At 39.1% G+C, this 288,358-nt stretch overlaps 17 protein-coding genes across 25 annotated transcripts in view; 12 read left to right on the top strand and 5 right to left on the bottom strand.

The window, feature by feature from the left end:
• The window catches only part of clcn6 (Cl-/H+ antiporter 6), a 14,175-nt gene extending 1,056 nt beyond the window's left edge, over positions 1–13,119 (bottom strand). The window contains exons 1-22 of one of the 2 annotated variants that reach the window (XM_087781662.1): positions 12,828–13,119; positions 12,395–12,451; positions 12,259–12,324; positions 12,006–12,071; positions 11,865–11,931; positions 10,216–10,322; positions 10,023–10,149; positions 9,811–9,878; positions 8,882–8,940; positions 8,691–8,823; positions 8,218–8,331; positions 7,944–8,110; positions 7,515–7,626; positions 7,318–7,447; positions 7,100–7,253; positions 4,030–4,186; positions 3,865–3,971; positions 3,605–3,791; positions 3,358–3,518; positions 1,508–1,664; positions 1,326–1,433; positions 1,132–1,257 (exon numbers count right to left, since the gene is read on the bottom strand). In XM_087781662.1, the coding sequence (XP_087637788.1) occupies positions 1,132–1,257; positions 1,326–1,433; positions 1,508–1,664; positions 3,358–3,518; positions 3,605–3,791; positions 3,865–3,971; positions 4,030–4,186; positions 7,100–7,253; positions 7,318–7,447; positions 7,515–7,626; positions 7,944–8,110; positions 8,218–8,331; positions 8,691–8,823; positions 8,882–8,940; positions 9,811–9,878; positions 10,023–10,149; positions 10,216–10,322; positions 11,865–11,931; positions 12,006–12,071; positions 12,259–12,324; positions 12,395–12,451; positions 12,828–12,902 (2,505 nt within the window). In that variant the 5' untranslated portion in view covers positions 12,903–13,119. The remainder of the gene's footprint in view (positions 1–1,131; positions 1,258–1,325; positions 1,434–1,507; positions 1,665–3,357; positions 3,519–3,604; positions 3,792–3,864; positions 3,972–4,029; positions 4,187–7,099; positions 7,254–7,317; positions 7,448–7,514; positions 7,627–7,943; positions 8,111–8,217; positions 8,332–8,690; positions 8,824–8,881; positions 8,941–9,810; positions 9,879–10,022; positions 10,150–10,215; positions 10,323–11,864; positions 11,932–12,005; positions 12,072–12,258; positions 12,325–12,394; positions 12,452–12,827) is intronic. The other variant, XM_087781663.1, reaches the window with a different exon arrangement.
• Positions 13,120–13,525: 406 nt separating this feature from the next.
• Positions 13,526–20,065, top strand: mthfr (methylenetetrahydrofolate reductase (NAD(P)H)). Its single transcript, XM_087781988.1, has 12 exons — positions 13,526–13,630; positions 14,525–14,783; positions 14,849–15,087; positions 16,157–16,267; positions 16,336–16,529; positions 17,121–17,371; positions 17,480–17,614; positions 17,683–17,863; positions 18,848–19,030; positions 19,103–19,204; positions 19,265–19,384; positions 19,457–20,065. Exons 2-12 carry the CDS (start codon positions 14,536–14,538, stop codon positions 19,676–19,678), a joined length of 1,986 nt encoding a protein of 661 aa, XP_087638114.1. The 5' UTR covers positions 13,526–13,630; positions 14,525–14,535; the 3' UTR covers positions 19,679–20,065.
• Positions 20,066–20,414: 349 nt separating this feature from the next.
• On the bottom strand, positions 20,415–37,568 carry LOC148059138 (solute carrier family 2, facilitated glucose transporter member 1-like). Of its 2 annotated transcripts, none has more exons than XM_087782361.1 (10): positions 37,484–37,568; positions 28,972–29,064; positions 27,418–27,578; positions 27,111–27,351; positions 24,725–24,887; positions 23,719–23,906; positions 23,542–23,646; positions 22,038–22,139; positions 21,768–21,971; positions 20,415–21,700 (listed from the first exon to the last, which is right to left on the bottom strand). In XM_087782361.1, the coding sequence occupies exons 2-10, from the start codon at positions 29,044–29,046 to the stop codon at positions 21,494–21,496; spliced, it is 1,446 nt and encodes a 481-aa protein (XP_087638487.1). In that variant the 5' UTR covers positions 29,047–29,064; positions 37,484–37,568; the 3' UTR covers positions 20,415–21,493. The 2 variants fall into 2 exon arrangements, with proteins under 2 accessions (XP_087638487.1, XP_087638486.1); XM_087782360.1 differs by lacking the exon at positions 37,484–37,568 and adding an exon at positions 29,762–31,758.
• slc38a5b (solute carrier family 38 member 5b) lies at positions 32,233–43,893 on the top strand. The gene is made up of 16 exons (XM_087782364.1): positions 32,233–32,364; positions 36,120–36,199; positions 36,262–36,331; positions 36,393–36,508; positions 37,501–37,574; positions 38,288–38,380; positions 38,465–38,546; positions 38,922–39,004; positions 39,860–39,918; positions 40,344–40,460; positions 41,331–41,410; positions 41,482–41,582; positions 41,652–41,776; positions 41,857–42,001; positions 43,177–43,280; positions 43,360–43,893. Exons 2-16 carry the CDS (start codon positions 36,144–36,146, stop codon positions 43,462–43,464), a joined length of 1,410 nt encoding a protein of 469 aa, XP_087638490.1. The 5' UTR covers positions 32,233–32,364; positions 36,120–36,143; the 3' UTR covers positions 43,465–43,893.
• A 653-nt stretch (positions 43,894–44,546) lies between these two features.
• Positions 44,547–50,604, bottom strand: ccdc22 (CCC complex scaffolding subunit CCDC22). 2 transcript variants are annotated; one of them, XM_087782138.1, is made up of 16 exons: positions 50,275–50,604; positions 49,842–50,019; positions 49,536–49,668; positions 49,365–49,468; positions 48,873–48,957; positions 48,585–48,754; positions 48,287–48,487; positions 48,047–48,220; positions 47,124–47,243; positions 46,957–47,073; positions 46,790–46,891; positions 46,603–46,710; positions 46,015–46,110; positions 45,209–45,268; positions 45,059–45,133; positions 44,547–44,961 (listed from the first exon to the last, which is right to left on the bottom strand). In XM_087782138.1, exons 1-16 carry the CDS (start codon positions 50,322–50,324, stop codon positions 44,848–44,850), a joined length of 1,887 nt encoding a protein of 628 aa, XP_087638264.1. In that variant the 5' UTR covers positions 50,325–50,604; the 3' UTR covers positions 44,547–44,847. The 2 variants fall into 2 exon arrangements, with proteins under 2 accessions (XP_087638264.1, XP_087638263.1); XM_087782137.1 differs by having other exon boundaries at positions 48,047–48,487.
• A 2,557-nt stretch (positions 50,605–53,161) lies between these two features.
• tbc1d25 (TBC1 domain family, member 25) lies at positions 53,162–62,300 on the top strand. Its single transcript, XM_087781944.1, has 7 exons — positions 53,162–53,407; positions 55,083–55,192; positions 55,267–55,421; positions 56,248–56,372; positions 56,444–56,632; positions 57,393–57,668; positions 59,535–62,300. The coding sequence occupies exons 1-7, from the start codon at positions 53,363–53,365 to the stop codon at positions 61,080–61,082; spliced, it is 2,448 nt and encodes an 815-aa protein (XP_087638070.1). The 5' UTR covers positions 53,162–53,362; the 3' UTR covers positions 61,083–62,300.
• Positions 62,301–63,177: 877 nt separating this feature from the next.
• Positions 63,178–65,609, top strand: ndufb11 (NADH:ubiquinone oxidoreductase subunit B11). The gene is made up of 3 exons (XM_087781538.1): positions 63,178–63,397; positions 65,172–65,302; positions 65,410–65,609. The coding sequence occupies exons 1-3, from the start codon at positions 63,227–63,229 to the stop codon at positions 65,537–65,539; spliced, it is 432 nt and encodes a 143-aa protein (XP_087637664.1). The 5' UTR covers positions 63,178–63,226; the 3' UTR covers positions 65,540–65,609.
• Positions 65,610–66,384: 775 nt separating this feature from the next.
• Positions 66,385–79,660, top strand: rtel1 (regulator of telomere elongation helicase 1). The gene is made up of 33 exons (XM_087781090.1): positions 66,385–66,577; positions 66,905–67,103; positions 67,736–67,829; positions 68,120–68,201; positions 68,273–68,333; positions 68,414–68,489; positions 68,561–68,645; positions 69,329–69,394; positions 69,572–69,728; positions 70,056–70,094; positions 70,219–70,294; positions 70,735–70,832; positions 70,962–71,017; positions 71,093–71,164; positions 71,688–71,769; positions 71,854–71,986; positions 72,104–72,217; positions 73,104–73,144; positions 73,219–73,304; positions 73,369–73,446; positions 73,521–73,598; positions 73,727–73,876; positions 73,947–74,062; positions 74,837–74,960; positions 75,139–75,304; positions 75,383–75,540; positions 76,353–76,448; positions 76,525–76,735; positions 76,810–76,944; positions 77,986–78,111; positions 78,929–79,114; positions 79,177–79,287; positions 79,479–79,660. Exons 1-33 carry the CDS (start codon positions 66,476–66,478, stop codon positions 79,535–79,537), a joined length of 3,513 nt encoding a protein of 1,170 aa, XP_087637216.1. The 5' UTR covers positions 66,385–66,475; the 3' UTR covers positions 79,538–79,660.
• A 1,040-nt stretch (positions 79,661–80,700) lies between these two features.
• On the top strand, positions 80,701–85,945 carry icmt (isoprenylcysteine carboxyl methyltransferase). The gene is made up of 5 exons (XM_087782290.1): positions 80,701–80,925; positions 81,208–81,296; positions 82,593–82,762; positions 84,160–84,377; positions 84,458–85,945. Exons 1-5 carry the CDS (start codon positions 80,707–80,709, stop codon positions 84,635–84,637), a joined length of 876 nt encoding a protein of 291 aa, XP_087638416.1. The 5' UTR covers positions 80,701–80,706; the 3' UTR covers positions 84,638–85,945.
• A 9,948-nt stretch (positions 85,946–95,893) lies between these two features.
• LOC148059131 (troponin C, slow skeletal and cardiac muscles-like) lies at positions 95,894–100,127 on the top strand. Its single transcript, XM_087780960.1, has 6 exons — positions 95,894–96,027; positions 96,656–96,686; positions 99,402–99,548; positions 99,618–99,732; positions 99,799–99,935; positions 99,996–100,127. The coding sequence occupies exons 1-6, from the start codon at positions 96,004–96,006 to the stop codon at positions 100,025–100,027; spliced, it is 486 nt and encodes a 161-aa protein (XP_087637086.1). The 5' UTR covers positions 95,894–96,003; the 3' UTR covers positions 100,028–100,127.
• Positions 100,128–101,444: 1,317 nt separating this feature from the next.
• LOC148059130 (phospholipase A and acyltransferase 2-like) lies at positions 101,445–106,018 on the top strand. The gene is made up of 4 exons (XM_087781979.1): positions 101,445–101,548; positions 101,884–102,004; positions 103,529–103,827; positions 104,958–106,018. Exons 1-4 carry the CDS (start codon positions 101,531–101,533, stop codon positions 105,069–105,071), a joined length of 552 nt encoding a protein of 183 aa, XP_087638105.1. The 5' UTR covers positions 101,445–101,530; the 3' UTR covers positions 105,072–106,018.
• A 764-nt stretch (positions 106,019–106,782) lies between these two features.
• LOC148059129 (phospholipase A and acyltransferase 4-like) lies at positions 106,783–111,516 on the top strand. Its single transcript, XM_087781980.1, has 4 exons — positions 106,783–106,975; positions 108,915–109,035; positions 109,916–110,214; positions 111,318–111,516. The coding sequence occupies exons 1-4, from the start codon at positions 106,958–106,960 to the stop codon at positions 111,408–111,410; spliced, it is 531 nt and encodes a 176-aa protein (XP_087638106.1). The 5' UTR covers positions 106,783–106,957; the 3' UTR covers positions 111,411–111,516.
• A 364-nt stretch (positions 111,517–111,880) lies between these two features.
• Positions 111,881–118,688, top strand: dedd (death effector domain containing). 3 transcript variants are annotated; one of them, XM_087781918.1, is made up of 6 exons: positions 111,881–112,170; positions 113,375–113,417; positions 113,727–114,326; positions 115,618–115,722; positions 115,784–115,921; positions 116,836–118,688. In XM_087781918.1, the coding sequence occupies exons 3-6, from the start codon at positions 113,783–113,785 to the stop codon at positions 117,237–117,239; spliced, it is 1,191 nt and encodes a 396-aa protein (XP_087638044.1). In that variant the 5' UTR covers positions 111,881–112,170; positions 113,375–113,417; positions 113,727–113,782; the 3' UTR covers positions 117,240–118,688. The 3 variants fall into 3 exon arrangements, with proteins under 3 accessions (XP_087638044.1, XP_087638042.1, XP_087638043.1); XM_087781916.1 differs by lacking the exon at positions 113,375–113,417; XM_087781917.1 differs by lacking the exon at positions 113,375–113,417 and having other exon boundaries at positions 113,724–114,326.
• Positions 118,689–118,963: 275 nt separating this feature from the next.
• On the bottom strand, positions 118,964–126,747 carry LOC148059127 (voltage-gated potassium channel subunit beta-2-like). Its single transcript, XM_087781840.1, has 14 exons — positions 126,679–126,747; positions 124,570–124,910; positions 122,435–122,478; positions 122,307–122,344; positions 122,136–122,215; positions 121,275–121,319; positions 121,098–121,142; positions 120,140–120,270; positions 119,992–120,077; positions 119,812–119,932; positions 119,659–119,753; positions 119,478–119,598; positions 119,311–119,399; positions 118,964–119,234 (listed from the first exon to the last, which is right to left on the bottom strand). Exons 1-14 carry the CDS (start codon positions 126,727–126,729, stop codon positions 119,154–119,156), a joined length of 1,368 nt encoding a protein of 455 aa, XP_087637966.1. The 5' UTR covers positions 126,730–126,747; the 3' UTR covers positions 118,964–119,153.
• Positions 126,748–128,142: 1,395 nt separating this feature from the next.
• Positions 128,143–131,210, bottom strand: pex10 (peroxisomal biogenesis factor 10). The gene is made up of 6 exons (XM_087781842.1): positions 130,942–131,210; positions 130,537–130,617; positions 130,053–130,465; positions 129,817–129,989; positions 128,633–128,768; positions 128,143–128,425 (listed from the first exon to the last, which is right to left on the bottom strand). The coding sequence occupies exons 1-6, from the start codon at positions 131,051–131,053 to the stop codon at positions 128,357–128,359; spliced, it is 984 nt and encodes a 327-aa protein (XP_087637968.1). The 5' UTR covers positions 131,054–131,210; the 3' UTR covers positions 128,143–128,356.
• A 1,162-nt stretch (positions 131,211–132,372) lies between these two features.
• On the top strand, positions 132,373–275,457 carry plch2a (phospholipase C, eta 2a). 3 transcript variants are annotated; one of them, XM_087780686.1, is made up of 23 exons: positions 132,373–132,477; positions 144,792–145,088; positions 243,749–243,895; positions 247,177–247,420; positions 247,514–247,643; positions 252,248–252,418; positions 253,981–254,074; positions 254,150–254,353; positions 255,274–255,394; positions 257,694–257,865; positions 258,974–259,081; positions 260,785–260,940; positions 261,590–261,682; positions 261,755–261,855; positions 263,581–263,675; positions 263,763–263,945; positions 264,051–264,158; positions 264,802–264,926; positions 264,992–265,076; positions 265,308–265,454; positions 265,986–266,065; positions 269,300–270,500; positions 273,219–275,457. In XM_087780686.1, the coding sequence occupies exons 2-23, from the start codon at positions 144,935–144,937 to the stop codon at positions 274,718–274,720; spliced, it is 5,421 nt and encodes a 1,806-aa protein (XP_087636812.1). In that variant the 5' UTR covers positions 132,373–132,477; positions 144,792–144,934; the 3' UTR covers positions 274,721–275,457. The 3 variants fall into 3 exon arrangements, with proteins under 3 accessions (XP_087636812.1, XP_087636813.1, XP_087636814.1); XM_087780687.1 differs by lacking the exon at positions 132,373–132,477 and adding an exon at positions 143,609–143,670; XM_087780688.1 differs by lacking the exons at positions 132,373–132,477; positions 144,792–145,088 and adding an exon at positions 217,171–217,342.
• Positions 275,458–278,506: 3,049 nt separating this feature from the next.
• On the top strand, positions 278,507–284,720 carry LOC148059124 (putative glutamate receptor). Of its 2 annotated transcripts, none has more exons than XM_087782084.1 (10): positions 278,507–278,599; positions 278,676–278,734; positions 281,254–281,285; positions 281,978–282,160; positions 282,223–282,446; positions 283,248–283,345; positions 283,442–283,659; positions 283,734–283,953; positions 284,014–284,264; positions 284,326–284,720. In XM_087782084.1, the coding sequence occupies exons 1-10, from the start codon at positions 278,589–278,591 to the stop codon at positions 284,419–284,421; spliced, it is 1,392 nt and encodes a 463-aa protein (XP_087638210.1). In that variant the 5' UTR covers positions 278,507–278,588; the 3' UTR covers positions 284,422–284,720. The 2 variants fall into 2 exon arrangements, with proteins under 2 accessions (XP_087638210.1, XP_087638211.1); XM_087782085.1 differs by having other exon boundaries at positions 278,564–278,599; positions 278,679–278,734.
• Positions 284,721–288,358: the final 3,638 nt, after the last annotated feature.

Genomic DNA, 288,358 nt, shown 5'->3' with positions numbered 1-288,358 from the left:
AGTTGCAGAATTTACAGACCACATGACTCTTGACGAAGTCGTAACTACTTTGATTTGTTTTGAAACAAAATGATGTCCAAAAATCAGATTTAAAAGCTGTTGAGTCGACTGTATCCTCTCGTCCTCAGTCGCAGGATTTCATTGTTCCTTTAGCTGCGGAGGACGTAATAACTGCTGCCATCTAGCGACCGGAAGCTTAATGCAACACGAAATGAAACTAGAAAATGAACAAAAGCCTAGAATATTTTAATGTTAATGTTAATTAAAAAAATATATACATTATTCTCTTATTTAACATATTTAATTTAACACATGTTATGAACTCAAACCATAAACTAACTGGGTGTGTTGAAAAAAAAAAAGTATTTTAATTTTTGTCCAGCAAATCATTATATCTTTTTTACATTGCATTAAAAGCTGCTGGAGTCGACTGTATCCTCTCGTCCTCAGTCATTGCTGGAATCTCGCAGGATTTCATTGTTCCTTTAGCTGCAGAGTACATAATAACTGCTGCCATCTAGTGAGCGGAAGTTTAATGCAACGCAAAAATGAAAAAAACCTTGAATATTTGAATTTTAATGTTAATCAAACAAAATATATATTATTCTCTTATTTAACATTTTTAATTTAACACATGTTATGAACTCAAACCATAAACTAACTAAAATTCATTTTCATTTTGGCCTTGTAAATCATTCTATCTTATTTACATTTAACATTAAAACCGTTTTTCGGTCGCTATTAAACTTCTGGCCGCTAGATGGCAGCCTCCCTTCTGTCCTCCACAACTTAATGAGCTTTGAAATCTCCCGAGATGACTGAGGACGAGAGGATACAGTCGACTCCAGCAGCTTTTAATGCTGATGTTTGGACGTATTTTGGTTTCAAAACGAATTTAAAAACTGCTGAGTCGACTGTATCCTCTCATCCTCAGGAAAAGTTGAATTTGTTCTATTGACTAAATGTAATAAAAAATTGTATATTTACAAAATTGACTATTTTTTTAAATTTTTTACACATAGAGTTTTGTATTCCAAATCCAATAATAATAGAACTTTCAGCCAATCATGCGACACACAGACGATCATGTGACGAGCAAGCATCAAAGCATGGCGTCCGTCACTCTCTTACTTCTCCGACGGCGTTGACGACCGGCAAATGTCTGAGGCCCATCGTCCTGAAAAGGTTGTAGACCTGTGAGATGCGGGTGTTGGGGGACACGGTGTAGGGACAGGGGTTCATGTACGGGGTCACATCCTGGGGAAAAAAAACACCGTCAAGAGCTTCAGCGAACAGAGTTTTTTTTATTGGACGAAGGTACGAACCACGATCATGTGAGGGTTGAGCAGAGTCAGGTCCACGTCGTGGATGTCGGGGTACCGGGGGTAGTCCTCGGTCATCTCCGCGTAGGACAGCCGGGGCTGGGTGGAGCTCTGTCGGGGAGTGAAGAGGGTCAGAGAGAGATGGAGGGCGGCGGGTTTTTTTGGTTGCAGTTGAAGAGACTGACCGACTGGTTCTCGGTGTAGCAGACTCCTCGGATCAGCAGGTTGACCAGGGTGGAGCGCAGGATGAGGCCGTGGAAGGTCAGCGGCCGGAAACACTCCTCCATGGTCCACTCCTCGCTGGGAGACTGGTCCGGGTACAGGTTGGGATAGGGAGCGTGTCTGGAGAGATGAAGGGTTCCGTGAACACAACTTTGTTGGTTCGGCGTTTGTGTAAGTAAGTAAGTAAGTAATATATATTTATATAGCGCTTTTCGAGACCAGGTGTGTCGTTGTAAACTTCACTATTATAAATAAAAACGTATTGATAGCCAGAGGATCAAATACTATTCAATTATATTATGTTATTTGTTTAATTACTTTCTCTCGACCTATTCAAAGACATTTGTAATAGAAAAAAAAGAGGAATTTACTATTTTTCTACTCAAATCGAAAATAAATTTGAGAAACTTATCAATAAACATAATAAAAAACAGCTGCAAACATTTCCACGTTGATCTTTTTTTTTCTGATGACAAATTCAAAAAAATGTTTTATTTAAAGAAGAATAAAATGTATGTTGTATAAACTAAATTAGAGAAACGTTCTATAACACAAACAATGTATAAAATAATAAATAAAACATTTTAACATTAAATAATCTATATATCCTTTTATTTATCAAGAAACATTTATGTTAAAAAATATTAATTTATTTATCTGTTGACCTATACAAAAAATAAAATAAAATAGATTATTTTCAGCTCAACAAATAATAAAATCCATTTTAAATACTATGCAATTGAAACCTTTGGTTTGCGTGTTAGCAATCAACATAATCAAAAACATTTCTATGTTAAGTTATCTTTTATTAAGAAAATCTTCTGTTAAATAATATTTATTCTATTATTTTCTGTTGAAAATATTTGTAATAAAAAATACAATTTATCTGTTGAGGAAATAATAAAACTTGAAAACATGTAGTTAGCATGTTAGCAAACAACATACTCAAAAACATTTCCATGTTAATTTATCTTTTATTAAGAAAATCTTCTGTTAAATAATATTTATTCTATTATTTTCTGTTGAAAATATTTGTAATAAAAAAATACAATTTGTCGGTTTCAGGAAATAATAAAACTTGAAAACATGTGGTTAGCATGTTAGCAAACAACATACTCAAAAACAGCTGCAAACCATGTTAATTCATCTTAAATAAAGAAGCTTTTAATAATATTTATTTATTTATTTTCTATTCAAAAGTACCCGAATGAAATAAAATGTACTATTAATAAAATAAATTTGAGTATCCAAATGTGGTTAGCATGTTAGCGGTCAACAATATCGGAAATGGATGCAAACATTTCCACGTTAATGAATCTTTCATTAATAAAAACATTAAAAAAAAACGTTTATATTTAGTATTTTCTGTTAATGTTTTGAAATACATTTGACAAAATATATTATTTATAAAAAAATAATTTGAGAAACATTACATTGAAACGTGTGGTTAGCATGTAGCGATTAATCGACTAAATATTTCAATTGTAATTCATCTTAAATTTAATTAATTTAAATTTAATTAATAAAGAAACATTTATGTTGAATAATAGCAAATATTATTAAAATTAATTATAAATAAAATACATTTGAGAAACCGTATTCAATAGAAACGTGTGGTTAGCATGTTAGCTATAAATCAGCTAAACATTCCCATTGTAATTTTTTAATTAAATTAATTTAAATTAAATTAATTTTAAATTTAAATTAATTAAGAAAAATTCATGTTAAATAATAGTAAATATTATTAAAATTAAGTATAAATAAAATCCAATTGAGAAACCGTATTCAAAAGAAATGGTTAGCATGTTAGCACCTTCTCTCCAGCATCTGCTGCAGGAGGTCCTCGCCCTCCTCCGCCGCCTCGCCCGCCGCCACCTGCTCGTCGCAGACGTTCCTCAGCTCGCTGGACGGATACGACTTCATGGACTGACAGCGGCGCCGCTGCTCCGCCGCCCGCGACACCACGCTGGAGTTCTGTACCCCAAACGAAAGTTACCCTCAAATATTATAGTGGGAGGGGTTCTGCCGCCACCTGCTGGACACTTCAAGAATCAACCAACCTTAAAGTGGATGTTGTTGCTGACCAGGATGTTCCCCTTCATGAAGTCTCGCTCGTTGGGCCGGTTCTCGGTGACCACGGGGAAGGCGTGGTAGGCGGTGGTGCGCAGGATGCTGACCAGGGACTGGATGCGGGTGTGGGGGTACACGTAGGTCAGGTTCGGTTCGATGATGTCACTGGCTGTCAACCTAGAAAAAAAAAAACACAGGAAGTCGCTCAACATCCAGACCCCACATGGTAATAAACTAGCAGCATCCATACTTGTCCATCTCCTGCTCAGTCTCCCACTCCAGCAGGGGAACCCCTCGCAGGTCTATGTGGATGTCATAGAGGCCCTTGTTGAAGAGGTCTCCAGTCCACTTGGCCACCTGCAGGTCGAAAGGTGTCATGACTCGGGATAGAAACCTTCGTACGGGACTGGTTTACCATCAGCGTGATCATGATGGGGAGGCCGTACGTGATCTCATTGGTCGACTCGATGAGGATGACCGTCAGGCTGATGGTCATCCTGACCACGCCCCCCAGGAACGCGGCGGCGCCGATGAGGGCGAACGTGCCGGAGTAGATGTCCATCCCCAGCTGCCTGCACGACAGATCACAGGCGGGTGAGAGAGAGAAAAATCGGGCGACGGTTGAAAGACCCGTCGAAGTGATTAGAGACGATTACTCTCGGTCGAGAGACGCCGTGAGAGCTCGTTAGGAGAGTCGAGGGGAAGTGGATCTGGTCGAAGTTTATTGAACTGATTTAACCTCAGACTTTTGTTTGAACCAGGGGTCTCACATGTTCTCGGGGGCTTCCATCAAAATTGGATTTGATGAATATTTTGTACTATTTTGTTTTTGGTTAGTTCCCCCACTTTTTAACTGAACAATCAAAGCCATATAAACGATAACATTTGATCCGATGAAGACGTTTTTATTTGTTCAGGCTTTTTCTTGATTTTCTGGAACTACTGTTGTGTTATCAGTATTATCTTGATCTTTAAAGTATATACTTTATTGAATATTGTTTTGATTGTTTAAGCGCTTTGTGACCCTGGTCTGGAAAAGCGCTATATAAATACAAATTACTTACTTACTTACTTACCTTATTCCTAAAGTACAAAGATGGAGTCCCTTGCTTGCAAATATTACAGTATTATTTTACTATAAGTTTATTACTGCTGGTATTTTCATTAGTGCTTGTGTGGGAAAGGAATATGGGAAGTAATTATAACTTTCACCTTTTATGTTCCTCATACCGATACTTGTACTTTGAGTATTGTCTGATACCAGTGTCACAATATTAATGTTCTTGCACTACTGTGAAATAACACTGATTATTCTTTAATTAAAAGCAAAAAAAAGACTATAAAATGTTGGTTATGGTTAAAACCCTTTTTCAAAATAAAAATCAACTTTGTAATTCAGTTTATAATGAAAGCATAAAGAAAATAGTTAAATTGTAAAATGTGTGTACTCCTATGATCTGTGAAGACTTTCTGTGTAACAATATACTATAATAAATAAAGTGCAAAAAGTCTGCAGATGTCGAGCTCATTAAGTGAAAACAAAACTTCCTGAATTAAATAAAATGAACACCCGATCACAATATTGGATAAAAAATATAATAGAAAAGGAAAAGTAAATATAATTATAACTTATTTGAGTTTATGAAGATATAATAGCGAACTAACAGCTGAACAGAGAATTCAGTTCAGGACTCAGAGTGAGTGAAACTAAATTATTTGGCCGTCATAATATATACATATTTTTAATACATTTTTATATGGAGTTCAGTCCATGTATAGAATACCAACATTAACCCGGTCCTTGATGCAACAAAAGGTTGAGGATCTCAGTAAATGGCCCCTAGTTTAGATGAAAGAAATACTAAGATCTTCGGAAATACTAAGTATCACACGGACGATATATTATTAGTTTATCTTCCTTAAGATCCTGTTTGATGTTCAATTGTTAATTAAACTTTACTCAGCAGATTAAGAATATGGTAAAGAAGTAAAGAAGTAAAGAAGTAAAGAAGTAAAGAAGTAGTAAAGAATTAAAGAAGTAGTAAAGAAGTAAAAAGTAAAGAAGAAGTAAAGAAGTAAAGAAGTAGTAAAGAAGTAAAAAAGTAAAGAAGAAGTAAAGAAGTAAAGAAGTAGTAAAGAAGTAAAAAAGTAAAGAAGAAGTAAAAAAGAAGTAAAGAAGTAAAAAAGTAGAGAAGAAGTAAAGAAGTAAAGAAGTAGTAAAGAAGTAAAAAAGTAAAGAAGAAGTAAAAAAGAAGTAAAGAAGTAAAAAAGTAGAGAAGAAGTAAAGAAGTAAAGAAGTAAAGAAATAAAGAAGTAGTAAAGAAGTAAAGAAGTAAAGAAGAAGTGAAGAAGTAAAGAAGTAAAGAAGTAAAGAAGTAAAGAAATAAAAAAGTAAAGAAATAAAGAAGTAAAGAAGTAAAAAAGTAAAGAAGTCAAGAAATAAAGAAGTAAAGAAGTAAAGAAATAAAAAAGTAAAGAAATAAAGAAGTAAAGAAGAAGTAAAGAAATAAAGAAGTAAAGAAATAAAGAAGTAAAGAAGTAAAGAAGTAAAGAAGAAGTAAAGAAATAAAAGAGTAAAGAAATAAAATAGTACAGAAGTAAAGAAGTAAAGAAGTAAAGAAGTAAAGAAATAAAGAAGTAAAGAAGTAAAGAATAAAGAAGTAAAGAAGTAAAGAATTAAAGAAATAAAGAAGTAAAGAATTAAAGAATTAAAGAAATAAAGAAGTAAAGAAGTAAAGAAGTAAAGAAATAAAGAAGTAAAGAAGTAAAGAAATAAAGAAATAAAGAAGTAAAGAAATAAAGAAGTAAAGAAGTAAAGAAGTAAAGAAGAAGTGAAGAAGTAAAGAAGTAAAGAAATAAAAAAGTAAAGAAATAAAGAAGTAAAGAAGTAAAAAAGTAAAGAAGTCAAGAAATAAAGAAGTAAAGAAATAAAAAAGTAAAGAAATAAAGAAGTAAAGAAGAAGTAAAGAAATAAAGAAGTAAAGAAGTAAAGAAGTAAAGAAGTAAAGAAGAAGTAAAGAAGTAAAGAAATAAAAGAGTAAAGAAATAAAGAAGTACAGAAGTAAAGAAGTAAAGAAGTAAAGAAATAAAGAAGTAAAGAAGTAAAGAAATAAAGAAGTAAAGAAGTAAAGAATTAAAGAAATAAAGAAGTAAAGAAGTAAAGAAGTAAAGAATTAAAGAAATAAAGAAGTAAAGAAGTAAAGAAGTAAAGAAATAAAGAAGTAAAGAAGTAAAGAAATAAAGAAATAAAGAAGTAAAGAAATAAAGAAGTAAAGAAGTAAAGAAGTAAAGAAGTAAAGAAATAAAGAAGTAAAGAAATAAAGAAATAAAGAAGTAAAGAAGTAAAGAAATAAAGAAATAAAGAAGTAAAGAAATAAAGAAGTAAAGAAGTAAAGAAGTAAAGAAGTAAAGAAATAAAGAAATAAAGAAGTAAAGAAGTAAAGAAATAAAGAAGTAAAGAAGTAAAGAAGTGAATCAATAGTTACACGTTGAGCAGGTTCGCCACCAGGCGTCCAAAAGCTCCTCCACAGAGCAGACACGGCACGAACAGTCCACTGGGAACAGCCACGCCGTAGGTCCAGCAGGCCAGCAGGAAGTAGAGGAGGAAGAAGATGGCGAGGGTGGCGGGGCTGAAGGTACCTGCGGGTTTTAACGTTGAGGTTAATGGCGAACCTTGAGCGGAGACTTTAACGGTGCGTCTGACCTTCCTGGTGGAAGAGCTGGTGAATGGCCACCTCCTGAGGGTTGAAGAAGAGCGTGGCCATGTCGTTGTAGGTCTTGTTGCTGCAGAAGTACTGACGGACCGTGGCGTTCACCTCCTCGCTGTTCTGCAGCTGGAACACAACAAAACTTGAGAAGCTCCTCCAGACTTCCTCAGGAGTTTTGAGCGCTGGAACTCACCGTGGCGTTCTGGTGGTTCGGCGAGGACATGCTGCGACACTCGCCCAACAACATGGAGGCGGAGAATATCACCATCGTGGTCACCATGGAGACCAGAAGGCTCTCAAGGACCCTGGATGGAAAGATACTCAAATATAACTACAAAACATTATGACCAGGGTGTTTCAGGCGACAGTAGTTCTACCATAAGGTTTCGTAAAAGGAGGTACAGTTGTCCCTCATTTAACAGAAGATAAACTTCACCTTACTTATGGTGCTAAAAAAACAACAAACTCCCATGATGCTTTTCTACAAACTGCTATATTTAGCGATGGCGGATTGGTCGCTACAATACTGTATTTAAATTCAACGTCTATGTCGCCGTGTCAAAAGTGATCAACAGCTCTGATTGGATGGCTGGGCGGCAAAGCATTACGATCTGAACGTTACCTGAAGAACTTGGCTTTGGGATGGATGTGTCGGATGCGATACTTGGCGAGATGCTTGTTCATGCAGTTGAAGAGCGCCCCCAGCAGGCCGCCCACCACGCCCATGAGCACGAAGAAGGCCAGGTCCACCGCCGTCCACAGGTGGCAGTTCTTGTCGGCGTCTGCACACTTGACAGGTAGGAGATCCGTCCGTTTGATTAGAAGACGGCGATTCCATCACGGTTGCCGTAGCAACACTATTTAACCTACACACATCATTTGAGGCATCATCTCACCTTGAACTCCCCGAAGTTGAGCAGACCTGGCAGCTGGACTGATCCCCATTTGTTGAAGTTGATCCCGGAGCGGAAGAAGTTGAGGGTGAAGGTCGCCGACATGGAGCAGAAGAGCTGGAACACAAAAGTATGTGACCTCCAGATTCTTACGTTCATGAATATAATTTTTTTTCATTAAAAAAAATGGTGCAAATCACAGCTTTTAATGATTACATTTGAATAAACTTTGGATATTACACAGTGATTTTTGTGTTGCAATTGAACCTCCGGCTGCTAGATGGCAGCAGTCGTTACAACCTCTGCAGCTACAGGAACAAATAAATCTCGCGAGATCCCAGAGGATGACTGAGGACGAGAGGATACGCCACCCCTATTTGTGCGCTTGAGTTTGACTCAACTTGTGTTTCAGTAAGAGTCGCATCACGAAGACGTCTTGATATAATAATCCAAAAAGGCCTCGTCTGAACACTGACCACTTTCCAGGTGAGGGCCTGGTTCCAGAAGGAGGAGCCCTCCTCCAGGCTGAAGAGGGTCCCGCCGATGGGGGCCCCGAAGGCGGCGGCGACTCCGGCGGCGGCGCCCGCCGACACAAAGTCACGCTTGTCCCTTTAAGGGAGACAAAAGGTTAGCAAGCTAAGCTAAGACAACATTTAAATACACTTACCTGTCGCTGCGGAAATAAGGGAAGTCGAATTTGATCTTCTTAAAGGTGATGCTCTGGAACTAGAGAGGAGAAAGAGAATATTAATATATATAACGACTGCAAACAAGAACCAAAACTTTTTCCTTTCTGCCATATTTGATTAAAGTGAGTTTATCTTTATTAAGTTCAACACAAAGTTGAGATCTTTAACATTTAGTGTTTGTTATTAACCAGGAAGTGTTTGTCGTGTTTGTTTTTTTTGACTCATGAGATGCATAAAAAGCCAGTGTATGGAAGTTTATCAGTGACATCAGATTATTGATTTTTATTTTTTATTTAATCTTTTTGAAGCATCGACTTTAAAATGTTAAAAAATAAATCATGTCTTTATTTAAAGATTGAATTTGTTTTATTTTCCAATCATTTAATTAAGACATTCAAATATTTTAAAGGTGTATTTTTACACGTAATATTCTAATCCCAGTAATTACAAAATGCATTTACTAAATTCAATATATTTTTTAATTTGTAGACTTTTAAATTCAATATTTAAAAAAACTGTTTTACCAACATTTTATTATTTAAAATTCTAAAGAAAAATAAAATATATATATATTGAATTTGAAATATTTACTTTTGTATTATTGGTATTAAAATAGGAAACTATATATGTAAAGAAACAACACATTTTTAATTTAATTTTAAAGAAAAAAATATTTAACCTTCAAATGGATTAAATTATTGAATTAAATGATTAAAAAACAATATTATTGTTTATAAAAAAATCCTGAAAAGTAAAAATATATATTTCTTTTAATAAAAAAATCTGGTGTATTTTTCATTCTCTGGTTTAAAGCAAGGGCTGGTACTTTGTACACGCCTGATACATTCATTATTTAAGGGTGTGTCGTTTTTTAAGAGTCATTTAAATCTGTGGGGATGAAACGTACCTGAGGAAGTCCAGCTCCCATGATGGCTCCGCTGTGAATCATCGGACCTTCCTTCCCTACAAACAGACCTGGAGAAATGCACTTCAATCACACATTTATCCCAAGAATCCTCACCAGATGTTTTTCCAAACTTCTACTATCTTACTGTACATTTAAGACAAGTGTACGTGACTCGATCTGAATCGACGACATGACGAAGAGCGAGAATTTACCTCCAGCGACACTGAAAATCACTCCCAACGCTTTGCAGAGGAAGGTTTTCAGTCGCACGATTCCCGGCATCTTCACACCGTTTAAATAGCTCTTGATCTCGGGAATCCCGGAGCCGGCAGCGACCGGCTGAAGAAGAGCACACGGAAGGTAAAGATAGGAAACTGGGGGAAAACATGGTTGGACATTCCTGACCTCGATGAGGACGAGCACGCTGGCGATGAAGATGAAGGTCATGTTGAAGGCCAGCAGCTCCAGGAGAGAGAGAGGAAGACATCCTTTCTCACTGCAGCGTTCCACAGCTGGACACTCCAGGTAAGGTCAACACGGGTCAGATTTTCGGAACTCAAGCGGTAGAAGCAGGGATTCGAGAAAATCAACCGATATATCACAATACATCTATTTTTTTTTAACCTAATTTATGGCTATCATAGTTATTTAATGGTTAATATTTCCATACAGATTTTTGTTCTATTCACAATTAACATGGAAATATTTTCAGTGTTTGTTAATTTAAGTGTCGCAATTAAACTTCCCGCCACTAGATGGCAGCAGTCATTACGTCCTTCGCAGCTAAAGGGAACAATTAAACCCTGTGAGATCCCGGCAATGACTGAGGACTAGAGGATACAGCTTCTGAAGCATTAACGAGATAATGTTCAGTATAAGCCTGCACCATGTTTAGTAACCGATCAACGCACACAGCTGCAGCGGTTAATCTTAAGTTCAAAACTATTTACGATATTTATCTTTACTAAGCCGAGTGAGGTGAAGTCTGGTGAGGCCGGTGTTACAAAGACGTGTCGACAGATTACAAGAGCAGAGTCATTATTGGAAAAGGAATTTTGGCCTCATAGTCAGAGGTCATGTGTGATTAAAGGATTATGACTTAGAAAAGATTTGTGCAGAATTCCAGTGACCACAACTATCGACTTCAGATGAAATACACCTCATCAGCCGTTTGATGACTTTATTAAGTTCTTTATATTTATACACCTTTTATCTCACGCTTCGCCTAATATGACAACGTCTTACTTGCCATCAGGACTATTATAATTCAACTTTTTACATATTTTATCCATATTATAGCATTTTTAAATTATTTTAATTGTGATACCTTGTTTATTTTATTTCTTTTAATGTTAGCATATGATTTATTTCATTTGTAAAATGTTAAATTGTTTGTAAAAGCACTTTTTTCTGGACGTCTGGACTATGATCGCACCTGTTGGAACGATCTTCTCTCTCTTTACACTTGATGGATCTACTGACTCCTTTAAGAAACATCTTAAGACGTTTTTATTTGTTCAGGCTTTTCCTTGAATTTCTCGAACTCCTGTGTTGTTCTCAGTATTATCTTGATCTTTAAAGTATGTACTTTTTTGAGTATTGTTTTGATTGTTTAAGCGCTTCGTGACCCTGGTCTCGAAAAGCGCTATATAAATAAATATTACTTACTTACTTACTGTGATTAACAAATATTCTTCATCAACTTTACAGGAACATTGAACATGTACAAGACATTAATCACATTGACAGCGTTTTTTGTTCGCATGTTTTACAAGAATATAACCTCTAAATCTTAAAGTTTTGAGTTAATTGTTGCACAATTTCTGTGATATTGTCGCATCATCAGTATTTATTGTTTTAAAATTATCATAATGTATTTCACTGTGTTGTATCATTTCTGTTGGGGCTACAAGTATTATTATTTCAACGGTGCAGGTTAGAGATGAGACTTACTTCTCATGTGTTGATCATGAGGCGATACAAGAGGCCACTGTTGCATGCTTTAGTACATTGATCTGTAGACGTACATTTTTTGATCACGTAAAAAAGGATACAATCACCAACCACAGTGAACTTGAGATTGTTGAGGAGACGAACAAAGAAGTCCACAACGACACCGAGCTAAACAAAGAATCCAAGAGTCACATAGGCTGTGTTGGATCAGGCGGGGGGCACAGGCCAAAAAATCCACTTACCAAGCCGACAGAAGTTCCGATGGCAAACACCATCAGCCACCGTATTGCCTCATACTTTTTGGCTTTCTGTTCAGCAAAAGGAAAGTGTATTCAAGTCAACGAGAACAAAGATGATGACGTTATCGTTTTATAAGAAGGAAGTAAACCACGACAAACTTGTTCAACTCCATTTTTAAAAATCCGCAAGAAGCGAAAGCGAGTTGACTCTCTAATCTTTTCAATGTAACATCAGAGTTTATCAAAACGTTTTCACCTTGTTGTCCAGACCCTCCAGAACCTCCACGTAAGGCTCATTGACACAGCGATCATAGTCCAGGCTCTGTACACAGATGGTTCAGAAGGTCTTTTATTAGATCACATTCTTTATGTGCATGTAATAATCATGATACCTCATAGTCCTTCCGGGGTAAAATCTCTTCCTCGTCTCTTAGTTCCCCAAGAATTGTCTGGTAAAAATGATCAGAAGGGAAAAAGGTTACATTTGTAACTGTGGCTGCTTTATAATAATATTTAATTCTCGTTTTATTTTATGCTTATGTTCATCTTAATCACAATTTTCTGGAATACAAGTATTTTAAGAGGAAAACTTCAAGTATGTGGCTCAGTAAATGAATATGTTCGCAGTTGAACAATGAGAATAAGAATTGTTTGCATGATCTTTAGGTATGTTTGCTGATGCTGAGCTGGACTGACAAGAACCAGAGGGTGGAGCAGAAATGACAACACGCCACTAATAAGATAAACATTTGAAAAACTAAGCAAAAGACGCGTTAAGGGTTAAAAAATACAATTCTCTTGTTGGTTATAACAATTATTTCGTACCAGTTCTTCTGGTGTTCGCGCTTCTCCATCCCCGCAGCAACACTGACAACAGCTGCAGTTTCCAAAACACGCCATATTCCGTATTGTGACAAGAGCCCTTCGCGGACAATTGGGAAAAAATATATACTTCCAATTAAATATTTGTAAATGCGAACTAACCTGTCAAAAAACAAGCCAAGTGCACCCAAGTTACTCTACGTAAAGGTGTAATATTTGACAATAAAACATTTCGCATTTTTTCCCCTTCAATTTTTAAGTAATATAACAAGAAGTGATGCGCGTTACTGCTGGATTTAAACGCAACCCAACTTCCTGGTAGAGAGTCACGTGACTCGCAGGAGAATCTCGTTTCACAACGTCACGACTGCGCGTACATTTGCGCATAAGCGTCAAAAAGGGAATTATTATCAGATGTTATATTATCGTGTAATCTCAATGAATAATAATAATAATAGTAATAATAATACAGTTAGTGCTAATTCATAGCACACGGTAATGCAAATATTGAAAAACCAACATGTCATTTTATTATTATTAAAACGATAAGAGATTTAATTAAGTTAAATTTAAATATTAATTTAAAATAACGCTTATTTCCTGTGCAGCTTGTGAAAAGAAAAGTTAAATCAAGGTTGACCCACATCTTTCGTCAGCCTTTGTTGTGACTGTACACACACGTGACCGCGAGCGGTGGGCGGGGCTTGAGCTCCACGGCTGCGGCTCTCCTCACGCTGGATCTGGAGCCACAAGGACCCGCGGACTCAATTGAAAGCACCAGCGCGGAAACAGCTCCAGCTCGACAAGTACATTTATTTTTTTCTTCTATTTTTGTTTTTGTGACGATGTGCTCGCTATCTGCGCGTGAGTTAACTTTCTCAAGTAGTGGAGCAGAAATCCCTGCTCGTGTTGCTACTAAGCTAACAACACAAGAGAGGCTAGAACAACTACGTCATAATTAAATAAAGCATCTATTCATTTTTTATTTATTAAAAATTAATTTAAATTTTGTAACGGTTTTAAAAAAAGTTTTAACTGTAACAATATCGACTTGTGTTTTCTCAGAATAATAGTTGATGGTCTTGACCAGCTGCGTATTGAAGTAGCTCCACATGTCAATCAAACTAAAGTCCGTATAAATAGATCACTAGATTGTAGAATATTCTCTCCAATGGTTACTCCTGATGTCAACCTCGGTTAGTAGGTTTTCAACTCGTGTTCTCCTCGTTCAAAAATGTAAAGTTCATCGGCTAAAGGAAAGAAAAACCTGTGACATTAAGACGTTTGCATTTTGTGTCGCACAAAAATACGTATTTTTAAATCTTTTCCAACCATAGAAATGTCCTTCGTTTGGTATTATAAATTAATTAACTTTGCTTCATACAATTTCTATTTATTTAAATATTTTAAGCTTTGGAACGATCTTCCTCTGTGTTTAATGATCTACCGACTCCTTCAAGTAACATATTAAGACACTTTTATTTGTTCAGGCTTTTTCTTGATTTTCTGGAACTCCTGTGTTGTTCTCAGTGTTATCTTGATCTTTTAAGTATATATTTGATTGAGTATTGTTTTGATTGTTTAAGCGTTTTGTGACCCTGGTCTGGAAAAGCGCTCTACAAATATAAATGACTTACTTACAAATGGTGCAACACGGGTCTGACTCTCCACATGACACGGGTCTCTGCTCCCTTCATTAGAATTGGCCACCATGGTGAACCAGCTTCAACAAGTGGACGGAAACTGGCAGTCGACCAAGAACGACTCCAGCGGCGCCAGCAACAGCAGCGGCGAGAGTTCCAAGGAGAGCTCCCGCTGCTCCACGCCGGTGCTGGACTCCGATCGATCCGACAGGCTCAGCGAGAAGATGAGGAAGCGGATCGAGTCCAAAGACTTTTGGTTCTCGCTGGAGTTTTTCCCTCCTCGCACGGCCAGCGGAGCGGTGAACCTCATCTCCAGGTACGAGGTCATATAAATCGTACTTACCTGGTGCTGGAAGCTTCAAAAATGATCTCCTGGTTCAGGTTTGATCGAATGGGATCCGGGGGTCCACTGTTCATCGACGTGACCTGGCATCCGGCGGGAGACCCCGGCTCCGACAAGGAGACCTCCTCAATGATGATAGCTAGTACGGCGGTCAACTACTGTGGCCTGGAGAGCATCCTGCACTTGACCTGCTGCAACCAGTCCAAAGAGAAGATCACCGGGTATCTGGCGAAGGCAAAGCATCTGGGCCTGAAAAACATCATGGCTCTTAGAGGAGGTAGAAAAGTTGACATATTACACTCTCCGGAAAAAATATTTGGATTTTCATTCGGTTGTTGTATCATATCCGTATATACTCTAGTTATATTTTGCTAAATATAACTAGAATATAATAGTAACTTCTCTATTTTTGGGGTATTCCGTCAAAATGTTATTGACGGACTGACCTTCAGATCAAAACAAAAATCAATTGTATAGAGTTTGTTTCACTCGTTTTCACTAGTTTACAGGATTATTTTTTAAATAAAATGGACTTAAACCAGCGTCTTGACGTCTCTAGAGCCACAAAATAATTTAACTTTGGAGAAAGTACCGTCTTTTTGCCAAATTGAATCACATTTTGGAAAGTACATATTGTTTTTTCTTTCTTTGCTGGGGTTCAGGGCTTCACTGCTCTAAACTTCATCTTAACTTTTTCTGACTCAGGAAATTTGATTAAACATCAAGAAAATAAATTACTAAAGCTAATATACCTGGTCTTCAAAGGTAACTCTGAAACGTAGGTAATGTCTGAAATCCCTAAGGATTAAAAATAAATATAATTTATAAATTAATAAAATATGAAACCAAAACAAAACAATTGTGTGTCATTACAAACCGACCCATTCATTCTTATATAAGATTTAATTTCTGCTAAATCATTATAAAGCCCTTTAGAGACTTACACATTTTTTTTAATTTCAATTTACATTTGTTTAACTTAAGTAAGTATATTTTCTTATTAGTATTGTATTGTATGTATTATATTGCGAGAAATGTCATTTTGATAATCATATGTCAAATGTCTTAACGAAGCTGAAACTCAGACATTTTTGAAGATCAACACAAAAAATACATAGAAACTCATTTGAAAGTAAAGGAATCCCATGTGTGTGCATGTGACTAGTTTCTCTATTTTCAATGAACGTCAGTTTGGGTGGCGTGTGTGAATACCTTTGCAACAATGTGTATCCTTCTCACGCTCCTTCATCCACTTGATTGTTGCCAAAATATATTTGATAATCTCTTTCTTCCTCCAGTTAAAGGACAACACAATGAACGATTTTTGTCCTTATTTCTGTTGTCAGACCCGATTGGCGACGACTGGGAGGAGGAGGAAGGAGGCTTCAACTACGCGGTGGATCTCGTCAAACACATCCGCTCCGAGTTCGATCAGCACTTTGACATCTGTGTCGCCGGTAACGTCTTCAGCCTTTTACCTCTGATTCCACGGTTCTCGGTGAGTGACCCCTGAGCTTGTGAGCAGGTTACCCCACGGGTCACCCCGAGGCTCAGAGCTACGAGCAGGATCTGCAGCACCTGAAGGAGAAGGTGGACGCCGGAGCAGACTTTGTCATCACGCAGCTCTTCTTCAGGGCGGAGACGTTTCTCAAGTTTTTAGAAGACTGCAGGGCCATCGGGATCACGTGCCCCATCCTGCCGGGAGTGTTCCCCATCCAAGTAGGTCCGGGGTAGATGTTGGCAGTTAAATCTGCTAAGGGGCCAAATTATAAAAGGACTAGACAATTTAGAAAAAATGTTTAAAAATCTTTGTTGTAAGTAGTGATAACAACAACTATAATAAAAAGTTATTTTATTGTATATTGTGTCTGTATCTAAAGCTTTTTAAAAAAGATTCTGGTTAAAAAACTATGGACAAAACCTCTACAGTACAGTCCTTTACGTTTTATTTATTTTCACGACTATTTCGATTGTAGATTTTTACTGAAGGCATCGAAATGAATGGAAACATGTGGAATTATTCAACCAACAAATTGAAATAACTGAAAACATGTGTTTCTAGTTTAGTTTCTTCAAAGAAGCCACTTATTTTCTGCTTTGCAGACTTTAAGCTTTTTCTTGATGAATTCAGGAGGTTTTCATGTGAAATTTCACTTCAAAAAAGTGTAATTTATGTTACGTAAATAATCATAAGTAACTTGAGCGAGTGAGTCCAATCTTTTGGCCTGAACTCTCTTCTCTTCTGGTCAATGATCATTTACAAGACGCCATCATTTTCTGAATCCTTCCCGCCCCCTTCTTTCACGCCAGGGCTACCAGTCCCTTCGTCAGCTGGTGAAGCTTTCCAAACTGGAAGTGCCCGAAGAGATCATGCAGGTCATCGAGCCCATCAAAGACAACGACGCCGCCATCCGTAACTACGGCATCCATCAGGCGGTGGACATGTGTCGAGTGCTGCTGGACAGCGGGAAGGTCCCCGGGCTCCATTTCTACACACTGAACCGGGAGGTGGCCACCATGGAGGTCCTCCGTCAGCTGGGTCTGTGGATTGAAGATCCAAGGTCTGATTATTATGGTTTTCTTTCATCTCTGTGGATGTTTGTCGCATTTGTGCGCATCCTATTGGTTTCTCCTGATTTACGATCGGACATTTTTCTTTTTTTTTACAGGCGACCTCTCCCATGGGCTGTCAGTGCTAATCCCAAGCGCAAAGTTGAGGACGTACGGCCAATCTTCTGGGCGTCAAGACCCAAGAGCTACATCTACAGGACCCAAGAGTGGGACGAGTTCCCCAACGGCAGATGGTACCACTCGTAGACGGCTGTTAACCGAGTCAAAGTTGTAGAGTCTCAAAGATGTCGTCATCCATCAGGGGGAACTCGTCATCGCCGGCGTTTGGAGAGTTGAACGACTACTACCTTTTCTACCTGAAGAGTAAGTCGTCCAAGGACTCGCTGCTGGAGATGTGGGGTCAAGAGCTGCAGAACGAGAAGAGCGTCTTCGAGGTCTTCACCGGTTACATCACAGCAACACCTAATCGCACCGGACACAAGGTACAATTCTAACTGTCCACTGAGGGCGTGTATTGGCAAGAGTTGGACGATACGATATATATTGTGATACTGTAGTAACAAGTACATATGTGTAGTATTGTCCAGTACTTGACTCTGGTGTTGCAGTATTTACAGACCACATGACGAAGTCGTAACTGCTTTCATTTGTTTTCAAACCAAAATATGTCCAAACATCAGCTTTAAAAGCTGCTGGAGTCGCTGTATCCTCTCGTCCTCAGTCATCCCCATCAGGATTTTAGCTGTGGAGGACATAATGACTGTTTACATTTAGTGGCAGCCAGACGTTTAATTGTAACACACAAAAAAGCAGTAAATATTTGTATGTTCATTGTGAATTAAATAATTAATTATTCTGTGACAATTGTTTCCTCTTGACACGAGTTATGAACAATTAATTACATAAGTTACTGACATTAATGTTAAATTAATCTTTAACTCTTTTATATATATTTGCTTAAGGATCAAGTTGAGGCTGAGCAAAGACAAATGTTAGTTACACTTTTGAATTAAGAGATTAACCAGCACTTCCTCTCAATGTACTCATCGCTGCATTTGTGTGTCATTGAAAGATCGTTTGTCGACATTATCTTGTGCTTCAGAAGTTGTGTTTTAAAATCACACAAATCGTTCCGTAGTTTGAATCCTGCGTAACTCATGAGCAGGTGATCCGGTTCTGTGTTCGGGTGGTTCTTATGGGTGTGAGGATTTACAGACCACATGACTCTTGACGAGGTCAACTGAATCCTCTTGTACTCAGTCAGTGCTGGGATCTCGCTGTTTCATTGTTCCTTTAGCTATGGAGGACGTTATGCCATCTAGTGGCCGGAAGTTTAATTGCAACACATAAATTAAAACCGTTTCGATATTTAAGTGCATATTTTCTCACACCCCTAAAATCCACCTGTTCTGTCGAGTGTGTTTTGGAGGTCAAGGTTTACTCTGACCCCCCCCCCCCCTCCTCAGGTCATGTGTCTGCCCTGGAACGACGAGCCTCTGGCCCAGGAGACCAACCTGCTGAAGAACGAACTGGAGAAGGTGAACAGAAGAGGCGTCCTCACCATCAACTCGCAGCCCAACATCAACGGCAAACCCTCCGCGGACCCCATCTTCGGCTGGGGCCCCCCCGGAGGTTACGTCTTCCAGAAGGTCGGTCGGAACGAGGACGGCGAATCTCATCGGAATCGGTGCTTGACACTGCTCTCTCTCCTCCTCACGCAGTCCTACCTGGAGTTCTTCACCTCCAGCGAAAACGTGTCGGCTCTCCTCAAAGTGCTGAAGAAGTACGAGCCCAGAGTCAACTACCACATCGTGAACGTGCACGTGAGTGCGAGCGGATGGCGGTTGTGATTTCGTGCTACATTATAACACCTCGCTCAACAGGGCCGGAACCTCACCAACGCTCCGGAGATGCAGCCCAACGCCGTGACGTGGGGGATCTTTCCCGGACGAGAGATCGTTCAGCCCACGGTTGTGGACCCGGTCAGCTTCATGTTCTGGAAGGTGAGAGACTTTTGTGTCGGGTTTTAACAATGATCAGTAGGAAGGATTTATTCATGGATGGTTCTGCTCCAGGACGAGGCGTTCGCCCTGTGGATCGAGCAGTGGGCCAAACTCTACGAGGACGAGTCGCCGTCCAGGATGATCATCAAGTACATCCACGACAACTACTTCCTGGTCAACCTGGTGGACAACGACTTCCCTCTGGACAGCTGCCTGTGGCAGGTGCTGGACGACATGTTCGAGCTGCTGGACGCTCCCGCCGAGACGCTCTCTGACGGGAGCGTCTCCGAGTGAATCCGCACTCGACGCCGCAGCACGAGCTGCTCCTGACTCTAATCTTTTTAATCTCCAAACTTTTATTTAGAAGCTAAAACTTTACATTTTATTGATCACGGCGCGACATAGACGAGCTAAAGTAAGACGTTTACAGAGTGTTTTTTTTCTTTTATTATCAAAAAAAGGCGTAAAGATGTTACTGTAAGTTTAAAAAAATATATATTTGTCTTTAACTTTAACTAAATTCTGTCTTTAACATTAAGTTACATTAATGTCTACTTGTGTTTCTCCCCTGACTTCAGTTACAGTGTCTACTATTTATTGGCCTTTTGTTTGTTTATTAAATCTATTTTTAAGTAACAACATGGTTTGTTTTTTGCTACTTAAACCACATTAAATCCAAGTGTCGTCCCAGTCGTTCAGCTCATTGATTTGCTCGACCGAAGACGTTCTTGCAGCTTCCTTTAGGCTTTCAAAATAAAAAATACCTCAAATAAAAGCTGAACTTCAAAGCTCTCGATGCTGATGTTCCAACTAAGGATAGAAGTCGACTCTAGGAGAAAAAGCCAGAGTTGAGGACAGATTAGATTAAACATTAACTACAAAGAGGACGAGGTGACATAGATTTTACTCACAACCCTGGGTTATATTTTTGTTTTGTCATTAGAAAAATGAGCTTTACATTCACAGGACACGGATGATCCAAAAACAAACCATTTTTTAATTTATTTAAATTTGGTACAACAAAAAAACATTGAATTCTTCACTGATATTACAATAAAATAACAGTGAATCAAATTCACATTACAGTATTTCATACTGTCGACAGAAGACGTGATCAAATCAACAGTTTCATTGAATAAAGAGATTATAGATCCAACGTTATATGAACGACACAACATACGAAGTCCTTTTAAAAGATGAATAGAACATACCTTATCCTGACGTACACGGCTATTCATTGTCGACATCTAGTGGACAACGGAGTGTTACTGCAACTACTTATGACGAGAAAGAAGAAACAAACGGTTTCTGAACAAGATGCGAGATTATATTTGATGTGACCTCAGATGTGCAGAATAAGAAATATCCGTGTTGTGATTACAGCCTCAGCCATTTACATGCACCGCATTTCTTATGTAACATTTTTAAATACTGATCTAGGTTCTTCATTTTTGCACAATAGTGAACTATACACAGGAAACACTTACGTCGGGAATACATTAAACATTATATAGTATCCTTTGAGTTGAATGTAAAAACTATTACATTTCACAAAAAAAACACGTGGGAGAATCCCTGCCCTCTTCTGGCCAATGTAAGCATTTAAGCATTGGATTCTGTTTGAATATTTTAATTCAATAACTTGTAAAATGGAAGTTCGTTTTCTTTTTTTAAATAATTGCATTAAATCATTTTAAATGAATGTATTTTCTGTACACAGAGAGTTAGATATTTGAATTCCAATTTAATTCCATTGTCCCCCTAAATTTATTTTAATCATATCAATCTTTTAAATTCAATATAAAAATGTTGGTATAATAGTTCCACAGGAATACAACAAAATCACATAGTTCCCTTTAAGTTAAATGTAAAAAACCTTTTTATTTTAATCGAAGTGGGAGCATCACTGCCCTCTCCTGGTCAGAAATTGTAACTAAAAAAAGTAGATCTCTTTATTATTGGCCTCAGTTCAAACGCAGACTTACCAGGCTTTCAAATGTGGTGAATCTGAACAGTATTATTACCAAATGTTCAGAGATAAGAGCACCACAGAAACACGTGCGTCACAGCCACCACCAGATCCTAACCTGGATGACATGTTTGGGGGGTTCAGAGGTCGGGGTCGTCCCCTCGGAGCGTGTTGAACTCCTCGGGGGCCGAGTATTTGTCGCCACCGCTCGCCGCCGCCTGACGGAAGCCTTCGGCGATCTCGTCGAAGCTGCGTCCCTTCGTCTCCGGCACCTTGAAGTAGGTGAAGACGAAGAAGCCCAGCAGCAGCACGGTGAAGATGATGAAGACGTAAGGGCCGCACAGTTGCTGCAGGGAGACCACAGTTGAGTTGAAGGAATGAAATAGAAAAAAGTGTTGTTTTCTTTGGTCTCACCTCCACATACTGGAAACACATGGCCACCAGGAAGTTGGCGGACCAGTTGCAGAAGCCGGCGACAGCGATGGCGGCCGGTCTGGGCCCCTGGCTGAAGAGCTCGGCCACGATGAACCAGGGAATGGGTCCCGGGCCGATTTCGAAGAAGGCGACGAAGCTGAAGACGGCCACGATGCTGATGTAGGACATCCAGGCCAGCTGATCCTGAAGCATGATGGGATGGATTGAAGCGTGAACATCGATTCATGTGTCTTCATATACGTGACCGACCGTCAGAGCCATCGCGATGGTGAGGAAGACGGCCGACACCGCCATGCCCATGAGCCCGGTGAGGTGGAGGGGTCTCCTTCCTGTTCGCTCCACGATGAACAGCTGCACAGACGAGGGTCTTTGTCACGACACGACTTAGATCCATAAAGAGTGTGTTGTTGAACTTATAGGACTGTGAGAGTTACAGAGTTCTGTCTCCATTCAAACACCTTCTAATCCTCTACAGCAAAGACCTTAAAGTGGACAAAAATATTTATTCTTGCAGACCCACTTCAAATAGTAGTAAAACTCTGCTAGCTCTGTAGAAATACTAGGCAAGTTTCTGGGTATTACACCACAAAGCTTCTTAGTATAACTCCTCAAACTTTGCAGTATTACTCCTCATAGCTTTATAGGATTTCTCAGTGAAGCTTGATAGTATTTCTCCTCACAGCTTTATAGTATTACTCAGTGAAGCTTGATAGTATTTCTCCTCACAGCTTTATAGTATTACTCAGTGAAGCTTGATAGTATTTCTCCTCACAGCTTTATAGTATTACTCAGTGAAGCTTGATAGTATAACTCCTCACAGCTTTGCAATATTACTCCTCGCAGATTTATAGCACTACTCAGTGAAGCTTCATAGTATTACTCCTTGCAGCTTTTCAGTATTACTCAGCGAAATTCTGTAGTCTAACTCCTCAAATCTTTGTAGTATTACTCCCCGAAGCTTCATAGCATTACTCAGCAAAGCTACGCAGTATTACTCTTCAAAGCATTGTAGTATTATTCCTCATAGCTTTATAGTATTACTAAGTGAAGCTTTGTAGAATAACTCCTCAAAGCTTTATAGTATTTACTTAGTGAAGCATGGCAGTATTACTAAGTGAAGCTTTATAGTATTACTCCTCGAAGCTTTGTAGTATTACAAATTCAGCTTTTTAGTATTACTCCTCGAAGCTTTGTAGTATTACAAATTCATTTATAGTATTACTCTTCATAGTATTAGACTTTGCACCTTTATAGTATCACTTGGCAAAGCTTCGTAGTATAACTCCTCACAGCTTAATAGTATTACTCCTCAAACTCCCAAAGCTGTAGTATTACTCAGTGAGTCTTTGTAGTATTACTCTGCGAAGTTTTACGTCACATGCTATTTACTATGTAACCTTGCGTAGAAAAACTACAAAGACGCACTCTAAAACGTACTTACTTACTATATTTATTTTGTAATTAACAAACATTTTAAACCCAAATATATATAATTATATATATATATATATAAACTACTAAAACACTGGTGTATGAATGTATAATTGTTGAACTTTAAACAATCATTAATTGAAGCTTCTGATTGGTAGCTGTCAATAAAGTTTTATACGACCCAAACACACATGTCTAATTGGTCATCAGCAGCTCAACATCAATTTAGAAAAACAAGGTGAGAAGAAGAGAAAATTATGTTTTCTAAACCGTTATCATTTGTTATGTAAACGTTGACATTAATTCCCTGATCGTGACTCACGGACACGACGGTAAAAGCCACGTTGACGACTCCGGCCCCGATCGTTGCGTAGACCGGCTGAGCCACGCCCGCTCTCACGAAGATGCTGGTGGAGTAGTAGAAGACCTGAGGAGGAAAGGTTCACCGTTCTGAACGTCCGCTAAAAAACCCCGGAGGCCGAAAACTCGGGTGACTCACGGCGTTGATGCCAGACAGCTGCTGCGAGAGCTGCAGCATGATGGCGACGAAGATGGGCTGGCGGTAGACCGGCGAGCGGAACAGCTCCGGGATGGTGACTTTGGTTTCCCTCATCATCTGCTGACTCTCCTCCTTCATCTCCTGCATGTCCTCGCTCACCTCGTCGGAGCCGCGAAGCTTCACCAACACTGAGAGCAGAGAAATTAAATTTTTAACAAGAAGAACTTGAATCATTGGTAGATTTGATTCCTGAGCAGCGTAATGGCCTTGAATCAGTGTAGACCACTGGCTTTTGAAACCTGCTTTGAAGTCCAATGTATCCTCTCATCCCCAGTCACCACCAGGTTCTTGCTAAATTTTTCTTTAGGGAAGAAGGAATGAATGCTGCCATCCAGTGGCCAGAGGTATATTTGCAAATACAAAAAATTAATAAACACTGCAAATATTTGCGATAATTAAAAATTAAAAATACATTTATTTAAATTCATACATTTTATTGAAACTTAAATAAAAAAAGCTATAAAATATGATTTAAAATATAGATACAGTGTTATATTTACAGTATAATTGTTTTTTTTACACCCTTAGTGGCAAAATTCGAGTCACTATAAGAGTTTAAATAATTCGCTCAAACTCTTGATCATCTTAAAAAAGACTAAAATATATTATTATCACAAATCATGATTTAAGAGGCTGACATCCAGGAAGCAGTGGTTAAAAATATCAACTAATAAGCTTTAAAAAGTCAAAGAATGAAAGGAGCAGTGGATCCTTGTTTGTGCTTCAATCAGGGAAATTAAAAAATATATATATTTAGAATTAAACTGAGGGTTGCTAGATGTTTTCAAACCAATGCTGCACATTATGGGATGTCTTCGCTTCGGCGGAAAGACTTTCATCTACTGGTTAAAATAAACCCAGCGCTAACAAGAACACTCGAAGATGATTGACAGACGGGGTAAGCGTAAAGGAACACCAGTCAGTTGCTGCCGACAGTGGGTCTCACCGCCGTGTGCTTTGCTCTCCTCGTTGCAGTTGATGAGAAGGTAGCGAGGGCTCTCGGGGCAGAAGGGCAGCAGGACGCACTGCACCACCGCCGGCAGGAACGTGAGGCTCAGCAGCAGAGGCCACAGGGAGCTGTTCCCCATGATGGACTCCATCCCGAAGACCTGCGCGAGAGACACTTGAGAAACAGCGAAGCACCTTCTAGATGGAAGACGAACTCACCTACAGATCCTGCTCTTTGGAACACATGTGTCAAAAGTAGATTCATGTCGATAGTTTGACGTATAAAGATGTCAGTGTTTAAGATAAGATAAGAGTTTATCAATAATAGTAATATGGCTCTTCGTGTTGGCCCCTTGACTGCGTAAGGTTTGAGTCCCCTTGCATTAGAAAGTTGAGTTTCTAATCCATCCAATAACACAAGTTTGTGTTTGTGCTTGACTCGGACAATGGGTTTAATCCCATAATGAGCGCGCGGTTGTTGTAGCGGCTCCACTGGCGTAATCCAGTTATCAGATTAGGGGTTTTGTGGCGTGTAAACAGAGTCGGTGTGAGTGAATTCTCTCTCTATATATACACGTCGACAGCTGGTTTCCATGAAGATGTTGAGACTCGCCCAGTATCTGTGCTCCAAACAAAAAAGTCTCCGTGGATCAGTTACATTAAGAACCACATTAAAAAATTATGAAAAAATGAAATAAAAAACTAACGATAATATATATTAGTTAAGACAAAACAATAATTATCTATAATAAAAAAGAAAAAGTTATATACATGAACATCTCTCTGACTTGGTGCTTTGTTTACATCTTTTATTTGAAGTTTTTATACTATTTTGTTCATTTTTCCTGATAGAGATTTTCTTCCACAAATTCACACATTGATCTTCATGTGAATATTTTAGTTGCCAGATCTTCTCTCGCTCCTCGTTCACTTCCTTCTTCTTGGTTATGTAAGTTCCTGCCGAGCGCTGGTTTGATTCCCGCCGTGTCTCTGAGCTGATTACTACGGGAGTATATTTAGCCGGGCACGTCGTCGCTGGTTTGTCAGGATGTGCCGCTTCCTGTTGTTTGGCTTCTTTTTAAGTCTCCCTTCGGAACCGTCGCGGTCCATTTCGCTGAAGCGGGTCAAATTCTACACGATGTCTCCAGGAATATTATCAGAACTCATCTCATTGCTTTCATTGAATCCTGTTTCAACCAAACTATTTTGTTTTTTTCATTGCAAGTTCCAGATAATCTCCACGATATTTGACCTGCAGATTCTTTCCATGTGTTCCGCCAGTCGTTTGGCTCGACATTAAAATAGAAGAATGTTCATGTTCATGACATATGGCTGCAAACTTGACGGTTGTGATTGAGTTTGAAACACCTTTGCTAAAGAATAGCCTTTAAGATAACATTTTTAAAGACAAATATTCATCAGAATCCTCACATTTCCCCCCTTTTAATTCTTATTACAACGGATTTTGGGAAATTTTTAAATGTCTCACCACAACCAAATTTTTGTGACCAACATAAAATCTGAATTCATGTATCCACTTGAAAATAATGGTAATTATAAACTTCTGATTTACAATTTCTTTACATTTAAATAATATTCTTAATAGTAGTTTTGGAAAATATCGATATATCGCGATATATTTTTCACAAAACTGTATTGATATTCAACAGCAGTGTATCGATTTTTATTTTTTGCTTTGATTCACATTCAATATTTATCGTAGTTATTTTATGTTTTACAATTAAATTAAGTGTGTACAAAAAACAACAGTAATATAAATGGTTCTTTTAACTTTTACTTTTCATATTCATTAATTTGTTCATTTTTGTGTCACAATTCAACTTCGGGCCGCTAGATGGCAGCAGTCCTTGCGTCTTCCGCAGCTTAAGGAACAATGAAATCCAAGCATTGACTGAGGACGAGAGGATACAGTCGTCTCCAGCAGCATTTAAAGCTGATGTTTGGACATATTTTGGTTTGAAAATAAATGAAATCAGTTACGACTTCGTCAAAAGTCATGTGGTCTTTAAATACTGCAACACCAACAGTCAAGTACTCGACAATACTACACATATGTACTTCACCAGATTCTTGACATTCATTCTATTTGTAACAGATTCTAAAGAAATGTAGGAAAATATTTAGGTTACAACCATGAAGTATATAAAACAACTTTTAAAGAAGGAAATATGTGTTTCCGTCAAAATAGTTGTTAAAATATTAAAAGTGACACTAGAAAGAAACTTTCACTACATTGTATTAATGGTTCCTCATTTTTAATCAAGAATATAGTTATATAAATATATTTTATTTCCACTTTATTAAGTCAATCATTGTTAATTGTTAACCAGTGATTATTACGAACGAATGTGTCGAACTGGTACCTGAGCCAGCAGGATGCCGAGCACGACGCCCAGCTGGTGAAGGGTCCCGAGGGCCCCCCGCAGAGACGTGGGCGAGATCTCCTCCACGTACATGGGGACGAAGCCGGTGGACAGGCCGGAGTACAGGCCCACGATGAAGCGGCCGATGATCAGCATCTCCCAGGAGGCGGCCAGTTTGGAGAGGCCCATGAACAGAGCGGCGACGAAGGCCAGAACGTTGGCCCCCAGCATGGAGTTCTTCCTGAAGAAACCAACCACACGTCAGTTTCACAGCAGGGGGGCGCCGAGGGGTCGTCGTGGGCCTGACCTGCCGAAGCGATTGACGAAGACGCTGACGGAGAAGGAGCCGAACATGCCCCCCACGGAGAAGATGGCGACCGAAAGCGACCACAGAGCCGTGAGGGCGCTCGGGGAGATGGGCTCGGAGAACCTGTCGGTCCAGGTCTCATTGTAGAACTGCTCGATGATCTGGATCACCAAGACTCAAAGTCAGGGCGAGGACCGGGGGTGTCCGTTACGGATTCAACTCCTTGACCTTGGAGGCAACAACTGTACGACAATTGTCGACGTGAAAACGCCAAAGGTCACGTGATCTTGCGGCTCAGCGAGTCTAAGCTCCTTCTCTGTTTCTTGGACCTGCTTAAACCCCGAGGCTGCAGATGACCAGGATGTTGGCGCACACGATTAAAGTCTTAGATAAAGGGAGCAGCAGTCGGAGTCCAGTCGATTTTTGCCCGTGATCCGAATCACTGTTTGGATTTAAGAAGGTTTTAACGGATTATTCACTTGTGTGGCTTCTGACTGCTGCTGCTGCTCAAACACTAAGATACACGCTAACATTAACTTAACTTAACTTCCTCTTTACACAATAAGAGATTTCAAGTTTCAGCTTTTTTTGTATTCAACCAAAACCTTTCCTTATGCCACAATATTTACCGTAATCATCCCCCTTTTTTTCTAAATAACAAAAATTTGAAAAGTATTACCTAAAATATAATATACAGGAAGGCAAATATATTTATTTAAAGATGTTTAATAATAATGACTTTACAAAGAAAAGTAACTTGTTTAAAAAAACTGTAATAATTAAATTAATTATTTAGAGAGAAAAATATGTTAATTATTATCACAATATATTGACGTATAAATATAAAAATTATATACAAATATTATGCGTTAAAAGGAGTGATTTCTTAAAGTATAAATAACTGTTAATTAATTGACTCAAGAGTTGTAGATGTAATACTTAAAGAAATTCTTCCGATAAACAGATATCACTCATGTTATCTACAAACAAATGCATTTATTATTATTAAAATGAGTGAATTCTTATAGTATAGATAGAAAGAAAAGTCTTAAAAATTTAAGTATTTAGTGTAAAAAAAGGATTATTATGAAAAGATTACAGAGATGTCCAAACTTTAAATACTTATGTTAATCACTAAAATTATCATTTTAATTCTTATTGTAATCTTAGCTTTGATGCCTGTTTCTCTGGTTGTAAATCAACCAATATTTGCTTTGGAGAATATTGGTGAAGAATTCAGCAACAATTGCGGGTTTAGATCTAATCTCTGGTCGTTTTAATAATATGTGGAGAAGATAAAAGAGACGCAAAAGTGACAAGAAATCCGGAAAATATAGTATTTGCTTTGATTTGAAACGGTATCAAAGTCTCAGAAAACGTGAAAATATAACAGTTTTAAAGCTACTGCTAAACTGTTTTAATACAAATACACATAAGATGTTTCACTCGAATATTCCCTCATTTAAACGCCGTTAAATATAGATGTTGCCGCCTCATGAACACCATTCTGGTTACAATTGTTCTTCTGCTGGTACATCCCAGAGTTTTACTCACAGTCTGGGGGGCGTTGATGACCCCGGTGTTGTAGCCGAACTGCAGGGAGCCGATCACTGCCGTCCCCACGGCCATCAGCAGGTGAGGCGTCAGCTGAACACAAACATACATCAATAAATTGGCATTTTAACTATAATATATTTTTCATGTTCAAAGTCAGTGTAAATTAAGTGTGACTATTTAGAAAAAATGTTGGGACTCATCAGAGTCAACAAAATCTGAATCGCTTGAGGCTTATTAGAGCTTAAAATGGTGCTTTTATTTTGTGTTTATTTGATGAATTTGATGTATTTCTCACACTATATTATTCAATATATTTTTCTTTTCAATATGAGTAATTAACAACCAAGGTATGTAGTTTCAAAGAATGTATTTTCAACATAAATATATGATTTTACAGTATATTGTGCACCTTTATTCAGACGATGTTGGCATCGTTTTTTTAATGAGATAATAATGCACGATTAATTAATTAATATCAATAGTTTTTTAGTTTATTGAGAATCTGCCAAATAAATGTAATATTACACGATGATGAATACAATTATTGTTGAAAATAAAATGAACTAAATACATTGAATTGTCACAAAAATATGGTATTTATATAGTTAACAGGATTAAAAACGATTTATTGTATATGTTTTATTAACTAATAAAACTAGCTTAACATAGATATACCGTGGTGAACTCAAGGTTCAACCGTTCGTCTAAAAGAAAGACTTTTGTTAGAATGAAACTAACCGACGTCAGCACAAACCAACAGTTCTCACAACTCCTTCATCAGCGTTACCTTCCCGCTGCACTCCATGTCTGCCGTCTGGACCCCCGCTCTCTTGTGTCACGTTTTCAAGAAGAAAAGTCCCAATCCTTTGGTAATCCGGCCGGTCGATATAATCTACTCCTTCCCAAAACACATGGTTGTGTTGTGCGGTATCATGTAGTCGGAGACGAATGTAAACATGGATCCCTCGTCCATTCACCTGCGGCGTAAGCAGCTTAATGACATCACAGGTAAGTGGATCTGAAAGATCTCCTGAGCTCGGACGGACAATCGCGACTCTCTGTGGTGGAGAAGCTTCCACATGGAGAGTCTTAGAGGCCGAGCATCAACTCCTGACATGCACTGAATAAATGTGATTCACAAAACTACACAACATATTAAACTACTGAACAATAAAACAATATTTAGCTTCATCATTTACAATCAGCTGTTCTGTCAGGTCTTTCTTTTGGGGCTGAAATGTGTTTTTATTGTGTGTTTTTTACTTTTTTTTAATGTGTTTGTGTGTTTTCTGTGTGCGTTTGCAAGTGTGTGTGCGCTTCCAAAGTGTATGTTTATTTGTTTGTGTGCATTTATATGTGTGTTTGCCTGTGTATGTGTTTGTTTGTGCGCATGTTTACCTGTGTGTGTTATTGTTAGTTTGTGAGCATATGTGTGCCTAAGTTTGCCTGTTTGTGTTTTTGTTTCTGTGCATATATTTGCACGTTTTACAATCATGCATGTTTGTTTGTGTGAATATGTGTGTGTTTGTCGGCGTGTCAGTTTGTGTGCATATGTGTGCATGTTTTACAGTATGCGTATTTGTTTGTGTGGCCATGTGTGCGTCTTTACAAGTGTGTCTTATTGTTTGTGAGCCTATGTGTGCAAGTTTGCATGTGTGTTTGTTTCTTTGTGTGCATATGTGTGCACGTCTTCCTGTGTGTGTTGTTGTTTGTTTGTGAGCACTTTTCTGTGTGTGGATATGTGTGCAAGTTTGCCTGTTTGTGTTTTTGTTTCTGTGCATTTATGTGCACGTTTTATATCATGCGTGTTTGTTTGTGTTTGTTCCTTATTTGCCTGTTTGTGTGTTTGTGTGAATATGTGCGTGTACGCCTGGGTGTGTTCATATGTGTGCATCCTTTACATTATGCGTATTTTTTTGTGTGGGAGTTTTTGTGCTTGTTTGTTTTTGTGCGTGTTTGCTTGTGTGTTTCTTCATGTTCATATGAATGCATGTTTGCCTATGTGTGTTTGTTTGTGTGCGTGTATTTGCCTGTAAGCCTATGTTTGTTTGTGTGCTTATGTGTGCGTCTTTACCAGTGTGTCTTATTATTTGCTTGTGAGCATTTAGGTGCGAGTTTTCCTGTGTGTTTGGTTGTTTTGTGTGCATATGTTGTGCGTTTTACATGATCGTGTTTGTATGCGTTTATTCTTGCGGACCTATAAGAGTGTTTGACTTTGTGTGTTTGTTTTGTGTGTGAATTTGTGTGCCTGTTTGTGTGGGTCTGTGAGTGTGTGTAATTCTGAAATAAAAGTTTAATGTGTGTATAGCTAAAAAAGATTTGAGCTCCTAAAAATGAAACCAAAAAGTCAAAAGTTCCTTTTTAAAAGACTTCTGTGGCAAAACCAGTTTGTATTGTTCACTGGGAAAAAGGTGCGAGTTTGAATCCCTTTGTTGGAATCTATTTTTAATAAATGATCCGACTTTATTGGCAAAAAGTCAACTTTCCAAATAGACTCCCGAGATGGAAGACGTGTGCGAAGCCGCAACGCGACCGAGGAATCAACCCAACCCACCATTTTCACACCGGCTGGAGATAAAGGTCTCAAGACGGTTCCACTGCCTTCGTGTGGAGATGTTTTATGTAGCTTCACAAATTCCGCACCTAGTGTCCACCTCGGGATGTGGAGGCACATGCACAGACACACACACGGGGGCCCCCGGTGTCGAGTGTCTGGAGTTATGGTCGGACACAGATCCCTGCACATGCAGCTCCACCTCCAGGAACCAACAGAACCACATGTCAGCAGACACTGAGCTACCACTGAAATAGCCATGAGAAGTTGAACATCTGTTTTTGTGGAACTGGACTCGAGGGAGGGGGGGGGGGGCTCTAACACTTTAGGGGGATCTTTGGTTTACATATTTACCTTTCTTTATGGAAAGTTGCCACATTGATCGGGTGCACAGAAGTTTGCTCAACAGCACCGGGGGACTCTTACGCAACATAGTGCCGATCACCTTATATTTGGAGAGCAGGACAGGGAGGGGTTAAACCATGAGAACAAGGTTTGATTTGTGCGGGTGGGCACACGGACAGGACACGGAGACGCCGCACAGCCATCCATCACCGGACCTCTGGCCCAGAGACACTCGTTGTTTTTCTTTCCCCGATTTTTTTTTGATTCTGGGAAGGCGAGAAGGAGTGGATGTGACATCAGGAGAAACCTGAAACCAGCGTTTTCTAGCAAAGCGGTCCCTCCTCTCGGTCGCTCCCCGTCTCTGGCGAGAAGCACCCCCTGAACCCGGGTCCTCTTCTTCTTCTTCTTCTTCTTCGGAACCAGTGCGGCGACCCAGCCTGGCTCTCTCAACCCCTTGACCTTTCTGACCTTCCTGCTCTTGCCTTCTCTGGGTAAGTCTTCAGCTTCTCTGCAAAAAAGTTTCTGCAAAAAAAAAGAAGTCCTGCCACGTGGTTCTAGTCCGCGAGTACAGAATGTGACGATCAAGTGTGTGTGTGCATGTGTGTGTGTGTGTTGATTTTGACTTGTGAAGCAGATGCAAACAAAACATTTAATCTTTTAAATTTTTGAGAAGTTTCACTTAAAACTTAAATAAGTTTTTTACTAAAACTGTCTTAGCGACAGAAACTAATTCAGATTTATTACCAATGTTATAGTCAAATGTGACAAGAAGAAGTTTGTGTCAATCAAACACTCAACAGCTTGTAAACAACAGTGCGGGTCGGATTCTCGCACATAAACACAAACACGTTCAATTACAGCGCGTGTCAAAGGGGAACATATACAAGTTAACTACAGTAGACAGTGTAGTACACAGTTCTGCAGAGTTGTGTACATGTACCTCACCCTCCTTTGTTGTGATGACCACGACAAGTTTGTTTTCTTCTGCCACTGACTCAAAGATGTCAGTTTTTAATGCTATTTTGTTTTAAAACAATTACATTTCAACTGTACATTAGGTTAACAAATGTAATTTGAATTAAAATATAATTTTCTACATAGAATCCCATACAGAATAAACGCCTTGTATCAGTATAATATTATGATTAAATTAATTTAATTAAACGTGTTTATATAATGATTTTTATTACGCAACATAAGTGCTTTGTTTGTTTTAAAAATGTTGTTATAAAGTATAAACATAGATTTAGGAAATAGTGTCACTTTTACAATATAATACGTTCTTGTTTATTTTATTTTTTGTAATTTTGTTTGTTTGCTAACTTAAAATTGAATTTAAAGGATTACCTTAAAAAAGGAAATCCAGAATAAAAATATATATCCATTTACAATGTTTTACTATGATTAACTACATTCAAATTCACCACCAACAGGAGACGCAGCTAACTAGCTAACTAGCTAACTAGCTAACTAGCTAACAGCCAAAACACAACATTTTATTGCAGTTCCGGATGAAACTGCCATTCATCCATAAAAACAGACTAAATATGATGTAAACCTGAAAATAGTATTATATATATTATAATTTTGGAGACACATTCAACTACTTTTGTAATTATTTACTGAATAAATGCGATGCTGAGCCTGTTAGCATGAGCTAGCACGTTAGCAATTAGCAACATGAGTAGCTTTATTTGAATCTTTAACAAAGTTAATAAAGGATGCAGTTAATAGTCAAAACAACATATGGAACACATATTATTTCTTTCTACTGGTACAAACAAATTGATTATTTTAACTTTTAGAATTTATATATTATTATATATATAATAATAAAATATATACATTCATTTGCCATATTTACATAAAAATGAGCGCGACTATGAGGCACCTTCCAGTAAAGGTTATGTAATGACGGTTGACCTCAGACAAAGTAAACATAACAACGTCTTTTTTTTTATCATTTGTGAAAGAAATATTGACCATGACGTGGACCGGAGCTCTGTGTTCTCTGAGGGTCAACATCAGGTTCTCCGTGACCTCAGGAGCGACACGTGGAAAACACACGTTTGTTTTCGCCAAAAAAAATCGTTGGCATTTGTTTGCCAAACAGTGAAATTTAACGAAATGATTAATCATTCTGAAAATGAAGCGAGTCCAAAAAAAAAACCGCATTGACTGGACGGTAAAAACTGATTGTGTCACTGGATACTTCTTTACTACCTAAAAACCTACGACTCAAAGCCCCAAATACATATAAAAAACATGACCTCATAACTGCAAATGACTTAATACTAGTACGGACGTGTATTGCCAAGAATCATTGAATACGTATCAAGATACACAACAATACATTATGTTTTAAAACTGTCGTTACGACAATATATTTGTAGTATTGACCAAGTAATTGACTTTGGTGTAACTTTATAAGCTTTGAAGTTGACTGTATCCCCTCGTCCCCAGTAATCGCCGATTTCTCAAGGGATTTCAATGTTCCTTTAGCTGCAGAGGATATGGCTGCTGCCATCTAGTGGCAGGAAATTTAATTACAACACTAAAATGAATATTTGCATGTTAATTGTAAATTAAAAAAAAAAAAAACATTTTAAACCCACACTTTTGAAATATTAACCATAATAGAAAGATGATAAAAATTGTTGCTTTTTATTAAATATTGCTGTTCAGTATCATGAAAAAAAATTGCGATATTTACGTGTATCGATATTTCTCAAACTTCTGCTTCATACACAAGTATTAGATAGTAGTAGTAGATCAGAGGAATTCCCACACCTAACTGAGCATGATAACAAATAATTGAAAAGGTAAAGGTGAGTCAAGAACTCATCATTGAAGACCAGGACCAGAGAAGGATGGATGGGAGCCAGAACTACAGTATCTACCTCCTACTAGAGCCCCTTGAAGGGAGATACCATCAGACTGCTCCCAGTCTCTGGATGAATGTTTGTTTTGCAAGAACCATAGGAGTCTATTTGACATGCCCGGGGTGGGGGGACGGGGGTCCTGAGACCTTTAGTGGCGCGTGGGTGTGTGACATGTTCCTGCGCCGGGATACTATTTACCAACAGAGTCCACGTGAATATCGCTGGCCGGGTCCAGTCCTGTTTGAGCAGAGGGGATGAAGGGGGGGGGGGGGTTCAGTCTTATCGTCGTGAGGCCGTCAAGAGGCGACATCGTGACGACTGATGAACAAACTAAGGTTAAAAAACAGGGATAATTGTACATAAAAAAATCAGATAAATAGCAATATCTTCGGTCTGTGAGACTGTCGATTCCAACATTTCAACCCTAGATGTCATGATAACGTGAGCTGGCGTGTGTGTGTTGTGTGGGCGAGCGCTGCCAGGCCTGAAGACAAACAGAACGAGCGTCTGGGTTTTTGGACCGTGTACTTTGAAACTAAAAAAAAGGGTTTCACGTGACTGGAAACGTGCGACCGACTGAAACCTTCTCAGACCTGATCTGAGCGTGTGTTTGTCATGCGTGTAGATTTACACTCGCAGTCTGCGGCATGTGTGTCGAAAACCCGTGTGAGGTCCAGGCTCGGTTATAGTCGCTGTACAATTACAATTAAATTTGGATTTAATGGATGTAAAACGCAAGAAAAAATGTAAAAATCTGAGTCGTTCAACAATTTTTTAACTGGATCTTTCTACTATTATAACATATTGAGAACTGTAATATATAATATACATTAAAAAATATATATATTTTATCGTGCTACTGTTTATTGTTGTTGATATATTTATCATTATTTTATTTACTATTGTTTCTATTTTATTATATATATTTTTTAATCAATTATCATCATTATCTAGTATTATTTTATCATTATTTATATATTTATCTTATTATTATTTTACAAATATCTTATTCATTGTATTGTTAATATTTGAAATATGTGTATTTTATTTATTTTAAGTCAGTTTTTAAATTCATGTGTGTTTCGGTAGAAATTTAGACCCTGAATATCACAAAGAAATAATAAATCTTTTTAAAATTGTATGTAAAAGTGTCTGCATGAGGCCTTGGCTCTAGAGATGGTTTGAAGCAACAGCTGTCGTTTATTTCTCTTAATAAAAAGTTTTTTTTTTGGTGTAAAAGTATATATACATTATTTTATTTGAGTTATTAATGAACATTTGAATATGTGAGTTGCTCATTCTTAGAATGTGTCTCAACAATAGTTCATTAAATCATCATTAAAAATGATTTCATTCGTGGTCAGATTTCTTCTTCCTGCCGAGCTTCCATGGAACTCAACAAGATGTCCAACGGTCACCACTGCAGCTCCTCTGTGGAGGCGGGGTAGGTCTCAAAGACTCTTGTGTTCAAGCAGACTTTGAGGTAACGTTCTCGTGACGTTCCAGAGCGACACCCCTGGAGGAGAAGTTCCTTCCCCAGAAGAGCGACCAGTCCAAGACCCCTCAGTTCAACGACGTGAGTCTCACAAAACACATTTTTTCACTTTAAAAGCATTAAAGAACGAATCGTTTCTCAGTTCGAAGGTAAAACCTCCTTCGGGATGTCCGTCTTCAACCTGAGCAACGCCATCATGGGCAGCGGCATTCTGGGATTGTCCTACGCCATGTCGAACACGGGCATCGTGTTCTTCCTGTGAGTACCTGCGCCGGCCGGCGCCGTGACGATTCCACGAAGAGCAGCGGAAAGTTTACACAACGCGGTCACCAGGCGAGGGAACTTTGAGGCGGTCGGCCAGAAGCGGAACGTTAAAGTCCGACCGTCGAGGTTTCTACAAATAAACCGTGTTATTAAAGTCTTATCAAGACTCGTGGGGGGGAAGCTGGATGAACTCTGGGATGCCGAGGGTTGAACGGAGAGACGGGTAACCGGAGGTCAAACGGAGACTTTTATCTTTTCTTGATGGTAAACACGTGTTGCCACAAACTAAATCAACTCGTCTCATGACACAAACACGTCCATTGAATCACCGAGGCCAGAATAACACAAACTAAAAATGACTTCTTTAGAAAAGAAAAGTCAGGAATATCTGCTTCTCTACTTGTTAAAGATAGAAAAAAACAAATATTAGGCGCTTTTGAGAAGGTATTTGCTCTTCTATCCTCAATGGGAAATGTTTAAATAAGGAATTTATTATAGTTTAAATCCAAAATAACACACATTACAACTTTCATAGAGTGCCAACCTATTTGAAGAGATTTAAACACATATATTTTATGTAGAATAAGTATTAAATGTATACTCAAAACTAAATAAATGTTTAAGTTAAGATAGGTAAGATATCCAAACGCGGCGGTGAGGAAATACATGATGAAATCCCTCAAGATCTCGGCAATGACTGGGGGCGAGGGGATACAGTCAACTTCAGCGGCTTTTAAAGAAGTTAAGAAGATTTTAGTTACACAATAAAAAAAGGACTATTTACATTATCTTCAGACTTCCTGTTAGAGTTAGTTATACGTATTTTTTAGGAATAGATTGGTTGGTTTTCCTGGCACTTTGGCAACATGTTTGATTCAATTTGAGACCCCTGAGCTAAATTTTTACATGTTGATAATTCTTTTTGATAAATTATTCTTTAATTAAGATGGAAAAAAAAAGATTCCTTACCTTTTTTTTTCCTCCAGAGTCCTTCTGACCATCATCGCAGGTCTGTCGTGTTATTCCATCCACCTTCTGCTGCGCAGTGCAGGAGTCGTCGGTGAGTTTGATTCAATCCACTCCTTGGAACCGTCTTTTGTCTGAGAACACGAGGAAATCTTACGTCAAAACATGTTTTTTAAATAATATTTACATCTATTTTCTGTTGTTTTTAATAGGAGAAATAAAAGCAATACTTTGAAATAATAACAAAAGGAGATATTTGGACAAAATAATCTCATATATATTATTATTATTATATATTTAATATTAAATAGTACTGAACCATTAAATCATACAGTAATATGACATTTCTCTGAAGGAACTTTTACTTTGTTCAACATGTAATACATTTTTTTAACTGGATCCTTCTACTATTATAACATATTGAGAACTGTAATATATAATATACATTAAAACAATATATATATTTTATTGTACTACTGTTTATTGTTGTATTACTTTATTTACTATTGTGTTTATTTCTTTTTTTTTCAATTATCATCATTATATAGTATTATTTTATCATTGTTTATATATTTATCTAATTATTGTTTTGATAATTATCTTATTCATTGTATTGTTTATATTTTAACTATGTGTATTTTATCTATTTTTAATGTCAGTTTTTTAAATCCATGTGTGGTGTGGTAGAATTTTAGACCCTGAATATCAAGTAACTTCTACTTCCTAACTTCAAATTATTGAAAAAGGTTGTTTTAGTTCGACTTTATTTAAACAATAGATATAAATAAATATTGCTGCTCTTCTCAGGTATCCGAGCATATGAACAGCTGGGCATGAGAGCGTTTGGTCATCCAGGAAAGATCCTGGCAGCTGTGACCATCACTCTACACAACATTGGAGGTAAAATAAAAAATGTCATGTCAGTAAGTATGTAGTAGAAGTAATAAACTTTAAAAAATGACCTTTTATTTCCGACCTGTGCAGCCATGTCCAGCTACCTGTTCATCGTCAAATCAGAGTTACCTCTGGTCATTCAAGCCTTCCTGGGTCAAACCTCGTCCTCCGAGTAAGTACAGAATATAATTTAGACTTGTTGACTTCTTTAACAACGTCCTTACAATCCAACATTTTGTTGGTTGAGTGGAAAATAACCACCAAAAATAAAGGGGAGTTTAATCTACAGACGAAAAACTGACTGTTACATGTTAACTCATATTATTATATGGAAAAAATATAATTTGTTCTTTAAAACAAATCAAACTGGATAGAAATGTAATTTAAAGACACGCTTTAGCAAATGTATTTTTGATACAATTATTTACTTCATACAAGTGTTTTTTTTGTTTTTTTTCCTTATGTGGAAAAACTGTTATCTCCAGTTTTAAGCAAATATTAAGTGACGCTTATTGACTTTAAAACCTTGTGTTTGTGTTTAATCCAGTGAGTGGTTCATGAATGGAAACTACCTCATCATCATCGTCACCATTTGCATCATCCTCCCTCTGGCCATGATGAAACATCTCGGTACGTCACTCAACGTTAGCTGCTGAAAAAGAACCACAAAAAACGTCGTTATTTCATGTTTCACCTTTATTTTTTTTTAAACAAACTTAGCTAAAAGTAAAGTAAAGTAAAGCACATTCAATTAATTAAAAGATTTTAAGAGAAATACACGAAGAAAACGATAATATCACAAATATAAAACATGTAAATTGCTACTTAACTTTTCTGTTGGCGCTTCTTTGACTTATTCGCTGAATCACAGCGCCACCTGCTGTCGTGGACATGGAACTATCCTATAATGCCGGACCTAGTGCTGCGTTCATTTTAAATGGCGATTGCCAGAACGTTCCTAACCTACTGCCTTTTACACGGAATAACAATTTAAATCAGACGTAACTAATCATCTGTGAATTGATTTGTAAATTTAAACAATTTGACAAATAATTGGTATCAAAGTTTCCCGGTCAAAGTCGAGAAGAATTGCGGAATTCCGAGGAACATTCGAACGCATCCAAAGTCACGTGAGCAAATTATATAGCATTATTATTGTTATTATTATTATTATTATTGTATACAACATATTTAATATTTTTCAGAGCTTCAGTTCAAATGTTTCTACTACTTATAGAGTTTAAATTACGTTTTTTTGTTTTTTTTTTACAAATCAATTATAATTAGTCAATAACTACCGGCTTTAAAAAAAACATTGGTTAAAATAGGAATGACATTAGTTGTGGCTCAAAACTGCATGTTTTTAAATGTATCGTCATTAACATAATATGTACTTTATTAAACAGATCATTTATAGATATTAATTTGAATTTGATATTTGTAATTTATTATTTGTATTATATTTTATTCTCATTTGTGCTTTAGGATACCTCGGGTACACCAGTGGATTCTCCCTCACCTGCATGGTCTTCTTCCTGTCTGCGGTGAGTCAGCGGATATGCAAAAATATTTATATATTCATATATTTAATATTTATAAAAATATTTATAACAAATACTATTTATTTTCTGATTATTTATTTTTTTAATACCACTGTCAAGAGTTGATAAGCCATTTCGAGACTTAGGTTTGAAGTTATTCAAGGGTTTTTTTTTTTAATTAAAAGATGGAAGGATTTAAAATGATAACTTAATGTATGTCATAATTTTTTTAATTAGTGTATTTATTTCTTTGTTTTACTTAAAATACTTTTGACATGGATTTTCAAACCAAGTTTATTCTTCTTGGTGAGTCAAATGGAAACCTTTGTCCTATTTCATTTGGGACTTAGAGTCTCAAAACCTTTTTACACATAGATATATTTTTTCCTTCAAAATTTCAACTTAATTCTTTCTCTCTTCACCTCCAGGTCATCTACAAAAAGTTCAACATCCCGTGTCCACTGGAAGTCTTTTACAACTCCACTGTGAGCATACCAGTCTCAGAAGACTCGTGCACAGCCAAAATGTTCACCATCAACCATGAGGTAAAAAGCATGACTAACACTTGGTGGTCAAGATTGTTTTTTTTATTTTTAGGGGAAGCATTTGTGAAATGACTCTTAAATCAAAGCTTTTGATACAGTCTTTTTACTCTGCAGTGGTCAGTACCTGTCGATCAGGATTTTGGCAAAAAATGGAATTAATTGGACCAAATAACACAATTTTAGATTTTTATATGAGCTATTTTTGTACAAAAAAGGACAAATAAAATACCAAAACTTAATAAATATGAAGAAAAATCTCGGCAATGACTGGGGGCGAGGGGGATACAGTCAACTTCAGCAGCTTTTAAAGCAGATTTTAGATACACAATAAAAACAAAGACTATTTACATTATCTTCAGACTTCCTGTTAGAGTTAGTTATACGTATTATTTATGAATAGATTGGTTGGTTTTCCTGGAGGTTTGGCAAAATGTTTGATTGAGTTTGTGACCCCTGACCTAAAATTTTACATGATCCTAATTTTTTATGATAAATATTATTTTTTATATTGTCTTTTATTAAGTTGGAAAAAAACTCTGCAGTGGTCAGAACCTGTCGATCAGGATTTGGGAAAAAAAAATGAAATTTGCAATAAATTGGACCAAATAAATGTTATGATATTTATATGAGCTATTTTTGTACAAAAAAAGGAAAAATAAAACACCAAAACTTAATAAATATGAAGAAAAATAAAGAAGGTAAGATCTTGTATATTACGACATATATTCAAGAGGATCTGCAACCACTTTACATTGATATTAAATACATTTCCTGCCCCATCATATACATTCCAAAAACTTGCTTCTGGTGTCTCTACTTATCTTAGTTCTCAGTTTCCTTACATTGATCTTTTCCTTCTTCAATCTCCAGACAGCGTACACCATCCCCATCCTGGCCTTTGCCTTCGTGTGCCACCCTGAGGTGCTTCCTATCTACACTGAGCTCCGCAAGTAAGAACAACAACTCCTTCCTTTGAAGGTTTTCTCTCCGAAAAACTCACCGACTTGCGTCTTCTGACCAGTCCCACCAAGAGACGGATGCAGAACATTGGCAACGTTTCCATCCTGGGCATGTTCGTCATGTATTTCCTCACCGCCGTGTTTGGATATCTCACCTACTACGGTAACATTAAAAGTCTTTTTCTTTAAGCACATACATGTTTCGACTTTAATATTTCCTGTGCGTGTGCAGAGAACACCGAGGCAGAGCTTCTCCACACCTACAGTAAGGTGGACCCACTGGACATCCTGATCCTGTGTGTGCGTCTGGCTGTGCTGGTGGCCGTCACCCTGACCGTACCGGTCGTTCTGTTTCCTGTAGGTGTCGGTTAATATAAGATAAATGTGGTCTGAACATTCATATCGTTGAGATATTGGAGCCAATGGCTGTGCTTCAGATCCGCAGAGCTCTGCTGCAGCTTCTGTTCCCCGAGAGGCCGTTCCACTGGCTGCGTCACGTCGTCATCGCTGTGTGTCTCCTGTTCGTGGTCAACCTGCTGGTCATCCTCGTGCCCAACATCAGGGACATATTCGGCATCATCGGTAAGACAGAGAGTTTTCTTTGGTTATTATGAGGATGATGAGGATGATGAGGATGATGAGGATGAGGATGAGGATGAGGATGAGGATGAGGATGAGGATGAGGATGAGGATGAGGATGAGGATGATGAGGATGAAGAGGATGAGGATGAAGAGGATAATGATGTTGATGATGATGAGGATGAAGAGGATGAGGATGAGGATGAAGAGGAACAAGAGGATGAGGATGAGGATGATGATGATTATGATGATGATCAGGATGAGGATGAGGATCAAGGGGATGAAGAGGATGAAGAGGAGTAGAATGATGATGATGATGATGAAGAGGATGATGATGATGACGATGATGAAGAGGATGAAGAGGATGAAGAGGATGAAGAGGATGAGGAGTAGAATGATGATGATGATGATGATGATGATGATGATCAGGATGATGATCAGGATGAGGATGAGGATGAGGATCAAGAGGATGAAGAGGATCAAGAGGAGTAGAATGATGATGATGAAGAGGATGATGATGATGAAGAGGATGATGATGATGACGATGATGATGAAGAGGATGAAGATGATGAAGAGGATGAGGAGTAGAATGATGATGATGATGAAGAGGATGATGATGATGATGATGAAGAGGATGAAGAGGAAGAGGAGGATGAAGAGGATGAAGAGGAAGAGGAGGATGAAGAGGATGAAGAGGATGAGGAGGAGTAGAATGATGTTGATGAAGATGAGGATGTAAATATAATTTATTTAAAATATGAAGCAAACAAGAGACTAGTACAATGAAATGCACATATATAAATAAAATGAAATAAATATAATATATAATAATACATGTTAATTATTTGAAATATGAATCAAATAAGAGTGTGAGAAGTACAATACAGTGTACATGAAAATAAATACAAAATAAAAAAACATTTATATATATATATATATATATATATAAAGACTCTATAATAAGCGAAGAGTCGACCAAACATTTCTAGATGTGGATTTGATGTTTCCTGGAAGTTATTCAACGGGTTTTTAAGTAAGAACTGGAAGATTTTAAAACTATAACTAAACGTGATTTCAACCTGCGTGCAGAAGTCAATAAGTGTATGATATTATTTTTGTAATAAAGTGTATTTATATAAGACTTTTGACATTGATTTTCAAACTGCATTCACTCTCAGGGGCGACCACTGCTCCCAGTCTGATCTTCATCCTCCCGGGACTCTTCTACATCCGCATCATTCCCACCCAGGACGAGCCCATGAGATCCCGACCAAAGATCCAGGCAAGTTGTCTCTCCACCCGTGGGGTGAAAACCACGTGATGTTTGAGGTCTTAAGTCGAACCTACTGTGGCGTCTGCAGGCGGCCTGCTTCACCTCCATGGGCTTCATCTTCATGTCTATGAGTCTGACGTTCATCATCATGGACTGGACGAGCGGCGAGCAGCGCAGCCTCGGTGGACACTAACACTAACACCCCCCTGTCGTCGCCCCTTGGCAGCTGGAGCACCCCGGCAGCGACCCCCCCACCCCCCACCCCCTGGCAGGGGTTGGACATTGGACCACCGATGGACACTAATTTATAAATTTAAAAAAAGGACCCGGAGAGCCGATCACCGTGGACGACTCTCACCGTGTGGGGACCTTCAGCTCAACGACCAGGATACGCTCATCCTGCCCCCCCCGCCCCAACCATATGGGGGTCTCTCTTTTTTTAGAGCAAATACAAGTGTAATTCGGGAGGAAGTCGGAGGGAGAACTGGGGTCAGTGTTCCTGTTCTGGACGCAATCATCGAGGAGAAGTGAGGACGTGTTGTGACCGGTTGAAAATCGTCATGTGAATGGATGTCAATAAGAGTAATTTGTGGTAATTATTCATGAATACGTCTGGACAACACAGCTTTAATAAAAACACATGAAACATACAAGCGTCATTGTGAGTCTTTCTGAATGTATCTTATTGTGTTTTCTCGTCTATTGCAACGGTTTGTTTTCATGTCTTAACAAGAAGGATGTGTCTCGCCTGCAGTTGACACAAAACTCTGCAGCCAGAATTCTGAGCCGCTCTAGTAGAAGAACTCACATTTCCCCCGATCCTTAAAACTCTTCACTGGCTTCCATTTTCTTTCAGGATCGACTTTAAAATTCTGCTTCTTACTTTCAGATCTATTCATGGTCAGACCTTCCATCAGTAGATTCTGATCCATCCTTACACCCCAGCTCGGGCTCTGAGGTCTGTGGATCAGAATCTGCTGATGGTTCCTGAACATGCTTCCGGACCAGAGGAGATCTACTGACTCCTTTAAGAAACATCTCAAGACACTTTTATTCGTGCAGGCTTTTCCTTGACTTTCTGGAACTCCTGTGTTGTTCTCGGTGTTATTTTGACCTTTTAAGTATACATTTTATTGAGTTTTGTTTTGATTGTTTAAGCGCCTTGTGACCCTGGTCTGGAAAAGTGCTCTACAAATATCACTTACTTACTAAACGGTGAGTAAGGGGGGTGAAGAAGAGAGTGCAGGCAGGGTGGAGGGACGAAAAAAAAAAGTGTTCAGGTTGGTAAGGCATCTTTATTGAAGCGAGTACCTGCGTCACTCTCAGGCAACAGCATCAAACTACATTCCTCCCCGCGGTTCAAATAAAAGACAGAAAATACAGGAATGATACTTTTTAAACTCGTTTTTGTTTTGTTTTGTCGTCTGCGTTATTAAAATATCTGATTACGAACAGGAAGAGCATGTGTCACAGTATCTCTGTCAACCAGTCGTCCCACAAAAAGATTCTAGACCGTCACACGTCGGTGGATAAAAAAAAACCCATCTGTGGTCAAGTGTGTGTCGGATGAACTCCATCACCCGTCTCGGACTTTAGCAGCGAGGGAGGAGTTCTCTTGCCGGATGGCCTTGTAGTCCTCCAGGATCTTTTCGAGATTAGCCACCGTCTTGTTTCCCGTCTCCGTCTCGATCTGTAGACGCGCAGGAGAGAAGTAATTTTGAGTGATTTAGGACACGAGCTATTAATAAAGTTAAATCAAAGTGTTGATATTCAAAGAGTCCACAGACCTGCTCCTCCAGATCTCGGATCTCTCGGAGGATCGTTCCGGTGTCTTCGATGGTTTGGATCAACTGATTGCAGTTCTGAAAAAACACAGCGAAGTCGTTTCGTTATTAAATGCAGGATGTCGACGATTTCGGTGTTTTTTGAGCTCTCACCTCGTGCAGGGCGGCCAGGTACTTGTAAGATTTACGCACGGACTCGTCTTTCTTCGCATCCTGGAGGAAATAAAAAAAAACAAACATGTTGGTCCAATAAATAATGTTTATGTGAATTTAATTTATATTTATATGTAACAATTGTATTGATTTTTTAACAGAATGATGACAAAAGACATGAAAACAACAACAAAAATAGAAAGTAAAAGGAAATCAATGAGGTTTTTGTATAGTTTTTGTACATCGGAAATTCAGACTTAGTCAAGTTTTTAATTGACAAAAGGAAACTAATATTAATAATAATATAATATATATATAATTGTTTTAATTTAAATAATAAACAAAATAGAAAGATGATAGTATTACTGACAGAAAACCATTAAATCTAATATTATTAATAATAAAAAATAACCTGCAGATTTTGAGCATAAATGAACATACTTTAAATATTTCAGACAAATTACTCCATTTTATTAATTCAATTTTAATTTAAAATGACGTTTACTAATGAACATAAAGTCATTTTCCTATTTTACACTGGTTTATGAGTCTGTAAGAGAGATACTCGTAGGCTGCTCCTACTCCCAGCGTGGAAAACCAAAATCTACTTTTTAAATGCTTTTTATAACAAACTTAATTTTAAGTTGGTTTATTTTTAATTGCTGTATTCCTCAGTTTTGCACTTTATTATTAAATTAAATTGAAAATGCCAGCAAGGCGCATGAAAAGTAGTGAGTTCAAAATTGAATCAACTTTCAAAGAGGTCGAACACCGTCAGAGAAAATATAAACATCCGTCTGCTGCACCTTGAAGATGAGCTCATCGGTCACAGCGAAGGTTCGATCCAGTTTCCCAGTCAGACCGTTGATCTCCTTCTGCAGCTCCTTGGTGTCCGACAAAACCTGGAGGAAAAAAAAATTTGAAGCCAAAACATGTCAATATCCACGAGAACACAGACGGACCTTCTTGTAGCTTGTGAGTCTTGACGAGTCACTAATGTTACTTCAGAGAAAATACCATCTATTATCAAAACAAGACACCTTAAAGCAAGTAATAATCAATACAACAGAAACTATATAAATATTTCTTTCTTTATGTGCGGCCCAGTAACAAACGCCTCACGGATCGGTACCGGTTCCTGGACTGGGTTTTAGAGACAAATGCTCCAAATTACTTTGTATGTCCTCGATTCAAGTTTTAAATATCAATACTGTGAATATAAAGTAATTAAAATAAAGTCATAACTCATTTTTCAACAGTTATTTCAAGTCATCGACTTATAAAGTTAAGCAAATGACCTCCCAGTGCTACGATGTAGCTAATAATGCAACTCCTTATCATTATTATTTATATTAAATCAGCAATAAAACGTGTGGCAAATAAGAAGTAATGACCTTGATAATTTCCTCCTTCTGCTTCTTGATGTTGCTCACAATCTCCAGGATCCTCTCCGTGTACGCAGACCGGGCGGCGTCCTGAGGAAGACTCTCCAGCTCGGACACCTTCGTCAAAGAGAACATATCCGTCGATCAAACTGGCCCCGAAACGGTGGTCAATAGTTTGAGTGGGAAAAGTTGGTACCAGCTGTTTGTGCACTTCCTCTTTCTTCTTGGCCTCCTCCGTGGACACTCGGATCTTTTCGTGCATGGATTTGATCTCGGACAGTTTTCTAGAAGACGCCAGCTGCAGGACGACAGATCGGGGTTAATGACTTGATGAAGACGAGGGTCTTAAAAGCTTCCGCTTACATCCTGGTGGCTGCAGATCTGCTTGAGCCTGCGGTGCTCGTCGATGAGTGGAGCTCTGTGCTTCTCCCACTGAGCGGCCAGGTGGACCACCCGATCGCTGCTGGCCTCCACCACCGCCTGAGAGGAACATATTGAACCTCGGATCACACGAAGAGCTTCGGTCTTACCTGAAGCTTCGCTATGTTGTCATCCGCGCCTGGGAGAAGGTCGATGGTTTTCTTCTTCACCTGGACCTTCTCTTCCTGATTGTTATTCGTCAGCTCGGTCTGTGACAACTCATCCAACACCTGCGAGCAAACAAAGCCACACATCAGGGTCCGAAAAATACATCATATTTATCGGGTCTATGACCAACATTAGCATGGAAAAATAAAATCAATGCTCACAACATATCGCAAGATTTTTTTTTTTTAATATTCAACAGTATCAATATTCAACAGCATTATATAGATTAAAAAAAAAGTTTTTCACTCATCAAATCATATTTTTATGTGATTTATATTTCAATAAATCATGTACAAATGAATGTTTTCATTTACAAAAAAAAAAGTTTGTGTGTTTCAATTAAACTTCTGTCCCAGTTAAAGGAACAATAAATTCCTGCGAGATCCCGGCGATGACTGAGGACGAGAGGATACAGTGGACTCAAGCAGCTTTTAAAGCTGATGTTTGGACAAATTTTGGTTTTAAAAAACAAATGAAAGCAGTTACGACTTTGTCAAGAGTCATGTGTAAATTCTGCAACACCAGAGTCAAGTACTCGACAATACTACACATGTATCCTTGTTACTACAGTTTACGTATCTTTATCCTTGTCATATGTATCGTATCATCAGATTTTTGCCAACACACAGCACTAAGTGTGAAGCATCATTGTGGTTACTTATAACATCCTTACAAACTGTAGGAACTAACTTTTGTCTACATTACATTTGGTTTTTAAAGCTTTAACAAGCCACTTAAAATGACTTAGCAGGCCAGTTTTGGACCCCAAGCCTTGGGTTTGACACAGGGTAACGAGAATTATAGCAAACAACTCATACTTCAGCACTAACAGCAACACACAAAGAGAGTGTCTGGTGTGTGTGACCTGTGAATGAGTGACGTTCATGTGCTTCATATCTGCAGTCAGCTGATCCAAGTCAGTGCAGAGCTTCTGGAACTGCTGCTGCAGAAGCGACAGCTCCTCCTGCTGGCGGAGCTGGATATCCGTCTCCGACTGGCGTCCGGTGGGGATCAGGGGGGCCGCCGCCGCCGCCGGCTCCTGCGGAACACAAGCGATAAGCAAGAGAGACCACGGAGCTGCACACGATGGCGTGTCTGAGTCAACCTGGGCGAAGGTGAACTTCTGCGTGTGGGTGAAGTGGGAGCCTTTGGCCAGGATGTGATCGGAGCTCGTGAAGGTCTGCAGGAGCTCGTTGAGGTCGGTGTTGGAGCGAAGCCCGCCAGAGGAACCGTCCGATGAAGCTGCTGAACGCAACTGTTCCTGGATGCGTTTGCGCAGTCGAGCCCGCTTCCTGGCCCTGTAGTCCTGTTAACACATGGTTACACACAGATGTTAAACTATTGATTTGGCTGACAAAGAGTAGGAAATACTAAACAAAAAATGTAATTGTATTGACCCCTACCTGCGGGGTGAGTCGAGAGAGAAGCCCCTGAGTGTTCCACTCGTTGTCCCACTCGTGGGCGGCACTCAGCTCGGCCGTGTGCACCTCCAGGAGGGAAGCCGCCGTAGTGCGAGGATGGGAGGACTGATCCGTCACAGGGGGGAGGACGTTCCGCTGGTAGTCGATTTGCTCTGAGCAAACACACATTTAAAGGGTTTAAACTTGAGTTTAAGAAAACAACCTGTTCAACAAACTTGTCAAACAGTTGAAATTTATGTAGATTCATTCTCATCAAGTTGAAATATGTACCTTTCGACACTCTCTTCCCAGGATCTATGTTGCAGTGAGGTAAACTGAGCGGCTCGGTGTGGAAGCTGCTCACGGCGCCAAAAACCTGTTGGTAGATTTATTATTAATCTGAGTCAGTGATCAATGATTTATCCAATAATGAGTGGATGACGGTTCAATTATTAACTGAACAATGAATAATGTCCAACATCTTAACCCAACCAAACACCATTTTCATTCACAGATAATACAGTATGTAATTTATTAATTATTGATAGTTCCAATTCGATTTTTGACCTCATCGGGGCCACATAAATAGAGTCAAAGGGCCACCAGGGGCACTAGGGTCGCCTCAGGTCAGCTGTAACACCTAAATATTCTCATTCTTACACAAACCAGTTTCCTTAAGTGATACTAAAGACAGCAGGGTTTCTAAATAAATATCAACTAATATTATTTCTATAAAAAATATATGTTTTAATGGCTTTTATGAAAAGAGTTTGATTTGTTTACATTTGTTCCAGCAAGCAAGGGCAGTCTGCAGTTCGGAGGCAGCCAGGGGACAGTCAGCTGGGACTTGATAGCCGCCGCTATTGATCGCTGAAGAACAGATTTACCTACAAAAATAAGACTTTTAAGCATTTACAGCGAAGAAAAGATTTTGCCGTGATAGGATTTACGTACCGGTGGGCTGGTCGGAGTCTTCGGCACTTTCTCTTGGCAGCTTCTCCACCAGGAACATGAGGAGGGAGCGGATCTCTGGTTCGTTGCTGTACAGGAACGTCTGATAGCCGATCTCACCCCGATAACCGACGTCCTGGACGACGACGTAGAAGAAGAACGCTCGGTTGTGTGACCCAAATTCTCAGACAATGACTCAGACATGTTTGCTGTCAGAAAAGTGGCTCGGAATTCTCTACATTTTTTCCACAATCTGGGAATTTTAAGGACGATCTTGTTGATCGTTTGAAGGACGATGACGGTGGTTACCTGACAGGCCTGCGCCAGGCTCATGCCCACCCGGAAGCGGGCGGACATGCCGGGCGGCAGAAGCGTCGGCAGAGCGCCGCCCAGCCCGGGGTCGATCACTCGGACGCATCGGACCACCGCCTCCACGATCAACTCGCTGGTGAACTCTTTGACGCTGGAGACATCGTCGCTGACGTCCCTGTAGGAGAACAGACACAGGAACATAGCTGTCAATGCACATATTACACTCTTGAACATCTTTTTTAAACATGTCTATGTGAGTTAAAAACTGAATAAATGGCAGGAATGATGAAGAAAAAGATCACATTGGAAGTGGGCGGTGGGACTAATAGTCAGGTCATGTGACAGACCAGCTAGCATCTATGCTACAGTATAAGATTCTTCAAGTGTCCCAGGAAGGAAAAAGACAAACAAATCAGGAAAAAATACTTACGTTCCGACCTGTCTGAGGGCGTGAATTAAGATTTTGTCAACTTCTTCCATTGCTGGAGTTGTTTAAATCGTCTATTATACTCGAGGAATAAAGTGTAGAAGAAGAGTCCGAGCCAGGGCTGAAGAACCAGCTTCCATCTTCTGTCAGCCTGGAGCCTTCAGAGACGCTGCTGCTCCTCGCTGCTCCTGACGAGACGCACTTTGTTTCCACTGCGGCGAGAGAAATGTCCGTTTATTCGCCTCACGGAGAAACATACGCGGTTTATTGACGACCACGGGAAGAAGTAAGACAACTGGCAGACTTGTTCAGTGCAAAAATGAAGTAATGAGGAAAAAGCACCTGCGCAAGGGATTGTGGTTAATGTAGTCATTGGATGGTTTTTATATTAGCCATAACTCGCTAAATAAAACTACAACTCCCACAATTCCACGTAGAAGGCTATCCCATGACCGGAAATAGATCGACAGGGCTTCTCAGGACCAACAAGTACAGTCAGAAAATCTTGACATAATTTGTCTAACTTTTATTTTAGTAATATAGTTTCATCTATAAGTTTGTTTTTTTCCTTATTAAGATACTATTTTTATTCTGGGAATTTTGGTTTATTGCGATTTTATTTTTGATTTATTTTACTATTTTAGGGTAAACAGGTTTTTTTGGAGGGTTCTTTTGCGTTTATGACAGTTTAAAAAATAAATAAGATTACTAAAAATAAGCGACGTATTAATAGGTGGGAATTTACAAATTAAAAATTAAATTAATTAAATTAAATTGGAATTAAATAACTTTACTTGAACAATATTAATTAACGGGTAGAATTCAGATTTCTTGGATTAAATGCTGTTTAGTTTGTTTCGTATTGTTATTCGATGTTTTTGTTTAGTTATTTAAAAGCACTCTAAAGAGAGAAAAAGTAGAAAAAACTTCCTTATTTTTATATTAATAAATATTAAAATAAAATGACGTTATTTCCTTATTATGCATTACATAAGATAAACATATCACACACGATTTATAGTGTATATGTAAAACTAAATATAGAAAATATTTATTTTAATGAAAAAAAAATGCTCACGAGTGACATACGTCATTGTGGTTAATGTAGTCATTGAATCGTTTTTATAATAGCCATAACTCGCTAAATAAAACTACAACTCCCACAATTCCCCATAGAAGGATATCCCATGACCGGAAATAGATCGACAGGGCTTCTCAGGACCAACAAGTACAGTCAGAAAATCTTGACATAATTTATCTAACTTTTATTTAAGTAATATAGTTTCATCTATAAGTTTGTTTTTTTCCTTATTAAGATACTATTTTTATTCTGGGAATTTTGGTTTATTGCGATTTTATTTTTGATTTATTTTACTATTTTAGGGTACACAGGTTTTTTTGGAGGGTTCTTTTGCGTTTATGACAGTTTAAAAAATAAAAATAGTTATATAAAAATAAAATACCACAGTCGCTCTGTACTCTTAAACTTGAATTTTAATTTTCCTTTCTTCTTCCAAATCATCTTTGACATTTCAATTATACTATGTCAGTACAATAAGATATTAGGTTTGTGTGATTGCCTTTAAAAGAAAGAGTGGTAATGACAGTATAAAATTAATTATATAAAAATAAAATAAATAAGATTACTAAAAATAAGCGACGTATTAATAGGTGGGAATTTACAAATTAAAAATTAAATTAATGAAATTAAATTGGAATTAAATAACTTTACTTGAACAATATTAATTAACGGGTAGAATTCAGATTTCTTGGATTAAATGCTGTTTAGTTTGTTTCGTATTGTTATTCGATGTTTTTGTTTAGTTATTTAAAAGCACTCTAAAGAGAGAAAAAGTAGAAAAAACTTCCTTATTTTTATATTAATAAATATTAAAATAAAATGACGTTATTTCCTTATTATGCATTACATAAGATAAACATATCACACAAGATTTATAGTGTATATGTAAAACTAAATATAGAAAATATTTATTTTAATGAAAAAAAAATGCTCACGAGTGACATACGTCATTGTGGTTAATGTAGTCATTGAATCGTTTTTATAATAGCCATAACTCGCTAAATAAAACTACAACTCCCACAATTCCCCATAGAAGGATATCCCATGAGTTTGTTTTTTTTCCTTAATAAGATACTATTTTTATTCTGGGAATTTTGGTTCATTGCGATTTTATTATTTTATTTATTGTACTATTTTAGGGTTATAATAATACTTATAACGAATTATATTGATTATCAATATCACAACACAGGTTTTTTTTGATTTCTTTTTGCGTTTATGACAGTTTAAAAAATAAAAATAATTATATAAAAATAAAATACCACAGTCGCTCTCTACTCTATAAACTTAAACTCGATTTAAAATTGATTGTTCTTCTTCTAAATCATCTGACATTTCAATTATATTATATCAGTAAAATAAGATATTAGGTTTGTGTGATTTCCTTTAAAAGAAAGAGTGGCGATAAAATAGTATAAAACAGTATACAATTAATTAAAATGTATTATTAAAAATAAGTGACATATTATAAGGTGGGCATTTACAATCAAACATTAAATGTAATTAAATAACTTTTACTTGAACAATATTAATGATCGGGTAGAATTGAGTTATTGGACTACTACATTTCTTGAATTTAATGCTGTTTAGTTTGTTTCGTATTGTTATTCCATGTTTTTGTTTAGTTATTTAAAAGCACTCTAAAGAGAGAAATAGTAGAAACAACTCCTTCCTTATTATTAAATTAATTACTAACAAAAAAAAGTCCTTATTATGCATTACATAAACATATCACACAAGATTTATAGTGTATATGTAAAACTAAATATAGAAAATATTTCTTTGAATGAAAAAAAAAATGCTCACGAGTGTTATACGTCACGCCGAGTAGTACACGTGTCAAACCGGTGGAGGGCGCTGTTTCATAGGCGAGCCTGCCGGAGCGTCCACGCAGAAGAAGAGGACGAGCAAACACCGGAGCAACTGGCCTGATGTTGTTCGGATAATGTCGCCGATCGCCATGTCCCTGTAGAACCAACATCCTCGGCGGGTTGAGACGGAGCGTCGACGATGGCCGGGGAGGAGGAGCGAGCGGTGGTCCGAGTCAAAGTGAAGGTAAAAGTCATGTTTTTTCGATGATAAACAGCTGCTGCTCGTCTGTCTGTGTTTTGCTAGCTGTGGTTAAATGTCGAGCAAACAGTCGTGACAGACTTTTAAAACCGCCTCTGGCGTCTGTTCTGATCCATGGCTGCTGCTGTGTGTCGTTGTTGTTGTTGTTGTTGTTGTTCCACCGACGACTATTGTCCACGGAAACACCTTCATCAGCATCAACTTCACATGACGTCTGCCCGGTGACGTCATCACCGCTTCCCTCGATCCCCGCGACAAACATGTCACAACACGAGCATTTAATTTAATTTAGAATCTTTTGTTCCTTTGATTGTCAGGTTGTTTGACAATGTTGTCAATCTTTTGATCATCTTTTTTCAACATCAAACACAGAAGAAACTACTACATCTGTCTTCATGTTTGTTCCATATGGAGCTGTGTCAACACAGACTCCTGCAGAGCTGCTCGAAATAGATCCTTCATCTCGTGTAGACCATAATAAGGAGAGGACACAGAGTAGGATGGATTGTTTTCACGCTCCTAACTTCTTTATTATGGCGTTTGGAACATAGAAGCTTTTTTTTTTTACAGATGGTAGGAAGGTTTGCACTTTGACAGAATAAATTGAATTATTCTGTAAAACTGGTTCTTGAAAATGCATTAAAAAGATCAGATGAAAATTGTTTCACCTTTTTTATTTTTATTTGTGCAGACTTTTCTTGAACTCCTGTGTTGTTCTCAGTGTTATCTTGATCTTTTAAGTATATCTTTTTATTGAGTATTGTTTTTAATTGTCTAAGCGCTTTGTGACCCTGGTCTGGAAAAGCGCTCTATAAATATAAATTACTTACTTACTTACTTTGACATAATGCATTTCCATGTCTTTGTACCGTATTTTTCCGCACTAAAAGGCGCACTTTAAAGCCTTTAGTTTTCTCAAAAAACGACAGTGTGCCTTATAATCCGTTGCGCCTTATAGTGCGGAGAATACGGTAAATATAAAAAGAAATATTTTTAAAATCCCACTTGCAATTCTGTGTCTTTATACACACATTCAGCAGTATTTGAATTTGTACTCTAAATTGTTTCTTCTGACTGAAAGTTTTATTTCTTTAGAAAAAAGATTTATGATTTATAAAAGCAAGCAAGAATAAAATCTAAATTCAATTTTTGCTTGTTTTGGTTACTAAAAAAACACTCTTAAGTGAAATTGCTTAAACCTAAAATATCACGTGGCTTGCATAATATGAAAGAACTGTTTTGGATGAAAATGGTTTCATAAAATGACTCAAAACAGATCATTTTACCCTTCTTTTTTTAAATATATGGGTCAATATGACCCGGTGGCCCAAAAACAAACGTGTTTCTGTGTTTCCTCTGGGTCAAGATGAACGACTTCCCTGGCTTCCATAAATACACATGCAGTGGTGGAGGTTGTTCACCTTCGCCCAGAAGCCACATACGTATTCAGGCCTTCGGGTCAACTTGACCCAGAGATAAAAACATGATTAGGCATCAAGCTTAAGTTCAAAGAGTCTGTGTGTGCATCACCGTGTTCGCGCCTCCACTGAGGTAACAAGCGCTGCAGCGAAGGCAACATCCTGCAGGAGCTAAACGTGTCTCCTTCAAGCCAGCTCTGCAAAGAGGAACTGGATATTGATCGTGACGTAATGTTTTGCAGAAATGCGATGGGCAGCTTCCTGTGGAGTTTCGCTCCTTCGCTGTGGATCCTCAGATTACTTCCCTGGAGGTCCTCCAACACATCCTCATCCGAGCGTTCGACTTGAATGGGTGAGAGCGACTCCTGCAGAAACCTGAGTTTACCTGGTGTCAACAATGTCTTATTTGTTCTGGTCTGCCTCCAGGAAGAGGAACTTTGGGATCAGTTACCTGTCGCGGGATCGAACCGGTGCTGAAATGTATCTGTCTCTGTTGTCGGACTGGGACTTGGACGCCGCCTTCGTCAGTGCTGCCAAACCTTATCTCCAGCTGAAGATGGACCTCAAACCTTCGGAGGACAGTAAGAACACCATTGACTTCTAATGCCGAGGGACAGAACATGTAACCAGGACAAGCTAAAGTATACACATGATTTATGTTTAGTTTATTCAATATTTAAATCATAAAAGTTTTGACGTTTGAGGAAAAACCAAAGTTGAAATAAGTACAAAGTACTCATAGACAAAAATATGAAGTAAAAATCGTTTTTAAGAATAAGAAGGCAGTTTTAAAACAACAAAACAAAACAACACAAACAATATTTCTTTCTGCTGCATCAAAACATGCACACATTGTAAAAGTTTTTCATCAGAATATTGAATAGTTTAATTAACTTTATCTCTTTTATTGAAACGTTGTTTTATTTTTAAGGCTGAACAATTTAATTCGTAATAACTTTAATTAAAGAGTTAATTTTTAATTGAATACATGAATTCAATGATTTGTATGCTGATAATTAAAAATAAAATTGCATTCAAATATTCAAATACTTTTTCTAATTCTATTTCTCTACCTAGTTTGATATTCTAATTCCAATAATAATAATAAAACAAATCTATATTTAATATTATTTATTTTGAATCCTTTTAAATGTATTATGAAAAGATGCTATAATTGTTTCAACACTTTCATATCGAATTTACAAGAAGAATAAATAATATTGAATTAATATTTATTGGCATTAAAATACCAAAATCTTTTGTTTAAAAAAAAAACAAAAAAAAACTTGACTTTTTTTTAACCACATAATTTTTTTAAGAATTTCAACATTCTAATTGTTAAATTCTACATTTAAATTCTCTGATGCCACTGATGTGATTCAATATAGAAACGTATGTGACTTGCAGGTCCAGTCATGGAGGAGTGGGACATCATCAGCCCCAAAGACGTGATCGGTTCCGAACAGCTGGCTGAGAGAACCAAGAATCTGGCGTCTGCGGCTCTTCCCTTCACCCAGTCCTTACTCACACAGGTCCAGCCTCTCCAGCAGCCTCTCCGGGTCCTCCAGCAGCTCCGCTCACGTCTGTTCTCAACTGTCTCCAGGTGGGTCGGACGTTGTCTCGCGTCCAGCAGGCCTTCAGCTGGTCGTACGGCGAGGAGATCAAACCTTTCAAACCCCCTCTCAGCGACGCCGAGTTCCATAGTTACCTCAATGGACAGGGCCAGTTGACCCGACCGGAGGACCTGCGACTGCGCATCTATCACGGTGGCGTGGAGCCATCGCTACGCAAGGTACTCTTCGAGAAAGATACCATCTGGTAGTTTAAGAAAATACAGATAAGCTTAAATATTTTAATATTATTTTCATGATACATTATTGATATTCAACCGCACTGTATCATTTAAAAAATATATATATATTTTGTTTAATATCTGCTGGAGTCTGCTGTATCCTCTCATCCTCAGTCATCCTTGGGCGTTTTATTGCTGCTTTAGCTGTGGAGGACGTACTTACTGCTGCCCTCTAGTGGCCATTAAATTAGTTGCAACACAAAAATGAACAAACACTGCATATTTAATTTGTAAATTATTATTTTTTTCATTTTATACACTCTTTATTGAAATATAAACTACAAAAGAACTATGATTAATACATTTTCAAAGTAATTTTTTGGAAGAAAAAAACAGTAAGTAAGTAATTTTTGTTTGTATAGCGCTTTTCTAGACCAGGGTCACAAAGCGCTTAAACAATCAAAACAATATTCAATAAAGTATATACTTTAAAGGTCAAGATAAAACTGATAACACAACAGGAGTTCAAGAAAATCAAGGAAAAGCCTGAACAAATAAAAACGTCTTAAGATGTTTAAGTAATGTGAAGGAAAATATCCTGATATATATCAGTATGTTACCTTTTTCCTCTCACTCGCAAATACTCCAAATATATTGTCCCTTAAGTTTTGCAATACATTGTATCGTTGCCCCTGTGTCGTGATGTCAGTCAATAAACAGCCATATTTCCATCACTTTTCCCACCCTGGACACCCCTCAGGTGGTGTGGAGGTACCTGCTCAACGTCTACCCAGATGGACTCAGCGGGCAGGAGAGGATGGACTACATGAAGAGGAAGACGAGGGAGTACGACCACCTGAAGGGCGAGTGGACGGCGCGGGTGAGCAGGGAGGAGCTGGAGTTCATCCGCGGCAACGTCCTCAAGGACGTCCTGAGGACGGACCGCGCTCACCCGTACTACGCAGGATCGGAAGACAGTCCACACCTGACGGCCCTCACGGACCTGCTCACCACCTTCGCCATCACACATCCTCAGGTGCGACCACTTGTCCAGAGTCTCACGACTTATGACCCAGTTCACGAGGAACTTAGTTACAGTTGCTAGTGACTAGGTACTAGGGAAAGTAGCTTTTTTTTGATGAAGAAGAAAGGAAAATATATGGTTGGATGTTGTGAGCAGAAAAATCAGTAATACTACAGAGCAACGTAGAGAAATACTACAGAGCCTCGCAAAGAAATGCTACGGAGCCTTGCGGAGTAATACTACGAAGCTTAGTTGCGTAATACTACCAAGCCCGAGGAGTAATGCTAAGGAGCCTCGCGGAGTAATACTACGGCTCCTCGCGGAGTAATGCAAAGAAATCTCGCGGAGTAATACTACAGAGCCTCGCAAAGAAATGCTACGGAGCTCCGTGTGTAATACTATGATGCCTCGCTGAGTAATACTAGGGAGCATCGCGGAGTAATGCTACGGAGCCTCGCAGAGTAATACTACGAAGCCTAGTGGCGTAATACTACTGAGCCCGAGGAGTAATACTTAGGAGCCTCGCGGAGTAATACTATGACTCCTCGCGGAGTAATGCAAAGAAATCTCGTGGAGTAATACTACAGAGCCTCGCGGAGTAATACTACAAAGCCTCGCAAAGAAATGCTACGGAGCTCCGTGTGTAATACTACGATGCCTCGCTGAGTAATACTAGGGAGCATCGCGGAGTAATGCTACGGAGCCTCGCAGAATAATACTACGAAGCCTAGTGGCGTAATACTACTGAGCCCGAGGAGTAATACTTAGGAGCCTCGCGGAGTAATACTACGGCTCCTCGCGCAGTAATGCAAAGAAATCTCGTGGAGTAATACTACGGAGCCTCGCGGAGTAATACTACAGAGCCTCGCAAAGAAATGCTACGGAGCTCCGTGTGTAATACTACGATGCCTCGCTGAGTAATACTAGGGAGCATCGCGGAGTAATGCTACGGAGCCTTGCAGAGTAATACTAAGAAGCCTAGTGCCGTAATACTACTGAGCCCGAGGAGTAATACTTAGGAGCCTCGCGGAGTAATACTACGGCTCCTCGCGGAGTAATGCAAAGAAATCTCGTGGAGTAATACTACGGAGCCTCGCGGAGTAATACTACGGCTCCTCGCGGAGTAATGCAAAGAAATCTCGTGGAGTAATACTACAGAGCCTCGCAAAGAAATGCTACGGAGCCTTGCAGAGTAATACTAAGAAGCCTAGTGCCGTAATACTACTGAGCCCGAGGAGTAATACTTAGGAGCCTCGCGGAGTAATACTACGGCTCCTCGCGGAGTAATGCAAAGAAATCTCGTGGAGTAATACTACAGAGCCTCGCGGAGTAATACTACAGAGCCTCGCAAAGAAATGCTACGGAGCCTTGCAGAGTAATACTAAGAAGCCTAGTGGCGTAATACTACTGAGCCCGAGGAGTAATATTACGTATCCTCGCGGAGTAATGCAAAGAAATCTCGTTGAGTAATACTACGGAGCCTCGCGGAGTAATACAAAGGAATCTCGTGGAGTATTACTATAAGGAGCCTCGGAAAGTAATACTAAGGAATCTCGGGGAGTACTTCTACGGAGCCTCGCAGAGTAATACTAAGGAATCTCGCGGAGTAATAGTACAGATCCTCGTGGTGTAATACTATGGAGGCTTTAAAGTTTACCAACATTTTGACAGATTTTTGAGTTTCTAGATCAGTTTAAACCAGCTTTAAATAATAAGGCTTATAAGGCGCACTGTCAATTTTTGAAAAAGGATTTAAAGTGTTCCTTGTAGTCCGAGAAGTACGGTAATGAAGTTATGTGAATTATCAGTTATGTTTGAACACGCCTCGGCTACACGTGTAGCTTTTCCTCGACTCTGATCCTCATGCTGTGTTTCCAGATCTCCTACTGTCAAGGCATGAGCGACATCGCCTCCCCCATCCTCGCCGTCATGGACAACGAAGCGCACGCCTTCATCTGCTTCTGCGGCATCATGAAGCGCCTGGAGGGCAACTTCCGCCCCGACGGGCAGCTCATGTCCGTCAAGTTCCAGCACCTGAAGCTGCTCCTGCAGTACTCGGACGCCGAGTTCTACGCCTACCTGGTCTCGCGGGGCGCCGACGACCTCTTCTTCTGCTACCGCTGGCTGCTGCTGGAGCTCAAGCGGGAGTTCGCCTTCGACGACGCCCTGAGGATGCTGGAGGTGACCTGGAGCTCGCTGCCCCCCGACCCCCCCGAGACGGAGGTGGAGCTCTCGGGCCCCTCGCTGGAGGAGGCGCCGCCGCCGCCGCCGCCGCCGGACGTGGACGCCCGAGCCTGTCCGAGCCACGACCAGAAGGAGAAGCAGCGCAGGCGACACATGCTCCGGCCGTCGAGGGAGGAGCACGACTTCAACCAAAACGGCGTCGCCATGGAAACGGAGGGCGGGGAAAAGCCGGGCGACTTTTCTCAACCGGCGAAAGCGCCGCCTCCCAAGAGGAAGACTAGCTTCGGAGAGTTCAAGTACTACACCGCCCGCAACAGCGACGGCTTCGACATGGAGGAGGCGGAGCCGGCGGGAGGGGGGCGGAGCCTCAGATCTTTGCAGGGGCGACAGCTCACGGTGGACAGCGAGGACGACCCCGGCGAGAGGGCGCCGCTGATCAAGGACTCGCCGGCGACCCCGCGCCCGTTTCCGACCGGGCTCCCCATCTGGAAGGGCGGCGCCTCCATCTCGCCGACGTCTTCCCCCGACTCTCCCCCCGACTCTCCCCCCGACTCTCCCCCCTCGGGTCACGAAAGCGGGGCCTTATCGAGAAAACTCCCGAAAATGATGTCGTCCTCCGCCCAAGTGCTCAACGGCATCGCCTCGCCGGCGACCGCGAAGCCCGCCGCCGCCGCCGCCGCCACGTCCCCCTGCCACACCCAGAGTCGATCCCTCCTCTCCTCCCCCATCCTGTCCTTCGGGCGGGGCTCCTCCCTGAGGTCCTCCAGCGGCCTCTCGTCGCCCAAGTCTCCCGCCAACACGCCCGGGTCCGCCGGCCTCAAGCCGTGCTCGCTCCCGCCGCCGCAGGAGTTCGGGAAGGGCAACCCCTTCATGCTGTTCCTGTGCCTGTCCATCCTGCTGGAGCACCGGGACCACATCATCAAGAACAGCCTGGACTACAACGAGCTGGCCATGCATTTCGACCGCCTGGTCCGGCGCCACAACCTGAGCCGGATCCTGCAGCGGGCCAAGGCCCTGTTCGCGGACTACCTGCAGAGCGAGGTGTGGGACTCGGAGGAGGGCGACGAGGTCAGCTCGGACTCCCCCGTGTCCACCTCCGCCGTCCCTCGGTCGCCGCCGTCCAACGTCTCCCCGCGACCCATCTACAGCCCCCTGGCGTCCCCCCAGTCGTCGCCCAACTCCACCTACAACCTCACCACCACCATCCCGTCCCCCACAGCCTCCGTCTCGCCCACTTCCTGATCCCCAAAAACTCCTGAGATTTTTTTCCGGAAGGCCTCGTATACTCAAATGTTACTCCTCGTCGAAATGCTTGAAGACATTTACTCACCATTTATGACTGTTTTTCTGTACTTGAAGAACGACCCGGCGAGCATGTGGGGGAACTCTCGGCCCGCCGGCGCTTCACCCCTTAAATGATTGTACTTACCGCACACTTTTGCTCGGCAGTTTCGAGAACCGCCTGCTGCTCACGAGAAGAACATCAGTTGTCGGGGGTGTCGCTGGTTAACATGTCGTAACTTGGTGAACAAATTGTCAAACACACAAAAAAACCCTTGAATGAACTCACCAGCATTTAACGTTTGTAGACCAAAACTAAGAAAGACAGAAATGTTTTCTAGAAGTTATTTACAGATTATTGGACTTCAGAGTATAAAGCATTCGAGGTCGTGTTTAATGTTGGAAAAAGGGAATTCGTGTTTAATTAGCTTGTGCTTTTCATGATACCAGAGGTGGAAAGTACTAACATTTTTTACTCAAGTAAAAATACTTTGATGAAACTTTACTTAAAGAAAAGTAATTTCGAGGCTAAAAACTATTTCAATTTAAAACGTTTTTTCTACTCGGTAATGGATGTATTTTTAAATACAATACTTCGAAACATAATTGGGTAAAAGTACTTCATTACAGATACTTTAGTGAATGTAATTAGTTACTTTCCACCTCTGCCAGTTACATTTCTTTTCATTAACCGGACGCTCAAGGTGAAGTTCATACACTAGTAATAAGTAACTAGTAATGATCCGCTGCAGGATCCAAAATGAAGACGTGTGCGATGGAAGCTAATGTTTTGTTGCTGCTACTTTCATTTACCATCTCTGGTCACGGCATCAACCAGAGGTTTCGACCCAAACCAGTGACCTTACTTTGATTTTTCTTTTTTTTTCTTTTTTTTAAAACCATGTAAAAGCCTGGAGGTGACGCGGTGAGGCTGCTGTAAGTACCTGAAACCTCGCACACACACAAAAAAAACACGCATGTGCTGTACATGAGCCAAAAATATCAAGGTGTCTTTTTTTTTTTTTTCTCCCATGTGACCATGAGCTTTTTCTGTTTTGCTGTTTTGCACCCAGTGACACAAACTTTCTACAGGTTTCATGTCGCTCAAGTGGCCTATCGCTTCTGTGAACTTATTTTAATCAAGTCCTCGACTCGTTGATTAAAGAGGAGGAAGTTTGTTCAACCAGTGTGTCGGATCTGTTGGACTTTGATCATCCAAACCTTTAAGAGTGTTGTTCGGAAATAGACGAATCATAGAGTACATGGAATTATCAGTTCATATATTAATTTAAAAATGTATATGTATTGGTTAATACCACTATTAACAGCATTCACATGTATTATAAAGATAATTGAGATAGAAACCCTTAATCAAAGCAAATATGAATGAACACAGTATAGGTAACAAAGGGGAAAATGTATATCAGTGACATCAGAATATTGAGAGTTTATTTGTTTGATTTAATAATTTAATTCAATAATTTCTAGATTTAAAGTTTGAATTTTAGTTTTGTTTTAATCATTCAATTTAAAAAAAAACTGAACATTTCCTAAATTATTGAATCTCATTTAACACTTGGATGTAAAACGTAAAAATGTTTCCGCCATTATAACGTCATCTTTATATTGAATTCTATAGACTTTGAATGAACAAAGATTGTTCTATTTTTTTTTCCTGAATGTTAAAAAATAAAGTTAAACCTTTATATACAGAATATAAATGATAAATTATTTAAAAATAAATCAACCCTTTAAAAAAAAACCAAATTGAATAGAATTATTTAAATAATTAAATGCATGTTTTCAAAATAAATAAACAGCAAAAAACATTTAAATAAAAAAAGCAACATTAACGTTTTGTCTTTTTCACCTTTTGAATATTCTGATGAAAGTGTTATATTTAAAAAGGAAATTCAAATGATTTTTTTCGTATAAATATATATAATAAATAGTAGTGAATCTAATCTAATCTAAAAACTAAAGTGCAATATCAGCTACCGTCAAAAGGGGGCGATGTGTTGATATACACTTCCGGATATGACGACGTAGTGTCGGCTCTTGTGCTTCCGGTACCGGGGCAGAGCTATCGCAGCCAAACAAGAAAGATGTTGCCGCGACTTTCTCGTCTCGGGCCCGCTATACCCCGCTTGCTGTGCAATGCTCCGGCCCGGTTCGTCTCACAGTCCAAACCCACGGGCAGCACCAGCGCCATTTCACCCGAGATCCACGCGAGACATGCGCCTCACGGACCCAGTGAGGTCAGCCCGTTCGTCAAGGTGAGAGGCTCGGACGATATTGTTGTGCGAATAAATGACTTTGTTATTTGCTGTAAATATTATTTCTGGATTTTATTTGTTACTAAATACTTATTGAATAAGTTTTGGACCATTATTTTATTATACTTTTATTTTTTTTAATGTTTTTAAATCGCACATTTTTGTTGGTGGACTTTCTATGAGGATAAATACTATCAATAATGTCAAAAGTCTTCCAACAAATAGTATATAGTAAGTAAGTAATATAAATAAGTACGATAATACAATAGAGTCACATATCACAAGAACACACACTGGTGATACCAAAAAGTCACACATCACACACACACACACTGATGATACAATAGACTCACACATCACAACAACACACTCTGATGATACAATAGAGTCACACATCACTAGAACACACACTGGTGATACCAAAAAGTCACACATCACACACACACACTGATGATACAATAGACTCACACATCACAACAACACACTCTGATGATACAATAGAGTCACACATCACAACAACACACTCACACACTGATGATACAATAGAGTCACACATCACAACAACACACTCACGCACTGATGATACAATAGATTCACACATCACAACAACACACTCACACACCGATGATACAATAGATTCACACATCACACACACACACTGATGATACAATAGACTCACACATCACAACAACACACTCTGATGATACAATAGAGTCACACATCACAACAACACACTCACACACTGATGATACAATAGAGTCACACATCACAACAACACACTCACGCACTGATGATACAATAGATTCACACATCACAACAACACACTCACACACCGATGATACAATAGATTCACACATCACAACAACACACACTGATGATACAATAGTCACACATCACAACAACACACTCACACACTGCTGATACAATAGATTCACACATCACAACAACACACTCACACACCGATGATACAATAGATTCACACATCACAACAACACACACTGATGATACAATAGACTCACACATCACAACAACACACACTGATGATACAATATAATCACACATCACAACAACACACTCACACACTGATGATACAATATATTCACACATCACAACAACACACTGATGATACAATAGAGTCACACATCACAACAACACAAACACACACTGATGATACAATAGAGTCACACATTACAACAACACACACACACTGATGATACAATAGAGTCACACATCACAACAACACACACTGATGATACAACAGAGTCACACATCACAACAACACACACTGATGATACAATAGAGTCACACAACACAACAACACAAACACACACTGATGATACAATAGAGTCACACATCACAACAACACACACTGATGATAAAAAAAGTCGCACATCACACACTATTGATACAATAGAGTCACACAACACAAACACACACTGATGATACAATAGAGTCAGAGATGGACGTTTTTATTCGTTCAGGCTTTTCCTTCAGTGTTATCTTGCCCTTTAAAGTATATACTTTATTGAATATTGTTTTGATTGTTTAAGCGCTTTGTGACCCTGGTCGGAAAAGTGCTATACAAATATAAATTACTTACTTACAATATTGAATAAGTTTCTACATCATAAAAACAGTCCAGCTTTTCCTCAGTATAGTTCAGTGGACGCTTCATAGATCACTGCACCACAACCTCTTGTTAGTCTTTTACATTTCTTATTTTTTAAATAAATAAAAAAAACAATATCTTCCCTTCCTCCGCTCATCCCTGCAGAATCCCGACTACCATGGCTTCTCCGACGATCCCACGGTGGACGAGTGGAACATGCGATTGGCGTTCTTCTTCGGCATCTCGCTGACGCTCGTCGTCGGAGGAACCTTCATCGCTTACCTCCCGGACCACAAGTAGGTTCTTCTTCATGTGCAACTTTTAAATCTGTCGGTAGAACATTTTCAGCTCGATGGTACATGTATATATATGTATATATAAACATATTTTGTTTGTGTTCCAGAATGAAAGGCTGGTCCAGGAGGGAGGCGGAGCGTGTGATCGTGCAGAGAGAGCGTGACGGTCTCCCCCTCATCAGTGCGGACTATCATGACCCCAGTACCATCATCCTTCCTTCAGTTCAAGAAGATTAGATGGAACACTGACTGTAAATGAAAGATATTGTTTCGCCCCCTCATAGAATAAATATTGTACTTGTACAAATGTTTTGTGGGTTTTTTTTTTCTCTGTTCGTGGTCGTCGAGCTGTCGACGTTCCTGACGCAACAAGCCATTTAGGAAAAAAACAGAAATGTTCTCATGCTGTTCTTGGAGACAAAGAGATGTTCAATTTAAAATAAATAAAGTGTAATGATAACAAAATGGGAGTTGAGTTTCTATTTTAACTATATTTAGGATTAGAACTATTTCTTTTTTACAACTTATCGTGTCGGAGAAAAAGCAAACAATTATGTTAAAAGTTAAAGGTTTAAATCATACCTTTTTATTTAATAAATACTTTTATTTTCGATATTAAGCAATTGAAAACATAACTAAAAATAATACAGAGAGTAATAATAAAATACTATAAGATGCATGAGCATAAAACAATACCATGAGCTGAGACTATAAAATTGTAGATCAAAAACAGAGAAAGTACTATCAATTTATACTCAAGTAAAAATACTCTGAATAAACTTTACTCAAAGAAACGTAATTTCTAGGCTAAAAATATACATTTAATAACGATCAGCTGTGTGTTAGGATAAAGGCCGACGACTAATATTGTGTTTTAAGATTAGTTCAATATATTTAATGTAAATACGAATAAAAAAAATAATGATTCGACAATAAAAACTATAAAACATTGATTTTCAATAACTTTTAATGTGACAAAAAGTTTCCTCTCTAAACTCTCCTGCAACACAGCGACGTCACTTCCGCTGCGCATGCCCAGAGTGTATCAGGAAGTCCCTGCAGGCGCCAACTTCAGTCTAGTTATGAATCGTTTGTTATGGTTTTTAACAGAAGCGGCGGATTCGTTATAACTTTTTTAACTTTTTTTTAATAATATTTACGAGTGTCGACAAAATGCCTTCACTGTCTATAAGAGGTGTAAACGTGAATTTCCCCTTCACCCCCTATGACTGCCAAACTGACTACATGAACAAAGTGCTAGAATGTTTGCAGAAGGTAAGTGTGGGAATTAAATCACGTTTAAATAAAGGTAATGCGTTTATTACGTTGATATATAATCTTATTTAAACCTTTAATTGTCTTCAGATTAATATGTTATGACTTGATACTTTAAATACAATTTAAATTAAGATTTACTTAGTATATAAGGTTGTTTTTTTATTTTATTTAGAAAACTAGCTACTGCATTTCTCCCCCCAACCTTTAAAAAATGTGAATTAAGAATACATTTAACAGTTATTGTTGCTCAATTTTCCACTCAATTTATACATGTGTTGTACAGGAATACAACCTTGAACTTAACCGAAACTATTGTCGTTCCAGAAAGTAAATGGAGTCTTGGAGAGTCCCACAGGAACTGGTAAAACTCTGTGTCTGCTGTGTGCTTGCCTGGCCTGGAGAGAACATTTCAAGGACACAATTTCGGCTCGCAAGATATGTGAAAAGCTCGGAGGAGAGGAGATGTTCCCCGACACACCGCTGTCATCCTGGGGAACTGCTGCTACAGACGGAGACACGCCTGGTAAATCAGAGTTGGATAAACATACGAACACTGTTGATGTAGTTGCTGTGAAAGATGTGTCAAAAGCTCTTCTTTTATCACGAAATGAATGCAATCTTAATAACAATCAAACCTTTTTTCAAATTATGTATATCCAAAATATATCCAAGCAATATTTCGTCATTATTGCTTTGACTAGAACTATTTACTTATTGATTGATATTTCTTTATTCTACTCAAAATTTGGGGGATATTACTAGATACACATAGTAGGAGATACAGTAGACATATTAAAACTATAATGAGTAAAAATATGTTTGGAAAACAATAAAATAATAATGATAATAATACATAAAATGAAAAATATTAGTGTTTAAATAATAAATAAAACCTGTACAAATAATGTTAAATACATCAACAACAATAAACATGTATAACAAGACAATTACTACTAGTATTGTATTATTTTTAATGAACTACAGAATTACAGAAAAGAGGAAAAAATATCTAGCTATAAATATTGTCTAATTCCTTAAAGACCTGACATTATGCAGAAAAGAGAAATGGTACCTCTCCTTACAGTGCGGGTGTAAAACACAATTATTTAATTGATTCAGATTTTAAGATTCATCTCTGCTCTTGTGTTCTTCCAGCTTACTACACCGATGTTCCCAAGATCATCTATGCGTCGAGGACTCACTCGCAGCTCGCCCAGGTTGTAGGCGAGTTGAAGAATACCTCATACAGGTAACTCACATTCCCTTGATACCAGTTTATGAGATTGAAAAAAATATTTATTGTTGCATTTCATGTGGATTAACATCTAGAAGACCCAGACTTAATAAGTGTGTTTCTGAAACTCATTGAAGTTGTTTTGAATAATTGGATATTGAAAGCAAAAGATCAAAAAAATAAAAAGTTTCATGCAACGATATATGTTTCTAAACCCTGTGTGTGACAGAAATATCGATGACGGCGAAGATAAATTGTCGCTGTCAGAGGTTGAATCATTGATGGTTGTGTGTTCTGCACCTCAGACCAAAGGTCTGCGTGTTGGGCTCCAGAGAGCAGCTGTGCATCAATCCAGAAGTGATGCGGCAAGAAAGCAATCACGTCAAGGTGAGGGATCCTGACCTTGGACGTGATGAGCTTTAGTCTTCTGCGCGTGACTTAAAACAAGCTTCCTGCAGGTCCACATGTGCAGGTCCAAAGTCTCCACCAGGTCTTGCCATTTCTATAACAACGTCGAAGGTACCACAACATTTAAATAAATGTGAGACGTCGATGCATGTTAACTGTCGTGTTTGTGAACTTGAGCTTCTGGTCCGCAGAGAAATGTACAGACAAGAACGTAGTGGATTCTATTTTGGACGTCGAGGATTTGGTGAAATATGGCAACAAACAGAAGTGAGATCAGTGCAGGGATTGACATTCATCCATCAGTCTTTCACTAATATTCTCCTTTTTTCCCCGGTCAGGGTTTGCCCGTATTATCTCTCCCGTTCTTTAAAGCAACAGGCAGATGTGATCTTCATGCCGTATAACTACCTGCTGGACCCGAAGGTAAACTATTCAGTGCCTTTAAATGATCCCGGTGAGAGGTTTTAAATGAGTTAGTGACGTGTTAATGTGTTACTTTAATAAAAGTAAATGGATGCGGAATCTTTTTCCTCAATTTTAATTAGGGGTGTGAATAAAAACATGATTTATCTATTTATTTACCATAGTTAATAGATTTTAAACTGCACTACATCAATTTATTTATTTAGTTTTCAAATTATATATACGTTTTTTTTTATCATAGATCTATTTTGTTTTATTTTTTAAGTGACTAAAATAATTTGATAGGTTATCTTTTTTTTCTTCTCGATTTTTAGAATTAACAAGCAAATATTCACAGTTTTTACTTTATTTTTGAGTTGACATGACTGAGGACAAGAGGATACAGTCGTTTGCTGATTTTCTGACCTATTTTGGCCTATTAGTCTCCCTAAAATCGTTCTGAAAATTATGCAAGAGTATCGAAATGCATGTCTTATTGAGTTGTATCGCGAACCAAGTATATGGAATCGTATCGTATGATTGGTGAATCGTTAAAGCCCAAGTTTTAACATTTTAAAAATGGTTTTAATGTCGCTAAAACACGGTTTAAAAATGAGCTTTGAACCAAAGATAGTGAGGACAACTCTGCATCAGATAGTAACGCAACTGTACTAGTGTCATTTGTTCTTTTGTTCTCTCCTCAGAGTCGCAAGGCGCACAACATAGAGCTGAAGGGAGCTGTGATCATCTTTGACGAAGCTCATAATGTGGTACGTTGTGTGTTGGTTGAAGTTTTGCTTTTGAAGAAATTGTAAAAAGCGACTAAATGTTCCCTGTAAACTCATGAGATGATGTGGAACTGTCATTAAAAATAGGTTGTTAATCAGAATGTTTGTCAATCAATGTCAATGTTTGTTCACATTGTTGATTTCTGTCGGTGTGAGCAGGAAAAGACGTGCGAGGAGTCGACATCTTTTGACCTGAGTCCGTACGACCTGGCCTCGGCCATCAGTGCGGTGGACAGAATGCTATCGGAGCAGGCTAGAGAAGTCAGCGCTGGGGAACCGTTCTCATCAGACTTCAATGTTGACTCTCTCAACTCCGGTTAGTGGCTTCTAAGAGGATTAAAACTTAGGAAACAGATTTTACTTTATAAAAGTGAAGTATTTTTTCTTCTATAAATACAAAAATGTGAATTACTGTCCTCCATTATCATTCTATCCCCCATCAAATCAAATTGGACTAAATTATGAATTGTTTGAGGGGAAAACAAAGCTTTTGATTCTCTATAGAGTATTTAAATCTCTGTACAATATGATTTAAAGAAGGAATCGTTTGTTGTATGAATTCACTGAAATGAACATGATTTATTTGATACTTTCTGTTGCACCCATTTCTGCTATAATTTTACTTTAATGTGTTTTATTCCAGCTTCAAAAGTGGACATCACCACAGTTGCTAAAATCAAACGTAGGTACAAGTAATGATGAATGTAAAATGTTCTAAAGATTCTGGTTTTAAACTAAATCTCTTTCTTCTTTATGTATTTTTTCATTTTTATTTGATTCTTTTCATATTGTGATTTCCCTTCCAGAGATTTTACTGGATTTAGAAGCTGCTATCGATTCATTTGATGTCCCGAATGAAAAAGGCATGACAAGACCTGGGATGTAAGTACAGAAATGTTGACGATTGACCCATCATTAAAACACACGCTCTTGGTTACAGGATTTAAAGAAATGTTTTTTTATTTAATTTGAAATTAACCTGTAATAAACCAACGGATATTTCATTATAAATTGTCCATTTTTAAAATTGCAGACAAATCAAAAGGCTTCTTTTGTTTCATCGTATGACAATATTATTAATTTCTTTACTTTTTATTTTAATTTTTTACAATTAAGTTTTAACTTATACTGTGAACATAGTTATTGGGTGACTTCCTTTTAAACCAAAATATTAATTGCAGTCTTGATTATTATTTCAATTATTTATTTTCTTAACAGCTTGTCAATGTTGGCTCCTTCTTGGATGGATTGAATTCTCACTAAGAACAGAAGCGCTAGAAAATGATTTGTATTTTTATATGATGATGTTATTTTCACTCTAGTTTCATCTACGAGTTGTTGGCCAGAGCTCACCTGACATACGACACCAAGACGGCCGTGTATGAAGCTCTGGAACAGATTACTGGACATTTAACTGGACGTAAGTTTTCATCTTATTGCTCTCATCTATTAACCGTATTATTGTTTTTTCTTGATCCAATGAATTTTTACTGCAAGACAAAAAAATAGTCTGAGAAACTGTTTTTAACTCGAATTTCTCTTTTACTAGAACCGGGAGTTTTCCTTAACACGTCCGGACTACAGAAACTTTCTGACATCATTCAGGTACTGAAATTGATTGATCTCTCAATGTTTCAACAAACCTGTGTTTGAGTGATTTTTATGAAACTCGTCTTTTAGGTTGTGTTTTGTGGCGAACCAGTCGAGAGTGACAGGCAGCGGCAGATGACAACAAACACTACACATTTCAAAGTAGGATTTTCTTTTACGTTTTCTAACCTGTGTGTATTGGTCAGATTATCTACCTTAATCCAAGATTACTATTTTAAAATCTTTGCACTACTTTAAGTTTTTCACTTTAAAATAAGTAAGTAAGTAAGTAAGTAATATTTATTTATATAGCGCTTTTCAAGACCAGGGTCACAAAGCGCTTAGACAATCAAAACAATACTCAAAAAAGTACATACTTTAAAGATCAAGATAAAATGATAAAATAACCGTTAACGAAGAATTTAAAAAATGTATAATGTGGTTTAAAAACTCTATAGTGACATATAACGGCAAACATAGATTATTAATTCAAACAATTATCTTTTTTTTATGTTTATTATAAATATTTTCACTCCTGGACTTTTATTTTCAGTTTTTTTAAATGAAAATGAATGCTGACAGAGCAGCCTAGTAGTCTCTCCATATCTAATTTATTGTCAATAAATAGTTAAATGATAACTGTGTCACATGTTCATGAACAAGGTTAACAGTGATTATCTTGCAGGTCCACATCCACAAAGACAACAGTCATCAAAAGAAGAAAAACAATGACGTCTGGGCGTCGTCTGCGCCAAATAAAAAACAAGGTAAAACCTCTAGTTTGTCCTGAAAGATGTCTTTTATTTTGAAATGTGAGATTTAAGCTTGGATTCATTTTCGATTCCTCTAAGGAAACATCCTGAGCTACTGGTGCTTCTCCCCTGGCTACAGCATGCAGGAGCTGGTCAATCAGGAGGTCCGCAGCATCATCCTCACCAGTGGCACCTTGTCACCTTTGACCTCCTTCACCGCCGAAATGAGGATGTAAGTGTTGATCAATCAACATAAGGACAACAGAACATGCACATTTCTTGTTATTGTTATTGCAGATTGAGTATCTAGGGTTCATTTAACGATGAATAAGAACTGTGGATGTTTCAGAAAGTTCGATGTGTCTCTGGAGAACGGCCATGTGATCGAGAGAGACCAGATTTTCGTCCGTGTGATTGATCAAGGACCAGACGGGGTGATGTTGAGTTCTGCCTTCGACAGAAGGTCAGGATTTTTTTTCCTCCTCATTTACTCGCTCAAGACCACAAGTCCGGATAATGAAATGTATACATGTGTGAAATTCAATTAAAATGTAAATGTTAATTGAGTTTTGCTGTTGATAAACATGCAGTCCTGGTGAAAACACCTTAGAGGAGGTAATTACACAGTGGGGGATTTTAAATGTATATTATTAACATTGTTAGTTATAATCATATTACAGTCATTTTAATAAAAAATGGAAAATGCATGTCCAGACAGACATTTAGAAAAGACCTTGAATATTTTCAATGGAAAGACCCGTCAACCGCTCATCATCTTGCAGGCGAGCTTGACCTTTTGACTTTCAACTGGTGCCTCACTCAAATCTTAATACGTTAAATTCAGGACGTCATATGAATATACCGTTCTCTTTTGATGGAAATCTAAGAACAAGTGTCTCAAATACACTGTAAGACGTTGATGAATGATGTAATAGACCTTAAGACTAGATTGAAAACTATGCAAACATTTGACTTTCTTATAATAAAAGTAAATGGTGTGAGAACATTTCTACATTATTTCATGTGGCTTTTTGATTTGAAGTAGATTAATGTTCGTGTTGATATGTTGACAGTGTTTAATATATGATTAGTAGAAGAGATTATGAAATACAACAATTATACAGAGACAATAAGGGTAAAACTGTTGATGTGAGGAAGGAATTTGTTGGGATAGTTTGTTGAATAAGGACATACACAGATGATTTAAGTCTTCCAGAAAATACAATATCAGAATCAGACTTCCCTTTTAATATAAATTTAGTTCTAAACTTTGACCTCGACTGCTAAAATATTTTGTCTCCTCCTTGCGTGACTGTGTTTGACGAGCATTTAAAAAATCTTTATCACAGATTCGTTCCTGAAAACATGGCTTCGCTGGGGAACACAGTCGGTAAGATTCAGGAGTTCATGAAGCGACAAGAGTAATTTATTTTAATGAAAACATTTGTGCATCAACTTGTCCAGCCAACCTGAGCCGAGTGGTCCCTCATGGCATGCTCGTCTTCTTCCCCTCTTTCCCTTTGATGGATAAAACTCTGGAGTTCTGGAGGGTGAGAAACTTCAAAGAAGTTGCTTCTAAAAAAACAAGTGTAAACGTCGACGTGTCTTCACCAGACCAACGGACAAGCAAGTCGCATTGAGAGCGTGAAGCCCATCTACGTGGAGCCCAAAGGAAAGGGCACCTTCAATGAGGTAACCTTGTGTTGCTCACCTCAGGGAGAAGGATTCGCTGAATGTTGTATTTAATAGTTCTGGTCCGTTGCCAGGTGATGGACGGGTACTACAGCAAAGTCGATGATGCGTCGTCTAAAGGAGCGACTTTCACAGCTGTGTGTCGAGGAAAGGTGAGGTTTGTCGTTAGATTTAAGTCTCTCTGTCCATCAATAAATCCATGTCAAATAAACTTGAAAAGCTGCAGAAGAGATGTGTAGGTAAATACGTCGACGCCGTTTCTAATCTCTTACCGTGTCAGGCCAGCGAAGGTCTGGATTTTGCCGACACGTACGGTCGAGGCGTCATCATCACCGGCCTCCCCTTCCCCCCGAGGATGGACCCCCGGGTTCTCCTGAAGATGCAGTTTTTGGACGAGATGAACCGGAACAACCGAGCGACTGGTCTAAAGGTGAGTTCTTCTTCTTCTTCTCTTGCACCTTCCGACCCGTTTCCTGCAGCGCCTGATCGTCTCTGTCCAGTTCCTGTCGGGCCAGGAGTGGTACCGGGAGCAGGCCTTCAGGGCCGTCAATCAAGCCATCGGTCGAGTCATCAGACACAAGGACGACTTCGGAGCCATCTTCCTGTGCGATCAGAGGTCCGTTCTTGTTATTCCGACCCCTCAGTGAATCCTTTAACCTCTTCTGTATATAAGAAGGTTCAGAGCAGACTGTACTTTCTGAGGAGGCTTCGATCATTTAACATCTGCAAGAAGCTCCTCTGCATGTTCTACCAGTCTGTGGTGGCCAGTGTTCTATGCTGTGGTGTGTTGGGGTGGAAATGTGTCCAAGAGGAGTGTCAACAGGTTGGACAGGTTGATCAGAAAGGCTGGTTCTGTGGTTGGAATGAAGCTGGACTCACTGGTGACAGTTGCTGAGAGGAGATCATTGAACAAACTACTGTCCATCATGGATGATGACATCATCCTCTGAACACTGTCATCAGTGAGCAGAGAAGCAGAATGAGTGCACGAATGCTCCTACCCAGGTGCAACACTAATAGACTCAGGGACTCATTCATCCCTCAGGCTATTAAATTGTACAATTCTGAGTTCGGGGGCAGGAGTGCAGTGAGAGTATCTGGATGTTCTGTTCTATGTTAGTCTTTGTATCCTTTGTCTTTGTTGTTTTTCTTTCCTTGATCTATGTTCTTTGTCTTTAGACTTGGATTGTGTCATCTTGTTCTTCCTCTTTATGTTCTTCTTCTTATTTTATTTTTTATGTATTATTTTTTTATGAAAAATTGCTGGCTATTGGTAAAAAACAATTTCCCAAAGGAGACCTCCTGAGGGAACAATAAAGTTTTACCTTACCTTACCTTACCTTCTCAAAGTCGCCTCAGATGTGACTTGACGACACGTGACTCTCTGCAGGTTTAAAGGCGCTAACGCTCGCGCTCAGCTTCCATCCTGGGTCCGGCCGTGTGTGCGTCACGGCGACAGCTTCGGCAACGTCGTGCGCGACGTTTCCCAGTTCTTCCGGGTCGCCCAGAAACTGGTAGGATGCTCTTTATTTTATCCCATGAGTCGCACACATTGAAGCGGATAAAGCATCAAAATATAGATACTTTTTAAAGCAGTTATGCATAGTTTAAATCTGAATTCTTGAGTTCTGCATAAATGTAGGTAAAGGGTCAAACTTTCCTCTCCAGTTTTGTTTGTGCTTGATCCTCCAGCGACCCGTGAAAGAGAGCAAAAAAACAGCGAAGGCTTGCGAGCCCGTCTTCCAGGCGGACGCTCAGACCTCCAGCTCCGGTTCCTGCTCGGCCTCGTCCAGCCATGTGGCCCAGAAGGCCAAGGTGCTGGACTCGCACATGCCCAGTCTGAAGAGGAAGAGACTGAGTGAGCGCCGTTGACAAATGCAGGAGTTCAGAGATTGAAAAATGTTTTGATTTTTTTTTCTCGTGATCAATCGCACAGACGACCACTCCGGCGGCAGCGCCATGGCCAGGATTTGCATCGAGTATGAAACCGAGGCCCGGGAGAGTCACAGGAAACCGGTCAGCCTGCTGGACGCCCTTGAGCAAGGCGAGCATCACAGGGACGAGGGAGAGACGGATTCTTTTGGAGTGGAAAAGGTAGCTTTCTTACCGACATTGTGAATCTTAAACTTACTCCTACTTTATTATATTAAAGATTTATATTCATATTTATCATCGAATCACTTTCGTATTCGTACAAAGAACGAGGCTTAATCCATAATAGTGACCTTTCAGTAAAACATTCAAGGCGCTATATAAATAGAGATTATTATTATTATTATTATTATTATTATATACAATTTAAAAATATTCAACTCAAAGCAAAATGGAGAAAACAAACTGGTAAAAGCTCAACAAATTCAATAGGAATTAATTTAAAGAAACTTGAGGGAAAAAGTGACGAAAAAAAGGTTCTATTTTTGATTTAAATGTGATTTATACAAAAAAAATAAGTATGTTGAGCTCTACGACCACCATGTGACCTTTGATCCATCCCCTAGCTTCTCTCGTCAAATGTTTAAACTACAATTCATTCCTCAAAATGAGCAAAAGTTCTAGTTCTACTTCACAAATAAATCTTATTTACTTACTCGCATCTAATTCCCCGAAGGAGATCTCATGGGGATTAATAAAATCTATCTATTCTATTCTACTTTATTGTTTATGACAAAATATTCTTGTTTGGTCAAGGCCAGTTAATGCTTCTTTATCTTAACACTGCTCTGAAATGCATGTTATGTTCCAATTACTCATTAATTAAGCTTCTATACTATACTTACATATACTTATAAATACTTTGATTCAAAACAGAGTGAAAGTATTTCCTTTCCCTCATTCTCTCTCTGTAGCTGCTCACTCAATTTAAACTTTGTTGTTAAAAACTTGTTTGTTTTTTGTCCTCATTCCAGGCCAGACGTCTGTCGACTTTATCGCTTCAGTGCGACAAACGTATGGACGACGAGCTCCGCGGCGGGAAACGTAAAATCAAAGTGGTCCAGGATCAGGTGTGGATCTCAGTCCGACCGGTGTCGTCTCACTGTGACAAGTGACGAGGGAGAGTAACTGTGGAACCTTGTCCAGAACACCAAGAAGCTGAAGGACATCATCGCCAAAGGGAAGGTTGTTACTGTGAAGAACCTGCTGACGGAGATGAAGAAGTCCTTGAGCCAGGTGACTTACAAGGAGGTGGTGGAGGCTCTGCAGCTCTACAAGGACAAGGACGACCTGGACGAGCTGCTGCTGAAGACGGCCGTGCTGGCCGAGGACCCCAACAATCACGGCATGCTGCGAGGTGATCGTCGCCCCCCTCGACCTCACCTCTTAAATCTCGTGTGTGTGTGAACGTACTTCATCCCTGAACCTCAGGTATCTACCAGTTCGTGCGTCCGCATCACAAGAAGCAGTTTGACGAGAAGTGTCTGGCGCTGACCGGTGTCGGGTGTGGCTTCAAACCGGAGCACTCGCTGAGCAAGGAGGAGAAGAAAGCTCTGATGGCCACTGGTGCGTGTCAAGCCCAGAATATCTTTCAGCTTCATTTTAAGTTTAAAACACTTTTATTTTCTATCGTCGAATATCAAACGAGAACGTCTGTTCCTTCAGGAATATTTCCCGACAATTTTATTGTATTTTTTCCAAAGTTTCTATTCGCATCTTCGCTGAGAAACACATTTTTATTTTTATTTTTACTGGAATTTACAAATATAACAAGAGAAAAAAGGTAGTTAAAAAAAACCTGTCCAACCATACATCCCTATGCATAAGCACAAGAACAAAACTCATCAAATTATATACGTTTTAAATAATAATGATAATACTGAGTTCATTAAATTTGCATGAAAAAATAAGAAAGATGAAGTAAAAATGTATTTTAATGATAAAAAAGAACAATAAGTCAATCTTACTAAAAGCTTAGTATTAATGGATGGGTAGACGTCATAAAGGCGCCGACGAGGATGGCTGCCTCTCCAGTAGCTCCGCAGCAATTTCTATCATTTTCTGTTTTTATTAATTTTTTTTACTATCATTTTTCTTCTTATTTTATTTTTATTTATTATTTTGTATTGTTTATGGAAAATTGCTGGCTGTCGGAAAAAACAATTTCCCGAAGGAGACCTCCTGAGGGATCAATAAAGTTTTACCTTACCTTACCTTACCTTATTAATTTTCAGGAAATTAACTATTAAGTCTTGTTCACAGTTTCCTAAAAACAAAACGAGAACAAAGTGCAAACAAAAGAACTAAGTGCAAGTATAAAGAACATAGAACAAAAGTAAATAACTTAAAAGAAAAAGGATATAAAGGAAAAGGGATATAAACAAAGATAATATGATATAAACAGGGAGTCAACCGTCCAAACATCAAAATCTTAACACACCATAAAAACCTGCGTGATGAGAATATGATTTGCTGACGCTTCACATTTGAATTCTTCCATTATTTAAGGTTCTTCAAGACATTCACATAACTTCACTGGAGGATGTAATAAAACTAAATGATACAAACTTGTTTCTCATCCGCTCACTGTTCTTGTGTCGCCGACAGCCACCGAGGGAGCGGTCAGTGCCGGGAGCTGCGGTGTCTTGTCCACGGGTCAGCAGCTCAGCACGCAGCAGCTCAATCACGGAGGTCAACACCTCAGCAGTGACGCCTCAACACGAGCGACCGCAGGTGACCTTCTTCTTCTCTTTCGCCTTCGCATGGATTTGTTTCTTTATTATCCCATAAAAGAAAAAGTGGTTTTCAATAGAAATATAGTTGCAGTTTCCGAACAAATTATCTTAAATAAATAAATGTGTGTATATATATATATATATATATATATATATATATTTTTTTTTCTTAATCTTTCAATACCAGAAAAATGTCAATCAAATAAATTATTTTCAATCAAAAAAGAACATTTTCATTTTAAAAACGGGTTGTTTTGGATGTAAAAAAAATTAATTGTTTATTTTTTTTTAAAATAAAGTTAAATAAAAAAAACATTTTCAATGAGCAAAAGTTGCTTGAATCTTAATAAACTTCTAACTTTTAAAAAAGTTGCTACAATTAAAAATACTATTAATATATTTTCAAGCAAAATTAATTGTTCAAGCACTTTAACTATACCTTTTATTCTGATAGAAGTTCAATCTTTTTTGTGTTTTAGCCAAATTATCGATCATAATTTCTTGCAAAATTATATATTTTCAATCAAAAAAAGTTGTTTTAATTAAAAAATCTTGCGTTACGGGTAAAACATTTTTTTATAAATTATTCAGTCCCGAAAAGTTGCAGCATATTTTTTATTCAAGTGAAAAAAAAGTTTTCTATCGACATTTTTTCTTATTGAAGCAACTTTTTAAATGTAATAACAAACAAATCTATACATCAATAGCTTTTGAATCCGTACTGTTTCTAATGAGATAAATGAGGAGGTTCTGCTATCATCTCCTCCATCTTGTCAGCTTTTACTGTTTCGTTTGACTTAAACCTCCTTTGGCAGATTCCAGTAAGAAAAACGAACCCGCAGTGTTCCTGGCCGACGTGAAAAAATCTCTGTCGCAAGAAAAATCCGCACAACTCTTCAACGCCATCAGCGACTACAAGAAGTCCGACGACTACGAGACGCTGGTGTCCATCGTGGTGAGCCTGTTGACGGAGAGGAACGAGAACTTCGATCTTCTGCGCAGTAAGTCCTGCTTCGAGTCTGTTCTCGGGCGTCACGTGCTTCACCTTCTGAGATCTCCGCAGGAATCCTCGTGTTCGTCCGACCTCATCATAAACAGCAGTTCAAGGAGATGTTGAAAGGTTTGATGGGAGACTCGGCTGATCTTACTGGTGCAGAAGATCAGACTCAAGAAGGTGGAAAATCCATCTTTAATCCCATTTTTATCACCCTATTATCGTTTTTTTGCTTTCTTTCTCATTACCTTGATGATCACGACTTGTAAATTCTGTATTTGCATGAATTTATTCCGATTTTTCTTGCTTTTTTTTAAAGCTTATTGCTCTGTGTTGCTCTTTAACAACATGTCCATCTGTTCTCTCTGCAGCTCCAGCAAAGACACAGAGAAAACTCACCAGTTTTTTCGCTGCTTCTCAAAAACCATAGAAGAAGAAGGAGAGAGAGTTCCTCCGCCGGCGCCGTCACAACCGTCAGCTGGATCTGAGCGGACCGAGATCATGATGTAGGTTTTTAATTTTATCGTTGTAAAGAATGAAATAAATTACCTCAAATAAAACTTTGATTTAAAGGAATGATGTGAATTATATTTTGACCAGTTTAATATCCAAAGTAGTAAGAAAGACTGTTCTTAACAGTTTAGCTACTTCCTGTTTGAGTTAAGATTATATTAAAGTTAAAATATAGCAAAAATGTTTTTTTAAAGGTGGTGGACGATTACATTTTCTCAGGGGCCACAATTTATACAGTGACTGTTGCCATCGAGCAAAAATAAAGGGTAGAAAAGCTGGGAAAATGTAAAAGAAAACTTAAAATCTTAAGTTACAAAAACAAGTTTAATAAAATCGAACTTAATCGTCTTAAATTATTTTATAGAACCTTAATTAATGTAAAAGCATTTTTGTGAATATTTATTTTAAATTCACTTTAATATTAAATAAATACTCAAAAGTGGAGACAAAGGCAACAGAAATCCTTTAGTTTAGAGTTAAACTAGTAATGAATAATAAACTTAAATAAAAACAAAATTGTTTGTTTTGTTTTGTTTGTTTGGTGATGTTTTTCTTTGACCTCATGAGGGCCACAAGGTTAAAGAGCCGCTCGTGGCCCCTGGACTACACTTTAACTATGTCCAGTCTGTGGAAAATCATAATAATTAAATAGTCATTAAAGAATAACAGGAAAAAATGTTATATGAACAGATACAATTAATAAAAATAATTTATATCACTCAAGGACTATAATTAAAAAAAAATTAGTACAAAAACAAACCAGAAAAACTCCATTTCACGAGAGACAAGATTTTATTTTAGATTATTTTATTTAAAGTCGCTTTATATGTCAAGAAATAACTGTATACGTTTTTTATTGGACTAAAAAAAACGAATAAAATAAAACACTTTTGTTTATTTTATTATATTTAATTTCTGAATTAATATTAATATCACAAATCACCCATTGAAATATAAAATAAATATCGATCTATATAAAAAATACCGAACCTTTTAATCCACACCTGCGCTCTCGCGCCTGACACGTGACTTGTCGGCTCCCCATGCGGAAGTCTCGCGAGACTTCCCCGCACCCGTACTTCCATCATGGCAGGCAGCAAGTTGGTGCTGGAGGGAAGAGTCAGTGTCCAGAGCTTTCTTCTGGGACTCAGCGTCCTCTTCATCCCCTTGATACGCACTTGCTTCGGACACGTCGACTGGGTCTTCGATTATCTGACGGAAACCCCGGGAAAGATCGTCATTTGTCTGCATATCGCGGTGACAAACGGCCTGTTATTGCTGATCTACAGAGGACCGGTTTACAAGGTAGGACTGACGACACCTGCTTTATTTTATTTATTAATAACATGTACACGTGTTTGTGATGTGACACGTCTTCTACGTTAGCGTCAGATTAAAAAACTAAAAACAAGTTTCTCCTCCATTTATCTGTTAATGTAGCGCTGCTAGCTAGCCGGAGCTAACAGGAAGTTAATCTGATTATCAGTAACAGGATTACAGGGAAGATGCTGTCGTGACACTGGTGGGATTGACAGCTCACTTTCTCACTGGACTCACGTGTAGCTTTGTTTTTTTTCTACTCTCCAGGTGGCAGTGAGAGCCTGTTTCCTGGGAGTCACCTTTGGCTGTGGTTTGATCATCAGCTGCTCTGACACCACATGGACGCACTTTGGCTGGTGAGTATCTTCCTCCTTTTTTATGACTTTTTATTCCTCATTTAACGTCGAATTTACAGACCACATGACTCTTGACGAAGTCGTAACTGCTTTCATTTGTTTTCAAACCAAAATATGTCCAAACATCAGCTTTAACATCATCTACTGGAGTCACTGTATCCTCTCGTCCTCAGTCATCATGGGCAACTCTGAGGGTTTTTTATTGTTCCTTCAGCTGCCGAGGACTGCTGCCATCTAGTGGCCCAACGCCTAATTGCAACACAAAAAGGAACAAATGCTTTGAATATTTCAATTGTAAATATAAAAACTTAATTTTTATGAATTTGCATCGGCAAGAATTAGAAGATAAAATTCATATCATGATACAGGAGCAACGATATGACATATTGTGATACTGTAGTAACGAGAAGTACTAAGTATTGTCGAGTACTTGACTCTGGTGTTGTAGTATTTACAGACCACATGACTCTTGACGAAGTTGTAACTGCTTTCATTTGTTTTCAAACCAAAATATGTCCAAACATCAGCTCTAAAAGCTGCTAGAGTCGACTGTATCCTCTCGTCCTCAGTCATCGTGGGGAACTCTAAGGTTTTTTTTTTATTGTTCCTTTAGCTGCGAAGGATGTAATGACTGCTGCCATCTTGTGGCCCAATGCTTAATTGCAACACAAAAATGAAAAAAATTGCTTTGAATATTTCAATTGTAAATATAAAAACTGAATTTTTACAAGTGTGTATCGGCAAGAATCGGAATATAATATCTGTTTCACGATACAGGGATACAACGATATGACATATTGTGATACTGTAGTAACAAGAATATACTTGTAGTATTGTCGAGTACTTGACTCTGGTGTTGTAGAATTTACAGACCACATGACTCTTGACGAAGTCGTAACTGCTTTCATTTGTTTTGAAACCAAAATATGTCCAAACATCAGCTTTCAAAAGCTGCTGGAGTCACTGTATCCTCTCATCCTCAGTCGTCGTGTGATCTCGCTGGATTTCCTTCTTCCTGTAGCTGCGGAGGACAATATGACTGCTGCCATCTAGTGGCCACTAGTATAATTGCAACACAAAGATGAACAAATGAAATACAATGGTGTCTCGATATGTTTGACAACGAAGTGTTTTGTTGCTGCAGAGCTGAAGCAGTGACTCCAGCAGCTTTTAAATATACCAAAGACAATTTGAATCAAAATAAGAGAAAAAGTAGAAGTAAAAGTACTTCCCCCTTTCTTTTTTTTTTTACTTCTCTTTCTCTCTAACTTCCAACTATTTATTGTTCCCTCGCAGGTACATGTGCTCGCTGTCCTTCTTCCACTACTCGGAGTACCTGGTGACCGCCATCATTAACCCCCGCAGCCTGTCGCTGGACTCCTTCCTGCTCAACCACAGTCTGGAGTACACGCTCGCCGCCATCTCCTCCTGGCTGGAGTTCACCGTGGAGAAGCTCACGGTTCCAGGTGAAGGACAAACACGAGATGCATCTAAAAGTATTTCCCCTGTTACGAATGACGTACGTCGTCAAGAAATCATTGAATTCCCATGATGCCTTTCTACACACCGCTGTTTCTAGTGACAACATATTGGTCGCTACTGTATTTTAATTCTACCTCTATACTGCAATCTTAAAAGTGAACTAAACTATACTTTTTTTTCTAAATTTTCCTAATTAAATTTCAATTTGTTTTTTTTAATATATCTGTGAAATAACTTTTACATAATTTCTTTTGGCTAAAAATGTTTCTTTAATTTCCAAACAATTTTTATAGAATTTTTCTTAGTTCACTTTCTTACTTTTTTGCTTTTATTTATAGTCGTAACTGCTTTAATTTGTTTTCAATCCAAAATATGTCCAAACATCAGCTTTAACATCATCTGCTGGAGTCGACTGTATCCACTCGTCCTCAGTTATCGTGGGGAACTCTGAGGTTTTTTTTATTGTTCCTTTAGCTGCCGAGGATGTAATGACTGCTGCCATCTAGTGGCCCAACGCCTAATTGCAACACAAAAATGAACAAATGCTTTGAATATTTTAATTGTAAATATGAAAACTGAATTTTTATGAGTGTGTATTGGCGAGAATCTGAAGATAATTTTCGTATCACGATACAGGGATACAACGATATGACATATTGTGATACTGTAGTAACAATGATATATTTGTAGTATTGTCCAGTACTTGACTCTGGTGTTGTAGTATTTACAGACCACATGACTCTTGACGAAGTCGTAACTGCTTTCATTTGTTTTCAAACCAAAATATGTCCAAACATCAGCTCTAAAAGTTGCTAGAGTCGACCGTATCCTCTCGTCCTCAGTCGTCGTGTGATCTCGCTGGATTTCCTTATTCCTTTAGCTGCGGAGGACATTATGACTGCTGCCATCTAGTGGCCCAACGCCTAATTGCAACACAAAAAGGAACAAATGTAAAAACTTAATTTTTATGAGTTTGTATCGGCAAGAATCGGAAGATAAAATTCATATCACGATACACCGGCAACGATATGCCATATTGTGATACTGTAGTAACGAGAAGTACTAAGTATTGTCGAGTACTTGACACTGATGTTGCAGTATTTACAGACCACATGACTCTTGACGAAGTCGTAACTGTTTTCATTTGTTTTAAACCAAAATATGTCCAAACATAAGCTCTAAAAGTTGCTAGAGTCGACCGTATCCTCTCGTCCTCAGTGGTCGTGTGATCCTGCTGGATTTCCTTCTTCCTCTAGCTGCGGAGGACATTATGACTGCTGCCATCTAGTGGCCACTAGTACAATTGCAACACAAAGATGAACAAATGAAACCCAATGGTGTGTCTCTATATGTTTGACAACGAAGTGTTTTGTGGCTGCAGAGCTGAAGCAGCTGAGCTGGCTCAGCCTGGTGGGTCTGTTCATGGTGATGTGCGGCGAGGGTCTGCGCAAGTCGGCCATGTTGACGGCCGGCTCCAACTTCAACCACATCGTCCAGAACGAGAAGGCCCACACCCACGTGCTGGTCACCGACGGCGTCTACGCCTTCTTCCGGCACCCGTCCTACGTGGGCTGGTTCTACTGGAGCATAGGAACACAGGTGGGACCCCTCAGGGTGGGAGGTGTTGGACTGGTTCTGGTTTTGCTCAACCCTCTTGTCTCTCTCGGCCCCCCCCGCAGGTGCTGCTGTGCAACCCTCTGTGCATCCTGGCCTACACGATAGCCAGCTGGAGGTTCTTCCGCGAGCGCATCGAGGAGGAGGAGCTCTCGCTCATCCACTTCTTCGCCGAGGACTACGTGGCGTACAAGAAGAGGGTTCCCACCGGACTCCCTTTCATCTCAGGGATCCGGGTCAACTGAGACCCGAGGACGCTCTTTTGACTCGTAGCACACTTGCCCGGCGGCAGCGACCCGCCCGGTGCGGCTGGGACCGCCAACTGGGTCGGACTTTTTCTACCAACCTCAGCTCTCTAGTAGCACTAGTTGGGTCTCTTGCTAGTCCCTCCAGTTCAGATCGACATGTCCTCGCGCAACGGGGGAGGATTTTTCTAGAACTTTCCGACTCTATCAGAACCGTGCACGAGTCAGCAGAGGTGCGACCTTCTGGGATCTACAACACAAAACACTTTTTCGCTCGTTCACTTCAGAAGGAATCGGTAAAAACGACAATCGTTCGTGATTTAAAACTGCATTTTTCTCTACTGAGCCGTCATATATAGCGCCTGTTGCTCAGCCGTGTGTCGTTCCCTTTCGTTTTAGGAACAAATATGTGCAACTACATTTGAGAATTAGTGGATTATTTAAAGTATTTAGCGACAATTTACCATAACAAAAGGATATTAATGAGTAAATAACAATAAAATTCAAAATAAATAAATGGTAATAACAAGATAAGTACCGTTACAGTCACACTTTAGATCAGGGAACTTGTTGTTGTGTAACTGAGTTTGTGTTATTACACCGTCATTAACACTCAAAACAGCAGCTATTACCTAAAATAGACACTTTGATTTTCAGATTACCAATTTAAAAGAAAAATGTGTGTTTTATGTATGTGTGTGTGTGTGTTTAGAAAGTGGATAAAGGGCATTAAAAAAAAAAAGGATTTTGAGGAAAAATAGTGACTAAATATTTATTTAAATTGTAAAAAACACTTTCTGATAATTCAGATTTTTCACAAGTATAGTCAGAAAGTAGGTCACACGTTGAAGTTTTGGGGTTCAGAATCGATCACGGCTGCTTCCTCGATCGTTCTCGTCACTCGCTCCCGACACGAACCAAAGCTGATTTCACACGGATTTTCTAAAGGCAAGAGAAACGACACGCATGTGTGTGTGTGTGTGTGTGTGTGTGTGTGTGTGTGTGTTTTTGGCCACTTTTTCTAAAGAAATGTGTGCGCTTGCTTTGTTATTTATTGTCGTGTGCGATCGACTCGACCCGCGTCGTCTTCAGGGTACGTTTCGATCGAGTCTTTTCGGTGTTCCACCTTCACACGGTTCTGTTCTAGAGGTCACGACGTGTGAGAGCAGCCAGCAGGTCTTACATGTAGCAGTAGATGCACTTCTGGTTCTTGCTGCCTTGAGACTCCAGCTTTAAAAAGTTGTCGTACAAACTGGGATAATAATAATAAAAAAAAGAAGCAGTTTTGAAATGAAAACTAGTGTTTGATTCATTGTTTATTTCATCCTTGAGTGGAATAGTTTTGTCCACTGGCGCCCCCTCCTGGAAGATTGTTTATTATTTGTACTCGATTAATTTTAAACTGAAATAATTTCTACATTGAAAATGATTAAAATGGCAAAAATAACAGCACTTAACCCTTGTGCTATCACAGGGTCAAGATGACCCAGAGTCCCAAAAACAAATGTGTTTGTAGTGAAATTTGTATTTTGTATAAATTGAAAGCTCTTTTGTCCTCGTTTAAATACAATGCTGACCTTGAATGGAAATAATCTACAAAACTGTGAAACATACGCATTAACAAACTCGGAAAGACATCTACAAACTGAAACCCCTTTACAAACTCAGAAATACATTCACAAACTTGTATACACATTTACAAACTTCCAAACGCATTCACAAACTCTGAAATGCATTTACAAACTTTGAAACGCATTTACAAACTGAAAAGCTTTTACAAACTTTGAAACGCATTTACAAACTCTGAAAAGCATTTACAAACTGAAACGTATTTACAAACTTTGAAACGCATTTACAAATTCTGAAACACGTGTACAAACTTTGAAACCCATTTACGAAGTATAAAAACACATCTAAAACTCTGAAAACACATTTACAAACTTTCAAACGTATTCACAAACTCTGAAAAGCATTTACAAACTGAAACGTATTTACAAACTTTGAAACACATTTACAAACTTTGAAACGCATTTACAAACTCAGAAATACATTCACAAACTTGTTTACACATTTACAAACTTTCAAACGCATTCACAAACTTTGAAACGCATTTACAAAGTGAAAAGCTTTTACAAACTTTGAAACGCATTTACAGACTTTGAAACGCATTTACAAACTTTGAAACGCATTTACAAAGTGAAAAGCTTTTACAAACTTTGAAACGCATTTACAGACTTTGAAACGCATTTACAAACTGAAACGTATTTACAAACTTTGAAACGTATTCACAAACTTTGAAACGCATTTACAAATTCTGAAACACGTGTACAAACTTTGAAACCCATTTACAAAGTATAAAAACGCATCTAAAACTCTGAAAACACATTTACAAACTGAAACACATCTAAAAACTTTCAAATGCATTTACAAACTGGAAAGCTTTTACAAACTTTGAAATGCATTTACAAACTGAAATGTATTTACAAACTTTGAAACGCATTTACAAAATCTGAAACACGTGTACAAACTCTGAAAACACATTTACAAACTCTGAAAACATATCTGCAAACTCTGAAAACGTTTCTAGAAACTGTGAAAACACTTTTAAAAACTCTGTTATCTCAGGGTCAAGATGACCCGGAGGCCCGAAAAACAAACGTGTACCCCTTGTGTTATCATTTGACCCAAAGACAACACAAGGGATACCACAAACCACATTGGTTTTCAGGCCTCTAGGTCACCTTGACCCCTGAGATAACGCAAGTGTTTACATTTTTTTAAATTGGAACTCAAAGTCTGATGTTGATGCTGTAAAAACACTGTGAGAAATTCATATACGACGGCTTTACTTCCTGATGGGAAAACTATTATTACGTCCTCGCTTCTAACAGCTCTGTGCTTCAAAAATATTTCTTTTTTTTCTCTCACTTGTACAAGTAAAACATGCGACTCTAAACCAATTCTGATTTCTATTCTTTAAGTAAAAACACTTCTATATCCGGCCTGTAAATACAGATGATGACGATCAGAAAATATACTTTAATAGATGAAATATCCAGGAGAATGTTATGTTTTCATGCCTTCGACTGAACGTCGTCGACCCTACGGTGTCTCTCCCTGTGACCCGCCTCCGGACCTCTCAGGTGACACGAGTCGCTGGTGTCACAGACCTTCAGTGTTCCCACAGCACACCTGCTCATGGAGGACCCCAGCAGCTCAGGTAGGTTCCCTCCATCCTTCCCTCCTTTCCTCACCTTCTTCCTCAAGTATTCTCACGTTAACAAGTATATTTCTCATCACATTCTCCGGTGATTCTCTCTCGCTCTTCCTCGTTTGATGCAACTTGTTTTCATCCCTAAAACAAAATCGCTCTCTTTTCTCTTCCTTCGTCAGGAATTTGTGTTCGGAGAATTTTGCGGTGAATCTGTGTCGGTCATTGTGGATTCCTTCACTTTTCTGCTGCCGCTCCACAAACGTCATTAATAATACAAGTCGGCTTCCTCTGTTGCACTCGACTGGATCTCTGTCGTCTCTGATTTCAATCGCTCTGGTCTCTGCACTTCTGCAAATGTATGGAAAACTAGCTCTTGTAGATGCGTTTCTGTTGTACTATATTATCTTTGCAGGTGTAATAACTCCAGGTGATGAGATCAGGAAATGTAGTTTCTCAAGGTTTATCCCTTAAATAAATCCAGTAGGTTGATTATCAGTTACTTTTAGAATCTCATCGACAAAGAATTCATTATTTTCCTCCTTGTTTACGTTTAACAAATTGTAAATGTATCTGATAGTTGTTGGCATCTGTTGATTGACATGATATCAATATGCATTGTGGGTAATCTTAACAATTCTTTTTGTATAAATGTAAAGCTCTTGGGTCTCGTTGGAACTAATTTACAAAACTCTGAAACACATTTACAAACTCTGAAAAGCATTTAAAAACTTTAAAACGCATTTACAAACTCTGAAACACATTCACAAACTCTGAAAAGCATTTACAAACTTTAAAACACATTTACAAACTCTGAAACACATTTACAAACTCTGAAACACATTCACAAACTTTGAAACACCTTTACAAACTCTGAAACACATTCACAAACTATGAAACACATTTACAAATTTCGAAACACCTTTACAAACTCTGAAATGCATTCACAAACTCTGAAACACATTTACAAACTTTGAAACACCTTTACAAACTCTGAAATGCATTTACAAAATCTGAAACGCATTTACAAACTTTGAAACACATTCACAAACTCTGAAATGCATTTACAAACTCTGAAACGCATTTACAAACTTTGAAACACATTCACAAACTCTGAAACACATTTACAAACTCTGAAACGCATTTACAAACTTTGAAACACATTCACAAACTCTGAAACACATTTACAAACTCTGAAACGCATTTACAAACTCTGAAACACATTCACAAACTCTGAAACACATTTACAAACTCTGAAACACATTTACAAACTCTGAAACGCATTTACAAACTCTGAAACACATTTACAAACTCTGAAACACCTTTACAAACTCTGAAACACCTTTACAAACTCTGAAGCGCAATTACAAACTCTGAAACGCATTTACAAACTCTGAAACGCATTTACAAACTCTGAAACGCATTTACAAACTCTGAAACGCATTTACAAACTCTGAAACGCATTTACAAACTCTGAAACACATTTACAAACTCTGAAAAACCTTTACAAACTCTGAAACACCTTTACAAACTCTGAAGCGGAATTACAAACTCTGAAATGCATTTACAAACTCTGAAACACATTTACAAACTCTGAAACGCATTTACAAACTTTGAAACACATTCACAAACTCTGAAATGCATTTACAAACTCTGAAACGCATTTACAAACTCTGAAACACATTTACAAACTCTGAAACACCTTTACAAACTCTGAAACACCTTTACAAACTCTGAAGCGCAATTACAAACTCTGAAACGCATTTACAAACTCTGAAACGCATTTACAAACTCTGAAACGCATTTACAAACTCTGAAACACCTTTACAAACTCTGAAACACCTTTACAAAATCTGAAACGCATTTACAAACTTTGAAACACATTCACAAACTCTGAAATGCATTTACAAACTCTGAAACGCATTTACAAACTCTGAAACACATTTACAAACTCTGAAACACCTTTACAAGCTTTGAAACACATTTAAAAGCTTTGAAACGCATTTACAAACTGTGAAAAGCATTTGCAAGCTTTGAAACACATTTATAAGCTTTGAAACGCATTTACAAGCTTTGAAATAAGTTGACAAACTCTGAAACACATTTACAAGCTTTGAAACGCATTTACAAGCTTTGAAACGCATTTACAAGCTTTAAAATAAATTGACAAAATCTAAAACACATTTACAAACTTTACAGTTGAACTTACAGAACCCATATTTAAAAAACAAATAACAAAAACAATAAAAATAATAATAAAAATAGTGATAAAAACAACATAACTAATAACGTTAACATAATATTAAATAAAAGAAAACAATAATAAATAAAAAGGAATAAAAATAATAATGTATATGTTCATATATATGTATGTTTAAAAATAATTAAAGTAACTTGTCTTCACAGCAGACTTCCACACACAGAGATGTCGTCCAGAGGTCGGGTGAAGAGCAGCACCGTCACTCATCAGAGAGGTGATTATTTTACAAGAAAATAAATCTTCCTAAAGTCGCTGTCGCCACGGTAACCAGGACCTCCTGTTGACCTGTTTACTTGACCCTTCCATGCATGAAATATAACCTACTTTAAAAAAAAAGAAGTTAAATATGACTTTATAGACATGAAAAACGACAAACTTCTCGTTAATTTGATCTTTTTTGTCAAATAAATTTTGCTAAGCAAGATAAAATGTTAGAAATATTAAATCCTTAAAGGAATTCAAATTTCAAAAATATAATAGATAATAAATTAACCTCTTTTTAAATGCATGCAAATACATTTTTTTAATCTATATTCAGTAAAATACCTACTATTATTATTTTCCATATCAAGGATTCTTCTTATTCATATTCTGGCCCCTGGTTAAGACTTTAATCTTGTACTTGGCTTCAAATCAAACCTAAAATAATGTGTTTTCTGTGGTTTTAAATCAGATAATGGTGTGAACGCGGATCAGCTGACGACTCCCAAGACGTCCAGGACTCACAACGAGCTTCACAAAGAGCTTCTGTTGGCGCACAAGAGGTAAGTATCTCACGAGCGTCTGCGGCTCCTGTGCGTCCGTTGAATTGGACACTGATCTGCTCGTGGTTCCAGTCCAAGCTCTCGCATGAAAGTGAACTTGTTGGAGGTTTTCTTTGTTCCTCTCAGATCTTTGTTCTCCAGTGAAGCTGCAGGTTTCTAATCTTCTCCACTCAAAGCAGGCGCCATTAAGAAAACATGAGGCTCTTTCAGTCTCACCTGCAATCAAACACCGGCCCCGCGGGGCCACCGGGGGCCTGAACCGGTGGAAGACGACACCGCGAAGCAGGAGAGCAGGTCCTTTGAGCGGCTCGTCCTGGAAAACAAGATTATTCTGGAGCTTCTGACCAAGATTATGCTGGTGGAGAAGAGGATGCAGCAGCATCTGGTGGCCATGTGGAGCGTCTGGCACATTTACGGAGCTCATTTACAAATCTCTGAAACACATTTACAAAATGTTGGAACAAATTAAAAGATGTTAAAACAAATGTACTAAATTGTAAAAGACAATTTCAACATTGTTGAACTAATTTACAAAATCGTGAAAGAATAAAAAAAAATGCTTCAACACATTTACAAATGCTGAAACACATTTACAAAATCGTGAAAGAATAAAAAAAAATTCTTCAACACTTTCACGAACGCTGAAAGACATTTAAAAAATGTTGGAACAAATTAAAAGATGTTAAAACAAATGTACTAAATTGTAAAAGGCAATTTCAACATTGTTGAACTAATTTACAAAATCGTGAAAGAATAAAAAAAAATTCTTCAACACATTTGCAAATGCTGAAACACATTTACAAAATCGTGAAAGAATAAAAAAAAATTCTTCAACACTTTCACGAACGCTGAAAGACATTTAAAAAATGTTGGAACAAATTAAAAGATGCTTAAACAAATTTACTAAATTGCAAAAGACAATTTTAACATTGTTGAACTCATTTACAAAATTGTGACAGAATTTAAAATAATTCTTCAACACATTTACAAATGCTTCGACACTTTCACAAACGCTGAAAGACATTTACAAAGTCGTGAAAGAATAAAAAAAATGCTTTAACACATTTACAAATGCTTCGACACTTTCACAAACGCTGAAAGACATTTACAAAATCGTGAAAGAATTTAAAAAAAAATGCTTCAAAATATTTACAAATGCTTCAACACTTTCACAAATGCTGAAACACATTTACAAAGTTGTGAAAGAATTTTAAAAAATGCTTCAATACTTTCACAAACGCTGAAACACATTTACAAAATCGTGAAAGAATAAAAAGAAAAATGCTTCAACATATTTAAAAATGCTTCAACACTTTCACAAATGCTGAAACACATTTACAAAGTTGTGAAAGAATAAAAAAAATGGTTTAACATATTTACAAATGCTTCTACACTTTCACAAACGCTGAAACACATTTACAAAATCGTGTAAAGAATTAAAAAAAAAATTCAACACTAACAAATGCTTCAACACTTTCACAAATGCTGAAAGACATTTACAAAATCGTGAAAGAATTCAAAAAATGCTTCAATATGTTTACAAATGCTTCAACACTTTGGCAAACGCTGAAAGACATTTACAAAATCGTGAAAGAATTAAAAAAATGCTTCAATATATTTACAAATGCTTCAACACTTTGGCAAACGCTGAAATACATTTGCAAAATCATGAAGGATTTTTTTTTAAATGCTTCAACACATTTACAAATGCTTCAACACTTTGGCAAACGCTGAAACACATTTGCAAAATCGTGGAAACCATTTTTAAAAAGGCTTCAACACATTTACAAAATCATGAAATAAACTTCCAACATCGTGATACACATTTTATAGAATCCTGAAACAAATTTACAAAATCATGACAAAACCTGAGGACTAAAAAACTACAAAAACTTTCAAAATGTTCAAAATTGTCAAACGTGTTTGCAAAATCATGAAACAAATGTTCAAAATTAAAAATGTTACCAGATCTTGGAAAAAGTTTAAAAGAAATTAAACAAATTAAGAATTTCTGAAACACATTTGCAAAACTGTGTAATAAATGTACACATTATATTTAAAAAAAATGTATTAAACCATTAAACAAAATTGTCAAACTCATTTAGAAAATAACTTAAGGAAATTGTTAAAACAAATATACTAAATAATGATGCAAATTTCCTAAATCTTGAAAATCTTGAAAAGAAACTAATTTACAAACCGGTGAAACAAATCTACAAAGTCTTTGTTTCAGAGTTTGTAAATCTGCTTCAAGAGTTTTGCACCTCTCAGCCACTCTAGGCATCCAACCTTTTTTCCGCTAAAATCTCCATTTTATTTCCTTTTAATTTTAATTTATTAATATAATACTGACACTTTATTGAATATTGTTTTGATTGTTTAAGCGCTTTGTGACCCTGGTCTGGAAAAGCGCTATACAAATAAAAATTACTTACTTACTTACTCCTATTGTTTTAAAACACTCACTTCAAATAATTTAGTTTTTATAAATTAACTACGACTTGTTACATATTTACTTTTATAATGCTTTTTACTTTAAAAAACGATTTGAATAATTATACCAAATTTTCCTTAATTGCATGTTTTGCTGCTCAACCATCTGTTGTTTTCGATCTTTCTTTCACGCACCACAACAAGAAAATCTACTCAAATATATATTTATTTGTTTTAGTTCTTCAGCGTCGGCGTGTCTAACATGAGCTCCGTCTCTCTCTCCACTATGGGCTCAGAGGTCTGGCGCTGAGCAGCCGGACAGAACTTCAGCAGGTGCTGGAGCGGAGGAGGCGGGTCCAGAGCGTCCGGGAGGAAGAGGGGGAGACCCGGACGCCCCTGGAGGACGAGCTGCTCCGACGGCAGCAGAAACTGATGGAGGTGACTCCACGAAAAATCCAGGCCTTGATGACGATGAAATGGTGTTTTTTTTGGTTGAAACGCTTTCTCTCCAGGAGGAGAAGCAGGAAGAAGAGAAGGTCCAGGAGGAGGTCCACCTGATGGAGTTCGTGAGAGTGCGTCAGAACCTGAGGAAGATCCACACGGTGATGCAGAGCAGGGCGGCCAACGGCCCCCCGAGTGCCGACTGACCGATGGAAGATCTCACTTCCCTGTAGAGTTTGAACTCTCGAAGCGATCACATGTTTACGGGACGTCCGGGTCCAGGACCGAACATTTGTACTCATTCACAATTCGGACCTTCTTGAACCTCTGGTCACGACCAAAGTCCTGGAGAGGCGCGACGACCTTCTGCACGACTCGGACTTCCACTTGTGGTGTTTTATGCTGTGTCGCTCCATTAAACAGAAAACGACAAAAGGGTTTGAAAAAGTACGACATCCCTTCCCAGCATCACTTCCCAGCATCACTTAGCGCCGTTGACAAGTCACTCCCGGAGCGCTAAGCCACAGTTTGTCGTTCCACGTCGGACGTTAGATTAACTAAATGGTCAGCGTTCGTCCGCCGAGGCCTCCCGTTCAAATCTCGGGTTTGACCTTTGACCCCCGGCGGCTTTACTCTCCAGCTGCTGGGGAATTAACAGGTGCTACCGAGGAGCCCCGCCTCCCCCCCCCCTCTCCCTACCGAGGGGCTATTCCTGGTCAAGGACGGACGACGATCGAGGATAAAACCCGAATATGACGGATATCGTGGAGCGCCAGGGACTGGAAAAAAAACCCCGATCCATTTGAGTCGCGTCAGAGTGTTTAAAATAATGTTGCTATTATTATTAATAGAAATGATGTTGTTGTTTCGAAGGCTGTTGTTGTCCAGTGAAGTTGATACCCTGGAAAGTATTCTGTGATCCCGGTAGTTGGCAGGAGGTTCTCGCAGGAAAAATGGTTTCCCAGCCTGGAGTTCAAAGTCCTCAGCTGTTCTAGGGGTCGTTCAAAATCATCCAAGAGAAGCCATTTGTACGACCTTTGCTTTATTTACGAGACACGTGACCTAAATTAACAAATATATTGACATTTTCCCCTTTACATAAAATGATTTTTCGTGTATGATCCTATTAAATGTAAATGTCAAAACATTTGCTTTTTTTCCGCTCATAAAAAATATACATTTGATTCAGGTAATAATATATTTAATAATAGACGTTTTTTTGCATATACCTGCATCATTGTGGTTCAGAAAAACGTTAATATTATTGTAATACATTAATCAAAAGTACTGTAATAACACTAGAATGTTTTTGAATTGTGGATACATTATGAAAAACTTGAATAAATCAAATATAATTTACAAAAAAAGTGACTAGTACATTAAAGTTGACATATAAAAATAAATAAAATGAGAGTAATTTGAAATCTGGAAACAATGTTTTACGTGTTAAAAAATATTAACAGGTTTATATATAAAGTCTTTAAATAAAATTAACCTGAAATTAACTAATACATTTATTTAGATTAAATTATTTATTTATTTTTCCATTCGTCTACGACACATTTTGAGCCGCAAGACTAGTTGTATTTTGAAGGGGGAAAATGATCGCTAACAGCAATGCTAATTCTTAGCATTAGCTAGCGTAGCATCTACTAGCTGGCGGCTACTTAGCTTCACGTGACTAATATAAATGGTTTTATCCTCGTCAAGAACCAACAAAAATAAAGCTTATCAGTTCATCACTTATAAGATGATTATAAAAAATATTAAATATGAAAAACAAAATCCAGAAAAAATGATTAGCATCATGCTAAGTGTTAGCCTGAAAAGGTATAAATAAATAAATGGGTATTTAGATAAAACTGAAAACTCTTCATGCTGAATTTTTTTTACTTTTCTTTGTCATTTATTGAATAAAAAGAGAGTTAACGAATAATTAAACTGTAAAATTGTGTTTATCGTCTTCATATTTTATATCTTAGACAAAGCATGACCTTTAACATTAACGCCGGTGTCTCTCTGGCGAGCGGGATCATCATTAGAAGCCCCTCGAGGTCATTTCTATATATGTCTGTATCTGAGGTGAGTCTATTGTCGGGAGAGGCTTCTCTTGTTTGCTTTTTATAGCCGTCTCTCCCTCCCTATGTGGACATTGTGGGCTGGTTTTCTCTGCCCGCCTGGCATCTCTAAAGGCTGAGGCCGCGATCGCTGCCAGTCTTGGTCAGTTTGCTGGTCCGACGGGAGCGCGAGCGCAGCCATGGATGACGTTTATAAAGCGGCGGTGAGTAAGAAACACCTGCACCTGCCGTGATGCACGTGTGACATCATCAGGACGAGACTTTAAAAAAAACAAAAAAACTAGTTAATTGAGACACATTTTCGAAGAGAAATCTGTCTTTAATGTTGTTTTATTTTAGCCGGTGGAGTTATTTTGACCTGGTTAACTTAATTATTCATTATTTAACGTTTATTTACTAGCTTTGTGTGTAAATATATTCATTTAACTGAATTATTTTGCATTTATCTGCAGTTTCTATAATGTCCAGTGAGTCTCAGAACATGCTTGTAATGTTAAATCTGAAAATATCAGTGTGTGTGTGAGTGTGTGTGCGTGTGTGTGTTAGTGTGTGTGTTCGTACACAGTGACCGTCTGACAATAGAACACGGCCGGACAGACAGGAGACAGCTGAGAGCTCTTACAAATGTATCGACTCCCCTCCCCTCGTCACTCCATAAGCCCCTCACAACAATCAGTTCAGTCACACACACACACACACACACACACACACACTGGACCAGAATAGTAAGTGAGGAAAGCGGCTCTGCTTTAAGGTCACGCTTCACGTCATGTTCATGCTTGTGATGAAGATGAAGTCACCAGGCCTGATCCGTGGTTCTTCTCTCACCAGGTGGAGAACCTGACGGAGGAGCAGAAAAATGGTGAGAAAACACACAACAAACACGACAACACACCAGATCTCCACATCGAATGACGTTGAAATCACCAGAGAGACCAAAGGGCAGCATCTGAGAAGTTCTCAAAACAACTCACTAAGCCTTCAAGTCACGTCTCCGCACCAATAACTTGACTTCTCCAGATGGTTTCATGACATCTGCACCGTCTTTATGGTGCTCATGATGTCTCAACCCTTCTTCACGCACAAGCTCCTTCGCCCAGAATATTTTTCAACAAGTTCTACTTTATTACAGCTATCGAAATTATGAATGACCCTTATTACACCTTTAATTTATGATATTACACCTTTATTATCTGTTATTAAACCACTATTTTATGATATTACACCTTTATTATCTGTTATTAAACCACTATTTTATGATATTACACCTTTATTATCTGTTATTACACCACTATTTTATGATATTACACCTTTAATAGCTGTTATTACACCACTATTTTATGATATTACACCTTTATTATCTGTTATTAAACCACTATTTTATGATATTACACCTTTAATAGCTGTTATTACACCACTATTTTATGATATTACACCTTTATTATCTGTTATTAAACCACTATTTTATGATATTACACCTTTATTATCTGTTATTAAACCACTATTTTATGATATTACACCTTTAATAGCTGTTATTACACCACTATTTATGATATTACACCTTTATTATCTGTTATTACACCACTAATATCTCTTATTACACCTCTAATTTATGATATTTAACCTTTAATATCTCTTATTACACCTCTAATTTACGATATTGCACCTTTAACATATGTTATTACACCTCTTATATATCTTATTTCACATCTAATATCACATATTACACCTTATTTACGACATTACACCTTTAATATCTGTTATTACACCTCTAATATCACATATTACACCTAATTAATGATATTACACCTCTAATATCTGTTAGTACACTGCTAATATCTATTTTTACACCTCTAATATCTCTTATTACACCACTAATATCTATTTTTACACCTGTAATATCTATTTTTACACCTCTAATATCTCTTATTACACCACTAATATCTATTTTTACACCTCTAATATCTCTTATCACACCTCTAATTTGAGATATTACACCTTTGAGTTCCCGTATTACACCTCCAATATCTGTTATTACACCTCTAATATCTGTTATTACACCTCTAATATTGCATATTACACCTCTAATATCACATATAACACCTCTAATATTGCATATTACACCTCTAATAGCAAATATTACACCTTTAATTTATGATATTACACCTCTGAGTTCCCAAATAACATCTCCTATTACACCTCTGATTTTTACTCCTCTTTTACATCTTATTTCACCTCTAATATATCTTATTATATTTATAACACCTTGATCTCAATAAGATGACATCCCTATGAGCCGAATATTCTCTTTTCCTTGGAGACGAGCATCAGCTCTACTGCGAGTGTAAACAACAAGTTCCTGCTCATCACTAAAGACTTGTGAGGATAAACTCCCTCCTCGTGTCCATATCTTAGTAAGAAGAACCGAGCGCTCGTGCTGTAAAAGAAAATATTTACCACTTACAAGTCTGACCTTCAGCAGAGCCAGAAAATGAAAATTCCCATTTAAGTATTTCTGGCGTCTCCCCGGCGGGTCAACAGTTTGTCACTCTGCGGGTGTTGGAACCAGAGCAGCGACGCACCTGTCGAGTCGGTGCGGCCGGACGGCATGTCCCGAGATCTGGTCCCAGACCTGCCAGAGTCACGGACGAGCGACGAGCCAGAGATGCTGAGGAAGGCTTTAGGAATAACTGAAGTGAACTGGCATCGACAGAAAAGTCATTATCTTTTGTTGTTAATTAAAGTTATTCTTTACAATATAATCACACATGACAGCGAATAATACAATACCTGACATGAAAATGCAATTAAAAATATATATATATTTAAAAAATCATTATACATGGATCAATACGCAGTAGAAATACATATAAATGCATCAAAAATACACTTTAAATAATTTATTTAGTTGCAAATTGATGATTTATAGTTGTTATTTTAATTATCCCAATTTAATAAAAACAATAAATATGATTTAGGAGGTAGATGTGTTTATTTATGATATAATCAATAAAGAGTTTCTTCTAATAAAAAAAAAGGAAATCCGATCTAAAAAAACCCCCAAAATACTTGAACAAAAAACTAAATGTCTTTTTTTTTTACTTCAATAAAAATGTATTCTTATTAATTGAAGCAACTATTTGCTGATTTAATTCTTTTTTTTTTATTAAAGATTATCTTTTTAATCAAAAACATTTTCTGATTTAATCTTGTTTGTTGAGAAAATTCCATTTCAATTGAATCACAGTTTCAGAAAATAATAATAATAATAATAATATTAATTATAATAATTATAATAATAATAAGAGAACAGTAATAAGTAATAAGTAATAATTAATTAAGTAATAAGTGTCATAATAGAATAAATAGAAACAAATGTTATTTGAAAAATACAAACAAATTAAACCTTTTAATTTGGTGAATACAAAACTGAAACCGAAATTAAAATGTTAATTATTAACACATTATTATCTCAACAATAACACAACCATGTCCACAGGAGGCGCCAGTGAGTCACAGATGAAGATTGACAGCCGATGATCAGTTACTTAACAGAATGAATGTTCTTCTCCCTCAGAGTTCAAGGCCGCCTTCGACGTCTTCATCCAGGACGCGGAGGACGGCTGCATCAGCACCAAAGAGCTGGGGAAGGTGATGAGGATGTTGGGTCAGAACCCGACGCCCGAGGAGCTGCAGGAGATGATCGACGAGGTGGATGAAGACGGTGAGCTTCTGCCGGACCTTCTCTCCGTGATCCGGTGTTGATGTGTGACGCACACGCGTGTGTTGCTAGGCAGCGGCACGGTGGACTTCGACGAGTTCCTGGTGATGATGGTCCGCTGCATGAAGGAGGAGAGCAAAGGGAAGCCAGAGGAGGAGCTGGCAGAACTCTTCAGGATGTTTGACAAGTAAGGGTTCTTTTGGTTTCCTCTCCTCGCTCTGGCTTCTAAAGGTCCGGTCGGTTCCGTGTGCAGGAACGGGGACGGATACATCGACCTGGACGAGCTGAAGGCCATGCTGGAGTCCACCGGCGAGTCCATCACCGAGGACGACATCGAGGAGCTGATGAAGGACGGAGACAAGAACAACGACGGCAGGATCGACTATGACGGTAAAAGACCAGCTCGTCAGGAAAAAAGAAGGGATTTTCACCCCAAACTGTCTTTTCCAGAGTTCCTGGAGTTCATGAAAGGTGTCGAGTAGAAGGAGAACTGACGACCCCTGACCCCTCGACTGATGACTTGTGAATAAAAGTGCACAATAAAGACTATTTTCAATACGAGCGCCTCTCGATCGCAGACGATACACGTCTTCATGTGGAACTGTCAATCATCTGCAGTCAATCATTTGGTTTTTTGAGAAAATACATGTTTTTTTAAATGAATGCTTGGAAAAAGAAGAAAAATATCCAATCCAAAAAGTATTATACAATTTTTTTTGGAAAACAATATATAGCCTTGAAAAAAATATTTTAATGTATATGATAAGAGAGCAAATAAAAAATATAAGAGGTATTTTGAGAAACAAAAGAGGGCAACGGATGAAATTAAGGAAATGTGACGAAAGTGTTCAATATTAGAGAATAAAAGATTTGTAGCCAATTTAAAAAAATGTAAAAGTTATTTGAGGGACATTAAATATAAATGAAAAGGAAAAAAAAGAAAGACATTTAACTAAGAAAAATTCTATACATTTTGTGGGGAAATTAAATAATGAAACATTTTAGCAAAAAAAAAAATATTGTAAAAGGTATTTCACAGATATAAATATAAAAAACAAATATAAAAAAGGAAGGAATGTAATTAGGAAAATGCAATCAAAAATTGTTTGGAATTTCGAGCAAATAAAAATAAGGGAAATATATTTTGAGGGACATTAAATAATCTAAAAATGTAAGAAAATGTAAGAAAATGTAAGAAAATGTAAGAAAATGTAAGAAAATGTAAGAAAATGTAAGAAAATGTAAGAAAATGTAAGAAAAAATGTCCATAATCAGAGAATGAAACATTTCTAGAAACTAAAGAAAATGTAAAAAGTATGATGAGGGACTTTGAATAATTAGAAAATGGCAAAAAGGTAACAAATTCAGTTCAGAAAATGTCAGAGAAAATATTAAAAAATCCGAAAAATTCAACTTTTCGTAAGAGGTATTTTGAAAGACATTAAATAATAACAAAAACAAAAAGCGACAAATTAACTTGAGAAAATTTGAGAAAAATGTCCGTAATCAGACAATGAAACACTAATAGCAAATAAAAAAACATTTAAAGATGTAAAAGGTATTTTGAGCGACATTGAATCATCTCCAATGGTGAAAAAACAACAAATACAATTCAGGAAATGTCAGAAAAAATGTCAAAAACCAGAAAATGAAAAATGTCTACATGTTCAGGTTCTCGTGCCTCAGGCCATAACATGTCCAGCAATATTTCCACGAGATTTTCAACGTTTTTATTTAAAAGCAAATTCCATCTATATGTGAAAAACAAATCAGATCAATCAGCCCTTGAACTACTTTTAATAGTTTTCAAATCTGGATTCTCAATCCTTCAGAATTCTTAAAACCGTAATCACTTTGAAAAAACAGTCCAAACCAGATTTCTCCAAAACACGCCCACTATCGACAATCGTCCTCACAACATCTCACGTCACACACACTCACACACACACACACACACACACACAACAAACTCAGCAGGAGCCACCATGAATTACCAGGAGCAGGTAACAACATTTTCCTCGTCTTATTTATTCCAAAACGTTTGAATCTCGTTTTTAAAAGTTGATCTGCCTTTGTTTTCATGTTATAATAATCTTTTTAAACGATGATTCAAACTCTTGATCTCAAACTCCTCTCGTGTTGCACTTCCACTCAACAGCGAAACCTTTATTCTTTAAACACTTTTAAAAAAGTTGAAAAAAAGAGCAAGAAAATCGAGTTTTCTCTTCACTTTTGCGGCGTCGTTTTCGGGGCCAGTAATGCGGCTAAACCTGCTCCGGGCTCTGCAGGGCGGGTCGGCTCCCGCCGGCAGCTTCTCACGCTGTTTGGTGTTTTCCAGCTCGAGGAGATCACGGCGGAGGGTAAATACGGGGACCTGGTGGAGTTCTCCTACCCCATTGGCTACTCTCACTGGGGGGTGTATGTGGGCGAGGGAGAGGTCGTCCACTTTGCGATCGCGGGTGAGTCTCACTTATATTATTGTTTATTATTAAATCTCTGGTAAGAACGTGTCAGTCGTCATGTGACTCGTTTGTAAGACCGAGTCTTCAGGTTCTTAAAGAGACTTGATGATGAAGCAGGTCTGGCGTCAGATGTGACTCGAAGACCAGATCATCCCGAGGCAGGTCCACACTTGTAACTGTTGTCAGGACTTAATCTGGACCGGGGTTCACCTGGTTTTCCTGCTGCTCCTTTTCTCTTTCTGCCATTTTTTAACCCCCTCAGGGTCAAGGTGACCCGAAGGGCCCCGGAAACAAATGTGTTTGTGGTATCCCTTGTGTCGTGTCCTCCACATCTGCAAATGTATTTAGGGAAGCCAGAGAGTGGCCCTAGGGTCATATTGACCCTGAGATAATACTAAGGTTAAACTGCTATTTACCGTAACAGACAAGATTTATACTTTTATCCCAATTTTTTACTTGATATGAAATGAACAGAACTTAGATTTAAATCTTTAAAATATACAAAGATTAAATGTTACGCCATGATAAGTGTCACCTAAGATTGAGCTAAGCTAGCAAGCATAGCACTTTGAGTACAACAGAAAAAACAACAACAAGTTAATCATTTTTTGTTTATTTGATCTGTTTGTTCTTTTAGCATATACATGATATTGTTTTGAATTTTAAAATGTGTTGCTCGCATCACTTTGAGGAGCACCTAACCCACCTTTAATGGTCCCTATCCAAGCACCAGTTAAGACAGAATTAAAGAATTACAGAATACGCATGAAATAAAATGAGATGAATTTAAGTAAGTAAGTAAGTAAGTTATTTGTATTTATATAGCGCTTTTCCAGACACAAAGCGCTTAAACAATCAAAACAATATACAATAAAGTATATAATTTAAAGATCAAGATAAAACTGAGAACACAACAGGAGTTCCAGAAAATCAAGGAAAAGCCTGAACAAATAAAAATGTCTTAAGATGTTTCTTAAAGGAGTCAGTAGATCATCAAACACAGAGATTGTTCCAAAGCTTAGGAGCAACAGTCTGGAAGGATTTCTCTCCTCTGGTCCTGAACCATGTTCAGGAACCATCAGTAGATTCTGATCCAAAGACCTCAGAGCCCGAGCTGGGGTATAAGGCTGGATCAGATCAGGGTCCAGGCGAGAAGACACAAACGCATGGATTATAAGATCCAGATCGTTTAGAGATTTTCTGAGTGGGAAACAGTTTTTGGTCAGTTTTCTGCAGTGTGGCACAAGACACATGTCTTTATCAAATACAACACCCAGGTCTCTCAGGCTCAGTTTGACAGACTGACCTAAGTCACCCAAGTACTGACTCAACCCTGGAACCTTATCATCAGCAGCAATAACCAGAGTTTCAGTTTTGTCCACATTTAGCTACAAATAAGAAAAAACACAATACATGGCATATACAGGAATAATAAATAAAGATAAAATACAACTTGTATTAGAATAATCCTGCTTGAGACTTTGGCTCCTGCAAAGGTTTGAGTTGTGCTCCTGTTTTCAGACGAGGGTCAGCTGATGTCCAACGTCCGTAACACCCTGCAGCGCATCTTCCCCGTGTGTGGAGACCTCCTTCTCGGGGAGACCAAGATCTGCAGGGTTCCCCTCGCCGAGGTCAACGTGCCCAACGGCGCCCACGCCCTGATCAGCAACAACCGGCACGCCTTCAAGGCCACGCCGGAGGAGGAGATGAGGGAGCGCTGCGACGCCCTGGTGGACGAGACGCTGCGTTACAACCTCCTCTTACTCAACTGCGAGCACTTTGCCACGTTCGTGCGCTACGGTAAAGCCGTGTGCAACCAGGTATGAACCCACAGAGTTCAACTCTTGCGCTTTACTGGTCTTTAAGAACGACTTTAAGGTTTTATTTTAAAAAAAAATTGACCTCCCAATTATGGCACTCCTGGTACGCCATACATGACATATTTGTGAATCGACAGAAATAGTCAACGTTTTTTAATATACAAATTTAGATTTAAAATTTGTCACTTATATTTTGGTCCTTTACAAATAAATGTGTATTCATAAATATATGTTTTCTTCACCTAAAAACAAAACAAAAAAATGTTTAACTGAAGAATTCGACATCCATGGCTATGGAGTACCAGGAGTGCCATAATTAGGTAATAATAAAGTTTGGAAATAGCGACATCCAGTGGAAAAGACGGTCATTTATATTGCTATTGTGAAATAAATACATGCTTAAATGTATGTATTATTAACGAAATACGTGTTTTCTTTATTTCAAAATAGCAAATAACCTAAAACACGTTTACTAGATGGTCTATTTGTTCATTTTATTTTACCTCAAAGCGTTTTCCATCATACAATATACAACATTGTCAAATGTTTCTTCTTTAAAGTATATACTTTATCAAATATTGTTTTGATCGTTTAAGCGCTTAGTGACCCTGGTCTGGAAAAGTGCTATACAAATAAAAATTACTTACTTACTTACTTACTTTGTATTAGCTCGTTGATGCTGATGACAACACTGCCATCTAGTGGCTGTGACTGTGAACCTGTGTAGGCTATTTGTGGATCTGAGTGGCATCATTTGTGGATTTCACAACAAGAATATCTTAATATGAGATGTAAGCGTTGAAAGTTTTTTAATTTCTGATCCACAAATACCAATAGAATGTTCAGGATTTAAAATGAGTTTTGTTTTTTATTAAAAAAGGGGGAAATTATTGATTTTTTAAGACCAAAATAGAAGTTAGAAATATAAAAATATTACTTATTTGTGGACCCAACAATTGAATATTTATAGATCATCCTCAGTGCATTTCCAAATATTTACGAGACAAATACAAGCCCATATTTATGAAGTATATCTATTGAACTAAATGAAAATATTGACCAATACAAAATGATCTTTGTGTATATTTACATCCTTTCTAAGTCATTAACGACAATCTTTCTTTCAAAAGCTTCCTGGGAAATCCAAGAATGACGAGTGCGAGCCGGCGACCAAAGCATTCCAGGGTATTGTCGACGGCAAAAAAACCCCAGAAGAAGATCGCGGGGTTACATGGTTCAACTGAAAGAGAGTTTAGTTTTTTGTCAACAAAAACAAAGACGTTTTTTGAAGCAACTAGAGTCTTTAGGCAAAATCTTTTTTATTAATGATCAAATTCAATTTTCAAAAAAGCAAATAAAAAACGACAAATAAAATTGAGAAAATGTGGGAAAAGAATTTTCATAATCAGACAATAGGAAGTTAAAAAAACATAAAAAAAATGTACATTTTGATGGACATTAAATCAGTAATTATTGGAAGTATGTCAACACAAAGATTTACAGACACAATAATATTCATTTGGACACTAAAATATATGTTATTTGAAGTTGTGTGTGGAGTATTATTGTAACTCTCCACTTACCAGTGATTAAGTTTGTTTATATGTTTTGTTTATACATTTGTTTTCTACTATAAAGGAGGTAAACACACTCATCTGTCACTCAACTGAATATGTGTGGAGGACAGAAAAAGGAGAAGAATGTTGTCCAAAGTTAGGTTAGATTAGGTAGAACTTTATTGATTAAATAGTTGTTTTTGTTCAAGTGTGTGTGAACCAGGTAAGATCCAGTCTTGATCCTCTACTGTGTTTGAAGTATGACGCACCTGAAAATTGTCGCGCCGGTAAAGAAGATTAGTGACTTTATAAACAAACATATTTTGAATTAGGACTGAACATTTTTTCTTCCCCTGATTCAAATCCATATCACGACTTAATACAAGGTCATTTTTTTTAAAAGCAGCAGTATATACATTGACATTTACAAGAGAGAAGGGCAGGAGATAAATGGAGAGCCACGTGTTTAAATAGTTAGTTGGTAAGTCATTTATTATGAATTAGATTTCTGCATTCTAATGTGTGTAACATTTGTTTATATATTTTCCATTCAGTTCAAAAGTTAAACAAACATTGATTTAATTTTCCAATTCAATTCTTTGTATCAATGGTCAACAGGTGAAAGTTGTTTTGTAATTTTTGTATCTTGCTTAATACTATTAAAACAATTGTTCTCTGGTAACAAATATTTATCATTAAACATGTGTGTTCATGTATGATCCATGGCACTCGTCATGATGGACAAATATGATGGAAGAACATTATATTAGTGTCAGTACAGAACACGAGGTTGGAAATCAACGATGCATTTGCGCATGTGAGTCGCATTTAACAACACAACTTTATTTATATACAACCATAGCTTCTCTCAATAATAATTAACCCCCCAAAAATGTGTGTCCTTTACTTTTGTCAGGTGTACTTTAGACTCATAATCAAATGAGTTTATGGTTTTATGGTGGTTTAGAACAGTCAATGGTCCAAATGAAGTTGGGAGGTAAAATATATAACAGCTTAACCCTTCCTTTTATTTCACTCCAGATGTTCCTTGTTGACAGATGTTTTAAACTAGCGATCATGAATTAATTCTGGATAAAATCTTGATCAAAAAATACAACTTTCACTGTGAGATTATTTGTAGTAAATCATTGAGTGTGATCTTCAACCAGAATAGTTACCGTGTGTGTGATTCTATAACATGTTCTTAATATGAAGGTATTTTGTTGAAGGTTAAACCAGGAATTAGTTATTAATATTCTTAACACTTCCATATACACATGTAAACACACATACATCCAAAAATGTCAGAAATCAGAAAAATGAAACATTTCTAGCAATTAAAAAAGTGTCAAAGGTATTTTGAGGGACATTAAATAATCACAAAAAGAAAGAAACAACAGATACAATTCAGAAAATGTCAAGTTTTAAACAGTAATAACTTTAAAAAAAAGTCCAAACCAAATTTCTCCAAAACACACCCATTATCGACAGTCGTCCTCACATCATCTCACGTCACACACTCACACACACACACTCACTCACACACACACAAAACTAGTTCAGCAGGAGCCACCATGAGTTATCAGGAGCAGGTAACAACATTTTCCTTGTGTTGTTTATTTCAAAACGAAACTTTTTAAGCTTGTTTTTTAAAAGTTAATCTGCCTTTGTTTTTATGTTAAAATAATCTTTTTAAATCGTAAACGATGATTCAAACTCTTGATCTCAAACTCTTCTCGTATTGCACTGCCATTCAACAGCGAAACCGTCCTGTGTTGTTATCAGTATTATCTTGATCTTTAAAGTATGTACTTTTTTGAGTAGTGTTTTGATTGTTTAAGCGCTTTGTGACCCTGGTCTGGACAAGCGCTATATAAATACAAATTACTTGCTTACTTACTTACATTATTCAAATGGAATCTGTTCTTATTCTTGGAGACTTTAATCTTCACATCTTGTTCTGCTAAAGAACCTTTAACTTTAACTGAAGCCTTTAATTTTGAGCAACATGTTTCTGAACCCACTCATCAAAAAGGCCACACTTTAGACTTACTTTTTACTCTTGGCCTGAACATTTCTAATATATCTGTACATGATGTCCATCTGAGTGATCATTCTCTTGTCTTGTTTAACCTGGACTTCATCCCTGAACCTAAGCCCTTAAAGGTTAGGTCTCAGAGGCTCTTAGCTGATACTGCAGACAGTTTGATTCACTGTTTCACTACTCATTGTGTTGAAATACATGTCATAATGTCAATAATCTCAGAAAAAAGGGTGCCCTTGGACAAATGAAGATCTCCTGAGTCTGAAGAGACTTTGTTGAAAGACTGAGCGTCTCTGGAAGTCCATTTAACTTGAGGTGCACAGACTTCACCTCAGGAATATGATGTGTTCTTACAATGAGATGGTGGAAACTACCAGATCTGATTAAATCAGGTACTGGTAATGCAAAATAGAAAAACCCCAGTGTTGTTTGACAAGATTAATTCTCTCGTGTTTCCTGCTCCTCAAATCACGCCTGTCTTCAGTGAAGCTGACAGCGATGCATTGTTGAGATTTTTCAATGACAAAATTAAATTGAACAAAAAGAAAATCTCTCCCTCTTTGTGTGGAACCCCTGCTGTCACTGAGCCTCTCTCCTCCTCTTGGTCCTCCTTCACTGCTGTATCTCTGGGTGATATTTCAGCACTAGTGAACAAGATGAAACCCTCCAATGCATTTACCAATGCATTTAAACATGCCATTGTGGAGCCTTTGCTCAAAAAGCCAGGTTTAGACCCAACTGACCTCAGCAATTTCAGGCCTATTTCTAAGCTCCCTTCCCGTCCAAGATTTTGAAGAAGGTGGTGTCTGAGCAGCTATCGTTGTTCCTAGATAAGAGCCACATGCATGAGGGTTCAGTCTGGCTTCCGTAAACATCGCTCTACGGAGACAGCCTTACTGAAAGTGTCCAGTCACATTATGATGTCGGCTGATCCAGGTAAATACACTGTTCTGGTTCTCTTGGATTTGTCCTCAGCCTTCGATACAGTGGATCACCAGATCCTGCTGAGAAGACTGAGGATGAAGTGGGACTGTCTGGGTCTGTGTTACAGTGGTTCTCATCTTACCTTTCTGGGCGCAGTTTCAGTGTATCTGCCAATCAAATGAGGCCTGAATCAGTGGATCTGTTGTGTGGAGTCCCTCAAGGTTCTGTTTTTGGTCCTTTATTGTTTTTGCTGTACTTTATTCCTCAGGGTAAAATCATTCAGAGATTTCCTGATGTTTCTTACCACATGTTTGCTGATGACATAAAGCTCCACTGCTCTTTTGATCCAACTGAGCCCCGGAGGCTGAACAGCTTAGTCAGCTCACACTCGGCAAAGTCTCTTCAGACTCAGGAGATCTTCATATATGATTTGTCATTTTTCCAAGGGTACCCACCGTTTTTGGAGTCATTACGGGGCCAGTAAAGCAGCTAAACCTGCTCCGGGCTCTGCAGGGCGGGTCGACTCCCACCAGGAGATTCTCACACTGTTTGATGTTTTCCAGCTCAAAGAGATCACGGCGGAGGGTAAATACGGGGACCTGGTGGAGTTCTCCTACCTCATTGGTTACTCTCACTGGGGGGTGTATGTGGGCGAGGGAGAGGTTGTTCACTTTGCGCTCCCAGGTGAGTCTCACTAATATTTTAATATCTATTGACTCCGGTAAGAACATGTCAGTCGTCATCGGACTATAAGACCGAGTCAAGTTTAGCATGAGGTTCTTGACACTTGTAACTGTTGTCACGACTTAATCTGGACCGTAGTTCACCTGGTTTTCCTGCTGCTCCTTTTCTTTTTCTGTCATTTTTGACCCATTTGTCTCCATTTTTTTAACCCTCTCTGGGTCAATGTGACCTGAAGGCCCGCAAACAAATGTGTTTGTGGTATCCCTTGTGTTGTCTCTGGGTCAAAATAAACAACCTCTACCACTGCATATGTATTCATGGAAGCCAGGGAGGGGCCTTCGGGTCACATTGACCCTGAGATAACACAAGGGTTAAACTGCTGTTTACCGTAACAGACAAGATTTATACTTGTATCCCAACACTGGGAATTCTAAGTTTGTTATTTTAACAGAATTTAGATTTTAATCTTTAAAATATACAAAGATGAAACGTTACAGGGTGATTACCTAAGATATAGCTAAGCTAGCAAGCATAGCAATTGCTTTCACTTTGAGTACAACAGAAAAAAAACAACATATTAATCATTTTAAGGTTCTTTATCTGTTATACAGAGATTTTTTTTCAGCATATACATGATATTGTTTTAAATATAAAATGTGTTGCTCACATAATTTTGAGGAGCACCTAACCCACCTTTAATGGTCCCTATCCAAGCACCAGTTAAAACAGAATTACAGAATACAAAAGAGATGCATACACAGGCATACACAGGAATAATTAATAAAGATAAAATAAAAATACAACTTGTATTCAAATAATCTTGCTTGAGACTTTGGCTCCTGCAAAGGTTTGAGTTGTGAACTGTCTGTCTTGTTTTCAGACGAGGATCAGAGGATGTTCAACGTCCGTAACACCCTGCAGCGCGTCTTCCCCTTTTGTGGAGACCTCCTTCTCAAGGACACCAAGATCCGCCGGGTTTCCCTCTTTGAGATGAACGTGCCCAAGGGCGCCCAGGCCCGGATCAGCAACTACCGGCACAAGTTCAAGGCCACGCCGGAGGAGGAGATGAGGGAGCGCTGCGCCGCCCTGGTGGACGAGACGCTGCGTTACAACCTCCTCTTACTCAACTGCGAGCACTTTGCCACGTTCGTGCGCTACGGTGAAGCCGTGTGCAACCAGGTATGAACCGAGTCCTACTCGTTCTTTACTGGTCTTTAAGAACGACTTTAAGGTTTTATTTTGACTTTTTTACCTCCCAATTATGGCACTCCTGATACGCCATACATGACATATTTGTGAATCGACAAGAAATAGTCAACGTTTTTTAATATACAAATGTAGATTTAAAATTTGTCACTTATATTTTGGTCCTTTACAAATAAATGTGTATTCATAAATATATGTTTTCTTCACCTAAAAACAAAACAAAAAAATGTTTAACTGAAGAATTCGACATCCATGCCTATGGAGTACCAGGAGTGCCATAATTAGGTAATAATAAAGTTTGGAAATAGCGACATCCAGTGGAAAAGACGGTCCTTTATATTGCTATTGTGAAATAAATACATGCATAAATGTGTGTATTATTAACGAAATACGTGTTTTCTTTATTTCAAAATAGCAAATTACCTAAAACACGTTTACCAAATGGTCTATTTGTTCATTTTATTTTACCTCATAGTGTTTTCCATCATACAATATACAACATTGTCAAATGTTTCTTCTTTAAAGTATATACTTTATCGAATATTGTTTTGATTGTTTAAGCGCTTAGTGACCCTGGTCTGGAAAAGCGCTATACAAATAAAAATTACTTACTTACTTACTTACTTTGTATTAGCTCGTTGATGCTGATGACAACACTGCCATCTAGTGGCTGTGACTGTGAACCTGTGTAGGCTATTTTTGGATCTGAGTGGCATTATTTGTGAATTTCACAACAAGAATATCTCAATATGAGATGTAAGCGTTGAATGTTTTTAATGGCTGATCCACAAATACCAATAGAATGTTCAGGATTTAAAATGTATTTTTGTTTTTTTCAAAAGGGGAAATTATATATTTACAAATACACATTTATTTTTTAAGACCAAAATAGAAGTTACAAATATTACATTTACATTTTTGGACCCAACAATTGAATATTTATAGATCATCCTCGGTACATTTACACATATTTACGAGACAAATACAAGCCCATATTTATGAAGTATATCTATTTAACTAAATAAAATTGTTGAACAATAGAAAATAATCTTTTATGACAATCTTTCTTTCAACAGATTCCTGGGATGACCATGAATAAAGAGTGCAAGCCAGCGACCAAAACATTCCAGGATATTGTGGACAGAAAAAGAAAACCCAGAAGAAGTTGACATTTATCGTCCTAAAAGAAAGTTTAGTTTTTTGTCAACAAAAACAAGGACGTTTTTTGAAGCAACGAGAGTCTTTTGGAAAAACAAATAAAATGTTCTTATCAGATGCCATGCTGCTTATTTTCTTTTCTTCAAACCATGATAATAAAATCCTGTATGTAAAAGTGAAGAAAACCTTCTTTAAAAGCTCATTGAAATAGTTTCTTCATCACATTGTAATGGTTTTTGTAAAAGATGGAAATAAATATCGAAAGTACATGAAAATTAAAGTGAATAAATTGTCTGTAATTTATTATGACCCTGGTCTAGAAAGGCGCTATATAAATATACATTATTATTATTATTATTATTATTATATTAACTTCGTAAGACGATTTGTTCAGTGCGTGTGTACATTATCCAGGAGATGGCAGTATGTCACCCAAATTTAGCAGTAGAAGAAGAAGCGGCGGCGACCCGGAAGTGAACTCCCTCTCAACCGGAAGGTCTTTCATTTTAGCTGAAGAATAAGAAATGTCTTGCTAAAATCCCCCACCGCTCTCCACTGGCGACCGGGGACATAACACGTCTTCTTTTTCTACTCGGACCGCCCTCGGCGTGAAGACGGAGACTGGAAACGGAAAAAATCGCCTGGTCATCGCGTGGAGGAGGAAAACAACACACCGGAAGCGCAGGGGGCTAGAGACGCTGGAAGCTAACCCAGCGTTAGCTAACAACTTCAACTGTGTCACACTCGCCCGCAGCTTATAAAATACCACAGGTAACGAGGGGTTTCCCGAATGCGGCAGGAATAACTTTTAGTCAAGAATATAACCATGAGAATGGTACGTTTGACTCGCGTTTTTATGGGATGCTCGCGTTGCGAAATGTGGTCATAACAAGGCACAGCTGCCAAACACAAACACGGTACGCTCGCAACTTTCCTCTCATCCCAGTATCTTGTAGCCCAAACATTAGACCAGTATCTTTATTTATACATCACGTTCTGCTTCTTGGGAGTTCATCGGCTAATCGGTTATTTGTTTTACAGTCTGTACCAAGTGCGTGGACACGTTATGATTCACAGTTAAACGTTATTTAACCAGGTGCACTAACCAGTTTGTATTTCTTTTAGATCTTCTTAATGGATAAAGGAATTGAGAAATCTGTCAAATCTTTGGCTGTATTTATCCGTTTTTATTATTTTTAAATCATGGTACAAATCTGATGCTAGCACTGGTGAAGGCCAATGCTAGGACCAAATGTTAAGTCATATTGAAGATGTGCGAGGATGTTGGACAGTAATGCAACCGTATTCTGAATCCCCAAAGAGAGGATACACGATGATTTGACAAGGAGCTGTTGCTAAATTTTTAATTGGTTTTGGGGTCTTGTCTGTGTTTTTAAAACTCTTCTAACTCGGTTAAATGCATATTCTGAAGACACTAAAGGCCTCTTGTAGAAAGGGTTGTGATTATAAGAAACATCATAATGTGTCTAAAGCATTTCAAAAAATCAGCCAAAAGATATACAGTATCTCCTCAACAACGTTGTTGTCTTTAATAGTTATATATAAATATTCTGATTATTTAACAGAATATAATGTATTATCTCTCTTCTACTTTGACACTTCCTAAAAATACTGAGGTACTACATTCTTCTCAACTCTCTGGTGTCAATTATGTTAAAATATAAATAACATCTGATCAAAAAGAAAAAACAAGATCTAGCCTATGTTTCTACATCAAGTGAGCCCATTGTAAGTTGGTAAGTAATTTAGATTTTCAGTGCGCTTTCCTCGACCAGGGTCACAAAGCGCTTAAACAATAAAAAAAACAACTCCATAAAATATATGCTAAAAGGTCAAGACAACACCGAGACAAGCACAGGAGTCTCATAAAATCAAGGTAAAGCCTGCACGAATAAAAGTGTCTTAAGCTGTTCCTTAAAGGAGTCAGTATTCAAAATATTGTCTCTTATTTAAGGCTGTTGGAAAAATATAAACAAAGCCTAAAAAGAAAAAGGGAGGTACGTATTGTTTAATGTTAATTGTCTTTTTGTACAAGCTGTTCTGTGCTTTAAAGTAAAAAAAAAACCTTAGGTGCATGTGCTATAAAAATATTTTTTTGGATGCATAATGTGGTACAAAAAACAGTTTATTTGTACTTTCTCACTTTTCACCTCTGGTTTTGACATCACAATTAATCACAAAAGTGTATTTTCTTTCTTTTACGCTATTTTCTTTTGCTGATTTTCCTTTTTTAAATCTAAGGGATCTTCAATCTTAATCATGTCTTTGATCAAAACATTTGGCTAAAGCAGTTTCTCCCTCAGCAGAAGACATCAGCGGGAGCCTGTGGGATTTGAGTATCTTCCTACCACTGGGTTGTGAGATGACCTCTCAGCAGCCTCAGCTCCCTAACGCTGTAATTCCACCCCAGCTCGGCCAAAACTTGTCTGCGAACCAGCCCCACATCCAGGCCGGACTCCCTGACTCTAATGCGAGTGGTGCAGCCACCGGCTCTTTAGACAATAGACTGGGGAGTGGCAGGCCGGGATGCTCTAGTACTGTGGCATCCAGAGTCGAGGTGGTCAGCAGAACCATGTCCTGTCCAAACTCCAAAAGAGAGAGGGACTTTGAGCCCTGGCCAGAGGACGCAGTGGACTCCTCCCACGGCCTGTACTCCCTCCACCGCATGTTTGACATCGTCGGGGCTCAACTGACGCACCGGGATGTTCGCGTTCTGTCCTTCCTGTTCGTGGATGTGATCGACGAGTACGAGCGAGGCGCCATTCGCAGCGGAAGGGATTTCTTGCTGGCACTCGAGCGCCAGGGTCGGTGCGACGAGACCAACTTTCGACACGTGCTGCAGCTTTTGAGAATCATCACCCGCCACGACCTGCTGCCTTACGTCACCTTCAGGAAACGACAAGCCGGTGAGTGCAGTCAGCTGATGTATAAAGAGATGAAACGCGAGTTAACCGTAGCTCCTCGCAGCCACAATAAACTGAGTTGAAGACTGGGTCGCAGGCTGGGGCGGCTTTCAGCTGTTTTTAGAGAATGTCGTATTTTGTATTTGAATGTTTTTGGGATGTTTTTTGTGTAGTTTTACTGTGATTTTCTGGGGCATTTGTATGTGTTGTTTTATTTGAGAGATTCAATTCAATTTTATTTAATCGCTTATCATAACAAAGTTATCTCAAGACACTTTACAGTTGAAGTAAGACTATAGTTGATTAAGGAAAAACAGATCCCAGCAATTCAACAAAGAGCAATAAGCTAAACACTGTGCAGTGAGCTATGGCGAGGAAAAACATACTTTTAGAAGGCAGAAACCTCGGGCGGGACCTGACTCATTGTTGACGGCCTCCTGCTTCATCTTAACTATTTTATTAAATGTATATAAACATTATACAAATTTAAGAGATGATTTAAATTTCTTTACCATTTGACCATCCTAACAAAAGTGGAGTTCCTTGCTCGTTGTTCTTGTTCTTGTTTTTATTTTATTTATTTTTTATAAAAAATTGCTGTATTTGCTGTGGTTAATTGGGGGAAAAAAACAATGACCTCCTGAGGGATCAATAAAGTTCTACCTAATAAGTTGAGGGCTTTAGTGCATCATATCATGGGCTGCAACGTTGAGACCCGTGCTGTCCATCGTATAAGTATTCATATAATTACTAATTTGTCTGTTAAATACAGTTTTTATCTTACAATCATTACAGTTTTTCACCAAATTAATTGAAATTAAAAATTATTATTTTTTAATTCTGAACAACACCGTAATTGTCCTGCACATTTGCCTTTTAATGCAAGTCAAAACGCTTGACCCTCCGAAAAAGAATGTTTAATTCACGGTGGAATCAACTACATTTAGAGAAGAAAATATAGTTGAACGACTGTTGTTCTTAGACTCGAGTACCTCTGATTTAAAAGCAAGACGTAAGTGCAACTTGGAACTTTAACACTGTATATAAGTTTATTATCAGCTAATTGCATTCTCTAATAAACAAAACTTCCAGGTGATTTTTGTTCTGAGTCAAAGGTAATGTAAAACCCTTAATAACCATCTGATGCCACAAATCGTCCCTGCTGTGAAGGAATTCTAACTTGAAGGAACGGAAGGCATTACATTGATATTTAAAAAAAAAAGATGATGCACTGTTATTGTTTTTTCTGCACAAGGTTTACACCACAGATTCACAGAGCTTTGTGTGTCTTCAGTGTGCCCCGACCCTGTGGACAAGTACCTGGAGGAGACGTCGGTGCGCTACATTTCCCCCAGAGGAGAGTCCCAGAGCAGAGACCCTGCGCCCCATAGACGTACGAGTAAGTTTACACGCATGTCATTAAAGCCGAGGCTGCGGTCCGAACACTTGTCACCCTGCAGGTCCACAGTCGGTCATCTGCTGCTCCCCGGCAGGACACCACGTCGGCCCGTCCAGAACGAAACCCACAACCCACGCATCCAACCGCAGGCGCAAGAGAAGTCACTCCTCGGCCGACTGCAGAGAGAAACAGACATGCGGTAACAAGAAAAACGATACTGAATCCATTCATCAAACTTGTGAGCCGATTGTTATGGTGTATTGTCAAGGATATGACAATATATTGTGATACTGTAGTAACAAGGATATATGTGTAGTATTGTCCAGTACTTGACTCTGGTGTTGTAGGTCTCGCCTGCAGTTGATTCAGAACTCTGCAGCGAGAATTCTGACCCGCTCAAGTAGAAGAACTCACATTTCCCCCGATCCTTAGAACTCTTCACTGGCTTCCAGTTTCTTTCAGGATCAACTTTAAAATTCTGGTTCTTACTTTCAGATCTATTCATGGTCAGGCTCCTCCTTACATCACTGATCTGATCCAGCCTTACACCCCAGCTCGGGCTCTGAGGTCTGTGGATCAGAATCTACTTATGGTTCCTCGCACACGGCTCAGGACCAGAGGAGAGAAATCTTTTCAGGCTGTTGCTCCTAAGCTTTGGAACGATCTTCTCTCTCTTTGCGCTTGATGATCTACTGACTCCTTTAAGAAACACCTTAAGACGTTTCTATTTGTTCAGGCTTTTCCTTGATTTTCTGGAACTCCTGTGTTGTTCTCAGTATTATCTTGACCTTTAAAGTATATACTTTTTTGAGTACTGTTTTGATTGTTTAAGCGCTTTGTGACCCTGGTCTGGAAAAGCGCTATACAAATAAATATTACTTACTTACTTACTTAGTATTTACAGACCACATGACTCTTGATGAAGTCGTAACTGCTTTCATTTGTTTTGAAACCAAAATATGTCCTAAAAGCTGCCGGATTCAACTGTATCCTCTCGTCCTCAGTCTTCACCAAGATTTTGCAGGATATTTAGCAGGTTCAGTGTATGATAAGGAACCCGATAAGGAGCATTGATAGTGGCAGAAACGTCTTCACTGACTCTCTCGTCTGCAGATATTCGTCTCCGGGTGCGCGCCGAGTACTGCCAGCACGAGTCGGCGCTTCAAGGCAACGTCTTCTCCAACAAGCAGGAGGCGGTGGAGCGACAGTTCGAGCGCTTCAACCAGGCCAACACCATCCTGAAGTCGCGGGACCTGGGCTCCATCATCTGCGACATCAAATTCTCCGAGCTCACCTACCTGGACGCTTTCTGGCGGGACTACATCAACGGCTCGCTGCTGGAGGCCCTCAAGGGGGTCTTCATCACAGATTCTCTAAAGCAGGCGGTGGGCCACGAGGCCATCAAGCTCCTGGTCAACGTAGACGAGGAGGACTATCAGGCGGGGCGACGCAGGCTGCTCCGCAACCTGGTGAACAGCGGAGGAACGTCGGGGAGCAGCAAAGACTGCGTATCTTAAACACGCCGGGAGGAGAAGGAGGAGGAGGTGCCTGAAAACAAAACTCTCGTCTCTCTCTCTCTCTCTCGCGAACACCTTCAGGAGTGCGGCCCGGAGGACACCGGGTGGCGACGTGGAGCGTAGCATGCCGAGAGACTGGAACCCGCAGCGCTCGGCAGGTCGTCTCTTTTACCTACGGAGCCGATGGGGTTTCTGTGAGGACGACCGAGTTTGAAGAGGCCAGAGAATGTTACGAGTCACAGTGACGTCGATATGATTTGTCGCACCTTTATAAACGAACCCCTTCCACTCGGTTTTTTGCTCTCATGATTTGGAAGTTTTTCCCCCCCAAGTTGTCAAACACGAACATTGGATAACCAGCTTAAAAACCATCACTATTATTTAGAGCACGTTTTTCACCGACGAGTCGAGAGAAAAGTGTCGAACAAGTGCTTCTGCTGCTGCTGCTGCTGCTGCTGGGACCAAAAACAAAAAAAAGAGGTTGTAAAAAAAAAAAAAGATGGTCGACCTCCGTCGTGTGTCTTCAAATCAAATCGTCAGTGAATATTCTGTGGCCTCTTTAAAGGGAACTGGCTGGATCACGTGTGCAGGCTGCCGGGTCTGTGTCCACAGAACATGCTGGTTCAACAAATATAATCTGGAGGATTCAACAACAACAAAAAATAAAAGTAAATTCGTCCTCCACAGTCTCAGTGTTATGATGCGTTCTGTGGACACAGGTGACGTCTACCTGGACTCACTGATTTAGGAGTCAATTTGTTTGCATTGTTGCGATATTAAATGTGAATCAAGGCTGGAGGGGTAGGGGGGGGGGGAAATGAAAGGTCTTCTCTTGTCGTTATCGTCCAGCAGGGGTCGGTGTTGCGCCGATTCCCACTCAACTCGTGAGCAGGTCTCACCTTCATCTGAAGGTTTTTCATGAAGAATCAAGTATTTGTCTCGATATTGCAACAATTCAAACGACTCGTCGTTCAACCCAAATGCAAAATAGTGCCCAAGTTTTAAAACTTTCTGGACCTCTAACTGTCGTCTGATGTGTGGCTGGTGTTCAGGATGTTTTTCTTTCTTTTTTTTTTTAAAAACGCCAGTTTATGTGCTGACTAGTTTCTCCCAGTGGGAGATGAACATAACCGTTTGACTGCTTCGTCGTTTTTTTTTGTTTCGTTTCGGGTACCGATGGTTTCATCCAACGAGCAAATGTGTATGTCCTAGAGAGCAGGCGTTAGTAGACTCACGTTGTTTTAATCCTTTTTATTACTGGATGTCTCACTGTTTTATCCACCATTAGGAGCCGTTGTTTGCGCAGGAAGTGTGACTGCCCCCCCCCCCCCCGCCCTCGCCCCCCCCAACACACACACCACCCTTCACATGTGTTCACTCATTTATTATGGATAGTGATGTCTTACTTTGGCTTTTATTTGAAATGACTGTAATAAATAATATACCTGACGAGTCGAAGTGTCGGGAGGCGTGATTCAAGGACACCACTCAAGGTTTACGCTCTTTTATTATTCTAGAAAAGTAGACAAAAACATCGACGTCACTTTAAAAAAAAACAACTACTCGAGAGACTTAACACGGATATGTGTTGTTTTGGTCGAAACATTTAGAGTCAAATGTGGTTCAAGCAATTCAGGTAGAAAATTAGTTTGATTATGAAACATTCCTGTGTTCAGTTTAAGTAATGGATAGTTTAAGTCTTATTTAAGTGCCTTTGTGCAAACGATAGTGGCTCTAGTGTGGAAATAAATGGGAAAACGTACAAAAATGATTGACGTATCGGAACTGTGGCACTTGATCGACTCCATAACTTTCCGCTGGTTGCTGAGCTAGTGGGTTCATTTAAAACACAACGACGTCAGGCATATTTGCTGAGGGCAGTGACAAAAGGGGTCAAAGGTCAGTCGGAGGCCATCAGGTCCTCTTCGTCATCGGTTTGTGTCCCATGATGGCGTCCATGTCGGAGACGATGGCGGAAGTTAATTTTGGAAGAATCTGTGCAGATAAAAGAAAGGATGAGGAGGATTTTAAAACGACTTGACCTGGATCTCCTGAGTCTTCAGCTCCAGACCTGAACAGCTCGGATGTTCTCCTTCAGCTGCTCCAACCTGGAGGCTCCGAGCAGGACCGAGCTGACGCCCTCGTTCCTCAGACACCAGCCTGTGGGATCGTGGATGAAGAATTAAAAAAAATAAAAGCAACTTCAGAGAAGTGAGGATTGGGGTCACATGTTCTCACCCACTGCCAGTTGTGGGAGAGTGCAGCCCAGTCGGTCAGCGACGGCCTGCAGCTCTTTGAGCTTCACCTGCTGCCGGTGACCCTCCTCGCTCATGATCTGCTCCTTCAGCCACTCGTAACCCTGCAAGACCACACCCCAACAATCAGAGTGAAGAAGTTAAGACCGATATCTTCTCGTTACCTTCAAAGACGCCCGTGAGTTCGGCGGGACGCTGCTCTCGTACTTCCCTGAGATGATGCCACAGGCCAGAGGAGACCAGGTCATGGCTCCAACACCTTCAAACACACATGATATGGATCCAAGGTCTACGTTAGAGGAGATAAAAATCGCTACCGATCTTGTGGTAGAGCTCGGGGAGCTGAACTTCGACCTTCTCCCTCTGGAACATGTGGTACTCGGCCTGCTCGCAGATGGGCGGGATCTGGTTGAACTGTCGTGCGACAGAATACGCCTCCTGGCGCCGAAACAAAACGATTCAGGTGAGAAATAAAAGGTCATCACGTGTCGTCTCACCATGATCTCCATGGAGCTCCAGCGAGACGTCCCCCAGTACATGGCCATCCCCTGGTTGATCACGTGAGTCATCGCCCGGACCGTCTCTAGGGGAAGAGACGGGAGTCAAAGAAGAAGCGACATTGGTATGAAGAGAAGGTTCCTCAACCTTCTATGGGAGTGTTCGGATCCGGACGATTGGCGAAAACCACGTCCACGTAGTCGAGCTGCAGCCTCTCCAGGGAAGCACTCAGACCTTCGACGATGTGTTTCCTCGACAGGCCTCGCTCCATCTCCGCCCTGTGGAAGCACCATTACGTTCCTGCTCCGTTAAATGACAATTAAAATGTAAAATGTGAAATTAAATCCCTAATTATAAACAAATAAAACCATTAAAGAAGATGGGAAAACTCATGAAGTAACAACATAGAAAAAACAGCCCCAAGGTGATTAAAAAATATTTAAAATATTTTAATATAAATTATAAAAATAATAGCTATTAACAAATGACGAAGAAGGTTTTGTCCATTTTCATTCACTTTAGTTTAGGAGACAAAATAAACTAACAGAAATGCAGTTTTTTATTTGGAAATTAACAAATAATGAATATTAAAGTAAAAAAAAAGTTAGTTAGCTTTAACAAAAGAGGGCCACATGTGGCCCCTAGACTTTGCTAAGAATACAAATGAAATAAACCCACTTTCTTTTGCCAAAAATATAATATTATATTTTAAGATTCACGTAAGATTCGTTTTTGTTTACAAGTTGTCACAATGTTTTTCACAGTATATACCTGGAAAAAAATGTATTCTAAATGCAATCTATTTATTTAACCCTATATTATCGCACAACATCGATTTTAACAAGATAATTTGATAGCTTTTTAAGCATTTGGAATATTATTGTTAGCATTGCGATCAACTTAACTTCAAAAAATAAATAAAGATATTAATCTTGTGTCATAATCATCTCTAAAATAATCAATATTGAATTATTTAATATTTGTTTCTGTTCTTAGAAACTGCTGAAGTGGAATACAGCCACCGTGATATATTAAAAAGAGGTTTATTATTTTAATAAAACCTTAATATATGTTTAGAATAAGAAGTAAAAATAAATGTACTTACTTTCCGCCCCAGAAGATTTTGGTGGTGATGACTAAACTGGAGCGTCTGAGGCACATAAGTCATATTTCAACCATATCAATCTCTTTAATATTTATTATTGATGTATTTATTCCAATGAGGATTTATTTTACTACTTATTTTACTTATTTTTCTGCCACAAATAGAACTAATTGTTACCTCCATCCTTTCTTCTTGATGATCCTTCCCAACACAACTTCTGCCCTAAAATAAAGAAAATAAAAAGTTGTTCATCGTCAACGACTCAGACATGCCTTTAAATACATTAACATTCAATAATAATAAAACTTATTTTTAAAGTGTGAAACAACCACAACATTAACGTTATAAATAAATTATTAAAACACAAAAATGGAATGGGATTTGCTCTTTAAACATAAATTATCAGGAATTCAATTGAAATCACGATGATTTTATAAAATTGATTCAATTTATCGAATGTTTAAAAAGTCTCGTTAACTACATTTACTTCGAGTGCGCATGCGCGGATCACCTGTCGCGACGAACGCTAGTCGCACGAAATACTTTCGTCTTATTTCTCCAAAAACGACTCTTTCCAGGTGAGATATAAACAATACAAACATTCCCGAACTCTTTGTGAGTTGTTGAAATTAAACAACAGAGTTTTAAATCTCATTTTTAAATAGTTTTAAAAGGGTTTTATATAGTTTTTGATAAAATGGCATATTTTTTCCTTGAGGATTCGCTCCGTGACACACGTTGTGTATCTTTTATTCTTTTTACACTTAATATATATTCATATTTTGGATGAGTTAATTTAGGTTTTAATGGCTTTTTAAGAGTTTAAATAGGTTGTTTTATTTTCTATTTGTATATAGTAAATACTTTCTCCCTGTAAATTCCAGTTTAAAAACAAATTGTTCAGTTTTTTATTTTTATTCATTTTATTTTTATTCATTAAAATCCTACAGACAGTCCTGCTGTGAGACGCACCGGCAAAGTCAGCAGAAACAGATCCCGGACGACCCTTCAGGTGATTCTGAGGTAAAAGATACTTACATTCCAGCACTGTATACCTCGGCCGTGTCGAACAGGTTGATTCCACTGTCGTAGGCGAGCGTCATCAGCTGCTCCGCCACCTTCACCCACGTTTGAAGAGCAATATGAAGGATTTAAACAGGTTTTTGATAAAATGTTGCTTCTTTTTTATAGACGGAGGATCTATCATACCTCGTCTGTTATCTGACCTCCGAATGTGACCCATGTTCCTGTGCAGATCACAACAAAAATCAATATAACAAGAGAAATGGCTGCTTCGCTGAAGGTTTCACATATTATTGTGGAACTTTGAGACTCACCTAAACCAAGACAGGAAACTCTCAGACCGGATTTCCCCAGATTTCTGTAAAAATAAAACTTTATTTTCAACCAAATAATTAACAACAACAAAATTCAATCTAGAACACGTATATGATTAAATGAAAAGCAAATATCAAAATGAATTAAATCAATATGTAGGGTGCAAAATTCACGAGTAGGGGCTTTATCAAATATCGATACACTTAAACATTACAATTTTATTTTCATGTGATACTATTTCGATATTCAACAGCACTTTTTCAATTTTTATTTTGAATGATTTTTAAGCTTTCAAGTCATTCTTTTTGATCATAGTTTCTTCATTTTTCTGTTGCTAAATTAAACTCAAGCCGCTATATAGTTATTACGTTCTCTGAACAATAAATTCCTGCGAGATCCCGGCTGAGGACGAGAGGATACAGTCGACTCCAGCAGATTTTAAAGCTGATGTTTGGACATATTCTGGTTTCAAAACGAATGAAAGCAGTTACGACTTCGTCAAGAGTCATGTGGTCTGTAAATACTACAACAACAGAGTCAAGTACTCGACAATACTACACATATATACTTGTACGTACTGTATCTAAATATATCGTAACGTTGCCCCTGTGTCAGGAATTTCTTTTTGTTACAATTAAACCTCCGGCCGCTAGATGGCAGCATTCATTACATCCTCCACAGCTAGGATCCCAGTGATGACTGAGGATGAGAGGATACAGTGACTCCAGCAGCTTTTAAAGCTGATGTTTGGACATATTTTGGTTTCAAAACGAATGATAGTAGTTACGACTTCGTCAAGAGTCATGTGGTCTGTAAATACTGCAACACCAGAGTCAAGTACTCGACAATACTACACATATATACTTGTACGTACTGTATCTAAATATATCGTAACGTTGCCCCTGTGTCAGGAATTTCTTTTTGTTACAATTAAACCTCTGGCCGCTAGATGGCAGCAGTGATTACATCCTCCGCAGCTAAGATCCCAGTGATGACTGAGGATGAGAGGATACAGTCGACTCCAGCAGCTTTTAAAGCTGATGTTTGGACATATTCTGGTTTCAAAACGAATGAAAGCAGTTACGACTTCGTCAAGAGTCATGTGGTCTGTAAATACTACAACAACAGAGTCAAGTACTCGACAATACTACACATATATACTTGTATGTACTGTATCTAAATATATCGTAACGTTGCCCCTGTGTCAGGAATTTCTTTTTGTTACAATTAAACCTCCGGCCCCTAGATGGCAGCAGTCATTACATCCTCCACAGCTAGGATCCCAGTGATTACTCAGGATGAGAGGAAACAGTGACTCCAGCAGCTTTTAAAGCTGATGTTTGGACATATTTTGGTTTGAAAACAAATGAAAGCAGTTACGACTTTGTCAAGAGTCATGTGGTCTGTAAATACTGCAACACCAGAGTCAAGTACTCGACAATACTACACATATATACTTGTATGTACTGTATCTAAATATATCGTAATGTTGCCTCTGTGTCAGGAATTTCTTTTTGTTACAATTAAACCTCCGGCCGCTAGATGGCAGCAGTGATTACATCCTCCGCAGCTAAGATCCCAGTGATGACTGAGGATGAGAGGATACAGTCGACTCCAGCAGATTTTAAAGCTGATGTTTGGACATATTCTGGTTTCAAAACGAATGATAGCAGTTACGACTTCATCAAGAGTCATGTGGTCTGTAAATACTGCAACACCAGAGTCAAGTACTCGACAATACTACACATATATACTTGTACGTACTGTATCTAAATATATCGTAACGTTGCCCCTGTGTCAGGAATTTCTTTTTGTTACAATTAAACCTCCGGCCGCTAGATGGCAGCATTTATTACATCCTCCACAGCTAGGATCCCAGTGATGACTGAGGATGAGAGGATACAGTGACTCCAGCAGCTTTTAAAGCTGATGTTTGGACATATTTTGGTTTGAAAACAAATGAAAGCAGTTACGACTTCGTCAAGAGTCATGTGGTCTGTAAATTCTGCAACACTAGAGTCAAGTACTCGACAATACTACACATATATGTACTTGTTTTTAAAGTATCGCAATATATATGGTATTGTTGCCCCTGTGGGCATAAGCGCCTAAAGGTCAATTAAAGTGTCTCCACCTGTAAATCATTCCTGTGGAATACGAGACGGTGTCCCTCAGCGAGACGTGGTTCATCTTCAGGAAGTCCTCCAGGTTCTTGTGCTGAGCCGCCGCCCGGACCTCCCTGAGCCTCTGGAGCTCGGCGAGCTGGCTGCAGCGCTGCTGCCGCTCCTCCTGCTCCTGGGCCTGCTCCGAGAAGAAGTTGCTGAGGCCGCTGCGCATGCTCTCGCTCACCGAGGACAGCGACAGGGTCTTCCCTCCGGACCCCCCGCTCCCACTGCTCACGCTGCCGCTGCGACATACGGCGCCGCCGTCTCGACCCCCCGGCGGAACCGTGCCACTGGTGCCGGGCTTTGGCATCTGGAAGAGACGTGAACTCAGATTCTCTTGACCCCGGTTAGCTGAGGGATGTGGACCGACGGCTGCATTAATATTAGAACACAAGCATATTAATAGACAAACAGAACGATGTCAGCTCCAGACTTTCTCGTGGAGACTGTGGATGAGACATCTGAGGAACCTGCTCACAGTTCATGCTGCTACACTTTGTATATTTTGAAGATTTTAATCATCATTTTGAACATTTTCAGCAGGTTATTCAGTATTTACATCTTATTTAATATGTATAGAGGTGTGTATTGGTAAGAATCTAGTGATACAATATATTTTGATACTGTAGTTACAAGTATATATGTGTAGTATTGTCGAGTACTTGACTCTGGTGTTGCAGTATTTACAGACCACATGACTCTTGTAACTGCTTTCATTTGTTTTGAAACCAAAATATGTCCAAACATCAGCTTTAAAAGCTGCTGGAGTCACTGTATCCTCTCGTCCTCAGTCATAGCCGGGATCTCGCAGGAAGTTATTGTTCAGAGAATAAATATGCAGGTCAGAAGTTTAATTTTGGAACAGAAAAATGAAGTTAGTTTTCAAACCAAAATATGTCAAAAGCTTTAAAAGCTGCTGGAGTTGACTGTATCCTCTCGTCCTCAGTCATAGCCGGGATCTCGCAGGAAGTTATTGTTCAGAGAATAAATATGCAGGTCAGAAGTTTAATTTTGGAACAGAAGAATGAAGTTGGTTTTCAAACCAAAATATGTCAAAAGCTTTAAAATCTGCTGGAGTCGACTGTATCCTCTCGTCCTCAGTCATAGCCGGGATCTCGCAGGAATTTGTTGTTCAGAGAATAAATATGCAGGTCACAAGTTTAATTTTGGAACAGAAAAATGAAGTTGGTTTTCAAACCAAAATATGTCAAAAGCTTTAAAAGCTGCTGGAGTCGACTGTATCCTCTCGTCCTCAGTCATAACCGGGATCTCGCAGGAAGTTATTGTTCAGAGAATAAATATGCTGGTCAGAAGTTTAATTTTGGAACAGAAAAATGAAGTTGGTTTTCAAACCAAAAATATGTCAAAAGCTTTAAAATCTGCTGGAGTCGACTGTATCCTCTCGTCCTCAGACGTTGCCTGGATTTTGCTTGATATTGATGATTTCAATGATATTCAATGTTCGGAGGATGTAATGACTGCTGCCATCTTGTGGTCTGAAGTTTAATTGCAACACAAAAATGAACAAACGCTGTAAATATTTGCATGATATTGTAAATGAAACAATCTATTTATTTTATTTAAAAACAAAGCATAAAAGATAAAACCTGATCTTTTTTCGCGATATATCGTTAGATCACTAGACATAAATATGATTGTCCTAATAACTTTCAAGACGATTCCAAGAAATATGATTAATTTTTGGAATTTGTCTTCATTTTATATGAATTTCGAGTGTTATTTTGAGTTTCCATTTACGATTTGTTGCATTTGTGGACGTTAAAATAGTCCATTTACAAATTTAACGTTTTAGAAAACATCAGGGTGACCCCTGAGCATCTTCACACCTTCAAACCGGACCTTCCTAAAAACACTGTCTGTCGATCTCTGCTTCATAGAATGATCGTCTTGAAAAAACTAAACGTTGCTCCAGTTCTGTCCTGATGGTTGAATCTCCATTCAATAATTGAGGACCTTCCTTCTTCCACCTCAACACCAGCAGGCCCACGAAGACACGTCAGAAACGATCATTATAAAAATATCCTCCAGCAAAAACAAAAAAAACGGCTGCTACTCACGCGAGTGGTGGGGGTTCGTCCGATGTAGGGGTTCTGCACCACGCTGCTCATGAAGGCTGCTGATGGAGGGACACCTAGAGTGGTCTTTAAACACAGACCTGCTCAGATCAAGTGCCTCAGGATGGATCCAAAATGTTGCTTAATATGGTTCCTCGTCCCTCCTCCTCGGTCACACGGCGCACACGGAGTCCTATCAGCGGCCATGTGTGCGCTGCAGTCTGCAGAGGCCTCAAAAAGTAAATTATTCATCCCGGAACTAAGACTGGCATCGGCACTAAAAGCCTGCAAATGCCCAGAACAGCTGCACGCTTGCTAAGAGCCTGTCTGCTGTCGTGTTCCGAAAATGATGTTTGCCTTTTTTCCCGGTGGTTCTTAGTGGTACCACGAGTGCTGGTGTGTAGTTTGTACATTTGGACAACGACGCAACCGAGTTCTGAGGACCTTGACATCCTGGAGTATCCTTCACTTTCGTCTACTTTTTGTTGTATAATCATTTTTATTTATTCTATTTGGACTGTTTTTTAAAGTATTCCACATTATTATCTTAGATTTCATTGAACTTTTATACCAAAACTTAACCAGTGGGAGCAGAAATCGTTCCTTTTGCGATCAAGTAACACTACATCACTGATCTGATCCAGACTTACACCCCAGCTCGGGCTCTGAGGTCTGTGGATCATAATCTACTGATGGTTCCTGAACACGGTTCAGGACCAGAAGAGAGAAATCCTTCCAGACTGTTGCTCCTAAGCTTTGGAACGATCTCTGTGTTTGATGATCTACTGACTCCTTCAAGAAACATCTTAAGACGTTTTTATTTGTTCAGGCTTTTCCTTGATTTTCTGGAACTCCTGTGTTGTTCTCAGTATTATCTTGATCTTTAAAGTATATACTTTATTGAATATTGTTTTGATTGTTAAAGCGCTTAGTGACCCTGGTCTGGAAAAGCGCTAAACAAATAAAAATTACTTACTTACTTACTAGATTCATCTTAACTGTACCGTAATGCAATGAAAAGGAATTTCCTTAAAACCAAAAATATAATCGGATAAAGCAAAAGGGTTGTATAACTAAATACAATTTAGACTTTTCTTAATTTCTTCACTAATATAGTGGATCTCTCTTGCTAATATTTCAACAATTCAGCTGTTTTTTCTACTCACAGACTTATCAGTAAGAAGAAAAAACTGAAATTGACCCGACTTTATCTTAAATTGTAAATAAATGATACATGCTGTATCTGGCAACTGCGCAAAGGAGAATCGATGACACATATGTGTTGTTCTCAGTATTATCTTGATCTTTAAAGTATATACTTTTTTGAGTATTGTTTTGATTGTTAAAGCGCTTTGTGACCCTGGTCTGGAAAAGCGATATATGAATAAATATTACTTACTTACTTACATACTTTTTTAACACAAGGGGGAGCCAAAAACCAACCTTTTCAAATATACATATTGCTGCTTTCATTTTTCACACCAATTTATTGAAAGTCATACAAAAACAAGTTCTTATACCATAATTTAATACATCATATTATTGCATTTTACAATTAAACAATCACACCCAGAAACCCATAATTATTCTACCGTTACTTGGACTGATACAATCCCAATTAAGAAGTATAAAAATATTCTCCACCGAGCTGAGCAGCCGGTGTGTATCAGAGCAGGAGTGATCATCTGTAGTTCCTCAGGTAGACCAGGCGGTGAGGCTGGAACTTCTCCCGACACAGAGGACACTCGGCCTGAAACAAAAACACAAAGAATGTTATAAGGAAATTGTATTACGTGTTAGTTGCACGTATACATTTTCATATCAACCATTAAATGTATATATTTTTAAATAAGTTTGCTTATTAAATTAAGATTAAATATGTGTCATATTTCTGTAATAGTGTATTTTTTAAAGTAACTTTTGTGTAATAAGTTGGATTTTGAAGCACTCCGCGTACCTTGGTGTTGCACCACTCGGTGATGCACTCCCAGCAGAAGAGGTGACCGCAGGGAGTGACCGTGGAGTGTCGTCGCTCCTCCAGACACAGGATGCATTGAGCGGCTCTGGCCTTAGAGCTGTGAGAGTCTTGTTCGCTGAGAGGAAGATTTGAAACAGATATTAGAACATTAGTCATTATTCAGGTCACAAGTTAGTAAGGGTGTGTTTTAGCTAAGTATTTGTCAACATCGGGGCATTGATACGATATATTGTGATACTGTAGTAACAAGGATATATGTGTAGTATTGTCCAGTACTTGACTCTGGTGATGTGATACTGTAGTAACAAGGATATATGTGTAGTATTTACAGACCACATGACTCTTGACGAAGTCGTAACTGCTTTCATTTGTTTTCAAACCAAAATATGTCCAAACATTAGCTTTAAAAGCGCTAAAAGAGTCGACTATATCCTCTCGTCCTCAGCCATTGATGGGATTTGTCGTGTACTAACAATTATGTTACAGATTTATAAGAAAATCCTATTACATGTTAGTTACACATATACATTTTTGTACCATAATTATTATTAAAGCTTTTATATTAAATTAATATGTAATATGTCTACATTGTATGTAAGTTGTATAGTAACTTATAACAATAGTTATACTGTATTGTTTAGTTCATAATTCTGTGATGTCACCAAAAATGCTTTAAGTTAACTTTTTGTTTTGGATGTCTTTTGTATAACATTGCAACGAAAACGGTATATTTGAAACCATATAATAAAATGTCCAAACATCAGATTTAAAAGCTGATGTAGTCTACTGTATCCTCTCATCCTGAGTCATCGGCGGGATTTAATTGCAGAGGATGTTGGGCTGCCACCTAGCGGCCTGATGTTTAATTGCAACACAAAAGTGAACAAACGCTGTAAATTGTTGCATGTTATTTGTAAATAAAAAATCTATTATTTAATTATATTCACACTTTATTGAAATAAAACATTAAATCTTTTCGTGCACCAATACAAGCTAGTGACCCTTCATTCCAATGTTTGGGGCTGGAATACCTCTGCCAAGGATCTAACTAATGATTTTTTGGAAATCAGTAAAGAAACGACTCAGAAGTGTTTGATCCTGTTGGACCGTGTTCATTTGTCAAATATTTATCATTTCAGGGCTGATTTATCAAGAAGACACACCTGCCCGTGAGGTTCCTGTACAGCTTCCACTCCCGTCTGGCTCGCTGCTTCTGTCGGAAGTTGTTGAGCTGCAGGAACAACGTCAAGACGAGCTGGACGAGCGAGACCAGACCCAGGATCCTGTAGCTGCTCCTGACGTTCCCGTCGTCTTCGCTCGCAGGCATGACGCGCACCTGCACCCCGTGAAACATATTGATTAAGTGACACCATCTTGAAATACATGGACGAGTCCTCACGTAGTTGATCCCGGACGCCCGCTTGGACACGTGATAGAAGGAGCCGCTGAGGTAGAACAAAGCCACGTGCAGTCGGTGGAGAAGCGTCAGACCTTGCTGCAGAGCGAACACCACCGGGAGAGAAGCCTTCTTCTGCCGCTCCGACAAACACCCCACGACCTTCTGCGCGCATCGCCGCAGCAACGAGCCCAACGTCCACGACCCGGACGCAGCCCGCCTCCGTCTGACGCCGCCGCAGCGCTCCTGTCCTCCCTCCAGCTCGTTCTCCAGGCAGACCAGGACCTTGTCCACCAGGTACGGCAGGAAGGTGTTGCAGAAGATGAGCAGGCCTCGCCGGGACCACGACGGGAGGCGCCGCTTACTCCCGTCCACTTGGATGATGTTGACGTATTCCTCGCCCAGGGTTTGGTAACCTGGAAGCTCCACGGACGACGCGTCAGAACGGATGATCGGGAACACACACGGCGAGGTTTCGTCGTCTCACCTGAGAACGTCGTCAGTACGAAGTACGACAGATCCGACAAGAGCTCGATCTCCTTCCTCCAGTCCAGCCATCGTTTGGATCCTGCAAATACACTCGATTATTTACAACTAAGTAGATCAAATTAAATGCGTTTTACTTGTTTAAATGGATATATTCTGAAATACTCTTGCTGTTGGTCGCCATATCATGAGCTCTTAATTAATATTTTTATTTAAAAGCATTAAAACACTTTAATATCGTTTCAAATAACCACAATTATATGTATTTCCCCCTGTTTTTCAATTTCAATAACAATGACTACAATTAAGTAGTTTTTCTAAAGGTGAACATATGGAAGATTAGAGATGGGGAAAAAAATGCGACGCTAATATTGTAAATTAATAAATAAAAACATTACTTTCTCACCTGCAACCGTTTGAAAGGCTTCATTCGCGTTGTTCCTGAGAAAGTTCTGGTAATAATCGTCTTTCTGACTGGACCGGATCAGCTGGGACTGGTTCGCAGGCGTGAGGGGCATCAGAAAGCCGAGCCACCTGAAGCTAATCCGAAGCTAATGCTAATATTATATATATAAAATATATAGAAGATAAATAAGGATATTTATCTTCTTAAAAAAATGATATTGATAATAGTCATGAAGATAAATTGACGTCCAAAAGTTTCCCCGAGCTGAATCAGGAAATACAGCGGAAGTGGATAAAGGTAAACAAACGGAAAAGGAAGTGATGTAAATACGACAGTGACACCTGCTGGTCGTTGATAGTGTTACCAGCCACGTTTAAATAAAACTCTTAATTTAAATGAAAATGAAAACAAGTAATAACGTTAATAATTAAACACAGATTCCATCACAATTTTTTTCTGTATTTTTTTGTTTATTAATTCTTTGTCACTTGTCGCAGGTTCTAGATTTTTTTTTTCTTTGCCATTTATGCAACATTAGCTTTTAAAAGACAGGATTTGAGCGCGGTTTATTTATTTATAATATAAAAATACTTCAACATTTTAAAGTAGATTCTCTTTCAGATCGTTATCTGGTTTAGTGTTGTTATTTCTTTAGGGATGTAAAGAATTTAGATTCTAATCTTCAAAAATACCTGAAGAAACAAAGTTTTACTCGACTTTACTTTCCTTTAAAAAACACATTTTTGTAGTATCCTGAAAATTCAAGTGTTTGTGGGTGTAGTGTTACACTGCAGGACGATCATTAATAATGATTATTTCATTAAAAAAAAAAAGAAAAATACGGTATCAATGGTATAATTTGACTAATTTTGCTAGAAAATAAAGATTTTTTAACGAATTTATTAAGTAAATATTTTGTGTTTAATGCTATAATTCTTCAGGTTACTGTTTTTAACCTTTTCAAGTGTATTTTCACTTTTTTCAAGAGCTCATAATAAGGGACTGGACACAGAGGGTGACAAATATTTAACAGTTTTCACATTTTTGTGACAATGACACGATCAATTATGCAGAAATCTTTACACACATTTTTGTTTGTGGTTGAAATTGTAGTTTTCATCTCAGCCGAACAAGTCATAAAGTTTTATTAACATCGCCTGAATGATTACTAAGCGGTTTTGTATTAATAGTTTTTGTCAGAAATGTAAACGGATTCGACTGAAGGTGTCTCTTCATCGTCTCCAGGTGATTCATGTGTTCATTCACAGACGAGGAAAGTGGTTGAACCAGTTTCTTTGTCTCCCTCGTTCTGCTCCCACAGCCCGCCAGGTGTACTGTAACCGCGGCGGAGACCATCCCATTATGACCCCGTGTCTGGTGCTGGGATCAGCCTTTCGCTCCGGAACCAGGAAGTTGAACTTTGTCCGGGGGTGGGAGAGGAGGAGCTGCTACCTGTGTCTCCCGGAGTCATGCGGGGGAAACACCTCACCTCAAGTGGACTAAACCTCTCAGGAGGGTCTTCAGGAATCTGAGCAGGTAAGAGAAAGTAGTTGTTCGTGCTCCGCTGCTCCACCTGAGGCCGGGTGTTCCTGCAATTATGGTCGAGCGGTTTGCAGGCAGAGACTCATAAAGAAAGGCTTGAATGCAGCAGGTTAGAGCTCAGCAAGGCTGTTTTTCAGCTTCACTTTTACAGTCTTTTGGTCGATATCAGACGGAGCAGAGCAGGTCAGAAGATGAGACGACCTTCAGTGAGATCATATCTCCAGCTCAACCTTCATTTAAAGATACTTTATCATTTATTTATTCTCCAAAAGAAGAACGCTCGAGTAAAATAAAGCAAGTTACTTTAGCAACTCTTTGTTCCTATTCTGGCAGTTTGATCAGCAGATTTAGCTCATCAAGACTTTTTCAAAACACGAGGCAGGAAGAAGGACGGAGTGATGATGTCATTCATCTGTGTTGCTAAGCAAAGAAGCTTAGCTCCCTTCTTTATGAGCGTCGCAAAGTTTCAACACCTGATGTTTTGCCGAAGAGCATTTGAAGGTGACTGAACTAAAGCGATCTCTGAGCTCAGAGCTGGAGCTCAACATCTTTTTTTTTTCTTTGATTCATCACCGTCTGTGGTCCAAAGTCAGACAATGTCGTATCACTCGTCAAGAACTTGAGCCGTCTGGACGGAAAAACATAAATCTGAGGCTTTAAAGTGACTCGACAGTTCATTTTAAAAGGATTAAAATTCAGAGGTTGACGCTTGAATGAAGAGATAAATCCTCGTTGCAGCTTCGTTTAAACCACAACTAACTAACTTGTCGACTAAAGAACCCTTGATCTCGTTCTCGTGCATCTAAGCTGCAGTCAAGAAGTGGACATTTGCTTATATATATATATATATATAAGTACACCATTTTGGGAAAATATATACATTATATTTTGGGTTTCAAATCACATTTTATTCTTCTTCACCATTGTTTTATGGTCATTATTTCAATAAAGTGTTAAAATAAAATAACATTTACTGACATTTTTTAACCATACAGTATTGATATTTAACCAATTCTTTTTTGTCCTTTAATTCATTTCACATTTCTTTAATTATACTTATTTTATGGTTTTCAGTTCAATAAGGTCTGAAAATAGTTTAATTTTAAAATTTACCGTTAACATAAAAATATTCATGCAGTTTGTTTATTTTTGTGTTGCAATTAAATTTCTTGCCGCTAGATGGCAGCGGTTTTTACATCCTACACAAGTAAAGGAACAATAAAATCCTACAAGATCCTGGCGATGACTGAGGACGAGAGGATACAGTCGACTCCAGCCGCTTTTAAAGCTGATGTTTGAACATATTTTGGTTTCAAAACAAATGAAAGCAGTTACGACTTTGTCAAGAGTCATGTGGTCTGTAAATACTACAACACCAGAGTCAAGTACTCAACAATACTACACATATATTCTTGTTACTACAGTATCACTATATATCGTATTATTGTTCCGTTATCGTATCCCAGATAGATACTCATGAGTCAAAACATGTCAGAGAGCATTCCAACCAAATATATGAAATAAATGAAACCTTGAAAGAATATAATTTTTATATTATATTTTCAGAAAAATATAACGTTGCACAGAAAATTAATAAAACAAAAACTCAATGGGTCACTAGAAAAAAACGTAACTTTCATGAAGAGCTACTCTGGAAAAATATACTTTCTCCGATTGAATGTAAAACACAAAAGAAAACTTTGGACTTTAGTTGTAAAACTGGCACACACACTATTGTTAAACTGTCCCTGTGTTACTTGATAGTTGCTCTCATTTGGAATGTCCTCGAGCCCGAGGACAGAGAAGGGAAACGACAACAAAAGACAAACGTGAAGAAAAGTATTATATTAGCTCAACAATGACATCTGCAGCGTTTTTCATGCCAGATTGAACTTGACCACAAGTCAAGATGTGAGTCAGAGAGATATGAGCAGGAACGTTGGCATCTCTGACGACAGCTTCTGTTTGGAGTCCTGAGTGCGAACAGGAAGTGAGCTCGATCTTAATGATCATAAAAGTCTGGATTAAAGTTAATCTCGTTCAAAACTGGGCTCGATTTGTCAATCCGAACATCATTAAATCCTCTGTGAGAACATGATGAATCAGCGTATCTGTATTTGGAACTTCCCGACGACATCATGTCCAACAATCAGCAGTTTTTCTTTTTGTCAAGACTCTGTTCTTTGGCACTCGTCTCCCTGCCACTGTTGCCATAGCAACTGCTCAGACTGTTTTGGCGAAAAGTTGATGCACTTTGATTGGGTGCTTCAGATTTGCCCCGACGACAACAGGGGCTCGAAGGTGGAACTGGATCGGCTGCTCGACACGTGTGACAAAGGAGCTGAAACTTCAGATGAGTAACCGTAGCTCAGGTTAATGTGTGAAGACTTTTATTTCGTAATGTCAGGCTCTGAGGCGTAATAATGGTGCTTGAGTTTAAACAAGTGCCCAAGACGTGTAATGTGATCACATCGTGGAGGTGCTGCTTAAAGACTTGACAAGCAGGACGGGACATTTGATCACTTGGACTTGAAACTTAAAGACTTGGATGAGAAACTTCAAGACTTGGATGTGAGAATTAAAGACTAGGACGTAAAAGATAAAAATATAAATTAATATAAATAACTTACTAACTTACTTGTACGAGAAACTTGAAGACATGGATGTGAAATTAAAGACTTGGATGTGAAACTTGAACACTTGGACGTGAAACTTTAAACACTTGGACGTGAAACTTGAAGACTTGGACGTGAAACTTTAAACACTTGGACGTGAAACTTGAAGACTTGGACGTGAAACTTGAACACTTGGAAGTGAAACTCGAAGACTTTGACAAGAAACTTTAAGACTTGGACATGATACTTAATCACTTGGACGTGAAACTTGAAGACTTGGACATAAAACTTGAACACTTGAACAAGAAACTTGATCACTTGAACAAGAAACTTGAACACTTGGACATAAAACTTGAACACTTGAACAAGAAACTTGAACACTTGGACATAAAACTTGAACACTTGGACATAAAACTTGAACACTTGAACAAGAAACTTGATCACTTGAACAAGAAACTTGAACACTTGGACATAAAACTTGAACACTTGAACAAGAAACTTGAACACTTGGACATAAAACTTGAACACTTGGACATAAAACTTGATCACTTGGACATAAAACTTGAACACTTAGATATAAAACTTGAACACTTGGACATAAAACTTGATCACTTGGACATAAAACTTGAACACTTGGACATAAAACTTGATCACTTGAACAAGAAACTTGAACACTTGGACATAAAACTTGAACACTTGAACAAGAAACTTGAACACTTGGACATAAAACTTGAACACTTGGACATAAAACTTGATCACTTGGACATAAAACTTGAACACTTAGATATAAAACTTGAACACTTGGACATAAAACTTGATCACTTGGACATAAAACTTGAACACTTGGACATAAAACTTGATCACTTGAACAAGAAACTTGAACACTTGGACATAAAACTTGAACACTTGAACAAGAAACTTGAACACTTGGACATAAAACTTGAACACTTGGACATAAAACTTGATCACTTGGACATAAAACTTGAACACTTAGATATAAAACTTGAACACTTGGACATAAAACTTGATCACTTGGACATAAAACTTGAACACTTAGATATAAAACTTGAACACTTGGACGTGAAACTTGAACACTTGGACTTGAAACTTGAACACTTGGACGTGAAACTTGAACACTTGGACTTGAAACTTGAACACTTGGACTTGAAACTTTAAACACTTGGACGTGAAACCTGAAGACTTGGACGTGAAACTTGAACACTTGGACTTGAAACTTTAAACACTTGGACGTGAAACCTGAAGACTTGGACGTGAAACTTTAAACACTTGGACGTGAAACTTGAACACTTGGACGTGAAACTTGAAGACTTGGACGTGAAACTTGAACACTTGGACGTGAAACTTTAAACACTTGGACGTGAAACTTGAAGACTTGGACGTGAAACTTCAACACTTGGACGTGAAACGTGAACACTTGGACATAAAACTTGAACACTTGGACATAAAACTTGATCACTTGGACATAAAACTTGAACACTTAGATATAAAACTTGAACACTTGGACATAAAACTTGATCACTTGGACATAAAACTTGAACACTTAGATATAAAACTTGAACACTTGGACGTGAAACTTGAACACTTGGACTTGAAACTTGAACACTTGGACGTGAAACTTGAACACTTGGACTTGAAACTTGAACACTTGGACTTGAAACTTTAAACACTTGGACGTGAAACCTGAAGACTTGGACGTGAAACTTGAACACTTGGACTTGAAACTTTAAACACTTGGACGTGAAACCTGAAGACTTGGACGTGAAACTTTAAACACTTGGACGTGAAACTTGAACACTTGGACGTGAAACTTGAAGACTTGGACGTGAAACTTGAACACTTGGACGTGAAACTTTAAACACTTGGACGTGAAACTTGAAGACTTGGACGTGAAACTTCAACACTTGGACGTGAAACGTGAACACTTGGACGTGAAACTTTAAACACTTGGACGTGAAACTTTAAACACTTGGACGTGAAACGTGAACACTTGGACGTGAAACTTGAACACTTGGACGTGAAACTTGAACACTTGGACGTGAAACGTGAACACTTGGACGTGAAACTTTAAACACTTGGACGTGAAACTTTAAACACTTGGACGTGAAACGTGAACACTTGGACGTGAAACTTTAAACACTTGGACGTGAAACTTTAAACACTTGGACGTGAAACGTGAACACTTGGACATGAAACTTTAAACACTTGGACGTAAAACTTGAAGACTTGGACGTGAAACGTGAACAGTTGGACGTGAAACCTGAAGACTTGGACGTGAAACTTGAACACTTGGACTTGAAACTTGAACACTTGGACGTGAAACTTGAACACTTGGACGTGAAACTTGAACACTTGGACGTGAAACTTGAACACTTGGACGTGAAACTTGAACACTTGGACGTGAAACTTGAACACTTGGACGTGAAACTTGAACACTTGGACGTGAAACTTGAACACTTGGACGTAAAACTTGAACACTTGGACGTAAAACTTGAACACTTGGACGTGAAACTTGAACACTTGGACGTAAAACTTGAACACTTGGACGTAAAACTTGAACACTTGGACGTGAAACTTCAACACTTGGACGTGAAACTTGAACACTTGGACGTGAAACTTGAACACTTGGACGTAAAACTTGAACACTTGGACGTGAAACTTCAACTCTTGGACGTGAAACTTCAACACTTGGACTTGAAACATGAACACTTGGACGTGAAACTTGAACACTTGGACGTGAAACTTGAACACTTGGACGTGAAACTTGAACACTTGGACGTGAAACTTGAACACTTGGACTTGAAACTTGAACACTTGGACGTGAAACTCGAAGACTTTGACAAGAAACTTTAAGACTTGGACATGATACTTGGACACTTGGACATAAAACTTGGACACTTGAACAAGAAACTTGAACACTTCGACATAAAACTTGAACACTTGGACATAAAACTTGATCACTTGGACATACAACTTGATCACTTGGACATAAAACTTGAACACTTGGACATAAAACTTGAACACTTGGACATAAAACTTGAACACTTAGGATATAAAACTTGAACACTTAGATATAAAACTTGAACACTTAGATATAAAACTTGAAGACTTTGACAAGAAACCTGAACACCTGGACAAGAAACTTGAACACTTGGACATGAAACTTGAACACTTAGACAATAATCTTTATCACTTGGACAAGAAACTTGATCACTTGGACATAAAACCTGAAGACTTGGACATACAACTTGAACGCTTGGACGTGAAACTTCAAGACTTGGACGTGAAACTTCAACACTTGGACATAAAACTTGAAGACTTTGACAAGAAACTTGAACACTTTGACATTAAACTTGAAGAATTGGACGTGAAACTTGAACACTTGGACGTGAAACTTGAAGACTTGGACGTGAAACTTGAAGACTTGGATGTGAAACTTGAAGACTTGGACAAGAAACTTCAACACTTGGACGTGAAACTTCAACACTTGGACGTGAAACTTGAAGACTAGGACGTGAAACTTCAACACTTGGACGTAAAACTTGAAGACTTGGACATGAAACTTGAGACATGAATGTAACATGAACATTAAGGGATTTAGCATGAAAAAGAAGGTGAATCATGAACATGTTGGGCTGAAACTTGAACACATGTGTTTTGAGTCATTGAATGCATCACACGACATGTTACTCGAACACTTCCGTCATTATCCTTCTAGAATCATCTAGTATGTTATAAACCTGAACAAATCACTGAAGTAATCGCTCTGTTCAAGCTCTCAAGAGAGAAAACGAACATTTTCATAATGGTTAATGAAAAACCCTGTAGGAGTTGTTGTGAACTGGCGTCAACACAATGCACCGTGTGTGTCTCCGTCAGCCCCTCAGGTGTGTTTCTCTTGGTTGTCATCCCGATCCTCAGAAGCAGAAGTGAAGCTCTTGCTCACCTTGACGTTCACATGGGAGTGGTGGAGGACAGGCAGGTCGTGACAGCAACTGTGTTTTCAATAAAGATTCTCGCTGTAGAATAAAAGGCGTGAAGGGACACTGAGGTGAGACAGGTTGTTGTCCTACACGATCTGTCCTAGATTGTAAGCGTGACACCGGAGAAACCACTCGGTAGTCCGAGCGAGTGCCGTCTGAGCTGCAGTGAAACAACTGGAAATGAGGGTAATGAACCCCTGTAAAATACTTTTATGGCTTCGACAGCGACGTCTGCTCGTGAAAAGATGACATTTATGTACGAGTGCAGGTGTCGCCGCAGTCGGACGAGTCGATACAAAATGCTGCGGCAGGTAAGACGAGCGTTCAATGGCCTCCATTGTCTGGTCTTTACCTGTAGTGCTTGTGACAGGAAGAGTCATTGTGTCGCTTCACCTGCGACCGCCTGTGCGTATCATGTGACCTCTGACACGGTTACTGTATATGCAGAGACTTTTATGGAAGCGCAGTAAACAAGTAGTAAACAAGGATATATGTGTAGTATTTTCGAGTATTTGACTCTGGTGTTGTAGTATTTACAGACCACATGACTCTTGACGAAGTCGTAACTGTTTTCATTTGTTTTTAAACCTAAATATGTCCAAACGTCCGCTTTTAAAACTTTCTGGAGTCACTGTATCCTCTCGTCCTCAGTCGTAGCCGGGACTCTAGCTGCGGGGAACATAATGACTGCTGCCATCTAGTGGCCAGAAGTTTACTTGCTACTAACAATGAAGAAACGCTGTCAATAGTTAATTGTATTTAAAAAAAAATTGAATTATTTTATTTTCAACACACTTTATTAAATTGTAAACCACAAAATAACTGATTATAAAAAATTAAAAGCCTGCCTAAAAAAATCGATACACAGCTATCGAATAACGATACAGTATCGTCAAAGAAAATATTGCGATAACTAGACCTTAACACCACCACAGCTTTATCCTCACTAACAAGATGTGACTATTCCATATATCAACTTAAATTGAGTCGGTCCACAGGGGGCGCTACTGTAGCCCATGTCTCGGGCGGTGGCGTCAGGACTGCAGACTTTCTTACTCCCTGTCATCAAGTGTCTAGTACGTTATTCATCGCCTGATGTCTCCGCTCGTCTTACATGTTTTGACACTTGTAACAGCGAAGCTTCTACTGACGCCTCGTCCTTTTGTTCCGCTGGATAATTTACGACCTTTTTTTTTTTTTCACTTCCTGGCGGCGCCTTCGCTCCGTCTCTGTCGGCGTGTCGGAGGCAGGACGGGCGTGTGGCCGTGCTCGGTCTTGTCTCGGGCGGGTGTGTTGACCAGCAATTAAAACATTAGTGTGCGACTTTTTTTGAGACTCAACATCATGTAAAAATGTCAAATAAAATGTTTTAAAAAGAATCTCAGCCAAAAAATACGAGGAGCCCATGTCACATGACTTAAAACCACGACAAAAAATCAACTTAATTCAACAATAGTGTTGGGTTTAGATCAAAAAACGGTTTCCTCGACCAGGAAATACAACGTCAGACAAAATAAACCTCCTTGGCAGAGGTAATTATTAAAGGAAAAATAGTATATTTAAACCAGAAAACGACATAAAGGAAAGATTATCACGTGTTTATAATCATTCCATTTGCGTAGACAGTCAACAGTCGCTCTTTCATCTACTGATGCCTCTCTCTCTCTCTCTCTCTCGCTCTCTCTCTCTCACACAAAAAACCTCCTTGGCAGAGGTAATTATTAAAGGAAAAATAGTATATTTAAACCAGAAAACGACATAAAGGAAAGATTATCACGTGTTTATAATCATTCCATTTGCGTTGACTCTCTCTCTCTCTCTCTCTCTCTCACAAAAAACCTCCTTGGCAGAGGTAACTATTAAAGGAAAAATAGTATATTTAAACCAGAAAACGACATAAAGGAAAGATTATCACGTTTTTATAATCATTCCATTTGCGTTGACTCTCTCGCTCTCTCTCTCTCTCTCTCTCTCTCCAAAATCAGGTTTCAGCCTCAGTGCTTTTCTCGTTTTCCTCTTATGACTCAGTAACCGAAGCTCTGAGCGAGAGTTCAGGTTCCCTTGTGTTCAATTCTATCTCGTAATTGTGATGAAGTGTAACTGGGTTTGTCGTGAAATGGCTCAGAAAACATTGCATCATCATTTTTTGTTTCTGGTTAGTCATGCTACACTTGTTTTTGCCGTTTGTGGCCTGTGTTTACATCTTGTGAGCATGTGTCTGGTCTCTCTTGGTTAGTCTGGCCTGTAACAAGAACCAGTTTTTAATCATTTAAGTGCTTCTACTTCCGCTGTTAATTGTTTTATCGATCTGATCATATGCTATGAGTTTTTAAAGACGTGTGAAATGAGCCGTTTGGCAGTTAAATGCACTTTTTCCTGTGATTTTCTCGTTGTTACTTGACTTTGACTTTACAGGTTGGCCAGTAAAATGTCCTCAGGGGCCGCATTATGAACCGTGACTTAAGTGAGGGTCTGTCAAGCAAAAAAAAAAGGATTAACAAAATCATATATTATATATATTATATATTGTTCTTTAATTCAATTAACAATATATATTATAACTTACAGTTTTATAATTTTGAACATAGAACTACCAAAACGTGTAGATATATATTAAATCACTTTATTTTTTTTACATTAAACTTTAACTTTATACGTGCCTGTGACTTTATATAATTGCGTTAAAAGTTTTTTGACTTATAACTTCACTTTAAACTAGTGATATGTGATGAAGCTTCATGAAGCAGTGTCATTATTTTCAGAGTCCACTAGATGGCGCCCTCTACACTACTTTCCTTTGTTTTGAACAACTGCTTAATGAAACATCATTTTTTTAACTGATGGCGCCATCTACTGACCTCTAAACAACATGACACTGTTTCATGAAGCTTCATCAACGCATCACTAATTTAATTATTATATTATTTATTTTTCAATACATGACTTGATCAAAAAACAAAACATAAATCAATCAATAAAACAAGTTAATTCGCTTTATTTTCAAGAAACATTCGATCAAGCTTTTGTCATTTATAAATGCCAAGAAAAGGTCAATCCTTCCGCGCTTCTCTCCTTTTCTTCCCTCGCTTCCTCAGCCCAGGCTTTCAGACGTGGACACGCTTGTGCGATTGTGTAACGCGGTCGTGTCGGGACAAGTCAAAGGTGATTGTCTCGCTTCTTTAAAAAAAAAAAAAAACCCAGAGAGTTCACGTGAGTCACTTTCTTGAACCAGTCACCGCTCCTCAACCGATGACCTCAATCCTCCCGACTTCTTACCGTCATCATCTCCTCCGAGTTTACTCTTTTACGCCGACGAGATTTCGGTTGCGAAACATATTCAACGTCGTTTGTTTGGCGGCGACGGCGTCTTTCCTCTGCCAGGAGAGAAATGTCTGCACACTTTCTTTGAAGCGGTTCCAGTGGATTCAGTCCTGATGAGCAGCAGCACCGCCATGATGAGCTTTTCTTCTTTTGTTTTTACGCTCCTTTCCACGTACCCGTGATCAATATGATCAATAGAAGACCGCGTTGCCATGACGACAGGCATACCCCGAGAAATTGATGTTGCCGAGAGATAATATAACACAACTGACAATTTAATGGTGCGTCGTATGGATCATAAAATGAGCTGATGGGTCTTTAAATAGAAAAGTGCAGAGTGGAACTGGGAAAGATTTACTTTTAAATATATATATTTTTAGACGTGGATTAGATAGTCATATATACGTCGCAAAATTTTATTTATTTTTCAATTATTTTAAAAGAGGAAAAGACAAACAAGAAGCATCTCAAATATCTTCAAATATTAATTAAATAAATAAGTATATATTCTTTGTTATTGCAAGTTAATAATAAAAAAGAACAACAATAATTGAAAAAATAAAACTGTTGTGTTATTGTTTTAAATGTTTTCTTTTATAAAGGGGTTTATCGAATATTAATCATTTTATTTTACACTAAAAGTTTAAGTTTTCTCTGTTTTCCTCCCGCGATCAGTTGTGAAACATCAAAACAAATCATGTCCTACATAAACCCACAAGTCCCATAATGAACTGCAACAGTTAAAGCTGTAAAAAGAGCCAAAGGTGTGATCAAGTGAGTATTTACTGATCACAAAGAATCAAATGCGGGTGAAAATATTTTGATCGTCGCTCTTGTGACACTTTTTTTTTTTTAACCCCGGAGAGAAAATCATGAATCATCTCAGACGCAACACTTCCGACATCACGTCCTCACCGCCTCACATTCCAGCGGTGTGAACACACACACACACACACACACACACACACACACACACACACACACACACACACACACACACACACACACACACACACACACACACACACACACACACACACACACACTCGCAGACGCACAACATGCTCAGACACGCGTGTATCTCAGCGAGGATCAGGCAGCTCCCAACATGCCCCCCCAGGCCGGCCCACCATGTCTAAACCACTGGACTCAGCCTCAGAGCCCACACACTCACTCTGGACTCTGAGGTGCAAATGTGGATTTAAAAGTGGATTCGTCCTCCTTTTCTGTTCAGTTGAGGCGACAGTCAGGTAGGAACATCTGAAGCTCAGGTTCCTAGAATTAAACTCCCACATCTGGAGAGAAGATCTTTAGACCACCAGCATCTCTTTGTTTCCCTTCAGTGTTTGTTCAAAAACGAGCTTTCTAGATTGACTTATTTTTGACCCATTTCTCGAGCCTGCAGCGCCGTTTTTTATTCTATTTTGTGTTTCACTGATCAATTATTCACACAGAAAGTAGAGGCGCCGCATGCACTTCCTCTTATGACCACAGCGTGGCAGCACCTCTTAAACCACGCCTGTGGTTGGCCACGCGCTCCTACTAGTTTAGTTTGTCTTTCAGAAAACAAACGTTTTTTAAAAAATATATATTTTTAATCCGAATTTTATTACTGACCAGATTATGATCAATTTAATACTAATAAACTTAAAACGTAAATTCTTCTTCACCTGTTGCAGAATCACGATTATTTGAAACATTTATTTACAACAACTTTAAACTGACAAAAAAACAATGAAAATGTAATATATTAACGGTTTAAAGGTAGTGATTTTGTAGCCAATAATTACAAGATGATAATAAATATAAAAACACAAGATTTCTTGTAATTATTCTATTGAATGTTTATTTAAAGTTTCGAATTATAGCAGAGTTGTCTGAAGACACTTTATTAATAATAATAATAATAACAATAATATCTTTTATTTATATGTGCTTTTCAAGACATTCAAGGTCATGGTATAAATACATAAAATAAAGCAAAAACACATTTAAACTTATACAAAAAAACACATTTAAAAAGATAAAGACTTTTTTTTTAAACTATACAAGACAGTTTTTCAGAAACAAATTTGATTTAATATTTAAAAGCAATATTTCTAATAAAATGGCCACAATTTCCCCCCAAATTATTCTTAAAGAAATGTTTATTGGCGTTCATGGGGCTCTATAAGAGGAATTAATTTACTACAAAAAATAAGCTGTTTTTTATGTTGTTCATCTCACGTTTATTATCGTGGGACGCCTTACTATCACTAAAAAAAATCACTATATCATCCGCAAACATCATTGACCCTTAACAAAACAAGTTAAGGACCGACAAAGATTCCCTTGAATATTGACTTTCTTCTTCTCTGTCTCCCTGCTGCAGGTCACTGGACCTGGTTCTGGAGTGATGGGGCTGCTCCTGCACACATAGTCCATGGATCTATTCGACTAAACTCTTCGCTCACGAATCAACTTTTCACTCGGAGTCGAAAAAACACCCGAAACTTTATCCGCCGCCGAGTCGACATGGAGTCCGTTGCCGCCAGGATGGCGATGGTGACCGACTCCCCCAACTTGTCTCTGCGCTCCAGGACCACCGTGACCACGGACGGAGAATCCTACCTGAGCACGGCGAGTCTTCCCTGCAGCCACTTCCTGTCCGCCAACGTCATCAACGTCGGTGAGTGCTTTCGAACTTCCTGCCGTACGGTGTTTGACGGACGGCGTCTGGATGTCGACGATGAATGACTCGGGATTTATCTGACGTTCTTCCGAAACGTGGCATTTACTGTGAATGTCATGTGATCGAGGCCCGGACTCGCTCGTCGTTGAGATGGTATCGTGTTTTGTTTTGCACAAAAGAACCAAAAATGCACATTTAAGACCCACAATTATCTTAAAATACTAGAAATTCAAGTGACAAATGTTATGATTTGGTACTATCTTAGTAGAAATCAATTAGTAAAGAGAATATTAAAAATGGTTAGTTATGTCTACCATAGTTTATTTATGTACTTATAAGTAGAATTGAAGGAAAACTTGTTGATTCTTATTCACACTCCATACCAGTAGGTGGCGGTACTGCACTTTTACGGTATTCGCCAACTGCCATAAAACGACAAAAATATGAGTTCCAGATATGATATATTTTTTAATATGTACCTTCGCATTTATGGTAATGTCACTTCAATTTAATTTAATTGTTTAATTCACATTATTTTAATTATTTTATTATGTAACGTCACCACAAAAAATCCTGTTTTTGATTCTGTTTCTAATCAATTTGCCAATACTTTTTTCAAATATCAAAACAATGAAAAGTAGTATTTCAAAAAAAGATAATTGTATTTAAAAAACATCAACGAGACAAGAACTCGGATATATACCACAGCATAATATTCTTATTTTGTATTATTTACAAGTTTTGTTTTGCAAAACAATCGCAACATTTCACCTTAAAACGTTTCATAATTTTTATAATGTGTTTTGTATTTTAACAGACGTTCTGTCAGTATTATTTTGGAGGTAAATCGTGGGTTTAAAGACACGCCTGAGGGGCTTTTGCGAGGTGAGGTTCTGGAGTGTTTTCCCTTTATGTGGGTGTTTTTCCAAACATTAAATAAAGATTTCATTAGGGGAACGTCGAGCTGAAAATTCAGATCCTGTATTTAATCCAATAGTTTCCGTCTGTTGAACCATCGCAGGTCAAATCGTTCTGTCAATAACTGCTCAGCGACCGTCGCGTCGTTTCTCGCCTTCAGTTCCATTAACTTTAACGGTTATTGACGGCAAAGATGAAACTCCAGTGAAGCGTTTAACCGAACAACACACTGCGACACATGCTTCATTTGTGATGACACCACTATCTGTCTGGAGTTTATATGTTCTCCCCGTGTTGCGTGGGTTTACTCCGGACACTCCGGTTTCCTCCCACAGTCCAAAAACATACAGAGGTTAATTGAGAACTCTTGGAAATGATCCATAGGTATGAGTGTGTGTGTGAAGGGTTGTCTGTCTTTGAGTGCCCTGCGACAGACTGGCGTCCTGTCCAGGGTGTCCCCTGCCTCCTGCCCTATGATACTGGGATAGACTCCAGTCACTCCGCGACCCCTGTAAGGAATAAAGCGGTTGAAAATGAATGAACGAATGAACGACTATGATGCTGATAATGGGGGCGGAGCTTAGTCGAGTATGGCTTCGTTTAACAATCAGTGGCTGTATTTCTCTTTAAATCAAAAACACAAATTAAAACCTGATAAAGTCATGTTTTCCCCCAGAAAAATCCTTGTTTAAATATCGATATAATCTTAATTTTACTATTATTACTATGATGACCCTGCAAGAATAATTCTACTGAAGTTTAATCATTATTTAACATAATGTCACCATTAATTAATGTTACACTTATACAACACAATAGTGGCTTTAATATTATCATTTAAATAAATATTTAATATATGTTTGTTCAATTTAATATTAATTTAATTTACATTTTGCGATCATTCTGTACTCGGATGGTGACGAAAATGTTTTTAAAATGTCTTTTTCAGAACAGAAAAAGTTTGTTTTTACTCAACAAGTAGTTTTTTTTGTATACAGTTGTTTTTTAATCCTTTTTTTTCAATTGTACAAACTCAGAAGTCAATTAACACGTTTTGCTGATGTGTTGCTTCACTCATCAGCTACAAAGAAACACAATTAACATTCATTTTTCTAGAGTTACCATCAAGTAACTGCTGCTGCTTCACACAAAATGTTTTTACAATTTTACAAACTGTCAGCAAACAGCAAATCCTAAAAAAATATATAATAATATTAAGAGTTAAACTTGTTTTGAATAATCATATACAATTGTTAAGTAAACTTTAATGACTCTTAGCATCCATTTTTGGAACATTGAATACAACCACCATATAATATCAACTTCCTTGTAGACCTAAACATTAAGATAAAATAAAGACAAAATCAATGCAAACATTTAAATGAAATATTCATGTTTATTAAACTGTTGAATTATAAAAAGGAAAACCTTAAATCCCATTAAAACCTTGACTTACTCATTTAAAAATGCATTATTTAGTTTTTAGTTGTTTTATTTTACAATTAATTCATATTATTTACAATTGTTTTTATTACTATTTCTTTTCCAAAGCTGAAAAAATAACTGAAAAGTCTGTCATATTCTCGGCTGCACCGGTGAACAGGCTCTTTGTTGTTGATAACTTGAGGAGATGCTGTCAGGTCTGCGGAGCGAAGCGTCTCCCAGGATTCTAGATCCGACACTTCCTGGACCATCATCCCTGCAGCTCTTACCTGCTCTTACATCCGTGATGAAGCTCAATCCTGCTCCAGAGGCCTCTTTAAAAAACGCTTTTCTTAAATCCTCTCCCCGGAGGCGTGAGTTCGCACAACAGGAAGTGTGAAGACTCGCCGCTGACCCACTTCCTGTGAGGAGGTGCCGGGTCAGACCCGCTGGACACACAGGACTGTGTGAGGTTGCTGGTGATTCACAACCTCTTTGCTCTTTTTCTTCTTTTTTTTTGAGTGTAATCTGCTAAGAAGAGGCGACACACGGACAACAGAAAAAAAAAAACTGCATCCTGGCCAAAAGTATAATCGTGTTAAACGACACAGTAAAAGGATGTTGGGAGCGTCAGTGATACAAGCTGAGGACAAGAGGATACAAGCTGTCCATGAGTTTAACGTTTGGAGATGTGAGCAGAAAGTAAAGCTTCTCCTTAGGAGTCGTGTTTTATCACCGACGCAAATCCAGACGAATCGACAGCTGCCTTTTCTCAGCATCCCATGATGCACCGAGGATCACGATACTTTATATCGTGATACTATAGTAACAAGTATATATATGTGTAGTATTGTTGAGTACTTGACTCTGGTGTTGCAGTATTTACAGACCACATGACTCTTGACGAAGTCGTAACTGCTTTCATTTGTTTTCAAACCAAAATATGTCCAAACATCAGCTTTAAAAAGCTGCTGGAGTCGACTGTATCCTCTCGTCCTCAGTTATCACTTGGATCTTAGCTGCGGAAGATGTAATGACTGCTGCAATCTAGTGGCCGGAGGTTGAATTGTAACAAAAATAAATGCATGATACAGAGACAACGGTACAATATATAGTGATACTTTAGTAAAAGGATATATTTGTAGTATTGTTGAGTACTTGACTCTGGTGTTGTAGAATCTACAGACCACATGACTCTTGACAAAGTCGTAACTGCTTTCATTTGTTTTCAAACCAAAATATGTCCAAAAATCAGCTTTAAAAGCCGCTGGAGTCGACTGTATCCTCTCATCCTCAGTTATCACTTGGATCTTAGCTGCGGAAGATGTAATGACTGCTGCCATCTAGTGGCCGGAGGTTGAATTGTAACAAAAATAAATTCATGATACAGAGACAACGGTAAAATATATAGTGATACTGTAGTAACAAGGATATATTTGTAGTATTGTCGAGTACTTGACTCTGGTGTTGCAGTATTTACAGATCACATGACTCTTGACGAAGTCGTAACTGCTTTCATTTGTTTTCAAACCAAAATATGTCCAAACATCAGCTTTAAAAGCCGCTGGAGTCGACTGTATCCTCTCATCCTCAGTTATCACTTGGATCTTAGCTGCGGATGATGTAATGACTGCTGCAATCTAGTGGCCGGAGGTTGAATTTTAACAAAAATAAATTCATGATACAGAGACAACGGTACAGTATATAGTGATACTGTAGTAACAAGAATATATGTGTAGTATTGTCGAGTACTTGACTCTGGTGTTGCAGTATTCACAGACCACATGACTGTTGACGAAGTCGTAACTGCTTTCATTTGTTTTCAAACCAAAATATGTCCAAACTGGACTGGCGTCGACTGCATCCTCTCGTCCTCAGTCATCGCAGGGATCTCGCAATATTTTATTGTTCGTTTAGCTGCGGAGGAAGTAATGATGGCAGTTTAATGGCAACACAAAAATGAACAAATGCTTTGCACTTTTGCATGTAAATTGTAAATAAAAACTATACATTTATTATTTTATACACACTTTATTGAAATATGATCCAAAAAAAAAGACTCATGGTAAAAGTAAAATGTGATCAAACAGTCACTTCTGTTCTCCGGAGAAGTTGAAGCGAACAAATATTGATTCACATTTCATGACCCAACGATCTCGAACAGCTTTAAATAATTGGATGTTTCTGTTTGTTCTTTCTTTTCCAATATACTGTATATTTCAGAGGTGAATACAATATCAGATTTATTTTGTCTTAGAACATGATTTATTAATTTGAATTGTGATGTGAATTAATCATATTTATTCGTCTATATATTTTTACACGTCCCTTTTCTTTACATTTTTAATGTGATTTTAATTCACAAATGTAGCCGAATTTCTGGAAATTTGTGTATGTGTGTATATATATATATATATATATATATATATATATATAGTAAATCATTTCAATTGTTATAAAAAAATTGAAATTTTCATGGGTGTCTTTTGCCCCCTTACAGTTGACAAATGGAAATGAAAACTATGGAATTCTCATATATATATCCATATGTATGTATGTATGAATATATGTATGTATGTGTATATGTATGTGTGTATGAATATATGTATGTATGTGTATATGTATGTGTGTATATGTATGTATGCATGTATATATATATGTACTGTATGTATATATGTATGTATATGTATGTATATAGGTATGTATGTATGTATATTGATAGGTATGCATGTATGTATCTATGTATGTATGTATATATATCTATATGTATGTATATATATCTATATGTATGTATGTATATATATATGTACTGTATGTATATATGTATGTATATGTATGTATATAGGTATGTATGTATGTATATTGATAGGTATGCATGTATGTATCTATGTATGTATGTATATATATATCTATATGTATGTATATATATCTATATGTATGTATTTACGTATCTTATGTATGGATGGATGGATGGATGTACTGTACGTACCGTATATGTATATATGTATATATACATACAGGCAATACTTATCGGACTTAAGACAAACGCGTGGTTCCGTTTTTTTTTTTTTACACATCCATGAACAAAGAAAATACTTACATTTGTAACTTGCCGCTTTCCTGGTTCTCTCCGCTCGTCAAAGTCGATTACAACCCTGCCATCTGGTGGCTGTTATATGAATCGCAAGTCTCAGCAGATTTTGGACTACGATTGTCTCAGAATCAACCGGACTTGTAAGTTGCTGATCCACGTGTAAATGTAATTTCTTTAAAATTGGGCACAATTGAATGTTCATGGGGGGGGTTTCTGTCCCCTATGTTCCCCCTTTTCTTTGACCTGTCAGAGTTGCCCCCCCAACACAACCTTCTCAAACAGTCAGTGATCTACACACGAATCTTCAAGCCATTTTATCTGGCTTGTCGTCTGCAAGAAATTCCGATTTTTCAGGCTATTTCAGTTTCTAAAGCGGTGTGTGTTGTTGTCTCTAGTTTGTTAATTATCTGGACGTCCTCGGTCTTCCGACACAAACGAAGTCGTCGCAAAGTCAAGCGACGGCTTCGCCTTCCTCCTAATAACGGAACGAGCGGATAGATAAGTGATCGGAATCTGGGTCACCGCTGTTTGTTTGATGATCATCTCCCTCTCGCTCACGTGTTCACGAGCGAGTGTGTCGTCCCGGCGAGCTGGTGTTCGTGGAGGACGCTTCACGAGTCGATGGTCCACGGTGTCACGGACACGAGTGTGAATCGTTGTAATGTTGTTTGTGCGGAGAGAGACCACTTCCCATCGCCGGGGCGGCCCCGGAGGACGACCCTCCTCGCATCCCTCCTCATTACCCACGATACCCCAGTAATTAGCCGTGATCACACCTAGTCACACACACACACACACACACACACACACACACACACACACACACACACACACACACACACACAAGTTCATGAATTATGAAGACCGTGGTAATGGCTGCTGTGCATTGAAACTATACGAGCCCGGACTGACGGATAATGAAGACCGGATCATGAATTAATAAAGAGTGCGTCGTCCACGGATCTAACCTCTCCTTGTGCGGTGTTTTGTGCCTGATGTGGGCACGAGTCGTCGTCGAATCAGAGATTAAAGTCCAAAGACGTCCACGAACCGGGTCAACGTCTTCATAGGGGGCTGATCTTTCGCACAAGTTAGCGGTTAGTTTTCAACCGTAAACGGCCAGTTTCACATATAGTTCAACCGAAATCTCCCGTTTTCTACTCACCCTTGTGTCGAATAAGGTTTTGATTATTCCTTTTTTTGGAGTTTTAGGTAAAAATGTATGTCCATGCTAACGTAGCCGCCGGCGCTAACTTGTTTCCGTCCCGAAAAGACACTTTAAAAACCTCCAAATACCTCCTTATTGCTCGTCTGTAACGTCTTGTACGTTAATGTTTGTGTCAGATTTCATCGTCATCTCAGGATCAGAAAACTTTTTTTCAATGTTGTCAATATTGTAAAATATTCTGCTATGAATCAAGAGCAGTTAACGGTGTTTTTTAGTCGAGATTTTTTGCCTGTGAGGCTCCGAAGAAACCTGTCGCACGAAGATAAACTGAGAGAGTGTGACGTTCACAAACACAAAAACACACTATGTTCAGTTTACGTTCGACCCAGAAGTCCTCTTGACGTTGGATTTCTTTCAATTTAGGTGCTGGTTTTTGAATAAATGGATAAGTTCTTCTTTCCCAATTCTTGGATAAGTCAATGACCTTTGAATGTCAGGGATTCTGGGACATTTAACACTCATTTAAAGTTTATTTTGGTGTCCAAACAATAAGGATCTGTCTCGCCTGAAGTTAATGCAAAACTGTGCAGCGAGAATTCTTAGCCGCTCTAGTAGGAGAACTCACATTTTCCCTGCCAGTCTCTTAAGCATCTTAAGACCTTTTCATTTGTGCTTTGTCTTAACTTTCATAGAGATGTTGTGTTTGTCTTTATTTTATCTTGGCCTTTTAAAGTATATATTTTAACTGTATATTGTTTTTGATTGTTCAAGCGCTTTGTGACCCTGGTCTGACAAAGTTCGTTTATAAATAACAATAACTTACTTACAAACAATGTCATTTTTTTTACATTTAAATAATACAACGGGCTGAAATCTTCAAGGTCACGGTACAAATATATATATATTTTTTACCAAACTGTTCCTATTAACATCAGTTCGACTTTAATTTTGAGAGATGTTGATTTTTGGCCTTTTCTTTTACAAGTTTTCAAGGTAAAAATAGGTTGTTTTATACCTTTTCTCTGAGTCTTCAAAAAAATAAATTTTACATATTTGTGCAACAATTACTTGCGTTCAAACGGTGCGTCGGATATCAAACTTTAGTTTTCCGACATTATTTCCCGTTTTCAGAGACGTTGATTTTTAGCCTTTTTATTTAACAAGTTTTCGTGGTAAAAAATTGGTCGATTTATACTTTTTTTTTTAGTCTTCAAAAAACTAGATCTTATCATTTGGGCATTTTTTGCATTCACACGGTCCGTCGCATATCAAACTTTAGTTTTCCGACATTATTTCCGTTGATTTTTGGCCTTTTTTTTTTACACGTTTTCGTGGTAAAAATTGGTCGATTTCTAAAATTTTTTGGAGACTTAAAAAAAAACAACATTTTACACATTTTCCCTTTTTCAGAGACGTTGATTTTACACATTTGGGCAACAATTATTTGTGTTCAGTCATTGAGTAAATCTTGCTCCACTATATCGCACGAACACGAACATATGTACGAATCACTTAAAAAGTCTTGTGGGTCCTTGTTTATCCCCCGAGTCTTGAATGAAGCTCAAGGAAGTCACAAAGTTCTCGATCCACCTCTTCTTCTCTGGGGCCCGAGTGAAGCCACTCAAGCATGGAGGAGATAAAAACTCTACTCTACTCTAGAAAGGACAAAGTTTGCCCGGAGCTGGAAACGAAACCTGCATCTTGTCCTGCGGTTCATTATCCTCTTCCCTTGATGGACTCGTCCTCCTCCCTCAAGACTTATTTACTCCTCCTTCCCTTCTTCTCTTGGAACTACTTTTTCAAAATCCCGTCTTCTCGCGGTTTACTTCTCAAATATGTTGTGTCTTGTAATTGGTTCCGCTCGAGGAGCCCGGACGGCTCGTGAAGCTCCGGCCGAGTAATCTCCTCTCTTACCCGTGAGAAGATCCAACATATGTTGCTCACGTCCTTTCGTTTAGCCTCGACGCCAGGAGAGCGAGCGGCAGGAACAGGGTCAGACATGAAATATGGACGAGGAAAATAGAAAATAAGCAACTTAGAGGGAGAGAGAGAGAGACTAGTGTGAGGTGCAGAGAGAGAGAGAGAGAGAGAGAGAGAGAGAGAGAGAGAGAGAGACTAGTATGAGGTGCAGAGAGAGAGAGAGAGAGACTAGTATGAGGTGCAGAGAGAGAGAGAGAGAGACTAGTATGAGGTGCAGAGAGAGAGAGAGAGAGACTAGTATGAGGTGCAGAGAGAGAGAGAGAGAGACTAGTATGAGGTGCAGAGCTCCAGGGGACGAGCAGCATCAGTAACTGGAGCAGAGAGAGAAAGACTCGTCCTCGGCTGCACCGTCACATTTAAGGAGCAGTTACTGGAGGAGAACATCAGGAGTGGCAGCATCAGTGCATCAACACACTGCAGTGATCATCGTCTTCCTCTTCATCATCGTCTTCATCTTCATCATAATCTTCATCATCATTGTCTTCATCATCATCGTCTTCATCTTCATCGTCTTCCTCATCGTCTTCATCTTCATCATCATCTTCATCATCATTGTCTTCATCTTCATCGTCTTCATCATCTTCTTCATCATCTTCATCATCATCTTCATCTTCATCTTCATCATCATCATCTTCACCTTCATCATCATCATCTTCATCTTCATCTTCATCATCTTCATCTTCATCATCATCCTCATCATTATCTTCATCTTCATCTTCAGCTTCATCATCATCTTCATCATCATTGTCTTCATCTTCATTGTCTTCATCATCATCTTCATCATCATCATCTTCATCGTCATCATCATCGTCTACATCATCATCTTCATCATCATCTTCATTTTCATCTTCATCATCATCATCTTCACCTTCATCATCATCTTCATCTTCATCTTCATCATCCTCATCTTCATCGTCATCTTCATCATCCTCATCATTATCTTCATCTTCATCGTCATCTTCATCTTCATCTTCATCATCATCTTCATCCTTATCCTCATCTTTATCATGATCATGATCGTCATCATCGTCGTCCTCCTCATCTTCATCATGATCCTCATCCTCTTCATCCTCGTCATCTTCATCATCATCTTCATCCTCCTCATCCTTGTTATCATCATCTTCATCATCATTCTCATCCTCATCCTCATCTTTATCATGATCATCATCGTCATCGTCATCATCATCCTCCTCATCATCTTCATCATCGTCATCGTCATCGTCATCCTCCTCCTCCTCCTCCTCCTCCTCATCTTCATCATGATCATCATCCTCTTCATCTTCATCATGATCCTCATCCTCATCCTCATCTTCATCATCATCATTGTCTTGTCACACACAGCTGCTGTCATCGTGAGCAGCTTATTAGTCTCCCTCTCCTGATGAGATAAGCTCAAAAGATTATGACATGTATACAAATTAAAAAAAAAAAAGTCAATCGATCAGGTCTTCACTGATGCTCTAATTCAAGAGTGGAAATGAAAGGAGATAAAGTTTTCAAACGTCTCTGGTGAAGATGCTCCTCAAAAGTGACTCAAAACACCAAAAGAACGCGAGTCAGTTTTTCTCCGAGCGAGTGGATCTTAACCAGGGAGGCTCAGCCTCCACGTGGACGTCCACTCAGATACACACCTGCTCCTCCAGATAAGCCTCGGCTCTTTGTGCCCAGAGTCCCCTGAGCTCACAACGCCGGGCCCTTATCTGCGGCGGCTCATCAGCAAACCAGTGTCAGGCTTTGTTAGCGTCAGTGTTTCCCAGATAACCCGGGACAGAGGAGAAGCTGTGGAGAGTCTGTGTTTTCATCAGGGCTTCAAGTCAAGACCTGGGCGTGAGTGACGTCCATGTTGGGAATACGATCCTGGAAAATCTTCTTGAAGTCGCTCAAGGTAGTCCGGCCGAATATGAGCGAGAGCCAAAGAAACAGACGGACGTGTTGATGAATAGAAATTATGAATCATGAATTTCATGATGAGCCTGGAGTCACACCTGGAAGCTCCTGCTGACTGAAGCTCAAAATTAGTTTTTTCCACCCCGAGCCCCAGAATCAATAAGCCTTGAGTTCCATTCTCTCGGTGGAAGAGCTCGACGTCTTCTGGCTCATGACCCGCTGAACTACAGCGCGGCTCATTTGGAGGAGGCTTTAGAGGAAATACTCTCAGAGTGTTTACCCAAACATCCGTGTCATTTTGGGTTTTTCTTCGTTAAATATGACGCAAAAAATATTCAGTTGGACTGAGGATCAGGCGACGCTGCAACCCTTGCTAGACAGAAAAACACATTACAAGTTATTGATGAGGTTTTTAGGGTCATTCCTACAAAACAGAGTTTAATGTGATTCTACATGTTAATCTACTCTTTTTAGTCATTTTCGTGGACAATTACTGAATATCCCGTAATCAACATTGAATTAGCAACAAGTAAGAGTTTTGTCTTGACCTGAATACTACATGATTTTTATCAAATATAATATTTGTCCTGGAGATTTACATGCAGCTCTGAAACTTTGGTAGTATTTCAGGGCCTTCAGAATATTGAATGGTTGAATTTAACATTATATTGTAAAGTTGAATTTATTGGTTTTGTCTGGTGGCTCTCTTAGACCTGCATCCACAAATAAAATCACAGGGTGGGATCAGATCGGACCCCGGGTCATGTGGTCTAACGTAAGCGTGTCTCTATTTAAAAAGAAAATCCTTATTTACGATAAAGAATGAAAACATCGCATCATTTTTAAACTGGTGGCGCCACCTGCTGCCCTCTAAATAACATGACACTGTTTCATGAAGCATCAGTACTGGCATTTAAAATGTAGCCATTAGCCATGGTGTTGCAACTCTTGTCTGTGCACTAGTAAGTATCGATTAAATACATTTTCTTTACAGATTGAATACTGAAATAATTCAAAGCTACGTTGGTTAGCATCCGGAGCTAAACAGGATCGAGCCGTTTGGAACATTAGGAACGAGTTAATAAACTGTTTATCTTTGACTAAGATAAACAACAAATCTTTCCGATCCATCCTCAGTTCCACAGCTGGCTGGACGCTTGTTCTTCTCCTTCTTTTTCTTCTTCTTCTTCTTTGCCACATTAAGCCAGAACTCATGCGTTCACGTCCCCGGCATCGACGCCAGCAGGGGTTGAGTTCTCTTCACTCGGCGAAGCTCTGGAGAGGAAACGGATCATTTGTCGTCCGACATTCATTAACAACCTCCGCCTTCTGCGGCTCCTTCTGCAGCCTTGACCACGTCTTCCTCCGAAAATACCTAATACGGACCAACGAGTAAAGTTTAACTTTATTAATTGATTTGTTCTTATAGTAAGTAAGTAAGTAAGTCATTTTTATTTGTATAGCGCTTTTCCAGACCAGGGTCACAAAGCGCTTAAACAATCAAAACAATATTAAAAGTATATACTCTAAAGATCAAGATAAAACTGATAACACAACAGGAGTTCCAGAAAATCAAGGAAAAGCCTGAACAAATATAAACGTCTTAAGGTGTTTCTTAAAGGAGTCAGTAGATCATCAAGCGCAAAGAGAGGAAGATCGTTCCAAAGCTTAGGAGCAACAGCCTGAAAAGATTTCTCTCCTCTGGTCCTGAACCGTGTTCAGGAACCATCAGTAGATTCTGATCCACAGACCTCAGAGCCCGAGCTGGGGTGTAAGGCTGGATCAGATCAGTGATGTGAGGAGGAGCCTGACACATTATAGATTGTCTCCTTTAGTTTTTCCCACAAAATGCTTTTCTCATACATTTAATTTGCTCTTTTTTTGTTACTTTTCCAGCTTATTTAATGATTTATATTCTCTATTATTTTAAGTAAAAGTTTGGAGTAAAACTCCTCGGGAATAATGGTCGCCGCGACGTTTGTTAATAGATGTTGCTGCTGAGTTTGAGCCGGAGCACGTTTGCCAAACACACACTTAAAAATATTCATATTCGCAGTCGACTGCGGGGCAGAATCGTTCCGAGGCGAGGTCTGCCCGCGAGCCAAATCTCGGTTTCGAGCCAAAAAACCCAGGGTGTGAATCCTGCCTCCGCGGCGTGAGGCCGTCAAAACCCGAGTCAAAGGATTTGTTTGGGGTACGTCTCTCATCCTCGCACAAAACGACACAAAAAAGGGGGGGGAGTCGTGTCAGGATTAGATGCCGTCTGGATGGTGCGTCTCCCTTCAGGTGTGTTTGCAGGTGTCGTCTGCTCCGCCGGGACGCCGCGCTCGCAGCAAAACACTTTAATTGATGCGCCTGGGCTTGTGTTCAGGTGCGCGGCGGGCGCTCCATGGAAACACATGCTTGTGTCTCAGGTTGTCACCGGCAGCGTGAATAAATGTCATATGTAGCAAACATAACATGTGTTTTAAAGCTTCCAAATTAATGTTTTTTGTAGTTTTAAAACCAACAAAAATCAAGTTTTTCCACAATCTTCTAAAATGTATATTAAAAAACAAGCCCAGATTTATTGCTACTGTACATTACAACTTATCTCGCACCTTAATAGATAGTTACTGATGTCTCTATATGATACATATCACGATACAGGGTTGACGATACCATATGTAGTGATACTGTAGTAACAAGTATATATGTGTAGTATTGTCCAGGACTTGACTCTGGTGTTGCAGTATTTACAGACCACATGACTCTTGACGAAGTTGTAACTGCTTTCATTTGTTTAAAAAAACAACAACAAATATGTCCAAAAATCAGCTTTAAAAGCTGCTGGAGTCCAGTGTATCCTCTCATCCCCAGTCATAGCTGAGATGTTACTTTGGCTGTGGAGGACGTAATGACTGCTGCCATCTAGCAGCCAAAAGCTTTATTGCAACACAAATTAACTAACACTGTGAATATTTCAATGTCAATTTTTTTTAAAGTAAAAATAAAACAATAATAATAATATTTTACCCATGCATTTTTAAGCATAAACCATAAAAGAACTATGGTCAAAAATAATATATGATTTATTAGCCAATATAAAATACTATACAAATATATACAGTGTTTGTAGTATTGTCGAGTACTTGACTCTGGTTTGTAGTATTTACAGACCACATGACTCTTGACAAAGTTGTAACTGCTTTCATTTGTTTAAAAAAAACAACAAATATGTCCAAAAATCAGCTTTAAAAGCTGCTGGAGTCCAGTGTATCCTCTCATCCCCAGTCATAGCTGAGATGTTACTTTGGCTGTGGAGGACGTAATGACTGCTGCCATCTAGCAGCCAAAAGCTTTATTGCAACACAAATTAACTAACACTGTGAATATTTCAATGTCAATTTTTTTAAAGTAAAAATAAAACAATAATAATGATATTTTACCCATGCATTTTTAAGCATAAACCCTAAAAGAACTATGGTCAAAAATAATATATGATTTATTAGCCAATAATAAAATACTATACAAATATATACAGTATTTGTAGTATTGTCGAGTACTTGACTCTGGTGTTGCAGTATTTACAGACCACATGACTCTTGACAAAGTTGTAACTGCTTTCATTTGTTTAACAATACTATTTGTTTAAAAATCAGCTTTAAAAGCTGCTGGAGTCCACTGTATCCTCTCATCCCCAGTCATAGCTGAGATGTTTCTTTGGCTGTGGAGGACGTAATGACTGCTGCCATCTAGCAGGCAAAAGCTTTATTGCAACACAAATTAACTAACACTGTGAATATTTCAATGTCAATTTTTTTTAAAGTAAAAATAAAACAATAATAATGATATTTTACCCATGCATTTTTAGGCATAAACCATAAAAGAACTATGGTCAAAAATAAAATATGATTTATAAGCCAATAATAAAATACAATACAAGTATATACAGTATTTGTAGTATTGTCGAGTACTTGACTCTGGTGTTGCAGTATTTACAGACCACATGACTCTTCACAAAGTCGTAACTGATTTCATTTGTTTTCAAACCAAAATATGTCCAAACATCAGCTTTACAAGCTGCTGGAGTCGACTGTATCCTCTCGTCCTCAGTCATCGCGTCTTTGTGTCTGTCATTTAATTTAACATAGTGTTTATAATGGTCTCCACCAGAAGCTCTTCACAAATTTCCATTCCACTGTATCTTCTCGTGCTCAGTCATTGTAGGGATCTCGCAAGATTTTATTGTTCGTTTAGCTGCGGAGGATGTAATGACCGAAGTTTAATTGCAACACTAAAATGAACAAACGCTGTTCACGTTTGCATGTAAATTGTAAAAAAAACTATACATTTATTATTTTCTTCACACTTTATTGAAATATGAATCAAAAAGGATTCATGCTAAAAGTAAAATGTGATTTAGCTGCTGGAGTTGACTGTATCCTCTCGTCCTCAGTCATCCCCGGGATTTCATTATTGCTTTAGCTGCGGAGGACTTTAAGACTGCAACACAAAAATGAACGAAAGCAGTGAATATTTTCATCTTAATTGTAACTAAAACATTGAATTATTTAATTTTATACACACAATACAAACCATCAAAGAACTATGATACAAATGAAATATGATTAGAAAGCAAAGGAATAAACAAATACCGTGCTGTTAAATGTTGATTCAGTAGCGTTAAAAAAAAACATCGGTGTATTGATATTTTGCTTAGTCTCTATTTAAATTCAGATAAATATGCAATTTTAATGCAACACAAGCCAATAATATATTGTCATTTTTAAAAGATTGTGTTGCCTCAAAACAGCTGAAAAGGGTATTAAACAAAGGTTAAAAAAGGTTGTTATGTCATCTTGATTTAACAAGGTTTTGTCATTTACTTTTTCGGCTTCTTTAAAACAAACTATACTATCAATAAATAATAAAGTTTTTTCTTCACTCAAGGATGAGTTTCTACCAAACGAACAGCACTCGTAGCCTCGAGGATACAGATTTAAGATCCTTGCTAAAAGGTCTCTTTTCCTTGATAGTCTCACAGCTGATGTACGTTTGTAGCACCGAGCCCTTCGCCTAAGGGTCCGCACGTATCACAGGGATTCAACCCGACAACCTCCTGTTACACGGCAGGCCGAGAGCCGACTGCGTTTGGACAGCACCCGTCCTTCCGTCCGGGAACGTTAACTTATCAAAAGGGTGGAGTAGATTCCCGGAGAAATCATCAGCTGATAAGATCAGCCTCGGCGATCGGATCCACGCTCTGAGATCTGCCCGAGAGTGAATTAGTGTTGGAAATGGAGAGCCGGAGCCGAGATAAGACGAATGTGAACACTGATCAGTCGGACTCCACGGGCTTCACCTCGCTCATCCCGAGACGCCGCGCTCTTGTCTGCGGTCCGAACGACGAGAGGCTCCGAGTGCAGAATCTTTTTTTAGCCCAAACTGCTCTCGCGGATTAGTTTCACCGTCAGATCCTCCGAGCCAGCGAGTCTCCTCCAGCCACCTGAACATCCTCGATCCGTGTCGGAAGAATCGGGTTAGGGCGGCTCAGAGGGGCAGTGAGGAGGATCTAGAAAGCATAGCTCGGGCCTCCTTTGATCTCGTTGAACGTTATATTCGTGAGTAAAAGTAGTGAAAATGTTGTACAATAAAGGGAGTTGCCGAGGGCAGAAGAGGGTCTTTGAAATGGGGTGCCCATCTTTTGTGGAGCCCCAAGAAAGTTAAGAAAAAGTCTGCAGAAATAAAAATGTCTTAAGATGTTTCTTGAAGGAGTCAGTAGATCATCAAACACAGATGTTTCTTGAAGGAGTCAGTAGATCATCAAACACAGATGTTTCTTGAAGGAGTCAGTAGATCATCAAACACAGATGTTTCTGGAAGGAGTCAGTAGATCATCAAACACAGATGTTTCTTGAAGGAGTCAGTAGATCATCAAACACAGATGTTTCTTGAAGGAGTCAGTAGATCATCAAACACAGATGTTTCTGGAAGGAGTCAGTAGATCATCAAACACAGATGTTTCTTGAAGGAGTCAGTAGATCATCAAACACAGATGTTTCTTGAAGGAGTCAGTAGATCATCAAACACAGATGTTTCTTGAAGGAGTCAGTAGATCATCAAACACAGATGTTTCTTGAAGGAGTCAGTAGATCATCAAACACAGATGTGTCTTGAAGGAGTCAGTAGATCATCAAACACAGATGTTTCTTGAAGGAGTCAGTAGATCATCAAACACAGATGTTTCTTGAAGGAGTCAGTAGATCATCAAACACAGATGTTTCTTGAAGGAGTCAGTAGATCATCAAACACAGATGTTTCTGGAAGGAGTCAGTAGATCATCAAACACAGATGTTTCTTGAAGGAGTCAGTAGATCATCAAACACAGATGTTTCTTGAAGGAGTCACTAGATCATCAAACACAGATGTTTCTGGAAGGAGTCAGTAGATCATCAAACACAGATGTTTCTTGAAGGAGTCAGTAGATCATCAAACACAGATGTTTCTTGAAGGAGTCAGTAGATCATCAAACACAGATGTTTCTGGAAGGAGTCAGTAGATCATCAAACACAGATGTTTCTGGAAGGAGTCAGTAGATCATCAAACACAGATGTTTCTTGAAGGAGTCAGTAGATCATCAAACACAGATGTTTCTTGAAGGAGTCAGTAGATCATCAAACACAGATGTTTCTTGAAGGAGTCAGTAGATCATCAAACACAGAGATGGTTCCAAAGCTTTAGGAGCAACAGTCTGGAAGGATTTCTCTCCTCTGGTCCTGAACCGTGTTCAGGAACCATCAGTAGATTCTGATCCACAGACCTCAGAGCCCGAGCTGGGGTGTAAGGCTGGATCAGATCAGTGATGTAAGGAGGAGCCTGACCATGAATAGATCTGGAAGTAAGAACCAGAATTTTTTTAATTGATCCTGAAAGAAACTGGAAGCCAGTGAAGAGTTTTAAGGATCGGAGAAATGTGAGTTCTTCTACTAGAGCGGCTCAGAATTCTCGCTGCAGAGTTTTGAGTCAACTGCAGGCGAGACACATCCTTCTTGTTTAGGTTTGTTTGGTGTTGCCAATATTCAAGATAAACCACAGAGACTATTAGCGTCAACAATAAGAAATTCCCGAAAAACAGTAAAACGGTCGTTTATGGCGTCAAATTTATAGATTAAGCTTCGAAAAAAGGAATCAAAAACATGGGAATCAGGGTCGTACTTCCTGTTGAAGACAGTTTGGTGAAGATTAAATGGTGAGTTTGAGTTTGAACTTATGGCCTCATGGATTCATTAATGGTCCGATGCAAGATTTCAACCTTGTTTGAAGGATTTTTCTCCACTAATAAAACCCCCTGCAAATGGGAATACTGCCAATGCATGTAACCGACCATGTTTATTGGATTGAAAAATGCCGAAAAATAAAACAGGAAACTCAAGTCGTGGTTGAATGCAAAGTGTGTAAGATTTTTAAATCAGTTTTGTCATTTAAAATCAACTCTTTTTGGGAAGTTTTTAGGTCAATAACAAGACAATAAAAACCGTCAGCAAACATTGAGATATTTGCAGTTCAATCTTTAATTGAAGATGAATCATTTCGTTCTGGGGATTATTGTAAGTAAGTAAGTAAGTAATATTTATTTATACAGCGCTTTTCGAGACCAGGGTCACAAAGCGCTTATACAATCAAAACAATACTCAAAAAAGTACATTGTACTTGGTTCTATCCAAAGACCCTAAAAAGATTAAAAAATGATCTTTCATGACCTTGTTTCTGAGTTAAAATCAAACTAATTATTCATCTTACGCTTTTTTATTCTATGTTCAAATTCTCTAAAAGTCTTGTCAAGTGGCACAATCTGGTCTGTGGCCTCGCATCCCTGCGCACCACTAAGTATCATGGCGGATCCTCTCGCTCAGCAAACCTCACTTCGCATCATCATCTCCCGCTTCTCACTCCAGAAATCACGACGCGCCCGCGGTCAGTTCACAGGATCGCTGCGGTTGCTTCGGCTTCAAACTCTACCTCTGAGAAAGAAAGGACTCCCTGAAGACCCAAGTGTTTACTCAACTTACAGGCCTGTTGAAATATTGATGGTGGTTTCAGTTGATCTCTGTTCTAGCAAATCCTCCCCCCCGCCCCCCCACACACACACTCTTTCTTTCTTCTTCACCTGGTCATTGAATCATGCTGTTCCAAAGCTTACATCAGCAAATAGTAACCACCTATTGAGGTCGCTGCCAAAAGAAAAAGGCCCTCCAGTTATGACCTGGTCACCATGGCGACGGCAACAAGGCTCACCGCTGTTGACCAGAGATCTCCATCCCAATCGCTAAGAGTGCCGTTTGAAAATGATCTGTTTTGACTGAGCGTGTCGATGATGTCGGAGACGTTGAAAAACTTGCTTTGAAATAACCTTTTATTTTAATTCATAGTTATTTTATGGTTTATATTTCAATAGTGTGTGTAGAAAAGACAATAATTCGACGTTTTATTTGACAATTAACACTCAAAATATTCACTGGGTTTATTCACTTGTGTGGTGCAATTAAACCCCAGGCCACTTGTTGAACACTATATCGTTGTTCCTACAGTATCACAAGATATCGCAATATATTGTATCATCACTGTATTGTGATACATATCGCCAGATTCTCACCAATACACAACCCTAGTATGTGGATATTCTGCATCACTTCATATACCTCATTCCCAAATTTTTCTTTCTCATCTAATTCACATCTCACCGGTGGGGCGTAGCCACTAATAACATTTAACGTCCCACCTTCAATTTTAAGCTTCAGACTCATCAGTGTATCTGACACTCATTTCACTTCCAGGACATTCCTAACATTATTTACATCTACATAGTATTTTTAGTACGTTAGTGTGTCTCAATTCTTAGTATGCGAAATTTAGTGCGCCATGCATACTAAATTGGCATACTAACACGCCCACAAAACTAGCATGGTTCGATGGACACTAACCATACTAAACAGCCGCCATTTTAGTGACGTTTTAAACGGAAGTTACGTCATATATAAATGCATATATATGCATATACTTAAATGTGTATTTTCCGCAGCAGTAGAAGGATAAACACGTCTTCGCTGCTGATACCAGCTTAAATATCTCGCGATTATTTAGATTCTCATATTTTTTCTTTATTTCTTTTTCCAAAGTTGCAATACGTGCTGCCAGCAGGTGTCGGCGATAGCGTTCAAACAGCTGCTTGAAACATCGTTAAATAGAAGTAGAAGAAGAAGCTGTCATGTGATTTCCGGTTAGTGTGTAGCAGCAGAGTTTGATTTGAGACATACTCTCTGCGGAGAATTTGCGTACTAGTTAGTATGCATACTAAACTGATGCATACTAACTTCTAGCATACTAAGATTAGTATGCGATTTGAGACACAGCACTGGACTGGTAAAGGGTCCGATACCAAACAAAATGGACGTGCAACAAGCGAAAACCACAACTTTACTTGAGTAGTTTTCAAATGTACCGCAGCTGGGTAACGGTCCCTGAAGCTCGATATAGGGCTTTGCAGAAAGAAAGAAAAAGGCATTCTATTTATTTCATATTGATTATTTCTGTCTGAAGGTTGCTTTATAAAAAAAGGATGTTCTCCCACCTAACATAAGTCTTTAGACGTTTGTTTCAGTCAAGTTCACTAAAGAAATAAGGCCCCAAACTAGCAAAAAATACAAAACAGGACCCTTGAAACTCCTGTTGTGTTATCAGTTTTATCTTGATCTTTAAAGTATATACTACTATATTGAATATTGTTTTGATTGTTTAAGCGCTTTGTGACCCTGGTCTGGAAAAGCGCTATATAAATAAAAATTACTTACTTACTTACTTACTTTATTATACAGAAACCAAAAATCAACTTTTTTCAAGGTAATGGTTATATGTGTTTTTAACTCACATTTCTCCGATCCTTAAAACTCTTCACTGGTTTCCAGTTTCTTTCAGGATCAACTTTAAAATTCTAGTTCTTACTTTCAGATCTATTCATGGTCAGGCTCCTCCTTACATCACTGATCTGATCCAGACTTACACCCCAGCTCGGGCTCTGAGGTCTGTGGATCAGAATCTACTTATGGTTCCTCGCACACGGTTCAGGACCAGAGGAGAGAAATCCTTCCAGGCTGTTGCTCCTAAGCTTTGGAACGATCTTCTTCTCTCTTTGCGCTTAATTGATCTACTGACTCCTTTAAGAAACATCTTAAGACGTTTCTATTTGTTCAGGCTTTTCCTTGAATTTCTCGAACTCCTGTGTTGTTCTCAGTATTATCTTGATCTTTAAAGTATGTACTTTTTTGAGTATTGTTTTGATTGTTTAAGCGCTTTGTGACCCTGGTCTGTAAAAGCGCTATATAAATAAATATTACTTACTTACTTACTTATTGTGAAAGCGATGTCGACATTACATTTCTCGATGGTGCAAAGAAGGTTGGGGACGGGGGTCCACGTTAGTTTTCGTCTACTCCATTTCAATCTCGATAAAACGGTTAGAATTATACTTAAATGAACCATCTTTCACCTCAAAACAAATGTATCCAAAATGAATTTATAAGAGCGATGCCATAGGTCGATCATCATCAGTCCATATCTAATGCCGTTCATTCCAAAAAAGTGGAATCGAGCTCAAGTGGAACGTTCCTTGAGGCGTTCGATACATTATTTCGCTTGTATCAATTATTAACTGTGTGAAATAGGTTTTATTTTAAGAAAAAAAAGAGATTTTTTCTCACACGTAACTTTAGCTTTTTACCCTCAAGACATCAACGTTGTTCCATCTCAAATACACAAGGTATCTCAGGTAAAAAGTGGAAGATTTGCAGCATCGCCATCGACTTTACATTAAAAAAAACAACACATATGTATTCATTTTTAATTCATAATCTGGACAGAAATGATCAATGAATCGCGAGCGTATCCCTACGATGTCGACATCCATGGATGGAGATCAGGGCCAGATATCGGGGTAAAGTCGTCGCTACTTGATACGATGTTGAAAAAAAACGCGATGTTTTAATTAGATTCAAATCCCGATCACTAGCACGAACTTGTGCTCGTTTCCGACGGAGTCGGCGGACTTTTGCTCGCACGGCTGGTCGTGATCATGGCAACCGACGCTCGGATGCGAGCGTAAGGTGAAGGTAAAGGAGGAAGAGGAATGAGAGAAAGGGCAGGAAAACAAACGAGGTTAAAGCATCACAGCAGAGAGAGAGAGAGAGAGAGAGAGATAGCAGAGAAGAGGGGGAGGTGGAGTGATGGTGTGGTGGGGGGGGGAGTAAAAAGAGAGAGAAGTCGTCCTAGCTCTGCATCTCTGTGGCGTCAGTTGCTCAGGCGGCTCGGTGGAAACAGCATGGAGCGGCAGCCGGAGAGATTCAGTACGTACACTTTTTACTCTTCTTCCCTCCGGGGCTCGCTGGTCTTCTTTTGGTGAACTTGTTGTCGTTTTCTTTTTCTCGAAAAGATTGTGATTTTTCCCGTTAATTGAGTTGAAGAAAAAGTGAAAACCTCTGGATCTCGTTTGAGATTTTTTTTTTTGAATGGATTGTGAGAGATTGAAGTTGCATAATTCCTGCAGAAAGCCTTCGTGTTTATGACGAACCTGTTGCATCCATCGCCTCCTTGACAACACTTTTCTCACTTTCTTTTTTTTTTCTTTTCACCTTCCTCTTCATCAGCACAGGTGAGCTGGGAGTTCAGCCTCAGCTATTATATTTTTTAAATGTCATTATTTTTCTTTAAAGATGCTGCTTTATTTCATCAGGAGTGGCAGGTTCATCCCTGATTAGAAAAAAAAAAGATCTAATTATAAAGAATTCCATCAATAAAATATCGGCTTAATCTCCAGAGGCGTGTCCTGCTGTGATGTGTGCGCTTTAGAAATACACACAGTCCGTTTGATCTGCCACTTTTGACACATCACTACATCACTTCCATTCTGCACATGCTGCAGATAAATCGGGAAATAATGTACACTGTCAGTCTGTGCAGGAGGGAAATGAAAATGTTGCTTTATGATACATGTTTTTTTAGATTTGATTTCTATGAATGAAATGTCGCTTTCGGTGTTAGTCGTGAGCAGGTGTTGAATATTAACAGTGCAATGAAAATACATTTGGTTCATTTTCAAAGATTAATTACATAATTTTTCAGTTTTTTAAGCAACACTTTCAATTTTTAACATAAAAAACTGCAAAAATGAGCTCATTTCCAACTTCACAACATAAGAACTGTAGAAGAATGTGATTTACCAAAATAAATTGGAACTATTTTGTATAAAGAAAAGTTTATTTGCGTTCAAAAATGAGTATTTATTGTATGGTGACACAATGACAAGATCAGACTTTTTTGCTGAAGGATCTGATTGAAGTTTTAAAGCTATATATGACGACTTAAGGTCATGTGCAGCCTCTGAAATTATATTCTGGATCTTTGTGTCAATGATAGATGTTTAAGAACATTATATCAAATGTTATCATTAGTATATTTTTGATTACATACTAAAGATGGAACAAATAAAAAAGAAATACCACAAAAAAAGTTAAAAATGCTCACGAAAATTACTCAAAAATCAACATTACAACAAAATATCAATTTAAAACGTGCAAAAAAATAGATAAAGGGTTTAAGACAAAATGCAAAAATGAGGATTGAAAGGCTTTGAGATCAGGGACAGAAGTTAAAAAAATAATTATATCTCCCAGCTAAGCTGAGCGACGCTCTCAAGTTGTCAAGGCCTCTCGGAGAGTTTTCTCAAAGTAGGCTCGCGGTTGCTTCACTGTGTCCTTCAGCGCCATCTTTTATTTCTCTCCTGTCAGTGGAATCTTTGCTCGTGCTCAGTTTCATCACTGGCTCGGCTCACCTTGAGCCGGGCAACAGCAAAAAAAAAAAAAAAGGAGACAAATATTCCTCCCTCAATAAACTAGTCTCTCCATTTTGGTCCATCGGATGTGGAGTCTTTATATAGATGCTTGTGAATGGACATCCCTTCGGTTGTGTCGAACCCCTAACGTGTCTTTTATTCTTGGAAATAAGAAACTTAAGGGATTAAAAGTCAAGGATGTGAGTCACAGAAGGGAAAAAGTTGGCTCTTTGTAAATATCTCATGAAGACAATTCATCCAGTCTTTTATTTCCTTGTGGATTCTGACACATAAACCATCACTTTTGACAAGTATTGGGGGGAAAAAATGGTCTTTGCCAATGTTTCACTCAGTCTTTTGTCAAATCAAATCCATGCCATGGCCTCTATTTCTGAGAAAATACAAGTTATTTTTAGGAAACGTCAAGTTATTTTTGTTCTTCTTGTTTCTTCTTCTATATTGACACAAATCACAAGATAACATCGACATAAAATAGAGATAATGTATATATCTTCTCATAAAGTACCTTTTATTTATGATTTTTTATGCAATTTAATTAGCATTTCATCCTCTAACTGCATGAATAAATATAAATATATATAATACTTATTTGGGTGCGACAGAAACGCTCCCAAATCAGCTGTGATGTGATTCCCACCTCCCGGCTATGACTAGCGAGGCGTTAGGAAAGCCACCATAACTCTAAAACACAAGCTGCCTTCCTTCCTCCCTTGAGCTCATCGCTATCAGAGATATTTCAAATGCTTAAAAATGTTTAATTATATGTCTAAAATCAATGTAGCTACGAGTATTGGATACAAAAAAGAAACCACATGGCTGCTCCTGATCTGATGTCTTTGTGATTTTCCCAGCATAAAGAGAGTTTAATGATGGGATTTTAAACCTGTGGATGTTTGGCATGAATCACGAGGCGTTCAAGGAGCTGTGACTTTTATCGAATCACGTTATCGTAATCACCGCGGTGGTTTCACTCGATGGGACTTTGATGGCACGTTTGGATCTGGAGGTCTGAGAGGCGAGGGACTATATATTTCTTCCATTAGAATATGATATAGCTGCAGATGAGGCGCCGGCAGCAGCAGCTGGACTGATAAAGGTTAGCCGAGATTAGTTTGGAGAGATTGAATGAAGGGGGGAAAGCGATTGCAATAATGGACAGATGGAATGTTCCGAGAGAAGAATGCGCTGATGGAAGGGAGGGGGGGGTAATTAGATGCAAATACATGGGGAGGAAGTCAATTCAATCCGAGCGAAGACGATCTTCTGTCAGACGAGCGATCAAATGATGTGTCATTTATTTTCAAACTCTAACTTTATCTGGCATTCGGGGGAAAGCCACACCATCCCTGAACCCTGGCGTTCCGGGGTCCTCGGTGGTCTCGGCGCGAACAGTAGGAGAGTAATGAAGCATGCAGGGAGCAGATGAGAAGCGGAAGGAAGCCTAAACACTAACACCGCTCCAGAGAAGTCTCAATATTTTTCAGCACATTTATCCGCGAAGCCGCGCTCATTGATTCCTTCTCTGAGATGCGCCGATTCGGGGGGGGGGGGGGCGCGAACCCACCAGGGGACGCGAAGGATACACTGATTCTACTTTCATAAGCCATCCCTCTTATTTAGGATTCATAGCTTTGATGGAGGAGCGCTGGTCTCCGAGATAACTCTGGTTTCTTTTCACCGTGAGTGATGTGACGGTCTCTATGGATACTACGATATCAACCATCGGATTACACTTCAGATCAAGTGGGTTTTTAAAGTTAAGCTAATCCAGGTCCATCATTCTTTGGGGGGGGGGGGGGGGGTTTGTTGGATTGTAAAAGGTTGCGAATAGATTTTTATCAAATCCAGTTTCATCTGGGTCTAGGAAGGTGTTGAAGGATTGGTCGTTGAATTGCATGGACTCTCAAGTCTGCTGATCTTTTCGGAACTAACAAAAAATACTAGAAATTTCCCCCCCAAAATCTTGAGACTCACTATACTAGGACTCTGGACCAGGATAGGTATGCTTTGTACCATAATTTCACTTAAACGGGACATAAACGGTAGTGACTCCAGATTTCTGTGCCTTGATTTGTTTCACACAGCGTTCAACATTAAAAAATACAGTCAGTAACTGTGGTTATTATAGAAACACATTGAAATTATTCTTTTGATTTATGATTGTTTTTTCAACATGTGTACTTAATGTCTTAATATATGTTTGTATGTGGTAAGAATAAACACATATCTTATTCAATCAGCCTTTCAAAAGTATTGGTTTGGCCCCAATACCGGATTAAAACCCATAAAATACTGATCCCTACTCCAGACCTGGACTCTTGACACGAGTCCAATGCCTTTTTTTTTTACCACAGTCTCAGTTATTTATGAGTCAAAAAGAAACTTTTCAAATGGTCCAAATGACATTCAGGATTCTAATATGCTGGTCCGAGAAGATCCACGCTGAATAAATTGGACGGGAGTCGTATCATCTTTAATTGAGTTTTCTTTAATGAAGTTCTCTTTTGACTCGCTCGCTCATCCAAAATGAGAAAAAAGAAAGAAATAATTAGGTTTCTTCTTATTTGAGTTATTTTTTACAAAGCATTCTCTGTTTTTTTTTTATTATCTGATGACATTTAATAGCCTCTCTGTTCCATTTGTGCCTTATGTGGCCCCCAAAAAGGTACTTTAAATTGGACTTTGTGAGGCACTTTTCATGGGTCTTAACCTTTTTGGTGATGGACGATCAATTTCTTCATGAATCCAGTGCCACGGAGAAAATGACCTTCTCTATGAGAATGAACTGAGACGCCACACATTGATCTTCAGCCGCGTCCTACAAATCAACACCCCGAAGCTGAACATCAAGGATCTACGCTCGGGCCATGAATCTGGCTTTAACGGGATTCCGCTGACATAAAGTGAAGAAGCCGACGCACTTTATCAGACTCCGGTGTCACCGAGAGCTGTTGAAGTGGAACCGGTCTCTCTTTTGAGCATGCAGAACAAACTCCATGAGTAACAACCTGCTTCGTTCTCGGATCAAGTTGATGTTTTTCCAGTCATTTTTTTAAACGAAGATGTGTTCAGGTGCTGTCAGTAGAGGCCGCGAGGATATTCATCTGAGCCGGCGGAGGCTTGTCTGGGATTTTCCCCCCAAGGATGAGATTGTAAAAGATTGGATGGTCAGGATGTGATCTTCGGAGAAGACTCGGTGAAGTTAGAGGCGGATTTCTGTGGCGAAATTTCAGACTTTTTCCTGGCATGTAAATAAGGATGAACTTTGAACCGACGTTATCACACAATCTGCACATGATTTACGAAAAGATCCATTTGAATTATCACCCGGAGATCTGAGTCATGAAGCTGTCAAGTCGTCAATTAGTGGCGGGTTCAGAGATAAAGTAGATGTTATTGGGTTTGCAACAGAGTGAGGTCCTCTGAGGCTCGGAGACAAGGGATGTCATGAGCTATGTTGGGTAGATTGGTCCGCTCAGGTGAGACCACTATGACCCTCTAGATGCCTCAGTCTTTGGTCTCTCAACTGAAAAATCCAAGAAGATCTTGGATCTCAAGTTTCACATGTATGAATGTTTTTTGGGGGGATTTTTAGGAATTTATTTGACATTATCGAAGATATCCATATTGTGAGACTATGTTAGGGGTCTCAAACTAAATCCCAAAAGGGACCAAAATCTGGTACTGTTTTGGTGACCTAATTTTCTATAAACCAAACTTACCTTTTACAGAATTTAATTCCACTAAAATTCCCTTTTTTTATACCTCAGTTTTACTGTTATTGAAAGTCTATTTACAATTATACTTTATCAGTCTCAACATCAACATGAACATTTTTTCGAAAAGAACTGCTTGGTTTTAGTTGGGAAGGTTTACTCAGATAAGCTGTTAGAGATAAAAACAAAAAAACACCTGTGTAACTTTATTTAAGACCAGCTGAAATTTATTCCTGACTATGTTTCTCCGGTTGTGAACATTTTTCTTGTTTCTCATATAATAAATAACTTAAGATAGAGTATAAAGATGCGACAGAAACAGTTCTTGCTTCAGAGTGAAATCAGACTTATCTATGAGAATCTATTAATCTCTCCTTGTACAAGTACAATTGAAAATGACTTTAAACCAAATCTAGTTTCCTATCCTTACAGATTATAAAACAACCATCTGGCAGGCCATATATAATGACTTGGAGGGCCAGATTTGGCCCCCGAGCCATGTGGACTACATTATCAGTAGATATTATAATTCATTTTGAATTCTTCCATTTTTACACATACTGTTCCACTTATTTTGAAGGACAAGAAAATTGTTTTAAAGCAAAAAAACAGGGATGAATAACAAGAAAGCATTAATAAATGATTAACTAAATATGGCACCAGGGCTACACTTGGTTGTCGACATTTGAAAGAGAATGGAGTCACAATCTTAACTTGCTATGGTGACAGGAACAGATCCGTAAATGACTTGTTTGGAAACGAGAATATGGATCTTTCTTTCGTCATCTGCTTTATTTAAGAACTCCCGGTGGAGAACAAACCTCGTTGCGATTCCCGAAATAAAGGATCTTTAATAATCATCCTGGTTTATTCCTCTGCTTGTTTTTGTGCCGCAGCTTAATAAACAAGAAAATGAATAAAAAGTGGAGAGACGAGGGATCGTGAGGAACAATATATCTGTTAACGTGCTTCGTCATCGTTATGTAGAATCTTTATGCAGGGATTCTCATCATGGAGTGTATATGTATGTTGTATAATGTTTTATATCGACCTTGAATTCTTTAAAAAACTGTTTTTAAATAGTTGGATTTAAACGTTGAAACTCTAAGAAAAATGATGTTTCAATTTTTAATGTAGTCATTTGTTTAATTTATGTTTAAAATGTATATGTGGCTTAAAATCTGTCAGGATAGGAAACTAGACTTGGTTTAAAGTCCTAACAATTTTACTTGTACAAGGAGAGATTAATACAGAACCTTCTCATAGATGGTCTTTAGCCTGCATATGTTTCTATCTTCTTTTCCAACATTTTCAAATGACATTTTTAGTTTGATTCCATCTCTTTCTTCTTTCATTTTTCCTTTTTTTCCATTTCCAATTTAAGATGGCACTTTCCTGGGCCCGTTGAACTTTATGTCCTAGATATAGAGTCACACATAACTTTCTAGAGTAGAGTAGATTTACATATAAATAAACATAAATAAAAAACTACTGTATATATACTATATATAATATATATATATACAGGTGTGTATATATATATATATATATAATTACATATATATATATACAGGTGTATATATATATATATATATATATATTAATATACAAATAAGAAAAGTTTAACAAATCAAATACATATTACAATTCCTTAAAAATATGGAAAAAAAATTAAACAATTCAAAAATAATAAATTATAATTTAAAAAAATGTACTTACTGTTTCAAGAATAACAAGAAATATATTGATTAAAAAAAAAACAGAAGTAAATAAGTGAAATCTGGTAATTCATAACCTAATGATAGACTTTGCAGTGTGTCCAAGCTACTTAGGGTGAGAGACAGGGGACAGTCAGGACAGATTATAGTTAATCACTGCGCATATTGAGTCACATGTTGGATTAACATCTACTTATTGGACTAAGAATCATGTGCACAAGTTATTTTCCCGACTCCACAGCCGAGATAAAACCTTGACTTCCTCTTCCATCACCCAGTCTCTACGTTAGTGTGTGTGTGTGTGTGTGTGTGTGTGTGTGTGTGTGTGTGTGTGTGTGTGCATGTGTGTGTGTGTGTCCTCACCCGGCAGGACCCGGCCCACTCCTGCGTTCTGGTGTGCGAACGAGGAAGACGTCTCGCCGCCGCCGCCACGCCTCTCCGTCGTACTCATGTGTTGCCTGGCAACCGACTCTCAACTCTGCCGTGTCATCATCTCTCCAACTATTGTGTCCTGGTTGTTGCTTCGTGGGTCGTTGACATGTGACATGACTTGTGTTTACTCGCATCCCGCTGTGACCCGTCGTTCTGCGGTTTCATCGGCGGGGTTTTGTGATCGCGCCCGAGCGGGGGGTCCAATTAAAAGTGCGTCATTAGACCCCATTATACATCCTTGCATGGCTCCTGATAACCTCCGAGGGGAAAGGTTTCGAATGCAAAAATGAGTGAAAAAAGTAGTGAAAAACTGAGCTGATGCTTCACATCGTGAAGATATTTTTCACAAACATGAGGAGGAACAAAGTCGGCTGGATGTGAATGGAAGGATTTCTGGTCTGCATCTCCAGGCTCGGTATAATGAGCCCAGCAAACACTCTTGTTTGTGCTGCAGTGCAGCAACATGTGAATGTGGTAACATGTGCCGCAACAACACCGTCTGACCGACGCTTGTTGCTGAACAAACGCACAGGGATTTATTTTGCACTGTAGAAATACTTTACAGTTTTATTCAAATGGTGTTTGAGCTGCTATTCAAGCCGCTATGACAGACAACGCCTTGTGTTAAGGTCGTGAAGTTTGGTTGAAAATAAGAATTGTCAAGGTCTGACGTTGGAAAAGTGTAGTTTTCACCTTATTTTCGGTAAAAAAAACGTCTTATTTGACCTAATGATGAGCTATAGTCACATGACACCTCCAGGAAATGTTATTTTTAAACATATTAAGATAGAAAAGTTACCTTAATTACTTATTTATAGTTTAAAAAAATGTTTCCAAATAAAACAAGAAACATGTCTTCATACATGAAACTGAAACAATATGTTTTTCTCGCCCTATTGTCAGATTTTAGTTTAATGTTTACAAACAAACCATGTCTGATTTATGATATAATTATAAATGTTTCTGTATTTATCAGCTGAATCTGACTTACTTTTTTGTTTGACTTGAAACAAGAAAATAATACTCACAGTGTCGTCATGAGTTTATTCCATGCACTCCTGTTTCCTCCCCAAAACCTACACAGACTCATTCAACACTATGACACTAAAAGTGCATTTTTGATATTGATCAACGTTACAATTTACTGTTTTGATTCTTTAAAGTACATTTCCAGGGAAAACGGAAATCACTCAGTCCCTTATTTGCCAGGAAACTAATGCCGCATTTTGTGTTACAAACCTTTGTTTTTTGGAGAACAAAAATAGAAACTGAGATGCAACTTTACGTGTGGGCTAGTATTTTTTTTAAGTTCCAACAAGCACTTGCATTCATAAGCGCCCCCATCTTTCCAAAGTAGTTTGAATACTTTGAAACATTACAGTAATAGTTCACCCAAAATTCTTATTTCACTCATTTTCTACTCGTCCTCAAGTCGACTAAAGGTTGGGATTATTTTCAGAGTAATCTGTTCCTTTTTACAGTTATAGACAAAAATGTTTGTTCATTTTAATGTAGCGACTAATACTCAATTGTCTTCATCTTCGTCCAAAAAGACAATTAAAAACATCCAAATACCTCCATACTGCTCGTCTGTAACGTCCCTCTTGTATTGAAGCCTTGAAATTCGATTTTTTTCTGAAATATATGAAATAACTTCACATTTTAGTCTAGTTTTTAGCTGAAGCGCCCAGTCCCTCAAGTCAAGTTACAAGTGTTTCCTCATTCAAACACATTGCAAGTGTTAGCGAACAAGATTTGCGCTAATGGCCTCAGATCTTCTCCTGAAAACTATCTTAAAATATAGAATTATGTCTATATTGTCGAGGCTTCAATACAAGATGGACGCTACAGACGAGCAGTACGGAGGTATTTGGATGTTTTAAAGTGTTTTGGACAAAGATGAAGACGAAGCTCCAGTCGCTACATTAAAATGAACACTTTTGTCTATAACTCTAAAAAAAAAAAACAGATTACTCTGAAAATACCCTTAGTCGACATGAGGGCGAGTAGAAAATGAGTGAAATTTAAGAAAACTACCTGTTAAAAACGTGTTTTCTGATTAGCTTTGTTAAAATGAATACGTTGTATAACATTGTTTTTGGATCATTCATATAGATTTAGCACAAAATGTGTGATTTAATCTAACGTTTCCACTGGAAGATTCTGGACTGGACTCAAAAAGACACCAGTTCCTGGAAGGAAATAAGCTCCACACAAACATGGCGATAACTCCAGACAGAAGAGACAGTGTGGAGTAAATTTACCTTCTGTATCGTACGATTGTACCAGCCTGAGCAGCACCGAACTGTCGTCGGGATGAGCTCATTACCCGTCTGTCGGGGAGCGAGCGAAAGGGTTAAGACGATTACCGCTGCAGTAAAATAAGGGTGAGCACTTTTGCTTCCACCTGCTGAGCGTCACTCAGATAGGACACAGTCGGAGAAGGTCTCTATCTCCGAGCAGCTCCTGCGAGGGGTTGATGAATAAAGAGGGCGGAGGATGGAAGACGCGGGAGACTTCCTCTAAAGTCGGGGTGATTTGACTGTGGCGCCGCTGACGGGGCGACAAAAAACCCCCTGACAGGTATCGCTGCTGCTCCCGAGATAGTCGTTTGTTCGTCTTCTCAACAAATTCATAGCGTGCGAATAATTCCCGACACTATTGTGCCAGATGGTGATGGATGACAAACAAAAAGGCCCGCCTCGTGGGAGGGCGCGCCTCTGAAACGGGAGGCCGGTTTGAGGCGGTCTCCGAGTATATTCGGGGGGTTTGAGTCGCACCGGAATCTCGGGCTTCGCCGCTGCCTTTCAGAAGTTCTCCGGCGGAAAGTTTCTCAAACACAAACGAGGCTCGTTTTCATTCTCTCTCTCTGAAGTGGAAACGTTGCCAAGCTTTATCACCTGCAGGAGCTCGGAGTCCTCAGCTGAACAGCTGGAACCTTTCCATCTGTAGATTAAATAGATGTCGGGCTGAAGTATTCGGTGGAAAAAACCCCCAACAATGTGGATTATGTTCACCATTTTTTATATTTATCTTCATATTTAACATTTATTCATAACCTGTGTACCATTAAACTTAAACTAAATTTTAATGTATATATTAGTGCAATATTTCCTGTGAACAGCGACATTCAATGTACGATTTAATACAATATATTGTCTTTAGGGTTAGGTGTATATAACAAAAAATACTCCCTTACTCTTAACGCTTATAGGCTAATTATCTTTGTCTAATTCAAAAGCAGGGTTTAAACCAAACCAGAGAAATGTAGCTTGAATATTAAGAAAGTTAAAGCCATTTAAGAGTTGCAAGTCCTCCAACATTTATCTGCCTGGAAGGATTTCTCTCCTGTGGTCCAGAACCGTGATCAGGAACCATCAGCAGATTCTGGTCCAAAGACCTCAGAGCCCGAGCTGGGGTGTAAGTCTGGATCAGATCACTGATGGAAGGTCTGACCATGAATAGATCTGAAAGTAAGAACCAGAATTTTAAAGTTGATCCTGAAAGAAACTGGCAGCCAGTGAAGAGTTTTAAGGATCGGGGGAAATGTAAGTTCTTCTACTAGAGCGTCAGAATTCTCACTGCAGAGTTTTGTATGATCGATCCGAAGAAAAATGACCCTTTTAAGTCCATGCGAGAATGTTAAAGGAAAAGAAAATTACTAAAAACTAAATGACGTAGCTTTTGAATTAAAAAAAATTAATTTGATAAGTAATGTATGTTGTACAAATTACACCTGGTTCTTCATCTCGTACTGTATATTTGATATTTTGTAAACAGAGTTCACTAAAATGCAATTTCTATAGGATAAGTATTTCTGATTTTCTCATTCCGATTCATAGACGAACAATTAAGTACGATTTCAACCAAAAAGTTACCCAAGGTAAAGATCCGATATTTTTCATTTCTCTCTCTGAGAGGTTGAGTTTGGCCGAGCTCTTCTGTCAGCGCTCGGGCATCAGTTAGTGAACAATGTCTTCTAATAAGCTTGCTTTAAAGAAAAGCCGGTTATATTCCTATGCCGCCTTAATTGGCTGCTTGTGACGTGTGACCCGCCGCGTGTGCAATGATCCAAACATGGTAACAACTGACGAGTCGGAGACTGTGGTGGGCCCGGTCCAGATGTGGCGGCGAAGGCTTAATTGACAGGGCGGTGGTTTCTAACACTGAGCTCCACCGAGCGTTTGAGAAGATCCCAGATGACTGTAGTCGAGGAGCTGCTGTTCCCCAGGTGCCTGGACTTAATTGGCGTCTGAGCGGAATCTTACCGATCTGCGATGAAGTGACTGAGCATGAGAGGACCGGGACGTGATGTCATCATTTGACGAACACGTTTTGTTACCGCAGTCGCATGGAATTGGATTTATTTTTGCATTTATAAGTTTATTTGTGATTGATAGTTTTTAACAGAGCTGTTAAAACGGAAATACGTACATTTAAAGGTAAATATAAAGGCTCTTCCATTGCGTCGTTGCCACATACAGCATGTGCATCTGTTCACAAACGACTAAGGGAGTATATAGATAAGAATCTGGTGATACAATACATATCACGATAAAGGGGCATATATATAGTTATACTGTAGTAACAAGGATATATTTGTAGTATTGTCCAGTACTTGACTCTGGTGTTGCAGTATTTACAGACCACATGACTCTTGACAAAGTCGTAACTGGTTTCATTTGTTTTCAAACCAAAATATGTCCAAACATCAGCTTTAAAAGCTGCTGGAGTCGACTGTATCCTCTCGTCCTCAGTCATCGCATTTCATTGTTCCTTTAGATGTGGAGGACGTATGACTGCTGCCATCTAGCAGCCAAAAGCTTTATTGCAACATAAATTAACTAACACAGTGAATATTTCCATGTAAATTTGAAGTAAAAATATAACAATAATAATAATATTTTACTCTTGCTTTTTTAAACATAAACCATAAAAGAACTATGGTCAAAAATAAAACATGATTTATAAGCCAATAATAAAATACTATATGAACCTGGTGCCATACAGGGGTAAAAATATGATATATTATCATACTGGAAGTATACAAGTATATACAGTATTTGTAGTATTGTCGAGTACTTGACTCTGGTGTTGTAGTATTTACAGACCACATGACTCTTGACGAAGTCGTAACTGATTTCATTTGTTTTCAAACCAAAATATGTCCAAACATCAGCTTTAAAAACATGCTGAAGTCGACTGTATCCTCTCATCCCCAGTCTTAGCTGGGATGTTCCTTTGGCTGTGGAGGATGGAACGTAATTTTGAAGTAAAAATAAAACAATAAGAATATTTTACCCATGGATTTTTAAGCATAAACCGTAAAAGAACTATGGTCAAAAATAAAACATGATTTATAAGCCGATAATAAAATACTATATGAAACTGGTGCCATACAGGGGTAAAAATATGATATATTATCATACTGGAAGTATACAGGTATATACAGTATTTGTAGTATTGTCGAATACTTTTCTCTGGTGTTGCAGAATTTACACATGACTTGACGAAGTCGTAACGGATTTCATTTGTTTTCAAACCAAAATATGTCCAAACATCAGCTTTAAAAACATGCTGAAGTCGACTGTATCCTCTCGTCCTCAGTCATCACCAGGATCTCTTGGGATTTCATTGTTACTTAATCGACAGAGGGGGCGTAATAACTGCTGCCTCCAACACAAAAAATGACCAAACGCAGTGAATATATGTGTGTAAATTAAAAATGAAAACAACTTTACTGCGTATAAAATATGATTCGAAATTGTAAAAAAGTTTGAACTGCAGTGAATAATCCAGTCGGCTTCGAGGTCGACCTTCTCGTCTGCGGCTCCGGAATTGACTCGTTATATAATGGAGAGGAGCTTCGGTCACATGATCCTAACGTGTTAACAGTCGGAGGTGTCGAGCGATAACTGTGAAACACTGTTTCTGTCGTGGCACTGACAGAAATATGAGGCCAGCGCGAGAGTGCAGGGACGTGGTTTCGCACTCGCGGGGAACATCGGCGGCGTCACCGGATCATCTGACACACAGTAAGTAAGTAAGTAAGTAATATTTATTTATATAGCGCTTTTCGAGACCAGGGTCACAAAGCGCTTTAACAATCAAAACAATACTCAAAACAGTACATACTTCAAAGATCAAGACAACACCGAGAACAACACAGGAGTTCGAGAAATTCAAGGAAAAGCCTGAACAAATAGAAACGTCTTAAGATGTTTCTTAAAGGAGTCAGTAGATCCATCAAGCGCAAAGAGAGAGAAGATTGTTCCAAAGCTTAGGAGCAACAGCCTGAAAAGATTTCTCTCCTCTGGTCCTGAACCGTGTGCGTGGAACCATAAGTAGATTCTGATCCACAGACCTCAGAGCCCGAGCTGGGGTGTAAGGCTGGATCAGATCAGTGATGTAAGGAGGAGCCTGACCATGAATAGATCTGAAAGTAAGAACCAGAATTTTAAAGTTGATCCTGAAAGAAACTGGAAGCCAGTGAAGAGTTTTAAGGATCGGAGAAATGTGAGTTCTCCTACTAGAGCGGGTCAGAGTTCTGAATCAACTGCAGACGAGACAGCTCCTTCTTGTTAAGACATGAAAACAAACTGTTACAATAGTCCAGATGAGAAGAAACAGTGAAGCGGCTCTTCAGGCAGGACCTCAAGGACCACCAGATACTCGTCAGTTTCATCGTCCATCGTCTTCTCGAACCAGGTGTTACATTTCCAGTAGTGGCGGCTTTCGGATGAATTAGCCGCTGACACACTCCTTTGTTTGCCTGAACGGATTAGAAGAGTTAAGTAAATGAATCCTGGGATCAGTGTTCCCGACTGTAATGACACTTTTTTTTTCAGACAGTAATTACGATTAGCGCCGCATCGATCCGCGGGCCGACGGAGCGCCAGACGGTTCCTTTTTTATTTTTAAGGTCGAACCGGAATAGGAAGGACAGACAGGTGTTGTCGTCGCTCGGTGGGTCGCCATGGCAACGCTATACGCGGTGGTGATGGTGACATCATCTAGATATCACTTAAATGTTATTTTTGAACACATTAGAAAAGTTATTTAATTGTCTCTCTTTGCCGTCTCCGTCCTTCACTTCCTTGTTGTCCTAAATAATGTCCTTTACTAGGGGGCCACGTTTTTATCGCTCTATCTCGCTTCATTTTTCTTATCCCTTCATCTTTCGCCGTCCCTTCTTTTGTGTCTCTCGTCTTGAAACGTCTTTAGACATATTTATTCTCTTTTTCATCCTGGTGGATTCAAAACCATCATCATGAGATGGTCACTTTAAAACTATTAAGAACCACATAAAAAAGTGAAATATATATTTATTTTTTTACCAGAAATTAAAGTGGGAACATTTCCCTTTGACGTCGTACCAAAGGAGGCGAAGAGGAGAGTGCAGCCAGGGTGACGGCGACTCTCAGGGTTGAGGTTTTTCTTAAGAAGAGTCGCAGCTTAATTGATTTTATAGGACAGTAGTGAGTTGTCACGGGTTGATGAGGCATCATGAAACAGCTTTGAAGACACTGTATCATGATACAGTGCATTATTTTGAAAGGCCACTAGATGGCAGTTTAGAAAATGATGACAGGTTTCATTGAACTAGTAGATTCAAAGATTTAAATCTGAGACTACCAACGAGTGGCTATTCAGAATGAAGACACTGTATCATGATACAGTGCATTATTCTGAAACGCCACTAGATGGCAGTCTAAGTTTGAAAATGATTCCAAGTTTCATTGAAATAGTGGATTCAAAGATTCTAAATCCGAGACTGCCAACTAGTGGACATTCAGAATGAAGACACTGTATCATGATACAGTACATTATTTTGAAAGGCCACTAGATGGCAGTTTAGAAAATGATGACAGGTTTCATTGAACTAGTAGATTCAAAGATTTAAATCTGAGACAACCAACGAGTGGCTATTCAGAATGAAGACACTGTATCATGATACAGTGCATTATTCTGAAACGCCACTAGATGGCAGTCTTTGTTTGAAAATGATTCCAGGTTTCATTGAAATAGTGGATTCAAAGATTTAAATCTGAGACTACCAACGAGTGGCTATTCAGAATGAAGACACTGTATCATGATACAGTGCATTATTCTGAAAAGCCACTAGATGGCAGTCTAAGTTTGAAAATGATTCCCGGTTTCATTGAAATAGTGGATTCAAATATTCTAAATCCGAGACTGCCAACTAGTGGACATTCAGAATGAAGACACTGTATCATGATACAGTACATTATTTTGAAAGGCCACTAGATGGCAGTCTAGTTTTGAAAATGATTCCAGGTTTTATTACTGAATTACTAGATCAGAGCCAACACATATAAATCCGGGAGTAGAGTGCCACCTAGTGGACATTCAAAATGAAGACACTGTACCATGAGACAGTGATTTTAAGTGAACTTTTAGATATTTGAATACGTTTTAAAAATACTGCAACAACAATTTTCATCCTAACAATATCAACCCTCAGTTTAAGATGGATGTATAGACGGATGGATGGATGGATGGATGGATGGATGGATGGATGGATGGATGGATGGATGGATAGATGGACAAATAATAGTTTAAAGTTCAGTGAATATCTCAGTTTAATATCAGTTTTAGGAAACAATCTAGTCTCAAAGTAATCCTCAGAGAAGTAAAAAGTACTGCAAACTCCAGGCATGAGGATCAGGAAGGTCGGCGGTTTTCGCAACTCTCGGTTGTTGATGTGTTGTTTTCTTTTTTGTGCGTTTTTTTTTTTTTTTTTTGCAGTGTCCCTCCGGCTGTAAGTATCTGTGCGCCGGAGCCTGATGCTGCCGGCCAGAATCACCATGGAGACAGCCCGGGTCAGCTGACCCAGATCGACACTTGAGGCAGATTCCATTATAGAGTCCGACCTCAACTGTGAACGAAAGCGAAAAGAAAGATTTTGGAGGTTTTTTTTCGGTGATGAAAGAAACACCGATTGACTTTGAGTCTTCAAAAGACTAATCAAAAATCATGAATGACGAACGCATTCTTGAGACAGTAGTAGCGCCATCTGTTGAAATGACAACAAATTAAGAAATCCAACGACTACTAAGTAGATAGAGGCGAAGATTTAAAGTTGATTTAAGTGTCTCTTAAACTTAACTCAACTTAAACTCTCTTTTCATTGAAATATTTACATAGGAAACGGCTTAAGCCCCAGCCACTTAAAAAACATTTCTGGAGATACAATCTTGTTTACCATGACCACGCCCACTCTGCTGTGATTGGTCAAGCATCAAGGTTTGTCACCACACATCATCAATCCTGGAAGTCTCCACGTCCAGGGGACTCGTTTTATAAATAATGAAGAAGGGAGTTATTTGCTGCTGCAGGACGATCGAAGTCCATTATGACGTCCTAATGGACTCAGCTCTCGTAACCTCTCGTTCGCCCAGATTTCAGACGGGGGAGAACTTTGAACTTGAAATATTGAAAACTTGAAAACTTGAAATATTCATTCATTCATTCATTTATTGTCTACCGCTTTATCCCAGGGTCTCGGGAAGACTGGAGCCTATCCCAGTATCATAGGGCGAGAGGCAGGGGACACCCTGGACAGGACGCCAGTCGTGGCAGGGCACACAAAAAGACAGACAACCACACACGTCTCATACCTACAGAAAATTTCCCAAACTGCTCAATCATTAGAAAATGTGCTTAAGCCCCGCCCACTGCTTAAGCCCCACCCACTGAAACAGTTTCAAACTGGAGATGAAATCTTGATTGGCATAGCCACGCCCACTCTGCTGTGATTGGTCAAAATGAATCACCGTGCGTCATAAATCAAGGATATCTTAACCTCCAAGGGATCTGTTGTATAAACAAAGCGGGGCGTGATTACAGCTGGCTGGAGGAGGAGTGAAGCCATTATTAGGTCATAATGGACTCCGCTCTCGTAACCTCTCGTTCGCCCAGATTTCAGACGGGGGAGAACTTTATAAAGTAATAACTTTAAAACATGGACATGATGAGGGACTTACTGCATCTTGGAGAGGAAAACTTCAACATCTGAAATTAAATTATACATACATTAATCTGTAAAGTTGAAAATGTAAACCGAAAATTAAATAAAACTAGAGCAAGAGAGTCTCTTGTGTCACGAGATGGAATCAGTTTAAAAAGCAGGACAATTTTCGTAACTCACTTTATGCTAAAATTGGCATCCCAGAATTGAACAAAAATCCACTTCTCATTGTTCAATGAAAATAAATGACAGGCTGTGTGGAACTTTGGGCTCCTCGTCTGATCCGGTTTACAACCCCCGGTTACAAGAATCCTCCAAATATACAATTCCCTCCTTTGTAGGATCAGAGCGTCTCTTCGCCTCCTGCTGGATGAGGCTCCGGGAATCAGCAGGCAGTCGTTGTATTTCACCTCCATTATTCTCCGGTGTGTTGCAGGATTACAATATTCAAACTCACCGTGAGTCTCCAGAAGGAGATGTTGTTGCTGTTAATGCTGCTCTCGTGGACCTTGAGCGTCTTCTGCGGAGCCACTCTGTGATTTATGTGTTTATGCATAATCTAACTGGATGCAACATAATTAGTCCCTTTGAAAGAGAAAAAGCAAACATTCATTCCTCAAACCAACGGAGGATAGGTTTTTCATTGCGTTTCCGTTGCGTCAGGGCGTGAGGAACGCCATCCTCGGCTGCTACGAATCATCTTCGCGTTGCCATCTCTGGAGATGGAGCCGAGAGGAACGCCGTCGCCACTTTGTTAATCCTTCAGTTTAACGGTGGATTTCATAAGCAACAGTTGGGTCATTCCATGAAACGAGCAGGATATATCTTTAATAAATCATCTGGGATGAGTCCAATATCTCAGGCTTTAGATCACATCAATGTTACCCTTTTCATTGTGACGCAGGTGTCATTGATAATTCATTCATCTATTAAGATAGTAGCACAAGGATATATGTGTAGTATTGTCCAGTACTTGACTCTGGTGTTGTAGTATTTACAGACCACATGACTCTTGACGAAGTCGTAACTGCTTTGATTTGTTTTGAAACGAAAATATGTCCAAACATCAGCTTTAAAAATTGCTTGAGTATCCTCTCATCCTCAGTCATCGACGGGATTTCGCAGGATCTCATTGTTCCTTTAGCTTCCGGAAGTTCAATTGCGCACGAGACAAAAACAAACGCTGTGAATATTTGTATGTTAATGTATTGAAAAAAACACTGATTTATATTATTTAAAAAACACAATTGAATGTTAAACCATTAAAGAAATACGGTTAACAATACAATATGATTTGAAGCCAAAAACTTGTGGGATTTCATTGTTACTTTAGCGGCGGAGGACGTAATAACTGCTGCCACCTAGCGGCTGGAGGTTGAGTTGCAACACAAAAATGATCAAACGCAATTAATATTTGCATGTTAATTAAAATTGACTGAAAATTGATTTAAAAAAAAAAATGCCATTGAATATCGATGCAGTATCATGGAAAACAATATCATCCTATATATCGGCGTATCAATATTAACGCTTCTTTAAAGCATACATTTTCCTTTTGTAAAAAATGGCTTCAAATTGAGCGGATTATTAGTTTGTTATTTCACCTGTAATTTATAGAATTTAGATTCAAAATTATTTTCTTTTTAATTGTATTTTGATTGTGGAAATTATACAATGTGTGAAGCTAGCATTTGCAGCATCCACCCAATGGATCTACTTTTGCTAATTGTACTCAAATTGTGCTACTTTTATTTTATTTTTCATGCGTTACTGTCGATGTTGACATCGTTCAGGTGAAGCACGTCTGGTTAATGTAAGATGAATCTACTTTTTTAGTCAATAAAATCTTCCGGCCACTAGGTGGTAGCATCGCTAACGTGCTCCCTTGTTATTGAACAATGAAATCCTGCGATGACTGAGCACAAGAGGATACAGTGACTCCAGCAGCTTTTAAAGCTGATGTTTGGACATATTTCGGTTTGAAATTAAATGAAAGCAGTTACGACTTTGTCAAGAGTCATGTTGTCTGTAAATACTACAACACCAGAGTCAAGTACTCGACAATACTACAACAGTATCGCAATATATCAAGATATTTGGTTTGCTGTCGATGTTGACAGGATCGTTCGGCTCAAGCACGTCTGGTTAATTAACGAGATAAATCAACGTTTTCAGTCGATAAAATCGCTTTGAACTCGACTTAACAACCGCGACACCTACAACAAACAATCACAAACCCGACGTTTATACGCCAATTTTCTTCAACACTCGACTTGTAATCAGGAGTCGCGGCCGTTGTGCGTCGATGCAATCAGAACTAAACGCTAGTGTCAATAAAGACGTGAACGTATTAGCAAAGCTGACAGGAATAAAGTGATGAAATGAGCCGATGACATGAGGAATAAATCAGGGGGAGAAAGTGAAGTTGCATGTTGATGTTTCGCAGGTAAACAAAGTCCGTATGTGATTTGAAAGCGTCCGTGTGGCAGCTGCATCCTCAACACATTTGTCTGTTTACTGGCGGATCCTAGTCTCTGGAGAGGAAAAACGAGCGCCGTCTGTCCACATTGTGTGTTCGCTCCCTCACGTGGATAATTTGGTTTTCCCTGGCTTGCGACCGGTCACTCTGTGTTTGGACGGCGGGCGAGATAAAGACGGGTGACGCGTCCTTCTGTAAAGAAGCCGCCGCAGACTTGTTGATCTGCACGTCAAAGTCGTCGAGAGGATGAGTCTGTTCGCGACCCGACAACACAAACAAACAGAGAAATCACCAAAAGTTAATGTCTTGAAGACAAACAGCAGTGAAAAGTGTGTTTGCGAAGCGTCCTCCGGGGGTGGAACGTTTTTTGTTAGTGGCGCCAGAAGTAATTTAAAGTCAGGACTCGCTAATTCTTAAGGAAGGGAAGAAACTTTTTTTTTTATGGCTTCAAAAGTGCTTGTGTGGCTTTCAAAGAACTTGAAATAATGACCCATGAAATAATGGGTCGAGGGTAAGAGATGTAGTCAGAGATAGAGGTGTTGGAAAATATCGATATCGCGACATTCTGATACTGTATCGATAATCAACGATATAGTGTCTTTTCTTTTTCATTTTTGGCTTTGAACCATATTTTATGTCTTAGCATATTTATGTTTTATAGTTCGATAATCTGTTTATGAAATCCAAATTCTGTAAAAAACAGGTGAAATAACAAACTAATAATAAGCAATATAAGGTAAAGTAAGGTAAAACTTTATTGATCCCTCAGGAGGTCAGGAGGAAATTGTTTTTTTTTTACCAATAGCACAATATCACAATATATATCAATTTAAAGCAAGGGAAAATGGAAGTTTTAAATGTATGTATGTAGTGATGTTCGAATATATTGATACGCCGATATATATCACGATACTGTACCGATATTTGAAAGCAAGTGTATATTTTTGTTGTTGATTGAATTCTCTTTTGTTTCATTGTTAACCTTATTTATTTAATATTTCAAAGTTCAATAGAGTGTAAACTTCTGGCCACTAGGTGGCAGCAGTCATTATGTCCTCCCTTGTAATCGAACAACGAAATCTATCGAGATCCTAGTGATGACTGAGGACAAGGGGATACAGTCGACTCCAGCAGCTTTTTAGGTCCAGGTTGAGGGAAACCTGCATCACTTCCATGTAACTTTTGTAGATTAAACACAGTTTGTAAGTAAGTAAGTAAGTCATTTATATTTATAGAGTGCTTTTCCAGACCAGGGTCACAAAGCGCTTAAACAATCAAAACAATACTCAATAAAATATATACTTAAAAGGTCAAGATTACACCGAGAACGACACAGGAGTTCCAGAAAATCAAGGAAAAGCCTGGTTTTGCTCTGTTTTTTTGTGTCATTGTGTGGGTTTACTCTGCTTTCCTCACACTGTCCAACAAATATACAGGTAAATTAAGGACTCTTAAAGAGATAGGAACATTTTCTACTCATCCTCATGTCGACTTAAGGGTTAAGATTATTTTCTGAGTTATCTGTTCTTCTTGGAGATACAGGCAGAAATGTGTATCCGTATAAAACTCACAGACTTTTCTTCGCCCAATAACTAAGTAAGTAAGTAATTTATATTCATAGAGCGCTTTACCAGACCGGGGTCACAAAGCGCTTAAACAATCAAAACAATATTCAATAAAATATATACTTTAAAGGTCAAGATAACACCGAGACAAACACAGGCGTCTCAGAAAAAACATCAGCAGATTCTGATCCACAGACCTAAGAGCCCTGGAGAAATGTGAGTTCTTCTACTAGAGCAGGTCGGAATTCAAGACTTCGACGAAAACAACCAAATACCTCCGTACTGCACGTCTGTAACGCCCCTCTTATCATGAAGCCTCAACAAAAGAAATTGTTGGGAAAATAAGTTGGAAAAAGTCCATATTTTTAGCGTGTATGAAGCAGGAGCTAAAAATGCTAACATGCTACAGAATTCGGGAAACACTCCGAGCGTAGATTTGTCCTCTTATAACACATTGTAATCTGTGGCATATGAGTCAAAACTGAATCTGTCAAAAAGAATAGAATTTTGCTGTGTCGCACTCAGCTGTGTGTTGTTGTCTCAGCTGGCATCTCTTTTCCCACATCGTGGACCCTTCCTCCCCCCCCACCCCGGGGAGCTGGGTCTCTTTCACATCACAGGTCAGTGACCCAGTGTCGCCCAAACTTACATAACAAAGCTTTTTTTTTTTTACAAACACTGGAAGCTCGTGGACGAAGCGTTTTTTTTTACACACGGTTTGAACGCGCAGGGTTGCGTAACAACCTCGCGATTTCACTCGCTGTGTGTTCGCTCAACTTATTGGTTTCTCTAAACGTTGAGCATTATTCCATGTGTCGGATCAGTGGCGCGCCGCCTTCGGGATGATCCGATCAACCCACCGCCGACATCGCTCTTCATTTCTCAGTTTGCTTTCCCCCGTGTAAATTGTTTCTTTAGGCTTTTGAAAGCTTCAGCTTTTTTTCAGTCCGAGCAAAGTCGCCAGAGATGGATGGCGGGCGGACGGAAGCTGAGGAAATAAATGTTCCCTTCTGACAGTGTTATACGTCCACAGATTGCTCTGTCAGTGGAGAGCGAAAAATGGATGTGGCGGAGTTAACGCAACGATAAAAAAAAAGGCGAAGAAACGCTGATCAGATCGCGTTATTGGAACCTTATGATGCCATCATTTTTTTGTCTGGGTTTATTTTCTTTCAGTGCCATCCGTCTAATGTTTGAAGAAAGTACTGAGATTTAAACTAAGATACTGTCCAAAGATTTAGCTTTCATTGTCTTACCAAAGCATGACAATAATTGTGGCTTTTAATCGTTTTGTTTTCCTTATTTTCCGCTACTTTACTTCGGAAAATGATGTCACAACACGATCCGGTGATTATAATCCATGCGTTTGTATCTTCTCGTTTAGACTTTTGCAACAGTTTATTTTGGTGTCTAAACAAGAAGGATCTGTCTCGCCTGCAGTTGATACAAAGTGAGTGCTCTAGTAGAAGAACTCACATTTCCCCCGATCCTTAAAACTCTTCACTGGCTGCCAGTTTCTTTCAGGATCAACTTTAAAATTCTGGTTCTTACTTTCTGATCTATTCATGGTCAGACCTTCCATCACTGATCTGATCCAGACTTACACCCCAGCTCGGGCTCTTAGGTCTGTGGATCAGAATCTACTGATGGTTCCTGAACATGATTCCGGACCAGAGGAGAGAAATCCTTCCAGACTGTTTCTCCTAAGCTTTGGAACGATCTTCCTCTCTTTGCTCTTGATGGATCTACTGACTCCTTTAAGAAACATCTTAAGAAGTTTCTATTTCTTCAGGCTTTTCCTTGACTTTCTCGAACTCCTGTGTTGTTCTCAGTATTATCTTGATCTTTAAAGTATGTACTTTTTTGAGTATTGTTTTGATTGTCTAAGCGCTTTGTGACCCTGGTCTCGAAAAGCGCTATACAAATAAATATTACTTACTTACTTACTAAGCTTTGGAACGATCTCTGTGTTTGATGATCTACTGACTCCTTGTTCTCTTGGCCTTTTAGAGTTTTTCAGTATTTTTAACTGCGTATTGTTCAAGCGTTTGTGACCCTGGTCCAGAAAGGCGCTCTACAAATATCACTTACTTACTTATTTAGAGGTCCTACTTAAATACACCTCACTCCCCTACAAGTATATATCATTTGAACACGGATATTTGAGATTAAACAAGTGTTTCTGACACTTTTATCGACTGATTTAAAGGATAAAGAAAGTGCTGATCTGTCCGTCCGACGCTGTTTGTCTTCACCGGAATCAAATTGCCTCAAAATATCGATACCCCTGCATATTTGATTCAAGGGGAACCGAATCCCCCCGACAGACACGGCGAAGCTTATCAGCTCCTGAATCAAATCAAACCTTGACTCCGGCTGCAGCTCGAACACGATCCTCGACATCATCGACGGGCTCGACGCTCCTCCAAACAGCCTTCAGAGAACCGAATAAATGGCATTAATATTGATAATGGCGTCTCTCTCTGCCGTGTCCTCGTCTCCATGTAAACTAGCCTCTTTTGTCAGTTTGATGGCGAGCGTACATCCGTGCTGACGGACGAAGGAGATTATTATGCAGCGGCAGGAAGTGATCGGAAGATGAGAATATTTCTCTTCACACTCTGACTAATAATTTGTGAGGTGGAAACGTTCCATGCTAAAAAAAAACCACTCCAAACCTCTCTTGGCGTCTCGTTGATGTGAAGAAATGTCTGATTCTTCTCGTAACATTTCACCTTTGACCCGCCCTCACGCTGACACCGTCACCTTTTGCTTTTATCAGACCTGCCTCGTGAATTCCCGACCGGCCTTGAAAGCATCGTTCGGTGAATATTTAACATCAGAATCGGTTTTATTTGGATTTAAATGTGAAGGGTGTAGAAGTTGTTTGAGAGAAATGTTGCAACGGAGCGATTAAACTATCATTTATATCATATTAAACTATACTATTAAACTATAAAACTATATATTAAATTATAAATAAAAACACTTAGAAAGTGCATACCTCTGCCAAGGAGCTCAAATGGTATCAAATAATATATATATATTATTTATGTCATTTAATGCTAATTATAAAGTAGTTATTTACATATTATCGTAAATAAAAAGTATCAAAAAAATACAATTAGTGACACTCTGACGCACAAGTAGTCATTTCTTTCCGACGAGGGTTTTAAAAAGCATGTAAACTTAAAAAAAACGTTGTATCCGGATACGCTACTAATTTTCAAAAGTATCGATAACATCTTATTGTTAATGTTAATTGTTTTTATTATTCTTTGCGCTAAACCAGACGTGAAACTTTTTTGTTTTTTACTATACATATTTTATACATATTTCATGTGTATTGATTTTTACATGATATCACAGGTTAATTTAGCATTTTTCTTGTTAATTAACTATAGCTTACAAAATGGTATCGAGTATCAAGATTTTTAGTATCATGACAAACGGGTTCCAAACGTGTTAAAAAAGCAGGTCAGACTGCTCAGGTCTAAGGTTAGTGGAAAGTCAAAATGTCGGCAATATCGTTGCTCAAGTGCATGTGCACATTTTGTTGGGGAATTTAAAGCGCCTCCACATTTACTTTAAAATCTCTCAACAGGAAGGTTTTCAGTAGGGATGAAGCTTCATGAAACAGTGTCATGTTGTCTAGAGGTCAGTAGGTGGCGCCATCAGTTTAAAAATGATGTTTCATTAGACAGTTGTCAGGGATAGGAACATTTTAGTTGTTCGAAAAAAGTGGGAAAATAGTGCAGAGACTGCCATCTAGTGGACTCTGGAAATAATGACACTGTTTCATGAAGCTTCGTCAGACCATCACAGACCATTTTTTTCAAGGCGAGACTTGGGTTCGGATCTCTGTCCATAGAGCTTTGAATCCACTGCACCTTAAGTAAATGCCGGTGATTTGACAAATTATTTCCCAGTTGCCCTTTGTGATCAATAAACCTCAGTATTTTCCAAATATTATCTATAGATTGTTGTATACGTTTGTTAAATATACACATTATTTTATTGCCTCCAGTAGTGGGATGAGTCACTCTAAGAATCCTGTTGAGAAATACTGCCTTTATATATTAAATAAAAGCATATTTATTGGATCTGTTAAATCATTTCCAGCTATTGTTCCCCGCGGAGCTGCCGCTGCCATGTTTATTTATTGCCGAAGACTCTGTACAGTGAAGACGCCGAACGATCCCTGATGTCACCAGTAATTCCGACCCGTCGTCAAGCGAGTGGAAAGCGCTGGTCACGCGGATTTCATCCGTCATTAAAGGCTTGTAATGAAAACTAATAACATCCCTGTAGAGTTTCGCGTCAGATTGATGACCAGGAACCTCATGAGTGTGAAGATAAAGACACAGATTTAAACTAGAAATGAAGGAAAAATGTTGCTTCTGTGAAAGTCAGAAGGAAACCAGATATAAGTTTCTTTCGGTCGTTCTGCGAGTCTCTTCAACAACATAGGAACAGAAACACACACGTATACACACACCACCCCAACACAAAAACATACACACCACCCCAACACAAAAACATACACACCACCCCAACACAAAAACAGAAACAGATACATAAACACACACCACCCCAACACAAAAACATACACACCACCCCAACACAAAAACATACACACCACCCCAACATAAAAACAGAAACAGATACATAAACACACACCACCCCAACACAAAAACATACACACCACCCCAACACAAAAACAGAAACAGATACATATACACATACAACCCCAACACAAAAACTACACACCATCCCAACACAAAAACATACACACCACCCCAACATAAAAACAGAAACAGATACATATACATACACCACCCCAACACAAAAACATACACACCACCCCAACACAAAAACTACACACCATCCCAACACAAAAACAGAAACAGATACATATACACACACAACCCCAACACAAGAACTACACACCATCCCAACACAAAAACAGAAACAGATACATATACACACACCACCCCAACACAAAAACATACACATCACCCCAACATAAAAACAGAAACAGATACATATACATACACCACCCCAACACAAAAACATACACACCACCCCAACACAAAAACTACACACCATCCCAACACAAAAACAGAAACAGATACATATACATACACCACCCCAACACAAAAACATACACACCACCCCAACATAAAAACAGAAACAGATACATATACACGCACCACCCCAACACAGAAATATAAATACCACCCCAACACAAAAAAAGAAACAGACATATATACATACACCACCCCAACACAAAAACATACACACCACCCCAACATAAAAACAGAAACAGATACATATACACACACCACCCCAACACAAAAACATACACACCACCCCAACACAAAAACTACACACCATCCCAACACAAAAACAGAAACAGATACATATACATACACCACCCCAACACAAAAACATACACACCACCCCAACATAAAAACAGAAACAGATACATATACACGCACCACCCCAACACAGAAATATAAATACCACCCCAACACAAAAAAAGAAACAGACACATATACATACACCACCCCAACACAAAAACATACACACCACCCCAACATAAAAACAGAAACAGATACATATACACACACCACCCCAACACAAAAACATACACACCACCCCAACATAAAAACAGAAACAGATACATATACACACACCACCCCAACACAAAAACATACACACCACCCCAACATAAAAACAGAAACAGATACATATACACACACCACCCCAACACAAAAACTACACATCATCCCAACACAAACAAAGAAACATACACATATACACACACCACCCCAACACAGAAACATACACACCACCCCAACACAAAAAAAGGAAAACACATATACACACACAACCCCAACACAGAAACAGAAACACACACATATACACACACCACCCCAACACAGAACTATACACACCACCCCAACACAGAAATATACACACCACCCCAACACAGAAATAGAAACACATATACACACACCACCCCAACACAGAAACAGAAACACACACTATACACACACCACACCAGCACAAAAACAAAAATAATAACACCGACACACACCACCCCAACACACATATACACACACCACCCAAGCACAAAAACAGAAACACACATTAACAGAAACACACACAGACACACACCACCCCAGCACAAAAACAGAAACACACACATACACACACCACCCCAGCACAAAAACAGAAACACGCACATATACACACCACCCCAACACAAAAACACACACATGTACACACCACCCCAGCACAGACACACTTTCTCTCTTCATTCCTAAGTTAAAATCAGGCTCACGACCACATCAGAACATCTTCAAAATATCTTCTGTCTTCATCACTGGTGAACGAGACTCCTTTGAAGATCCCGTGTTCAAAGCCCAGAACTTGGACCATCAGAGGGTAAAAACCCGAGCTCACCTCGCGACGACTCTCATCTGAGGTGTCTGATGAAACCTCCACGACACGAGACGAAGAAGAGAGACGTCTGGATGGATGTTGAATCTTCTCTCCATGAATCTTTCATCCAGTGTCTGCTCCTCGTCTGCCACAGAAGGTGTCGCTCCCTCAGTTTAGTCCTTGATGCTGATGATTACGATGGATCGCTTTGACATACTGTGTCGTCTGCGGGAAAATAAACATCAGGACGTTCGATCGTTTGTTTTCCTGGAGATAAATGAGACGCTCGCAGGATTAGGAAGTAGAAGCAGGAGAAGAGGATATGGATTTTGGAATTAAATGTTAGGTTTTTACCTCGTGGTTTTCTTCTGATGTTAGCTTTGTTCCGACAAGCTCGATCGGATTTTAACCGTTTTATCAACTCAGCTCGTTCCCAGCTTTCTTTTATGTCTTCAAGTCTTTCTTCTATTCCTCTTTTTCTACCCTTTTTTTCCAGTCATTCACTTGACCTTTGACCTTCGGGTAAATTAATCAACTCACACAAGAACACTTTTGTCTACTTACTACTACTAATATTACTACTCATACTACTAATTCTACTATTACTTTTAATACTTCTACCACTAATTCTACTTATAATTCTTCTACTACTTCTACAACTTCTACTACTTCTACTTATTCTTCTAATTATACTACTTCTTATACTCCCAATACTACTTCTACTACTGCTTTTTCTACTTCTACTACTACTACTAATCATACAACTTCTACTAATTATACTGGTTCTTCTACTCCCAATACTACTTCTACTACTATTTATTCTACTTCTACTACTACTTATACTTATACTACTAATACTACTACTTCTACTTCTACTACTAATTTTACTACTACTTATACTTATACTACTTATTATACTACTACTTATACTTACACTACTAATTATACCACTACTTATAATACTTATAATTATACTACTAATTCTACTTTGACCACTAACTGTACAACTCATTTTACTAGTAATTCTACTTATACCTTTACTAGTTATTCTACTTATACTTTTACTAGTAATTCTACTTGTACTTTTACTACTAATACTACGACTAATTCTACTTGTACTTTTACTACTAATTTTACTATTGCTTCTACTACTTGTACTTATATTACTAATTCTACTAACTAACTTCTACTTCTTCTATCACTACTTCCACTTCTATGATTTGTTATATTATTTCTTCTATTACTACTTCTTTTACTCCTATTTGTTTTGTCCTTTTTTTTTTCTTTTTAACTTTTTTCACTTCATTCCAACTGTTTCCACTCCTGTTTGACTTTGAATACTAGTAAAATACTTTCGTTTCAGTTTACAGGTTCAACAGACTCATCATTCACACAGCATTTTCTTCTGGAAATGCAATTCTTCTAGCTGCACTTTTCTCTCCACCTGGTCCTCCACTTTTACTTCCTTCCATCTTTCCTGAGATTTGATCGGACCCTCAATACATCTCCCACCTCGGTGTAACAGTCCGGTTCTCCTCCTGCCTCCGGAGAAGAACCCCGAGGGACTCGGACGTGGTTGGATCTGTCTTCTACACTCTTGAACGAGAGGCTCTGAGGCTTCGTCTGACGTGTTCCTTCAGAACCTTCTCTGGATTTAAAGCTCAGGTCAAATCTTTTAAAGAGTAACAGTGAGAGGAGAGAACACGAGTGAAAGTAGGTCATCAGCTGTTTGTGCAGCGTTTACATTAGCATGAGGTCAGATGTCGGCGTTTCAGTTTGGCACAGAAGAACCGCAAGACTTAAACGCACACTTTCTCTCGCACACACACTCGTAAACACCACTCCAGCACAAAAACATACGCAAAAACGGCAAACACCACAACACACCAGAAACCCACCACACACCTTTCATCATAACATAGACACATTAACCCAGAATAGAAACATACACACCGTCCCAACACAGAAACACACACATACTGTATACACACACCCCCAACACAGAAACAGAAACACACCCATATAAACACAAACCACCCCAACACAGAAACAGAAAAACACAGATATACACACCACCCCAACACAGAAAGAGAAACACACAGATATACACACACCCCTAACACAGAAACAGAAACACACCCATATAAACACAAACCACCCCAACATAGAAAAAGAAAGACACACATATACACACACCACCCCAACACAGAAAGAAAAACACACACATATACACACACCCCTAACACAGAAACAGAAACACACCCATATAAACACAAACCACCCCAACACAGAAACAGAAACACACACATATACACACACCCCTAACACAGAAACAGAAATACACAAATATACACACACCACCCCAACACAGAAATGGAAGCACACACATATACACACACCACCCCAACACAGAAAAATACACACCACCCTAACACAGAAACAGACACACATATACACACACCACCCAAACACAAAATTATACATACTTCATAAATACAGACACAGTAACATACATGCCACCCCAACACATAAACATACACCAAACACAAAAACATGCAAGCACCACCGCAACACAAAAGCAGAAACACACACCACCCTAACACAGAAAAACACAGACCACCCTAAAACAGAAACAGACACACATATACACACACCACCCAAACACAGAAATATACATACTTCATAAATACAGACACAGTAACATACATGCCACCCCAACACATAAACATACACCACACACAAAAACATGCAAGCACCACCGCAACACAAAAACAGAAACACACACCACCCCAACACAGAAAGACACACACCCATGCCACTTAAAACAAACCCACACACTGATACCGTGCTAACACAAAAAAGAAACACACACACCACCCCAACACAAAAAAAAACACACAGACTTATGCCACTTAAAACACATGTGCACACTTAAACTACCTCACCACAAAAACAGAAACACACACCAATGCAGAAGTAGGAACACATACACTCATGCCACTTAAAACACACACTGACACTCCCCAAACGGAATAACAGAAACAAACACACAACCCCAACACAAAAAAAAACACACACCACCCCAACACAAAGGCAGAAACACACCAACCAAACACAGAAACATGCACATATCACCCCAACAAACTTAAGACACACATACACTGATACCAGCCTGACACACAAACAGAAACACACACCCGCTACGCACAGAAACACACACCATTCCCCCAAAAAACTAGGAAACGAGGTAAAACGAGCCCCTTTCTCGTTCATTATTTAGAAGGAGAAGAAAGTTTTTAAAACACCTGATCCTGCTTCGAGCTCCGCTCCTGGTCTCTGACAAACGCTCATGTTTGTCTTCGACTCACATAACCAGCCAGACTGTAAAGTACTAGATCATAGACTTATTGTGTGTTTGAATGCAGGTAAACACTATTTCCTGCGAGAAAACACTCTAAGGTCAAAGGTCAATGTCGCAGAAATGTAGGTCGGTCACTCCGGAGCGACAGTAATTATTGATGATAGTGTTCGGGGATGTGTGAGGATCAGTCCGGAGGGTCAGGAAGTGTAAATACGTGGAGATTATTCCGCCGCCGACACTCTTTCTTTTCCCGAGGATTGATGGACCTCAGGGTTCATCATAAATTCCGCAGTCAGTCGCCGTCGTCACCTCTCCGTCTGTCCCGGCTGGATTTATTGAGTGACACCACCTTTAAACAAACTCTGCGGCGCGATGCAAATACCACGGGTGAATCCATATCCGGGGCTCGGAGGAATGATGCATTCGTCAATGTCACAGTGTATAGAAAAACCTCAGGAGAGGCCGAGATCGAAACGGGGCGAACGTTCTCAGTGTCAACGCTGATCAATTCTGCGGGTCCTTGTCCGCCGCCTTTGATGCCATTTGAGACGTTTTTTGAAGTCGTCCGTCGTCATGTGGTTTCGGTCCTTTCTGTTGTCGTGGGGTGTTACTGCCGCGCCCGTGATCGGGTTCTGGGATCTAATGAGGGACACGGAGGGAGAATCAGGCGCAGGTTGGTCGCCTTGGAATTAACACAAATCTTGGGGGAGTTGAAGGAATTGAAACATCATTCGATGCGATCCCTTCTGTCGCACTACAGAGAGTTCTTGTCTCTTCGGTCCATCTGTCGAGATACTCACTGGGGTGACCCCGAGAAGTTGACAACCTTGGTTTGAATCTTCACTTTGATTTCCATCATATTATTGAACCTGATGATCTTATAATAACTAGCACTGAAGCAACAGTCACAGTATTCAGCCGATGATGTAATTTGATACGATATGATCTGATCTGATGTGATCTGATACGATACGTTTTGATATAATATGATGTGATATATGATGTTACGTGGTATAATGTGATGCCAAAAGATTTGATATTATACGCTACGATACAATACGATACGATACGCTACGATACAATACACTACGATACGCTACGATACAATACGATACAATACGCTACAATACAATACGCTACGATCACAACACGCTACGATACAATACGATACAATACGCTACGATACAATACGCTACGATACAATACGATACAATACGCTACGATACAATACGCTACGGTACAATACGGTACGATACAATATGCTACGATACAATATGCTACGATACAATATGGTACGATACAATACGGTACGATACAATACGCTGCGATACAATACGCTATGATGCAACATGCTACGATACAATACGCTAGGATACAACACGCTGGGATACAATACGCTACGATACAATACGCTACGATACAATACGCTACAATACAATATGCTACCATACAATACGCTCAGTACAATACGCTACGATACAATATGCTACGATACAATACGTTACGATACAATACGCTACGATACAATACGCTACGATACAATACGCTACGATACAATACGCTAGGATACATTACGCTACGATAGAATACACTACGATACAATACGCTACGATACAATACGCTACGATACAATACGCTACACTACAATACGCTAAGATACAATATGCTAAGATGCAATTCGCTACGATACAATACGCTACGATAAAATACACTACGATACAATACGCTATGATAAAATACACTACGATTCAATACGCTAGGATACAATACGCTAGGATACATTACGCTACGATAGAATACACTACGATACAATATGCTACGATACAATACGCTACGATACAATACGCTACACTACAATACGCTAAGATACAATATGCTAGGATGCAATTCGCTACGATACAATACGCTACGATAAAATACACTACGATACAATACGCTATGATACAATATGCTACGATACAATGTTATATAATATGTTGTGATATTACATGATGTGATATGATGTTGTTTAATGTGATACAGTACGATTTGATATAATATAATATTATATTATATAATATGTTGTGAATAAGTCCAGATATGATACATATACATCCATCCTAAAAGTATCAATTATGCAACAAACAAAAAAAATTGTATATTAAATTTGATTCCTGTCGAAGAAACATTTTAAGCGATGTCGATTGTGAAGTCAATTAAAGATCCAGATAAGTACCGTGTTGACCGTCATCACAGTAGATTCTAATCTTACAAACAAACGTAGGTAGAAATGTAACGTCATCGATCAGTTTAATCTCTGGAACCTCCGACCGACCGACTGCATCCCTTCATGGTGAGGCTGGTCGGTCGGAACCAGACTTGATTGATGGATACCAAGGTCTGGAAATTCAATACTTTCTGAGGAAGCAAAATATTGAAAACATATCACAGATTTCATCAAAAATTATCCTTATCTTGTGATGCAAAATGTCCAATATTCATATTTGCATATTGATGGGAAAATGGTGTGTTTTTAATGTAGACATTAACACAGCGATACTGTCTTGCTGTCCCCGAGAGCCACATGCCAGAGAGCACACCTCTGGTTTTCCCATTCAGTTTAGTGCTGGTGTCGAAATCGATGCTAACATCACACAGTGCAGGACGAGACTGAAAGAGATCAAAATCAGCTCCGAAATGATTTTGATTGTTCGCGACCAAATGATCTGCCTGGCGCTGGTCCAGCTGTGTCTGCAGCTTCAGACGCTCTTTACACGGACACCGAAAATGATGCTACGTTTCTGAGTTTGTTCCTCCCTGAGGCCAATTTGTATCAATTTTGAATACATTTTGAAAATATTCATTTTATTTCACTCTATAGGATTTTTTTATTCACAGAATTTCAGTTTATTTCTTTATTATTTAATCAAATACAAAGTTACTTCAATTAAAAAGATACATTCATCCAAAAAGGTTATGTTATTACAGTGTAATTACAAATAATAATAATTTCTTTATCAATTTATCATAGTTGAATAATTTAATTTTAATTTCTTCAGTAGTTACATCATTTATATGCTTTTTTTTAAAATTTTAAACATCAATTAAAAAAAAGTTGCTTCAATCAAATAAAAAATGAATTCAATTAAAAAAAAAAAAATACAATAAAAACTATTTGCTTCACAATCTAAACGAAAGTCAATCAAAAAAATGTTTGGAATAAAAAAAAAAGTTGCTTCCACCAGAATAGACTTAAAGTCTAATAGATGCAACACCAATAGACTCAGGGACTCATTCATTCCTCTTTTCTTTTTACCTCCATAAATAACCCTTTCCCTCCAACAAACACTTTTATTTTCTATTTTCATTTTCATATCCATATAATGTGCTTAAGTTCTTGATTTAAGTATTGTTTTTTATATATTTTTTCCACCATTTTATCTCACAGAATCTGCAATAATATTGCTTTTATTTTGTCAAAAATTGCACTGGAGCCCCATCTTCAGGGAGACGTGCTATTGATTATTCTCTGTCTATATTTTAAAAGTATATGTCACGAAATATATACACAGTATTTGGAAAACCACGACGAGTGGGAGAGAAAAGAAGAATCAATGTTTTTCTTGAAGGTAAAAAAAACCAGATTCACAAACTATTTTTAGACTCAAAACGGACCTGCAGGCAGCAGAATATTCTCTGGTTTAGAATTGTGAACGTAAAAAGAGTGACTGATCATTTCCTGCTGCCTCTGCTGAGGCAATTATCGTAGCACCTTCAGTGGGGGGGGGACGGACTCAGGGGGCACGCCGGGGTCCATTTAAATATAGTTGGGCTCGGTAATGGCCGTGATGGAAATCCATTAGCACCATGTAGGATCCTCCAGCATATTTAATATTTAACTTCTTGAGGATTGTGATTTATCTTTTATTCCCTCTGATAGACGGAAGCTCGGAGGTCGCGGCGCCGACGACTCGGATGAAAAAACTCCTCCGTGGTTCTGTAATGTTGTGAGTTCGAGCTCACAGTCAATTATTCCTGGAGCCTTCCGAGGGGCCGCGAGTCACGTCACACACTGAGCGTCAGCAGTTTTTTTTTTTAGCTCCTGTGACAGCGAGCGACTTGAAATGTCAAAACGAATCTTGCTAATGGGCCCCGGGGCCCGGGACCGACTCTCCAGAGGTCACAGGAGCCACAAAATATCAACCCTAAAAATGTCCTTAAATGATTTAAATATGATATTAAAAAAAACTTTTTCTACGGAGCCCCTTAAGTGAGATGTGGAAAATAAAATAATTACTATCTAGTTCTCAATATATACTATCTAGTTTCGCACCAGTTTATTATTATTATTTTTCACATGTCACTTTAGGGGCTCCCTTATTTTCTTTTTAAATGAATCTTTATTTATTTGTTTTTATTCCTCTCACATTCCAAAGAGGTGAAACATTATTACAGTTTTAGGTTTATTGTTAATTTTAACATCAAATATCTCTATATATATATTTTTTAAGGTCCAAGTTCTGAGGTCCAATTCCTTTTTTCACTTGTCATTACAGTGTGATTACAAATAATAATGATTTTTATTCATTCATAATTGAATAATTTACACAGATTTTTTTCTTTCATTTCCTCTGTAGTTTCAAAAACATCATATTTATTTATTTTAATTTTAATTCAATAAACATATTTATTTCTGTCTTTTAATACTGTTTGCATTTAAAACTATATTTAAAAAGTATTACTATCTAGTTCTCAATATAAAGCATCCAGTGCACACTAGAATATTACTTTAATAATATAACTTAAAATAATATTTACATGTCACTGTAGTGGCTCCATACTTTTATACGTTTTTTATTTCCCTCAAATTCCAAAAGATGAAAAAATATTACAGTTTTAGGTTTATTAATTTTTGTTAATTTTTCTTTAATAATTAAAAATTATTTATTGTTATTTCGATGTATAAAGTTATTTTTTTAAGGGTCCAATTTTACTAAGAATGTTGTCATTACAGTGTGAATACAAATAATAATGATTTTTATTCATTCATAATTGAATAATTTACACAGATTTTACTTTCATTTCCTCTGTAGTTTCAAAAACATCATATTTATGTATTTTTATTTTAATTCAATAAACATATTTATTTCTGTCTTTTAATACTGTTTGCATTTAAAACTATATTTAAAAAGTATTACTATCTAGTTCTCAATATAAAGCATCCAGTGCACACTAGAATATTACTTTAATAATATAACTTAAAATAATATTTACATGTCACTGTAGTGGCTCCATACTTTTATACGTTTCTTATTTCCCTCAAATTCCAAAAGATGAAAGAATATTACAGTTTTAGGTTTATTGTTAATTTTTTTTTAATAATTAAAAATTATTTATTGTTATTTCGATGTATATAGTTATTTTTTTAAGGGTCCAGTTTTACTAAGAATGTTGTCATTACAGTGTGAATACAAATAGTAAAGATTTTCTATCCATTCATAATTGAATAAATGTATAGTTTATACACATTTTACTTTTACACCTCAGTAGTTTCATCATTTATATCTTTTTTATTTACTTTTTTTGTAATACTGCTTGCATTTAAAAGACATCTTTTTTGACTCCATCTTTTGTTTACCTGCAATATAATTTAGTCCAACAATGTGCATGACATTTAGGGGCGACAGTTTCATTTTAGCTCCGGAGGCTGGAGCCTCTGCTGCTGCTGCAGAGTGAATAAATAATCCTGCACATCTCACCCTAAAAAAAAAAAAAAAAATTGCATTAACCTGACAAGCAAAGCAAAGAGAGCGAAAACTCCAGCTGTTGAAATATTGAAAAGTACAAAGACAGGACAGATGTACGTCTGCAGTTGAGAGCGGGTCAGCGGGATTTATTCAAGCTTGTGAGTCAAACACAACAGTATCTTTAATTAATATCAGTTTTGGATTTGAAAAGATTGAGTGAGACCAACAGCATTCACCGCGACACGTTTGGAAACCAGTTAAAAGAGAAATAAAAGTATATTTTAGGAGATTTATACTTGTAAATCAAGAGATTACTTTTATTAATAATTTACTTTTATTTCCTCAGTAGTGACATTGTTTATATGCTTTTTTATTTTTTATTTGAAACAAAGTTCAATTAAAAAAAGTTGCTTCAATCAAATAAAAATTCAATTAAATTAAAAAATATATACAATAAAAACGATTTGCTTCACCATCACAACAAAAGTTACTTCAATCAGAAAAATGTTTGGAATAAAAAAAAAAAGTGGCTTCAATCAGAATAGACTAATATTCTAATAGATGCAACACTAATAGACTCAGGGACTCATTCATTCCTCATTTTGTTTTACCTCCAAAAATAACCTTTTCCCTCCTATTTTTTTCTTCCATTTTCATATCCATATAATGTGCTTAAGTTCTTGATTTAAGTATTGTTTTTTATATTTTATTTCTACCATTTTATCTCACAGAATTTGCAATAATATTGCTTTTATTTTGTCAAAAACTTGATCATCCTCTGTCTATATTTTAAACGTATATGTCACGAAATATATACACAGTATTTGGGAAACCATGACGAGTAGGAGAGAAAAGAAGAGTATTGTTTTAAGTATTGTTTATTATATTTTATATAAGTATTGTTGTTTTAGTTTCACCGCCTCATGAATCCGGAACGCTTCTCCTGAGTCCAGCCGAACAAAAGATGGCGGTATCTTGCTGGAGATCTAGATTTCCTCGGGGCTCCACGACTGATTCTGGATCTGCTGTGGCCCAGTGAGCCGAGGACGGCCGGCGAGGTTTTTTCCGACAGCGTTTGTTACGTAACGCCCAATTACTCCCGTCGAGCTCCTCGAGCGGCCAGACTGACGCCGTCAAACGGTCCCGTCCCTGCCAGAACTTTTTTTTATTAGAGTTTAGATTAGCAAGAGAAAGTCAACAAGACCCGACGTGTGTGTGTGTGTGTGAGTGTGTGTAGGTGTGTGTGTAACGTGGTGTCATTCTTCTATTTAATTAGCTTGATGGAATATTCTCGGTTGTGTGGCAGGAGTCAGATAAGGTTCCTCCTCACACGGCTTCGCTCGCTAATTCCTGTCAGAACCCAACGAGACACGGAGAGAAGTTTCACCAAAACAAACTGCGACCTTGATGAAAATTCATTTATTTTTCTTGAGCCGGCGTCGGTAAGTGAAGAATGGTCGGCGCCGCCTCTCGGAACGCCGCGTCCTCGACTCGTTTCGAGTGGATTTGAAGGAGTTTGTTTTTCAATAACTTGAGAAAAAAGAGAAACCGGAGAGACACAAGTGCGAAGACGGTCTGAAGGTCGGCCTTGACCTTCTGCTCCAACATGTCCATGGATATGGACGGAAGAAAGGGACCGAAACATTGAAGAATCTTTATATTCGAAACAGTTTTCATGCGTCATTTGGACACGACCGAGTACCTTCTCCGCTCCCGTCAACCATTCTTAACCTGCCAGATTTTTCCAGCATCCATTTTATAGCTTGATCTTGACCTCTTGACCCCATTTAGTGCCTCGCCCGTGCCTGGTAATTAACTTCTAATATGATGTCATCGACCCAGGGGCCATGTTGGTGACCTCAGATGGTGACGGATGGAAGGATGAACGACGAGGAATTGACGCAGGGTTGGTTTTTGCTCACGGATGTTAGCGAGAAGGAGGCGATGCTTGTAGTGGAGATGACGAGCGTTATTCGCTCTACGGCGCCAACGAGTGGACGTTAAGTGTGAAGCTGTGACATAACTTTTGCTTAAATGATTCAAAATTTGATGAAATTGAGCTTGCCTTGTGTTTGGTGGAAAAATGATTCATTTTTATACAAGATAGCAACTTTTCTTTGGTGCTTCGCTTCAGGAGTTCTTTTATTTTCCTCACTTTTGTTAGTATTTTACAGAATAACTATACTTTATTAGGAGAGATCGGCTCAAAACGATGTCACACAGGAGCAGCACTAGCTAATAGATCGTATGTAGCATCACTAGCTAATAGATTGTATGTAGCATCACTAGCTAATAGATCGTATGTAGCATCACTAGCTAATAGATTGTATGTAGCATCACTAGCTAATAGATTGTATGTAGCATCACTAGCTAATAGATCGTATGTAGCATCACTAGCTAATAGATCGTATGTAGCATCACTAGCTAATAGATCGTATGTGGCATCACTAGCTAATAGATCGTATGTAGTATCACCAGCTAATAGATTGTATGTAGCATCACTAGCTAAAAGATCGTATGTAGCATCACTAGCTAATAGATCGTATTTAGCATCACTAGCTAATAGATTGTATGTGGCATCACTAGCAAATAGATCGTATGTAGCATCACTAGCTAATAGATCGTATTTAGCATCACTAGCTAATAGATCGTATGTGGCATCACTAGCTAATAGATCGTATGTAGCATCACTAGCTAATAGATTGTATGTGGCATCACTAGCTAATAGATCGTATGTAGTATCACTAGCTAATAGATCGTATGTAGAATCACTAGCTAATAGATCGTATGTGGCATCACTAGCTAATAGATCGTATGTAGCATCACTAGCTAATAGATCGTATGTAGCATCACTAGCTAATAGATTGTATGTAGCATCACTCGCTAACAGATCGTTTATAGAATCACTAGCTAATAGATCGTATGTAGCATCACTAGCTAATAGATCGTATGTAGCATCACTAGCTAATAGATCGTATGTAGAATCACTAGCTAATAGATCGTATGTAGCATCACTAGCTAATAGATCGTATGTAGAATCACTAGCTAATAGAAAAGCTACACTTAAACAAAAACCACAGAACTTAGCAGGAGCCACTGATTACCGCACCCACCGACTTAAACATCGAACTCCCATGATGCCTTTCTACACACATTGTGTGACGGTCAGTCGGTCGCTACAGTACAGTAGTTCAATTCTACTGTGACTGGTCGGCTGGGCGGCAAAGCGTTATGGGAGTTGTTCCAGATCTCCTTTACTGAGAGGGTTGTTGAGAGGGACGGTGCCTCGTATGTGATGTTGAGTTGAAAAGTTAGAATACGTGTTGATAAATGAAACAAGAAATAAGAAAACAAGAAAAGACTGGAGAGATGGATGGACGATGAGGGAGGGATTTGTGGAAGGATGGATGATGGACAGAGATGGATAGTGGTCTTATTAGAGGTATAATTGGAATGAATGGATTGAGGATTCAAACACACACACACACACTACCGCCTGCCTCGGCTAATAATTAGCAGGACGCAGTCGAAGCTGGTGGTGGATTCTGGTGCTAATCTGTTTCCATTGATTGCGCAAAGAAAGCTAATTAGTCAGCTAACGAGCTAAACGACATCACTCAAATGAGTCCGATCCATCTCCCAAAGATCGGCCGCCATTTAACGACACGCAAACCGCCCGACGGCGACGGATTAATGCGATCGATAACGTCAGATCCCTTCAGGTGTATATTTCAAACTTTCCAAGAAAACATGTTCTCATCTTTTGGCGCTAAAAAATGAACACAACGTGTGTGTGTGTGTGTGTGTGTGTGTGTAGAGGATGTTCTCCAAAACGTCTAATTTTTCACGCCGAGCCGTGGGTGATGTGTATCGTAGCGGCGAGCAGCTGCGCGCCGGACCGCTGACGCTGCAGATTGATGGTCCGTAGAAGGAAAATAATGAGCGGGCACTCAGCGGAGACGCCGGCGAAAAGTCTAAACGAGCAATTACGACTGTGTAATGTGTGAAGCTCGGCGGCGTTACAACACTGTAGACAAGCTATTTAAAGATGGAACCATTAGTCAAAGTGTAGGAAGGGAAATATTTCCCCCTTCACATCCCAGCTGTGCCGGCATTACAGCACCGTCGTGGGAGATCCACAAGTGGCGGTCCAGCCCTCGAGACTTCGCTGGACACTTCATCCTGCTGCTGCAACAGCACTTGGTACCGTGATGACACCGGTTCTGACATGGAAGATGGTACCTGGACCAGAAATGAAGTGTGTATTTTTTGCATTTTGTTTTTAATAAGATTTTCCCTAATCCTCATCTAGAATCTGGACAAATACCGATATGAACTAAATACATGACGGCTTCTTTTGATTGGCAGCTTCTTTTGATTGACGGCTTCTTTTGATTGACAGCTTCGAACTCTCTGGCCTGGCGAAGCTCCTCTATCATGCGCCCAAATAATACTGACCGAATATAAAACAGACAAAGTCTATTACAAAAGAAATCTTAATTTTTTTGGGGGGCAAAAAACACATTCCTGTGGAATTGTAGTAAATGGAGGAAGACCACCAGGCTGCTCACTGCTACCAAACTACCGTTGAAACACCTTATTAGTAATAATAGTGTGTAGTAAAAATAAATAATCATACTAATTGCTTGTGTACGTTCATTGCACCATTCATCAGGTGCTTTAGATGAAAGCAGAAATATAACAAACCAGATTATTATTTTATTTTAATTTTATTTACCTTTATTCAAACTCTCATTGAGGTTGATGTATTTTCCCTTTTTCAAGATGACCTATTTTTTAACATCTACAAGTTAATGGTATTTATTGCAAGATTTGATAAAACCACAAATAAGGTGACAATTCTTTCTACATTTTAATTTTATTTACCTTTATTTAAACTCTCATTGAGACCCAGGTTCTAATTTTTCAAGAGAGGCCTGTAGGCAGCAGCAAAAACAAATGACACACATGACCCAGTACATCAAGAACAACACATAAATAACAACAATAGAATGAATTAAAAAATGAATAATTAAAGTCCAGTAATAAAATTGAGTTTATTGCATGTATGTTAAATATTTAAAAGTTTAAATGTAGAAAGAATTGTAAGTAAGTAAGTAAGTAATATTTATTTATATAGCGCTTTTCGAGACCAGGGTCACAAAGCGCTTAAACAATCAAAACAATACTCAAAAAAGTACATACTTTAAAGATCAAGATAATACTGAGAACAACACAGGAGTTCCAGAAATTCAAGGAAAAGCCTGAACAAATATAAACGTCTTAAGATGTTTCTTAAAGGAGTCAGTAGATCCATCAAGAGCAAAGAGAGAGAAGATTGTTCCAAAGCTTAGGAGCAACAGCCTGAAAAGATTTCTCTCCTCTGGTCCTGAGCCGTGTGCGTGGAACCATAAGTAGATTCTGATCCACAGACCTCAGAGCCCGAGCTGGGGTGTAAGGCTGGATCAGATCAGTGATGTAAGGAGGAGCCTGACCATGAATAGCTCTGAAAGTAAGAACCAGAATTTTAAAGTTGATCCTGAAAGAAACTGGAAGCCAGTGAAGAGATTTAATGATCGGAGAAATGTAAGTTCTTCTACTAGAGCGGGTCAGAATTCTCACTGCAGAGTTCTGAATCAACTGCAGGCGAGACAGTTCCTTCTTGTGAAGACATGAAAACAAACTGTTACAATAGTCCAGACGATTGTCACCTTATTTGTGGTTTAATCAAATCTTGCAATAAATTAAATTAACTTGTAGCTTTTAAAAAGTAATTTATCTTAAAAAAGGGAAAATACATCAACGGTGGCTTTAAAATATTTGCAAAAAACAGCAAGTCGTGTGTTTCGCCCGCAGCTCAGATCGCAGCCAGTTTTCCCGCCTGTTCCTCTCAAACTCCTGCAGCATCTGTCACAATGGATGCTGCGCCCCACAAATGAATCTCATGTTTATTAGCGGCCGTATCTGTCGGGTCGGGCTGTCACTTCGCAGACAAACACGGGCCATCTCACAGTCCAGTGCGCACAACTATGTGTCTCAGTATATTAGACGAGGAAAAACTCGGCCGTGCACGAGGACGAATCGACAGTCGTGTCTATCAGACCTTTATCAGCGACGCACACTTTAGGCCTCGGGGTCATTTCCCCCCCCCCCGCTCTGGACCAGTGACAACCGTCTGCCCACACTTGTAAAGATCTGCTGTGCGTTCAATCAGCAGCCTGTCAAGTGTGAAGAAACTTATGTAAATGCAAAATAAAAGCACCTGAGGGTGTTGATGCGAGGAGGAACATCACTTCTGTTGTGTACAAGTGAGGGTGCAGGCAGACGTTTGTTTGATTAACGACTGGGAACTATTGCCAGCTTCGGGCGGAAGACTCTGTCTGCGCTTCTTGTGGAAAATTTGCCAGACGCTGGCTTGTAAAAGTGGGTTTCAGGGGGTCTAATTTACATGGAGTACACAGGAGACCAGTCCCGCAGTTGATCAGGGGGCGATTCATATTTTATTTGTATATCAGCTGCATGAATGTATAACACGCAGCCACTAGAAAACCTTGTTTTCATAAAAAAAACAAGAGTACTTTCGGGTAAATTATCCTTATTTCATATGTTTTAAATATGGTATGAGTCTCATTGTTGTTTCATTTTTGGAATTTTTTCTTCGCTTCTTCTGCCCCTGGAGGACCTTCTCTACAATTGAGAAGTAGCGAAAATCCAGGAAATGTCACTTACTTTGTTTGTAATACATATCGTTTGAAATTATTTCGAAATTTGATATATGTTTGAAATGTTTTCATTATCATGCCCCCTTATTGCCCCCTTACAATTCGAAAAAGAAGCTGAAATCATGGAAGCCTCACTTACTTTGTCATACATATGGATTGAATTGTATTGACACTAAATATATTACAACTTTCATGGGGTCTTTTGCCCCCCCACCCCTTATGCCCCCATACAATTGGCAAAAGTAGCAAAGATCCTTGAAATCTCCTTTACTTTGTATGTTGTATGGATAAAGTCTCATTTTAGAACTTTCATGGGGGTCTTTTGCCCCCCACACCCCCTTATGCCCCCATACAATTGGCAAAAGTAGCAAAAATCCTTGAAATCTCCTTTACTTTGTATGTTGTATGGATAAAGTCTCATTTTAGAACTTTCATGGGGGTTTTCCTACCCCCTTCACGCCCCCTTACAATTGACAAAATTAGCTAAAATCCTGATCTGACTTATTAGTATCTAATACGTATGGTTTAAATTTTAGCAGAATCAGAAATTTTCATGGGGGTCCTTATGTCCCCTCATCCCCAAATCTCACTTGGTTTATATTCAATACATATGGTTAAAATGTAATCAAAATTGGATATATTCAAATTGTCAGGGGGGTCTTCTGCACCCCTTGTTCTCCCCTTGAATTCGGTAAAGTAGTTGAAACCCTGGAAATCTTATTATTTACATTTCATCAAAATGTGATATTTTAGAATTATCATACATTTTATTTCCTGCCCCCTTCACGCCCCCTTACAATTGACAAAAGAAGCTGAAATAATTGAAATCTCACTTACTTTGAATCCAATACATATGGTTAAAATGTAATAAAATAAATTGAATGTATTTCATGGGGGTCTTCTACCCCCCTTGTGCCCCCTTTCCATTGACCAGATCAAGTTGCCCTCCCCATTAAAAACCCTCACGGTCAGTTGCTACACAAACACTTATTAAGCTATTTTATTGAGAAGTCTTATGCATTAAGTTCTAGTGGATACACTCCTATATATATATATATATATACATTTAATGACCCAGCTTCTACTCCAGGACGGCCTTTCCGCAGCTGAAAAATCCATAATTGAAGTATCATCTTCAGACGTCCATTCATGAAAAGCGCGATCTCGCTCTCGCTCCTCCGGCAGGTCTGTCACCGCGTTTATCTTTCGCAGTCCAAACCCAATTACTTGACTATATTTCCTCCACGAGAGCGCTCCGGTTGATCCCGGTGACCCTGCGTCGCATCCCGGGAGAGCCGAGGAAATACATTTTTTTTTCCCATCGCCATTGGCTCCGGGGCGAGCTGCACTTCACACACACTTCGCAGCCTCATTCAATAGGAGAACCCGTGAAAAAAAGCCGCAGCTGGTCAGTTGACTCATCCTGCGGAGGTTATTGACTCCACTGCACTCGTCTGATCCTCTGCGCCGCTGACATTCCTGCGGATGCTTCCACCAGTTCCTTTGTTGGAAATGACAAAAGAAAACTGCTATAGTTATTAATCTATTACATCATAAAATCCAAATACAACCAACACTGAGTAGTCATTCAGTTTTCTACTTATGTTTGATGGAATCCACTTAAATGTTATGATTTGTCCAGTTAAAATGTTTCCGCCTCGTATCCCACGGCGCTCGTATCAATCCCGACGGCCACCGTGGGAGCAGTGAGATCAGGACCCCGTGAGTGCGGCCGACAGGTCTCACTCTGACTTATCGCGCTCTTGGTGGAAGTAGGCGATAAAAGTACTTTTCATATTTTACGATGTGGTTTCGGAACGAAAGGTGATCAATAGAAAATGTGTTGGGGGGGAATAATGGTTCAGGATTATTCAACGGTATGGAGTACCACCACACAAAAATACGAGCATAAAATGACTGACAGCAGAAGAAAGTTGACTTTTACCCCAAAAATAAAGCAGTCACAGTTTTTTATTCGATCGATCATCATCACCTTTGGTTTATTATCTTTTAATAAATGTATTAGATCAGATTAGACAGCCTTACACCCCAGCTCGGGCTCTGAGGTCTGTGGATCAGAATCTACTTATGGTTCCACGCACACGGCTCAGGACCAGAGGAGAGAAATCTTTTCAGGCTGTTGCTCCTAAGCTTTGGAACGATCTTCTCTCTCTTTGCGCTTGATGGATCTACTGACTCCTTTAAGAAACATCTTAAGACGTTTCTATTTGTTCAGGCTTTTCCTTGAATTTCTCGAACTCCTGTGTTGTTCTCAGTATTATCTTGATCTTTGAAGTATGTACTGTTTTGAGTATTGTTTTGATTGTTAAAGCGCTTTGTGACCCTGGTCTCGAAAAGCGCTATATAAATAAATATTACTTACTTACTTACTTACTTACTTACTTTGTTCATCTCTCTGGAGATACTTTTTGGGAATCTGGGTTACAGTTCACAGCAGACGATAGTTTAATAAAAACAAGCACAAAGTGCAAACTAAAGAACAAAGTGCAAGGGATGACAAAGTGCAAGTATAAAGAACATAGAACAAAGGAAACTATACAACGATTAACATAGAATAACATCATCGTTTTCACTTCGCTTCAGCCTTGATTTGAAAAAAAAAAAGACAGCTGGGGTTCCAAACTTGCATCCATGACATGATTTTCTGATGCCCTCTACACTCGCACTTTATCATCCCTTGTGCTTTGTTCTTTTGTTTGCATTTTGTTCTTGTTCTGTTTTTTTTTTTTTATGAAACTTGCTGTACCGAACTGGAAACACAATTACTCAAAGGAGATCAATAAAGTCAATCCATCGATCTAAGATCATCATATCATCAAATGTTGTCATTTATATTCTGTAGCTTTGATTATATAGATAAGATGTGAGAGATTTCTAAAAATGACCACAATTCACTGTGAATCCACACAAAAAAACAAAAAATGTAACACGATAAAATATAAATCAAATTTACAACATCTTAAAGATGTTCAGAAAAAAAACCCCTGAAATAATTGACCTTGAGTTGAGTTTTAAACTTGGATCTACACTAAAAATGTTCACTTAAAATACATGTATAGAAGGGGTGGGCAATTAAAAAGTCTTCAAGGGCCACATTAAATTCTGTGAATGTTGTTAGGGGCCGTCAAGCAAAAAGAAAGACGAAAAAAATCCCTAAAAAAAAGGACATGCGTCATTAGGCCGTGACATTTATTAAGATAAATAAGCTGCAATTTTTCTCTCATATGGATACGTTTTTTTTTAAAACATTTCTTCAATTAACTTAAAAAAAATGTTTTGAGGGATTAATGTATACTCAAAATACATTTGTTAATGCATTAGAACCATTTATACATGATCATACTTTGACATACGAGGGCCGCATAAATACAAACAAAAACACTTGGTACTACCATCATATTTCACTCTGAGCCCCAAAGAACCAAAGTCAATCGATAACAATATCAATAGTTACGAACAACATCCATATCAATACAAAGTTTTGGAAGTTCATGAGCGAAAAAAAGAAAGTTTGACCCACTTAGTACCTCAATATATTCAAATCCCCTTCCTGAGCAACTAATGAAGGACCGTTCATTAGTAAGAAGAAACTAGTCGTCATTAGAACATAATTCACCAGCGGTTTCCATGGCGACGGCTTAATAAGCAAAGTTACGACGGTGAATGGAGGCATGAGTCGTAAATCCCGCTGATCTATGTGTAGAAATACCTCTCCTGCCTTCACGCCGTGCTATCTTTGGCTGGAGCGCCACTCTAGCTCTCCGGGTTGGTGTTGTGCTTGCGAGCCGGAAGAGATTTGCAAGGCGGAAAAAACATTAAAAAAAAAAAAAAGAAAACCCCGAGCTCATCTTGGCACCTTGGAAAAGCTGACAGCACAATCTCCACTTGATGTTCGCAGTTTACGACGAAGCATGCTTTTTTTTTTCTAAATATAGAATCCCAGCCTTTTTTCGTGAAAGTAGGAAAAAAAATGGCCGAGTCAGCGGAATTTTGAGAGACGCGTTTTGTGAGATTAAACGCTTTTTTTTCCCACCGAAACTTCGCCTCAATTTAAGTGGGCGTCACGGGGGGATCGCACCGTCGACCTCCCGGTCCAGCCCGAGCCGTGACGTGGACCGACTCCATAGCTCGGAGGTGCAGGTTGGGGTGCAGCTCCCGGTGTGCTGCTGGGTTTGCGACCGCAGCAGGGCGGGGCTCATATGTTGGGGGGGGGGGGTGAGGGGGGTGGGGGGGGTTCATGAAACATGCATGAGGGGTAGACAGACTGTTTAATTCATGCAGGAGACCACAGGGATGCGCAACATTCTAAATAATGTTCCCGAGGATCAGCCCGTAGTTCAGAAACACTGCTGTGAACTTCACGTTATTATAAGCCCGGGGATGATGAATGTCTCTGAACCGTTGTCGTGTATTGATAACCTGGGCTTAGAGATCCTTAAACGTTGTGTTGCTTATTTCCTCTAGAGTCGTTTAAACGATGCTGTGCTTGGAATATGTGATGGATCACCTTCTTTTTAATACATAATAAAATGGATCCAAAACCGTAGCCATTAGCGTAACGATGCTTCTACCAAAGCATTGAGCCACTGGAGACATGAATGATTCCCTACAATAGTTTTTTTGGGGAAATCAAAGCAAGACATTTTTTTTGGTTAGAGCTTTTATTTTAAGGCAAAAACAAAAATTGCTTTCTACTCCAGTTGACCTTCATCTTCAACCAACAAACTATATCTTCCCCGTTTTCTCACAGACGCTCCATGTGTTCATTCAGGTATTTGCACAAAAGCACCAAAGTTTTGTCGCCTTAAAATCGGTAAAAGAAGCTGAAATCCAGGAAATCTGACTTACTTTTTGGATAATATACATAATTTAAAGTTCATCACATTTTGATATATTTTTTAATTAGGAATATCATGTGACCAAGACTAGTGGTTTTTCAAAATAAAAGATCTTTACAGGTATGAGCTGTCCAATGGTTGGCTGTTTTGGATGGATGGATGCATGGATGAAAACATAGATGGACAGATAGATGGCTGGATGGATGGATGAAAAGATAGATGACAGAGAGATCGATTATTGGATGGATGGATAGATGGATAGATGGAGGGATGGATGGATGGATGAAAAGATAGATGGGCAGATAGATAGATTCACGGATGGATCCAATGATGGATGATGGATGGACGGATGGATGGACGGATAGATTGAAGGATGGATGGATGAAAAGACAGATGGACAGATAGATAGATTCATGGATGGATAGATGGAGATCTTTAAAAGATCTTTACAGGTATGAGCTGTCCAATGGTTGGCTGTTTTGGATGGATGGATGAATGGATGGATGGATGGATGAAAGGATATATGGACAGATAGATAAATTCATGGATGGATGCACGGATGGATGATGGATGGACAGATAGATAGATGGATTCATGGATGGATGGATGGATGAAAAGATAGATGGACAGATAGATAGATAGATAGATTCATGGATGGATGGATGGACAGATAGATAGATTCATGGATGGATGGATGGATGGATGGATGGATGGATGATGGATGGACAGATAGATAGATGAATTCATGGATGGATGAAAAGATAGATGGACAGATAGATAGATAGATTCATGGATGGATGGATGGATGGATGGATGGATGGATGGATGGATGGATGGATGGATGGATGGATGGATGGATGGATGGATGGATGGATGGATGGATGGATGGATGGATGGATGGATGGATGGATGGATGGACGGATGGACGGATAGATGGATGGATGGATGGATAGATAGATTCATGGATGGATGGATGGACAGATGAAAAGATAGATAGATAGACAGACAGACAGACAGACCATCCCTTTCTTAAGGATTTGATGCTGTGTTTTTATTAAAAAGTCGTGGCTCCTTGGCAGAGGTATGTGCCGTCTCAGCGCTTCCTCTGCGCCCGATTCTCCCGGCCCAGTGGGCGCAGACATCCCTCGCGGGGCATCTTTAAAAAAAAAAAAAAATAGGTCACATCATCGTCACGGAGTGCGAGAACTTCTTCCCCCCGCCATGACCTCGTTCTCCGTTCTTGGCCGAGGCGGAAGAAACTCTTAGCACTTCTCCCGCGCGTCCGCTCCTTTCCTGCTGGGACACCAGCGTTCCTCGCCTCGGATTTTTTTTTTTGTTCTTCCCTCCACATTGAATAAAACATACCGGCCTCCTCGCTTCTTCGTCTTCGACGGCCAACCGTGCGCCTCCAGCATCCTCTACCCCTCGTCCCTTTAAAGCATCTCGGTCCATTTCCTGCTCCTCCTCCCTCCCTCTGACAGCGCTGGCGCTCCCAGGTGATCGCTGCTGAGCCGAAGCGCTCCCAACCCCCCCCGCCCCCCCTCTGCGCACCAGATCCGTGAGTGGTTGACTGAACGCTGAAGGCTCTCCAGGCTACCCCTCCTCACCCACCACCACCCACCCCGTCACATGCACACTCACACACCCTCTGTACAGTAGAAGCAGAAGGAACGTGTGTGAGCAGCACACGCTTCCCGTCTTCACCGCGTGGAAAAAGGATGGAGACGCCGGGGAGGTAAAAAGAAAACAAAAAACCACAAGTTAGTCCTGTAGTCTCGGACGGGTCTCGGGACCGGACGACCGGAGGATCCTAGCGCATGGAGCGCCACCTATTGTGGAAAGGATGGAGGACAACGTTCGCAGCCTGAGCCGGGAAAAAGGTAAGACTCCTCACCTGCATGCGGAAGAAATAAAAAGAAAAGTAGGCCACGTCAGGGGCGAGGAAAGTTCATCCCGAAGGAGGAGACGGAGGGAAGCGTTTGATTTGCTGAAAGTTCCCCGGACTTGTCCGTCAAAGCCGGCAGAGATTAGGGGGAAAAGGGGGGAAAGTGAGAAAGAAAAGCAGTGGAAAATGAAGTCGTCTATCTTTAAAAACTCCCTCAAAGCGCTACCATAAGCCCCAGGAACCATCGTTTGTGTTGGATGACCTGGGTTTGGAGACACACATCGGACTCGTGTAAGACCACAAGGAAGCTCTAATGCTCGGCTGATGTGTCGGCGGACCTGAGAGCTTCCTCCTCCTCCTCCTCTCGGCGGTTAATTACATCCAAACACATTTATCCGGACATCGAGGCGGGATGGATCGGGGGGGGGATTATAGGATTTTTTGGAAAAAGGAGAACCGGATATCCCACGTCTGACTTTTTTTGAACGCATGTCATTAGTCTGGTTTACGAAGCTTATCTTATTGACTCGGTGGATTATACGAGAGAAGTGACAGCAGGAGGTAAACATGGAGGACAACGCTTACCTTGTGTTGCTTATGTTACACGTAGGGTTCGAGACTTAATATAAATAAACACTGTTTAGTCATTTTTTTGGCCAATACAAGTAGGATTTCACCCCGAAACACATGTTTATCAGTCCTACACTTTAAGGAGCCAAGGTCTCAAGTAGGCATTTCTCGAATAGTTTCACAAAATACATGTTTCTAATATGATCCTCAATATATATATCGACTTTTAAAAGTTATTTTTTATCAAGAATACGGAAAATGTATCCACTTTATCGAATCGAACGCCATTTATATTCATTTAAAATTCTACTTTTTAACCAGATTTTTCCTTATCTTCAGTTTTGATACTTTACTGTTTTTCATCAAAGAAACAAAAGTATTTTTTAATTCCCACAGCTGGACATACATCGTCATGTAACACTTGTTCTGACTATTGCAAAAAGTCACTTCATCACTCAAACACCTGCGGGAGCCGAGGTCTCAAGTAGGCGTTTCCAACATAATTTTTTACACAAGTTATCTTTTTTAAGGTTAAGATGAGGGTTCTATGAAACTAGCGGCTTTTGTTTATTGAAACTCAAAATGTATTTAAATGGATTAAAAACTGTTTGTAAATGACAAAGTTTCTAATGTCCTTGTTATTATCAATCTACGCTTTTTTGCTATTTTTATCGAGAATACCGAAAATTTAACCACGTCTTTAAAGTCTCTGATCGAAAAAACAACTAATAGGTTCATTTAAATTCAACTTTTTGGTGGCTGGTGGCTTTTGTGTTAAAAAAAATGGATTTAAATGGATGAAAACCGTTGATGAAAGTGTTTTTTAATGACGAAATCTATCTTCCTGATGTTCTTGTTGGTCAAAATCAATCATCTTGTCAAGAATATATGCAATTTATCCACGTCTGGAAAAGCCTTGATCGAATAAGCAACTAAAATATTACTTACAATTCTCATTTTTAAACAGATTTTCATACACTTTATTTTTTAAATGATGATTTTGGGAGCCAAGGTCTCAAGTAGGCATTTACCGCATCATTATTACATCAGTTATTATTGGCTTTGGAACCTTCTAGATCAAACTAAACTAACAAGTCATGATAAATACATAGTTTTTTATTTTATTCAACAATTTTTCATCTGAATACTACACTAGCTATACTATACTAGCTAGCTTAACTAGCAGTATTCGTTGAGTGTTTTCTCGGGTTGATCTGGTCATGTGACTTCACACTCTATGGTGTCATGAACAAGTTTCCTTATTTAATACCTGAAAAACAAGGTGTCAAAGAACCTATTTGTGTATTTCCGGTTGCGTTTGTGCGACGCAGCTGTGCGGCCGCGGACGATCGAGCATCCAATGAAACGCGTTAACGGTCCAGATCAATTCATTTACAAATGACTCGTCAATAATTAAGCAGGAGCACTTGTTAAGAATAGCTTCATTTTCACACTGAATTCAATTGTGTGTGTGTGTGTGTGTGTTGTTGATGACTTGAACTTCCATACATTTGGAACTTATCGAAGACTAAACGAAACAAGGGTTTAAATCCACGAGGAAGCAGCTCCCGAACTCCACCTCGGGTCATTAACCACCTGCCGTGTCGGAGTATTGATCAGCTGTACTTTCCAATTGTGAAAATTGCACAAAGGCCCTTCCTCTCGAAACCTTTTGTTCTCTCTTTAGGATCTTTGCGTTTATTGCCCCGTGACGTCTCCAGGGACCGTCCCTGGAGACCTTGTGCTACACGACGTCCAGTAAAATCACTGCTCAGACTGTAACGATCTCAGTCCGTGGATGCTTCCTGCTGATGAAAAGAAACCACGAGGCTGCTCACTTCTCTAGATTTTTTCTTTTGTTTCAGGTGACAATCGCTTCCATCGACTTCGTAAATCGACCTCAAAATGCTCCCTCGGTCTCAGAGAAGACTCTGGGATACGTTTCCAAAACAGAGAATACAATTATATATAATAGAATATAATAGAATCTATAATTTAACGTAGTTTCACTTTTATAAAGCATGTTTCTACACCGACTGATTCGCTCAATCTTAGTTGTTGGATCAACAAGGGACCTCAAACAGAAGACACAAAGTTTCTTCCTTTTTTTTTTATTTAGTCAGGGCTTTTTTAGTGTTTAGCTTTTCTGTGTTGCTCTTTCTTTTCCATTTATTTATCCTACATTTCTTTTTAGCGACATCTTGTGATTGATGTTTTTATTTAATTCAATTTATAGAACTGAAAGCCAAAATATGTCCAAACATCAGCTTTAACAAAGATGCTTTTGTGTCCACTGTATCCTCTCGTCCTCAGTCATCTCGTGGGATTCATTGTTCCTTTAGCTTTGGAGGACGCAATGACCGCTGCCATCTAGCGGTCGGAGGTCAAATTGCATCACCAAAACGGTTAACTGAACAAAATGTTGTTGTTGCTCCTAAGCTTTGGAACGACCTTCCTCTCTCTTTGCGCTTGATGATCTACTGACTCCTTTAAGAAACATCTTAAGACGTTTCTATTTGTTCAGGCTTTTCCTTGATTTTCTCGAACTCCTGTGTTGTTCTCAGTATTATCTTTATCTTTAAAGTATGTACTTTTTTGAGTATTGTTTTGATTGTTTAAGCGCTTTGTGACCCTGGTCTTGAAAAGCGCTATATAAATAAATATTACTTACTTACTTACTTACTTACTTACTGTAAAAATCCAATTATTTTCCTTAACACACATTTCGTTTGATATCAAGAAACGAAAAATCTTAAAAATAACAAATAACAAAAAAATATATATATACATTTCTTGAAAAATGTTTTAAAAAAAATGGGGAAAATTAATAAAGAGCTCTTTAATATCAATATAGTGTAGTGAATAAAAAAAATAATGATATATATCGTGTGTATAAATGTAATAATTCCACAATTAAATATTGAATTTTAATGCATTTAAGTCACCTGGTCTGGAAAAGCGCTATACAAATAAAAATTACTTACTTACTGATTTCATGACAACCTAGATTGTTCACAAGCTGGAGACACGAGAATGATTTGTTAGAAAAGAAGATTTCTCAGCATTCCCGGGGAAAAAACAACTCTAAATTGTGTGTGAGGCAAAAAGAGTTTTTTAAGATCTGGACCATTCATGAGCTTCATTTATCATCAGTGTCGTAGTAAAACTTTATAGGATCCAAAGCAAAGATTCTGCAGCTTTAGATGCTCTTTGTTCACACTCGTGTAGATCAGTCAAAAACGATACTTCTTCAGCTTTCTGGCTCTTAAAAAAAAGAGGCGCAAATGGACTCTATTAGCTCTAAGAGCCGTCAAACAACCCCCCCCCCCCTGCAGACCACAGGCTTTTAGCTCGGCTCTGCTGTCTGCTGCAGACACACCATGCTAACGGAACACATTGTGCATCAGTCCGAAAAACATCCTCATGAAATATGAACGAGTTGCTCTCATTTAGAAAAACCCATAATTATTTGTTGTCTTCCCAACGAGTGTTGAGAGGAGCAAACACCTAACCCTATTCACAAGTGGATTTTATATTGTAAATACAAATATTTAAATACTTAATTACACAATAAAATATAATGAAACAGTTTAGGGAAAAATAAATACAAATAAATAACCAAATTAAGAAAAAATATATAAATGACATACTAATGTAATGTCTTATAATATACATATATCATCTTAAATGTAATTAAAGGATTGTAAGATAAAAGGAATTCATATCTAAATATTAAATTAAAACAAAAGATCATGCATTTTTAAAGACATAACTAAAATATTTTACCAATTAAAGATAATGAATAAAATGATAAAGTAATGAAATGTCTTATAATGTTTTTTTAAATATATATAAATGTAATTTTTAGAGTTATTGTGAACATGAACAGAAATGTATGAAGATACATTAATTATTGAATTAAAACTATCAAAGATTTTTGTACACTTTTAGTTGCCAAATAAAGATAATTCACAAAATTAAATACTAATACAGTGTCTTGTAATATTATTTATTTACATGTTTTATATACTGTAAAATGTAATAAATAAGAAAATACTCTTTAAATAAAAGTAATATTTAAACATTGAATTAAAAAGATTTTGTCACATTTCAAATGTAAAACAAATGTACCAATAAAATGTATCACTATTTAAATAATGATCATTAAAAAAATAAAGGATTGGTACAGATGCTCAAATATTATGGAATATATTTGTGTTTGTGGAAAGAAATGGCTAAAATAAGTGTATTAATATGAATTAAAAGAATGACAAAGGGCGTCAAATTCTGTGATTCATTGCTTTTAATGAGTCACAATCTGTTCCCTATTATTTGATTGAATGAATCTAACATCACATAGAAGTTTTTCCTCAAATATTCACGATTATTTGAGCCTCAGTGAGGAAATCATGTCGATGTCCATCTGTTGAGTAAAAGGCAGAGATGCCTGGAGGGTCGACTCTCGCGGAGGAGCCGCAGAACATTTGATCGACGAGGCTGTTGATCGTTGGTCTCGACTCCTCGTGATCACGTCTGATCAGTCGCCGCCGTCGATGCTCGTTTGAATCTTGTTTATAGCCGCGAATAAAGGAGCGTCTACGACGGCGATAACTCTTGGCGTTGGAAGTTGTTTATGTAGTCGGGAGGTTTTAGTGCCGGAGGATCTGACGTGACATTTAAATCACTGTAGAGACAGATGGTGAATAAAAAGTTTCTTTTTTATTTGATCCTGATCAATACTTGAGTGTTAATAACATTTATTACATCATTTCTGTCACATATTTTTATTATTTCTCATATTCTTTATTATTTTCATTTTTTTTTAATATATAAAACCTTTTAATTGTTTCTTTTATTCATTGTTTTCTTTCATAAATAATATATTTGTAGGTATATAAAAATTAAAGGACACTTTAATTGACTTAACTAAACTTATACTGGTAAAATATTAAAGTGTTATTTTCATTTATCTTTATTCTTTTGAAATACACTTAGAATAAAGAGAATTTTTGACCATCTAAAGATGTGTTATCAGAATGAATGATGGAGTAGCCTCCTTTCCAGGGTGTCCCCATCTCTCCTCCCTATAAGCCAAGACTTTGACTCTCTTCAAGGGTGAATAGAATCGCCTCTTAGGTGCTGATTTGGAAGCTTCTTTCTTCCTAAATCCCGCCATTATCCAAGAGATTTGATTGCAAACCTATTTCGGGGAACCGTTTAAATCACCTGTATTGAGTCGGGAACAATGACGGCCTCGGGGGACGTGATTACGTTTGACAATCACAGACGAAACATTCTGGAAAAAAAACCTCAGGTCATACTTTTTTTTATCTCACAGAGACATGAAGGAAAAAAAAAAAGTACCACACGAGAAGCCGACACAACCCAAAATAAAACTCAAAGTGCGAGCCCACGCTGTTCGTCTTCAGAAGCTGCAGCACCGAAAATGTGTCCCTCATCACCCTTCACATTGTGTGGGACTCGTCCTCACCTCCTCCTCCGTCGTCAGGGTTTCATTGCACAACTTTTCACCCGAGTGATTCACATGCGAGACTCTATTATAGACAAGGACCCAAAAACCTCTGAGATCATCTCAGAGTTTCTCTGATCCGTGACGGCGACGGTATTTAATATGACTTTGGGCTCTCGTTGATGCGCCGAGAGCAGCTGAGCGGTCTCACCTCGCTGAGTCGGGAGGTACAGAGTTGATTAGCGAGAGCCTCAGAAGGGAGAGAATTAGAGGCGTCTCACCGGGGGGCCGGAGCTCCGAGATGTTAATGGAGCTTCTCTCTGGGTATATTTTTAGATCAGACCGAGTCCGACCCCGGGGTCAGAGTCGGGGCGGCGCCGTCTCCCGGGCGGACCATGTCTGACACGAACAGTGATCGGTGTTGACTGGACCCTCTGCCTTTTTAGGAAAGTATGACAAGTTTGTCGGCTTCAACTACCTATTTTGGAAAATTGCTCCCGTTTTTGTCCTTCACAGAAGAACATGATCTGAAAGACCACTCGGGTAAAAATGTAGACTTTAAACTGTTTGTTTGGCGACTGCAAAATCTTTCAAGGACATTATTGTGTCTTCATTGACAACTGCAGAATTTATTCAAGGTGATGAGTTCTTGTCATTTTGGGTTGATTTAAGTTCATTTTAATTCATACAAACTGGGTTTATATAAAACAAAACAATGTATTTTTTTATCCACATTACAATTATTCAGTAAAACTCAATTTAATAGATTTTGATTTTCCAATATTTTAAGAATAAATAACACTTTTCTAATGTAATTACACGTATATGTCAAGGTATTGTTTTGTTTTTTTTCTGTATTTTCGTTTACCATTCTTCAAAGCCATCTGTCGCCAAAAATAAAATAAAATAACAAAAAATATATATTATTAAAACATTAAAACAATTATCTGCATATTTTGTTCCGTAAAGCTAAATAATAATTAAATAATTAATTAAATTCCAATAGGATTTCTAATATTATAACTAGTTACTCTGGATTTTGGGTTTGTTTGACTCAAGCTAATATTTTGACACTATCATTTCCCAGTATAAAATACAACCCCTTGGCACCAGAATTTGAATTGCTGATCCTCATCCCCCTCCTGACCTACAGAAACATGGTAGTTGCAGTTTTAATCATGTCTAGTGTCCGTTTAAGTATCTAAATCTAAATTTGTTAAAGTCTGTATTTTACTTGCACAAGGAGTGTAATACAGAACCATCTCATGGAATGTTCGATTTCAGTCTTTGTGCATCTTTATACTCCATCGTAAGTTATTGATTATCAAAGAGATCAGATTCACAACCAATCTGGAATAAATGACATCATCTAAAATACAAAGGTTTGTGTTATTCCCGATGGTTTATCTGAGTAAACCTTGGTTTTGTGCATTCGAGACATTCCACAAATTCCTTTCCCAACTCCAACCTTTAAAAACACAAGCAATGATTAAGGTGTTAACAGATTTGACAAGCTTTGACACTTTAGCTCAGTAGTTCCATCACCACGAGCTGAGATTGCAGCAGATGTATTTTTAGATGTGGAACATGTTTCCACAGTTTTCCTCCGCCGGCGTCGGCACAACAATGCAAATTCATCAGTCGCTCTTTCATCCCGAAGGTAACACTAACTTTATATTGGAACCGGAAAAAAAAAACCTCCAACATCTCCCTCATCCAGGGACTGACGGCAGCCGAGTGTCGGGTCACATGACCACAGTCTATTCTGGGTGCTTGTGTGGAGACGAACCATGTCCTCGTTGTTTTCACTCGGTTGTGCTGACACGGCGCAGGAGTTGCTCACGGCCTGATGGGGGCGCTTTTATTAACTGGGGAGCCGCAAGAATCCGATGATGCCGTCTTTACTGGTCGGATTATTAAAAATGCTGTACGAGATGTTTCTTTAGAAGCAATATCATGTATTATCTGCGTACATAGATGGTGTTTGTACCGGGTTTTTTTTTGCAAGAAGGTATCACTGCACTAGTGGCTACATTCATAAAAATGAATGATGATGCTTCATGAAGCAGTGTTTTCAGAGTCCACTAGTTGGCGGTCTCTGCACTAGTTTCCTTAGTTTTGAACAACTGTTCTAATGAAACATCACATTATTTTTTAAAGTGATGGCGCCACCTACTGACCTCTAGACAACATGACACTGTTTCATGAAGCTTCATCAGCACATCACCATTGATTCATTTTCACCATCACATGTCTTTTTTGTTCGGAACAAAATGTCCTCATTTCAAATCAGTTTTGATTTTCAAAATGCAATTTCTACTGTTTACGCTTGATTTAGATTAGATTAGATTAGATTAGATTAGATTGACTTTATTAATCCCTCTGGAGATCTTCTTCGGGAAATCAGGTTTCCGGTTCACAGCAGACAATAGAAGGTACAGAAGCAAGAACAAGAACAAAGTGCAAATTAAAAGAACAAAGTGCAAAGAGATGACAAAGTACAAATATAAAGAGCATAGATCAAAGGAGAAAAATACAAAGATCTTAAACAGATACAAAGATCAACATCAAGTCAAATCAAGTCAAAAATCAAGATTTGGTCGGCCCTAAATCATCCTTAAATAAAATGTTAAAAAAATTAGAGCGACCTCTTTGCAGATAATGTTGGCTGCAATTTGCATCACATTTTCCAAGCTGTCCTGAATGCATCACAGCAATGAGACATGCCTGTGTTTGTGTGAATATTCAGATAAACTGGGCGTCTGAGCTATTTTCGAGGCGCCGAGTACAAAGTAGCAGATAATTAGAGGAGCTTCACTGCCGACTTTGTTCTCCCCACTATGTCTCCTCATGAATACGTCGTCTCTGAATCGAGCCAGAAACAAAAAAACATCTGTTTACAAACACCTAAAAAAAGAAAGTACTTGTGTCTCTTTCTTGCTTAACCTAAACTACTGGGGAAGAAGAGGGTGTTTGTCTGGATATTTCCTACTCGGTCCTGAAGGCATCACAGTGAGAATCTTCTTGAGCGAAGAGACATTTTCTGTCCGTAATGAGGTCGGACTGGTCGTCGTCTCAGAGGACCTGAGGAAGCAGATGTGACAAAGAAAATCTGTTTAGCGTCATTCAAATCATTTAAACTTAGATTTTAATCTTTAAAAAGTTGCTTTTAAGTATTTTATGACTTGGATAATATACAGTCACTTGTGATTATTGGAGTTTATGGCTGTGAGAATGAGCTTTTGTGTCTTTTTACACATTTTTTTTACTATATATTTAACATTAGTGTGTGTTTTGATTAGAGTTTGATTAGAGAGATAAGAAAACACAGCTTTATGTTTCAAAATGTAAACATATGAACTTAAAAATGTCATCAATGAGCGAATTTAGGTAATGAATTAAAACTTTGAGCAATTTATTTTTTTAAAAGTACAATAAAAAAGTGTTATTTTTTCACATTGTTGTTGTAAAATTGTATTTCTGAAAAATGTATTAATCATTGTTGATTGAAAAAGAAAAGAAATCATACAATGTAAATATATTATATTTATTTATCAAAATTTTTGTAAATCGCTCGTTTTTTTATGCTTTAAAATTTGCCAACACTGTCAGTATCCGTAAAATAAAGGAACATCTGCAACAAGTTTAAAAAGTATTTATGAAAATAAAGTGTAAATAAAATAAAGTCATCAAAATATCATTTTACAAGTAAACAAACTTCCATCTGAGAGTTAAGTTGAAACTAAAAACTAACTAAAAACAAAAACTAATATTGCTTACTTGAATAAAGAAACAACCAACTTTCTTTACTACGATAAAATCACTTTTTTTAACTCGAAAAACCTTCAAAAATCACTTGTTTTTTTGTCTCACTTTGCTGGTATTGTTGAAACAGACCCATTGGCAGGTGGGGAAAAAAAAGGAGAACAAACATCCATCGGCAGTTGATTTTGACAGAATTCCAAAAATATATCTCTGGTTATAAAAGGAAAAACAACTGCTGTCGTATTAGCATTTCAAAGATGGAGCCTCGACTCGCTCTTCTCCTTCTACGACCACTTTCTCTGCTGGGTCAGCACTTTTATCTCAGAGACTCTCCACGGTTTCCTCCTCGCCGTTGTTGCCGTCTGTACGCAGATGATTCCGATTTCTCAAAAACAAATGTGTGTGTGCTCGGCGGTGGGTTGGATTTGCACACACTTTCAAGGGATTTTGGGAAGCTAATCTCCCCCCCACTGACACACGAGCTCACACACACCAGCACAGCTCTGTAGCTTCCTCTTTGCCACTTTGCCATCTGGCGGCTTCAAAAGTTACGCTAGCTGCTTCGGCTCTTTTCATCCGACGGGTCCGACTTCGGGGAAAGAACCGCTGGGAGGCCGAGCTCTGTGCCGCCGTCACAAACCCCCCCCCCCCGAAATATTCTCGCCAAAAAAACTGTTACTTGATCACGCTTTGATTGTGTTTGTCTGCTCAGATGAGACCAGTGTCTTTGAGTCTGAGCTATTTTTGAGCTACAAAGAAAGTCATTAGAGAAGCTTCACAGCCGAGTTTTTCCTCATGAATATGTAGTTTGCTTCAAAAACACATGAACTTAAACTGTATTCAATTAATTCTGTTGTAATTCAAGATACACTAACATCATAGCATCTGATTGTTTGAAACATAAAGTGTATTAACTCAACTAGCTACTGAAAATGTACAATTTATTGGTGGAAATACCTTTAGCGACTATCAACCGAGTATTAATCAAACCCTAACTACAAGACGACTGGATGCACAATTTTGTGAATGTTCAATTTTCACCAAATTAAATGAATTCAAATAGAGATTTTATGAAGTTGTGAGGTGTGTGAGAAAACATCTATACAACAATATATATTGCAACGTGGCTTTTTGGAGGATATTGAATCGATACTAAACAGCACTTTATTGTTTTATTGTTTATAAACTTTGGCCTTTAAATCATATTTACGTTTTATCATTCAATTAATTGTGTATAAAATTAAAAAAGATAATCTATTTTTTATTTACAATTTACATACAAATATTCACGGCTTTTATTCAATTTTGTGTCGCAAATACACTTCCGGCCACTAGATGGTAGCACTCATTATCAACAACGATTAAATCCCACAAGATCCCAGTGATGACCTAGCATGAGAGGATACAGTGGACTGGACATTTGTGAAGAGTTTCTGGTGGAGACCATTATAAACACTATCTTAAATTTAATGACAGACACAATGACACGATGACTCAGGACCAGAGGATACAGTCGAATCTAGCAGTTTTTAAAGCTGATGTTTGGACATATTTTGGTTTCAAAACAAATCAAATCAATTACAACTTCGTCAAGAGTCGTGTGGTCTGTAAATTCTGCAACACCAGAGTCAAGTACTCGACAAAGCAAATATATCCTTGTTACTACAGTATCACAATATATTGTATCGTTGCCCCAGTATCTTGATATGTAAGTAAGTAAGTAAGTAATTTGTATTTATATAGCACTTATGTATGAATTTTATCTTCCGATTTCCGATACACATTCATATAAATTCAGTTTTTTATTTACAATTGAAATATTCAAGGCATTTGTTAATTTTTGTGTTGCAATTAAGCATTGGGCCACTAGATGGCAGCAGTCATTACATCTTCCGCAGCTAAAGGAACAATTTAAAAAACCCTCAGAATTCCCCGCGTTTACTGGGGACGAGAGGATACAGTCGACTCCAGCAGTTTTTAAATAATGCTTGGATATATTTTGGTTTAAAAACAAATGAAAGCAATTACGACTTCATCAAGAGTCATGTGGTCTGTAAATACTGCAACACCAGAGTCAAGTACTCGACAATACTACACATATATCCTACAGTATCACAATGTATCGTATCGTCGCCCCTGTATCGTGATGCATATCGTATCTCCACGTCTCAACTATATTTAATGTCTTTCTTAACGTCATGCTCCTGAGCCTGAGGTAGATACATGTCACTCACACTCTCGCCCTCTCCTCATTAGCTTAGCATCCAACTTGCTAAATAACCCTCCATTTCCTGACAAATGGTGCATTAAATCAGGCAGATTTTTGGCGTGGCGGCGCCCGTGACGTGCGTCCTCTGGAGCGCCGGAGCAATAATCCACAACAACATGTGCAGGAGGGCATTAGGAGATGCACCCACTGAGCTGGAGTGCTCCTAATTTGTCCGGGGTCCGTTCCAGGCTTGATGTAATATCCTGCCCCTGTTATTTTTAGCAGCCGACAGGGACCTGGAGCAGCAACTCACACCTATTGTCTTCTCACAGTTTCGCTCTTTAGGAAATTCTCTTTAAAAAACATGAATCTGCAGCATCTTTTCATGACAAATGTTTCCTTTATTCCATCGAGTACTTCTTTCCCTGCACACGAAGACATGTCATTAGTTATTTAGCCTGCAGGTTACCAGATTCCGGGCGAGGAATTGATTAAACAGCTCATTGCTTACTGCAGAAACATGTTGGTCCAACGTCCCTGAAGTAGACGCGTAGTTCATTTATAACGTTGCCTCGTAGATAATAGGGCTTCGAGCTTCTGGTGAATATGTCATTTTCACACTCCATCACTGCAGGAGACAGATTTTAAGGGTAAAAATGTCTCATTAAATGGACAAAACAAGACTTTTCTTCAATTATTTTTGTATTTTCTTTCTTATTTAGTGATTTATTCTAGTATTTTCTTCTCTTAACCAAACAATAAATCATTTATATTGTCTTTTATTTGACTATTTTTTTCCACTTTGACTGGACATTTCTTAGACTTTTTAATAATATTTTTGAGTTAACAAGGATTGTCTAGACATAATATTGGACTTAAAAAAATAAAAATGTCATGATTAAGACTCAGATATGCATCACAAATATTTGCCTTGATTATTATATTCGACAAAGTAGTTGATACAATTTAAATGTGTTATATTTATATGCACAATAAATGATATCAGCCATGAACAACTTGAAAAAGTAGATTAAATAAAATGTTAAAAACACAATAATAGAATTGAAATAGACTCATCAATGTCTTATCAGTATTTTTAAATGGAAACAAACAAAAAAAAGCTAAATTAATGATTAATAATTCCAGCTTTATTATAAATATTCTTCCTTCCAAAGAGAGAGAGAAGGAAAGTCAGTCTAATTGCTAACGTGTTAGCATCATGAAGGGAGCAACATCATGTTGTTGTTTCCATTTTAATTGTTGTCACTTAAATCACCGACGCACAACAGGATCGGAGGGATCCGCTGGAAGTCTAATCGTACGTCGGAGACTTTGTAAATGACAGCAGGAGGTGGATGGAGTATGATGAAACACAGCGACTTGATTCATGGATGTTCTCATTACTCACAGCTACGCAGGGTTGGAGAGATCGCAGCTCACTAGCGGAGAAACAACGCGTCACTTCACACTCACACTCGCACACCCCCCCCCCCACCCCCCCCCCACACACACACACACACACACACACACACTCACACTCACACACAGTCCTGACTGAAGGAGAATTCATGCGCCTGGTAAATGGTTGTGAGGAACAAAGTGGTGATTCCAGTGAATTTAAATCACAATTGATTTGTGAAAAAAAGTATAATAATTAGAATAATTCATGATGATCACTATTTGATTTCAGTGTCTGTTGGCGCCCCCTATAGCTCTGTTGGATAACGCATCTGTGTCTGTAATTAGAGATGGTGTTGGTCTGTAGTATTTTCCAACAAGGTCAGTTATGTGGCTGTTGTTGAGCACAGAAAATGTCACAAAGGTGTGAAAGGGTTTACAAATTTGTAAGTGTACAATTTCCGTGATCGGCAAATGCACTTGTTCTACATACTTGTTTGACTCAATTTACAAATGTGCTACTTGATTTACAAATGTGTAACTTGGTTTGAATACACGTAACTTGATTAAAATATGGGTAACACAAATATGTATCTTTGTTTACAAACGTGTATCACGATTAACAAACGTGCTACCTGATTTACAAATGTGTATCTTGGTTTTAGAACATGTAACACAACTAACAAATGTGTTAACAAATGTTTAACTCGGTTTAAAAACTTGTAACTAGATAAACAAATGTGCAACTTGATTTACACATTTGTAACTTGATTTTCAAATGTTAAAATACAATTAACTTGATTAAAATATGGGTAACTTGATTTACAAATTTGTATCTTGGTTATCAAACATGTAACTCCATTAAAATACTGGTCACTTAATTTGCAAATGTGTAACTTGGTTTGAATACATGTAACTCCGTTAAAATACTGGTCACTTAATTTACAAATGTGTATCTTGGTTTAAAAACATGTAACACAATTAACAAATGTGCTAACTGATTTTCAAATGTGTAACTCGGTTTAAAAACGCGTAAAAACTTGCGACGACGACGTGACTACTCTTGGCGTATCTGTGTTTCCAGATTTATGCATATTTATTTGAAATTACACATTAGAGAGTAACGCATTTTCGCATCACAATACAGATACCCCAACACATTTGTAAAACCTTTTACACATTTCCGACTATTAAAACGCCTGAAGTTCTGTCGTAGATCCAGGTGTGACTCTGTCCGTGGTTCTGAAACCCTCCAGCACCAAGGACAGCTCACACCATCTGACCCCGGAGCTCAGAACGAAGCAGTAATTCTACCGTTAAGGAACAAAAAGTGACTCCATGAAACCCAAAGCTTCCCCGAGAGAGCGATCGCTGGCTCCGTCCAGAGCAATCAGTCCAGAAGGTCACCCTGGGGTCCACTTGAACGGTCAAGTGTCTGCGCCCTCACCATGATTGTGCGACTCTAGAGACACACACAGACACACACACACACCGGATTTAATCTTTCATAAACTTTTTAATCATATCTTTGAGTTAAAAAGTGGTTTTCTATCACAATGTATTGGACTTACAAATATTAAGTTTCATCCTTAAACACACTGACGTATTGATCTTTGTTTTAAAATAAATACAAGTTTTATTTAATTATTATATTCAACAATGTTGCTAATACAATTTAAATAATATATTTATTTTCTTTTTTTTATGCTATTTTATATATTAACACCAGGAATTTAAAATTTAAAATTCTAATGTCCTCAATGTTGGTCCTAAATGTTCCCGATGTGGGAAGAATAAAGGTAAAGTATATCATGTCATATAATAATAATAATAATAATAATAATAACTAAATGAATAACACAAGACAGTGAACTGTATCAAACAAACAACAAAAAAAACTATCTTTTTGGAAAAGTGTGATAACCCTGCAGGAATTGAAATACTTCTATAGACATTATCTTTTATATTAGACACGTATATATATACAGTATATATATATATTTTACTTTCTAGAGGTTTTTTTAAATTTCCTTTTTGATTATTTATTTGAATTACTTTATATGGAATTAATGGGAGTTTTCGCTGTGAAAGTCTGAAAAAATAACTGACTAGTTTAGCGATTTATTTTAATTTAAAAATAGTATTTATTTCTGAATATATATTAGGTCGTAACAGGTTTGCAAATCATTGCTAAAGTTTGCCTTATTTCACAGCTCGTAGGTAAATAAATAAAGAAAAAGTTATTTAAATATTCAAGATGCACGAAATAAATAAGGTTCTGTTGTTGTTCAACGTCATATTGCGTCGACGCATTTTTTTTTTAAAAAAAGGATGGAAAACGTAAAAATAATAGTCAGTAAGTAAGAAAGTAAACGTATAAAGTAATTGAAAAAAAATATTTGTCTTCTTTAATATTTGTATTTTTATTTGAAAAAAAAAGAAAATCTCACGTGTTTTGTCCTCGCGCACCTGAACGCATCACGCTCCTGGCGCAGGTGAAAGGTCATAAGAAACCACATGTTTGCTCGAGGTGGTCTTGAGGAACAGATCTGCTCGAACGCAACTTTTTGTTTTTAAAAAGTTAAATCCGAATCTTTTTTTTCCCGTCGTTTTGTTCACGAGACTCCGTTGTTATGCCAAAAGTCGCGAGTTTCCATGACTCGGTTTACCTGTCGCACCTGAAGGAGAAGGTGACGAAGATCCAGATCTACGCCACCTGGTCCAAGGTCGGGAAAAGATGCAGTAAACCTAGTTTGTTATTCTTTGAAAACATCTTTTCCAAATGTGTTTATGGAAAATACTACAACGAAGCCAAGCCACGGGGTCAAGGTGAGTTCAAGTCTCTTTCGCTCGTGACTACGAACCCCAGACGCCTTTTCTATGAACGCAACATATCCCGAATTAAACAACAAAGCGGGAAGTTTAGATTTATCTTCTTAGAATAAACGACACGTACGCGGAGGGAAAGTTATTTGTATAAAAAGAGTCAAACGCCAACCATCGCAATGGAGTTTGGCGCAGGCTAGCGCTGCTAACTTAGCCCGTTTCACTTAAAGTTGGACAAAAACTTTATAAGACGAAAACTTGACTGTGAGATTGAAATATTGCAAAAATAATATTCGAGTTAATTTATGTGCGACTGTTTTTCTTCTCGTGTTCCATATGTTTGACTATTTTATTTATCAAATTGTGAATTGTACATGTGTAAAATTTGTTGATTTAATCAGACAAGTATCGTTTTCCTGTAGTAAATATTAATAAAATGGAATATTTTAGTTTAATTCTAGTTATTTGTTCAGGCTTTTCCTTGATTTTCTGGAACTCCTGTGTTGTTCTCAGTATTATCTTGACCTTTAAAGTATATACTTTATTGAATATTGTTTTGATTGTTTAAGCGCTTTGTGACCCTGGTCTGGAAAAGCGCTATATAAATATATATTACTTACTGATTTACTTACTTATATTCGACTTTGAAAATGTCATAACTTGCTTAATAATAACCCTATTTTAAAAAAAGGGTTGCTATCATTGGAAATTTTGTTTAACATAGAAATATAAATGTTGTATATAGGGATGTTATTTATTGTTAAATTATAAAGTTTTGTTTTTTCTCAATATATGAATAGAAAAATGAATAGCCAAGTTTAAAAAAACCACACCATACGTTGTTTATATATACAGTAATGGAAATGGTTCTATAGTTATTAAATTCAGGAAATTATTGTTGTAATGTTTCAGTAAACAAGGCTGGTCCGACTAGACCAGGTGGGTCTGAAAAATGAATGGATTAATTGAAAAGATTTACGACTCCCATATACATGTGTAACTTGTATTAACTTGTATTAATGGAGATTCCAACTAACATTTTACTCGCCTTGGATGTGAAGTTGTCCGAGATTTGTGGCACTTTCGATACTTTATTTTGAAATTCTTGACAAACGAAGGCATGTGTTGTACATCATCAGTAACGTTGTATAGTGACGATGTGATTGCGTTTGATCAGGGAATACAGTGGTGTGGTCGCTATTCACGTTGACCTATATAAACTATTCTAAATTCAACTGTGTGCCCCCCGGAGACCACATGTCTGTGGTCAGAGAGCGTTTGACGCGTCTTCACGTGCTCGGACTGCTTCAATGTTGGCCGCATTTTGGAATATAGCTTCTGTAAAGATACAATCTTTCACAATTTATACCTAGAAATGTCAATAAACAAGAGAATGACAAGCACTTTAAGTACCACAGTACTATCGCCTGCTTGTTTACTGGCGTTTGATTCTACCTCGGGTCGGAGAACTCGTTTGATAAAGGAGTGAATTCACTCGGTTCTTTGGTCTTCCAGAATGATTAGAGGTCGGTGTCCAGGTGCACTTGCTTCCTTCGCTGGAGTGTTCTGTCAATCATCAGATTTCACTACAAAGCTCCTGGACCTGGATTACTGCTCCAGGGATTTAGGATTGTTGTGCAGCCAGCAGGTTTCTCATTTGTGAGTTCCCAAGTCTTCGCTGCTGCCTCTATTAGGACTAAGAGATGGTGTTGTTTTGAGGACGAACATATTCTTTCTGACAAGATGGTCCAGAATATCTCAGGATAATTCATCAAGCGTTGATACCAGGGATGGACTGAGAGATCTTTTCTAGGCGTTTTTTTTTATTAAATTTCAAGCATTTTTTTTCTCCCCGCTTTTCAATGAGCGCACAGAAGAAAGGTCTTTTTTTGCCGATCAGCAACATGTCTTCCGCGCTCATGTGTGCGACAGCCACGGCAGACGTACCTGGACTCGCCACCAAAGGAGCCTTCAGCGAGACGCTCGATGGGAAAGACAAGAACGAGCTGAAGATGAACACGTCTCAGCCTCGATCGGTGGACGAGTTCTTCTGGATAGGAAGTAGCATCGCCGCCTTCTCCAAGTGGAGGCTCGGCTATATGGGTGAGAGGAACGTTACCGAGATGTTTTCTGGACAGATATGGAATATTCCTGAGCCATAATACAGGAATAAATAAGGAAAAATTGATATTTTATTTCCATTTATTTTTAATTACGGTACTTCCAAAACATATCACGAATAGTTGTGTTTATATGAACAATTTTAATCAACGTACTTATAATTAATCAACTAACCTTCTAGAACTTTCATGTTGTCGTTCAGTAGTTTCCCCTTAAATTGTTGCGGCTCAATATCTAACAAGAGAAGTTTTCGGTTGAAAGGTTTTGTCGTGCTTAATATAATGAGTGCATTAAAAAACCAGGGGCTTCGTTCGTTCTCGCTTAAAGATGCTTTTTGCACTTTCACCGCTAATGTTAAAAAATGTAAAACACGGCGCTTCGTCGAGCCCCGAGGCTTCAAATGAATGTCATTTGCAAAAGCTTTTCGGACGACTTTAATTGCCCTCCTGAGAGCGTTTTTAGGTGTTTGGAAATTTAGCACCTCGAACAAATGCCGTCGTCAATCGTTACCAGAAATCCCGCTGATAATAAAACTATACTATTGTATCGATAACTTGCGTCTTGATTCATTACCGTCACTTCCCCCCAAAATCTAGTTTAAACTCGTCCCTTCATCCGTGAAGGATTTTGCTGCTATAAAAGTTTGGATCTCACGGCCATCTTGCATTTGGAAGTACGAGGCTGCAGAACTTAAATTTGACTTTACCGTAAAAAGGGAAAATTGCCTCGTTTCCCGAAGTCCTTAACAAATAATAAATATTGAAAAGTTAGTAAAGTTTCCTCCCACGGTCCAAAAACATACAAAGGTTAATTGGAAAATTGTACTTAAGTATCAGGCTGTGTTTCCTGTGACAGACTGGAGTCCTGTCCAGGGTGTCCCCCCCGCCTCTCGCCTGAAGAAACTAGGATAGGGACCCCCATAAGGGAATAACTAACAGAGAACAAATGAATGAATGAATAAAAGTAAGGACATTTTCCGTAAAGTTTATTTCTTCATCATTTTGTTTGGAAGCATTTGCAAAAGCAGGTCCCTGGCCATTAATGTTTGGGGTTGGGGTGAAGCTTGGGGACCCCTGGTCTAGTGAATGAAGCTCCTCGATGCCAACTATTAATCTAGAATCTCTAAAAAACAAAATGATAGATGAATAAATTCCTAAGCATACGACATGTATCCTTATGTTTCAAGGATAAAAACTATTCTGTTATCGAACAGCACTGAACGGATTTCAAAAATACGTCGTTTTTTTTCTAGATTCATATTTCAATAAAGTTCATATAAAATATATTTTTTATTTACAATCAACATGCCAATATTCCCAGCTACTAAATTACAGCATTTTTGTATCGCAATTAAACCTCCATCCACTAGATGGCAGCGGTCATTACAGCTAATCTGCTAAAGAACAGTGAAATCCATAGAGATGACTGGGTACGAGAGGATACAGTCTAAAAAACAAAACGATAGATGAATAAATTCCTAAGCATACGACATGTATCCTTATGTTTCAAGGATAAAAACATGTTTTTTTTTCCTCCCACTTAATTTCCAAATGCATCACCATCACGGTGGTCTTTCTCGGCTCTTCGTTCATTTATGATCCAAACAAACACCGCGGTGTGTGACATATGGTCTCGGCACAATCCCCGGAGGCTTAACCCAGTGCTCTCGGAGGAGCAGGAGTAGTTTACTCCACCTGCTCGTCCCACATTAGAGTCGGCGTCAGTCTCCACGTCAAACCCCCACTTATGCTACCTGAGCTCCGCTTGACCTCGTCCCTGTGCCCCCCCTCGTTCCTCTAATGCCCTAAAAAAAACTCTGAGGAACCGAGATTCATGGCAATAGATTTCACTTGACTTGACCATGATCTTTGTAATTGAGTCTTTTGAGGAGAACGATTTCAACTGCGCTTTTTTTTTTTTAACCGGCTCCAGCTTCCACACCCGATTTAAATCTAAACTAGTTACCATGGCGACGCACCTAGACTCCCACTGAAGACGCCTCCTTTTGTGTTTTGTGCTCCACTTTATTGCGCTTCCCCCGAGAGGAGGCTGCCGGAGAACGAGGCTTCTTATTTATTCATGGACCTTGTTTGGTTTGTTCATTAAGTTGGATGATTTTATTAATATTTAGAAAATTGTTTCTTCGCCGCACAAAGTTTGCGCAAAAACGAGTAGATCATCTGTTTTTTTTTTTATTTATTCAGGAGTTGATTAACCGTCACTGTCTGAACGTAGCCACTGGCAAATTCTGCGGAAAAAAATCCAACACGGTCAATTCCCACGGTCACATTTCTGCAGTTTCATCGGTTCTATAGGCTCAAAAGAATGAGGTGTCACATGATCTTTGTAAATTCCCCGCGACTTACTTTCCATCGGCTCCCTCTTAAGAATTAATTGCGAGGCGACACCATGACGCCGAGCGAGTCCCAAAACCACTGGACTGTTGGTTAATTGATTACACCGGCTTTTGCTTTATCGCTACTCCATAGGCTACGGCTAACCTTTGCGAAGTCTGGAACTGGGTCACGTTCTCTTACTCTGGCGTACTCTCGTATGCTCGGGTTGAGAGTTTTTTTTTTTTTTTTCTGGCCCCGAACCGGCTCTTAAATAATACACCGGTTCTTTTTAAAAAAAACCCTCGACTGTGAGCCACTTCTGCCCTGCTGGGATGCTGTGTTCACAGAAGACGCCACTGGATGTAGATCGTCGCTAATCGACAGGGTGAATTATTACCTCTGCCAATGTTTTTTGTGTGATTTATGTCATTTAATTTAATTGTTTTTGGTAGTTTCATCTGTTTTTCAATGTTAATCATTTATTTGTAAGGCTTCAAAACGCCGCTGCTGCTCACATCAGGTGTGTTAGAAAATATATCGCAATGTTTTTCTCCATGATACTGTTTCCATAATTGGCAGCACTGTATCATTTCTTTTGTTTTTTTAACCCCAAAAAATGTATTTGATATAGTTCTTCAATTAATTGTATTTTAATATGCAAGATACTGGTGATTGCTGAGGACGAGAGGATACAGTCGACTTGTAAAGCTGATGTTTGGACATATTTTGGTTTCAAAACGAAGGAAAGCTGTTATGACAACACCAGAGTCAAGTACTCGACAATACAACACATATATCCTTGTAACTACAGTATACATATATATCCCAATATATCGTATTATTATATGACACTGTATTGTGATACTTGTATCTTATGGCCAGATTCTTGCTAATATATACCAAGCTTGCATGTACAGCTCTGTTCCAGGGATGCAGAGAAATCTGTTTTTTTGTTTTGTTTTTCCTTTGGTATCAAAACTTGCATCGTGATTGTATAAAGTACTGTTGATGTCAAATGATAGAAAGTAATTGAAGGTGAAATTAAGCATTAATTCACCGAACATGTGTCGGTTTGAAACATACTTTTTTTTTTTTTGCTCTTTTCCCACTTTTAAATAAATAAATTCAAGTGAATTGAATCCCTGCCAACAAAAGTAAAAAAAAACGCAGTACTTCTGGTCTCTTTGGAATATTTCCGTGACACTTTCATTTTGAACTAGTTTTCGGCGGCTCAGCTTGCTGGCGAAAAGCCATTCACAATTTGCCCTAGAAAATTTCAAAGGGCACCATTTCTAAGAACAGGTTGTAAGAGTTTTTTAAGGTCGAATACAATCACTTTTAATGCTATTTTTTTTTTTTTCGTCGTCGCGACGCAGCTGGATCCGAAGTCATCCTGTTATAATGCTGTTCTGAGGAGTCAAGACTTACGACCTGCTGTGATGCATTCAGGGGCAGCAAAGTCGCTTCTTTGATTCTTTGTATTGATGCATATAAGTTCTCTATAGACTGCAAACTGATGCTTAAACACGATCCAATCTTTATAACCGGGTCACAACAAGTCTACTTCCGAGGAACGCTGAGACCATCAAGGTCTTCTCTGTTGGGTGTTTTAACTGGTTATTGGGTCATTATTCTTTCACTAGACGATGATTCATTCTAGACCATCTCTTATGAGGCGATTAAAAAAAAAACAAGTGTTTGGGACCGTTGAGGATTTTTTTACTGGGTCATCTGAGCAGGATCAATAATGAAGAGGAAGCCCTGGGCCGCTGGGTTTTATTGATCCCCCTCAAAAGTGGCGCGTTTAGAAATTGGAAGGGTCAAAGGTTACTCATTGTTACAAGTGACAATCAATTAAACAAATCAAAAGCCTTAAGGATGATGCGTCAACAGGATTTTTGGACTGTTTAATTGTCACCAATGGAATATGTTGAAGTAAAGAAGCGACATCTTCGCTGGAGTCACGCGTTTGAAAAAAAAAAAAATGTTTTCCTCCCTCGTTCAGGAAAAGCGGATTTACCGATCGAGTGCCAAGAAGTTACCGTGAAGCTAATGCCTTTTTCATCAAGCGTACCGTGGGGGCGGGCTGGCAAGGAAAAAAAATGAAGATGTTATCATGTACAAGGATTCTCAATTCTTACAATAATCTCATTAAAGTGGTCTTGTTCGGTCGTGTGTGATATTAAAAGAACATCTTGCAAAGATAATTCAGGCATTTTCTCTTGGATTTAAGCCACAAAAGTGAATATTCTGATCTTTATTTGTACAAAAGATGGTGATTTTGGTCCATTCCAGACTTGGTTTCCAGTTCATTATGTTTCATAGACCTTCGTGTCTAACATGCGAGTACATAACCATGAGTTCCACGGTCGGTCGATTGCCCTGAAAGAACTATTGTCCGTCTAGACACTGGCACTGGTGGAGATCGTGTAAAAGCTGCCATCAATCCTGCACCGATCAGGGCCTGAATGTGGCTCTTAGAATCATTTCTACCAGCAGTGATGGATTGCTGCTATTGACTGCACTGGATTGTGGGTGGGCACCCGCAGGCTGTCCTTGTTGTGGTTGAACTTCTTTTCTAGCCCCCCCCCCCTAAGTGCACAGGTCTTAAACCTCACAGATGTTTTAGTGGAAATCCGACTATATACTTAACCGTACTGATCTTTCGCTTCAATCTTTTCCTTTTTTCCATGTGTTAAAAAACCTAAAATACTCCTTCACGGAAATGAATTGTATATCTTACTGTTCGTATTGTTCTTGTCAACACCGATGCTTTTATATCAATAAATCGGATTTTATGATGTATATTAAAGGCTTGTGATAAAATAGACGCTTAATGATATTAACGCACTGTAACAACTGTGAAGTATAAACTTTATTAAATGACAAAAGCCAATTTTATCATCACTAGATGATTTTAACTTCCTTATATTTATCTCGAACCCAACATTTTAATACTCTTTTTGTCTGACAGCACAAATAAAGAAAATAAATGAATTAATATGTCAATGTTTTCTGATGATATGTCAAATCATTTCATTTTTTCAGCTGTAATTTTCTATATTTTTGCATGCAGCTACTATTTCTATGAAGCTATCTTGCTAACCTGCGGTTGTATTTTCGGTGCATCATGATCACGTAAAAACACGGCTGTAATTAACACGTGCTACTTGCTAGCTCGTCGTTAAAATGCTACATTTAAGTGTAGATCAGTAAGCTATGCTAACACTAATACTCCTCCTCTGTGTTGGCTCCTCCCTTTTGACCAATTTAATAGTTTCTTCCCAGATAACTAGAATCTTGACAACACGTACGATGGTCAGGATTATGAAAAACAATATAGTATTAGGAGCAAATTCTTGATTTTAACAATACATTTTTTAAGATACTCCAAAACATTGTCCAAAAACGTTGTCCAAAACAAATGCTCTTCATGTCAAAAATGTTTTCCCAATTTATTTTGAGTGAATACATATAAAGGGTCACTTGTTTAAAAAAGGTATGGGTTGTTTCACTGTTTTAATGGCAGTCAACATTTGCCACGTTTGTGATCTACAACCACCTCTTGTTCTCATCGTAGTTTTTCTTTCATTTCACTGTTCTCCGGCTGTCTATCAGTGCGTGGCATTGAATTGGCACGAATGATCGGTTCATTTAAACGGGTCTTTAAAAATGACTGGGACGGAACAAGTCGTTTGGGTAAACGGTTAATTTTGCGTTGAGCGGAGCGAGTTCGAGGCACAAATGAAAAGCAGTTACGATTTCATCAAGAGTCATGTGGTCTGTATAGTCACGATCATGTATTCTGTTATTGAACAGCACTGAACGGATTTCAAAAATACGTCGTTTTTTTTCTAGATTCATATTTCAATAGAGTTCATATAAAATATATTTTTCATTTACAATCAACATGCCAATATTCCCAGCTACTAAATAACAGCATTTTTGTATCGCAATTAAACTTCCATCCACTAGATGGCAGCGGTCATTACAGCTAATCTGCTAAAGAACAGTGAAATCCATAGAGATGACTGGGTACGAGAGGATACAGTCGAATCCAGCAGCTTTTAAAGCTGATGTTTGGACATATTTTAGTTTGAAAACAAATGAAAGCAGTTACGACTTCGTCAAGAGTCATGTGGTCTGTAAATACTGCAACACCAGAGTCAAGTACCTGACAATACTACAAATATATCCTTGTTACTACAGTATCAATATATGGTATTGCCGTCTGTAATCTTTATACATGTATCTTATGGCCTTATTCTTGCCAATACACACACCAAGCTCACATGTCCAGCTCTGTTAATATCCAGGGAGTTCAGAATTTTTTTTATTTTTTTATCTTTGGTATCAAAACTTGCATCATGATTGTATAAAGTAATAGTAGAAGAGCTCATTGGCGGAGGGAAACGGCTGCACCTGTAGATTCCTAGATTATACTGATGATGTCAAATGATAGAAAGTGATTATTCTAATTGAACGTGAAATTAAGCATTAATTCATTAAACATGTGTCAGTTTGAAACATACATTTTTTTGGCTTTTTCCCACTTTCAAATAAATAAATTCAAGGTTTACAAACTCGCACAAGCAACTTGAATCAACAAAAGTAGAAAACGCAGTACTTCTGGTCTCTCTGGAATATTTCCGTGCCACTTTCATTTTGAACTAATTTTTAAAAGTTTAAAACAAGATTCTCCGTCTCTCCTCTCAAGATATATGTTCCCAGTTATATTCAACTCATTTACACTGATGTATCCGTCAATGTTGTTCGACGTCTGTAATTATAATTTAATTTCACATATTATACGCCGAAATATGCAGATTTATTCATGGTTTGTATTCATGCATTGATTGCGGAAGATAAAGATAACCTAGCCAGGTTCCCGAGGAGTCTGTGTGAAGACACTGATGATTTTAGATTTGTAAATTTAGATTAAAATTATGTTTACTTTGAGGGAAAAAACGATAGTGTGAAAAGTGGATTTGGTTGTGTCTCGGTCCTCAGATGGCAGGAACAGCCTCTCATGTTGGCACACGGCCCGTCATCCAGTCAGCACTATTGAAACATTTGGCAACGACTCCACTCCGTGAGCTTGATGAAGACTTTCATGGTTAAAAAAAAAAAAAAAAATGAGAGAAGAGCGACAGATGTGACGGAGGACGAGTCCGTTCATTAACCTGTGTGTGGAGGACGGCCTCATTTCCTCCTCGTAGACCACTGATCCAATGAGACTCTGATAATTGATAGAGCGGCCATGTGGTGTCTCTGCCAGCGGGCGAATCCAGCTCAACGACGACTACGGCGTTAACTCCGCCGAGCAAAGTAATGCAGTTAAACATCCGCCCACAATGGAAATAACATCCATATTCTCTTGTCAATGAGTCTCGGTCGAGGTCTGTTTATTAGCGGAAGCGTCGGTCCGTCTTGTCCGCCAGTGTTCTCGTTATATACTCGGCAACAAAGAGATTTGTCAGAGGGATTTTAGCTGCCTCTGTTCCGTGTTTATCAGCTCCCTCCTTTTTTCTCTCTTCCTCCCACAAGACGAGCAGAAAGCCTTGGGCACTGACAGCCATATCCAATGTGTTTACATTTCTGCATCCTCTTTTTGTGTCACGCTGAGTGCACACTCACTCCAGTGCCTTCCCAACTGACAAAGTTTTTTTTATTTTCCTCCCCTCTCTCCCTTCTACCTTTTTCCAGTGGAGAAATGTATGAGCTCCATGCAGATGGGGACCCAGATGGTGAAGCTTCGCGGCAGCTCCAAGGGACTGGTGCGCTTCTTCTTTCTGGACGAGCACAAGTCCTGCATCCGCTGGAGGCCGTCGCGCAAGAACGAAAAGGCCAAAAGTGAGTGTTTTTGCTTCGCGCCCGAGTCACAAGAGAGCAGCGTTTTTCAACTCTTGTGTGTCTCGACTGTTTTCTGATGTTCGTCCTGTTCCAGGAGAGGATTGAGAAGGACGAGGAAACAAAAAAAAAAAGACATTGTGTCTATTCCCAGAAGCCTGTTGTGATTTGGCTCATAAAGCGGTGGTAGTTTTAATGTTGATATCTCACTTAACGGAACAATACACATGGGTTACTACTATTCCCAGGCGTTAGTTGCAAGAAAGTGTAAACAAATTAGCCATCGATTCATCGGGGAACGTCTTCCAAACTCTATAAAATGGAAATATTTGAGTAAAAAAAAAAAAAAAAATGCAATCCTGCCAAGTTTTTATGTTGCCGAGGGGAAATGGAAAATCACAATTTTCCGTCTTCTACAAAAAGCACTTGAGGGACTAAACACCGCATCAACATTTATTTCAGTAATGTAGATTTACACCTTTTTTAGCGTTTGAAATGCCAACTGGCTCGATGGGAACCCACATGCAGAACACACTGTGTGACAGAACAATCCCTTGTTTCTTGTCCCACAAATTCATACACGTGTTCCTCCGTTTTTGAGTTATTTAGCGAACAAATGGGTAAATATAAGCCTGTGGACGACACTCCAGACAGAAAATTCAAGTAGAAATATGGACAAGAATCCAAGGTGAGTTGGTTTGAAGATGGACTTCCATGCAGATGGACAAACAAGAAGTCAATATATTCTCTTAATCGGGCAATTTAAATGTAAAGGATGGCGAAATGAAGCCGGACTCTTTTATCAGCGCTGGTGCTGCTGACTGGCTCTAGGTTTTCCCACCTCCTAGGATTTTAATCTGCTGTTTACAAGCAATTCATTTCCTGTCGTGGTATAGAATAAAAGCGGGGCGGCAGTTCTGGGCGACGGCGGAGCATCTCAAGGGGGCTCGGTTTCCTGTTGGTCTCTATCTCTGAGCTTAATAAGCTTCTTAAGTCAACTTAATTATTCATCAGCTTTCCTCTGCCCGGGCAGGCGCTTTCACACATGTGAAAACTCGCTTTAACTTAAGCTCATCCCACATTTGCAGTCCTAAGTGATGACGGGTGGGTTTTAATTCTGGAGGATAAAGAAACTTATAAGACTTGACTATTGCACTTGACGAGAAAAATCAAGGATGCTCGCATAAAGTTGTTTTTACTCCGTCATCTATTATTATCGCTTAAAGATTACATTTTTTGGCGAGTCGGTCTTTCCCTGGCAACTAACAAACGTAGTCATTTCTTCAATTTGGCCGAAACGTTTTGACCCAGACTCTAAGGAGAGAAGAGAGAAGGAGCAATTTGGTTAAATTAAAGTTCAAGCCTCCAACTTTGAAGTGCTTTACTGCATCTTTACTGATCAGGGGGAGCGACTTGTTCTCTTCCAGCTCCTGCTAGAAACGAGGATCAAATGGGTTTTTTCTTATTTATTCAGTGCAAAAAAAACTTTGGGCAAAATTTAAGCTATTAACACAATTGTGCTAATTATTGGAAGAGTTCAAGATAAGCTAAGGAATATAGATGATTAATGTCAAGCATTATGAAGGGACCTGGTCTGTGAAAGATGCTTTAAAAATAGAACTTAATTATTTCTTTAAGGATTGAACTAGTTAAGGTAAAATAATTTAAGGGGTTTTATGAAGCTGTATAGAGACTCCTAGAATTATAGGACAATATCACAATCATACTTCCTGGTAAATAAACATTTCTTTTAGGCTAAAACTGAATCACACCAGGGGCCTAAATCCTTGATACCAGACTTTAAGTTTTGGTCTGGTTTGACTCCATCAATACGGCATGAGGTAAAAAATAATACTATAAAACTGTAGTATTTACTAGATATAAGTTATTCTTATTATTATTATTCTTTTCTTTTTTTCTTTTTATGGGTCTTTTACTTCTTTTTTTCTTTTGCAAAATGGTTATTTTATAACTTAAAATATAGTGATTATATAATAATTACTAATTTTATGGCGTATGTTGCATTTAATGTGAGTAAGTAATAGTTATTTGTAAAACGCCTTTCTATATCAAATCAAGTATTTTCAATTGTATAATTTATGAATATTTTTATTTTATTTTTTATTCTTACTGTTTAAATACCAATAAGTAAAAATAAATGTACAATCAGAATAAAACCGAGTAAGAAAATGAATAAAAAATATATATATTGTGAATGTATATACATTCACAATATATATTAGTCAGGAAAATGAAGTTGCTCTGGATCCACACAAAATGGAAAGTCCAGGAAAAGTGATGTACAGGAGCTTCTGATCCAGTGGTATATTGACTAGTTAAAAAGCTCTCAGCTCTCTTTCAAGACTCTTTAAACCCACCAGTCATGTCACTCGCATGTCGAGAGCAAATTATGCTCCGACGCTAGCTGTTGTGCAACAAATAAAAAAAAGAAAAAAGGAAAAAAAAAATCCATATTCAGTCAGATTCTCTCCACAGATCGGTTGAGAAGACTTTGGCCTCATCTGACTGCAGAGCACAAAGTGTCAGGGCCTGCTTCTCATGAAATTCAGATCAGGTTGCATGGAGAAGTGGATATTTCTGAAGCTCATGCAAACACACGTGCACGCACACCTACACCTGGCACACACACGTGCACGCACACCTACACCTGGCACACACACATGCACCGCCTCACGTCAACGGTCCCTCGGAATAATGCAGCGGCGCTCGGCCTCTGGAGTGTGTGAGCGTTGATGCATTATCAATGAGCCGCTGTGTAAATATTGTGTTACTAATACACCGGTTGTTGCTTTGTAAAAGCTCGAGCCGAACAAGCGAACCCCCCCCGAAATGTTAATCAGCTGCTCACTGTCATGGGGAGAGCTGATGAATAACTCCAGGCCAACTTCCCATGCAACTATATTATCATCTCATAAATGTTGCATCTCAATAAAGTCATCTCTCCGGGTGCTGCTCATTAAGTCTTTTTAATCTTTCGGCTTGATGAAGCCTCCGTCCCGAATGGAAGACTTTCACCTTTTTAAAACGTCCTCGTGCCCTTAACAATGAAATTCTCATTCGACTCTAATTGCAAATTTTCCTCAGCGACACGGAGACGGGAAATTGCTAATTAATCACATTTTGTGCTCGGACATAAAGCGTGTTGACATATGGTTGCGCCGATTTTTCTTTTCTCTCTATTTTAGTCTCATTTGCATGTGCGGTATTAAATATTTTATCTGCTAAAGCGGCAGCGTTTCTGAACTCGATCCATGTCTCGACAGTTTCCATAGACTCCATCCGAGAAGTCTGCGAAGGGAAGCAGTCGGAGATCTTCCAGCGCTACGCCGACGGAAGCTTCGACCCCAACTGCTGCTTCAGCCTCTACTATGGGGAACACATGGAGTCCCTGGACCTGGTGTCGGGCACCGGCGAGGAAGCCAGGACCTGGATCACGGGCCTCAAGTACCTGATGGCCGGCATCAGTGACGAGGACAGCCTTGCCAAAAGGCAGCGCACCCGGGATCAATATCCTTTTTTTCCTCTCACCTGCTGACTCGTCCGGTGTTGAAGCGATTGTTCGTGTTTGTCTCTCGGATGCTTCCTTAACGTCGGCGTCACGTGGCTGAAGCAAACCTTCGCCGAGGCCGACAAGAACGGCGACGGAAGCCTGAGCATCAGCGAGGTCCTGCAGCTCCTCCACAAGCTCAACGTCAACCTGCCCCGTCAGAAGGTCAAGCAGATGTTCAAGGTACGGAAGCTTCATCAGACGTAATTAAGGCTTTTATTATGGCTATAGAACTGTGAGAAAATTGGCTCTTTTTGTCCCATTTTTCAAATGGTATTGTGGCTTGTTTTTACATATATGGTGACTTTACAATCCTGTCAACATTTTCACCGTGATAATACTTTTTTAATCTTTTTAGCAAACGACTAAAATGAATTGCAACAAAAGTTGTATAAAATGACTCATTTAATAGGCACACATCCATTATAAATGAATGCCCATGATCTCCATTCCCATCCATTCCCTGGCTCGCATCCAAATACACCTCTAAAGTTGGCAGTTACTGGGAGTTTGATGGACTCAAAGGGATAATTGATGCATAATTGAAGCTTAAATATAGATTTATTTAAGGTTTTCTGAACAATTCATCTGCTCAAGGCTTCAATACAAGATGGAAATAACAGTATGGAGGGATTTTTGACGGAGATCAAGACGACTGAGCTCCAGTAGCTTCATTTAACTGGACATATATTTGGTTTATAACTCTAATAAGGAACAGATTACTCTGAAAAACACTTTGTTGTGTAGCAAATTAATGAGAAACAAACATTTACTCATGGATTTTTTTTTTTTTTCTGCCCGTTGTCCATATGTTTTAAACTGGTGTGATCTTAATGAGCAGCCTAGTGGTCTTACTCCAACGACGCTCAATTAAAATCCGACGGATGGCAGAAGGTATGATTCCGTGCTCGTGCGAACGATGTTTTTACAGGTCACCTCGTGCAGGACAGGAAGTAATAGGCTTGTTAGTTCCTGGCAGATTGCAAATGAGCAGTTAAGATACTTTGACTCGTTGCTAATGCTACAGATGTGAGTCAACACTCACTTCAGTCGTTCGCCTCCGAGCTCAGCCTAGGGATTAAAACGTCGGCGCGTTAAGTACATTGTTGGAGCGTCGCCCCCCCCCCTCTGCTGAGCAGCTAGCAAAGCTTGCTAGCATTAAGCCCAGAGGCCTGTTGACGGTCGCCCATATGGTGCTGCCGGGACACAGATGGCCTCTGGTGTAATGCAAGGTAAACACAGGCGGGACCGATCTGTAGTGTCATGAGAGGCTGGAGGAGCTCAGCCAGCTTCCTGGTTTAACCTATATCCTGGGAAACACCTGTGGCACTTCCTGTCGTCTACAATTCAAGTCATTGTTAGCGTGCGACACTACAGTTCTCAGCTTTTTAAAGTGAGTATTCGTCTTATGGTGACCAGCTACAGATACTGTTGCTACTAGCTAGCGATATTGTAGCATTCTGGACAAAACGTTTTGAGATTTTCTGCATTGTTTCGGGTAAATGATGTCATTTTATTGGTTCTATTGCAATTCCTGAAGAGGCAGATTCTTTTCTGTTTTTCTTGAGGACACGTAAAGTAAAAGGAACAACACCGTTGGCATACGATGGAAAAAATATTAAGGAGCTTCTATATAACTACATGAAAATCTGTTCATATATTCATTTTATAATTAATTGTATAAAATAGTTGTGATAATATGGGATATAATGGAAACACATTTTTTTATTTTTTATTAATTTATAGGATCGGAAGAATACTTGTTAATTAAAAGGTAATTTCAAGATGTTGTGATAATTATAGTTGTGGAGAAAAACCGTAATCGGAAGAAAAAGATGATGGAAATCTGTCACTTGCAGTAAAAAAAAACGACTTGTATTCTATTGTTGTTTATCTAGTTTAGAAAACTCTTTAGATAAGGTTCCATCAACGTTATGTTAGAAACATCTACATATATATCATTTTAATATCTGTTCTTCCATAAATCTCATTTTAAACAAAGTCTACTTTATCCGGAAACGCCCGACGGCGCCGCAACGATCCACAAACACCGGCGTCGCAGGAGTGATTGACGGCGGAGCAGCACTTGTAACCGAGAGCACGAGAGTCCTTCCCCGCGTGGTCTTTCCCGTGTGATGCATCGCAGCGGCAAAGACCTGCTGTTGTGAGAGCGGAGACGGTGCTTTGTCCAACCTTAAAAAAAAAAAAAAAAAGCTGCACATCTAACCGAAGGAATAATCTCTAATGATGTGTCAAGCTCAAAAGACGAAGCCTGCTAACAAGTTAACTGCACAGCACTTCATGCATTATGAATGAAAAGGAAAGGAGAATGTGTTGGGTTTTTTTTTTTTCCCTTAAAAAGAATGAGCTGTGGCTCCTGAACTGCAGTCTCCGAACCCCCATTAGATCCTCCTGCTAGAAAGTGCAGAATTGCTTCATTAAAAGGTGAAATATCTTTCCTTCCAGCATCTTGGGAAGCGATTCTTTTTAATAAAACCCACCATCTAGAGCCGGATACATGACAGACCCGTGTTCTCTGGCGAACGTCTGTCACACATCCGTCAGTCTGTGAGCGTCAGTGACGCACCGACTGCAGCCGGCTGTCTGCGGACGTGAAGTGTTCGCCATCTGAGTCATTAGTCCTGCTGCGTCGCACAAAGAGCATGTTGAAAACTTTATTGAAGCCTTCCAGCCTGCAGACGAGGCAGGTGACACACAGATGCCCTCCTGCGGCGGTCGCTCGAAACGGGGCCGTCAAAGCAGCTTTTAAGGGCGAGAAACATCCGACGGGGTTAAGGATCCAGGAACTGTTGGGATGAAGTTGTTGCTTTTCTTCGGACACTTTTTAATTCCGAATGGCTCTAAACATTGAAAGATGCACATCACTGATCTGATCCGGCCTTACACCCCAGCTCGGGCTCTGAGGTCTGTGGATCAGAATCTACTTATGGTTCCTCGCACACGGTTCAGGACCAGAGGAGAGAAATCTTTTCAGGCTGTTGCTCCTAAGCTTTGGAACGATCTTCTCTCTCTTTGCGCTTGATTGATCTACAGACTCCTTTAAGAAACATCTTAAGACGTTTTTATTTGTTCAGGCTTTTCCTTGATTTTCTGGAACTCCTGTTGTGTTATCAGTTATATCTTGACCTTTAAAGTATATACTTTATTGAATATTGTTTTGATTGTTTAAGCGCTTTGTGACCCTGGTCTGGAAAAGCGCTATACAAAAAAAAAAGACTTACTCACTTACTATGAGTTGTTGAGACTTAAATTCTTCTATTTGGGGAAATTAAATGAGGGGAAAAAAATCAGATTGAAACACTGAAGACGTTATTTATGTTCTGCCAACAAAATAAAGTACATATTTTAGGTTAAATGTTGATTATTTCCAGCATTTTTCTGCCACTCACTTTTTTTTTTTACACTTTATCTTCATGACATGTGTGCAACCTTATCTTGATTTTATTTAGCATATAAATAAGCACCTTTCAGACATGGAGGAGTCGCAATGTGCTTTTACTTAAAAGCATAAATAAAACCAAAGTGCATTGGGAACAGCACGATAGTTACAACAATGTACAATGGCCGAGAGGTGCGAAATAAAATCAACAATTTCAGAAATAAAACACACAATCACTGAACAGATTCACAAAACACAAAATCAATTAAACACATTCACAGAGCAAAGCACACGAAACAAAACAGTGATTTTATGTTTTATTTCTGAATTTGTTGATTTTGTTTTGCACCTCTCAGCCAATCAGATCAATTTCTTTAATTAATATTTTTTATTGATTTTACTATTAATTTGCTATTTTATAATGGATGGTTAAAACTAGTAGATGTGCTGATGAAGCTTCATGAAACGGTGTCGTGTTGTTTAGAGGTCAGTAGGTGGCGCCATCAGTTTAAAAATGATGCGACGTTTCATTAGAACAGTTTTTAAAAACCAGTGCTGTGTCTCAAATCGCATACTACTCTTAGTATGCTAGAAGTTAGTATGCATGAGTTTAGTATGCATACTAAGTAGTACGCAAATTCTCCGCAGATAGTATGTCTCAAATCAAACCCTGAAGCTACACACTAACCGGAAATCACATGACAGCTTCTTCTTCTACTTCTATTTAACGATGTTTCAAGCAGCTGTTTGAACGCTATCGCCGACACCTGCTGGCAGCACGTATTGCAACTTTGGAAAAAGAAATAAAGAAAAAATATGAGAATCTAAATAATCGCGAGATATTTAAGCTGGTATCAGCAGCGAAGACGTGTTTATCCTTCTACTGCTGCTGAAAATACACATTTAAGTATATGCATATATATGCATTTATATATGACGTAACTTCCGTTTAAAACGTCACTTAAATGGCGGCTGTTTAGTATGGTTAGTGTCCATCGAACCATGCTAGTTTTGTGGGCGTGTTAGTACGCCAATTTAGTATGCATGGCGCACTAAATTTCGCATACTAAGAATTGAGACACACTAACGTACTAAAAATACTAACTTTTAGTACGCTAGTATGCGATTTGAGACACAGCACAGGAAAATGGTACAGACGCCATCTAGTGGATTCTAGAAATAATAGCACTGCTTCATGAAGCTTCATCGTCAAAAGACGGCATCATAAAAGACTGTAAAAGTGTTTTCAAAAGGGATTAAAAATAATGAGCTCTTGTTAGGCCACATTCTAAATATTCTTTTCTCAAATTGTCCAACTTTCTTTTCGCCGAGTCGACCTCCGCCGCAGTCCCAGCGTCCTCGAGACTAACGTTCGATCTGCCGGCAGGAGGCCGACACCGACGACAACCAGGGCACGCTGGACTTCGAAGAGTTCTGCTCCTTCTACAAAATGATGTCGACGCGCAGGGACCTGTACCTGCTCATGCTCACCTACAGCAACCACAAAGACCACCTGGACTCGGACGACCTGGCCCGCTACATGGAGACGGAACAAAAGGTGCACGACTGGATTTCCTACCTGTAACTATTTAACTTCACTTAATCAGAAAAGTGTGTCAAATAAAACGACACAAGCATCTTTTGAAGTTTCTAAATAATGTCTTATTAATGTACGTTGCTAGTATTTGTTAAAATATAAGTAGTTTGGTTCTTTCTGTTAAAACATCTTGATGTTGGTTACACATCCTACACATTTCTGCTGCTTTACAAGTGGAGTTCAGAACAAACAAAATATAATCTTTAATTTATCATTCATGAGGGCTTGTGGCTGTGATGAATGCATTTTAAACAGGAGGAATATTTGTTTTCACATCAGTGTTAACTGCAGCTTTGTTGTGCTAGCAAAGGCTTGTTGATTAGCAATCGTATGGAAAATCCTTGTCGACAAGTTCTCGGTAGTGTTTCTGAATTCAACACATTTTTTGGGAGCCGTTTCGACATGTGGGGCTGAGGCGCGGCTCATTAAAAATATCTCAAATTAGATCCTTCATCATGAAGCTTCTGCTGAAAAGATGTTCCTCCTCCCCGGAAATAATTTTTTGCGATCATTTTTCTGTAATCATGACTGAATCAGATTTGCCAGAAGTGTCGTGCTTTAAGTTTACAGTCGTGTAGTTTGAGCCATTCTTACACAACACATTTCTTACTCCCATTTTATTATACATGTAAATATATATTTTTTTAATGATTATAATCATACTTTTTGCTTAAATCTGGCCCAATCACAGGGGTCACAACACATTATCAACCAATCAAAAGCAACAACAGACGAGTCTAGTTGTCTAAACATCTCTCATTACACACAACACTCATCGTTACTTAACATTTTAACACAACAAGCTACCTGTAGTTTGGGTTTCTCCAGTCATGAATCCCACAAACGCTATTAAGAAAGAGGAAATTAAATTTCCGGCTTTTAAATTAACCTCATTAAATGGGCTGCATCTGCTGTGTTCTCCTTTATTATCACTGTCATACTCTTTACTGTTTAAATGCATGTTTGTTATTTATTCATCTATTTTTTGTGTTATTCATTATTTTGTGCCATATCTTTTCATTGTTTAAAACCAATTAAAATTTAGATTTTCACCCAGTTAGTGGGTTCAGATCATTTAAAATGGCCAGTTTGAGATGCGAAAATGATCAAATATAACATTTAAATGTAAAGAAATTCATAATTAAAACAATATTTGAGCTTCGACTTGTACACGTCATTGTCAAGGATCTGGCAAAAATGTAACATTTGGCAAAAATGAATAATTGAATCATCATATTTTAACCACCGTAGTCATAAATCATTGTCAAAGATGACGAGTTTATGAAGCTTCAGCTGACATGAAGGTGAGGACGTCGGTCGTATCGATCTATGAATTTACTTTTTTGTTCTGCCCAACATTATTTTTTTTCTCTTGAATTGTTGCTGTTGACTTTGAAACTTTGACCCTTAAGTAAAGTTCGGAGAGAGACTCTCACGGAGCTGCTTGAACCCAAAACCGTCACCTGATCAATACGGATGATGCGCGTCACGACTCATGAGTAACATTTCTCTTCTGCCCTCAGATGACCAAAGTCAGCAAAGACCACTGCCTCGAGGTTATCGACAAATTCGAGCCGTGCTCCGAGAACCAGAAGCAACGAGTTCTGGGCATCGACGGTCCGTCCGCGGCTCGATATGATCCTTCATTAGAATGTCGCCCGTGTTTCTGTAACTTCCTTTTTGACCCGCTAGGTTTCACAAACTACACGAGGAGCCCGGCGGGCGACATCTTCAACCCCGAGCACTACAACGTGCACCAGGACATGACCCTGCCGCTCTGCCACTACTTCATCGCGTCGTCGCACAACACCTACCTGATGGGCGACCAGCTCATGTCCCAGTCCAGGGTGGACATGTACGCCTGGGTGCTGCAGGCCGGCTGTCGCTGCGTAGAAGGTGACAGAAACCATGCGTTATGAAATATTTTTCCATAAGTATAGTTCAAATGGACATGAAAACAGTCTATATCTCGCCTTAAAACCACTCGCATGGAACCAACTTTGACTTGTTTAACCAGTAGAATTACCATTTGAATTAATTTCTGTCCAGTGCAAAGAGATCTGACCTCTATTTGAATTTTCATACGGACAATAAGCATGCTGACAGACATTAACATAGTAAAGGTCTCGGTGGGTTTTTCAACCTCTACGCATGTGTGGGTAATACCTGCCACACAAAGGTCACCACCCACTCCTCGACTCTTTGTCTGGGGACTTTGGGGGGGGGGACATAAATCAGAGTGGACAGAGGCTTGTGCAACTGTCTTGTATGTCTACATAGTTTCCCTTTGATAAAGGTCACCAAAATGCTAAGTTTGGCAAAAGCGACCCTCTTTTGCAAATTCATGCTTCGTCAAAATCCGAAGAAAGATCCGTGAGACGCGTTTTTCCGCTTCACCGGCAGCTTGAAATCTCATCGTCAAGTTGGAAAATGCGTCGGAAAAGTATTTAAATTTTCTTAGAAGGCGTTTTTTCAGTGTAATCGAGAGGATGAGGGGGGAGAAACCATCAGGCTGCTCACACCAGCTAAAATTACCAAGAAAAACATTTTTACAGTTCATAAAGTTTCCTCAATTTAAGTCGAAAACTCTAACCACAGGGGTGTCAAACTCGTTATGTTCTTTAATACATACATTTTTAAAGAGGTCAAATCTGCTTCTGCCAACACTGGTCACATCATAACTTATGGAGGTCAGATGGCTGCGACACTACTTGCAGTGACCACCAGTTGAGCCACAATGAAAATAAGAAAAGAGAAATGAATGGTGGAATAATGGAAGCCATGTCATAATAATAATAATAACTCTGTAACTGCAGTGGACTGCTGGGATGGTCAGGATGGAGAGCCTATCGTTCACCACGGTTACACTCTCACGTCCAAGATCCTCTTCAAAGACGTCATCGAGACCATCAACAAGTACGCCTTCATCAAGAATGAGTAAGTACACACACACACACTCACTTGATGTACAAGTTAGTGCAACATATTGTTTCTCTTATTTCTGTTTTAATTACGATTACAAACACATGGATTAAAATAGTATTTTTGGGGAGAGGAAAAAATGTACGTATACTTTGAGTACGATGTGTGTTGTGCAGTCAGGTTTGCCACTTCCTTTCTCAGTGAGCGTATTGCTATCAACTGTATTTTAAACAATAAAGTTGTTCTAGAATGTTTAAGGATATAGTTTTTCTGCTCGGATAGTACGGTTTCATTTTAGACTAGTTGTCGTTTCTTGCCCAATATATTAAATTAAATAGATATCGTGCACAGAGTCAGAGACGTTTGCTTCTGTCAGACCACAAACCTGCAGGTTTTACTCCAATAGTTCATGATTTAAATCCAAAAGGAAGCTTTTTTTTATTTATGTAAGCTGTAAACATTTTTGTATGAAGGGGGGGAAAAAAAAGCAATATTGTTGCTAAAATAACTGCCTTCAAGAAGTTAATTTCACACTCAAAATCAAATAAGAATCCCTAAAAGCTTCTGTTCTGCGCGTTGGCTCAGACGAACTACTGAATGTCGCGCCGAGGCTCTTCCTGGTTTTGCATTCGCAAATTAGATTTCAGGGTAGATTTTCTCCTGGAGACCCGGGGCCGACGATTAAACAAATGCCTCCATTTCTGCGCAGAGACGCCTGCGTATCATAAACATGTTGCTAATAGACGTCTCCTTTTGTTGGGGGGGGGGGGGGTAATGGCGAGGGGATGTTAGTGGGAGGTTAGATGTCGGCTCCAGACAATCTCTGGGCTCAGTGTAACGACCGTATGCGGCTGCATCCCAGCTCACCTCCCTAATCTCCAGCCCCCCCCCCCAACCCTCCGTACGTCCACACAGATGGCTGCTCTGTGTGCAAATATGAAGTCGAGAGCCAGAACAGTCAAGTGGCTTTTGCTCTCATCCACTTCAACATGGAGAAAAGTGCTTCACTAAAATTAGACCATTCCTACAAAGTCACGCAGAGAGAATCGAGTGTAAAATCGACTAAAAAATAAATAAATCTTGCTTTGATCCACGATGTGATTCCGAAGTCATGGAGTTTTTTTTTTCCCCTCCGTCTTAACCCCACTGAGGTGCCAACAAGAGGTAGTAATCCTCTCCAGTAGAAAGAAAGGCTCTATTTTTAGCTCGCTCGACGTGAAGGAGCTCAGTTTAGGCGAGTGTTCAACGGCTCTATACGACACTCGTGCAGCAGATTTAAGATGATTTGCTGCAGGAAACACTAAAAATGTTCATTTTACATCAAAGAGGCGTCAGATTCTTTTAGAGATGGAGACTAATGACCATCCTCAGACGTCTGTCAACCGAGAGCTTTTTTTTGTGAAGGTATTTATTTCATGTCAAAATCCAAACGATGATCTCACTTAAAGCCTCTGACAGTGTTTAAGAAGGACACTGAAGTGACCTCGATAGAAGTTATTTTTCCCGCAGGCGACCTCGAAATGACGAGGACTGGATCTTGTTAGTGGAGAAACATTTAATTCTGTGATCTTCTGCCCACTTTTGACTTAACTATTCCATCACATGGTTTTACCTCTGCCAAGGAGGTCATGTAATCTTTCATGTTTAGTGGTTTTAATTAATATTTCTCCTTTTTAATCATTATTTTTATAAGATTTCAATTAGATTTTCAGTAAATGTTGAGCATGGAGGAAAAGGAATTGGGTTTTAATTCTGCAGCTCCATCTGGACTTAACTTAACTTTGTACTCATTGATTAAATGTTACTCCTTGGCAGTGGTATGAGCTTTTCCCAGAGCTTTCCTCGTGTCGATATGACTAAGATTTTCTCCCACCGACACGGATCAATCCGGAGCAACAACCTCTCCGAAGTCGCTGTTTTTGTTAAGGTTTTTCCAGCTGCATGGAAACAAATTTAAGAGTAAAGAAGTAGCAAAACTGAGGATGTGAAAAAAAGATGAGTTGTATCGCCTTCAGTGAGATATATTTTATTTAAAAAGGTCAGGCACCATCTTTAATTCCAGGGTAGAGTCTGAGCAGAAGGTCTTGTGTTGAAAAAAACAAATTGATCCGACGCAGAATCTTGAGCGAAAGCCTCGTTATCGTGGTGATGATGTTGCAGAAGCGAAAGCTGAGCTTGAACCGTGTCATTATTGCTCAATACTCTCTTGACCTTGTTTGACCTTGTCTCCGAGTCCGGCAGAGAAGGGGGGAATAAAAGCCTCTCCGTCCTCTTCGACCCTCCAGCCCTCTAACCGCATGTGATTATCTCCCAGTTATCCCGTCATCCTGTCCATCGAGAACCACTGCAGCGTCCCCCAGCAGAAGAAGATGGCCCAGTACCTGATTGATATTCTGGGCGACAAACTCAACGTGTCCAACATCAAAGCCGCAGACGCCGGTCGGCTGCCGTCGCCAGAGACACTCAAGGGCAAGATCCTCGTCAAGGTAAAGTGGCCCCCGACGTTTTTAGATCTGAAAGTGAGACTTTTCTCCGCTGTCAGCAGGACACGCTTCCGCGGAAAGTTCAAAGAAGTGCCGGCTGTAGATTTTCTGCTCCTAGTTTAGATCTGGAAACGGTCGCTGGAGAAATGTATCTGGCAGTGTTGAGATAAGAAGTCAGATTTCCTAATAAATTGGTTTATTACAAGATAAAATGTAAGATTATTGTGACCTGAGTAGTGGGTTTATGCAGTACAAACATTTCTCTCTAGAATCTTTTTTGCCGGTTCCATCCAGATCTTATACGTTCATTAAATCTTAATTTACACTAAACATTTTCTGTTGTTGAACGTTTATACGACTATAACAGTGTTTACTTTCGAAATCAAAAGTCAACAAGTTAAAACATTTGAACATTAAATCACTGTATTATTATTTAAACACACAGTAATATCGTTGTCGTAAATGTAGATTCTTTTTAAACAGTTTCTAAATCCATAAAAATCGAAACCCTAGGTATTTAAAGTCATTTTAAAACGTAAAATGTATTTCTTCTTAAATATTCTTACAGTCCTGTTATCAAATGAACAGAATTGTTAAACAGAACGAGTAAAACATTTGCGATGATTCTCAGAGGTCATTTTTTCAGTCAGTAAATTTCTCTTGATGTCTCCATTTTCCCCGAGACACGAGCTTGAAATGCAGATTTATTTCATATTTTTCGAACATGCCGATGTTTTGTTGTTTGTTTTCTGAAGTAGAAAAGTTAGCCCTGGTCGATATCGATTATATTGACTTTAAATTCTGCCTGTAACTCCAAAAACATAACATTTCAATCCCTCAGGAATCCGGATGAATATAAAATCAATTGAATATGAGTTTTGAAAATTCAGTGAGATTACTGCTCTCACACTCAAAAAACAAAATGAACCTGTAAATGATTTAAGAGGGAATGCAGTGAAGATTTCTGTTTATTTTGCCTCAGCCTTGATTTACCTGCTCTGATGAATCGATGGTCAAGTCAACAGTGCCCTCTAGTGGCGGAAGAGACGACATTAATGTGTGTTTGTGTGAGATGTTGTCGCTCAAACGAGTGTGTTGTCGCCTCATCCAGGGGAAGAAACTTCCTCCCAACATCGACGAGGACGCCGAAGAGGGAGACGTGTCCGACGAAGACAGCGCCGACGAGATGGAGGACGACTGCAAGCTGATGAACGGAGACGTACGTAACCCTCCAGGCTTCTTCTCGCCCCCCCCCCAGTACTTCCTGTGCCCCCCTCCCGCCCCCCATCAAAAGTCCGCTCTGTTGAAGCTGATCTCTCTCTTGTGATTCTTTGAGTACTTCCTGTTCAGCTCGTCTCCATTGGTGTTTACTCTGTTTCTGCTCCTGCTCTTCTCTCCTCCTCTGTCCCTCCTTCGCTTCATTGTCGCTTGCTTCCTACCAAGTGGAAGGTATTGTATAAAACTACCAAACCATCCTCTTGTGTGTCGCATTCAAGGCCTCATTAGTAGTAGGTTTGAACCTTCCCGTGCTCGAGGCCTGGTTCAAATCCAACAAAAGTGTTTCATCAACCCCCCGTCGTGTCTCGCATCTTCGCACGGACGTCAAAGAATGTTTTTTTTTACCACCTCTGCAAAAAAAACTATAGCAAAAATATTCAAAACGACGACACATTTTTTCAACACATCCCTTAAATAAATATCTTCAAGTTCTCATGTTGTTTTTAATAGCTGACAACCGGACAAATAAGATCATTTTATGACCTCCTTGGCAGGAGAAATAATGGGTTAAAACAGCAACATATTATTTTGTATCTTTAGAAACTTTTTGTGGATGAAATTTGTCAGTTTAAAGGGTTTTCTTTTTAAAAATTGTTGTTTTTTTTTGTCAGTTTTAAGTGAACACAAGTCTGTGTGTGCGTCCATCATATGTCAATCAAGCCTCTCGCTCGTTCGCACATTCGTTTCTCTGTAGAAATGCAGGATTTTCTTCTGAATAATTCTCCTCATTTGACACTTTAGAACTAATAAACTATGATGTCACTTGTGTGAAGCTAAATTTAGAACATCTACAGCCTCAACTTAATTTCTGGATCAAATACAGATCCTAGAACAGATTTATCTTAAACTGACAGGATCACTATGAAGTCCTGGTTATGAGTAAAACAAATATTTATCTCATAAAGTTGTACATCTTTGATGCTACAAGCCGGCGCTCCCATTGGAGTGTGAAGCCCGGAGATAAAATCTTCTCGGAACAAAAAAATAAACTTGGTTTCACTTGAACCTGAGTTTTTCTGCCTCCTCAGTGTCTGTCTTAGTGAAAACTGATCAGAAATCTATAATATTTGATTTTCTTGCTCATAAAAATGAATGATAAATAGTTCTGGTTGCATGTAAATGCCAAAATATTTTTTTGAATAAAGATTTAAATGTAGATTTGAGCCTTTTCCTGAGGTAATATTAGCACCAAATCAAAGTGATATAATACTGTTATTGACCAAAAAAAACACGTTTTATTTCAATTAAAAAATAACTTATTGTTAAATGTGAAGGTTTGAGCATTAATGCTTTAATATACATTTTTCAAACTTTATTTGGGTCACAGTGGGTCGTCTCTAGTTCAGAGCCAGAAGATTTAAAAATCCTGTTTTCAATCCGCTGTGTTCGTTTCACCTGTGATCGCTGCATGTGTGACGTCGTCTTCAAGTGCATGTCGTCGCCGGTTCTCCTGTCGCAGTTTCTGTTCGTCCATCTTCTGCACTCGCTGATGGAGTCGGACGCTGCTCCACGACTGCATGGACGCCAAGCGTGTCCGAGTATGAAACGGACGACGACACGTTTGCTCTCTCGGTCGTGCAGCTGTTTTGGGAAAGAAAAATGAAAAAAAAAAAATGACCCTAAACTCTTGTCTTTGCTCTTCAGACCACAGCGAACAGGAAGCAGGTGGAGAACATGGCCAAGAAGAAGTTGGACAACCTGATGAAGGAGTCGAAGATCCGGGACCGAGAAGACCCGGACAGCTTCACCATCACCGCTATACCGCCCGCCGGGAAGGACTCTGGCACTGCTGGCTCGAAGGTGAACCATCTCCAGGGTTGAACCCTCTTACGTTTGTACAGGAAACACAAAAAATCTGCTTTTACTTTACTTCTGGATGTTTTTTTTTAAACCCTCTTCACTAATTTCTTAGTCCTAGTGCGTTAAAGGAAGGGTAGGTGATGCTTATAAATTATTTCAGCAAGCTGCTTTTTGAAGCCTAAAGTCCAACCCCCTTTCTTCAGACTCTCCCAATCATTAAAGTGAGACTGGGGAAGAAAATGTCAGTTAAATGACTTTATTCATCCAGAAAATGTAATTCAAACTTGTAATGTAACAAATCTCAATTGGAAATGTGGTAAAAGTAGGTCAGTTTTGCATTCAAGTCGTGAAGATAAAGGAGCTTTTAATTTGAAGTTCTGATTTGGGCAACTCAAGGTGTGATGTCACTGTTAACATTTGTCTCCTGCTCTTTGTTTACTGGATCAAAGGTGGATCTTCTTGAAAAAGACCACTGGTTTAAATTAAAGTAAAAAAAACATATTTGTGGAAGAAATTTAACCTGAAAGTCACTTTTTACCACTTCTACTTCTTTTTGTGCGTGATGTTACTTTTGTGTGTATTTTTCCAACAAAAATGTCTCTTTAAATCCTATAAAAAACGTTTTTAAATTGTGTGTTTTTGATTCCAGAACAAAGGCGACGACGGCGGCGACACGGCGGACGAGGTCTGCGGGAGCAAGAGAACCAGCCGCTCGTTCATAGGAAGCTTCTCCAAAAGAAAGGTTTGCCAGCGTCGGCTCGCTCCTGATCGGGTTCTTCTTTGCTGTTTTGGATCTAACCTCCGTGAACCTCAGCAGAAAAAGTCGTCCAAGCTGAAGAAGACGTCCAGCTTTGAGGACACGGACACGGACCCGGAGAGCAGCAGCAGCGCCTCCAGAGCTCCGCTTCATCACAAGTACGAGCTTCTCTACGACTCTATTTATCTGCACCAGGTTTTATCATTTTCTGTTTCCGAGTTATGGATATTTTAACATTTAATTTTTCTGTTAAATATTTTTAAATACTCTTAATAAATAGATCATAAAGATATATTTTTGTGAAAAAGTATATTTGTTTGAATAATATAATATAACCTTTGCATCATTTGGTTTAATGTATATTTGTTTAAATATGATTGTTTATTGAATCAAAGTCAAGATGTATATTTTTTTGTTTATATATTATATTTTAATATTTATTTATAGATTTAAATATGTGTATTACATTTCTATTTACTCCACTGCATCTTTTCCCCCCCTAATATTTGCTTATTTCATAAAATATTGGCAAATATTTATAAACAAAAATACAAATTAATTAAAATATATATATATATATATATTTAAATCCCTTGCAACCACCCGTATATTATATGGCCCCAGTGTAATATAATAGTCCTTTCTTTTGCATCATTTTTGTTTAATGTAAATTTGTTTTGATATTATTGTTTATTCAATCAAGGTCAAGATATAATGTTTGAGAAAAATTTTTTTGTTTTATTTTATTATATTTTATTTAATATTTATTCATAGATATAAATACGTGTAATACATATCTATTTACTCCTATGCATCTCCCCCCTAATATTTGCTTATTTCATAAAATATTGGCAAATATTTATCAACAAAAATACAAATTAATTAAAATATATATATATATTTAAATCCCTTGCAACCGCCCGTATATTATATGGCCCCAGTGTAATATAATAATCCTTTCTTTTGCATCATTTTGTTTAATGTGCATTTGTTTTAATATTATTGTTTATTCAATCAAGGTCAAGATATGTTTGAGAAAAATGTTTTTTTTGTTTATTATATATTATTTAATATTTATTTATAGATTTTAGTATGTGTATTACATTTCTATTTACTCCACTGCACCTTTTCCCCCCTAATATTAATTTATTTCATAAAATATTGGCAAATATTTATCAACAAAAATACAAATTAATTAAAATATATATATATATTTAAAGTCCCTTGCAACCGCCCGTATATTATATGGTCCCAGTGTAATATAATAGTCCTTTCTTTTGCATCATTTTGTTTAATGTGCATTTGTTTTAATATTATTATTTATTCAATCAAGGTCAAGATATAATGTTTGAGAAAATTTTTTTTTTTGTTTATTATATTTTATTTAATATTTATTTATAGATTTTAGTATGAGTATTACATTTCTATTTACTCCACTGCATCTCCCCCCCTAATATTAGTTTATTTCATAAAATATTAGCAAATATTTATCAACAAAAATACAAATTAATTAAAAGATATATATATTTAAAGTCCCTTGCAACCATATATTATATGGCCCCAGTGTAATATAATAGTCCTTTTCTTTTGCATCATTTTGTTTGATGTACATTTGTTTTAATATTGTTTATTCAAAAAAGTCAAGATATATCATTGAGAATTTTGCATTTGTTTATTTAATATATTTTATTTAATATTTATTTATAGATTTAAAAATGTGTATAACATTTTTATTTACCGTCTAATTTAGTTGGTATAATATTGGCAAATATTTATAGACAAAATAACTATTTAATTAAAAACAATGTATATATATATTTAATGTTCTGTTTTTTGCTCCACAAATGGTTCTTGACCGTGTGACGGACATGTTTGATCCTCAGAAAGAAGAAAACGATGAAGTTATCCAGAGCTCTGTCCGACCTGGTCAAGTACACTCGCTCCGTCGGGCTCTACGACATCGAAGCTCAGGCACAAGGTTGGTCCCGATGATCCCAGACCGTCGTCAGAAGGTTCCTCCTCCTGTCATGTCGATCTCAACATCCCATCGTTGTGTCGCCGACAGTCGGCTGCAGCTGGCAGGTGTCGTCGCTCAGCGAGACCAAAGCTCACCAGGTGATGCAGCAAAAAGCCACGTCGTTCATCCAGTTCAACCAGCGGCAGCTGTCGCGCATCTACCCGTCGTCGTACCGGGTCGACTCGTCCAACTTCAACCCTCAGCCCTTCTGGAACGCCGGCTGCCAGCTCGGTTTGTTCTGCACACGCTTGAGACAGTCGTGCTTCTCCTGCTAAACTGAGGGGAAAATGTCTGGAAATATGTTCTTATGTCTGATGAGTCGTTTCTTTTCTTCAGTCGCTCTCAACTATCAGTCCGAGGGTCGAGTCCTGCAGCTCAACAGAGCGAAGTTCTACGGCAACGGCAACTGCGGCTACATCCTCAAGCCGACCTGCATGTGTGAAGGTTCGATTCCTTGTTCGATTCCTCCTCATGTTGGCATCGGCTGTAAATAAAGTGCATCTGCTGTCGAGTGTTAACAACATAAACATTTGCTTCTTTAAAAAAAAAAAAAAAAATCCTTTTTATTAATTCCATTATTTTATTTTATTGTATATATTTGTTATTATCACTGAGTTACAATAAATTACATTTTATTTCTTAAATACAAATGTTTTGGTTTTGTACAATAATTAATTTATAATAAAATAAAAACTGAGATTCAGTACAAATCATTAATAATTCCCCAATTTTTTTGACTGCACTAATAGTTTTATTTGTGATTACTTTATTCCCCAAAACTAACGTCAATAAAAGTCATATTTGAAATATAGATTGTCTTAATGCTATAAAAACGTCAACACTGCTTTATTATAACGAACATTTTTCTGATTTTCAGTGTATAAACATTTATTAAAATGTAATGAAGTCCACCGTGATTTGTATTGTTGTGTTTAAATAAACTTTTAAAGTCAAACGATGTTTAAATTATTAATTTTAACTCTCAATATGCCAACATTTTAATGGTTCAATTCGAGTAAAAAAAAAATCAGCCCGGGAGAATATAAAAGGTTTTCTTCTGATGGTCATGTCTGGGTTTTTCTCTCAGGTGCCTTCAATCCCAGCCTGGAGGATCCGATGCCGGGTCAGATGAAGAAGCAGCTGGTGCTGAAGATCATCAGCGGGCAGCAGCTGCCTAAACCCAAGGACTCCATGATGGGCGACCGGGGCGAGGTACGACAGCTGCACCTCTCTGACCCCGGAGGAACTTCCTGCTTCACTCCTTCTTTCTGCGTCAGATCATCGACCCCTTCGTGGAGGTGGAGATCATCGGCCTGCCGGTGGACTGCTGCAAGGAGCAGACCCGCGTGGTGGACGACAACGGTGCGTAGACCCCGATGAAGGTCGTTTGGAATTTGATTGGTTCCACGGGTTTGATGCGCTGGTATTTTGTTCCGCCGCGTGATCGCTGACCTCGGCAACTTTCGGCTTTTTTTTTGACTGGCCTGCACACACACCCGGGTCGATGACTGATGAAGTCAGCAGAGACTGGCGTCGACTCTGAATTATTGATCAATGCTCTGCACCTCTCCTTCCTTTTGATTGGTCCTGCAGGATTCAATCCCATGTGGGAGGAGACCCTGGTGTTCACGGTGCACATGCCGGAGCTGGCGCTGATCCGCTTCCTCGTGTGGGACCATGACCCGATCGGCCAGGACTTCATTGGCCAGCGGACCATCGCCTTCAACAGCATGATGCCAGGTGAGGCGTCACGTGACCTTCATCTCTTGGATACTTTCTTGACTTTTTTTTCTACTTCCATGTAAAAAGTTTGAGCTTAATTTCTTGAATAAATGAAGTATAAAAATGAGTACCAGGGAGATTTCAGTTTTGAATCATTTGTAGCAAATGTTTTAATTTTATTATACTGTAAACATTCTAAATATAACTTTTATTTCATCAATTTTAACGTATTGAATTCAACTAGTTTTGTCCCGATATTTATTTATATAAATTACAAATAAGTTTCACATTTTAATTAATGTATATTGAGAGTCTGTAAATATATATGTAAATATATCTAGAATTAACTAATATATATATATTTATTTTTAATAATGTTTCCTTTTTTCTTTTCCTCCCTCTATTATTCTTACACGATCTATTAAGGGATCTTATTATATGTACATATACTTTTTTTTGGCAGACATTTAGGATGATATTTGCTACATTGACTACATGAAGTGTGTGTTTGATTGACACCTGTATCTGTGTGTGTGTGTGTGTGCGCAGGTTACCGGCACGTTTATTTGGAAGGTATGGAGGAGGCGTCCATATTTGTTCACGTAGCCGTCAATGACATCACCGGTAAGGTAAGTACCTCAGGAGTTCCTCACGTGGACTCGTGCGATCGACTTGTTTTAATGTCGCGTCAGTGAAGCGAGTTCAGCGCTACATGGAACTCTGATAAGATGATAAGAGGCTCATTCTACGAAAGTAGAGCCGTTTCCACTCGTTAAAAGAAATCGAAACGTGGAGACTGCTTCAGACCTTGGCTCCTGCTGTGGTTTGATTGTTAATCTGTTATGTTTTAATGCCACATTTGGGAGCAAAGTCTTTGTAAAGGCAAGAAAGTACAGGTGGAGTGTAAAACTGTTGATAAGACTTTTAGTTATTGGAGAAGAAACATTGTTTTATTTACTTTATTCAACTTTAGAATCCATATCTGAGGTGAAATTCTTTTTATCTCATGTTTACAATTTCCAGAGATCATGAAATTGTCCATAAAATAAAAAAGGCTCCGCTTTGGTAGAATGACCCAGGTACTGACCACTGCAGGGTAGAACCATGTGTAGCTCCCCCTTAAATCATCTACTCACTGACGGGTAAATGGTCCTGATCTGTTGTAAGTAGAATTAAGAAGATGAGACGGAAGTTGGAAAACGGAGACATTGATAAAAAGTTAACGTGACACATGAACATGATCCGGTGCACGCGGATGACACGGTTAAAGAGTGTTGGTGTCGCTCCTGCTGCTGCCGCCGCTGCTCCCTCATCAATAATGCAGCCGTCGCTCCTTTCACTTCCTCCCGAGTCTCAATGTGCTCAAGTCTTCCCAGCCATGTTGTAAATGACCTCTGTGTTGTCCATGTTGTCGCTTTGAGCCTCGTTTCTTTGTGAGTCGCTGCTGCTGCTGCTGCTGCTGTCGGATCTCTCGCAGCCATTCTCTCTCTCTTTCTTTCTCTTTCTTTCATCCTCCGTCCTTCTGATTTTCTGCCCGTCTCTCTGTTTGTAATTCCAGTGGACCCCTCTTTGTCCAAACGCTTCATTTAGAAGCAGGACAGTTTTAGGAGCCATGAAGCTGCCACTCAAAACCCAGGTGTAGTGACACCCAGTCGGCATCTTGCATGAGCCACCCCGTCCCCCCCGTCCCCCCCTCGTCCCACCCCCCGCCTTCTCTACACTCCCCTCACTCGCCAACAATTGACCACGAACTCATGTCTCACATGAGTTATGAAGGCATCTATCATTGACCCCCGTCAAGTAGATCCAAAGTCAGAACGCCTCGTTAGCATCAAGCTAGCTAGTGTTTCCGTCCGTGGGTACTTTTTTATTTAACTCAAAATTTAAAAACGGTTGAGTAAACTAGGGAGTAACATGCAAACGGCATGTTTTTTTTTCATCGAATCGCCACCGTCTGGATCAGACGGCTTGAGTTTTATGTTGCTGAAGCGGTGGAGAAATTAAGCCCCCCCCCCCCTTAATTATACCAATGCGCTTTTGAGAGAAAAATAAAAGTGCAACAGGACGGCGTTTACAACAATTCTTCAGTCAAAATGCCATGAAGTAACAACTTGACATTTTCTTTCTTAGCGATCCCTTTAGACCGGGGCTTCTTATGCGATTAATTGAAATGAATTATGTTATTATTGGGTTATTTAAGGTTGATCTCGTTTTTAATCATCAACTTAAAGGTGAAAACCCAACTCTCTTAACTCCTGACCATGTCTTGAAGTTATTACTAAATAAAGTTCTCCCCTTGTCGGAAATATCAGCGAACGAGAGGTTACGAGAGTCCATAATGATGTAATAATGGCTTCACTCCTCCAGCCAGCTGTAATCATGCCTTGCTTTGTTTATACAACAAGTCCCGAAGATAATTTTCTAATGTCAATATTTCAATGAAATGAGAGTTTTGTACAAACAAACACTGATAATACAATAGATTCCAACATCTTTTTAAGACACACTTTAAATCTACACATTATTTGACCTTTAGCTATATCTGTTGGCCACTTTCCCTTTAAAAAAAACCCAAACAAAAGTGTCAAGGACACCTGGATCAACTGTCGAGAACTTTTTTTCTTCCATCTTGTTACTTCCCTCACTTTCCATAACCTGTCTTTCCTCGCTCTGGTTTGAAAACTTCCTCGCTGGGACTTTTTGGATCTACTTTTAAATCAGACAACGTGTTTGAAAAGTTTAACCTCGTATCCGTAGTTTGACTTGCACTGGTCCGGTGTCATCGTCACGCATCAGTGTGATTGTGTTCATGTCTCCATCATCTCCATCATCTTCTGTTTTAAACCCACGTTTCATTAAAAGCACCACATAGTCTCACTTTCCAAAGTGGTTTGTTTTTGGTTTTCAAACACGACTCGTGGATGAGTCGATGCCATTAGTTCCCACTAGCTTTTCTGTGTCAAGGGCCACAGGGACGTGGAGCCAATCCCAGCTACATGGGGCAAGAGGCTAGGGTCACTCCTGGACGGTGAACGCTGGACAAAGTCTCCTCTGAACAGTTGAGAGTGGGAAATGATGATGATTTTCAATGGACATAAACGAGCGACATAATAAAATTCCACGTCGGAAGCTGAATCCAACGCTTTTTTAGTATTCCACCATTTTTAATTTGTCACAAAACAGTCCTTTAAACCATTTATTCGGTAGCGAGGCGCTCAAAGAGGTGCACGTGAGTGTTGTGTGTCTGTGTTGGTAGCACCCTGCTGGTTTTTCCCCCCAGTCCTCTAAACCAATGCCAGCTAGAAATGGCTCCACCCCTGACTCACTTGGCCTTGTCACACAAGAAGAACATCACTAATGTATAGAAGGGGGTGTTTTAATTGATGGAGACTATATTTTGTGTTTGTTTAATGAGAATAGAATTGGGAATTTAAAATTTTTGTCTATGAATGTAAGTAATAAGAGTCATTATCTTATTGAAATGTTTGGCTAAATTATGAAAAATATACACTTAAAATCTTCCGTCGACTATCCCATCAAAAACTTTTGAAACACTTTTTTAACCCGTGCTTTTGTATAAATGATGTGTGTTGTGCTGTAAATAATATTTTATGATTGGAACGTTGAGCCACATGAAGTTCGAACAAATTTCTTTAGACATCCCTGATTCAAAAACCAAGACCATAAAAATAAATGCCACAAAGTTCTTTTGAGGTTTAAATTTAAACTAAACTTGCTCCGGGTGTAAATGATGTGTGTTAAGCATGTGTGATCAGTTACACAACATCAACACTACAGTTGACGAGTGGACACGTGTGTAAGAACATGTGTGGTTGATTGTGTGTCTGTTGTGTCTCTGTCAGGCCAAAGCAGTCAGCGGCATAAAAGGCCTGTTTCACAGAAACCCAAAGCAGGCTTCCCTGGACAGCCATGCTGCTGCACAGCATAGCCGCAAGCACCCGTTCGGTGCCCACCTCCTGCGCCGCACCGCCAGTGCACCCACCAAGGGTCAGCCCAAACTCAAAAAGGGCTTCCCGGAGATCGCCATCGACACCAAAGACTACAGTTCGGAGGGTGCGAGTGAGGACGACAAGGCCTCCGCCGCTTCATCCCGCCAGCCCGCCACGCCACAGGAACAACGCAACGGGGACTCACTACCATCCCACCAAGCCAAGGGAGCTCGGGACCATCCCGACACCAATGGGGCGTTCCACCCCTCTGAGGGCAAAGGTAAGAGCCCTCTCTTTGGTCACCGGCGCCCCATGAGCGAGCCTCTCAAGCGGAGAAGCCGGCCGCGCCTTCAGGAACCCCTGGACTTGAAGCCGGGGGTCTTTGCGCGGGTCGCGATTAACAGCTCGGGCAGAGTCGGGATGACGTCCAACTGTATCACCTGCGTGATCGGCTCGAAGGAGAGCCCGGAAGCCGAGAGAAAAGAGCCCGAAAACAAGAAGCAGTCGAAGCTGGCCGAGCTAACCGGGCAAGAGAGAAGTCAGAGCCTCACATTCAAGAGACGAGTTCAGTCGCGTTCCTTGGCCGAGCCCGTCGGTGCTCCTCAAGTCTCGCAAACGTCCGGTGATTTCCGGTTTCAGTACAGCCCCCAGCCTCCTCTCGGACAGAACGTCCTACCCAGGTCCAGAGCCAGACAAACCCTGGCCGCTCACGCCATCCAAACTCATTTCGAGTCTTCCCAGAGGAACGCCCGCTCCTGCAGCGTTCCTCGCAGGCGCTTCCCCAACACGGTGGCGCCGGTCGGGAGCCTAACCCCCGACTGCGGCACCAAGCTTCGGTGGCAGGAGGCCTCCCTCCCGAGCTACGGGGCGCTCTCCAGCTCCACGTCGGCGCCGTTCCCCAACCGGAGCGTCAACGACGGCCTCTCGCTGAGCGACAGCAGCAGCTCGGAGAGCTTCGGCAGCAGCAGCAGCCTGGAGTCTCCTCCGATGCTGCCCCCTCGCTCCGTCCTGGACAGCCGCAAGAGGGCCGTGGGCACCCTGCAGCGAGAGATGAACGCCCTCTTCGCCCAGAAAATGGAAGAGTTGCGTCACAAGTCCCCCTTGTTCTTGACGGGTAAGAGGGAGTTGTCGTGATAGGGTAGACTCCCGGTGATGCTAGAGCACCCGTAGGTGGCGCCACTTCCCTCTCCTGTAGCGACTTCCTTTTCCTAGACAAGTGAGCCATTATCCTCCGCCAGGTCCTTGTTCTAATAGATCTTTTTTTTTTTTCTCTCAATAACTGATGATTCACGGACGACAGATGAGGGCAGTGGTAAGTTTCTATTCAGAAGTGGATCTAGAATGTGTTCTGTGAAGACGAGAGCTGAGCAAAGAGTGAAGCGATTTCTTTGACATCACAGCTTTTTGTTTTGATCCTCGGTCACTTCATGGTTTCTCCACCATCGTCGCCAGAAATGATCACGATCGCACAATTCTCATGAATGTCTGTTGATACTTTCATCATCATCTAGTCTGCATCACCAGTTTTTATGTATTTACCCGTTTCCTATAAGCAGGAAGTTGTATGAAGTAAGAAGTTGTATGAAGTAAGATCGGATCACGGTCATGAAAGAGTTTAAAGTAGGAGGAAAGGATCTGTTCTTGGTGCTTTATAATTCATCTTGTGAAGTGGTCCAGTTGCTCCCTCACAGCTATGTGGATTAAATACTAACCAGGCAGATTTTAGACACAAAAAAATGCACACATTCGATGAATCAAGATGACCAAATAGTCCTGAACATTTCAGCTTCAACTGTGGTTCAGCTCGTTTGCTCCGATCATGATCTTCTCGCTCAGACGTGGAGATCATGATCTTTGCTGAACTGCTTTGCTTCGCTGGCCTTGACTCTCCTTGTTCTCCAGCTTTCTTTGCTAAAGTTTTTCTCCTCTCTTCCCCTCGCAACGCTGTCTCTAGTGCAGAATTGAGAGGATGACCAGAGCCAGGTAAACCTGCTGACGTATGCCTCCTCCATCACTTCCTACTCTCCTCCATCACTTCCTACTCTCCTCCATCACTTCCTACTCTCCTCCATCACGTCCTACTCTCCTCCATCACGTCCTACTCTCCTCCATCACTTCCTCCTCTCCTCCATCACTTCCTACTCTCCTCCATCACTTCCTACTCTCCTCCATCACTTCCTACTCTCCTCCATCACTTCCTACTCTCCTCCATCACGTCCTACTCTCCTCCATCACGTCCTACTCTCCTCCATCACGTCCTACTCTCCTCCATCACTTCCTCCTCTCCTCCATCACTTCCTACTCTCCTCCATCACTTCCTACTCTCCTCCATCACTTCCTACTCTCCTCCATCACTTCCTACTCTCCTCCATCACGTCCTACTCTCCTCCATCACGTCCTACTCTCCTCCATCACTTCCTACTCTCCTCCATCACGTCCTACTCTCCTCCATCACGTCCTACTCTCCTCCATCACTTCCTACTCTCCTCCATCACTTCCTACTCTCCTCCATCACGTCCTACTCTCCTCCATCACTTCCTACTCTCCTCCATCACTTCCTACTCTCCTCCATCACTTCCTACTCTCCTCCATCACTTACTACTCTCCTCCATCACTTCCTACTCTCCTCCATCACTTCCTACTCTCCTCCATCACTTCCTACTCTCCTCCATCACTTCCTACTCTCCTCCATCACGTCCTACTCTCCTCCATCACTTCCTACTCTCCTCCATCACTTCCTCCTCTCCTCCATCACTTCCTCCTCTCCTCCATCACCTCCTCCTCTCCTCCATCCTGTCTTGTTTTCACGTTTGTCTCACCGGGCACCTTCTCTTCCTCCTACATCACAGCAGAGGGTTTAATGATAGTCGCCACTCTAACACCAACACCGTTTGTCGAGGAGTTTAAACTGATGCACCTGAAGTCGAGCTTATTGCTTAAAGTTAGTCAAATAATCCATAAAACCAACAACAATGTGTTAGGATTTCTAAATGAGGACAAAATAAACTTTTATAAAAGAAAAGTCACATTACATTCTGTGACTGCTGTCAGGGTCCGTCAGACACTTGATGTAACAATAAAAACAACGATTAATTATAATTGAAGAAATGAGCTTAAATTGTCATTTAATTTATTTTATTTTATTCACTTTTTCTAAATATTTTTTAAATATTCCTTTTTATTTAAACTGAAAAATAAAAAAAAATGTAACGAAGGGGGGGGAAAAGAGCCTCAAACTAATTTTATTATTTATTTTAATTAAGAAATGTATATGTTTGTAAATGGTTCAAAAGAACAAACTAAAAACATCTGTTCTCAGAAAAACCATAGGGCTGCACACAAAAAAACATGAGAGCGGCACACTTTGGATGGGTCTGCAAAAAAAGCATAATACAGCAAGAATTTGTCAGAAGTTTTTGTCATGCCTTATTCTTGAGGAAGAAGAAAAAAAAAAAAATAAGATAAGGTACGTCAAACTCTCACCCTTAATCCAACAATGAACATAAAAAAAACCCCTTTATTTTGTTAAAATAACTTAAGAGATTATTGCACAAACAGGAAAGATGTTTTAGAATCAAATGTTTGTTGAAGTGTTGAAAATAAAATGTAATTAAAACAACCTATTTTAAATCAAAAAGATGATCTTGACTTGACTCTTATAAGAGTAGAAAGTCATTTGTGATGAACTCAAAGCTTTAAAGCGAGAAATCTCCTGACGTAAAGTTTTGGACAGGATCAAATCTTGTCATCGCGCTTCTCAGTCCATCTCGTCCGTTCCCATCTTTGTCCGATTCAAGCTGATCAAGTTCTAAACATCTCGCCTTTCCCACAGACTCTTCCACCGTGCATGGACCAGCCACCCTTCCGCGTCTTCTACATAATTCTGAAGACGCCGTGAAGAAACATTTGAATCAGGACCGTCTGTCTCATGTCTCCTCGCCGCAGTCCCCCCTCAGTCCATCCAAGCCAGACTTCCTGTTCACCCCTCACCCCCCCGGCACACCGCAGAGCTCCGTCGCCAACAGTGGCGTTGATAAGAAGCAGCTTTCATCGCTCGCTGGCACAGACTCGCCCCCTTCCACCGCTCTGGCTCGACCGTCCGTCACATCTCTTGGCGCTCGCCAGCTCGCCGAGGAGAGCCGTCGCTCCTCCAAGGAGTCTGGACCCAACCAGGGCAACAGGACCGACGTCGGGGTCGAGTTAAGGACCGGTCAATGCGTGGCGCCCCCTCTCGGCGCCGCTAAGACCCCGCCGGTCGGCAGCTTCCCCTCCCGCGCGCCTGTGCGACGGACGAAAAGCGAAGGTCACGTTCTGTCGGCGCCGGTCCGGTCGCCCGTCGTCTGCACCGACGCTACCATGAACGACCGTCTCTGGAGTAAACTGGAGCCCGGCAGCCACAGGGACAGCATGTCGTCGTCCTCCAGCATCTCCTCCAGCGACACCGTCATCGACCTGTCCATGCCCAACCTGGCCAGGAAGAGCTTCGCCGCTCCCCCCACTGAGGACCCCCAGTGGGTCAGCTACCGCCACTCGGCCATGGCCTCCTACGACGCCATGCGAGTGAGCAAGTCCAACCCTCATCTTCCCCAGAGTCCCAAAGAAGAGCCGAAGCCCCGCCCCGTTCACACCAGTCAGGAGGACCCCGTGGATTTCCCCAAAGGTCTGACCCAGAGAAGGCACACCTGGAGCCGCCTCTACATGGAGGAGCTCAAGCAGTCGTCGGCGAAGAAGAAGCCCCTCCCGGCGTCGCCGCAAAGTTCATCGTCCATGTCCAAGAGTCTGGGGGATCTGACGTCCGAAGACATCTCGTGCAGCTTCGACAGCAAGTACCGCAGCATCAGCAGGAGCTTCATCGTCCGGCCCTCCAGAGACCAGCTCCGCCGGGGCAGCCCTCAGAAGACCCGCCCCGCCAACGACCTGACCGAGCAGCTCCGGAAGCTCACCGACGTCGAGCCCCTGAACGCCGACGACTTCCGGCAGGCCAACCCGCCTCAGGAGGAGCCCGTGGACGAGACGCTGGTGCGGAGGACCTCCTCCCGGAGCCAGAGCCGAGTCCGCTACATCGCCAACCGGGCCAAGAAGGCGCAGGAAAGGCAGCGGCTCCAGAGCCTGGTCCAAGGCAGGAGCGCCAGCTTCAGCTGCGGCGAAGGCCCGGGCGCTCGCTTCGGCCCGATCGAGGAGCGCGGGAATCCCGAGGGAGCGTGTTGCGTCGCCCAGAGTCCCTGCAACGCCCCGGACCTGCTCTGTCACGTCGCCCAGTTGAGATCCCCGAGCGGACACTTGCAGTCCCGAGACCCTCAGAACAGTGAAGTGGCTTTTAAGCTCAAGCTCTGACTTGAGCCGAGCAAGACGCTCCTCAAAAGACTAGTTAAGACGTCCCTTTGTTTTACTGTCGCCATCAAGAGTTTTTACCCAGTCAGAGTTCCTCTGATTCTTAGACTTACGCCAGAATGTATTTAGTTTAAATACAGGCATTTTTATACATGTCTTCATGTCGACTCTCGTGGGAGCGTTTTTGGACTCTTCATGAGTGTGCAGTAGCAGCGGTTTGACACTAGTGGGCAGCGTTGAAAACGTTTTTTTTTTTTTTTAAACGTACGTGAACCGTTCGTGACACTTCGTGGGCATGTTTCCGGTCGCCCGTCCATCAAGCAATATCTGGAAATAGACGGCATGGATATCATTTTGTATGCTAACTTACCCCCGAGCTCATGGCTACATGAACAAAAAGAGGAAGGTATTCCTACAATGCAGGATTTTTAGTATTCTCTGTGTCGTGCTCGTGATGTGACCCAGCTGACAAGCGTTCCTGCAGCATGTCGCCCCCAGTTTCTACCGCAGCCGCCATCTTGACTGCATGTTTTACGTAGTGAAGCCTTTTATATTTTTATTTTTGCAATGATTTTTCTTTTTTTTTTTTTTTTTAAAACTAGAAATACCCAGAGTTTGCTGTCCACACACGTCGACGGTCGTCACATGGGTCTGTGTCGGAGCATGATAACCTGTCGATCTGCTGTATTGTTTGCACTGCCATGAACGTTCCTTGACTCAGACAATGTGTGTTTATGACCTGAAATAAATTTCAAGCAAATATTTAAAGTCTTCACACTTCATTTGCGGATCATCAGCGGAAACAAAAGCCAGTTTAAAAACCGTCTTACTGAAAGTGACATGTAAAAAAGCCCCTTGTCGTCGACCTCCACCCGCTGCTCCAATTAACGGGCGGGCCTGGGATTGTGTTTAGCAACCGTCACCTCTCTGAGCCTCCCTGGCAAACGCTCTTAAGACCCCCCGTGGAGGAGAAAATGTTTCTCGCAAACACCAACCAAGACGACAGACAAACGCCGTACGAGTCGCTCGCTGGTAACCAAATGTTTATTGGCAGACTAATGGAAAAAGTACATTTGTTTGTCGGATCCAAAAAAAGAAAAACCTTTTAACTGCTCTTAGCCTACCTGCTCTTTAATTCTAACCTCAAACCTTTAATTAAAATTTTAGCTGCGCTTAACATGACATCTTTTTTTAGATAATGTGTATAAATCTTTTGAAGACCAAAAGTTAATCTTTAAATACTTGGTACTTTCTGATTAAAACATGCTTCGAAAATGTGCATTAGATTTAATTCTCTATCTATTATTTTAATGTAAATGTAAAAAGTACAGCTGAAGTGAAGTACATTGTTTTTCATACATCGGCAATATTAAATAATGAATCCACGCGATTTATACCTTGAGTCGTAATCAAACATGATTATATGATGAATATAAGTTGCTTACATTTTTATCCTTTACATCACATCTTTATCTATTTTCACATTTCTTTTCATAGATTTTTCTGAAGGTTCACTTAAAAAGAAAAATGCCTCAATAACCTCGGAGCTTAGTTTTATGCCTTAAGGATTTCTAAATGTTTGTATTTTTAAGAAACCCTCCTTTGAGATGTGGCATGTGTCTCTGCAACAAGAAGTTTTCCACAAAGTTTATATTTATTCTGATATTTTCCACGTTTTTTTTTTCGTTTATTCCAGTAAACATACGATTGGGAAAAAAAACAAACATATTTTTCTCAAGAAAAAACCTTTCATATTGTAAAAATGATTGTAATAAAAATAATATATATTTTTCTCAGTGTGGCTCCATATCAAAAAGAACATATTAGTCCATACCTGAGGCTATACTTTTTTTTTATAAACGTATTTAAAATCAATATTTTTTTAACAAACCTGTGAATTTCTTGCGGGCCACGAAAATGTATGGATGGCCAGATTTTTCCCATGGGCCTTATGTTTATTATTAACTTATTTCGAATACTTTTCTTTTTTTTAAACTAAGATGTAGGACAAAGGTGTCGCTTTTAATCACACAAGGGGCCACATTCAATGACTTAGCGGTCCAGATTGGGCCCCCTGGCCTTGAGTTTGTTGTAGGTTAAAAAGCCCCACGAGACCCGGTCGGTCGTCACCACCAGAAGTAATCACAAATTACAGCTGCATAAATAAATCTCCCTCTTTGGCATTAGATTCCGTGGTTCGACAATGACTCCCTTTTAGCTCTGGATCTCAGGCCAGCGAGTCTTAAGAAGCATGAAGTCAAGACACTGGATTGTCAGTCAATGCCTGGTATTGTTCCTCCACTGCTTCCCAAAGCCGCCGCTGGCCTCCTCTGGCGACGCTCCTGCCAGCCTCCTCTTCACCCCTTCTGAGACTTTGTCAAGCGAGACAAACTCATTTTAATGCTCGAGCCAGTACACAAACACAAAACGGCTGATTGAGATTCTCAGAAACGCCCCCCCCCCACACCATCGCCCCCCCCCTCCCCCACACAAACCAAAGCTGTATTTGTCTAGACTGGACGGTCTTGGCCCCCGATGTGAAGCTTCCAGGTCCCGCTCGGCACTTCAGAGTGTTTTTCACACGACGGCACAAAAACCACTCTTTGTGAGTGAAGCTGTTTTCTCCCAACTCTCTTCACAAACAACCGTTTTGTTTTGTTTTTATCTCGAGTGAAAGTCCTGATGTGTCGTCAACCTTTTCATCAGGGACTGTTTTAACAAGAGCTGACGTAGATCTAATAAGCTCTCTCTGGACGGAGAATGATGCCGCGTGAAAAAGACGAGAACTTTGTTGTCGCTTGAGTCGACATCTTCAATAATACAGTCTAAACACAGAGCAGATTCACGTGCCCATGAGTCAAGAGTCGCGCAGGTTTCTTCGTGCGATACGTGCCGAACGGTCGCTGCGATTTTAGGAATTCAAGCAGGTCGTCGAAGCAGGAGGATGGGGTAACCTAGCGGGGCTCATGCAGCGGCGGTGATGAGTTCACTGAGAGGGAGTGAGAGAAAGCGATCAAAACTCTCCAACAAAAAGAGTCCACTCTGAGAACTAAGGTCTCAAACTCTTTAAAGGTCACATGCCATGAAAAAAATAAAGTGTGTAAGAGTAAAAAAAATGGCCCTGACTGTCAACATATATTAAATAAAATATTTTGATATTGTTTGACACTTAAAACACACTTTTTTTTTTAATCTCTCGTTTATCTTCATTTTCCTAAAAATGTGTAATCCTCTCTTTTTAGCATCACAAATATATATTTAAAATGAACTATCATCTATCATTATTTTTTTCTCCTCATTATCAGTTGATGTTCTTAACCTCCTTAGATAATACATTATCTTTTCTATATCCTAAAATAATAGTATTGAGTAAAAATGTAGTTGTTTTTTTCTTAAATCCAGCCCTTCTCATTCTTTTTCTCTGTTTTTCAACTCAATTCCCTCTTGAATCTTTTTTTTTTCTCTCCTGAATAAAATATGTTGAAACTTCCTGGATCAGAATCATTGTTGCACAATCGACGCCTGGACGCCAAGTTTCCAGGGGCATTACTATACAGTACAAACATGACTGTGGTAGCGGCAGCATGGTTTCTCCGACGCTCCCCAGTCCACTAAAACTCGCTTCACGTGTCACTCGACTTCACCCGCGGCCCATTAAAGTGCCTCCACTCTTTTGTCGCGGGCCCGGAGGAGGAAAACATGTCGAAATCAATCACCCACTTTCTCAAGAATGCACAGTTTGGGGGTGTTTCCTGCCCCCCCACTTCCCATGTGTCCTCCCACCCTCTTCAAAAAGTGTTGCGCCTCCCAAGAACCTCAAGACTCTGTGACACCATTTGAGGCGCAGTTTTTCATCTGAGCCTGAACAGAGATGATCACATGGTGAGTTCAGTCCAGATGAGAATTAAAAAAATATATATATATATGTTTTAATAAAGTATCTGTTGTGTTGTTGCAGCAGCTCACAGCTTCTCCTCGTCCTCTCTGTGACCTCCCTGGTCTGGGAGTCCATCGCAGGTAAGATCTGTGTCGGGTCGAGTCCGTCTTCAGAGAGAGAATCGTGTTTTTGAACATTAAATGTAAAAAATTTTTTTATGGAAGGCTCGTCACAACAGGGAGGTTGATGGTTCGAATCCAACTTGATGCTGGAAAAGGGTTCTGAGCAAAGCTGTGCGGAGATTATATGTCGTCCAAAAGTTTATATGTCGTTTCAAAACATGTGGAGATTATTTCTTAAAGACCAGGGAACAGAACAGGCTGTTTCCCCAACTAGCTGGGATTGATTCTAGCTTTTCCATATAACTTACACCTTTCACACATGTTAAATACGTTTTTTTCAATAATTTATTAACGCACTTATGTTTCTTATGATTGTTCTATCATTTTATTTTGATTTCTCTTGTTTATAACATTTAGTTTGGATATCATTGCTTTGTGTTGATTCTTTGCCTTGTTTTTGTTTGAATTCTTCACACTATTTAAACATGTTTAAAAACTTTAAATGATTTTTATCTGACACTTTTATCACATATTACATGAGTTTGATGTCGTAAATAAATATGTGAGCACCTGGAGGTAGTGGGCATAAAACTTGAATAATAAAAATAAAAAAATAAAATAGATTTCCTAAATATGAACGAGTGACAAGAGCCGGACGAGGTAAACGTTGTGTGTGTAGTCACGTGACCCTTTTATCGCACGAGACATGAGATTATCGTAGTTGCTTGTCGCCTCCTAGTGGTTCAGATCAGCACTGCGATGTCAATGTTGTTTTTTTGGGGGGGACATCCTGTCATCCTCCCTGTTTTCTTTCCACTTCTCTTTCTTAAACAATACCGAGAGATTAGTGGAAAACTTTAGCACGTCATGATGTTTATAATAACTGTTATTTAAATAATGTTTCAAGCCTTCGCCATCGTTGCCAGCGGTTCCTAGTTTTTCTTCATCAGCGTGTTGTAGAAGTTCCTCTGAAATTCTTTTCAATACTGTGTTTTTTTTCCTGACTCATTTTATAACATGGGTGCAAAGTAGGGTGTGTTATTGAGTAACTTGCTGAAGATGCTAATTCAGAAAAAAACATTTATCTTGTTCATCCACAATGAAGCCAGACTAAAAACGAGCAGGGTAGAAGAAAAACCTATACAATTGTAGATTAGTTCCCTGAGTCCATTAGTGTTGCATCTTTCAAATCATAGAAAAATAGGGGGAAAGAAGTGAATGAAACCATGACATAATAATGGAAAATTTTAGCCTGATTATTTGGTTTTATATGGTTTAAAGCAGCTCTAGGTAGTTCGGGTAACTTAATATTTTCGTACTAAAATAACTTGTGATGACAAATCAACTTGAAACTAGTTGAATGACTCATATACCGTGATTTGAGGTGTTTTGTGTGCTTTTTATTTTCACTGTAAAAGTTCTTGGGGATGGTGTGAACATGCTACATATCACACTGGTTGTGGGGGGAGGGGGGATTACAGTACGAAAACAAAGTTAAAGTTATGTTATTTAAAAGTCTTATCATATTTCATTATCCACAATCTGATTTATTACCTCATCGGTATCATCCTTCTTTCATCAATGGAAGTCTGGAAACAGAAATCTCGACCAAAAGCTGTGGCTTTAATTTTATTAATAATTCAGTTAATTCATTTTATTACAAAAAAATATGATTTATTTTGTAATTCTCTGGTTGGATTTAATGTTTATCTATTTTTGTTGTTGTAAAGGTTTCATAAATTATTTGTTTATTGTCTTTATCGACAACCAAATGTTCCTAGATTTATTTTCAAGTCGTTTTAAAAACACACAAAAAGTATCTTCATGATTAATTTGGTACCTTTATGGTTTGAGTTTTTAACACATCTTCAACCACGTGACAGTTCCTGACGTCATCTAAAAATACTACTAATGGCCGAAACAAACCAACTCGGGGACGAGGAGGTTAAAAAAGGGGAAAAAACGAGGAGCAGAAAAGTTGCCAAAAAGTTAGCGGGGAGCAGCCGGTTCGAGGAGAAGCCTTCAATGTCTCGGATCCAGAAGTCTTATCAAAACATGAGGGAGGGGGAAACGTCCTCCGGAGAAGCATTCAAGCTCGCAGCGGTGCGGCGGCTCCTCGCCGAGACTTTGTCGCCACGTCAAATTATGACATACACGGTTCCTCCGCTGCCCCCTGCATGTTAGGTCCGCTGGACATGTTGTCAAAGCCATCGGTCAAGACGCGACAAAGACTCTCTGTGTTCATGGGTGAGGCGGAGGCGGAGGGGGAGGGGGAGGGGAAGGGGTAGGCAGAGGGGAAGGGGTAGGCGGAGGGGGAGGGGTAGGCGGAGGGGGAGGCGGCTCCTTCTGTCGCTCCTCAGCACAAGTGGAAGATCAAGGCTGGCAGCACATTGAGGGGGACCTCACGGAGGCCCCGGAACGCTCTTTTGTCATCTGAGGTGCCGTATTTCAACCTTCAGTGCCTCGTGAAAAAACAGTTTGTTAAATCATCCGTCTCTAATGAAGAAGAATCTGACTCTGGATCTGTTCTGTTGCAGATGGGAAAAGACTGTCCATCGTGACCATCCTGGTACTTTCTTTCTTTCCTCTTCAGCGACGAGTCCAATGAAGGGCCTTTTTTTCATATCGCTCAATCCTATCGGCATGTACTCTTAAGTGAACTCTTAAGTTAGAGTGAAAGAAGGACTGGTTTTAAGCGAACAATGTTTTTATGGATATTGTTTTTTCTTCTTCTTTTAGACATTGAAAAATATATTTTTTTTATCTAAGGAACAACATTTTTTTGCAAAATAAACAATAATATAAATATAAAATTGTTATCTTAATGTATTTATTTAAACGATAAAGATGTCTTTAAGGTATAACAAAAAAAACAACAACACATGTTCAAATTAATATCGACAAATCAGTTTGTTTTAATGAACCGTGACAACGTTAGAATGTGAACATGGAAATCTTTATCTTTTATCAATGTTGAAATACAGATAATGCTCCATCAATAATTGTATATAATGAGAAGATTAGTGGAAAACTTATTCAAATTTATAAAAAAAATTGGGAAAGTGGAAAATATAGGGTTACATCTTTGACTGACAGATGTGTGCCACAGTAAAGTTTGACCACGACCTTAAAAGGGCACAGTAGGAGCCTACTGGCCAACAGGAATGGACGATAGTTATGATAAAAAAAAAAAAAAAGTCTGTTCAATGGAGTGACAACAGCTGAATCTGCAGATGAGCAACGTTCTGGTTTCTCCTTCAGGAGGATCCATACTTTATGGTGAACAGCCAGGGGGAGTACGAGGGCTACTGCAAGGACCTGACGGCTGACCTGTCCGAGCAGCTGGGGTTCAAGTACGACATGCGCCTGGTACAAGATGGCCGCTACGGAGCGCTGGACTCCCAGGGACACTGGAGCGGCATGATCGGCGACATCGTCAAGGGGGTGAGTTCAGTCGATGCGTTTTCTCAAAACACGACGGCTTCAACGAAATACCGATGCGGCAGAACGCGGACCTGGCCGTGGCGCCGCTGACCCTCACGGCGGTCAGGGAGACGGCGGTGGACATGACCACCCCCTTCATGGTGACGGGGATCAGCTTCCTGATGCTGAAGGACAACGTGGCGGAGGAGAGCGACTTCAGCCTGCTGGCGCCGTTCTCCACCAACATGTGGGCGGGGCTTCTCATCGCCTTCCTGCTCACTGGGTTCTGCATCTGCGCGGTGGCCAGGTGAGTCCGGGAACCGACTCTTAATCCGCGAGTGTCCGGACATATTCACCTTTTAACTTGAAAAAAAACTCAACAACTCTCAATCCAAATATTTTTTTAAAACACCGCTCTTTTTGTCTCACTCCCTCTCAGTGAACTCATTGTTGCAGCTTCATGCATTGATAAGATTTTATGGTTTCTGCTTTAAGAAATAAACTCGTTTTCTAACTTAAGTAAAATCTCTTTACAAACACTTTACCTCACAAAAAAACTACAAAAACCCAACACTACTTCATCTCACTCCCTCTCAGTGAACTCATTGTTGCAGCATCATGCATTGATAAGATTTTATGGTTTCGGCTTTAAGAAATAAACTTGTTTTCTAACTTAAGTAAAATCTCTTTACAAACACTTTACCTCACAAAAAAACTACAAAAACCCAACACTACTTCATCTCACTCCCTCTCAGTGAACTCATTGTTGCAGCTTCATGCATTGATAAGATTTTATGGTTTCTGCTTTAAGAAATAAACTCGTTTTCTAACTTAAGTAAAATCTCTTTACAAACACTTTACCTCACAAAAAACTACAAAAACCCAACACTACTTCATCTCACTCCCTCTCAGTGAACTCATTGTGAGCATTGATAGGATTTTCATCGTTTTCTTCTTTCAGAAAATAAAATTGTAAAGTTCCAGGGGCATTACTATATAGTATAAACTTGACTGTGGTAGCGGCAGCCTGGTTTCTCCAACGATCCCCAGTCCACTAAAACTCAACAAGACGAATGTGTGCAAAAGACTTTGTGTGTCGTCCCTCCAGGATCAGCCCGTCTGAGTGGACCGAGCCCGAGTCGGAGCAGCAGCCCTTCACTCTGGCGCACAGTTTCTGGTACATCACCGGGTCGCTCACGCTGCAAGGTAGCTCGTTGGACACTAGAATGTGCTCTTAGCTCGCTAGCTAGCTAGTTAGCACTAGCAAACGGTTGTGTTGATGTGGTGTGTTCCTGTTCCTAGGAGCGGGTCCTCACCCCAAAGCCCTGTCCGGGCGCGTCGTGAGCGCCGTCTGGTGGCTGTTCGCCGTACTCCTGCTGGCCAGCTACGTCACCAACCTCAACTCCAAACTGAGCGCCGACCACCAGCACGTCGCCCTCCAGTCCTTCGACGACCTCGCCGGTCAGGACGCCATCGAGTACGGCACCGTGGAGGGCGGGTCCACCATGCTCTTCTTCAAGGTTTCGCTGGCAGCCTCCTGGGGGGGGTTCGATCTCTGAGGACCCGTGACACTCACGTGTTCGTTTTCTTCCAGCTCTCGAAGAACCCGGTCCACGAGCGGCTGTACCAGAACATGGTGAAGAAGAAGAGCTTCGTGTCCAGCACTCAGGAGGGTCTGCGGCGCGTGAAGGAGGGGAAGTTCGCCTTCATCGGCGAGTCCGTGTCCCTGGATCTGGCCGCGGCGCGGAACTGCGAAATCGTGCGCGCCCAAGAGGTGCTGGGCATGAGAGGATACGCCATCGCAGCGCCCCGGGGTGAGTCCTGCAGGTCAAGGGTCGAAGGTCAAAGTTGATCTTGATTCAAATGATTGACAGGCTCTCCCTGGGTCAAGAATCTCACCATCGGCATCCTGAGGATGAGCGAGTCGGGTCAGCTGGCGAACCTGCAGAAGAAGTGGTGGTCCAGCAGCTGCCTGGGCTCCCGCCACGCCCACCCCTCCGGCGGCCTGCAGCCCCACGACCTGCGCTGCCTCTTCCTCCTGCTGGGCGTCGGCCTCGCCGCCGGACTCCTGCTGTCCCTGCTGGAGCTGCTGCTCCGGGCTCGCAGCCGGGCCAAGGACGGGAAGGTGATGGACGAGAGGAACCGCGTCAGAGTCGATGATTGACAGGTGTCGTTTTTTCCTGCAGAGTTCCTGCTGCTCCGTCCTGATGTCGGAGCTGCAGCGGAGGTTCGGGGGCCGCGGGGAGAGCGGCGAGGACTCGACAGCGGACACCAAAGCCTGAGGACGTCAGCGGCTTAGAAAGTAGCAAAAAAACCCTCTTGAGTTGCTTTTAGTGTTTTTTCTTTTCAGTAAAAACGTTGATTAACCTCCGACTGAAGCTCGAGGCGAACATTAATCTTCTTCATTCTTCTTCCTTCACTTTCCTTATCGCCACAGATTTAATTTACCGCTTCTATCATCCGCTTCACTCACTCACTAGATTATTTCTTCTAAAATCTCTCTCTTTATAGTTTAAAACGCTGGATTTTGGTTTAATCTCTCCCCTGCTCCTGTTTTCTAATAAATGATTTAAAAAACAGACATTCTGCCTTTTTTTTTTTCAATGTTTTAATCCACACATGTCAAAGTTCATGTGTTTGTCATAATCTAGATTATCAGAAAATAAAAGGTCGATTGAAACAATATGCACTGTCTTTATTTTAATCTATTGATAAAATCCACATCATCAATATGAAACAAAAGGTGTTGTTACAATAAATTATATATTTATATTTTATATGACCGTTTAATTAAGAAAACTATTTACGAAAGAAGAAGAAAAAAGAATAACAAGGGATTTTTTTTTAGCGGAAGTTGCGCTTTAATCCACAGATTATTTGTTATTATTTATTATAATTGTTTTATTCTGAGTATAAAAAGTAACGCAATAAACTTCTGAACGAAATTCGCAAATAAAACGGTTGTAATTTTTTTTTAATGTTTGTTTTTTAGATGAAATAAATGTAATTTTACTCTCGTTTATCGACGATGGGACTTGTAGTTGGGTATTTAGCCACTAGAGCGCGCTGTAGGATTTCTGATAAAAGTCCTCTTGACGCCACATCCGTGTTCAGAAGCTCGTTTGGTTCCTGCAGGTAAAGTTTTCACACGTTTCTATCTTGACTTCAAGCGACCATTGAAGGCTTCTTTAAACTGTCCGCAGGTTCAACTCCGTCAGAGCTGCAGCTTCTTATGGAGACTTTTAAAAAAAGGTAAAAAACAAGATCCAGTGAAAGGAGTTTGAACTGTTTTGACTCTTTGAATCTTGCTATTCTTGTCACGTGTTGCTTCAAACGGTATCAAACAACTAACAACATAAATAAATGCAGTTTAGTTTTTAATAATGCAGTTAGTTTTTCTCAAAAACTGCAAGATAATTTCTTTGTTTTATCTACTCATTTTTAAACTGAGTTTTTATTCTAATCCAAACTACATTTTATTCTAATAGATCAGTCTTTAGATTTAAATTTAAATTTAAAAATATGATTTACCAGACAAATACATGCATTTAAAGATTAATTAATTAATAAATGAAAATAAAATACTAAATGTTTTCTTTGCCATGTGGTTGTGTTGACATGTTTCAAGACCATAGTAACAGAAGGAACTTAAAATATGAACGAATGATTGTTATTATGACGATTTAACAAGTGAGAGAAACAAAAACATGTTTTTAAAAGTGTCTTAAATAGATTTTGGACTCTATTGTAAGTATTTTTATTTGTATAGCGCTTTTCCAGACCAGGGTCACAAAGCGCTTAAACAATCAAAACAATATTCAAAAAAGTATATACTTTAAAGATCAAGATAAAACTGATAACAAAACAGGAGTTCCAGAAATTCAAGGAAAAGCCTGAACAAATAGAAACGTCTTAAGATGTTTCTTAAAGGAGTCAGTAGATCCATCAAGAGCAAAGAGAGAGGAAGATCGTTCCAAAGCTTAGGAGCAACAGCCTGAAAAGATTTCTCTCCTCTGGTCCTGAGCCGTGTGCGTGGAACCATCAGTAGATTCTGATCCACAGACCTCAGAGCCCGAGCTGGGGTGTAAGTCTGGATCAGATCACTGATGGAAGGTCTGACCATGAATAGATCTGAAAGTAAGAACCGGAATTTTAAAGTTGATCCTGAAAGAAACGGGAAGCCAGTGAAGAGTTTGAAGGATTGGAGAAATGTGAGTTCTTCTACTAGAGCAGGTATCATCAGTGTGTGTTTCTACAAAACTCTCTTTTCATTGAAATATTGACATTAGAAAATAATCTTAAGCCCCGCCCACTAAAACACTTTTTCGGCACACAAAATCTTATCCACTCCCACTCTGCTGTGATTCGTCAATCATCAAGGTGTGTCACTACGCGTTGTCAATCCCAGAAATACCCACTTCCAAGGGACTTGTTGTGTAAACAAAGTGGGGCTGATTACAGCTGGCTGGAGGAGGAGGAGGAGTGACGCCATTCTTACATCATAATGGACTCTTGTAACCTCTCGTTCGCTGAGATTTCAGACGGGGGAGAACTTTATAAAGTTATAAGTTGAAAACATGGTCATGATGAGGGACTTCCTGCATCTTGGAGAGAAAAGACTTGAACATTTGAAACATGTGAGTCAGGAAGTTGGGTTTTACATTAGTTGACCTTTAAGTTATTAATTGATTTAATTCTATTCTGTACTAGAAACCTGTGATGTGTTTGCATTAACGTCATCTCAAACAAAGTCTAGACGTTCAGCGTCAACTGAAGTCATGGCATTAAAAAAAAGATGACGTCTATTAATATTGAGCCACTTTCTCCTCAAAATGAGTGTATTTTTTTTCTTCTTTCTTCCCCCTCAAGTTTCAACTCAACCCTATTTCCAGCCAGTCATGCGTTTACGTGAGCTTAAGTCGCCCCTTCACGCCTCGCCCTCCTTCTCCAGTCCACGGGCGTGGCTCTGGACCGTGAGCGCCTGACAGGTCTTCCTTCGTGGCCGCAGGATTCACCCGCGTCGGAGGCAGATTCGGGGGTTTGGCTCTGAGGAGGAAATCAGTGGGATTTACGGTTTAATCTGCTTAGGCAGTTCCCTGTCGGCCCGGGTGGTGAGGAGGGTGAGGAGGGTGAGGAGGGTGAGGAGGGTGAGGAGGGTGAGGAGGGTGAGGAGGGTGAGGAGGGTGAGGAGGGAGAGCTAGTTTAGCACAGCTGTCAGCAGCTGCCTGCCACCAAATCAATACTCGTCCACCTTCCTGGTCTCTCTCTCTCTCTCTCTCTCTCTCTCTCTCTCTCTCTCTCTCATCCTTCAGCACCGCCTGCCGTCGTCCAATCAATGAGTCGTGACACTGATTAGCAGGTTCAGATGCAGGTCGTTTCTCACAGCCGGAGGACATCTCACCCACAAACATCTCGTCCTCAGCCGCCAGTGTTGTCCTGTCTGGAGGGTGAGGAGGGTGAGGAGGGTGAGGAGGGTGAGGAGGGTGAGGAGGGTGAGGAGAGTGAGGAGAGTGAGGAGGGTGAGGAGGGTGAGGAGAGTGAGGAGAGTGAGGAGAGTGAGGAGAGTGAGGAGGGTGAGGAGAGTGAGGAGGGTGAGGAGGGTGAGGAGAGTGAGGAGAGTGAGGAGAGTGAGGAGGGTGAGGAGAGTGAGGAGGGTGAGGAGGGTGAGGAGAGTGAGGAGAGTGAGGAGAGTGAGGAGGGTGAGGAGAGTGAGGAGGGTGAGGAGGGTGAGGAGGGTGAGGAGAGTGAGGAGAGTGAGGAGGGTGAGGAGGGTGAGGAGGGTGAGGAGAGTGAGGAGGGATGTTTGGAGGGAATCCCATTGATTACATCCCGAGCTGAGATTTTATTAAAACACATTTTCATGATCGATGAGAAGAGTTTTAATCTGAGGCTCAAGTCAGAGTTGATGAGAAGTTCAGACGACAGAACTCACTCTCCTCTCCTCTCCTCTCCTCTCCTCTCCTCTCCTCTCCTCTCCTCTCCTCTCCTCTCCTCTCCTCTCCTCTCCTCTCCTCTCCTCTCCTTTCTTCTCTTCCTTCTTGTCTCTTCCCTTTCCTTCTCTTCTCTCCTCTCTTTTCTTCCTTCTCTTCTCTCTTTTCTTCTCTCCTCTTTCTTCTCGTCTCTTCTCTCCTTTCTTCTCTTCCTTCTCGTCTCTCTCCTCTTTCTTTTCTTCCTTCCCTTCTCGTCTCGTTTCTCTTCTCGTTTCTTTCTTCTCTTCCC

This window comes from Callionymus lyra, chromosome 19 (genome assembly GCF_982586985.1).
Source record: "Callionymus lyra chromosome 19, fCalLyr1.hap1.1, whole genome shotgun sequence".
Classification (NCBI taxonomy): Eukaryota; Metazoa; Chordata; class Actinopteri; order Syngnathiformes; family Callionymidae; genus Callionymus; species Callionymus lyra.
This window is presented reverse-complemented; position numbering and strand designations above follow the sequence as displayed.

What these genes read in the sequence shown, in the direction of transcription:
- LOC148059130 (XM_087781979.1), top strand. An exon ending in CGTCCACTTTGCGATCGCGG is followed by an intron (nt 102,005 to 103,528) that starts GTGAGTCTCACT and finishes TCCTGTTTTCAG; the next exon opens with ACGAGGGTCAGCTGATGTCC. An exon ending in GTAAAGCCGTGTGCAACCAG is followed by an intron (nt 103,828 to 104,957) that starts GTATGAACCCAC and finishes TTCTTTCAAAAG; the next exon opens with CTTCCTGGGAAATCCAAGAA.
- plch2a (XM_087780686.1), top strand. Translation starts at nt 144,935, where the DNA reads ATGGAGTCCGTTGCCGCCAGGATGGCGATGGTGACCGACTCCCCCAAC. An exon ending in TCAATGACATCACCGGTAAG is followed by an intron (nt 266,066 to 269,299) that starts GTAAGTACCTCA and finishes TGTCTCTGTCAG; the next exon opens with GCCAAAGCAGTCAGCGGCAT. An exon ending in GTCCCCCTTGTTCTTGACGG is followed by an intron (nt 270,501 to 273,218) that starts GTAAGAGGGAGT and finishes CCTTTCCCACAG; the next exon opens with ACTCTTCCACCGTGCATGGA.
- dedd (XM_087781916.1), top strand. Translation starts at nt 113,783, where the DNA reads ATGACCTCTCAGCAGCCTCAGCTCCCTAACGCTGTAATTCCACCCCAG. An exon ending in CTTCAGGAAACGACAAGCCG is followed by an intron (nt 114,327 to 115,617) that starts GTGAGTGCAGTC and finishes GTGTGTCTTCAG; the next exon opens with TGTGCCCCGACCCTGTGGAC. An exon ending in TGCGCCCCATAGACGTACGA is followed by an intron (nt 115,723 to 115,783) that starts GTAAGTTTACAC and finishes GTCACCCTGCAG; the next exon opens with GTCCACAGTCGGTCATCTGC.
- LOC148059138 (XM_087782360.1), bottom strand. An exon ending in TGGCTTTTACCGTCGTGTCC is followed by an intron (nt 22,140 to 23,541) that starts GTGAGTCACGAT and finishes TCGTCTGTGCAG; the next exon opens with CTGTTCATCGTGGAGCGAAC. An exon ending in TGTGTTTCCAGTATGTGGAG is followed by an intron (nt 21,701 to 21,767) that starts GTGAGACCAAAG and finishes GTCTCCCTGCAG; the next exon opens with CAACTGTGCGGCCCTTACGT.
- ccdc22 (XM_087782137.1), bottom strand. Translation starts at nt 50,324, where the DNA reads ATGGAAGAAGTTGACAAAATCTTAATTCACGCCCTCAGACAGGTCGGA. An exon ending in GCCCTCAGACAGGTCGGAAC is followed by an intron (nt 50,020 to 50,274) that starts GTAAGTATTTTT and finishes GTTCTCCTACAG; the next exon opens with GGACGTCAGCGACGATGTCT. An exon ending in GCCTGGCGCAGGCCTGTCAG is followed by an intron (nt 49,669 to 49,841) that starts GTAACCACCGTC and finishes GTCGTCGTCCAG; the next exon opens with GACGTCGGTTATCGGGGTGA.
- rtel1 (XM_087781090.1), top strand. Translation starts at nt 66,476, where the DNA reads ATGCCTTCACTGTCTATAAGAGGTGTAAACGTGAATTTCCCCTTCACC. An exon ending in AAGAAAGCAATCACGTCAAG is followed by an intron (nt 68,202 to 68,272) that starts GTGAGGGATCCT and finishes AGCTTCCTGCAG; the next exon opens with GTCCACATGTGCAGGTCCAA. An exon ending in GAACTTCGATCTTCTGCGCA is followed by an intron (nt 79,115 to 79,176) that starts GTAAGTCCTGCT and finishes AGATCTCCGCAG; the next exon opens with GAATCCTCGTGTTCGTCCGA.
- ndufb11 (XM_087781538.1), top strand. Translation starts at nt 63,227, where the DNA reads ATGTTGCCGCGACTTTCTCGTCTCGGGCCCGCTATACCCCGCTTGCTG. An exon ending in AGGTCAGCCCGTTCGTCAAG is followed by an intron (nt 63,398 to 65,171) that starts GTGAGAGGCTCG and finishes TCATCCCTGCAG; the next exon opens with AATCCCGACTACCATGGCTT. An exon ending in GCTTACCTCCCGGACCACAA is followed by an intron (nt 65,303 to 65,409) that starts GTAGGTTCTTCT and finishes TTTGTGTTCCAG; the next exon opens with AATGAAAGGCTGGTCCAGGA.
- pex10 (XM_087781842.1), bottom strand. Translation starts at nt 131,053, where the DNA reads ATGCCCCTCACGCCTGCGAACCAGTCCCAGCTGATCCGGTCCAGTCAG. An exon ending in AGCCTTTCAAACGGTTGCAG is followed by an intron (nt 130,618 to 130,941) that starts GTGAGAAAGTAA and finishes GTGTATTTGCAG; the next exon opens with GATCCAAACGATGGCTGGAC. An exon ending in TACAGGAACCTCACGGGCAG is followed by an intron (nt 128,769 to 129,816) that starts GTGTGTCTTCTT and finishes TCTTCCTCTCAG; the next exon opens with CGAACAAGACTCTCACAGCT.
- LOC148059131 (XM_087780960.1), top strand. Translation starts at nt 96,004, where the DNA reads ATGGATGACGTTTATAAAGCGGCG. An exon ending in GACGGAGGAGCAGAAAAATG is followed by an intron (nt 96,687 to 99,401) that starts GTGAGAAAACAC and finishes CTTCTCCCTCAG; the next exon opens with AGTTCAAGGCCGCCTTCGAC. An exon ending in CGGCAGGATCGACTATGACG is followed by an intron (nt 99,936 to 99,995) that starts GTAAAAGACCAG and finishes TGTCTTTTCCAG; the next exon opens with AGTTCCTGGAGTTCATGAAA.
- LOC148059129 (XM_087781980.1), top strand. An exon ending in TGTTCACTTTGCGCTCCCAG is followed by an intron (nt 109,036 to 109,915) that starts GTGAGTCTCACT and finishes TCTTGTTTTCAG; the next exon opens with ACGAGGATCAGAGGATGTTC. An exon ending in GTGAAGCCGTGTGCAACCAG is followed by an intron (nt 110,215 to 111,317) that starts GTATGAACCGAG and finishes TTCTTTCAACAG; the next exon opens with ATTCCTGGGATGACCATGAA.
- tbc1d25 (XM_087781944.1), top strand. Translation starts at nt 53,363, where the DNA reads ATGGCCGGGGAGGAGGAGCGAGCGGTGGTCCGAGTCAAAGTGAAG. An exon ending in CCCAGTCCTTACTCACACAG is followed by an intron (nt 56,373 to 56,443) that starts GTCCAGCCTCTC and finishes AACTGTCTCCAG; the next exon opens with GTGGGTCGGACGTTGTCTCG. An exon ending in TCGCCATCACACATCCTCAG is followed by an intron (nt 57,669 to 59,534) that starts GTGCGACCACTT and finishes CTGTGTTTCCAG; the next exon opens with ATCTCCTACTGTCAAGGCAT.
- mthfr (XM_087781988.1), top strand. Translation starts at nt 14,536, where the DNA reads ATGGTGAACCAGCTTCAACAAGTGGACGGAAACTGGCAGTCGACCAAG. An exon ending in GCGGTGAACCTCATCTCCAG is followed by an intron (nt 14,784 to 14,848) that starts GTACGAGGTCAT and finishes CTCCTGGTTCAG; the next exon opens with GTTTGATCGAATGGGATCCG. An exon ending in CATCATGGCTCTTAGAGGAG is followed by an intron (nt 15,088 to 16,156) that starts GTAGAAAAGTTG and finishes TTCTGTTGTCAG; the next exon opens with ACCCGATTGGCGACGACTGG.
- LOC148059127 (XM_087781840.1), bottom strand. Translation starts at nt 126,729, where the DNA reads ATGAGCAGCGTGGTGCAGAACCCCTACATCGGACGAACCCCCACCACT. An exon ending in AGTTTCCTGTCTTGGTTTAG is followed by an intron (nt 122,345 to 122,434) that starts GTGAGTCTCAAA and finishes TGATCTGCACAG; the next exon opens with GAACATGGGTCACATTCGGA. An exon ending in GAGGTATACAGTGCTGGAAT is followed by an intron (nt 121,320 to 122,135) that starts GTAAGTATCTTT and finishes TCTTTATTTTAG; the next exon opens with GGCAGAAGTTGTGTTGGGAA.
- icmt (XM_087782290.1), top strand. Translation starts at nt 80,707, where the DNA reads ATGGCAGGCAGCAAGTTGGTGCTGGAGGGAAGAGTCAGTGTCCAGAGC. An exon ending in ACAGAGGACCGGTTTACAAG is followed by an intron (nt 80,926 to 81,207) that starts GTAGGACTGACG and finishes TCTACTCTCCAG; the next exon opens with GTGGCAGTGAGAGCCTGTTT. An exon ending in ACATGGACGCACTTTGGCTG is followed by an intron (nt 81,297 to 82,592) that starts GTGAGTATCTTC and finishes GTTCCCTCGCAG; the next exon opens with GTACATGTGCTCGCTGTCCT.
- LOC148059124 (XM_087782084.1), top strand. An exon ending in TCGGCGACATCGTCAAGGGG is followed by an intron (nt 282,161 to 282,222) that starts GTGAGTTCAGTC and finishes CCGATGCGGCAG; the next exon opens with AACGCGGACCTGGCCGTGGC. An exon ending in CGGGTCGCTCACGCTGCAAG is followed by an intron (nt 283,346 to 283,441) that starts GTAGCTCGTTGG and finishes TCCTGTTCCTAG; the next exon opens with GAGCGGGTCCTCACCCCAAA.
- slc38a5b (XM_087782364.1), top strand. Translation starts at nt 36,144, where the DNA reads ATGGAACTCAACAAGATGTCCAACGGTCACCACTGCAGCTCCTCTGTG. An exon ending in GCGCAGTGCAGGAGTCGTCG is followed by an intron (nt 37,575 to 38,287) that starts GTGAGTTTGATT and finishes TGCTCTTCTCAG; the next exon opens with GTATCCGAGCATATGAACAG. An exon ending in TGGATATCTCACCTACTACG is followed by an intron (nt 41,583 to 41,651) that starts GTAACATTAAAA and finishes GTGCGTGTGCAG; the next exon opens with AGAACACCGAGGCAGAGCTT.